This window comes from Astatotilapia calliptera, chromosome 10 (assembly GCF_900246225.1).
Source record: "Astatotilapia calliptera chromosome 10, fAstCal1.2, whole genome shotgun sequence".
NCBI classification, from domain to species: Eukaryota; Metazoa; Chordata; class Actinopteri; order Cichliformes; family Cichlidae; genus Astatotilapia; species Astatotilapia calliptera.
In genome coordinates this window covers 25,241,360-25,481,859 of record NC_039311.1, presented here as the reverse complement: position 1 = coordinate 25,481,859, position 240,500 = coordinate 25,241,360, and the positions used below count along the sequence as shown (strand labels likewise).

The 240,500-nt window shown below is 39.2% G+C and overlaps 12 protein-coding genes, 4 non-coding genes and 1 pseudogene across 22 annotated transcripts in view; 6 read left to right on the top strand and 11 right to left on the bottom strand.

Moving 5' to 3' along the window:
* The first annotated feature begins 1,973 nt into the window (after positions 1 to 1,973).
* orai2 (ORAI calcium release-activated calcium modulator 2) lies at positions 1,974 to 7,862 on the top strand. The gene is made up of 3 exons (XM_026182630.1): positions 1,974 to 2,302; positions 3,926 to 4,149; positions 4,995 to 7,862. The coding sequence occupies exons 2-3, from the start codon at positions 3,931 to 3,933 to the stop codon at positions 5,562 to 5,564; spliced, it is 789 nt and encodes a 262-aa protein (XP_026038415.1). The 5' UTR covers positions 1,974 to 2,302; positions 3,926 to 3,930; the 3' UTR covers positions 5,565 to 7,862.
* Positions 7,863 to 11,030: 3,168 nt separating this feature from the next.
* On the bottom strand, positions 11,031 to 30,326 carry bckdk (branched chain ketoacid dehydrogenase kinase). The gene is made up of 11 exons (XM_026181943.1): positions 29,700 to 30,326; positions 24,899 to 24,967; positions 24,690 to 24,800; positions 19,891 to 19,938; positions 18,330 to 18,449; positions 17,707 to 17,805; positions 16,242 to 16,315; positions 15,518 to 15,646; positions 14,591 to 14,680; positions 14,207 to 14,362; positions 11,031 to 13,991 (listed from the first exon to the last, which is right to left on the bottom strand). Exons 1-11 carry the CDS (start codon positions 29,943 to 29,945, stop codon positions 13,847 to 13,849), a joined length of 1,287 nt encoding a protein of 428 aa, XP_026037728.1. The 5' UTR covers positions 29,946 to 30,326; the 3' UTR covers positions 11,031 to 13,846.
* A 1,739-nt stretch (positions 30,327 to 32,065) lies between these two features.
* On the bottom strand, positions 32,066 to 41,861 carry lrwd1 (leucine-rich repeats and WD repeat domain containing 1). Its single transcript, XM_026183203.1, has 16 exons — positions 41,804 to 41,861; positions 40,866 to 40,952; positions 40,134 to 40,368; positions 39,021 to 39,140; positions 38,659 to 38,805; positions 38,482 to 38,574; positions 37,926 to 38,303; positions 37,289 to 37,403; positions 37,039 to 37,145; positions 36,678 to 36,888; positions 36,052 to 36,124; positions 35,704 to 35,847; positions 35,431 to 35,534; positions 34,915 to 35,076; positions 34,229 to 34,338; positions 32,066 to 33,266 (listed from the first exon to the last, which is right to left on the bottom strand). The coding sequence occupies exons 2-16, from the start codon at positions 40,943 to 40,945 to the stop codon at positions 33,114 to 33,116; spliced, it is 2,232 nt and encodes a 743-aa protein (XP_026038988.1). The 5' UTR covers positions 40,946 to 40,952; positions 41,804 to 41,861; the 3' UTR covers positions 32,066 to 33,113.
* Positions 41,862 to 42,939: 1,078 nt separating this feature from the next.
* On the top strand, positions 42,940 to 47,789 carry alkbh4 (alkB homolog 4, lysine demthylase). 2 transcript variants are annotated; one of them, XM_026183113.1, is made up of 3 exons: positions 42,940 to 43,081; positions 45,808 to 45,996; positions 46,991 to 47,789. In XM_026183113.1, exons 1-3 carry the CDS (start codon positions 42,965 to 42,967, stop codon positions 47,510 to 47,512), a joined length of 828 nt encoding a protein of 275 aa, XP_026038898.1. In that variant the 5' UTR covers positions 42,940 to 42,964; the 3' UTR covers positions 47,513 to 47,789. The 2 variants fall into 2 exon arrangements, with proteins under 2 accessions (XP_026038898.1, XP_026038899.1); XM_026183114.1 differs by lacking the exon at positions 42,940 to 43,081 and adding an exon at positions 45,629 to 45,711.
* A 1,776-nt stretch (positions 47,790 to 49,565) lies between these two features.
* Positions 49,566 to 67,739, top strand: LOC113031100 (E3 ubiquitin-protein ligase CBL-like). The gene is made up of 15 exons (XM_026182989.1): positions 49,566 to 50,174; positions 51,844 to 52,091; positions 53,860 to 54,006; positions 55,771 to 55,927; positions 56,290 to 56,411; positions 56,527 to 56,664; positions 57,107 to 57,194; positions 57,348 to 57,479; positions 58,933 to 59,142; positions 59,424 to 59,540; positions 60,356 to 60,639; positions 60,934 to 61,101; positions 62,733 to 62,836; positions 63,004 to 63,186; positions 64,294 to 67,739. The coding sequence occupies exons 1-15, from the start codon at positions 50,031 to 50,033 to the stop codon at positions 64,635 to 64,637; spliced, it is 2,586 nt and encodes an 861-aa protein (XP_026038774.1). The 5' UTR covers positions 49,566 to 50,030; the 3' UTR covers positions 64,638 to 67,739.
* Positions 67,740 to 70,681: 2,942 nt separating this feature from the next.
* On the bottom strand, positions 70,682 to 139,144 carry mcama (melanoma cell adhesion molecule a). Of its 3 annotated transcripts, none has more exons than XM_026182990.1 (16): positions 138,818 to 139,144; positions 92,070 to 92,200; positions 90,005 to 90,230; positions 89,822 to 89,892; positions 89,595 to 89,682; positions 88,860 to 89,039; positions 87,647 to 87,774; positions 86,132 to 86,276; positions 85,469 to 85,584; positions 85,083 to 85,224; positions 80,501 to 80,631; positions 80,166 to 80,307; positions 77,494 to 77,529; positions 74,560 to 74,686; positions 73,469 to 73,586; positions 70,683 to 73,021 (listed from the first exon to the last, which is right to left on the bottom strand). In XM_026182990.1, the coding sequence occupies exons 1-16, from the start codon at positions 138,879 to 138,881 to the stop codon at positions 73,013 to 73,015; spliced, it is 1,854 nt and encodes a 617-aa protein (XP_026038775.1). In that variant the 5' UTR covers positions 138,882 to 139,144; the 3' UTR covers positions 70,683 to 73,012. The 3 variants fall into 3 exon arrangements, with proteins under 3 accessions (XP_026038776.1, XP_026038775.1, XP_026038777.1); XM_026182992.1 differs by lacking the exon at positions 138,818 to 139,144 and adding an exon at positions 137,791 to 138,487; XM_026182991.1 differs by lacking the exon at positions 77,494 to 77,529 and having other exon boundaries at positions 70,682 to 73,021.
* A 26,002-nt stretch (positions 139,145 to 165,146) lies between these two features.
* On the bottom strand, positions 165,147 to 174,426 carry tmem120aa (transmembrane protein 120Aa). Its single transcript, XM_026181786.1, has 12 exons — positions 174,240 to 174,426; positions 172,566 to 172,684; positions 171,582 to 171,713; positions 170,008 to 170,067; positions 169,803 to 169,898; positions 169,516 to 169,605; positions 169,196 to 169,261; positions 168,987 to 169,048; positions 168,270 to 168,362; positions 166,087 to 166,151; positions 165,896 to 165,964; positions 165,147 to 165,712 (listed from the first exon to the last, which is right to left on the bottom strand). The coding sequence occupies exons 1-12, from the start codon at positions 174,330 to 174,332 to the stop codon at positions 165,599 to 165,601; spliced, it is 1,059 nt and encodes a 352-aa protein (XP_026037571.1). The 5' UTR covers positions 174,333 to 174,426; the 3' UTR covers positions 165,147 to 165,598.
* Positions 174,427 to 176,731: 2,305 nt separating this feature from the next.
* Positions 176,732 to 180,554, bottom strand: styxl1 (serine/threonine/tyrosine interacting-like 1). The gene is made up of 8 exons (XM_026181785.1): positions 180,275 to 180,554; positions 179,514 to 179,575; positions 179,251 to 179,350; positions 178,940 to 179,073; positions 178,250 to 178,395; positions 178,046 to 178,143; positions 177,373 to 177,485; positions 176,732 to 177,199 (listed from the first exon to the last, which is right to left on the bottom strand). Exons 1-8 carry the CDS (start codon positions 180,537 to 180,539, stop codon positions 177,071 to 177,073), a joined length of 1,047 nt encoding a protein of 348 aa, XP_026037570.1. The 5' UTR covers positions 180,540 to 180,554; the 3' UTR covers positions 176,732 to 177,070.
* Positions 180,555 to 180,640: 86 nt separating this feature from the next.
* On the top strand, positions 180,641 to 205,171 carry LOC113030373 (hepatocyte cell adhesion molecule-like). 3 transcript variants are annotated; one of them, XM_026181783.1, is made up of 9 exons: positions 180,641 to 180,814; positions 194,680 to 194,889; positions 198,688 to 199,029; positions 202,347 to 202,494; positions 202,567 to 202,628; positions 203,585 to 203,678; positions 203,752 to 203,825; positions 203,942 to 204,015; positions 204,513 to 205,171. In XM_026181783.1, exons 2-9 carry the CDS (start codon positions 194,727 to 194,729, stop codon positions 204,660 to 204,662), a joined length of 1,107 nt encoding a protein of 368 aa, XP_026037568.1. In that variant the 5' UTR covers positions 180,641 to 180,814; positions 194,680 to 194,726; the 3' UTR covers positions 204,663 to 205,171. The 3 variants fall into 3 exon arrangements, with proteins under 3 accessions (XP_026037568.1, XP_026037567.1, XP_026037569.1); XM_026181782.1 differs by having other exon boundaries at positions 202,347 to 202,628; XM_026181784.1 differs by lacking the exon at positions 194,680 to 194,889 and having other exon boundaries at positions 202,347 to 202,628.
* Positions 187,934 to 194,673, bottom strand: LOC113030378 (serine/threonine-protein kinase pim-1-like; annotated as a pseudogene).
* Positions 205,172 to 206,384: 1,213 nt separating the features above from the next.
* trnay-gua (transfer RNA tyrosine (anticodon GUA)) lies at positions 206,385 to 206,473 on the bottom strand. Its single transcript is given in 2 exon segments — positions 206,385 to 206,420; positions 206,437 to 206,473. It is a non-coding gene; the product is annotated as a tRNA-Tyr (tRNA).
* Positions 206,474 to 207,258: 785 nt separating this feature from the next.
* Positions 207,259 to 207,347, bottom strand: trnay-gua (transfer RNA tyrosine (anticodon GUA)). Its single transcript is given in 2 exon segments — positions 207,259 to 207,294; positions 207,311 to 207,347. It is a non-coding gene; the product is annotated as a tRNA-Tyr (tRNA).
* Positions 207,348 to 208,131: 784 nt separating this feature from the next.
* On the bottom strand, positions 208,132 to 208,220 carry trnay-gua (transfer RNA tyrosine (anticodon GUA)). The gene is given in 2 exon segments: positions 208,132 to 208,167; positions 208,184 to 208,220. It is a non-coding gene; the product is annotated as a tRNA-Tyr (tRNA).
* A 1,286-nt stretch (positions 208,221 to 209,506) lies between these two features.
* On the bottom strand, positions 209,507 to 225,986 carry ap2b1 (adaptor related protein complex 2 subunit beta 1). Of its 2 annotated transcripts, XM_026182022.1 has the most exons (22): positions 225,835 to 225,986; positions 223,647 to 223,700; positions 223,425 to 223,530; positions 222,438 to 222,573; positions 221,901 to 222,146; positions 221,548 to 221,738; positions 221,176 to 221,397; positions 220,618 to 220,738; positions 220,405 to 220,500; positions 220,182 to 220,297; positions 219,846 to 220,011; positions 218,778 to 218,876; positions 218,279 to 218,538; positions 216,358 to 216,550; positions 215,515 to 215,556; positions 214,348 to 214,500; positions 214,117 to 214,262; positions 213,888 to 214,017; positions 213,425 to 213,509; positions 212,982 to 213,068; positions 212,066 to 212,220; positions 209,507 to 211,462 (listed from the first exon to the last, which is right to left on the bottom strand). In XM_026182022.1, exons 2-22 carry the CDS (start codon positions 223,681 to 223,683, stop codon positions 211,388 to 211,390), a joined length of 2,862 nt encoding a protein of 953 aa, XP_026037807.1. In that variant the 5' UTR covers positions 223,684 to 223,700; positions 225,835 to 225,986; the 3' UTR covers positions 209,507 to 211,387. The 2 variants fall into 2 exon arrangements, with proteins under 2 accessions (XP_026037807.1, XP_026037808.1); XM_026182023.1 differs by lacking the exons at positions 209,507 to 211,462; positions 212,066 to 212,220 and adding an exon at positions 212,236 to 212,530.
* Positions 225,987 to 226,664: 678 nt separating this feature from the next.
* trnay-gua (transfer RNA tyrosine (anticodon GUA)) lies at positions 226,665 to 226,753 on the top strand. The gene is given in 2 exon segments: positions 226,665 to 226,701; positions 226,718 to 226,753. It is a non-coding gene; the product is annotated as a tRNA-Tyr (tRNA).
* A 2,965-nt stretch (positions 226,754 to 229,718) lies between these two features.
* On the bottom strand, positions 229,719 to 237,599 carry mks1 (MKS transition zone complex subunit 1). Its single transcript, XM_026183192.1, has 18 exons — positions 237,289 to 237,599; positions 236,920 to 237,041; positions 236,070 to 236,122; positions 235,773 to 235,940; positions 234,578 to 234,675; positions 234,227 to 234,355; positions 233,771 to 233,875; positions 233,513 to 233,621; positions 233,357 to 233,413; positions 233,245 to 233,287; positions 233,086 to 233,148; positions 232,846 to 232,916; positions 232,684 to 232,753; positions 232,489 to 232,596; positions 231,949 to 232,082; positions 231,292 to 231,374; positions 230,457 to 230,554; positions 229,719 to 230,132 (listed from the first exon to the last, which is right to left on the bottom strand). The coding sequence occupies exons 1-18, from the start codon at positions 237,363 to 237,365 to the stop codon at positions 230,029 to 230,031; spliced, it is 1,692 nt and encodes a 563-aa protein (XP_026038977.1). The 5' UTR covers positions 237,366 to 237,599; the 3' UTR covers positions 229,719 to 230,028.
* A 2,634-nt stretch (positions 237,600 to 240,233) lies between these two features.
* The window catches only part of zw10 (zw10 kinetochore protein), a 10,189-nt gene continuing 9,922 nt past the window's right edge, over positions 240,234 to 240,500 (top strand). Inside the window, exon 1 of the mRNA XM_026182209.1 lies at positions 240,234 to 240,461. Within this exon, the coding sequence (XP_026037994.1) occupies positions 240,357 to 240,461 (105 nt within the window). The 5' untranslated portion in view covers positions 240,234 to 240,356. The remainder of the gene's footprint in view (positions 240,462 to 240,500) is intronic.

The following is a 240,500-nucleotide window of genomic DNA, read 5'->3' as shown; positions in this document are numbered from 1 at the left end:
TTTTTTCAAGTTGACTTGTGCACTAGTTGTCTTTATGCATATAAGACAAGGCTCTGTCATGGTTTGGTATTTCAGCCAGTGGTGTTGGAGATTGATGGAATTATGAACACAGAAAAGGACCATCAAATTTTGATCTGCCATGCAAAATTATCTAGAAAGTATCTGACTAGCAACAGCTTCAACATGGCAGTAATCCCAAACACACTGCGCAGATGCAGTAAATGCTTACCTGGTTAAAAAAGACACAATTGAACACTATCAGCCATGGATTGGCCTCCTCAGCTTCCAGAAGCAGTGTGGGATCATCTTGACAGAGAGCAGAACAAATGCAGGCAGCATCCAAAGAAGAGCTTTGAATCTCCTTCAAGACCCCTGGAGAACAATTCCTGGAGTTACTTAAAGAAAGTACAGGACAGCTTACCTAAGACACCCAGTTGCTGAAGAGTAAAGGTGGTCACACCAAATATTGATTTTCAAGCTTGTTAGAATTGTATAAACTATGTTTGTCCTCAAATATTGTATTTTCACTGATGTTTGCTTGCTTTTTTAACTACACGTATTTTCCTAGAAAAATATAATGAAATAAGAAGGGCTCCAGACTTTTGCACAGTACTGTAAATCCACAATAAGAACCAGTTATGTTACAGAAGTCAGACACACTTACCTCTCATTGGCCTATTAACAGATTTCTTTACATTAGGATAATACCAGATTTAGTTGGATTTTTTTCTTCTTCTTTTACTCTCAATGAGTTAATTTCATCTGCTGATTAGACCACGTGTAAATCTATTGCTATTTATGATCTCTCTGCAGTTATACTGAGATTAAGACAATAATACTTGAGAGTCAGAGTTGGCACGAGGTGGATTAAGATCTGATTTTCGCTAGTCAGCATTGTTGAAGGATGTCAAGGGGGGCTGTTGATATGTCTACAGCTGTTTGAAGTTTTCAGGACATGTAGTGTTATTGTTCCATCTGAAGTTCATCATTTGAGGAATGCAGCAACATTTTTAAAGGAGCATAGAAGTCCAGTGTTTCCCGGATTATATCTGGCACCACTTCAGCACACACACTGCTCTTTACAAACAGCAGTGACTGTTCTGTTTGTAAAGAGTTTCGCAATCCTCACAGCAGGTGCAAAGGCATGACCAGCTACTTTCAGCAACTACATAGGTATTCAACAACAAAAGCATGTATGCAAATTAAATAGACAATTTGTCAAGAGTTACTCTTAAAATATAATTTCAGAAACAACCAAAAAAAGATCTCTACAGGTAAGTAGTTTTGTGCATAAGGCAAGATTTCTCATAATATACAATACAATATTTCAGCCACAGGAAACTGACATGAGTGGCAAGCGTGAGCCTGGCTCCTGGATGAAAAATCTTTAAATAGATGCATCTAAAAAAAAAAAGTTTTGACAGCAGTAAATGCACTTCCACATACTGGCATTTTGCTAGTGCCAGTGGTGTGAGGGATATAACCACTCTGTCAGCTTTACAGAGGATATTACCTCCAAAATAGCCCTGGATGATCTTACCCACCAGTTACAGTTAGTTGCACTTTTGAGTTTGATCTAAAATTAACATTACAGGTCTTATTACATACTTTAAGAGGTATAATAACATTATTTAATTTATGTATCTTATTAACCCAGTGAGAGGCCTACTTTAGAGATTGTGACATAAAGCATTGCTGGGTCTAGAAACAATCACAACATGGTGCAAGTCATTTTTCTAAACCCAGTCTAGACAACTATTTATGCTTATAATGCAGTGTTATTGGGAACAGGGTTCACTGTTGAACTTTCTTTAATTGTTTTTAAGTGTTTTATGTGGAATTATTTTATGCATTAACAATGAAAGGGGCTTTTTGAACAGTCTTCCTTGTATTGTAGGAGACACCGGGAGGCTTCAACCTGCTTTTATTTTGAAAGTTACACGCCCAAGCGGAAACCTTTTATTTTAAGGACTTTAGTTTTCCTCAGCTTCCGTTCTGCACTCTGCTGGGACCGCACCATCCGAACCAGGAAACCAGGCGGCAGGTGAACTTACTTGGAATTGAAGCGCAACTGTCACGCAGGTTGTCGGGGTATGGAGGAGAGCAGTGCAGTTGGAGGACCTGGTTCAGATGCAGGAGTGAAACGGGGGTACTTTTATTGATTAACTACAAGCCAAGAGCGGAAGTTGTTTGACTAAAACACCCGGAGAGGACCGGAGAGCGTTCATTTGTCGGGTGGCAACGTGGAGAGAGGACTGTCTCGGAGTTTGCACCCGTAATTAAAAGGCACTTTGGCGGATAGGTAAGACGGAAAGTTAAGGAACAGGCGAACTTGCTGAGAATGGCTAGCTAAATAAGCTAGCTGGTAGAGACCTGCTTTTTCTGAATTTTGTTATGGTGCTCATATCAGGTGAAGATGGACTCAGGCTAAAATGCGCACCAGATTTTTTGCATAAGTATTCGCATTATGTCTTCCGGCTTTTACTGTTTAACGCTGACTGAAATAACAGCGGTATTTTAGCTTTCTGTTAGCGAAACTCTGTAAACGGATCCTGCCAACTTACCAGAGTTCTAAATATACATAGAGACGTAAAGGTGCACCCATCTGCTGAAACGTGTTACCCCTGCAAAATCATGGGGCCACCGTTTTGCACTTGTCTGTCTGTGTGTGTGTGTGTGTGTGTGTGTGTGTGTGTGTGTATATATAGATAGATGGAGAGAAAGAGAGTGGGCGAGATAGATATATAGATAGTGGTGCGCACTAACTATCATAAGCACTGACGCATTAATGGTTAAAGTGCAAACTGTAAAATTCAGTGGTTTGTGTTTGCACAGCCTGTGCTTGCACATCGTGAAGGGAGATAGACGTACTGCTGCTGTGCAGTTTGTTGAATGTTGTTGTTGAGTGCATCACTTTAGAATATGCCAGTGGATATGTGCTTATATATACATGCTTAAGTCTTTGCTTTTTTCATGTGTTTTTACTCATGGCATGGCTGTTTGTATTCATGCGTTAACTTTGTCTTTTTTTTCCACAATAGTGATTTCCTGTTCCCTCCCTTTAGCTCCCCTGGCTCTTTGCCAATAGGTTGTTGGTGCAAAACATTGTTGACACAGCCCCCCTCTTCTCTCTCACACTCACACACACAGAGTTTGGGAGTATTTGGATAGTGAGCTCCTGTGATTGATGGTCAGGAGAAAACACAGCAAAGATAAACATTCACAACCGAGCATTTCTTTATATATAAACTTTATTGGGTTACTATGATAACATCGCAGTTAATAAACTGAAGGACCCATGATGTATTTTTTTTTTTTCTTTTTTTGTAATATGTAAACAGACCTAGATATGGGCAGGAGCTGGTAAACCATCTTGGCTATAAATGCTGCAGTATTGTATGGTTAAAAATATGAATGTCACAGATTGATGATTTATGAGCTACAATTGTCCACAGCAGCATCACCAAATGTAAATTTTTGTATCTGATGCGTATCTCCTGTGACCACAAGGGAAGTTTTCTGTTTTCAAAATGAGTCACTTAAAAAAAAAGGTTGGTTTTGTTAAATGTCCCACAGTACGCTGATCACAAGGTTAACACTGTCTCCTGCTTCTCAATCAATCATAATTTGGTGATTAATTTGAGGAAGTGCTTTCAAAATAAAGTTCATGGTAATGTGATAGAATAGCGGTTAACAGCTGTGACTGTTAACCGCTAAAGTAAGAATCACGCTAAAGTGGCTTAATTTTTTGCATAAAAGTGGTACATGTCAAAGGGTTCTTGCAGGAGATTTAAAAAAAAAAACTTTTGTTATTATCACTTAAACATGCCACGTGTATTAATCTCATATCTCTAATCTTAATCTGTAATGGGATCTGAGACACCAGGTCATTGATGTGATTCTGTCTCTGCTTCATATCCACCAGGTGAAATGAGCAGTGAGCTGAATGTGCCTATGGGTTCTCCAGCAGAGCATGCCCCAGACAACAGTGGGATGGACTACAGGGATTGGGTGCGACGTAGTTACCTGGAGTTGGTCAGCTCCAACCACCACTCAGTGCAGGCACTGTCATGGAGGAAACTCTATCTGAGCCGTGCCAAGCTGAAGGCTTCCAGCAGGACCTCTGCACTGTTGTCTGGCTTTGCAATGGTTAGTCAGTTTAGTCTAATATGAAAAATCCCCACTAACCTGCAGGAAGGAAGTGGTTTTAAATGTCATGTTTGTGCTGTCCATTTGCATTCTTAATGGGATGAGTGTTTTTTCTGACAATATAAATTAAATATATCGTTAAAGTTGATGAATTAAGTTTTTGACAGAGAAGCACATCTTGTGTTCTGTTGTGATCAAATTTGGACAGCAATTTTCCCACAAAGTAACAGCTATATAGTTAACTTAGTTGCTGTTTTGTTATCTCCATAGTAAATTAATTATTTTGCTCATCAAGAAGAAGCATTTGTAGCTGTTCTGGCATTGTGGCTTCTCACAAGACAAGCCACAGCCTCTGTTGCTATGGAGAGTAAGGCAGACAGAGCAAAACGCATTGCCTTCGAAACAGAATCTGACACTGACCCAGAAACTGAAATTTCATAAACCGCTTCATTTCCCGTGTGTGTGTGTGTGTGTGTGTGCCCTCTTGCCTTATGCTTGACACCCCTGATCATTGGAGTTAGAGATTTATTCATGCTGAAGCCAATTCAAGCCTCCATTTGAGGGACTGCAGTTTGTTGGCTTTATTTTTCAGCCCTGGAAGCATGGTGGTTGTTATCTGACTTGAGAGTTAACATTCCAGAAAGTTTCTGAAGGCTTAGACTTGCCAAAAAACTGCTCTTTCTTAGTGGCTTAAATACTTCTGACCACAGTTAATGGGACCTCATACAGAAGGGTTAGAAAATGCCTGAAATTCTTTGCGTAGTATAGTTTGCATTGTGTTGGTGTGCTTTGATGTACTCATGGATGTAGAGTAATTTGGATATGTCTCTGTTTAAATGTCTCAGGTGGCCATGGTTGAGGTGCAGCTGGAAGTTCAATACAGTTACCCTCGTCTGCTTCTCATCGCCTTCAGTGTGTGCACCACCATCCTGGTGGCAGTGCACCTCTTTGCTCTGCTGATCAGCACCTGCATTCTTCCTAATGTGGAAGCTGTCAGCAACATCCACAACCTCAACTCCGTCAGCGAGTCGCCTCACGAACGCATGCACTACTACATCGAGCTGGCCTGGGGCTTCTCCACGGCCTTGGGGATCCTGTTGTTTTTAGCAGAAGTGGTGCTCCTCTGCTGGATCAAGTTCTTGCCTGTAGAATCTGGCAAGATCAAAAAGACAACTACCACATCAGCCACCCCTCTGGAAACCACCACCCCCTCGCAGCAGAACCCCGGCTGGCAGGCTGCCCTGGCCTCCACCATCATCATGGTCCCGGTGGGGGTGATTTTTGTGGTGTTCACCATTCACTTCTATCGCTCTCTGGTTCGCCACAAGACAGAGCGCCACCACCAGGAGATCGAAGAACTGCACAAGATTAAGGTGCAGCTGGACGGCCACGAGAGAGGACTCCAGAATGTCTGAAGACATGACGGCAGCTTTAATGACTTCACTTTGTCTCATATATTTATCAAACCCTCTCTCCCTTTTCTAAAATGTATTCTGGTCACTTTTAATACCTTGGACATGTCAGCAGTGAGCTTTAAAGTGTTGCAGTGCCGACAACCAATGTGTTCCAGACTGCTAATTTATTCTTATGGTGAACTTGTATTGTAGGATTTGTGCAGTGACTTTTTTCTGTGCTTTCAATCTTTAATCTGTGCTGATGAAAGGTCAAGTTAAAAGGTTTACAGAAAAAAAGGGCTATTAAGTTCTGTGTGCCATTCTTGCTATATCTCTGTTTTCATGTTAGGGTTGGGAGCTGGTGATGATTCCATTGTTGCAATGTTTGTTCAGTCTGAGAATGACTCATTTTTTTGGAATCTCTTATAAGTCCTCACTTAATGGCATAAAAGTAACCAATAATTCTCAAAAAGTTGTTCTGATTAAGCTTTGTTTATCATCTTGCCTTAAGTAATTTGCCATAATGTAATGTGGCTTTTGTTTGATTATTGTCTTTTCTGAAAACTGGTCTCTATGCTCAGCTTTATTTAGGCATAACTGTGACAGAGAGAGCCATAGCGTGCAGTATTTGTCATGCAAAGTGTAACGATGCTTTTGAATGTTCAGCTTTTCCTACTGTTGTTACTGAAAACATGTTTCTTTATGCATCTGTACCATCCCTCCCACGCAGATGCCATTTTGTGGGAGGGATCATTATATTAATCGTCGTATACGTAACATTATAATGAGCCGAGCTACTCACAAAGATGAAAGAGATGCTCATAATCCTGTGACGCGGTTATCATATTGACCAAGGTTTTACTTCACTTGAAGATGACCCATTTAGGTGCCATCAGATTCAAGTTAAAGAATGTGTGTCTGAAAGGGGTCTGAGTCTCAATCCAGAGTGGAAAAATTCTACTTTAGAGAGAGGTTTGTAGAAGGTCTTTGATGTCAATTATGGAATTGGTCAGTTTACCTTTTTTTAATTAGTTGTACCAAGTTAAGGTTTAATATTTTTACAGCACTTATATCTGAACACTCATACAAGCCACATTCACCCACAAAGCACTTTCTGAATAACATGTATGCACTGGAAGCTATTTCTTACCCAGTGCTACTTAGACACAATCTGTAGGAGCTGGGAATCAAACCACCAACTTTCTAATCATTAGAGAACCTGCTCTACCTTCTGAGCCACAGCCATCCTGATATAGAAAGATGCAGCTTTTTGCACCTACATGCTTAACTCTATAATGACAGGCAAAGTGTAACTGCCAACAAAAACGCGAGTTGTGTGTAATTGTCAGATGGATTCTGTGAGAGACTCAAAGATTTGGCTTTGTATAGCAAAGTCAATACTTGATTTAGGTTTGATGAAATGCTACTGAACCCCAGACCTCATGCATTATGTGGTGGCCTTATTGCTCACCCTCAACCTGCCCCTCCAGTGGGGTATACAACAAACTGCAAGCAGCTGTGCGGTGTCTCTGTTCTGACTGGAGGGGAATTGTTAAACTAAGTATCTATTGTTGGTAGGTCTTAAAAAAGCTGCATTCTAGTGTTTTTTCAGCCAAAATCTCACAAATGCCTCAAATCTTTTTTTTTTTCCCTTTTTACTCAAATAGCTTTTACTGTCTGTTAAGACCTTGGATCCTTTGTAAAAGATGTCAAATGTGTCTATTCTGTATATACTGATGATGCACAAATTGCTTAAATATGAATGTGTTACTGTCCAAATATAGTTCTGCCTTACAGAATTGTTGCCTTTTATGAAACGCTGTTTTGCTAAAGGTCATAACACAAGCACATCTTTTGTTGGAAATGTAGTGAAGCTAAAATGTGAGTTGGGTGTCATCCAAATATTTGGAGGAAGAGTCACATATGAACAGTCACAAAGTGCATGTAACGAGCATGATTTATGGTGTTTACAGTTTACAGTTTTTTAAATGTTTTCAGTTAAGTGCGGGTCCATGAACGGAAATCCGCACGGCGAATGACGATGTTTGAAAAAAGAAAAATGTTCAAAACAACATTCCAAATATGACTGACCAAAGTGTTGCTCAGTTATGTGTCGTTTCTTTCTTTTCAGAACAGAAAAAAGTGCACTTGTAGTTTAATTGTACAGTAAGTAAGTGTCGGTTTCTTATCAAAGAACGTCCTCCATTGTGTTGTGTTTGTTGCTTCTTAAATGGATACTGCAGAGGACACGGAGACCTGTGCTGTAAGATAATTAACACCCTGAAGGCTACCAAAAATAAAAATAAAAAGTTCTCTGTGTCTTTTATGTCCACGTCCATTTTTAGGCACTGTGAAAAATAATGATTTATCTTCACTCTGTCTATTGAAATGAACTGACCTTGTGTGGCTTGACTAATGGCCACAGGAGGAAATGGTACTTGAGAAAAAGATAAATAAAATCAAACTTTTCTAGTTCTGATAATCTTCTCAGGATGAGACTGAGGCCTGAAATGTCCAAACGTTCTTCAAAAAAAAAAAGTCTTGTAATGTGAGGAGGTGTTATTGAGGTAACAGGTCACACTGTGTTGTTTTGTGAAGCATTCCTGCAGTGCTACATGCTAATAGTAAAAACATCTTCAGACTACTGCTGTCAAAAACATAATGTCTTAGACAAACCTTTGTAAGGAACCTTATTTTAGTGATAAACGTCCTTCTGATGTTCTTTGAACATTTCTTGAGAAGGCCGTGAGAACGTCATCAACACTGTGGGAGGATTTCCTGCTAGCTGGGAACTTGCCGTTGCCAGTATTACAAAATAACTGATTGACTGTGACTGATTAGCAAGCCAAAGACATCCTGAACAGCACGAGACAGCAAAAAAGTAAAAGATCTCCAACATGCAATATCAATATGACAGTGCACTTTTTTAGCATTTTGCATGGCTTGAACGATCCACGGTATTTAAAGCCAGAGGTTTCTGTGTGTGGCACTGAGTTAAATCATCACTCTTAACAGTTTGATAAAAATGCTAAACAGTGATGATGAATATGGTGAGCAAACAGGAATTCTTGTACTCCTGAAATGTAAATTCTGCTTGAAATCATTTGTTTAGATGAGTGTCACCAAGTGAAGTTTAGCCCATGTCTAAGACTAGTGCAGTGCGCTATATGAAGCAGCGAGCATGCCTCTGCTCAGCAGTGGAGGACATTGTGCATATTTTGAAGCACTTAACCTTTGAAAGACTCAAACCTTGTAAGAGAAACAGAACTCTGTCCAGGATTCAGAGAACCATTAAGCCGGCTGCACAAAGACTACTGAAGGACGCTGGCTTTGACTTAAAAACAGACTTCAAAAAGAGAAACTTGAAACATTTTGGTGTCATTTTAGAATTCGGTCCAACATTTACAGCAAAGAGAGAATTTGAGATTCAGTAAAAAGAGACCTATGCTCATACATAGAGCTTTAAACATGGGTTGTCATCAAGGACTCTATATTTGCTTAGTTATAGAACACCCTTTCAGAAAGGACCTTCAGGTAGAGCAATCATTCATAGTTTGCAGTACATATTACCTGTGGTGTAGCACAGAGTTCAATTTTTAGGTCATTTTTTATTTTCTGTTTACATCTCTTTTTCCACTAGGAAAAATCACCGACTTCCATCAGGTGTTTTTCTTTACTGCTCCACAGACAACTGTGCAGCAATGCAGCAATGCACAGTTCAAACCACATCAAGTTCGCCGATGACACGACTGTGTCAGCATATGGAGGAGGTGCAGCAGATAACTGACTGGTGTAGAACCAAGAACCTGTCTCTGAATGTTGACAAAACAAAGGAGATGATTGAGAGCACAGAGAGATCACTGTCCACTTAACATCGGTGGATCCTCTGTGGAGGTCGTCAAGACCACCAAATTCCTTGGTGCCCACCTGGCCGAGAACCACTCCTGGTCCCGCAACACCAGCTCCATAACTAAGAAGGCCCAACAGCGTCTCTACTTCCTGCGGAAGCTGAGAAAAGCCCATCTCCCTCCATCCATGCTCACCACGTTCTAGAGAGGGACTATCGAGAGCGTCCTAAGCAGCTGCATCACTGTCTGGTATGGTAACCGCACCGTATCCTATTGCAATACCCTACAACGAGCATTTGAGAAGATCATTTGAGCCTCTCTTCCCTTCATCACAGACAATTTTAGCACCCACTCCATCTGCAAAGCAACAAGCATTGTGGAGGACCCCACACACCCCTCAAACACACTCTTCACCCCGCTGCCTTCTGGAAAGAGGTACCGGAGCCTCCGGGCCCTCGCTGCCAGACTGCGGAACAGTTTATTCCCCCAAGACATCACACTCCTGAACACAGTGACAGGAATGACACCACACACTTCATACACATCACTGCCAAGCACTTATCTGCAGAATCTCTCTCTCTCACACAAACACACACACACACACACACACACACACACACACACACACACACACACACACACACACACACACACACACACACACACACACACACCTTCAGACACCAAGTTCTTTTTTGCACGTTTCCATTGCTCTTCCATATACCAGGATTGCAGTGATTGGTTTCACTAAGGTATACTTAAGAGCATCTCAAATAACCATTTTGAGTTTGCAGTTTAGACTTTACTGAAGATTTTACTCGCGTTTACACATAACCTGTTTATAGCACTAATGTTAAATGCATATGTGCCAGTTCACAGCTTTAATTTGTCAGGTTGAGGTCATTTTAGCTTCTATGAGGTCAATACTTACTATTAAAAAAAAAAATCCCCATGTCTAATGTACACCCTTTAAATTCTTTACTATTCTTTTCACTCTTAGAGTTTGTATTCCTCTGGCATTAACCATCTGAACATCTTTTCTTCTCTGGTCTTGGTACTGCACTCTACTCCAATGCGGCACCAGCAATGTGGATAAAAGAAACTAAAACCCAGAGTGACTAAGCACACAAAGGTATGTTAACAATCCACATATTTGGCTAGTACACAAGAATGTTGTGTGACATTCCTTACTTTGTTGTCAATCTAGGGCTAAATATAGGCCTATAAACCCTATAGATGTATACATAATTCTGTGTATGTAAATATGTTACCTTTGAGACTTTGTGTATTCTGCCTTGACTTATATGTTGCAAATGTCTAGCTAACAAAAAAATAATAATTTTTCTTTATGACTCCACTCTTTAACCATTTATACACAGGGAACACTGACTCACCTATAGTTTGTGATTTAGCATTGATAAACTAAAGGAGCACTGATGGTGGCTTTAAACAGTCACATACGTCCATTAGTTGTGTCAGCTATAAAATAAAAAATAAAAAAAACCACAAAAACAAAAGCACCTTTTAATGCACAGAAATGTCGTCTCTATGCCAAACTCCTCGTCAAGCTTCTCACCCTACCTAACACGGTAAGGTGAGACCATTTGTAAAATAACGAACGAATAAAAATCAAGCTCACTCTCAGTTCCAACAAAGTGAAATTTAATATCTACAGAAAATGTGGGAGAAACTAATTTCAGTCAGAGAAAAAAAAAAAAAGCACACTTTCTCAGTAACATGACTTGAATATTTTGGTATTGTACTGGAGATCATTTCTAAATGAACTTTTTTCTGATCCTCATTTTAAAATGCAAAATTAATCTGAATTCTAGACAATTAAATTAACTTGTATTCACCATGTCCTCTTCTTCCTTGGAAAAAAAAAAATCACTTGATATTCTCTCCATGAACAGTATTTTTCAGTCTGCCCTTCTCTTTTGTGGCCTACAGGGGGCATACAGTGCACATTTTATGTTTATGAAAAGCTACAGCCTGGCAGTGAAATTCAAAATGTGCAAAACCACTCTCAGCATTTTTTTTTTAATAGGAGGAATCCTCAAAATGCTCTTTACAGTAATATTTCCAAAAGGAGATACAAACCTCAAATGTTCACCTGCATTTTTTGAAGCTATGATTGTTTATGCTCCCTCGCCTTAACGTGTATACGCTAAAGTATATACAAGAACTTCAAGACTGTCAAATCAGTAATAAAAACATGTAGAAGGCTTCATCAAGAATACAGGTACAGACAGTATACCCTCTCTGACCTTTAAACAGTTAATCATAGGGGGCTGTTTTTGCTTCACAAAATGTCAAAATAAATACCAGCCTTTACAAAATTAAATAGATTCTGAAGGCAAAAGAATACGTTCACAATGTCTCACAGGTTTAAAATGGCATTTGAACTAATTTGTATGTAAAATCAGGGAAAGAAGAAATGAAGCTTTCTGTACTCAACTTTTTAAAGATCTTTGTCATTTTGTTTCTAACCAGTTCATAGTCTATACAAGTAATATGCATTCAGCTGTAGAATAATATGTCGCACAACTTCAGGCTAATGATAAAGACCGTATCACTGAAATCTAAAAAACAAACAAACAAACAAACAAACAAACAAAAACCTGACGGATTTTAAAAATTTAGAGATGTTACATCTTGCAGATAACATCCTAAGATTTCTAATGCCCTTTCAAATGAAACAAAAAAAGTTAATGCAATAACAAGCCCACGGATCAAACAGAAGAGGTGTAGCTTTCTGATTGATCTGTTGGAGCTGGGACCCACTGGGGAATGTTCAACAAACTGCAAGGAGTGTTTGTGTTAACTCATATATCGCAACTTTTTCAACACCTGACTGCTCGATTTTTTTTCTCTACTCCCAACAGTGTCCGTACAGATGCTGCTGTGATTTTCTTGTACAAATACTGAGATCACAACATGGTTATCTCATTATTTTCTCAAACACGTTCTGTTTTTCATCGGTCCATCTATGCATCTATTTTCTGGAGCCCCAGCCTATCGCAGGGCAAACACAGAGAGACGGACAATTTTGTGTCACCAATCACCCTAACATGTACACCTTTAGACTGTGGGAGGAAGCCGGAAGCTTTGAACCCACCTGTAGGGTACTGGTGCTACTTTTTCATCCACCAAATTGACAATCACACTGACTATACACACACATAAAGTGTGTCCTACTTACAAGTTTGGCCATTCACAATAATGACATAATCAAGCAGTGATCTATACCTAATAGAAGACCAGCAAACTTGGCTAACGGTGGAGAAACTCCTTTGTCTACTGATGCTGTGAAATTAAATGGGACCTTCTGCAAAGCCTTGTTTTAAAAAGAAAATATACACCTTCCTAAAGAAAAACTGTGAGAAAACAGTCAAATAACGAATAAAGAAGCGTATATCAGACAATACTTCTCTGGTATATTGTTACTTTGAAAGTTGTTACAATGTTAAAACCTGCTATGATCTGCACTGAGCATTACAACAGGAAACCTATTCATTACTAGTGAAACGTTCTGACATGGTGTGTGTCTGTGTGACCCAATAAAGGTAAGTACCACAAAGAAAACAAAAGAACTCAGCATGCAGTTAAAGGACTAGTGTCACGCGTAAGGCAGCTGAACATCTCGGTCGACTTCCCCGTTCAAAAGCTCTGCAAAGACGCTGCTCGACAAAGACGCTCATCAGAACAGAAGACAGAAATGTGTTAATGAGCATTTGGTGTTTTTGGCAGTTTCTTCTGTTTTTAAGAGCCACAGCTGTACAGCAGAAGAAGACAGCGGTGTTTGAGGAGAGCGCATGAGCTTTAAGAAGAGGATAATTAAGCGAAGCATGTATACTGCTTCTACCAACGTTTCCCCTTGCAGTCAATGACACGCTGGGAGGATTTGGTAATTTAACACATGAGCAGCATTGATAACTTTGAGGAGATTTTGACAGGGCTGCTGGAGTGTCTCAATAGTTCCACTTGAAACATTTATCATCGAAATTTCTACTTTGAGGCTATTAGATATGCAACTTCATCATGAACTTCTTTAAAACTGAAGCTCTTCTTTCTTGCTTTCCTCTGTCTCTCATAATCATCGTCATCAATAATATCAATTATCATGCACAGTTTGTCCCGATAACCTACACATTCAAAGTTCATTACCCGCCCCGCCCCTCAAACTTCAATACAACATGCCACAGGGTACAAAACAAAAAGAACACAAAAGGAAAAACAACAGAAATCATCACCTTGACAGGTAACATAGCTTATAATCAGTCTAAGGCAAAAAGACAAACTAAAGAACAAGTAGTGGGTTAGTGAATTTAGGAGCTTTCTGAAAAACACTTTTCGTCCTCGTCCTCACCAGCCTTCGTCGTGGGAAACCCTCTGCACTCCTGCACGGCCTGATTTCCTGGCTGGCGTCTACATGGATTACTGACGTGGGGAACGTTACACCCTGAAGCTCTCTCCTTTGCCATCAATATGGCGCAGACGCAGATAAACATCAGTGCCAATGCCCTGCATAGACTGAATAGACAGAGAGCCACCGAGGTACTCCGCATAGGCCCTAGACGTGGGTAGGCCGAAGCCAAACCTGTACAACACACAGGCAACAGGTTTAAGGTGATTACGTGAAGTGACAGAATCACACCAGGCTGAAAGTGATTTACTGTAGGTGAAACATTAAGCTGCAGGTAAATACAGGCAGCCATCAGAGCTTTTACTGGCTCATAAAGAAGCCTACTGGAATCATCGAGACTGGATAAAATCAATACTCCTCTCTTAGAAGTGCATCAGTAAAGAGCTTACCCATGCATAGGGTTAGACTGATTCCCACTGTTGGTGATGTTGTTGAAGAGGTTGCTCATGCGGGGATCCTGTGCACTCTCCTCAGCTGTGCTGAAGTGGTAGTCCATCACCTTGTCTATGATATTGTGAGGGATACCGCCGCCGCGATCCGAGATCCTGAATTAGAAAGAAATGGCAACAAAAACTTGTAACGATACCTTCTGTTACAGGAAGTCTCCCCTGCAGCAGTGAGGAGCGCACAGATTTGCAAAGGAAGTACAAATTATTGGTCCTACACATTAAAAGAAATCAACTGGGCTGGTTTGGGTATTTGGTCACCATGCCTGGACAGGTAAACCTGCTCAGAGGCTCAGGACACACCTGGATTACAATTCTGGCACTCACCTGATGACAAAATCTATGTCGTTATTAGCGATGGTGACAACCACATCGGGGAGATTGTATGGGGTGTCCAGATGGCTCTCCATGGTGGCCCTGAAGATGCAAATTGAAGATCGATGTGACAACTGTACTCCCATTTAATAACAATCCACTATGCAAAAAAAAAAAAAAAAAATCTTTTTAATAATACTTTTGTTTTTCTACAGTCTGTCAATCAGAGGAGGCAAGAGCAAGTATTCAGCTCATTTAATTGATTAACTGATGCAATCCACTTTTAAATTTAAGTTGTGTGCTAAAAAGCAGATGTGTAGTCTAAACTACATACTTTTTCAGGCTTTTGAGCGAACAGTGAAGATTCTGTTGCAAACCTGTTCTTCTTGTGCATAATACTAAATTAAATTGTGCCAGAGCCACTGTTGTGACACATGAAAATCTCAATTTTTCCAGGTGGATGACACACAATAATCTTTCTAAATGCTGGTCCAATAGCCCAGTAAAAATTTTTTTAAAAGGACCTGTGTGCACACCGACTTGGACTTGGCTTCTATGTCCAAGCTGAAATCAACAACATTCTCTACACTCGTTAAAAGCTACATCAAAAGAGCCAGTCATTTTCCAAACTGCACCCCTTCTCTCCCGCTGTTGCCCTGGAAACCATTAGCAACAGCTACACTGGTGCCAACATTAAGCCAGCTCCAGGGCTCACTCACACCAGTCAAACAGCACCAACTAAAATCTTCACTGCTCTCCCTCAATGATCCTTTATTGCCATCACATTATTGCTCATCTATTATTTTACTGATTCACATAATTTTTCACTGTCAGACAAAAAAAAAAAAACCCAGCCAAATCATTCAATATAACTTTATTTAACACAAGCTGATTTGAGGTCAGTGGACATCTCCGTGGGTGAGTGAGTGGTTAGTTTACCTCATGGCGTTCTTGAGGAGCTCTGGCAGGATGTAATCCAAAGGCAGAGGGATGAACGGGAAGCGAGCTGCTACGTGTCCGTTGATCCTCACCCTGGGCGAGTTACCGTACTGGTGCTCGCAGAGACGTCTATCAAACACCAAGAACATTTCTCATAATATTGAAGACTACAAGGTCAAAAATATATACAAATTCTCTGCTTCCACACAACGACTGAAATGAAACTGTTTCATGACACTTTTTAAAAAAATATTAATGACTTTTTTACCTGATTAAAAAAAAGGAGGAGGAGCCACACGTAGTGTAGGGTGTTACCATGGACAAAGCACTAAGTAAACCTCACAGTTATGGGAAAGGTGTTAGTTTTGTCTGCGTGGGATTAGAAACCAAAGCAGTGGACCTACTAATGCTGCTGGATGACAATTACAGTTCATACAGTTCATTAAATGGAAGTCCAATTTCATTCATACAAATGTTAAACTGTAACGACAGAGAACACGCTGTATCTCTGATTGTTTCTTTGCAAACTTCCTTTGAACTTGGTTAAAACAAGTCTATAAAAGGTCACTTGATTAGATTACCAAAGACAAACAAGAATGAGAGCCCATTCACAGCTCCACATGCCATTTCTGAAAGGTTATCTGATGAACTCTGGTTTGCCTCGGTCAGCACAGAGACAAAGTCACCGAAACGTGAAATAAACTAAGCCGTACCAAACACTCACCTGGCAAAATCCACCCACTTCTCGATGATCTTTTTGGGTGAGAGACGTCTGCATATGATCCCAACAAAATCAGGCTGGAATGAACAAAAAAACAACAACAAAGAAAACAAACATTCTTTTTAGTCAAGTCTAAAAAGTATTTCACAAAATAACTAAATCCCCGCTGATTAATCAATACGGTTGGTTTAATTACACAATAGCGTTTACTTAAATAGCCAGCTGCCAAAACAAACATGACGTATTTTATGCTTCCTTGTAGCTGAAGGTAAACATCATGAAACCAGCAACTTCTATTTGACAGGATCCTGTTGTCCCAACCAGAGATGGGCAGTAACGCGTTACTGTAATCTGATTACTTTTTTTCAGGTAACGAGTAAAGTAAGGGATTACTATTGCAAAAACGGTAATTAGATTACCGTTACTTTCCCGTAGGAACGCTGCGTTACTGCGTTACTAAAACCGTGATTTTTTTTTGCGAGAATGTCTCATGACAGTGACGTAAGCGAGTCCGTGACAACAGCTGTGTGCAGATCAACAATGGATCATATATTGAGTGCCGGAGAGAGTATGAGCGTGCAGCGTTTAAAGCGTGGAAGTACTGACCTTGCTTTGAGTTTGATTCCATAAAAAGTGACAAAAACATTAGCGTCCGTTGTGCGTGGGAAGAAAACTTCTTTTTACAGCGAAAAAAACCCCTAAACTTCCAAGCAAGCACCGAGTGCGCAACGACGTAATGGGAAACTCACAGAGAAACTCGCGGATTCTTCAACTGACCGCGGCACACCTGCACCAGGATAAACCTCCGCCTACCCTACTCCTGCTTTACAGGTGAAAATAGAGCAAAAGGACCGCTAGTCTTTGATGTTATTTATTTTCTGCTGTGTTTTACTTGCATCTATTTGAAAGACTGAGTGTAAACACACACAAAAAAAAAAAAATTTATGTGCTGGAATGTGCAGAAAATAGGTTTAAATGTTAAACAAATTTCTTCCAGTCAGAGAATGTTGCATATAATTACATTTTTGCTTGATGCATAAAGTTAAAAGATTAAAACTGATTAAACAAGTTTTAAAAAAAAGAGGCTTTTCCATTTGATTACATTTTGTATGATGGATTATGCAGATAAAAGTAGAATTGGGCTGAAAGATCTATCACTTTATCACCTATTCAGGTTGTAAATTGTGTTTTTAAAAAGTAACTAAGTAACTAAGTAATTATTTACTTTTGAAAATAAGTAATCAGTAAAGTAACGGGATTACTTTTTTGGGAAAGTAATCGGTAATTAGTTACTGATTACTTTTTCTAGTAACTTGACCAACACTGGTCCCAACCCAACATTAATCCCATGTTTGCAGAAAAGCTGGACAACTATCACCTTTCCCCTTAACAGTTACCGCATGATTTGCTCTGGGTAACCGTCACCGTTCAGAGGTTTTCAAATCCTTTGAATAACAGTTGCACGTACATTATCTTCATGAAGGGCGAGATGGTGCGTGGCCAGCATTCGTATTCCCAAACGAGAGCACAGCGTTGTATCCAGGAAGTTGCGGATGACCATCTCATCCTGTGACAGCAAATAAAAAAAAGCAACTGAAACTTCACAGTTGAAACTAACTTATCAACTCTAACAGCTTTTGGTGAATCACAGCAAATGTTTTATTTTAGCTCTACCTCCCATAAAGGTTCTGACATAAAGATGTGATTTAATGACCATTAGAAAAGTTTCCAGGTTTTTCCTGTGTAGCTGCAAATGCAAAGACCGCCCTCACTAACTTCTAATGCAGCCCCAGTAATTTAGTTCTGTAAGCAGGCCTGAAATATGACATAAAGAGCCTCAAGAGTGACTCCCTGAAAGCTTTAAGGAGTAAAGAGTTAAAGGCAGATCAGCAGCTTTCTTAAGAAAACACATCATTGTTAGCTGAGAAAGCCTTAAATAGTCTTTCCAAATAATAAAATAGTGTTTAATTAAACTGAATAACAAACAAACTGACATTAATAACCTAACCTGTGCAGACCGAGAGTAAGTTGTTTTAGTAAGGAGTCATTTCCAGCAAATGGTGAATCAGGTCAGTCTTAGTATCTCTGTACCTGGATGTGTCTGCGACACTCCCTGAAGCCCTGTGCCAGCATTGTGACCACATCCTTGTGGTCGTCCAGCAGCTGCCGCACTAGTTTGCAGAAACGAGCCTCCACGTCCTGATCCTTGATCTGCAAACAGAGATGCTTCACACTAAACCCGAGAAACCCGACGTTTAAAGAAACAGCCTGCTCTAAGAAGAGCCTTTTAATTATTTTGGATTTTATATTTATTCTGGCTTGAATGACTCAACGCTTCATGTTTACCTGCTGCACTGATAGAGTCAGCTTCAGTGCAGCAACGGCCTCATACTCAACACTTCTACTGCACAGAGATTTTTTTTTTTTCTTCTTTCACAGAAACGCTGCTTCCATTTATGAAATTGTCCGTTTCTTTCACGACTAGAGCTTCACATTAACGGTTGTTTAAATCCATAAATGGTGTATTGAGAAATAAATAAAGAATGCACAGGACCAGTGACTGAGAATCAGTCGAGCAATTCTGTGCAAACCGCTGTCATTTTAAAGCCACCAATGAGAGAATTCAAATGTAAAAGCAAAGCAGGTTTCAGGCATACAGATAAAAGCCGGGTGAGCGTGACCTGCCTCTGTAGCACAGAGATGTTTTTAGACACTATGATTTCCCCTGAGAGCTATTGTAGTATAGGTGACTCCAACCCAGAGTCACATTATCTGATCCTTTGTCTCTGTAGTTTCCTCTTAAATCTAGGGACCTTTTATTTTTAGCTAACCTTGCATCTGCCTCATCTCTTTAGAAATGTGTTTATACAAGAGAACAAGAGGAGTCTGAAAGTCTCAGCACAGTACAGTGTTTCCACGCTCCATAAAGAAGGCACACACCTTTATAGGCACTGAAATAGGTGTTTTTTCTTAACCTGACAATGTTAGGGTTACTTATCAGATTTAAGTGTTTACATTAACACAGAGGAAAACATGTTCAGCCAGTTTGAAATCTCCAATCATACATGTGCGAACACACTGAGCAACTGGGTGTACTCGTCTGCTTTGTCCAGACCTAAAAAGAACAGAACACAATGATCACTTTGCTACTGCATGCAGCAGTCAGTGAGACAGTTTGGCACTGATAACCCAGGAAATGCATTACATCTAGCAAGCAAGGATGACTGTGATGGAACACGTGTTATAGCCCTGACAGTACACAAATAAATACAAACAATAATCAGTGTCATAGAAAAGCTACAAATCCTAAACTCGATAGCAGAGAAGAGTTATCCACTAACCTTCCCTCTACGACCTTTCAATGCCAAACAGAATGATTGGCGAGAAACAGATTTTTATTGACTCGAACAATGCATACGGCTAATGTTTCATTAGTTTTAATAACAGAGTCACGGCTTGTTTACTACTCAAATGAGCCAATCCTAAAGCGGCTGCGGGCAGATTCATCACACGTCTCGACAGGAAAAAGGTTCACACTTCCTGTTTTTGCTCATGAGCAAACCCACTCCCTGAGAAATAAAACTTGAACTTGTGACCCGTGTTTGTGCGCGTGTGTGTTTACTGTTCGTGTTTGAGTGGGTCGGGCACTCACCTCTGGAAAGTCACTGAGCATGTGATAGGCTCTGATATACAGTTCATGCTGTGAGAAAAGAAGAGAGATGCGGGCTATGGTTAGACCGATTTCTCTGTGATCGTTCACTCAGCCAGAAAACATCACACCACAAGCACTGTCCCCCCTGACTGGGCCTCACTGTGTTACTGACAAGTCCATGTGAGGCTTACACGTGGCAACTTTCTCCAAGCATCAGTGGGATGAGTTTTCTGTTACTTGCAGAGTTGAGCAATTTCTCTGAATCAGAATTCTGCATAAATGACTAGACTGGCTTATTAAAATCCATCTGATCATCTTGATGTGCAAAAGTTGGAGAGTTAAAATCAGTTCCAGCAATTATTTCACTTCTGATCAAAGAGCTAAACAGTGAAGGTACAGTCACTCCGACATCACAAGTAGTGGCACAGAAAAGGAGCTTTTGCTTTATGTAATCGACACAGAGCGGTTCCGTGATACCAGAAAAGGAAGGAATCTAGGTGAAAGTTCACCAGCAACGAGACATGCAGAGGCAGCGAAATACTCCAAGTGCTTGCAGGGGAATTAAAGGCTCAGCGGGAACAATGACAACAACAATTCTTTTGGTGTCAAAGAGTCTGTTATATCCAGACACATGCGTATTTTTCTCGTTAAGTTTTTGAGATCTATGTATAAAGGAGCTTTAAACCTGACCTCTGTCTGAAATTGCATCTGAAAAACTACAGTGGGGCAAAAAAGTATTTAGTCAGCCACCGATTGTGCAAGTTCCCCCACTTAAAATGATGACAGAGGTCAGTAATTTGCACCAGAGGTACACTTCAACTGTGAGAGACAGAATGTGAAAAAAAAATCCATGAATTCACATGGTAGGATTTGTAAAGAATTTATTCGTAAATTAGGGTGGAAAATAAGTATTTGGTCACCTCAAACAAGGAAAATCTCTGGCTCTCACAGACCTGTAACGTCTTCTGGAAGAAGCTTTTCTGTCCCCCACTCGTTACCTGTATGAATGGCACCTGTTTGAACTCATCATCTGTATAAAAGACACCTGTCGACAGCCTCAAACAGTCAGACTCCAAACTCCGCCATGGCCAAGACCAAAGAGCTTTCGAAGGACACCAGGAAAAGTATTGTAGACCTGCACCAGACTGGGAAGAGTGAATCTACAATAGGCAAGCAGCTTGGTGTGAAAAAATCAACTGTGGGAGCAATCATCAGAAAATGGAAGACATACAAGACCACTGATAATCTCCCTCGATCTGGGACTCCACGCAAGATCTCATCCCGTGGGGTCAAAATGATCATGAGAACGGTGAGCAAAGATCCCAGAACCACACGGGGGGACCTGGTGAATGACCTGCAGAGAGCTGGGACCAAAGTAACAAAGGTCACCATCAGTAACACACTACAACGGCAGGGAATCAAATCCCGCAGTGCCAGACGTGTTCCGCTGCTGAAGCCAGTGCATGTCCAGGCCCGTCTGAAGTTTGCCAGAGAGCACATGGATGATACAGCAGAGGATTGGGAGAATGTCACGTGGTCAGATGAAACCAAAGTAGGACTTTTTGGTGTAAACTCAACTCGTCGTGTTTGGAGGAAGAAGAATACTGAGTTGCATCCCAAGAACACCATACCTACTGTGAAGCATGGGGGTGGAAACATCATGCTATGGGGCTGTTTTTCTGCCAAGGGGACAGGACGACTGATCCGTGTTAAGGACAGAATGAATGGGGCCATGTATCGTGAGAGTTTGAGCCAAAACCTCCTTCCATCAGTGAGAACTTTGAAGATGAAACGAGGCTGGGTCTTCCAACATGACAATGATCCAAAACACACCGCCCGGGCAACAAAGGAGGGGCTCCGTAAGAAGCATTTGAAAGTCCTGGAGTGGCCTAGCCAGTCTCCAGACCTCAACCCCATAGAAAATCTGTGGCGGGAGTTGAAAGTCCGTGTTGCTCGGCGACAGCCCCAAAACATCACTGCTCTCGAGAAGATCTGCATGGAGGAATGGGCCAAAATACCAGCTACTGTGTGTGCAAACCTGGTAAAGACCTATAGTAAACGTTTGACCTCTGTTATTGCCAACAAAGGTTATGTTACAAAGTATTGAGTTGTATTTTTGTTATTGACCAAATACTTATTTTCCACCCTGATTTACGAATAAATTCTTTACAAATCCTACCATGTGGATTCATGGATTTTTTTTTTTCACATTCTGTCTCTCACAGTTGAAGTGTACCTCTGGTGCAAATTACTGACCTCTGTCATCATTTTAAGTGGGGGAACTTGCACAATCGGTGGCTGACTAAATACTTTTTTGCCCCACTGTAAACAGCCCTGCAAGATCAGAATCCTGCTGATGTGGACAGTTTCTGCTGGAAGAAACATTTCCCATGAAAAATTAGGAAAGTAGAGAATGACAGCATAGTCATTAACCCTTTAAGACCTACCATAGAACCAAGTTCGCCAGAGCTTATATTATATTTTTACATGCTGTGGAGCCATTTTTGGGAGCATTTCAAGTTGCTATACATCAATACAACCATTATAGCCCAAACTTTAATAATATGTCTGCATTAGGTGCATAGTAATTACATAAATTGCAAAAAAGTGCAATAAACTACAAAAAAATTGAAAATCGTTTTTGTTTTTTTAACATATATTTCTAGTTAGAGAAATTTAAGAGGCTTATCCCTCAAAACTGTAAATACAAAAAAGTTACACAAACTAGTTTCCCACCACAGGAAATTTATTTTGAGTGTCTTCATAGTTTTATTTTTGAAATACACCAATTTTTATATACTGCAGGAAAAACGAAAATAAATATTATAGTGCAAATTTGCAAAATAACAGCATATGCATCAAAATAAACTATTTCCAGCAGTGCAATATGAGTCCTAAGCATCCCAGAAACGACACAGAAAGTCATAAACTCAAACATAACTTTTTAAAACACATAACAAGTAAAACACAAGCTCATAAGGGCCCGATCGTAAAAAACTACATTTCCGCAAAATGACGTCACTTCCGGTTTCGGGCAGGTCATGCGGTCATGTGATAGTTCGCGCTGATGGACGTAGGAAGTGTTACAAACAGCTGATGGATCGGCGAAGCGTGTTTCTGGAATATCATGTTTTTGTTGCTGCAAGTGATTTTTATGCAGTTTTTGCAAAGCTATATGTGGAAGGAAACTGTGACCTAGGACAAGCTGATGGCATAAGATGTAAGTACAACTCCTCCAGTTTCATATGCAAAAAAAATTATTGTGCTAGCTTAAGTGGTTGCAGAGCTACCGGGATTTAAAAATAGTTATGCAAAACAGAGCGTGCCCGCTCCGATCGGCTGTAAAGGGTTAAGTATGAGTTATTGATATGACAGGCCTAAGTCATGTGTGAAATAACAGTATCAAAATTATTTACTGGACAGGGTGTGGCACTGATGTCGTTACAGTTAATCAAAAACAACCTTGCCTGCAAAAAGTTTGGAAGACTGTCAGAAACTTAAATAAAACAGTGTTTTCGATGTCATTTAAACCCTATTTATGATTTAAAAATAGTACAATGGCAAATATTACCAAATCTGAGAAATTGCATTGTTTCAAAATATTTTGCATTTGGTGCCAGAAAATCATTCCAAAGTAGTTGCGACAGCTGGCAGGAAAGTGGAAAGTGGCAGGAAAACAAACCACAATTAAGTGCCAAAAGGCTCCTCGAATGGCCACATGAGGTTGTTTCTGAAAGTGGATCAATCTCCATAGACTCCTGTGTTAAAATGACCAACTAAACAGCCCCGGAAAGCATCCAGAAAATAAAAGGTTTTGTGGGACTTTTTTCTGCTTCCTACATTTGGATACTGTTGAAGCTAACCGTTCAGGACACGGCAGCTTAGACTGACAGGTGTGCTGACACCTTACTGCCTGCGCTCACCTCTGCTAACTCAAATAAGTGAACTGAACCTCTCCACTGTGTTTGCAGTGTTGGTGCCTTCTGAAGTTTTTTTTTTAAATGACAAATAATAAGACAAGCTTTCTGATAATGACCATCCAGGCAGCCTGTGCTTCAGTTTTGTGTATTTGCCTGTTACTAAGCACCACTTATGTGTTTATAAGCATGTTTATGATGCATATTGCAAACCAAGCTTCCTAAAAAAAAAAACACCAAAAAAAAAAAAAATCAGATGATAACTTAAAACCCCATCACTTTGTCCAAATATGGGAACTTCCACCTAAAAATGTCAAATGTGCAATTTGTTGCGGTAATATGCAATGCTCTTCCTGAAAAACAACATCTGGGTGGCAGAAAACAAAACCTGCATTTATTGTTCAGCATTAATAGTACCCAGGACAGTTTTACTACAAACCTGAATACAAACATGTGCTTTCAAATCACAAGCTGCAGCTCCTGCGTCAGCCATTGATGCTCTTTATTTTAATAAAAAAACAGAACGGTACAACATTCCTGGTATGACCCATCTTTACAGGATATGGATATCCCATAAAGAGTCTACAGGTTGTTTGATGTCACCATTATGTGTATAAATAAAACCCCTCCTTTCAGTTCTTGCAGTCGTATTTCAGCTTGGTATTGAACCATAAACCTGCTGTACCTCTTAATGCACAGCCATACCTCCCTGTCCACTCTGACGGGAGTGGACAGGGAGCATCTTAAGAGCGCTTTCTGTCAAGACTTTCCTGCGCAGTATTGTTACTTTCTATTTATATAATCAGTTACAGGGCCCACTTCCTGTATAGCTCAGCAATCTGTAAACTGTATTTGGGTGTGTCTGGAGAGCTGTGCGCTTACCACTTGCAGAATCGTGGGGTTGCAGCCAATAATGAAGGGCAAACTACGGAAACCCTTGATGCGATGAGCGATTCGTACAGGCAGCTCCTTGTGGAGGTACTTGGCACTGCTCTGTGAGCGTAGAAACACACAGAAATAACAATGAAGAGTCTCAGAAGTCTCATTATCGTTACACTTTACAGAAATCCCAGCACGGCTGAAATATTTACCAAGATGTGGTGTCCATCGGCAGACTTCCCAGAATACAACAGGGTTGCTAAAGTCAGTCGAACAGAGGCCTAGGGAGAAAGCGGCACATAAAATTACACACACAATCATAACAGCAGGGTTGAGATTGTGTTTTAGTTTCGAGTGTGCAGCCGTAAAAACACACATGATTGTTATCCACATAAATGACTGGCTGTTTAGCCTGTGACAGATAAAGTCCTTCAGGCAGTTCATGCAGATTTTTAGCTGGGACACTGAAGGACACTCCATACTTGTCTTAGCTGTACACTCTGGTCCAGGTGACGAGCAGAGCTGAGTGTTCGCAAAACATAACGAAACATTTTCACTGCGGTATATAATTTATATTCAGAAAGTCCATAATCTGGCCTTCCAAACTGCAGTAACTCAGAAAACTAAAGCATTACTTTGTGATTGTTTGATGGCGGTTAAGTCTACCCAGACAGAGAGACCTGGAGCTGTGAAAGCAGAAAAGACAGCTGTCTTTATCCAATCACTACATTTCTAAAAAGTCACACATGTAAAAACATTAGCAACTTTTTTTTGTCTGTGAACTTATTTGCCTGGTCATGAAACAAAGGTTCCTGAGACTAAAAGCTCTGGGCACTTTGAAAAAACTGCAAAAGTGCTCGGAGCGAAACATCTAAAACTCAGCTTGTTATACGCTCGCTGCATGACTGTGTGTTTTATTTCCTCTCGTGAGGCCAAGCCTTCAAAAGCATGCACCGATGTCGAAGGCAGGATATGGATGTACAAAACAGCACTGCTATTTTGATGTGCTTGCAGCAACAATGATGCATTTGCTTAGTGTATTATTATGTTCTCATTTGGTCCATTTTGGTGCTGTAGATAATAGAAAGAACACATGAAACACTCCCTTCATATCTGCACACACAGAGCCTGAAGCAGAAAAACTGGTCTGCAGAGAAAGTTGATAACCAGCTTCGTGATACCTGTTATCACTGACTAGGCCTGTAGATTTTGTTGACTCAATTTGTTAAAACAAAGCCTTAAGACTGTTAAATCACAGTTCTGATAATTGTTTTAATTTAACAAAATGCATTAGAAAGAAAAGACGGTGGCTGCAGCAGACACCCTTCATTGTTTTAAATGCAATTAAATGTTAGCACTTCGCTCTTCTCTACACACAGCCCACAATTAGCTATCCTGTCTGCTAACGCACTGCCAACAGAGAACCATGTTCAGCGCATTACAGCTTCAACATCACCTAGACATCGTTGTTAGACTTTCTTGTAAGAATACGTTTGTTTTCAAGAATTATTTTCCATCTCTATATCGATTAGAATATAATCAGATTTAAAGAAAAAACTATCGATAGAAAGACAGGGAAGATATATATCTCTCAGATAAAGTCAGTGTCTGACAGTGATAGTTACTAGAGCAGGGCGATATGGCCAAAAATATTTATCACGATATATATTTGAAAATTTGCGATAACGATATAACCGACGATATAATTGATGCGAGACAAAATACAACTCCACAACATTACTAGCGCAAAAAGACAACCTTCCATTTATATTCACTTAAACAAGAAGCTGGTTTTTATGTACATTAAAGCTTTATAAAAATGTAACAGTACAAATGCAAATTCCTTGCTGAAAGTTTAACCAAAAGGCATTTCCACTAGAAATTGGCTGACATATCCTGAGCATAACCATGTATAATATCCACTGAAGTTAAAAAGAGGTGCTTTGCAACATTAAACTGCAGTGTGCAGTACGCATTTTTCGGACCATAAGGTGCACGGGATTATAAGGCACATTAAGCGAAACAAAGCAGTCAGATAAATCAAACTTTATTAAACTCATTCTTCTTGCTTCCTCCATTTCTGTACCATTGATTCCTTAATGTTGAATTCTCTGGCAGCTGCTCTATTCCCATGTTGTTGCAGTATATTAATGACTAACCTTGTATTGTGGATGGATTATCTCAGTTGTTCTCCTGACTGAAGTTTGGTCCGTTTACAGCATCCTGCCATGCGATTGCATTTGTCTCTAACCATGAAGAACCTTCACGTTAACTTTTATAAGTGGAAAAGTGTTAGTGTTAGTCCTCCAGCTTCACTGTTTATGTTATGCTAACATAGCTGTGTCGCTAGCGATCACGTAGCACATCATTAAATACCAGCTAGCCAAACTTCAGTAACCCTACAAACGTCACTGCTGTTTAGTTTTCTGTCTTCATTTATGTTGGAAGTGATAGCAGAGGTGTACGTTTGATTTTTTTCAGAAATCTCTCAGTCAGAACATGCAATATCATGCTTAGGTAACTAGCGAAACTAGCGAGCTAACTTCCGCTAGCTTCCTGCTAACTTCTAACTCCGTTAAATGTAATACATTTTGTTTTCATGGATGCCTGGAAGTTAAACTTCATAGTTACACCTGGTAAAGCAGCAATGCTGATCGTTTTATTAAAGATGAAAGAATTTAGACAGTTTTTAACTCTAAGTGATGCTGCAGTGTTGTTTGACCTGAAGCATACGGAGTTTAAGACCCAGATTACTCCCAGATTTAAGAGCATCTTAGTCCGACAAATACGACAATAACAACGGCCGCTTGCATGTTCTGCAAAAAAATGTGCTTTGTTGTGTATCTGACGGACAAACACCAAACCAGTTCCACATCACGGAAGTTGCACCATTTTTACAAACCAATTCTGGATCATCTGTTTCACTCAACAATCGGCCATGTGCGTATGAAAACAAAGGCACTGCGCATGCGCGTTTTACTCCCATTCTATCGCGATATTTCATTTTCCTATCGTTGCCTAACATTATACCGGTATTACCGTGAACGGTATAATATGGCCCAGCCCTAACAGTTACAGAGGCTAAGATGGAGGTAAGTCACTGTGGTAAAGCAAGTCTAACATTTAATACTGTGCTCAGTCATCACTGACTAATGTATGTAAACTTGCCACATTATAAAACCTTACAACGGAGCCACAACTTCACCAACCACAGGCATGTGCACTATAACAGTGCACATGCATGCATGCAATGTTACGGTGTGCTCCAGTACTTTATAGCACTCCAACTCTGCTCACCAGCTGGAGCAAGTCATGGCATCAGCTCCAAAATGGATCCGAGGGTGCCACAGCGAGATGCCAGTAGCACAATCTGAGCTAGCTAGAAAGACAAGAACACTAAAGAAATGGTTCATGGTTTGGATTTCCTGTTGAATCACTGCAGTAGCCTGATTAAATCAAACATACTACAGTGTGATAAAAAACATAAAAACTGTAGTAACTGTTAGAATAATGCATCTTTAAATTGCAGGTCCAGTCAATAACATTCATTCAACACCCCACAGTAAGATGCAATTTGCAGGTGCACAAGTAAAAAGCATTGTGTAAATACAAGCAGAATGCACAGCTGTATGCCTGGTGATGGTCTACAGATCTGGGAACAGATCTCAAGTTAGAACCCAGGATAAATGGAGCCTAACAGGCACACCTAAGTCAAACAGGCATCAGTTTTATAAGCTCTAGCTGTGTTTACCCCAAAAGGACACTGACACTCCAGTGCTAAACCGACATGCACAAGTGGAGAATGTACAAGTGGAAAAACACTAAGGAGCAATGAGAAGTAATGTCAGTGCAGTCCTAATGTTTGCAGTAGGTCCAGTGGGTCCTACACCCGCAGGTAGGACCCACTGGAAACAACAATCTGCTGGATTGGTCGTATTACATTATGTATACTGATGCAAACATTAAGCCATCGCATCGATATCACTGTACAAAACAATAACATTTGTCTTCCGTAAAGTGAAAATGTTGTCGTTGGGTAGTGTTTTGTTTCAATATTTCAATTCCTTCCTCTTTTTTGCTGTAAGAGTACTTCTTATATTCACTCCAGTAAGTGAGTAAGTAAGTAAGTGGAAAAAAACTGAAGAATGTGACCAAAAAAACAAAACAAAACTGAGCCAGGAGGAAGAAAAGCATCTATGCTATTTTTATTGGTAACAATAACAATAATAATAATAATAATACTAGTTAACATGGCGACATTCATTCGGGAGTTGTGTTTTCTTTCTTTTATTTCACTTTAAGGAAAAGTATTTTAGAGATTGGCAGAACAGATTGTTAGACTTGCTTCTCATTAACTGGGGCAACGTCAGCTCAGCTCCATCGCTGAAACTTTACACCATCAAGTCTCCTGTTACTGGACAATCGTCTTATGTCTATAGTGTAGCTAATATTACAATTTTGCGTTGGCACCTCGTCTGGTCCGGTAAACATCAGCGACAGCAAAGAACCGACGTTATAATTTGTCTAGAAGCTCAGCAGGCTGCAGATAAATTTACCCGGGCGTTGCGTTCAGGTCTTCGGTACCGGGCATGTCAGCCGCTTTACATTATTACTGAATTATTATTATTATTAAATAGACCATTATAATTCAATACACTATATGACTTAAAACAACAACAACAACAAAATAACAGAACAAAGCACGCTCTTTTCTTTTGCTAGAGGAATCTCCGAAATATTAAAGGAAAATTACAAATTACAACTACAGACACTGCAATGTAGGTGACAGCTTTATTCCTCTTATAGAAGGAATTCGTTTTTAAGCTTCTAACTGACAAAACATTAGTTCTGAAGGCTAAAGCACTGCTCTTTTAAGTAGCAGCATGTCACTGTTTTTCCACCTGCCCCTGAACGTAGCACAACCCTGCCGCAGCTAGCTACAGCTAGCTTAGTTACCCAAGAGTTCTGAGACCTTTTCAGGAGAAAAGACCGGGAACCCGTCACATTTATTACCTTTTCTGCAGAAGAATCTATTGCAGACTGGTTATAAAACGACGTGACAGTCTTCGACCGCTCTCGTGCCATCTCTGAATATCCCTGCATCGAGGACGTTGACCGAAATCTCTGGCTCCCCGTGCCTGCCAGCGGCGGTACTGTTTTGGTGGCGGGGGCCAGCAAGAAGGTGCCGAGCCTCGGCCTAGCTCTGCTGGCTGCGCCGCTCAGCATCTCAGCCGCTACACCCGCCAGGGCCAGACGCATCTGGAGATGAGCTGTGTGTGCGAACAGGGCTGCCCTGCTCTCATACAAACACGGAATATCACAGTCGCTACGAGGCCATTAGGGTCGCGTCGTACTAGAGCACAAAGGCATGTATCTCTGAATACAGTTGCGTTGAGGGTGCAGAGAGGGCTTTGTGCGCATTGGCCAGTGGGGAAGAGAGCTGGGGGAACGACATGACAGCTCAGCCAATCAGTCCACCAGAGGCGGAGCGAAGCAGCATCAACAACACCCCGGAGCCCAGAGTCTGCAAAGCCCCCCCGCAATGTACTGTTCTGTACTGTACTGTACTGGAGGCAAAGCAGGAACAGCCGATTGTCAAATTGCACCAGTCATAAGTTTTATTGGCCGACTTGAGGCTGAAGGGGACATTTTAACATGTATGTTACTTGTGAATCGTTTATGCAGGTAGAATCGAGCTCAGGACCATTAATTAGAATGCCTTTTGCTACTTAGGATTTTTCCTGTTTGTTGAAAAAAACAAAACGTGGTTCAGGGACCTGCAGTTAGTGTTTGCTGTGTGCCTGTTAAGAAGTGAAAAATGCAAATCCCACAAGTTTCACTTCCTGTTAAATAAATGTAAATAATGATAGAGAATGTCCCAATAATCCGCCCCAAGAACCACGGATTGAACCGCCCAGCCTCTTGCCTTTTACTGCCACCCAACACACTTTGAACCCAATCCTCATTGGGGATCCTGTATGTGGTGAGCCCACAGAAGACCCTGTCCCTTAAGCTCCTTCCCCAGACCCGGCCCAAGAGTGCAACTCCAGTAACCCTAACCCCCTAACCCTAATCCAGAGTAAACAGGTCCCTTCATTTTTTTTTTTTTTTTATCTTTCATGGTACCCTCATCCAGGATTTGCCTTGGGAGACCCTACCAAAGGCAAAAGCCCCCTGACAACCCTGGGATCTTAGGATACATAGATCCCAGAAAATAGCTTCCTCCAAACGGTAGATCGCTTCTTGCTTAGAGATAGGGTGAGGAGTTAATAAGTAATTTGGGAGGGAGTCCCAAATGAGTTTTCCAGGCATGTCCTAACAGAAGGAGGGCCGAAAATAGGTGTCACAGGATAGGTGTTAGAAAATGAAATGATGAATAATAAAGAATGATGTGTCATCATTGTGTAGAATTTTTTCAAACTACTGGTGAGAGGGCACTTCTTAATACCTGCTATATTTCAATGTTAGGAAGATGACTAGGGCAGAAACACTGAAGGTGAAGAGAAAGACTCCCTCGGTCTTGTTTTGCACTCATATAGCCTTACATGAAGTGTGGTTGAATTAATACAAAAGTGCATTCTTTCTAAACTGTTAACAAAGGGACTCTGCTGACCTATGAAGACAAAACAGGACAAAAGTCTGAGGTAAAAGTTTGGACATCCTGCATGGTTGGATAACCTGCTCAGTAAAACTTGTTTGGGGAAGTTTTTTTTTGTAGCAGCAAGTCTTTTGATTCTTGTGTAGAGAATTTACAGCCATCCCTGCCAAAGTCTTGGGTTCCCAGGAGTCTCAGAACACCTTTAGGAGATTTCCTATTATTGTTTAGGTTTGTGGACCGGGAGAGTCACGTCAAAACCTTCATCTTACACTTTCTGAGCTGGTCCATTGTAGATTTTTCATAGTTTTGGAACATTTTCTTCTTTTCATCTTTGTCTTTTACAGATACTTCAATGTTTACTCCTGGAAATCATTTGTGTAATTGAATCCATTCTTCCTTGTAGCACCAAAGTACTCCCAGTAAAATAAGCTGAGTGGTTCTTTTCATCTAATTTTTGAACCCCTTTTCCAAACATATGATTCTGTAATGAAATCTTCTGTTTTTATTGTTTGTTTTTTAAGCATATACATTACTGGGCACAGTGGGTAGCAAGCACCCTTCAAGTAAATTCCTTCCAAAGAATGTAGTCTGTGTTTTCAGAGCTAAGGAAAAAACAACCATGCCAGCCACCAAGTGGTTAAAATGAGAATAGTCAATACCAGGTACAACAGAACAACCTGTTTACATCTTTGCTGTACTTCTTAAGAATTCAGACATTTGATTCAACAACAGAATACACTTAAAAGCCAAAAGCAGTTAGAAGCAAGCTAAAAACTTCTTTAATTAAATAAAATAAAAAAAACAGTCCACTTTCAGCTTTAAAGCATAAAAACACAATAAGCACACTGACATGAGAAGTATTCAGAAAAGTAAATGTTGCAGCAGTTTCACTCTTCAGTGTTATCTGATCATTAAAAAAGTAGCACAGGAAAATAAAAGCCTCAATCATTCACATTCAAAAACTATACTTATCAACAAAGCATATATTTCAAAAAAGAAACAAGCCGCAGACTCTTGACGGCTTAAATCTGAATGAACCAATTTAATGTGAAACATGAAGTTTGTTACAGTGAAAATGTGGATAAACTGTAGCCCTTAAAACATCCTGCAGACACTGAGCAGTCTTATTATGTGGAGTCACAATCTGCTGTGTGCTAGGACTGCTTTTTCTGCAAAAACCAGGTCCTTACTGGTGGAAACAAGGGTGATGGAGGGGTGAGACCTTACCACAACACATCATTAAAGTTAGGAATAATTCTTTGACACGAACTCGTGACCGTTCTGACATTACACACAGATCTGCTAAAAAAAAGTTTAACAAAGCTTTAACTAATTCAAGTTAAACTTAAACCAGCTAAATGGCTTTGTTAATGTTGGGCTCGCTTGTACTTTTACACTGAAGTTTGCACATCCAAACTGTGAAACTGTGCCAGGGAGTAGAAACAAGAAAACAAATTCAGTCATCAGCTGAATTTTGAAGTCCACGGTTCATTATTGTAACCATGTAGATCTAAATGGAGCCGTTTCTGTCCATTCTGGACAAATCAACGGATAATTCTGTCACAGTCAAAGTCACCTAGCTATGATCACCTATAACTCATAACAGCAGCAACTTTAAGTCAAAACAAAAACATCTGAAAATTACAGTTTTATGTTTAAACTCCACATAATACATTATTGTGTAAAAAAAAGTAACAGAGTTCTTTTGTTCTTCAGTCTGTGATGCTTTTAGATGCTGATGTAGCATCAACACTCGCAAATTATGAATGTGCACATTTTCAGTAATGGGGCACACTCAGATTCTTTATGGCTGTGCAGTCCATGGTTGCTCAGGGCGACTCCTCTCTCTTCCACACTATCACCATATTCTTGTCACTAAGGGCAACTAGATAGCATAGCTCAGGGTCCATGGCTACGCTGTTGATGGAGGGGCCTTCTACCTTGCCGTGGCCGTTCTTAACTGGGGTCGGCCACTCCAACACCTGCCAAAAACAAACAACATGTTAGTGCTGAGTGGAGAGAAAAGCGAAATGCATCTGAAGTTTAGGCTCATTACACGCAGCCGACGTGAAGCTTTGGAAGTCTCAAATCACTAGTCTTTACATTTCATGTGCAGGCTGAAAGAGGCAAGCAAACTGAGCTCTCTTTAAAGAGTGAAGATGGATAGTGACATTTATTTCATTGAAATGTAGGTTTAAAATGTCTCCATCCTTTACGTTATCTTAATGGCCTGCACAGGCACTCCTGTGCACGATAATCCTGTGTTTATATGTGAGAGCTGGTCATTGTGTAATCTTCCAAAATGAAACAAAAATCAACTACACAGCTCAGATCTCTCATATTTATGGTGGTTGCACACATCTGTTATCAGAGATGCAGACAAAATCTGAGGAAATTATGCTGAAGCTAAAATAATACTTGAATGGCCCGTGTTTATCTATTGTAAGCTTCCTGTGTGCATTCCTGTGCACGTGTATTTCTCTAGGAACAACACAATTAACTGCTTCTGCAAATTTAAATGTCTTGTGAGTGCAAGACAAAGAAACTCTCTCTTTACGGGACTTCAGTGGATTCACACATGAAGGACAATGTTTCAGCCCAGTGCTGAGATCTGGGTATGTTGTGACATCACCAGAAATCCAGCTGGAAAACAAACAAGTGGGCGGATGAAGCTCCATGTGTTTTCACTTTTCAGAGCTAAGATTGTGAAACAACTTTAATAAGACATAAAAGTAAAAGAGAGCAAAAACAAGGACAACGAAGGAAAGTATAACTGATGATTAGGATAACGTTCACTAATCTGAGAGTTTGTTTTGTCTGACTGCAACTACCTCCCAGACTAATTTAATAGACTCATTTTTAGGAAAAAAAAGAACAAAAAAACAATCGATATTTCTCTAAACAAGAATCGTAAGAGAAAGCTACTGTCTGAGAATACAGATACCTCAGTGGGCAGTATGGGTTTCCCAGTGTGGAAGCTGTTTTTCTGGAGGTTGGGGATGTGGTATGTCCATATCTTGCCTTTGTCATCACCGCACACCATGTAGGCTTGACCTAATGATAGGAATGAGAACACAGAAAAGTACACGTGGTGAGTATCTGTGATGTTCTTGGTCTAAGCACTAAAGTAGTTTTTTCACAAGTTACTACCAGGAACCTTTAAATGAACTTTAAAGTCCTTCAGGTCATTAGCTGTCTGCATTTCAAGATCTTCTAAATTAGTTCACAGCATAGAGTGATTGAGTTACATCAGCTGTCCTCTCTGTTGTTTCAGAGCTGCAGGTCTGAGTGTGTGGCTTCGGTGAAGGTGTGCACTCATCTATTTGTGCTTTAGAATGTTTTATTTATCTGATTCACCACAATCTGGAGGGTTAAAATCATAACCCTGGAACGTAATTTAGATTGTAAAGTGAAAACATCCAGTTCTACAGTAAAGCCGACAGTCAGGGCAACTATGGAGTGGCTTCAGACCCAGTCTGGACTGTCCTTCTGTGTCCCAGCTCCCAAAATATCTGTGGTGACCGGAAGATGGCAGTTAATGAGCTTACTGCCTTTGTCTACACTGATGATGACCTGAAATGACGACTGAATGTTAAATGCATCAGAACTGATGAGATGAGGTGAACTTACCAGGACAGGTGTTGAGAGCCAGGTAGGGAATCTGAGTGTTGGTCCACTGCAGCTCAGCCAGAACCACAGCACGCACTGCTTTGCTCTTCTTGTCAGGCCGCTGAACCTTGGTCCTGCTCCAGCTCCACAGGTAGATGCAACCATACAGGTAGTTCTTGGATGCTATCATAATTGACAGAGCGCGCAAAAGATTAGGAAAAAAAATGAGAAAAGGGAAGTCAGGAATAGTAATAAGCAGGAGATTTTAAGCTAGACAATTTTATTTATGTAGCACCAATTTACAACAGAAGTCACCTCAAGGCGATTGATATTGTACAGTGAGACTATGACACTACAGAGTGCCAGAGTCAGATCCTCAAACTTAAATGAAGTCAGGACCAACCTGGACTGACTGCCAACGCCAAGCATCGCTGAAAGGTCTAATTATATCCAGCATGAGTCAATGTTTCCAGCTCAGAGTGGCATGTGTTTAAAGGCACTGTAAATAAAACTACAGTGGTAATGTGGTACACTTACCCACTATGTCATCATTAAGAAAACTCAGGCCGTCCACCGCGTGGTAGTCATGGTCTTTGTCTTCCTTCTTGTATATGGGGAAAGTTATCTCCATTTCTTTTGACCTACCAAGGAGATAAAAACAAAAACACTGTAATTGTTTCTGGGTGGGCCACATATGTATTCATAGTTTTCTCATTAAAACATCAGTGAACAGATATAGTGAGCCAGTATAGTCTAGGTCACTGACTGTCACCAGAATAAAAGGTAGACTGGGAGAGATTCAAATCTCACCTCTTACTGGTGTTGTTGGCACCGAGCTGTGTGTTGTAGCAGTGCAAGCCGTCCTCACAGGCAGTCAGTAGGTGTGCACTGGGAGCAGTGGGGGGCAAGCAGATGTGCAGAGGGGTGGTACCGATTTCCAATACCAGCAGCTGACTGGAGGGTCAAACAGCAAATTTTCAACATCACAGTCTGAACCGTTCATCTTAATGTCAATGGTAGCAGTTTGAAAAAACATAAAAAATATATTTAAAAATGTATTATTGATAAACAGTTATATATTTTAGAAAAGTCAGTACAACAGATGTGATCTGCTAAAGAAATTGCATCGCAAACACTTTTCCTGGCAGAAAGACTCACACAACTTTGAAGTTGTACTGGCTGTCCACCCCGCCGATATCCCACATCAAGATCTTGTTGTCGTACGATCCCGCTACAAGACAGAAGTTGAGGCGGTGTTACTTTACAAGTAACCCACTTTAAACAAGAGCAAATCAAACTATGTAAAGCCCACTACTCTAACAGGTGAGCAAATTATTGCTAAAGCAATATCAGTGAGATGTGAGGACTTAAGAGCAGGCATAGCTAAGAATACAACTAGAACACAGAGACAGGAGTGTCACTTTCCATAGCCAACTGTTTACAAACGGCATCAGATCCCTAAAACCTTAAAAAATATATCTAACAGAGAGAAAAACATGAGCAGAAAACAGTCCAGCAAACATTCAAAGAGGTGGTAATAATTCCTAACTGGACAATTACACTACATCAGATCACAGCTGAAGCAGAGGTTGATATGTAAACAATGGTAAATGATTACAACAGACATGGGTAATCACCTCGCTATTCATTTGTTTTCTCTTTATAAGTTTAAGCCTGACAAAAGATTTATTTACAAACCATCTGATTCTCTGTCAGAACTTTAAACTCCCAATTTTTATCCATACTCGCTATTATGGTTTGAGTTTGTGTAATTAATTACTCACTGAAGAGGAAGTTTCCCTGCTGGTGGTTAAATCGGAGGACAGACAGCGCCTTTCGGCTGGCTCTGAACTCTCCGTAGGCCACGTTGTTTCTGGGATGAATCAGTTTGACTAGCCCTCTCTTCCCACCGGCTGCAAGAATGCTGCAGTGCTGCGCTGAAGCATTGCCTCCTCTGGACATCAGCACTGTAGTCCAGGCCAGGGAGAAGAACTCCTGGTGTAAAGGAAAGCAACAGACAGAGAGCTTTATTGTTTTCTTGCCATTATGAACCAAGTATCCTACGAGTCTGAGCAAAAGACAGAGAGAAAATTCAGGTTTTTAAAGCCTAACTACTGCAGACTAATCCGAATAAATGGAGCATACCTCCCCGGGAACTTTGTACTTCTTCATCACCATCCCCATTTCACAGTCAATCAAACAGATAGAGTCTCCTCCACAAGTAGCGACCAAACGACTTCCTCCAGCGTTGCCTGTTAATAAAGATAAAAAGCCTGAGTTTAATCCCACATTTACAAAAAACAACAACTTTCAAATCTCTTTCTTCTAATCCTTAAAGCTTTGTTTGACTTGGAGATGCCCTGCAACTGTTTTTCAACGTGTATTCAAACAATACCAGCAGAATCAGGCAGTGGCTGGAAAGCACAGGCCCACAGCTGGGTGGAGAAGTCCTCTAAGCTGTCCTGTTTGCTGTGGCACTGAAGAACATGGAGCGGCTTGAGATGCACCGGCTGTTGGAGGAAGGAATCATGAGATGGAGAAGGGAGATAGTGGGGGAGAAACTTTAATGAAGGCACAATCTGATGATACCTATAGTGATGCTACCAATACTGATGCACACAAAGCTCGAGCAAAAAAAAAAGAAAAGTGGGGGGTTCACAGCTATTTTGACAATAAACCAGGTTATTAGACAAAAGAAAAGACCTGTTGGAGCTAAATGAAAAATTAAAGAAGAGCCAAATTACTAAAATTCATCAAGAGGGGACATATGTTCTGTACCAGCTGCCAGATGTACAAGTCTGCATGGAAACACAGACTAATACTGCCACCTACTGGCTGTCTCAAGATACATTTTGACTTCAGGTATGTTTTTTCCTTTTTTTTTTTTTTTTTTTTAGATCTTTTGTCTTGGGAATTCAGGCAGATCAATTTTCCAGTGATCAATGGCATTGGCAGCAAATTTCCTGAGAATCTGACTGGCCAGACTAAAATTTAAATGACTGCATTTAGCAAAGAAGGTATATTTCCCTTACCTGTGTGTCGCTGCGAATTTCTACTGTTTGCAGCATGTCAGCATCTCTCCGTGAATCCTTTTTGCCCAAACTTTCCTTCCGTTTCTTCTGAGCATCATCCTCGCTGGTTTGCTGCTCTTGAAAACTTCTCTTGGGTCTCTCTGATCTCCTCTCTCCCCTGCTCGGGGTAATGGGAGGCCGACTTGTTTTGCTGGGGACATTCCTGATTGTGTCGATTGGATCTTGTGTCTGAGGCTTGAGGCGGAATCTCGACTGGCGTGGACTGTCTGAGGCTGCAGAGGCTGCGGGATCTGTGCGAGGCTTTTTGTGAGGCCTCAGTCTTATGCTGGTGTCTATAACTGATTCAGTTTGTTTCCTCTTCGCAGGCTTCGAGACATCCTGTGTAAGACGAAGCCACTGTATGAACTTTAAATCTTCTAACATCATCATCAGCTGACTACAGAACTTTGGATATAAAAGCATATTCTGGACTAAAGCAGAGACACTAAGTAGGAAGCTGCTGATCTCTGGTGCAACTTCATTAATGCAGCAATATTTAGTGCACACAATGACTCACAGAGTTATTTTGAGTGCCTGTAGTCTCCACGCTATCAACTTCTTTCTTTGGTTCTGTCAGTGAGAGAAGATACTCCTTAGCTAATATCCCCACCTAGGATCCAAAGGAGACAAAGAAGAAGTTATTAAATGTAACAGAAAGCAGCCAAAAACAAGTGCTAAAGCACTCTAAACTTACCCTCCACCTGGTGAAGTCACTGACTGAATTGGGCCCAAATTTAACTTGATAAGAAGCAGTGCTGACAAACTTGCTCTCCAAGACATCTATTTTCTCTGCTGTGATGGGATCAGGGAGGCAGAAGCTATTCTCCCAAAGAGCAGCAATCTAAAATAAACAGCAATAGTTAGGACAGCGATTCCAGGCTACGTGATGAAACGATGACGCATTGCCACATCTGGGCCAGAAGTATTTTTTTTTTCCAAAACAACAGCTGCTAAAAATCATTTTTTGGTGCATGTTATGACTTTGTACAGTATCAAATGCAGGAACATTAACACCAACACCATGAAGTAGAGCAAAATAAGATATTAGTTCCATACCCTGGTCCTCAGATTATCACTGTAGACATAACGCAAGTGGTTGGCATAAGTACTGACATCTTTACCGTTGTAAATCCTCAGATTGGGCAGCAACACCATCAGCTTGTAAGTGTCACTCACCTGATAACCAAAAGAAACGTTAACAATTAAGTCAGTGTGGCGGCATTTTATGATGAAGGGACCTAAAAAAGCAGTCTCTCTGTGAACACTTTCAAACATACTGTACATTTGATATGACTGTGCAAATGTGGAAGACACTGGAGATCACAGCAAAAAAGGAAAAGAGTTTAATTCCTCCATTATTTGCAGTTCAGTGAATGATTTATACTTCAGAATTATTATGTAATTACTCATTCTGATCACTGAGCTGACAAAGATCATATATATTTGTTGTGTGCCAGCTATTTGATCTTGTTTATGAGTAGCAGCCAATCAGAAGCAAATGATGAAAATGAGCGGAAACCATTTTTAAAAGAATTTCTCTGCTAATAATACAGTTTTCATTGGGGCACTGGGATAATAAGAATGCAGGGATGTGTTTTGCTTTATCATATGAATCACCTAGAAAAACAACCAGATCCTACAGAGGAGCAAGGATTTCCTTATTTCCATTTATCATCTGCAGGATAGTGGGGGCTGAAACTGTGTCTCTTTCACAGTGGGGGGGAAAAGGCTGGACAACAGTCTATCTTAGAGTTGACACAAAAAAGAGCCATTCACACCTACAGGACTTCATTTCACATCATCAGCATGTGTTTGCATTGCAGGAGGAAACCCTTAAGACAGAATACACAAACTCAGCAGACAAAGGCCTGAGCTGGCTGAGGGAGTCAAACACATGAATATTTTATTGTCATGACAACTGATGCAGGGTGCTCCCTTGCAATGCTAACACTAATAATCAGCTGATATGATCATTCAGCAATGTGGCCTGACTCAAATATTTCTCCATGAGCCAAGCCAGACAGCAGTAGGTGTAGATGTATGTGATTTTATGAAATACTGATGACAAGTGTCAGTTATAACCTGTTCATGTATTTGCCATTTGTGCTGTAGCTGCAAAGAGTGACACTAAAACAGGAGTGTAAGGAGAAAACAAAGCGATGTGCTCACAGTGATGTAGAGGTTGCCATCCATCCTCAGCTCTTCTACGTTGCTTAGCGAGTCCAGAGTGGTAACGTCCTCGATCTGGTTGTCGCTCAGGTCCAGGAAACGAAGAGCAGGAAGCTCCAGGTTCTTGGGAAATTCCTGCAGCATGTTTCCAGAAAGATCCAACTTCTCCAGAGACTGGAGACGGGACAGCAGCTTGACAGGTAGATCCTGAAGCTTCAACCTCATCTTAGACAGGCTGAAACACAAAGAGCACCAAAGTTAGTGTTTCCATGGGGTATGAAATAAAATTACATATGACACCGTTTAGTGATTATAGTATTACATCTATAATCATTTATTTAAATCTTATTGCATACACACAAATATCACAAAAGTATAAAAATATTTCCATTAATTCAATGTTTTATTCCAGTTTTTAAATAGCCAACTGGAAAATGTCTTTGACTATTAGGGCCTTAGCTGTTTATGTGCACTCAGCATTGGTATAAATGTCATGGTCATTTAGGGCTTCATAATTTCCAGGGTGGAATGAATGGATACATTTTAATTACTTTAAAAAAACAAGAATCATCATAAAAATACCATGACAATCATGCCCATGATGAGTGGATGTAAACTTGTCACCACAACTGTAACTAAGCATTACCAGTTTACTTCAGTGCAACTTTAACAGCAAGACACCTACAGGGCATAATAAGAAGAATAAGAATAAGAAGAATAAGAAGTCCTTACTTCAAAGTCATAATTTGCTCCAGTTTGTTGGCTTTTGGAGAGGCTTTCGCCAGTAAAAGTTTCTCAGTGATTTTTTCCATCGCTTATCTGCAGGAAGAAGCACAATTCAGGAGTGAAGATGGCAAACTGAAGCTAGGGCTGAGAGAAGTGTCCTCCTAGTTTGTTTATATTGTCAATCCTGTTCTAATCACACAACCAGAGCACCGCCCACATGGCCAAAACAAACTGACTACATCAAGGACTGAAACTCCGTAAAAGCTCTTTAAGAATATAATTAGATACAAACAATAGGGTAAGGTCTGTAACTGCTTTAGAAGGCCTGATTAGTAATCAACACCACTGATCAGCCTCGAGAACAATGAAAATTCCTGTGGATGAGAAACGCTGTAGTACAGACAAAGACTTAGAAAAGTAGATTTGTGTTTAATATTATTACACAGATATTGTTTACAACTGAGCTTGTTCCACTTGTTTTAGCTGATCTAATTACTCTTTTTTGGCATTTTTTCCATTTAGCAATTAAAATCCCCTCTAGCTCCTCAGCATGATGAATCTGTTAAAGAAATGGAAGATTTCCTCCAAAAACAGTTTACAATAAATTAGCGGCTATTCAACAATAACAGGCTAAATGCGATTTCATAACGCGCTATCCTTTAAGTAACGTTATCATAACGTCTATATAGAGATCCATACATACTAAGGTGAGGAAGGATATTTCACTTAAAGAAGATGAGAAAGTGTTATATGAGAATAAGTTTGAGTTTCTTCTAGCTAACCACGTTGCAGTGCCGACAGCCGTATATATCTCTATATATTTATATTTCTCGGCTACAAACACAAATAACAATTATTGGCTTAATTAGAGCAAGCGTTAGTGGTTTTGATTTTATTATTAAACAACTTAAAACTTGCCAATATCTGTGATTAATATCACTTACCAAACACTTGAGCGAACTCAAAACACTCTTGCCGAAACCGAGCTTTCCCGGGGAAATGTTACGTATATCCGGTGGGCGTGGTTTAAACACGAGATTGTTTTTACAGCCTGGGTTTTGCCTGCCAGGCACTAACCTTAACCCTATGACAATTGTACAATAACTTAGTTTTTATTAATATGATTCTTTTTCATTTACGTTAAGCACATTGAGTTTAAGTGTAATTAAAAGTGCTGTATAAATTAAATTGACATTGATTTAAAATTACGTTATTTTAAGTTCTTTGGATCACAAAGAAGTGAAATAGTATTGACATTTCATTCCAAAAAGCCATCATCTGAATATTTTCTGCTTTTGTATAGTTCCAATGTGATAAAACAAAAAAGGTAAAATTCATGTCATTTTTGAATGATTTAGTTGAAGTTGTGCCGTTAATCACCACTCAGAACATTTTCAGGATGTGGTTCAAAAGAAAGGGTCTAGAACTGAAGAGTAGATTATGCTGTCTGTAGACCCTGAAATGCATTCATTCTGGCACTCCCAGTTTAGAGCAATGAACAATGAAGACTTTAACAGAACGGCAAGGAGGGGCAAGAGGTCTAGGCAGGGTGGCACTGAAGTATATGAAAATCTCTTATATGTTAACGGAGTCAACAAAATATCCGCAAAAACACTTTAAAATTATTTATTGTACCATTATCTGTTCTAAGAAAACAAAGGCAATAAGAGGCTTTTGGACAAACAAGCAAACAGTTTTTACAAGTATTTTAAGGACATAAAAGTTGGAGGGCAGATTTTTAAGGCAGCCACTCCCGACATTTACCCTTATATCACGATCAACAATCTCTCTCTCTATATATATGAATATATATATATATATATATATATATATATATATATATATATATATATATATATATATATATATATATATATATATATATATATATATATATATATATGTGTGTGTGTGTGTGTGTGTGTGTGTGTGTGTGTGTGTGTGTGTGTATTTTTTATATTCAGAAATGTGTTTTCTTATTTGCATCCTCTTTTAGCTTTGGTTGGATAATTCTCAAACCCTGAAAATACCCGCATTCTCCGCTAGGTGTCGATAAAAAATGTTTTCGTTTGCTGCCTCTTCCTGACACAAGAAGAAGATGCAGGATGATGGCTCCCGACACCAGTGACGACGTGCCTTCATGCGCTTGTAAAGGTGTCCGCCGGTGTCTCGTTTGCGAAGGGTTGAAAGAGAAAGTACAACCGGAGGCGAGTGAATCAAAGGTACTGTTTTCCAACAGAATACTTATATATTGTGCTTATAACAGTTAAAAAAATAATCAAATACTGCTAACAGCAGCGCACACACAACAAGCTACGGGTGCCCTCTGAGGACATTCCATCCTTATTAAAGGGATATTACTGCGGTTATAAATGTGTGCCAACAGCTAGTGATGGCCAATTGAAGCTTTCCGAAGCACTGAAGCTTGTATTGAAAAACGGTTCATTACTCGAAGCTTTTCGACACAGTCCTCTCCGGTGACATCTGGTGGTGAAAATTTTGAAGAGCAGCTTGAATCTGCAAAATAAAACGGACTGCTCAATTATCACTGCTCACTCAAGAGTGGAGTTCTCTCTGATATTGGGCCACCGTTCCGTTGCTTTGAACATGTAATTGGTTTTGTTTTCTCGATTGGGGGGCTGAAAAAAATGTAATGCGTATCTGCGTAATACATTTTGATCAATAAACTTTCCCTATTTAAACATGCACTATGGTGTGGCCTTTCTTTGCTCATAACTCCTTGATGTTGGTAAATACAATAAGTGAGCAATATATATAATATACATATGAGAATGCACAGCACATTATGGAGTATGCCCCTGCTGTGAAGTCCTGCCTCCATCTACTTGTCGTTTAATCACTGGACAGCTGGACAGGTTCATACAAAATATTAGATTAGGCCAATTCCTATACATATTTTTGACCTAGGGGTGGGATTGATTGTGAACTGGAAAGGGAAAATGCTTAGGGGGCTGAGTATGGCTGCATCGTCACTGATTTGTAGAATCATTTTGATTCTATACAGGATCCGATTCAATTTGATTGGAATCTGGAAAGTTTTGCCTCAGTCAGAACTATTACAATTCTGATCATTTAACAGTATATATCCATAATTTCGTATCTATTAAAAGAAAGCTGACACATGTTAGACTTAATTAGAGATGTAAACAGAGAGTTATGAAACCTGCAGCTGCAGAAGCCAGCGAAAAAAAAAAAGAGGCAAACACAGCGCGGACCCGACGACACATCAAAATCTGATTCTGACGCGTCGGGTCCGCGCTCTGTGTTTACGTTTGTATGCAGAATCCGTAAACCTGCTCCCAGTTACTGTTTTAGCTGTATGGTGTTTGACGACATGTTGTGAGGTTTAACCTGAGATGCTGGCGTTTCAGGCATAATAACGTTAATTTACAAATCGACACGGGATTTTAATGAATCAATATCACTTTATTCAATTTAGCATGGATTGTAATCAGAAAAGCGATAATCAAAACCCACCCCTAATCAAGAACTTGCAAAGTAAAAACATGATCTATGTAAGGTAGCCCTTTTGTTATTTACATTTATGTCAGGGGTAGACATTTGTTCAAACACAAGTAAGAGAAATGAGACAACTGCAGACCGACTCAGAGTGTAATTAGAAAACGTGCGCACGGGTGAATGCCTCTGAGAAGACACACACACTGAGCACAGGCTCGCTTGCTTTATTTATAAGGCAAAAATGGGTTACATAGTACTTCCTCTTTTAACTGTCAGGGAAGAGGTTAAACATTAAATCAGCTTATCTGATCTTTCACACACTGGGATAAGAATACAGAAGTATATCATGCTTTATCTGACATCACAGACACTAAAGGAAAAGAATGCATCATTATATCATGCTGTCAAACATCTCAGACACTGAGGTAAGGAATGCATCAGTTTTCCTTTAACAATAGACTTGGTTAGGTGATTCTTCAACAATAGGGTTGGTTATGTGAAAATATATGAACACACAAAATATAAGGCATACTTGGTTAGAATATAAGGCTTACTTGGTTAGAATATAAGGCTTACTTGATTATATTGTATTATAGAGATTTGGTTATAATGTATAATGTAGAAAATCTCTAACAATTTAAAAAGAGGATTAGTGTTACTGTGCGCTGGCTGAGTCTGTTTCTTTTCTTAGAAATAGTTTCTCCTGCCCTGGAGAAAATTCACTTGCATGGAACAGAAGAGGCTGTGGAGTGCAGGAACCACACTGCAAGCTGGTAGATATGCAGGTATTCCTGGGTCCTGCAGACTATCACCTAAAAACAATAAACAAAATGATTTTCTAAACTGTGTAGCAATGTAATGTACGTATAGTGTCAAATACATTTTTGTAGTCTTCATTAGCTTTAATTCACATGGAAGTGTTCCTAAAGTCATATGCTGTAATGATATTTACATTATGAAAACATGATTTTGGACATTTCAAGTTTTTCACTTCGGCAGATAAAATGAATTGAGCAAAATCAACTCAAAATATTCCCACACGCCAGAACGTCCTCTCTTCCTCGCTGGCTCCATATCTGTCAGTGGAATGATCACCTCGTCGCTATCTGTCACCATCAACACACTCCACGAATCCCGTGGATGATTCACTTCCTTATATCCGTTTGAATCAGGTACCGAAGCAGTTACGTGCGTAATGAAGCTTCGGACGTCACTGGTCACGTGACTTTTGCCAAACGAAGCAAGCCTCGACACAGTGCTTCTGAACCAGTGTGTTGTTTTTTTCGACACACGCTCCGGAGCGTCAGCTTCAAGCGGGCCATCACTACCAACAGCGTTTGTCATTATAACAAAAAGGCATTCACTACAAACTGTCAGTTTCATCGCCAAAATAATAATAATTCTAGGAATACATTTGCGTTACTGTATAAATAACGATGTTTTTCTATTTATCTATCTTTCTGTGAAGATTGTCCATCATTTCCTCTACGATCCTCAGTCGAGGCTCGCTGTTGGAAAAGATGCCCAGGCTGCATCCTTCCCCTTTTCTGGGGTCTTTCTGTGGGAGAACTTCATATCAGAAGAGGAAGAGAAGGAGCTCATATGTGCGATGGACCAGGATGTGTGGAAGGAGTCGCAGTCCGGTCGAAGAAAACAGGTAAGCATGTTATCAAATAAAAACAGACAAAACATTTTTGTTTAGACTATGATTTATAGAAGCGATTATCAGGGCTGTAAAGTCAATATAAGTGCGAGTCCGAGTTTACTCAGGTCATCAACAGTGATTCACAGAGAGTTTGAGTCATACTTCTCCATGCTGCCTTCAACACTGTTGATTGTTGATCGTGATATTTTAATTCAAAGGCTTCGTGATTCAGTTTCTCGATTGGGTTTCATCATGACTAAAGGGTAAATGTTTCTATGTGTCAGTTAATATTTTTAGAACTGCAGAAATAAACATTCTGTCAGTGGTTACTTTTTAACCTTATCATCTAACTCACAGGTGTCGAACTCCAGGCCTCGAGGGGCGGTGTCCTGCAGGTTTTAGATGTGTCCTTGATCCAACACAGCTGATTTAAATGGCTAAATTACCTCCTCAACATGTCTTGAAGTTCTCCAGAGGCCTGGTAATGAACTGATCACTTGATTCAGGTGTGTTGACCCAGAGTGAGATCTAAAACCTGCAGGACACCGGCCCCCGAGGCCTGGAGTTCGACACCTCTGAAACCTGTTCACAAATTATGAAGCTACGTTGATGACATTAACTTGTGGATGTCTAGAATCTTTCTAGAAATGAATAGAGACAAGATAGAAAAATCCAAAAAAGTCAGAGACAGAGAAAATTTGTTCATATTTATTATCCCTTTCTCTGAAACACAATGAACAAGTCAGGCACCTTGGCATCATTTTGGACTGTGGTCTCAGTTTTGATAATCATATTAATAAAATAACCAGAATTGCTTTCTGCTACTTAAAAATGTATAGGTTAGAAAATTCTTATCTTCTATTTGATATATGTAGTATGGAAAGTGTGTGTGTGTGTGTGTGTCTGTCTATATATATATATATATATATATATATATATATATATATATATATATATATATATATATATATATATATATTAGTAATGGAGTCCAATATTGTTGCAGGACTTTGGCCCGAAGGTGAACTTCAAGAAAAAGAAAGTGCGTGTGGGTGGCTTCAGTGGACTCCCTGCTTTGAGCCATAAACTTGTGCTTCGGATGTATCAGGAATCAACTCTAGCTGGCTTCCAGCCAGTGGAGCAGTGCAACTTGGATTATCATCCTGAGCGAGGTGCAGCCATTGATCCACACTTAGACGATTCTTGGCTATGGGGGGAGCGCTTAGTCACCATTAACATGTTGTCAGACACTACACTCACCATGTCTCTGGAGCTGGGCCTGCCAGAGCTGGGACTAACAGGGGAGGTCCATGTAGCTGTGCACCTTCCTCGCAGATGTTTAGTAGTTTTATACGCCGAGGCACGGCATATATGGAAACACGCCATTCACAGGAAGGACATTCATATACGTAGAGTCTGCAGCACCTACAGAGAGCTATCTGCAGAGTTCCTGCCTGGAGGGCAGCAGGCAGACCTCGGAGCCCAGCTGTTGAATATCGCCTTGAACTTCCAAGGCTCTCCGGTTTAATCTAATTTGATGGATCCAGAGGGAGCTGCAATCTAAATCACTTGGACTTGTCTTAAACTGTGAAGATGTGTCCTTTAAGGCACCCTAGGGCTTGTTTGCTGGATCTGTGCCAGCTCCCCAAACAGTGAGCAGTGCTCACGAGGCTTGTGTGCATTAATTAGTTGAACATCTGCTTTGCTGCGAAGCCAAGCTGAAGTCAAATTGCTTTGGAAAAAATGTTGGGGAGAAATTGTTTTAAAATAGCTGCAATGTCATTATTTTATTCCACCACAAACTTCAATTTTCTTTTTGTTTTATGACAAATGGAGAGAAAATATACATACACACTTATTTAGTGTTTGGATGATGGAGAGCACAGCCTTACACATCTCTTTAATGGTTCAAATCTGGTGAATGGTATGGCCAGAGTAGATACCTTAATAATAATAATTTAGTAAGCTTGATTATTTTTATTGTGTCAAAATAATTTTAAATATGGCCTTTAAAGTGAATTGTTGCACTGAATTGCATTTCTGTCTCTGTCATTCTTGGAAATAGACGGTCTCAAATTACAGATGTTTAAAAGTGGAAGCTTTTATTGACACATATAAATATGTGTGTGTGTGTAGAGAGAGACTGACACAAACCTAATCTTTGACGTTGTGATGATAAGGACAAATCTTTGATGACAAGCTGAATAGAGAATTATATACTTGTTGGGATTGAAGCTTTTTTTTTTCTCCTTCAGAACTGCAGTTGTAATTGTTAAGTTAAACATTTAACAGTAAAGTATGACTTAAAACAAAAACAAATCTGATTGCAAAAGTGAATCAAAAGATCTGTCACCTGAAACAATCATGTGCAATAGCTGCCCTTTAATATCTGGCTTTGTTGAATCAGCAGTGGCTGCGAGTCATTGTTCGGAAACCCAGTTTGTCCAGTTCCCGATGAGTTCTCAGACACAGAGTGAGAACTACAAACAGGATGTGGCCCGCACACTCAAAACTGACTGCCTTTACAAAGTTTTTGTGTTCAAGTCATTCTTCTTGAAGTCATTGTCTATTTAAAAGAAACAGGAAATGTGCAATGGTGTCAAAGCTTTTATTTTTCAGTTCTCTAAATGTGTTTTTGAGGTTGCTGCCGTTATCCACACATTTAGCTTCAGTGGTCACAGATGTCTGTATTCACAACACGTCTCCGGTTCATCCAGCTGGCAACATATGAATTTGATTAAGGACTACAAACATGAAGACAAAACCTTTATTGTTACTGTGTTCAGGATGTAGAGGGATTGGTAGTGCCGCTGCTGCTTAGTGATTTACTTTGTGATATTTAAAGGAAAAAATAAATTATATTGTAAAAGAGAGAACTTTTCAATAAAAAGCCAGGGTCAAATGAATCATTGTCTTCTGTATTTCCTGAATAGAGTGTTATTTCTGCTGGGGTTTGGAGCAATTTCTAATAACATTTTTCATGTTGGGGGAAATGAATTGTCACTGGAGAGATTACTTTACTAAACAATACATTTTTAAAAGAAAGCAGTTAAAGTTATGGATTTCTTTTTGCAGCTCATGAGTCCTTTGAAATCACTTGTAAGCTCAGTATTTTTTAAAGATTTTGAATAAATGGCAATTTACTTGAAACAGCAGCTTAATTTAAATGCTATTTTAGCTGTTAGCAGAGTTATAATTGATTTATATTTTCAATTTTTTCTTGTTTCGTTTTTGCTTTTTATTTTTCTAAAAATGTTTAGTTTTAGTTTAGTTTTTTTTGTTTCAGTCTCTTTAATTAGTATTATGTGGAAAGCATATGGGGGGTGCAAGATTGAGGGAAAATTAATATATCATAGTGAACTGAATATTACAGTAAAAACATTTTTTTAAAGCAGTTGACTCAGTCTAGTTTTGTTTTGTTTTTTTGAGTTAATTTTTTTTTACATTTAGATTTAGTTCTTAGTTTAGTTTCAGTTAATTATTATAACTTTGGCTATTTGGCTCTATTACAGGTAATTTACGTTAAGCCAGTTTTAATTTTCCCAGGTTCTGCGTGTTTGTTGACCGTGCTTTTACTTTGAAGGTACGGCCGGACATCCTTGTTTACTTTAGCTGCTGGCTTGCTGTTGGCTGGATCCGCTTCTCAACCTGTTTGTTAATCGCGCTGTGTGGCTTATTAACGCCCCGAGTTTATAATAAGCCGGGCTGATTTCTCAGGGGGAGATTTGACTTGCCGTCGCCGGGAGGCGGTAGGTCTATTTTTGAGGACAGATTAAGCAACACGGTGAGCATGTCCTGAGCTTGGAATCAAACTGAGTGGCTTTTCAAATGTAGCTTGTTAGCTAGCTGCATCGCGTACAGTGTACACACTGCCTTTTTTGTTCTGCTCATGGACAGCCTCTGCATGACAAATTATTACCAGTGTTGAGTGCAGGCAGGGCACGAAGACAGCGATCGTTTTGTTTGAAAACGTGTCAAGAACTGATCTTCGGTTGTCAGCCACCCACCCCCAGCCCCGGGCTAACCCCCGGTCACCGACCGAATTAATGGCCGGAAATCCGAGAAGGGGCGCCGGTCTCATCGGCTTGATGAAGGACGCCTTTCAGCCTCACCAGCAAGCTCTCCAGCCTCACCAGCCCGCAGTGGTTGACAAGAAAATGGTGGAAAAATGCTGGAAACTCATGGATAAGGTACTGACAGTGGTTTTCCAGTAATAAATCCTTTACAAGAAAGGGGTTTGAAACAGTAAACGAAAAACTTCTTACTTGACTTTTTTTCTTTTTGTCTGTAACTCGACATCAGAGACAAATGCAAGGCCACTTTAACTGATTTTCTTTTCTCACATATTGAAAAAAGATTTAGCTCAACTTTTCCATATGCTCCTTCACTTAGCGTGAAACTGCGGTTATATTGAATCATCACTAATTCCCTTTGCATGACATGAATAACCTCCAGGACATCCACACAGGAAGGTGCTTTGGCTTAAATTTTAAACAATAACCTTTAAAGCAGTCTAAACCTGAAGCCTAAAACTGGAGTACAGTGGTGTCTGATTGTCTAATTGGGGTCATTTCTCCTGAATTAGGTCACATTCATATCCCTAAGAGGACACCCTATATTTAGTATTGGATAAGAAGAGGTGTACATGTTGCAGGGGCAAAGCAAGGTTCTCTATAGTCATTGCAGCCTATTTACTTTCTTTTGCAGTTGGCTATAACTAAATCAGATGAGCGGGAAGTGCAGAGAGATGGTGAGACAAGAGCTCACAAGATATTAATGCAAGTGAGCTGATGTAGGAAGTAACAGTGCATCAGATAATAGAGAGTGAACCACGGCATGCATGTGCAGTGTTCTGTGCAGACTCATTTACACCTGTGCTTGTAAATGGCACGTTTGAGGTCAAAAGCTTTCATACCTGGGTGGTATGTTTCAGGGCTGGGTGCTGAAAATTTTTACTGCCTTGCTGTAAAGTTGTATTGTGGGAATACATTGCCATCAAAGTAGCAAAATGAGGAATCCGAGGGTTTGGGGGAAGGGCTGGATCTGATATATAGAGTGAGTGTGCAAATGTATGCAAAAAAGAAACAAAACCCTACTTGCATGCACAGTTGGTCCACAGCAACGTGGGGAAAAGATGCACTTAAATGAATAGTGACAGCTAAGTTTCTGGTGAAGTTGATGCAAATTTTAGGTATTCAACGTGTTATTGTACTATGAGCCATTTCATGTTTATGGTCACAATATATTGGAAGTTATTTGGTGGGTATGGGAGCATAATTGAGTGCAATTTGATAAGTAACCTTAGTTGTCAGGTGATTAGACGGGTAGTAAATGTCCGTCACAGATTAAAGAAGCAGTTCCTGGTCAAACTTTGATCTACAGCTTGTGCCACATTATTCTCCGATTACCGAAAAGACTTTATCAAGAACATTATCATCATAAACATTAGGAAATATTGGCTGAAACTTCAAACCATGACATCTGTAAGAATGGCAATTTTGTCCAGTAACATCACATTGCAAAAATCGTGACCCAGTTTTATGAGCTTAAAATTTATAGACACATCCATATCCAAACTTGCGTGCGATAGCTGATGATCTAGCTGGAAAACTGTCACGAAATCTGTGAGGTCTCTTTAAGCGCCCTGAGTATTAAACTGGTTAGTCCTGTATTTAAATGACCTCAGGCTTTTCTCCAGTACCATACTTAGACAAACTTTGTGAAACATGCACATTGCAGCATCTCGCATTGCCACAGCTAAAGGTTTTAATCCTGTTTGTTTTATTGTTTTTTGTTTTTTCGTTGTTTGCAAGTTAAAAAAAATAAAAAAATCTCTGAGCCGTTGCGTTCTCTGTCCAGGTGGTACGTCTGTGCCAGAACCCCAAGGTGGCGTTGAAGAACAGCCCGCCCTACATCCTGGACCTTTTGCCGGATACCTACCAGCATTTACGCACCATTCTGTCCAGGTATGAGGGCAAAATAGAGATCCTCGGCGAGAATGAGTATTTCCGCGTGGTCATCGACAACTTGACGAACAAGACGAAGCAGACCATGAGCCTTTTTAAGGAGGCCAAGGAGAGGATGTACGAGGAGAACTCCCAGCCCAGGTAGGCGCACGTTATATCTGGTCAAAACGATTCATCTTTGTGGGGGGAAACGGAATATTGCACCAGCAGAAAGCCAGGATGCAAAAGCTGTGAAGCAGGGAGTATCTGAATCATGGCACAGTTAAAGAGCTAATCGTTGTTTTTCTTGGCTTCCTATCAATAAAATAATCCCTTAAGCTCATGATGGTACGATAATTCGAGACCGTCTCTGTCCTATGGAGCACAGAACTGAGCTTTTTCACAGCATCTGTTTTGACATGAAATAGTTGGAAAGCACAGATGTTGATGATCACATTAATAAAGATCGTTACCTAAATAGAATAAAAGCTTCACTAATGGGCCACCTTTGTCTGAAGGTCTGCTGTCAGCATTGGCTGACTTTTTTTATTTTTATTTTAACCAAAATAAAAAATGGGTTCTTAATGAAAACCTTCCAAACTACCCAAGAAATACAACTCATACTGAGATTTTTTGTGTGCTATTTTTTTTTCTCCATCAGATGATTAAAAAGATTTAAAAAAAAAAAAGCAGCATGCTTGCACATCTCTAACTCTGTGCATTTAAAATGACTAGAAAACTACTGGAATTGCTGATGTCATTTAAGCTCTATAACATTAAACATGCAATCTTTTTGTAAATATTAATTTGAAGTATTGAAAAAGTTTGTCTTTTTTCTCGAAATGTTCTTACAAGTTTCCATCGCTGCGATTAAATCGAACCATATGAAGCAAAGTGAGCTTCATAGGGAAGTGATTGCACTTTCGCAATCATGTGTACTTACTCTGCTTCTCAGAAAGTCTTTGCTAAGGAAAAGTTCATCCTTCCTTTCACGCACTAAATTTTTATCAAGTGTAAGATGTTCTACACAAACAGCTGTGTTGGCATTAGCAAATGCATGTATAGGTCATCGGAAAGCCTTTTAATTGAACCTTCAAAGCTGAGGTCATGCTCAGACGATGTCATAAACATATATATTTTAAAAAGTCGTTGCCCAACTGGCTGTGCTCAGTATGCGTCTGCGACTTTTGGTTCAGTTTTTTTGTCATGTGTCACCTTGTGCCTCCTTTTAAACTGATTTACTGTTTAAAAAAGCAAAACAAGTTTGGACTAGATTATGCACCCGCACTGGTTATGTTCAACCCCAGTGAGGGTGGACTCACTTCCTCTGAAAAGTAGCGTTTCGTGTAGACTGCTCAAACCAGTTATCTTCAAATGTAAAGCAAACGCAAGTGTAAATGTCAATTTTCAACATTGCTTCCCTTCTTCTGCAGTTATGTTCATCATTTCAGCTCTAAGTGGACATATTTTTATAAATTTGACACTTGAGTTGTCAGGAATGGGGTTCGTTTATCTGGGAGGTAGTGCAGCCGGCCACAAGTAATTTTACAGAAAGTGCTTTATATGCATTTAACAAAATAACACCAGTTGTTTCAACAGCAGAAAAAGAAAAAAGCGAAGAAGAAGTTGACTATTGTGTTTGTTGAGAAAGAGGAAAAAAATTAACTGTAGATCCATAAAATGTGCCAGAGGAGAGGGAAATGTACGAGACGAGTGGTACCATCTTTGATTCCGCCTGATTGTTTTGTACTCGAAAGTGTCTGGCTGCTGAAAACTTCTATTTCTGTGTGCATGCAAGTGTAACTTCCCCTTTTTATTTAAAACCGAACATGGCGTTATAGAATACTAAAGACATTAGGCTGATGATACCTGTAACTAACTTGTTGCTACGGTTTCCTTTAATTGTCTCTCTTCCTTTTCTCTCACTTAGGCGAAACCTTACCAAGCTGTCTCTGATCTTCAGTCACATGCTAGCGGAGTTAAAAGCCATCTTCCCCAATGGCCTATTTCAGGGCGACAACTTCAGGATTACCAAAGCTGATGCTGCTGAATTCTGGAGAAGGTCATTCGGGGACAAGTGAGTTTTTGTTTCAGCTCTGTATTCTTATTCCTGGGTGATGCTCGAATGACTCATATTTCACAGTAATCCTTATTTATGTCATGCTGGCCATCGATTCCAGTTCATCTCTGGCTGAAACAAGCAGTTTTATCTTACTTACTGCTTCCTGCCCCTTTGCAAACAAAAGATTTAAACAGAAGTCAGATTACCATATTAGCATAGTCACATTCACGGGCAACATACATACGCAAAGTAAAAAAAACACAACAAAAGCGCTGAAACTGAGCATTTATAGCAGTGGGAGGTCTGGGTTTTGGGGTCATGAGTTAAGGCTACGTAAGATGACCTCATGATTTGAACCTTTGACTGTGAGCATCCCAGCCATTTTATTAGGGGCACCTTGCTTCAGAGATGCCTTCATTTTTGTGGCATTGATTCAACAAGGTGCTGGAAACATTCCTTGCTGATTTTGGTCTATAGTGACATGACAGGATCATAAGGTTGCTGCCACATACCCAGGTTTCCCTATTGGACTCTGGAGGCCATTTGAATGCTATTGCTTGGATGTTACTTACTGTCATGTTTAGAAAACCAGTTTGATTGGAGCTGTATCACCTGATATGTTATTTTACTGAAAGCAGCTATCAAAAGATGTTAGAGATGTTTGTGGGGGGAAAATCACAGCAGATCAGCAGTTTATGAAATGCTCAGAGCAGCACCAACAAGCATGTCCCATTCAAAGTCCTTTAATCGCTCTTTCTCCCACATTCTGCTCAGTTTGAACTTAAGCAGGCAGTGGTAACCATTAGAGGTGGGAATCACCATACATCCCACGATACGATATTATCACAATACTTAATGCACGATATGATATTATTGCAATTTTTTAAAATATTTTGCGATATTCAGATTCTGTACATAAAGGTAAACTTTATCAATATTCATTTTATCTAATATCAAAGTCTCACACTCAGTCTTTCTCTCATTTCAGTCAGTTTTATTGCTGACAAACTGAACGGTTTGTATTACAGTCTAGTCCAACTTAACTGAATGCAACCATCTGGTACAATTATAGCTATTCTGAACTATGCAATTTATGAAAACTATGCAGCCCCTTCAGCAACTGAAGAATTTGAAAGTAAATGAAAACAAAATATAATTTTACATTAAATAAAAAAGTTTTAAACTTAATTAAAATAAAAAATGTCTTAAATTAAAATAAGTAAACTGTCATGTTTATTGCTGCCAAAAAAAAGTTAATCTTTTGCTCAGAAAAAGGATCAACATGCTCTGAAGTCAGAGCATGTTCCATTCCACAAAAACTTTTTTTTGTAACAAAATATCGATTTCTGCTGTCCCTGTATCGATACATTATTAGCAAACAAAATATCACGATACTACACAGTATCGATTTTTTCCCACACCCCTAGTAACCATATACATATGTGTCTGCATGCATAAATGCACTGAGTTGCTGTCATGCTCAGATATTAGTATTAATCAGTAGTTGAACACACGTATCTAATAAAGTCACAGTTGAGTGTGTGTATTTGAGGAAAAGCATACCAGGTCCCCTTTAGTCAACTAAAAATACACCTGTGTATATATTTAGAGTTGTGTCTTTATAAAGGTCTGCTGCCTTGTTAGCTAGGTGTTAGCTTAGCAAATCTGCAATTTTATTACATTTTAGGTTCTGTTTAACCCCAAATTCAGTCTTAACTAATAGTGAAAGGCAATGTTCCCACAACAAACATTTGTTTCCTCTCCCTCCCTTCTACCCAGGACTATAGTGCCATGGAGGACATTTCGGCAGGCTCTTCATGAGTTTCACCCTATTAGCTCAGGTCTGGAGGCCATGGCGCTCAAATCCACTATCGACCTCACCTGTAACGATTACATCTCTGTCTTCGAGTTTGACATCTTTACAAGGCTCTTTCAGGTACGTCACAAAGCATTCAGAGTAGTTCACTGTAAAACTGCACAGTTTACTAAAATGTTATTAAAGTGCAAAGGCGGTGAATTACATGAGGACGCTTAAATTTGTTTATTTGTTTAAATTTGAGTCCAGCTTAGTCTCTCCTGTGTAAATGCAGCAGCAGGGTCTGAACCCACTCGCATATGTTTTTCTGTAGTGTTGCCAGCGATCAGAGTTGGTGTTTGTAATTTTATTGCTGCAAACAGATCTTCTGTCCTATATGCATTATAGTCTCATACCTGATTTTTGTTGTGAATTCAACTTCAAAACAGCCGATGTACACAACATAAATAAAATGTTTGCATTTGTGAATCTGTGTCTTGCAGCCATGGTCATCTCTTCTAAGGAACTGGAACAGCCTGGCTGTTACACACCCTGGTTATATGGCCTTCTTAACCTACGATGAGGTGAAGGCTCGACTGCACAGGTTCATCCACAAACCTGGCAGGTAGGCCTCACAGATCAGATATATCCTATAATACTTTTGGGGGGAAATTCCTACTGTATTAAATATTTTGTTGCAGGAGTTTGTAGCTGTTGGTTGAAATAACTCTCTCCCACAGCTATATCTTCAGGCTGAGCTGCACTCGGCTGGGCCAGTGGGCAATTGGCTATGTGACAGCTGATGGGAACATCCTGCAGACCATCCCGCATAACAAACCACTCTTCCAAGCACTCATTGATGGATACAGAGAGGGATTGTGAGTCGCATATCATCAGGGTTAATGAACTAGTATTTAGTGTCGATTTATAGCACTATTAAACTGCAAGCTATCAGGGGAGGGTATTGTCTTTCAGCCTACTGAGTACATGTTACTTTAGGTTACTGAATTAATAGTGTGGAGGGTGGAGTCTTTGTAGTAGTTCCTCAAAATTTAACAAAAAACCTTACGAGGAACAGGTTGGAGAGTGTGGATAAAATGGTGTCACAATCGATGTATAATTAACTAGTTTGTGTCATCCTGCAGAGAAACAGACCTGTTTTGTTGTTTTTTAAGGATTTTATAATGAGAAATTGTTTGGCAGCCTCGATGAATTGTAAAAACATGGCGAGGTTGTTGTTTCTTACTGTTGATTTATAAAATCTGAAACTGACCCTTTTTTCGTGACTTGGTTGCGTTTCTGTGCGCCGTGGTTCTCCAGCTATCTTTTCCCAGATGGCCGTGCACAGAACCCAGACCTGACAGGGTTGTGTGAACCGTCTCCACAGGATCACATCAAAGTTACTCAGGTTTGTTTCTCATGTGCATGCATGTTTTTAATGCAGAGAACAAATACAGATGCATAAAATGACAGATTTTTAGGAATAAATCTCTACAGGATGAGAGTAACATGAGCAGCCGGTGTTGAACGGTCTCCCTCTTTCCCTCGTTTCTCTGTGTAGGAGCAGTACGAACTCTACTGCGAGATGGGCTCTACTTTCCAGCTTTGTAAGATCTGTGCAGAGAACGACAAGGATGTGAAGATCGAGCCGTGCAGACACCTGATGTGCACCTCGTGTCTGACCGCCTGGCAGGTATGACCTTATCTGCCACCTCTCCATTTAAACTATAAACTTTTATTACACTGATTTGAAGCAGCTCGATAAATCCTGACAGGGATCTTCTTTTTCCTGCTGTAGAATTTTCTTTAAATTCCGTTTTTTGTGTTCAATGGTGCCTTTTTAAATAGGTCAATTAATAATAAGTCTTTGATTTAGATTCATTTTCAAATTGCAAGTGTTTTACTCCACTCTCTGATCTGCATGTTTAAACTTAAGTATAATGTCTTTTTTCTTTTTTAAAAAAATTATTAGTAGTAGTTCTTGCAGTAGAGGAGTCGTGTCATGTTCCTCAGTGTAACTGTTGCAGTCCCCAAACTTATACGTTCGGTTCTTTGAGCCATAAGATCCCACAGTGCTGCTGAGTTTTAATAATGAAAGTGTGAAACAAAGGGAAGCAAAAGAACTCCGGCTAAAACAAACAAACAAAAGAGGAAGGAGACCATGAACGAACCACACCAGACTGTCTGCTTCAGGCGTCACCCCTAAACTACTTTTTTTCTTCCTTTTTTAACTAAGAACCAAAAACAAAATCAAAAAACAGGCCTGTAGCAACAGAAAGGCAGAGGGGAGGGACAGAGATTCCAGTTACTAACCATCAAGCTTCAGCAGCCAATCGGCACTAAGAATAAATCTAAAGTGAGATCAGGTTAACGAGGGTGCTGATAAAAACACAACAAGGTGACGACTGGACCAACGCACCGAGGTCACGTGTAGCTGTAACTTTATTGTTTTATTAACGTGATCTTACAGTCAGTGAAGCTGAAGCACTTTCTTTTTGTACTTCCTTTAATAAAATCCTTCTTGTTACTAACAACTAACAACTTTTCCTCTTCAAACATAAAAGATTAAATAGACTTTACTGGCTGGGAACATAGACTTGCTAAGAGTGACACAAAGGACTTGTTTGCCATGAGTGAGTGATTAAGTGAATGAATTTGATGTGCTGTTTATTCTTGATGGACTTTGGACTTTAGACTTCCTTATATGGAATTTATTTTGATTGTGGTTGACATCAGACGAACAATATAATCGTTGTCTTCCCAAGCACAGTCGTGTTGTTCTCACTACTCTGCTTTCACGACAGAAATGCTCTCCGGGCTAATTTAACAGATTAATTAATCGCAGCATGACTGCAGAGTTCTTTAGACATGGTTTTTGTTGAAGTGCTCCTTCTGCAGATCTTTGATGTACAACATTTATTTGACATCTTCAGTTTTATTTACATTATAATTCATCCTATCCAGGTTGACTCTTTTTGTGGTAGTTTTCATGGTTTCCTCCTTCAGCTTTCATTCTTGAAAAGACTTGCAGCTGTAATTTGGGTTTAAATCAAAGCAAAGCCTTTTACAAATGATGAAAGCTTCAGTCTGCTCCTTTACCTTTACCTCCTAACCTTGCTGTGTCTTTCTGTGTGTGTGCATTTCAGGAATCGGAGGGTCAGGGCTGCCCGTTTTGCCGATGTGAGATTAAAGGCACGGAGCCTATTGTAGTGGACCCCTTTCACCCGAAGGCCAGTGGGGCTTCCTTTGCTGGTTTCCAGGGGTCGAGCAGAGCAGAAGCCGCAGGCAACGAAGAGGAAGAGGATGATCGGCTGGAAGACCAGCAACTTGTCATGAGCAGGCTGGCCTGCACCAAAGTAAGACGAGCACGTACATATATTTAGACGCTCACTGGGTTCTTTATTAGACGCAGCTGTTCGATTGCTTATTAATGCACATAATTAATCAGGTAATTGCTACAACAACTCAGTAAATTTAGCTAATAGATATGGTCAAGATGACCTGCTCAAGTTCAAGCAGAGCATCAGAAAAGGAATGAAAGGTGATTTGAGTGATCCTTATCGTGTAAATATCGCTGAGGAATATTACAAGCACTTCATCTGCTACAAAATCTGTAAATCAATGTGTGGGTGTGCAGGTGGAGCGCCCTCCATCTCCAGTGTCTCAGCTGCCTCCGGTGCCTCCGCGACTGGACCTCTTACAGCAGAGGTCCTCTGCCTCCCTTAGTGCACTGAGTCAGGGAGCCACAGCCAAAGTAAGTACACGCCTGAGTGCACTAAAGACAAAAGACTTTGAGACCGACTAGCTGTGGAAAAGAATTCAAAGGGTGGAAAAATAGTTTTTAGAAAAACACTTGCATTGGCCAAAGGTGCATTCAAGACTTACCGGTCACTGAAATATTTTCCCTCTGAATAGTGCCTATAAGAAGAGCCCTGTGCAAACATACAGTTGAACCAGAAGTAATAACTGCTTAATCATATGGAAGTCATATGCAAAGTGTTAAGGCCAACACCTGCTGCTGGGACGCAAACTTCATTACAAGAGCAGTACATTTAGGTCAGAGTAATATCACAAACTAACCACCTCCTATTACCAGCTTTAACTCACTTTTTATATCAATAAATGAATGTATATGAATGGCTAACGATATAAATATCTAATGAATATCTTCTCTAGAAAAGAGCATTTATAGTTTTAGTTGTGATCAAAAGAGCCTGTGAGATAAAGCTGTAATGAGCCCAAGTATATTTTAGTCAATATTTCCTAGAAGCCTTGAAGTTACCACAGTGTGTGTCAGATGTCCATTTGATAGTCAAAAATAATCATGTGTTAATGTGGCTGCAGATTCCTGGAAATTATGTGAATTGGCTAAGTGTTGGTATTCACAACTGCTCAATTGTTTGCGTGTGACTTAAAGATTAATAGTCACGCCTTTTTATTAAACCTCCAGTGTGCTGCCAGCCCTGCTAACACAATTATTGTTAATACCAAAATAGGATGTGTGTGTGTGTGTACTTGAGTCTTCACATCTCTAACAAAAAACATCCTGTACTGTGTCTTCTGACCCAGATGGTAGCCACTCACAGGGACAAGCCTCTACCTCTGCCTCCAGCACTGAGAGAGCTGCCCCCTCCTCCCCCACCGGAGCGCCCCTCCCTGGTCGGCCAGGAATCCAGACTCCAAAGGAGACCCCTCCCCTCCACCCCGGACCAGCCAGCCTGGGCAGCCAACTACATGGTGCCACGCCCTGCAACGAAGGCCCCGTCGTCCATCCCTCAGAGCAACGGAGCCGGCGCAGAGGGGAGCAAACCGCAGACGGCGATCAATGCTGTGTACTGCCTGGCTGCACTAAGGTGTAGTAAACAGGAAATAATGTAGTGAGACAAGAACTGATGAGGAGCGAATGGATATTTTTCCATCTTTCTTCGACCTTGCCAGCAGCGTTCTTAACATTTGTTTTGGTGATGTAATGTAGAGCCACATCAGTGTTCTGATCTATCAAAATGATGCCCTTCATATATTTCTAGAACTAGTAAAAAAAAAAACTGTCAGTGTGTTTGCGTTTTGTGTCTCCTTCAGGATTTCTCAAATTTGTCATTTACGACTGATGAGAAAAAACACGCTCTGTGATGTCTACCTTTGCTCAGGTCGTTGCCAGGGTCAGCGGTGTCCAGCGGGGAGAAGCTGTCGTCAGACGGTGAAGATAATGAGTACATGAGTCCCACATCCCTTCCAGCTTCCGGTGCCCCGTGGGTAATAACAGGCTCCTTGGTGCCCCCACCACCAACCCAGGGAAACAACCACAATGACATCAGGTAAACGGAACAGCAAGGGGGATGAAGTTGCTTCTATTAGAAGAATGTTTTTCAGGAAAATGACCTCTAAAGGCTTCTCCGCAGCTGGAACGTATTGACACTTAACATGTGGGCTATTTATTTCCCATATTTTTAGGTTTCTGGATTAGTTTTAGTATTCTGACTCAGTTTTTAAAGGCCAAACATAATCAATGACCAGAAGAAGAACACAGCTTAACAGCATTGGAAGTATCACAGTGTAAGGAAAAAAATAGACAACACTGGATTTAGACTACAAGTGAAAGAAAATCAGACCCAAAGGGAGCATAAAAATGACACAATTGGTCCCACTGTCATCTTATTAATGGAGTATGTATAGTGTAAAAGGAAGAACTTTACACCAGATCAGGTCAGATGACTTGAAGCTCCAGGGTGTGCTGTCTTTTGGAACAGGACTATATGGCGCTGTCTTTAAGGGAAAAATATAGATGTTGGGTTGTTGGAAATACCAGCAGATCAACAAACATGCTCAGACCTTCCGGCAGGTAATAAAATGTGCTTATGTGTGTGGTTATGTAATTGTATAGTGAATTGCAGAGAAAAATCTCGCTGGGAAAGGTTACAAGTGAATTTCAAACAGTTCGTGGAGTGAAAAGTGAGGAAGTTGGTCTATAAACAAGTTAAAGGGATAGTCTGACACACAGTAATGCAACCCTCAAATCTGAAGCTGTGTATTTTGTCCAGCAGGGTGCTCTCGAGGTTCCCATTCCTTAGACAGAACTCTCGTTCACTTACTTGCTGTTTTTCACCTCCTTAAATAATTTAAAGGGCATTGCTTGAAGATGACGGCAGCTGCATCTCAGCTTGTCTCTTTGATTAAAATGATGAAAGTGTCTAAAATGTAGGGAATTCGAATGGATAGGAAATCTGCTTAAATTTTAAAACTCGAGAGCTGAAAGTTGTGGTGTGAGCCTACAAAGATGCCTTCACTGGGTCCATGCATGACTAATTAGGCTTAAAATGTGTAATATTTGGAAGCATTCATACCTCTGTGTGATTGGTGGATTTTTGTTTGAAGTAGAGCTAGATGTTTAGCGGTCTATTTGTGATGTTAGCACACTGAAATGATGAGTTTTTGATCAGAGGTTTGGTGATTTAGCTTACAAAGTGTAGATTCAGTCATTGAGAATATTACTTTCTCTGTGAGGATTAGTTTGTGTAAGAGTCAGGCATAAAGGATCGCCAACAATGGCCCTTTTCAAAATCTGCTTCTAATACTTTTTCCTTTCTTTTTGTTTATTTTGGTCATGTAGTGTTACCATGTTAACTAGACAAAATTTCAGATTATGAGTTAAGTGTAAGGGGCTCAGGATGCAGACTTTCCAGGCACACCGCTCTGTCCCCAACCACCTACAGTTCAAACCTGCTGTTTGCAAGGGGCATCCTATCAGAAGAAAACTGACTTTAAGGGGACGGTGGCCTGAAAGTATAAATGGCTTTATTTATTTATTTATTTATTTATTTATGTATTTATTTAAAATCATGGAAAACTATTTGAGTCCAAGAATAAGATTCTTTAAATGAAAATAAGCACAGTTTGTTCCCCTTTAAATGATTCCTCTATCTCTCTCCGTCTCGCTGTGTGCCTGCAGTGAGGTGGGGGACAGTGACTCTGAGGACCCCCAGGTTTACGAATCCATGTGTAACATCCAGGCCCAGGCTGGCTCGTCGGAGACGACACAGAACTCTGAGCTGGGTAACGTTCTCAGTTTCTCACTTCAGTGTATGGGAAGTGCTTGATCATTGTGGATTACTAACAGTAATCGGACTATTTGTTCTAGTAGTAGTGGATAAACTGACATCACAGAATTAAGAATATCAGTGTAAAACCTCATTTTTATTTACATTTTTTCCCCCTCCAAGACCTTCCTCAGCATTCAGCTGTTCCGCCGGACAAAAAGGAGGAGGCCAGTGTGGAGGATGTTTACGAGTATGACTTTCCCAGACCAGTGGTCCCTCCTGCCCCCGCCAGAAGAGCCCTGTCAGATATCGGCGGCCCTTCTTCAGCCTTCAGTAATCTCAACATAGACTCTGCAGTAGATCCCAGTATGTGTGGGTTTTGTTTTGTTTTTTTTTTGTTGTTTTGTTTTTTTTCTCCCCCCTTTTTTAATTTCTAATGATCAGCAGGTGGCGAAATTTCTGGTTTCAAAAAGGGAGTTGTGGTCATTAGTTACGTCATACTGAACACAGCGTGATTTATATTTTAATAGTGATCACCAGTATGATCAGCTTGGGGCTTCAAGATGATGCACGAACAAACCGGTGACATCCAGTTCTCTGTTGTCCACGCTATTAATGTTGTTTTATTGAGCATTTTTCCTCAGGCTGGAAATAAAACAAAAAGTGCCAAACAATTTTTTTGGCATTGAAGCTAATCACAATTAAAGAAAAATCAAAAAGTCCAAACAGAAAAGTAGTTTTAGTTAGACTCTGTAGTGGTGGACAAATGAATATTAATTTGAGAAGTAATTAGGCTACATGAATGTAACTTGAAACTTCTTGTTTAACTTTGGCTTCAGCAAATTACTGCTTTAACCACACTGAAGTCAGTGATGGAAATTGCTTTCATAGATACTCTAACACATAGTGCTGCATGTCAGGCCAGCTTGTGAAACTGCTCAGGCGATTCATGAGGTCAAAGTTGCAACAGAATCCATCGTGCCAGGCTTGAAGCTATGTGCTTCTAGATGAACTACAGGTAGTTTGGACCAATCAGCCTTCTGTTAGGAAGCCACATTCATTCTAGGAGCAAGTGTCACTGCTTGGCAGTTTGCTTGGTAACAGTTATTTTGAAGCCAGAACTTTAATGTCAGTGATAACCTAAAGGCCTTTTTTCCTGCAAGTTTTATTTCTGTGGCACATGCTGTTTCTTTGCCTTTCACAGACTGTTACAGATGATTTATCCAGTGTTTTAGTTTTTTCAGAGTGCGGATACTTTTAACAGTTTTTAAGGACTTCTTAAATGTTTCTGTTTCTCAGATGTTTCAGGTTAGCAAATGTCTGGTTATAAAGGCAAATATTAAATTATTTTTCCCACAAATCATCTACTCATCAGTGCTCATGTGTCAATGTAAATGTGTATTTGACGTGCTTATTTTGTATTTGACTCATCACGTTTCTTATTTTTCTTTCATTTTCTCTCATTTGTTTCAGGTATGTTTGTAGCAGGCGGCGACCCCGAACGTCCCCCAAAACCTCTCCCTCGGCGAGCCAACTTTGACCGACGGCCTCGTCCGTTAAACCGCAAGCCACCTCCGCCGCCGCCAGACCTCCCTGGCCCCTCCTCATCTGCCTCCCCTGTTCCACCTCCGACTATTCCTCCTTCAGGTCCTGGAAGCTTGGCCCTAAACGGGGAGATTGAATGCCTCATATCCCAAGGCTACTCCATCCAGGACATCCAGAAGGCCCTGATGATTGCTCAGGACAACCTCGAGACGGCCAAGAACATCCTGCGCGAGTTCGTCTCCATCCCTTCCACAGCGCACATCGCCACATAGTCACTTTGCGCAGGCTCATCCTCTGTCTCATCTCTCTCCACTCTGTGCCATTACCATTTACCAAGCACTTTTCTGCAGGGCCACAAGTACTTTCAGAAGGCTTTACTCTGAGGGATGATGCTGCGTTCATGTTATATCTCATCCAAAGTCATTTGTAGTGGGAAAACAGCAACGTGGGGTGGGGTGGGGGGGACTATTGTTAAAGACTATGTCAAGTGGCTGAAATTACAGTCTCAGAATCTCTTTTACTTGTAATATTCATTTGGAGATTGAGGGTTTTGGCCTTAAACGTGAGAAGTCAACTGTAAGTCCGATATGACCTGAACACAGCATAAATGGAGAATCGGAGCCTTTAAAATGGGCTTGCTGTGGCCAAGCTGTGACTCGCTGAGTTAGTTACATGCTACGGCAGTGTCCCCCCTCAGTCTGCGTGCATGCTCTCGTTAAGCTAAGTGTTAAAACTGTGCAGACTTTGTTCAGCGAAGGGACCCCGCACATAGTCGTGTCCGACTGGGCGTCCCACTGCCTGCAGCCGCTCGGTCTGGTGCTTTTACTGGCTTCTTTGCAAATCGTGGCGTACGAATATGTAGCGATACGGTCTGAAACTGGTGATTAACTGTGTGGCAGTCGTGCTCGTGCTGATGAATGTGAACGTGTAGTCGCGGTGCAGTATTGCAGGGCTTCGATGTCGTACGCGTCGCTGTGGCTCGCTCCGTTTTCGATGGTATCTGACAAGGTGAACACAATTCAGTTGCCGTCTGTCAGCTCCAGGTTCGGTGATAGTTCTATGATGAAATAACAAATTTAATGTTTAAGTACTCTCATAATGTGTTGTGGTGTGCGTAGTACTAACAATGGCTGAGTTTGAGTTCTTTTTAATTCCATCGTTTCCTGCCACCGCTAGAGGTGGCCCGACACTGAAGTCTGGTTTATTTAGTCGCAAAGCTTCTCTCTACGCTCGTAGTTTCTTAGTTATTAACCGAAAGAAGCTCTTAGAACAGCTTCACTCAGTTCACTGGGAAATCACATCAAACTCTAAAGCCTAAAGCAAAAAACAAAAAACTGAAAGTGGGGTGAAGTCACGTGGACTCAGGTACTCAGTAATAAGCCAGGTTATATGTAACGAGCAGATGCTAAAGGACACGCTTCCTCCATCCTCACAGACATTCCATAGAGTGGATTTTCTTTATATTTTTAGGTTTCCTGCAGCATATTTACATACAGCTACCATAGTTAAGATATTAAAATCTGTTTTCTGATTCTTCGATGAGCTCGTTTACGTCCTCTAACTTTAAATTCTGGATATGACTCGAATGTAGCTGCGGTAATTCCATCTGTCCACAGTCCTGTATGACCATTTTGTGGATTTCAGTCACTCTGCAGTTCATAAAACTCTTCATGGGAGGAATGTTGGGGAAAGGCAACAAAAATCTCAGGATTGTATTAATCCGTCAAAGCAATTTACAACACATTACAGCTGTCACAAATGCCAACAAATTTCTAAAACATGTTTTAGAAATTTGTAAAAACTTTTTAAAACAAAATTGTATTATTAGTTATAATGTTAATAATGAACAGAATTCATGTTTTTCAGGCATAGCAGTGAGCCAGTAAAAACTTTCTGTGCAAGAATGCAAGAAAATAAGTATGTGGCATCTTAATTTAAAAAAAATAAAATTGTATTTAAACCAAATTAATGGACAACAAAAATAATTATATTCAAGCATTAAAAATAAAATTTCAATCAAATAGCTTGTTTATACTGGTGGATTAACTGGTATGGAGATGATTTCGGTAAATACTAACACTGTTCATTTAGAGCAGCTGGGGCACAAACCTTACATTGGATGGTGGTCTGATAAACGTGTCGTATAGCCAGCTTCTAGATGCGCAAGTGGTAACTCTAAACACGCTCCTGATCACTAGTTTCAAACTTAGAAAGCCAATTTTTGGGGGGCTGATTTGAGCTATTTGCAGATATATTTCACTCTTGGTACTATATAACTGCTACTAAATGGAAATTAAAAAGAAAAGACTAGATGAGCGAAACATCCTTCAAAGATTTATCCGTGATGTTTCGTAGTTTTCCACCAGAGGGCACTCTGTAACTTCCCTGTTGGCAACAGGAATGTTCTGAGCAGAGTGAGAGAGTAAACGAGTGATCCATGACATGTATTGTCTGTATTTGTGTGTGTATAGACTATGCATAACAAATTTGTTTATTTCGGCTGCTGAAAGAAAAACAAACTGTTGATATCAGATTTTTAAATCACTAAATATCAGTTTTGTTTTATCCTATATGGGTCGGGAATAAATGCCCAGAATAAATTGGCTTGAAATTGTCACAAAACCTTTGAACAGGGACTCGTAGACTCTGACTTCTATTTTAACTTTGGTACAAAAAACAAAGAAATCAACAATCTGCTCCAATTTTACTAACACGTTAACTTCTTCGCATAAAATTTCAAGCATGCGTGCTCTTCATCACACCAAAACTCTGGTACCACCACTAAGGATGAACTTAGATTGTAATACTTGTAGTGTTGCAATCCATTACAAATACTAGCTTTCCTGTAAAATGTCTGAGTTGACGATACGGGACTTTCTCCAAATTCCTGCTGTGACCATGTGCAGCTTCGCTGATTCATGTACGCTACTGTGTAGTTTTACTCCCCTTTTCTCCTCTTTAAAAGCTGCTAAGAAGTAAACATCTGGTGAGATCAACACTCTTCCCATACATACTTTTATGAACTGCTGCTTTTCAGTGCACAGAGACCTTAGGTCCTTAACGCGCCAATAAAATATCCAAATTGACACGTAAAAAGCTCTTTAAAGGTTTGGATTTCTCTCAGGTTATATTTTCTTGTCAATGGACCAAAAAATTCAGCAGCTGCCACTTTCAGGCATCACCACACCTATAGCGTCTGAGATGAGCCCATCGGTGGTATTCAGCGTCATACCTGCATGAGGGCTGTTGGTTTGTCTACTTAAGAAACTAAAGAAAGATTCAGATTAAAGACATTAAAGGAGAACAGTGATCTGATCTGAATCCAAACACAACACAAAAAGAGTTGCAACATCTGGAACATTTATGTTTTTCTGCATGAATATTATTTAAACCATAGGCTGATTTTTGTTGTTGTTCTTACAAGTCCTAAAGGTAGATGACAAGAACCCAGTTTAATCAAATGAGCCTGACAGTGAAAGGAAGCTCACTGTCAGCTGGTCACCTTTTCATTCCTCCGCAGCGACATGTACAGTAAACGTGCCTTCTGTCCATCACAACTTGCACATGCCAGCAGGCAAGCCAAAATAACCCCTCCACATTCACCATTTAAATGTGTTGGAAACTACTGCAGATTGTTTTCAGGTCAAGCGCTCTCTTGATTTCACCATGGTAACACTATATCAGAACTACAGTTTATGCAAATTTACCTTTTTAGATTAAAAAAATTTAACTGACTTAAAAGTGTTTCAGAATAGAGAGAGCTCCACTTTTTAAAGTCAAAATAACAAACTTTAACCCTGATTTGGGTGAAAGGGCAAAGGGCGATTGACTTATATTAAACATGAACTTTATCTGAAAAATGTTTCTCGTAATTATCAGACACTAGGATCTCCCACCCCCAATAAATGTGCTGCTGGATTTGGAGACAGTGCAAAAACCTAATACTTCAAACGGAACTAAATGAAAAGAAATGTTACTAAATTTCTAAATCTGATGCTAAGGGGGAGAAAAAAACCCAGTAAATCCTGTTAAGAACCCAGAATACCCTGGAGTTGTCCTGCTGTTTTCTGGCTGTCTGTGATGCCACAGAAATGTTGCAGCTTTAATCGCCCCAAACCAAAAGAATCTTAAAACGTGTGCGTGCGCTGCTCCTCCTCCTCATCTTCCTCGAGTTGCCCCAGAACAGAGACCACGAATGTGTCTTCAGTCCCCTCAGCTTTGTTTTCACTCAGTCTTGGCGTTTTGTATCAAGGCAACCAACTAAATGGCACTAACTCCAGGACTGTTGTAGTCCTGATGTGTGATGACGCACTCAAGGCTCATTGTCCTGCTGAATCACTGCCAGAGGCTCCTCCGTCTCACACGCTTTCTCTCAGTGTCGCCGGTAACCTCGGCCGGTGTGTTGGTTCTGATCCGCTGATTAACAAGGAGTGTGTGCGTGCGCTTTATTCATGTTAACTAGCCTTCTCAACAGGAACTTGCCTACTAAAAAAAACTGTCTTCATTGCTTTATTATTGTCTATGTAGATATTTTATTTATTGTGTTTTTAATATCCTCGGCATTCATTGTGTTACAATGTTTTCATGCCTAAGCCATTAAGATTTTTAATTAAACTGTATTTTCTTTAACATTTGATCTGTGTGGTTTGTCACTAAACATAAGCAAACAGATTCTCTATTAATGTGTTTGAGCATCAGGTTATTTGCATTTATCAAACTTTATGGGACACGCTAATGAAACGATCCTGCAATAACAATTTTAAGACTTGACACAGTACGCTGCAAGACTGTCATCTGCAGTGCATCACATTTGTAAACGTAGTGGGTCTCCAAACATTTACTGCTGCATTATTCTGCATTCATTAGCGGTTGTGTTTCTGGCTACATGCTGAAAGTAAAGCCAACGTTCTCCACAAACTCCAGGAGGAGCTGCTATTTCTCCTTTGTTTACTGCTAGAGAACTTGGTTTGTCTGCTTTTATCAGACTCAATTACTGAACAATTCTGCCTGAAGCGAGGTTAATGAGAGTGTACTCGACAAATTAAAAGATCAAAAAGGGTTCAGCAGAGTTGAAGGCGACTGTAGAGTCACTGCAGGCAACTTATTAATCTAAAGGTGAGCTGCGACCACTGTGCTATGAATTATGTTACAGTTATGGGACACTGGAGGTGAATACATGTTTTAAAAGTTAGGTTCTCACATGTTTAAACACAAGTTCCACTGTTTCTGCATGCAGACAGTTTTGGTTTTACTCGTCGAGGTTCTGAGATTTATCTTAAATAACATTTTTAAGTCTTTTTCCATGAGTAACACCTGCCTCCTGCTTATTATCTAGACAAAGTTATAATATGGCTTTGTCAGTTTTTTGCATTAGAAAACGTTCCTGTAACATTATACCCAGCAGCCTACATGTGTATAAAGGTATGCATGACAACGGCTGCACATTTCATTCATTCAGTTTCTTTTGTACTTCATGGGGTGGTTTAAATCCACCATCTGGCCAGGGCCATTCTGCATGGAGTTTGCAGGTTCTCCTCATGTCTCCAGGGGTTCTGAGTACTCTAGTTTCCTAAAGATATCCACTTAGTGGGTTATGTTAAGTAGTGATTCTACATTGCTCATGTGCAAATAGCTTTATCTCTGTTGTTGACCTGTCAACGTTGTACACTGCGGGGATAAATGGGGGGAAAAAATTGCATGATAAATCTTCTGCCATCACGTAAGTATGGCTAAGACTGACAAAAGGTGTTTGTTTTAAATCTTCAACTGTATTTGAGAAACAGAGGAGCTGATGTGGGTTGCAAAGTAGCTTGCTTTGAGCAGGTTAAATACTGCAATCTGTGTGAGAGATGCCTATTGGATGTGTAAAAGGGTGTCTGCTGAGCCATCACAGCCTGAACTAACACTGTGCTTAAAATGTTCAGTGTGCATTTTTCCTGTGAGGCACCCAATCACACACAATTTATTTCTGATTTGGGTTCTGAATTTACACTCAGACATCAAACCTATTAAGAACCTCTGAAACAAACCAGCTCACTGGGTTCCTATGTGTTGTTCCCCCACTGTTAAATAAACACTAAATGCTTAAAGCACAAACTTTCAGTGTAGAAAATATGATGTACTTTTGCGCTTTTCCCTCAAAAAAACCCGTCACAGGCAGCAATCCATCCAAGCAGCAAAAATGCAAGACAAAGCCAAAGTACCGAGTCGTAATCATGGTGGCAGCGCCTCCTTTGGAGGCTTTACACTAAATGAAGAGAGAATGGCTGATTTGATTCGCAGCTACATGAGCTAACGCTGCCTGAATTCATTGCAGATGTGAGCTTTGTTTTCTGACCTGCCTCCTTCCAGACTCCAGCTGGAAATCTGAGCTACTGTTGGAGTCACTTCCAGTTCGTGCTGACAGCGGTTTGGAGGCTGCACTCCTTCCTGTCTTCTCACTGTGGGACTGTGCAGAGCTAACACACTGAGCTCACATTTGCTGGGGTTCATATTTAGCCTCTGGGCTCTCACTTCAGAGCTCCCTTATACCTCTGCAAAAGTAATAACACTTTAAATGAAAACTTTAAATGAAACTTTATTTGGCTTTATTTTCTTGCGAAAAATATAAAAAAATGCAAGCTCAAAGAATCACATGTACAGTACTCAATTTACACACGTAGAGAAAAAGAAAGAACACAACATTTTTTTCCCCACCAGTGAAAAAAATCCAGAGCAACAAAACAGAATCAGAAATGTTTCACTGCACACAGGACACTGTCGGCGTTATGGCTTCGTGCAGCTTTTCTAAACCATAATGACAGTTATTGCCTGAGGACAACCTGTACCTGGATATTTCTTCCAACTTCAGCTCAGTGGAACAAAAAAAGACACAAACCAAAAGCAGATAACAGAAAACACATCACTACTTTGTTAATGTTGCAAGTCATTGGGGCAATGTAGCGCTCTCAGCAACAAAGTGTATCTTTTTCACAATGATGTACACAGTGAGCAATATTCACAACACTGGGCCAAAAAAAGGAGCGCACCAATATTTTTGCCTCTTTTCCCTCATCAGGCAGCCGGACTGCATTTGTACAGAGTGTTTAAGGTTAGCCACAGTTTCTGCCTCATGTACTATAATTACATGGGAGTAACAGAGTTGAGCACTTACTGAAATATAAATCGTTGAAGGTGTTTCAAAAAGCTTTGAAGATATTTTTCAAGAAACAAATCAACGTGTTGCTGTGTACAGAAGAATGGAGGCATAAACTCTTGTTTACATTGTACAAATGAGTCGAGGAGAAGCAGCTCATCATTTCTGGATATTGTTTTTTAAACACTGTGAGAAGAGTCTTCCAAATATGTTCAGAAAATCAGTAATGTTTAGTTTTCAGACTTCTGGGTTTGCTGAAGATTGTTCAAGCCGTTCTCCTCCAAAATGACAAACTGTAGACTGATATTTCAAGGTTTGAAAAAAAAGCACTTGCTTTAGTTTGGCAGTCCATAACAGAAATCTTAATGTCTGCAATTTATTTTTGTTGAAGGTTTGTGATAGTTTAATGGTAATGCCAAGCCAAGATTATTTTAATCAGTCTGGCACAATGCTGACCAGAAAACTAAATGTTCAAATCTCAGGTCTTCGCATATAATTTCTCAAAGTCTACAAAAACAAAAAGTGTGGCTGCCTGAGGGGGGAAAAAGCGCAGAGCCTGCAGCCAGACTGGAAAACAGTATCTGCAGCATGTGTGTTGTCTGGACTCACACATGCAAAAACACTGGGACGCCTTTTCAGGCAACTAGCTCTCAGTGGAAACACAAAGCAAACAGCAAACAAACAAATTCAGTGTATGATGTATTCTCAAAAACATAGGCACAGCAGATCTCTAACCTTTGACCTTTTCACCTTCAGTAATAGTTCAAGGCCACCACTAGCAAGTCTGTACAAACATGTATTTACAAACAGTACACGAGCTTGACAGCAGTTTCCAAAGAAGCTGCCAGTGTGTTGTGTCGTTTTGACGCTCAAATTAGTGTTGGGATTAACCTGCTGATGATCATCGATTCGGGCTGAAATTACTCGTCCTTTTCTTAAAGTCAAACACACTGACACCCTCTCAGTATGACTGTATCATTTGGTCTCTGACAACACGTCCTGCCTTAAACATCACCTGGAACCATGAACACGGATCAACATGCACAAGACCCAGACGCTGCCATGAAATGAAAATCTGAGTGCCAAATTCCTTAAATAACAAAATATATATAATATATACACTTTGATAAAAACAAAAAATAAAATAACATGATGCACGTAAGATGCCATCATACACACTGAACAACAGCAAAGAGCTGAACACAGTTTCAGGAAGTAGTACAAGAACTAATGAATGGAAGAAAACATTCACTCAAAAGAAAATACAGATCTCTATGTACATACCTGTGTGTGTTAATGTGTGTGCGTGTGTGAGTGTAATGTGCATGTATGGTTGCAGTTCTGTGTCGATCATCTGAATACTGCTGTGAACAAAGCACGGTGGGTCGAACGTCCAGACTGTGAGGTGGTGTTACTCTGCAGGTATCAGGTCAGTGGGAGCGTCTCCTGCCTCTGCTGTTCCAACACACACCCACTGCCGGCTTCATTTATCCTGCTGTCTGCTGCACATCTTCACAGGGGCTTCACCGGAGACAAAGAGGAGAGCGTCAGCTTCTCAGATACTCCTCTCAGTCCAGTGATCACACTGAATAAATCCTGTTTCCAGCTGCATGCACTACATGACTGTTATTCTATATTTATCACACATTCAGTGCAGCCCTGAATGTTACCCAGAATGCGACGGCACAAATGTCTAACTTGGATCAAACATTTAAGTTTAACTGAACAGCTACCAAACATGTGAAATTAACCACAATATAGACAATTTTCAACTTCCACAGCCTTGGCAGTTATGTTAAATCTTCACAGAATAAAGGCATTTGATGGCAGTTTTAAAAATGCTGTCACTACAAAAATTGTTGTTGGTGTTTGATGAAATGAAAACTGCAGTCATGGTTCACACAAAATTACTGGCTATACATAGAAGTTGAGTGTAAATTGTGACTGTTCATCCACAACAATAGTTACCTGGTCATTAGGCCCCTTTTTGTCTCCGTTGACAGCCTTTAGGAGGACGGCTTCCTCATTCTTTGTGTTGGTCTTCATCTCCACAACAATCTCATCTTTGGTGGTCTTCTCTTTGGTGCTGATGACAGAAAGAGATGTTGGGACATGTATGTCATGGCTAAAGGCCCAGGCATCAGTGCTGGGCTTGATATGATGGCAAATTCCAATTTAGACAGTTTACCTCTGGTTTCATAGACTCAGTAATTCCATTTTTCCTTCTTTTATAGAACATATTAATCTTACACACGACTCAAATAGTCCTTTATTTTTTACACTTGAAGCACTTCACTTTACAGCCAATTCAGAATCACTGCTTAACCTAGCATGCATGTGTTTTAGAGAGCCAAAATCACAGAATTACTTAATCATTTGGAAGAAAAAATGGATGGATGGCTAGATAAATGGCGAGAGTGTAAACCCAAAAATATATAATAAAAAATATATAGTGTACACATTTACTAACACGTTGCAACAGTGCAAACTGGATGCAGGCGTAAAAAATATTGTTGGCAGCGTAGTGGCACGATTGCGTGACCGTGACCCTGTTGCAAATGTATCCCTGTCAGTTCCCTTTTCAAGATGCAAAATATAGGGAGAAAAATATTTAAATAAAGTGCACAAACTGATTTACAAACATCTACGATGTGCAATTTAATTGAGTTGATATTAAACACAGAAAAAGCATGTTTTGTGCTTTATATTGATAAAGAAACAACCTGGGTGTTAGAAAGCAGCACAACTTTTATAAATCACCCAGAAAACTAGCCACACCTGTCAATGCTCTTTAGGGCCTATTTAGTAAATCTGGCCCTCACAGAGTAGCTGGAGGCTTCAGACTGCTCTAGATAGCCTGTTTCAGCCTGTTTTTTCAACTCTTTTATCTCTATGATGCAGACGTTGCTAATATACTAATATCAGGGACATGTGATGCCCGTGAGCACAGAAGCTCCACCTTACATTTTGTTTGCCATGGGCAGCAAGTTATAAAGTTTAAGTGTAAGAATGAGCACAATCGGTCACCTTTAAGCAGAATGAGTAGAGACAATACTTACATCTCCTGCTTGCCAGAGCGTCCACAGGGGATTTTTCCCTTCTTGTGCAGGAAGTAGATTACACTGCCAAGGAAGGCCAGCAGCAGCAGACACACTATGATCACTACAATGATCACCCCACTGCCCTCTGCGTCACAAAAACACAGACAGAGGACACACTGATCATAGGTTCATCTAAAAGGTTAATCAGGTTAACCTAGTTAACTTTATCAATAACGTTTCTGTTTACTGGTTCAACCTGCACATAACAATCACACTACACTGAAGATACATGATTTACTTTAAATCACTCAGTGCTTTCGTGCCTGTTTCATAACATCACTGCAGTCGCCGGAGGAGCTTGTACAGCTTAGACTTTAACAACATGAATATGAAACAGAAAGACGGTGTCACATGTGTGGTGTTGTGAATTTTAAAGCTCTACCAGGGACTTAAAGTGTAAACATTATTGTAACGGCAGCGTTTTCTACTATTCTTCTCTTTAACTTATCTCTTGCAAAACCCTGTAACTATAAGGAAGTATAATGGGGTGTATTTACATACTGCATTACTTGCTGCTCTGCTACAAAGTAGTTTATTTAACAAAGTTCTTCTCTTTACGCGTAAGAAATAATTAACTGACTGTGAAATTATGTCTATTATATTGTCTCTATCATTTAACTGGCAGTGGACGCTGCAGTGCAGCAGGACTGTATGAAAAATCCTTTATTCATTCATTTATAATCATCATTTATTTTGCTCAGCATCTGTGACCCGTAGCCCTAATAATTGACTTCATTTGAATTGCATTATCCATCCAGAATGTAGGGGAGCTGTATTATCACGTCGAAGTCTACTGGAACAGCATTTGTAAGAAGTAATAGACTGGTGGGAAATAATACGAATATTTTAAAGGAAAAACAAATTCTTCCAGGGTAATATTGTATTTTGACTCAATGTGTCATTTCAAGTCCGAAATAGCATTCCTTGATGGCTTTTTCTCACCTCATAAGACTTGCCTGGTTGCATGCCATCATCAAAAAATGTCTTAGACACCTCATGTAGCGGTAACTATCACAAATGTTGTTTTAAGTACTTTGGGGGTGTTTATATGCTGGTCTGTCTGTGACCAATCCTGTCAATGGAATAGTGATGCAGTGATAAAACTTTACCGGTTTAGTAGCTGAAATAAAAGTGAAGGCAGGCATAGTCCAATCAGTGGGCACTGAAGGCATCAGAAACAGAGGCACCATGCCATCACTGGCATCCCACAGCCCTGTTACTCATTAATTTTAGTGTATTTGTAACTCACAATAGCAACAATCGTTATCTGATGCATAAATATGTAATACAAAAGCTTACATCCTTTCCTTTTAATCAAAAGTCTTTAAAAAAACTTTTGCTACATATCATACAGCCACTGGTACATCTGTGTAGTCTCTCTGTGTCAGTTCATTGTATTGTCCGGGTCTTCTATGACTACAAAACTAGCAACAAGGCCAGGTGGTTATAAACTGATCTGCATTTTCTGTTCTTTTAATAAAATAAAAAACAATTAAACGCTTCCACAGTCATGTGTTCCCAAATCTAACTCCAAATTTCTCAGTTTAAATCTCAAATAAATTTTGTAGTTTGTATAAATTCCCTCGACTGCACTGCTCTAAGCCTTCTGAATATATACTCATTGCAATAAAGATGACAGCTCTTTGTGTCACGTTTATCTCCAAACAACAACGACAACAACAACGACAACAACAACATCTACGACAACGTAAAAACTACAAATTTAACCAAGTGGCTTAATAGCCTCTTTAATAGAATTCTTAACCTTTGCATAGGTGCGTGGGATGAGAGGCTATATAACCTTTGGCACTGAAACATAATTTTGCACAAACAATGTGAATGAGACACTCAGCGTGCAAAGACATGGACAGAGAGGTGACATGGGCAGAAGGATTAGAATAAAGTGATACTATTATCTTTCTATTCTGCTTTCCTAGAGAAAGATGCATCCAAAGCCATCCAATGTAAGGGAGAACTACTAAGAAGTTAGTTTTGAGGACTTCTTCAGGTGTTTTTATACCCGTGGACACACTTCACACTTCACAGTCAGAATTCAAAGGTCATGATATTTTTTTTGCATTTCATCCACTGAAATATCCACGAGTGTCCTGAATCCATATAAAAATTGGGAAGCACACCAAACACGGTGCATAGTGTTAATTCACTCTAAAAATACACATAACTGCAGTATTTTGAGTCCAGCCAATCTCCATGTGAGATAACTACAGCTCCCGATAACGCAGTAAATAAAAGTAAACAAGAATTTACTTCCTATGAGCACTCTACCCTAAATGGAGCACACACTGGGTTTTTTACTGTTGTTTTGGTTCCTTTGTATGGCCCATAGGGCCGATGAAGATTTAACAGTGACTGCTCAGATAACGTCAGAAAATTACTTTAATGCCCCTCGCCACAAATAAGTGCAAATTTTCCAGGTATGTAAAAATCTGCTGTAAAACAAGAGGGGTGTCTGGAAAAGTCAGTAAAAGTGAGACAGTGTCTGTTTTTAGTGTTTAATAAGTTATTTTATTTGTTTTAAAAATTCTGGTATAAATAAATAGTATTTGTACCAGGGCAGAGTGTTTGGTCTACGTACCATTCTAGCTTCTGCTGTGCTTGAATTTGCTGGTGTTACGATTTTTTAGTCTATATCAAACAGAAAATTTAATGTGCCCACAGGCCATCCCAAAGATCTGCCAGCGAACCAAAGACAGGACTCGTATCGAGTCACTGAAAAGGATTGATAAATAATGTATGGACTCATCCAACCCTTCACTGTCACACACAAAACTTAAGTCAAAAGCGTGAAAACTGAGACACAAGTTGATAGAAAGTGAACGAAAGAAAAATAGGCGTCTTTAACAAGAAGAGACTGAAGGGCAATAATCTTACCAGGAGTGAAGGGAGCAGTTGTGGTGACCCTGGGAACTGTGAACAAGTAGAACAAAACTTAGAGCGGGTAGCTGTTCATGTCTACCAACATCCGCAGAGCACACACAGACACTCAGATTTAACTGGATTCTTTTCATTTATTATAAAAATCTACTTGGACTGTGTAACACAAGTTTCTGAAGCATGCAAAGCACTTTTCAAAGAATCAATAATGAGTCACTCAAAGATGTTCAAAAAGCTACTTTAACATGCGCCCTTATTCACAAGGGGTCGCCACAGCGGGTAGCTCCACATATTTGATTTAGCAGACTTTTACGCCAGATGCCCTTCTCGACACAAACCCCGAGGGATTTGTGTCTCCTCCTTGGACCGGAGCAGGGATTTTTCACTTGTTAGATATTTGATCATTTAAACAAAGATCAGTTTATTAGCTGGAACAAGGGAAAGTTTCAGATATTGTTTAAAACATAGCTACCAGTTATTGAGTTCAGTTTGGTAGCTGCAGGCTTCTTTCGTTTTATTCAACTGAATGTGCTTTTTTTTTCTTTTACTTCGATCTAAATCTGAGGTTTAATGCAGCAGCCTTCAAGCAATCACAAGACTTAAAGAGATGTTAAAAAAAGAAAGAAAGAAATACTTTGGTTTTTCAAAGATATGTTTGAAAATATCCATGATATCCAAGAATCCATGAGAACCTTTTTATCAGTAATCATAGGGAGACGTGTAATTTTCTGAGAGGCCAAAATAGGTAAGAATCACTGCATTTATGTGATAAACTAAGGTGTGATGTATTTACTGTGGTCTAAACCTCTTAACAATCATTACCACTGACATTCATTCAAATTAAGTCTGATACGAGGTGTCATCATAAAGCCTTTGTGTGACATCCGTGTCACAAATGTCATGTAACATCCGCAAGTACCTTAAGAGGACACATTTTACTATCACAGAGACTGTCGAGGTGGACCGGACAATAAAACAAAAGAAAGCTTTATTCTGTCAAGGAATAGAGCTGCATCTATATTTCTTACAGAAGGAGACACAGACAGAGACTTTAGATGCTACTGTAAAATTTTAAACCCTTTTGCTATCTGTGACTAGAAGTCTGACTTTGTTTATCCCTAATCTAGAACTAACCTGCTCTGGAGCAGATTAGTACAAGCCTTCAGTCAGGAGCATGACCAGGAGCATGCTCAGCACATTCATTTGCAATATGAATTAATTGCTAAGGGTAAGATTATAAAAACCAAACTTCACGAGGAAACCACGTGAGCAAGTGGTGTGCACCACTCTAAGCCATTTTCAGTCATCACTCACCCTACTCGAGTCCCTGTAACTTTGTCCTTCAAACCTAACTTCCAGAGAGAGATTTTAAAGAGGGAGGAAAGGGATTTGGGAAGCTCTGCCCAAGGAATGACTTTAAAGGTGAGATTGGTCAAATTTAAAGCAGGTGTGTTTTTTTGATTTTTTATGGATGGGGGAGTTAATAGCTTCACCTCATGAATGCATTCTGGCCTAACGGGTCTTCTGAAAAAACAAAAAAAAAAACAAAAACAGAAGACATGTTAGGCCTGGGCTTCTTGGGCTGAGGAGGAGGGAAAGTTCACCAAACCTTGAATGATTTGGGGGCTACAATAAGTTCATCAAATAAGAAAGACCCACGCTGAGTTACAATTATAGTGCATGAGAAGTAGTGATGTTTGGTTAAAATGTGACAATCAATTTTTTGGTGTGTCCTCAAAGTGCCTGAAAAATGCATTTAATCTATTTAATACTAAAAAGTCATCTGCTTGTTTTATATCATCTCACGGTACCCTGAGACTCTTCTTTGCAGACATGTATGCACGCAAACATCACCACATATATTTGTACCACATTTTCTCTATATTGCTTATTTTATTGTTTTTTATTATAATATTCATGTTGAAAGTCCAGCGTGTTTTTGAAAGTCGTGTATTTTCAATGTGCAAATACGAAGGAAATCAGACACTAACGTTGTGCACTGGGACGTTACTAATGATTAAGAAAAAGTATGAAGAAGATGTTTGAGGGCTTTCTCCATATGTGAATTCACAAAGCATAATCAACACACCAGCAGTGCCTCTACAAAATGTTTCATTTCTCCAACTGCACGGATAAAAGGAATCAGCATTATGAATACTGAGCAAATGACTTCTGATTAGATTTAGGAAAATAAATGTTTTCTGGAAAAACCATGTTTCCAATCTTTCCTTTTGCACAGTTATTACAGAGCAGGCGGCTAGTAAGTAAATGGAAAATGTATTTGAAGATTTAATGTTAGAACCAGGGCGAGCTAATGATGTTCATTCATTTAGACTTGAAAAGCAAAATAAGTTTTAAGTTTCAGCACTGATGCTGCCTGGAAGAGGTCAGAAAATTCTGTCCTCTTCATAGCTGTACTTTTTAACTCCCTTAATTAGCCAGGAGCCAAATATTGTGCAAGAGTTGTGGCACTGTGTGTAACAGTCCTGTCAAATGGGAATGCAAGCTGGAATTAAACGAGCTAAAAGATGAAAGAAAACTTGTAAAGCTCTTTAGCACCGAGAGTTTCCAAACTAGCATGCTGGAGCAAAGGTTAGCATTGGGAAAACATATATGTAAATGAAGTCATAGTTATAGTGTTCTGGTGTAAGTGAGAGAGAGGCACTTACTGGCTTTGATTTTGAAAATCTTGACGCCAGAGCCCCTGTCACTGGAAACGTTGCACTCAGCGGTGATGTCCGAGGTGACTTTGACCGATACCACGCTGTGAGTCATGTGCTTATGTGTTTTTTTATCCACTTCATGCCAGCTCTGTGGAGACACACAAACACACTAACTAAAGCTGGACTAAAGCTGTTTGAGAATACTGTAATAAATGCTAGCATCATCGTGACATGTAAACAATAATAACAAATCGAGCTAGCTTCGACTGAACATGAACATTGTAGGACAAATGTCATCTCCCACTGTGAAGTAAGTTTGCACTGCGAGGCAGACTAAGTACCTGGCTGCCAGTGATGTTCCAGGAGATGCTTGGCAGTGGATTGCCCAGAGCCTCACAGCTCAGGTTCACCACCCTGCCTTCCACTTCATCTAGCTGGACCTCCTCCTCTGAACCCACCAGTTCAGGACCACCTAGAAGCACACATAAAGAAATGAAGATCATTACATGTCAGTGACAACACGGTCAAACTCTCACAGCCTTAATGAAGTCTTTCTAGTTTAAGTTCTAAGAATCACCACAAATCCCATCACTTGGCTGACATTTACTGTAATTAGTTTTCAGGGCAAATCAGAGGGATGTAAAAACAGAGGGAGCAAGTCATGACCAATAAAGAGAGTGCAACAAAAACATGTCCACATATCTAATGCTGTTTTCACAATTCATTTTTTCCCTCCAGGTCACATAGGTCCTCCTCTCAATAACTTCTCTCAGAGAAACTAAAGGGCTTTGCTGTTATTGCCCCCAGACTCTAGAGTAGTCTGCCAGCCCATGTAACAACCTGTGCAATCAATGACGCTTGTACGTCACCTCTAAAACCTCAAAACTGCCTATTTTAGTCAAACATTTGTCGCTCTTCAATTTCAACAGTTTTTCCACCACTATTAGAGTTTGTGGGGTTTTTTAAACCCTATGTCTAAATTTTATTTTGCCATGTTTATTATATTTTATTGCTGCTATTGTTCTTGTGTTATTGTAAGGAGACCTTGAGGGTCTTAAAGGCGCCTATAAATAAAATGTATTATTATTATTAATATTATTATTATTAGGTATATATTTATTTTTATTTTTGACTTATTCTGAAATTGTTCTTTTTTTTGGAGACCTAGAAAACACTTGGGGTCAACTAATAGTTATAAAATGCATTATATGAATAAAATTGACATGACTTGATATGTGAACTCTGAAGAATGCAAATCAAGTCTGAAGTTGCCCAAAGCGCTCTTTTCTCAAATCCAACAGATGCAGGACACAGAACACAGAAAGCTCGATGCATTCTGCACGCTGAAAATACTTTTCAGCGCGGGGTGGTGTCTGACTAGAGCATGCCAAAGGCAGAACACATGACTGCTGTGAATTCTCCACATAATTATCTGCTCTACCCAAACAAATGGGGAAAATTCTTTAATGTGTTGTCTGAGTGATTTGCACATTTGCAATCTAGAATGGAGCTCCTCGGGGTCATTTCTCGAGTATTTTACAAATGGTGTGTAAAAGCTCGATTCTCAGGCACAGAGATAACAGTCCTGTTTTAGAAACCAAAAACATCCACATTACGAGGTTGCAGGGATGGTAAAGTTGAAGTTGCACAATTGTCACCCAAGAGGTCACAGTTTGTAAAGTGAATAGTTTACTAAATTAAGTTGATTTTCACTCGCTTTAGTTCTGCTTTCAACTACGGGCTGACTGACTAACAGTTACCAGTTACCAACATCCATTATTACTGCAATATATAACTGCACAAAATGCTAAGAAACAATTGCTAAATAGCTACAGTAGTAATTTGTACACTCTTTTCAAAAACCTTAAAACTGAACCTTTGAGTCAATTCATGCAGTTGCAGGATGGTGGAAATTATGAGTGTGACACAGTCAAGGCCCATGAATAGCAGCAAGTTGGTTAAATGGGGGGAAATTATGACTTTTTTTGAGTGGAGCAAACCACCATCTAAAGAAAAGAAGAAAAAAAGCACAGGAAGTCTTGCATAAGCTTGTCTTGTGACTTCAGTTGGATGTCAACAGCCCTCAGTACGAGCACTTCATCTGTCAGTAGACGTTCTCTAACACTAGCATGGTGCCAACCAAGTGTGAAAGACGCCCTCAACCAAACATGTCTTCTCAGAGAAACTAAGTTACTTTGATTTATCTTTATTACAATTTTCCAACCTCACCTAATTTTCACTCTAATATTGTTTATTTCCCATTGGTTTGTCGTTATTATTATTATTTTTTCTTTTTAGTCACGTTTCATCATTTTCTTGGCTCTCCACTGGGACCCAATCTGTGGATCGCACTAAACCATCCAACCAGTAGCATTACTGAGAGTTGAAAAACTGTCTAAAGTCTTTCATCTTTAATAAAATGATCAGCGTTCTGCTCTACCAGGTGTAACAATTGAGTTTAACATCCAGGCATCCATGAAAATGGAATTTATGACCTTTAACGGAGTTAGAAGTTAGCAGGAAGTTAGCTCGCTAGCTTCTATCTAAATACAATATAGCATGTCCTGACTGCGGGGTTTTGGAAACAAATTAAAACGTACAGCTCTGTTATCACTTCCAACATAACTGAAGACAGAAAACTAAACAGCAGTGACGTTTGTAGGGTTACTGAAGTTTGGCTAGCTGGTATATAATGATGTGCTACGTGACCGCTAGCGACACAGCTATGTTAGCATAATATAAACAAGCTAACTTTTTTTCCACTCGATAAAAGTTAACGTGAGTGTTCTCGGTGGTCAGGAACAAATGTAATCGCATGGCAGGATGCTGTAAAAGGACCAAACTTCAGCCAGGAGAACAACTGAGATAATCCATCCACAATACGAGGTTAGTCATTCATATACTGCTGCATGGGCTGGGCTGTAGTTACATCCTAAGGGTTTAAAAACTGAGCTTAAATAAATGATTAGCGGTAATAAAAGCCGAGGGAGGTCAACAGTGATCACTGACTGTTTTAGGAGCTTTTTGAGATTAAATAGAAGAAAATGCATAACATTAAACATGTTAGCGACACAAAAGCCATATTAAACGCAGACTACTTTAGGCCTGGAAGTAGGATTCGTGATGACCGGATAGATAGTTAGTTAGCATATCGTTAAGGCTGGATCAGGTGAGACCGAACCCACCCTTGTTAAGCTGCAATAGCCTTAAGCTTCTGGGAATTTCCCATGATGGACAAATGTTTCTTCTTCACTCACCTCTTTTCATTCTGTGCCTTTATAAACTACTCTGTATTAGTTATTATTAATCTCTGGCCCTTTTCCACAGTCTGTCTTTTGTCTTGTCTCCCCCAACTCACCATCAATCAGGCAGAGGTTAGCCCCTCTGTGAGCCTGGTTATACCAAATATTAAAAAGGTTTCTCCTTTCCAATGTCATCAATGTCACTGCCAAGGTTGTGTGATTGTTGTTGTTTTCTCTGTATTATTGTAGGGTGTCTACATAACTCTCTCTCCCTCTATATACACATATACATTTTATATATATATATATATATATATATATATATATATATATATATATATTAGGGGTGCAACAATACACAAAATTCACGGTTCGGTTTGATACTTTGGTGTCACAGTTCGATATTTTTTCGATACAAAAAAATGTTCATGCTTTTTTAATTTGTCATTTATTAAATTTATAAATATATATTTTAACTCAAAAGTACAGTTTTTAAATTTAATGTTGCTGAAACAACAAAGTAATAAAAAAATAAATCTATCTGATCGAGAAATCACTCATCTTTGGAAAAGAGAGTTTATTACAGAGAAATGGCTCTTTCCAAAATAAAAGCTATACTATACGCTTCTTCTGGGCTATACTCTCAGCAGCATATTAAACATATCAGGTCCCCATAAGGAGAATCATGTGCTAACGGCTGTCTAAATGACTCAGGTAAAGTTTGTAGCATGCGTGCTTGTTGTTTTTGTCTGCTTCCACTTGTCTTTGCACTAGGATGATGTCGGCGTAAATGTGCAGTCATATTCGTTGTATTCCCACTAGTGCTGTCAGCGTTAATCTCATTGAAATGATGTTAACGCCACAACACGGCAAATCTCCGTTAACGAGCTACCGCGGATCGCCCCGTGCGTGGGGCTAGACGGCCAACACGTTAACGTGCTAACGCAGTAGTTCCCAGTATTTGAGCATTGTGTTGCACATCCGACATACAGTTTTACTTTTGTCCATGACGCGCTTACCTTCAGGGTCATACTTCACATGAAGACCAAAATAGTTCCAAAGTCCAGATCTGAATGAGGGTGGGGGAGGTTCAATTTGCCATGTTGCAACGAGCTTAGCTTCTGTCTTGCTAGCTTGTGCTGCGCTCAGTGGATCTGCGCTCGACAGTACAGGCTAGGCGGAGTAGTCGAACGCAGATCCACTGAGCTCTCAACACAGACAGCATCGTCAGAAGAAAAGTTGATAAAATAAATTTAAAAAAATTGTATTGTTCGATATAAATGCGTACCAAACAAAAAGAACTGTATCAAACGGTTCAATATCGATATGAGTATCGTTGCACCCCTAATACACATATACACACACATATATATATATATATACATATACATATACATATATATATATACATATATACATATACATATACACATATATATATATATATATACATATACACATACACACACATATATATATATATCTATATATATCTATATATATATATATATATACACACATATATATCTATATATATATATATATATATATATATATATACACACACACACATTTACATTATATACATATAATACATCAAATTGGGGGGAAAAAAGAAAAACGATTTCCTTGCAAGTAAAAGTGATGGGAAGTTGTTCTAGCAGTGCAGGGGATTACTAACCTTGGACGATGATTTTAACAAAACCGTTGGTTTTCAGGTTAGGCAGGGAGGGGACCGTCACCTCACATTTATACACCCCACTTCTTTCATAGGTGGCATTCTGCAGGTGGAACGTGTTCCCTCGACCCACCACCATCCCATCCTATACATATCCACAGAAAAGATGCACAAACATAAAAAAAGGCTATGATAGCTGGTCAATCCACTGTGGCTACTACAGAAACATCATCTCATCTATTAAATAGACTGGAACAGTCGCAGAAATGTATCTTCCCTTCAAGGAGAACTAGAACAGCAGTGATGTTTACTTACTTCTGTTTCTTTCTTTTTTACTCTGATCAAAGGAAGCAGCTGTAAACTCAGTGTTGTGTTTTAAAGGTTCATACCTTGTACCAGACAGTAGATGTTGAGCGGGAGGACAGAGCATTGCAGGTTGCAGTCAGATCTTCTCCTTTGTGCATTAACTCTTCATCTTTTGGTACCACAACAGCTGTATCCAAATCTGCACACAAGAAAAAGAGACAAAACAAGATATGTGAAAACACAGTTTAAAACAGGCTGTAATTAACAGAGTAAAAGAATCTGTGAATTAAACTTGGTTTTGAACCAAAAAATATGCAAGCCAAGCTTGCCAATTAACAGAAATGCAAAACTCAAAAGTCTGCAAAGACAGGCAGGAATTACGTCCATTGAGCTGTTGGGCAGCTTTGAAGGTTTAATAGTAACAGCAGCTTAACATCCCCCCAAAAAACCCAGAACAGCAATGAAGAAACCATGTACTGTAGAACAAAATACACAGAATTAAAATTAAAAGCCTTTTTTCTAGCAGAAGCAGAAAGATTTACTTTGTGGTAAATACAGGATATGTCGAGTTTAAATCAACATCAGAGCTTCTTACTATAATATAAGAAAAAAATATTTAAAATTAGAGAAAGAAAGTCTTCAGGTTTAGAGGGAAACCTGAGAATTATTAGTAAACTTTCATTTGTACAAAACTGTTTCCTCCCATATGTAAGTATGTATGCCATTCATATCAAGTTGCTCCTTACAATGCACTTTGAGCTCCACTTCTCCTTTGACTTCCATGACGCCATCGCCTTTCAGAGGGTGACATTGGTAGGTGCCGCTATCTTTCCGTGACACTGATGACAGGATCAACACATCCCTACTGCTCTCGAAATTCACATCAGGCTCCTGCAACAAATACTTTCATTTTAATTTTCATCTAAATACATTTTACTTTGGTGTAAAAGCAATAACAGGTAATAATAGTTTGCCTTTGACTTCACTGTACCATATTTGGGCTTGATTAAAAAAAAAAAAAAGATAAATGCCTAATTGAAAATATTATTGGCAGGAAGCAAAAAAGCAGTAATTGACTTTTATCTATCAAAAACAGAATCTGTGGTTGGCAAAGAGTTTCCTCAATCCTCTAGTGAATCAAGTAGTCTTTTGTGTCCTCTTAGAGAACGACCAAAGACAGACTCAAAATTAGTAACTTTAAACACAAATATTTGATGAATTAAAAGCAGATCCTTTCTTGTAACCTGCTATCTTAGACAGACAGTCACTTAGAAAAAGAGTTGATTTTTTTGTCCAACTTTACCAAAATCTTCTGAAGGGACAACAACAAAGTCACCCACTATTTATGGGTGAGTCCATTAATAATAAGCACATATGGCCAGACAATTACCAAGTGTACATACGAGAAAGCAAAACTAAAAGGCACATAATGTCTGTTGCATTATTCATTACAGTGCAAAAACATTCTGTATACAGCTATGATACAACTGTTAATACATCATGAAAGGTCTTATGGACATTAAAAGTGATGGGGTGAGTTATTAAAACTTTTCAAGATCTGTTTATCTGAAATTCCAGAAATTGGCTAGAGTCAAGAACACAAATTTTTGTTTCACCTTCATAAATACTAGTATGATCAGGACAGTGCAGTAAGGATCTTGTAACAAAAGAGTTCATTTTACAGTTCTGTTTATCATTCAATGGATGTTCCACACTTCAAACGGCTTGACTGACATCATTTTTTTACCATCTTGTCTGAGTTTTTAGCTGTTACTGTGTGAATAAATCATGTAACCTCGATGATGGCTTAACAAAATGGAGAACTTTTCTTTATTTTCTCAGAAAAAAATCTTTTCCAATTACTCTTATGTGCCCAAGTCAACAACCGCGAATAAAAAACCCTGACAGCCAAGTTAAGAAAAGTTGACAAAAGTGGACAATACAAAAACTCAGCTCACTGCCACTTCAACTTTTCTTAATTCGGCTGAGCTGAGGTTTTTCATTGTCTATAAGTACAATGAGTGCGTGTCTGACATGGGAATGAGTCCTACCCATGAGCCCTGTCATTGTGGCCTCTGGTCTCAGACCCCAGCCTGGACCTGCAGGGTCAGAGCTGACAGAGTCTTCATAGACCTTGCACACTCATGTCTACATGGGTCCCTGTGAGCTATGCATATCAAAAACATTCCCTACATGTCTCTTGTGTGTCACCCATTCTCTCTCTGGGACTTGCAGGATGAGAAAAGGCCGTCCATTCTTACTTCTACTTTGTTGAAAATGAAGTGCGGTGGGGGGTTGCCATCACCCTGGCAACGCAGCTCCACAGTATCCCCCTCTTTGACCAAGCCCTGGGGCGACTCCTTCCAAAGCTCCACCATGGTGGTGGGGTCTGTACGCACACACAAAATCAAATTAAGCAGGCTTATTCAGCAAGCTGTTAAAGTCACTTTATAACGCCATTTCCATATTGCTGACAGCACAGACTGCATTTGGCTCTGCCTGCCAATGAAGGAAAGAGGAGATACTGAGGCTGTTAAAATTCTTATAGGTGACGGAAATTGAAATGAAGTTTGTTTTGATATTTATTTTTAGTGAAACAAGGTCATTTTATGAGTTGAGGACATTTTTAAAAAGTTGGGGCCCAAAGAAGAAACTACTGTACTACTACTGTAAACACCATCTTAGGATGAGTATGGACAGATGCTGTGAAAGACAAGAGACTTATTTTGGGATTTGTGTGATATTGTCTCTGTTTTGATGGCTTTTGTTTTTCATTCTTACAGAATAAACTAAACCAGCATGGTTAAAAATGGTGAGCAATAATAGCTGTAGCTTCAAAAACACCTTTTTGTACATTTCGATACAACAAGCATAAACGTTAACAAGTAATCACTGCAGCTCCTTTGATGTGTGTCTTATGAATATTCCACCGACTGTGAGCAAGTTCAAACAAATTAGCATCTATTACAGTAAAATGAAACACAAGCAGCTTCCTTTGAGGATGAAGCCAGTTACCCAAATACAAAACAAAGGAAAAGGATTTCATATATATCCAAGGTGTTAATATTTCTGTTACGTTATGCTCTGTTATGACACTACATATAAAAAAGTGATAATCAATTAACAACAAATGCTATAAAACAGACCAGAATGTTAGCTACAGTTCAGCTCATGATACATCACAACTCACAGGTTAATGTGATGTTTGAATACTAGAAATAAGGTTGTGAAATCTCTTTTAACAAATTATCCTGTACATAAACAAATTCCCACAAACCCAGTTAACCTGGATAAACTAAAAGTTTATAAATAAACTTGATGAAAGACTAATAAAGTCATAAAGAAATAATTGCTTGACGTTATTGCTTCTAAAGATGGTTCTATAAGCTACTGAATCTTGGGTTATATATTTACTTAGTACACTTATTTTCTTAAGTTTACATGACAATATAAAAACCCTGAGTGTTAACTCACAGTGGACAGTGATGTTGACGCTTGGGGACTCGATTGTCCTGATACCGTCCGGGACAAAGAAGCTGACTTCACAGGAGAAACGGGCATCCTTGTCCTCCTTTTCCACCTTGTATTCCAGAGTGCTCTGGACGCTGTAGAGGTCACTGGACATCCGAGAGCTCAGGATCACTATGTTTACACCTGGAAATTGGACAAGACTAAATGTGAACATGCATCGACCAACACCATTATGTAATTTAATTGCAATATGCACAATGCAGCATCATGCAATCAGCTAATCTGAACAAAGTGCACATATTTTGCTCCTGTTTGAGTCCTTGTTCATGGGAACAGTTACAGAGTTACACTAGGCTAATATTGTGTTCCCATACTAACATGATCACAAGGTAAAAACACAGACATTTAACATGTAGTGGTTAACATTGTTACAACTTCAATCCAGCTTTTAGTATAGCTTGCAGGCAGTTTTTCCTCTAGTGCTGGACATTGTCAAAGGCAGCCTACATAGAGAAATATTTACTGAAGGTGATGGATGTACTGATCCAGTATGACAGCATTCTTTTAGATAACTACACGTATGCATTTTATCATTTCCTAGCTGGTATGTGCAAAAAGGATTTTCTGTTATAGTCCTGTGGGGTGTGTTTCAGAAAACTATAATAAAACAGGAGAAAAGTGAATTTTAAACAAAGGGAGATTTATTTCTTATTTGATCCATCTGCAGTTTGTACTCACGTCCTGATTCGTTCATCAGTGGCTCGCCGTCCCTGTACCAGGTGATGTTAGGTTTAGGGAAGCCGTTTCGTGTCTCACATGATGCAACCTGGGTTAAAGGTCACATAGAGAAATCTTTGCTATCTTTAACTTGGTAATTTATTTGTTTTAGTGACTTTCAGATGCCTCCTTCACATTGCCATCTCAAAGAATATTTATTTGTCAGCATCTAAAATTGAATGGCTCACCTTAGATGGTGTGTCTTTAGTGACAGATATTCCAGTAGTGACACTCTCAATCTCTGGAACATCTGGAGGAGCTGAATAAGAAACAAAAAACAATTGTAGTGGTTTATAATAAATAAAGATAGAGCTCAGTGACATTCTAAATGTTCCTTTAGATCGATTAGCTTGTTTTCTGTGCTTTCTTACCAAATACTCTGAGGTGTGTCTTGCGCACCCCGCTCCCAGCAGCCAGCCCATTAACATGGCAGTAGAATTCCCTCTCGTCAGACAGTCTGACGTCCTGGATTGAGAGTCGAGTTCCTTTCTCGTCAGTAACCACGTTAATGCGGTCGGTGTAATCTGTGCCGCTATCAATCAGTTCTTGATTGGCATCAGCGTAATAGAGCCGTGACCGCGAGCCACCACGTTCAGCCTAGTAGAGAAGGACATACAGTAAGAACATGGCATATTTAAAGTTCAATCACTCTTTTTCAGTCAACTCAGTTTTTCCTACACAGAAAAACAGTTTGCCTAATGGGCAATTCCCTGGCTTTTATTTTGAAAGTTTAGCTGTTGCTAAACAGCTATTCCTACTGACTGGCTCATGTCCCTCTGAGCTAGAAAATCATAACAAGCACTGGCATCCGAAACAAAACGTCCAAAATGGCCAAGTTGGAGTTCATCCTCGCCCCCAACCAGCCGTGGCAGATGGTTGCAGCTCCCTGAACCTGGTTCTGCCTGTTTAAAAGCAAGTTTTTCCTTCCCACTGTCACCAAGTTCTTGCTCATAAGGAGTCTGATCACTGGGTTTTCTTAATTTACCGTATTTTCACGACCATAAGGCGCACTTAAAAGTCTTAGATTTTCTTCAAAAAGTACGGCGCGCCCTATAGCGCAGTGCGCCCTGTGTGTTGTAAGGAGGACGTAGTAGAGAACACCATGAGAACGCTAAAGGGTGAAGTGTGGGCGCAACCCTGAAAATGGCAAAGAGACACGCTTATGAAGCACAGTTTAAACTGAAGGCCATCAGCTACGCGGAGGAACATGGAAATCAAGCAGCGGCGAGAGAATTTAAGATTAACGAATCGATGGTTCGCAAATGGAGGAAGCTAGAAAACAAGCTCCGGCAGGTCAAGAAAACGCAGCTGAGTTTCCGCGGACATAAGGCGAGGTGGCCCGAGTTGGAGGAAAGACTCGAGCGGTGGATCATCGAGCAAAGAACGAGCGGGAGAAGCGTTTCGACGGTCACCATTCGGCTAAAAGCAGTTTCACTTTCACTTTTTATGAAACTGTGCCATTTTTCCATCCAGGATTGTAGATGCTTGGGCTAACATGTCTGCTGGCACTGTTGTTCGAGCTTTCGCAAAAGCCGGCATCATTTCCGAGGAGCCGCACGGCACGGAAAGTGACTCTGACAGTGAAGAAAGTGAACCTGGCATGTTTGATGGAGATTTAGCGCAGCTGTTCAGTTCAGACACAGAGGATGAGGACTTCGATGGGTTTGATTGATGATAAAAATGTGAGTACCAAACTTCGTTTTGCTCCTGCTTTATTTTTAAAGGTAGAAACGCAAAATGATGACTCCGCGGGGGTCTAAGGTAGAAAACCAAAATGATTGCTCTCCGGGGGTCTAAGTGTTAAATACGCACACTTGTATGCTTGTGTGTTGTTGATGATGACGATTACTGGTAATAAAAATGTGAGTAAGGTACCAAACTCAGGTTTGCTCCCGCTTTATTTTTAAATACGCATACGGTACTTGTATGCGCCCTGTGATCCAGTGCGCCTTATGTGTGTGTTAAATACAGTAATGGCACACATAACTGAGACTGCGCCTTTTAGTACAGTGCGTCTTATGGTCGTGAAAATACGGTACCTTAATTTAACTTACCTCAAGTTCCTTGAGCCAACCTTTGCTGTGTTTTGGTGGTATAAATAAAACAGAATTGAATAGAACTCACTTAAGAAGCTTGGATTTTTTATTTTTAAACTGCACATTTGAACCCTATTTACATAAGAAACCCTGCTATGTGAACAGATCTGCATGAATCAAAATAAATCTAAAATGAATGAGAGCCTCAAAGACTTAGGATTGCATGTTACTTCACAAATAGAGCACTTTAAGAAATCTCTGGAAATTACACAAAAGTTTGATGTTGCAACAAAAAAATGGAGCTCAGGGCTCCCTAATGGTGAGGTAATTGCTTGACTTTAAGACTTCATATAACAGCAGTTGATAGTTTCAGATAGTCTGAGCATCAATTTTCACTCACCGCAAACCACTGGATCAAAAATCTGGGCTTGCTGTCACTGTTCGTGGAGGTGTACTGGCAAAGGATCTCAGCCATGTCACCGATGTACACATCCACAGTCTCATTCATAGACAGCTCTACCTTGGCCAACACTGAAAAAGACAGAAATACATGTGCATAAATCAACTTTATGCTTCCTGTAAGCACTACATGGTTATCAAACATTATTCAGGAATCGTGTAAATCCAGAGAGCATTGTCCAGTGAAATTGGATGTATTCATCCTTACCAAACTTTAATTCTTAAAATATGTTTTACTTCTTAAAGCATTGCTCCTGACAGATGATTGACTGTCTTCTCAAGCCAAACTGAAGCTAGGCTGCCCTGTTAGCACAACAAAGAAGAAAAGGCTTCCTGTCCACATGGCATAATTTTAATCTCCCTTCTGCCTGACTGACTGTAACAAAAAAACCCACAAAAACATCTTGGCCAGAAATGTAGTTCCCTAGGCGCCGTTGGGAGAATGCAGGCAAGAAAAAGACTAGCCAGTTTGACACTGTGCTGTTGATTCAGAGAGCCAAGAGCTTTTTCAGCCATGTTGGACTTGGCTGCTGTTCCAGAGGGGCCCACTCACACAGTGATGAAAAAACAGAAGGATGGCACAATAACGTGTATTTTCTCTGCTTAATCTTGTTTGGAGTTACTTTGCAAAATGGCACAAGATACCCCCACCTTCTTACACTGTCAGGCGTCACCATGCGATAACCATTACAGTAACTTGTATATTTTCATTCACAAGTCAAGCAATCACAGGATAGAACAGATAGAACTTGTATGAACAGTTGCACTTGTGTACCCAGACAGCAAATACCAACCTCTCTTTCACACTGATTTAGCTTAAGTCAACTTTTGTATTGAGCAGATAGCTGCAGAAATAGCCGAGCTGTTGGGTGTGCCATCATCCACCGCAATTTCTTTAGCCACAGCAACACAATCTTGATTCGTAATCTGCCCTACTTCCAGATACTCCTCTGACTTTGTGTACTTCCACAAAATGAATATCAAGTTAAAGATTTGCTGTTTTTACCCACTGAATGCGAGGTCAGCCAAATTTAAATCAAGTTAGTTTGTAGAGTTTTACGGGCCAATTCCCAGAGCAGTTTCAACACATCTTATAAGATTTATTTAGTCCAGGGAATTATTCATGGATATTCCTTTAAGTCTATTAATAATTACTACATACAGATGGGGGGAAACAAATTGCATCGCAATTTTTTTTTTTACCAATGGCTTCTAAAACGAAAATAAAAATAATGAGTCAGAGCTACACCATGGTGCCCTCAAGTATGTTTTCAGCGTTGGTTGAAACCGATCAAGCATGAAAGGAGCATTAAGAGTCCAGTTGCCACCCTGCTGCCCCCATTCTGCCGGCTGCTCCCCATCACCATCTTGTCAAGCCCCCCTTCCTCGGCACCAATCATTTTCGCAACTCATTTTTTTCTTTCTGTCCCTCCCTCCTCTGCGTGGGGCTATGCTCAGCCAACCATTCCTTTAAGACAACGGGCGAACTATTGTTCCCCCACCTGGGTGGACCAAATCCCCCCCTTGCACACATAAATAAAAATCCCACACACCAGTCAGCCAAAAAGTGTTATTTTCATCCAAAGCAAAGGTTAGCAACAGTTCATCATGTACTGAATACATTGTTTACTGTGACAAAGATGACGTGAAACGGCTTTGAGACAAGAAACAGATTACGGGCACTGAAGAGCAAAATATGTCACAGAAGTCAGTGTAAAAAATGCTGCGTCTCTTTGGGGCCATGCTGCTAACTTTTCAGCTAATCCGATTAGCAGTGGGGGGATTTAGCTTCGCAAGCCAACCTGGGACCAGTCTTATCTGTTCCTGTTGTGACTTTATACAGCATGGACTAAAGGACAAGCACACATGACCCATGATCTATGGAGCCTGACAACCGAAACTGCTGCCTGTGGGTGTGAATGCGCATACATTTGTGGCAGTCTGCTGTCTGTGTCTGGATGATATAGAGCTAATTAATTCAGGAAAAAAAAACCACTACTCCAGAATATTTGGATGTGTTGACAGCATGAGGGCTCTGAGTGGACCTTAACTGAGTGGCCTGTCAAGAGGACAATATAGGAGGACTGGAAGACAGACCAGTTACAATGCAAAATTATAAAATAAAACATTAAATATTAAATATAATCCATTATTCAGTCAATTTCCCATAATGACAGCAGTAAAGCAAATGAAACCACCATGCTAGAAACAAGGAACCAGGCGTGGTTGAAACATGAAGCCAAACAAACCAAGTGACTAAAACGGCACTTTCTCAAATGATCATAGTTCAGGCTTGAACTGAAAGAAGAGTTCATCTAAGGAAGCGCTGACTGAGACATTTTGGATTATTTCTGATACCAATGTTTAAAATAACAATTTAGTTTATTCAAATGAATTGAATTTTACTTATTTAGCAACAACAGTCACCTCAAGGTGCCTAAGGTAAAGAGCCTACAATAATACAGAGAAAATTCACATTTCTAATACTAATATTTATTTGTTTAGCAATAAGTTTTCAGTATAAAAACTTAGTTTTCCTCTTTTGTTTAAATATCACTAAGAATATTGTCTGAACATGTGGCTGTTTTAGTTTTCAAAACCTGTTCTCCAATGTTTTTGCATTCAAAGACCAAAAACAATCACAGTTGTTCTCTGCAGACATGTTGGTGTCCTCCATGAAAACTACCAGAGACTGTAGCAATCTGCGAGTAACACTAAGTTTTGGTGCCGCACCTTTTTGTGACCAATTACATCAACCACTCGCCAACCAGTCGGGGAATACACGTCACTGTTTCATCAGAATCAGAATCAGAATCAGAAACTTTATTGTCATTGTCACGAGAACAACGAAATGAAGAATGGTCCCCGATCATTGCATCATGTAAATGCCTTCAATACAAGTGTCTATGTAGCGTGTAGATGAAGACAATTAAGATTCTTAATTAACATCTCAAATGATAAAGGCTGATGTGTGAAGTATGCACAAATTTATTAACTGCCTTGATACAATATTACTCAGACTAGGGATGTTTAGTCCGTTCTGTTGATCCAGTCTGGAATTGAATTTGTTAGAAAGTTTCAGTGGATTGCTCTCAATGTTCAGCTCAGTGATTCCTTCTCATTCATTTAAGAAATTGCTTTACTTATTCTCTTATATATCTTGGCATCCAGAAGCTGAATTAGCATTGAACTGTATACAGATGTTTATGATTCCCACTAAACTGAGCACAGTGAGGTTCAAACTCTGATGTCCTCTTTGGGATAAATAGCAATTTTCATTTTGTGCTACAATGATCCCTGACAGTCCTAATGTATTTATACAGACTTGTGACTATTTTTAATAAGATATAGGAAAAGAAAGAGCACTGGAGAGAATGGGCTGAGGTGGCTGAGATGGTTTGGACATCTGCAGAGGAGGGATAATGGACACAGGACGTTGATTGTCAAGCTGCCAGGCAGGAGGAAAAGAGGAATAACATAGAAAAGATTCACAGATGCAGTGAAGTAGGACATTCAGAGGGCTGGTGTGACAAAGGAGGATGCTAGGGATAAGGTGACATGAGAGAAGTAGGGGAAGACTGGAAAAGTAAGAGAATCCACAGACGAAACCATTTTGTCTGATTTCTGGGTAAGACTCACATGCTCTCACAATACTAATAAGACAATAATACACATTATAAGGGGATAGTTCCAGGATAGCATCTGTGTACAGTCACTCATTATGCACGTCGGGCAATACTCAGACAGTATCCTCACATGCTAACTAAGTAAACTGCCATTACTGCAATCTCCATCCCATTAAGGCTGCAAGCTTAGGCCTTTAGCAGATCTGCAGCTCTGCTGCCGATAAGAGTCCAAATCAACTCTGACATCACAAATCTGTAATCCTGCACATGCCTGGTGACCCGTGAAATAGGACTGAGTGCCTATTAGAACAGGATTTTACTGAATGAAAATCAAATTGGTTAAGATATATTTTGGAATATTCAGATATAGTTAAATCAGCACATTTAATGTTATTTATTTAAGCTACTTCAGAGAAAATGTATGAGAAGATTAGCCTTTCAAAATTTCAGAGACCTGGAAACGCCCAGAATAAAAGCTGTACGCGGGCACTGAGTGTCCCCTCGGAGAGTGAAGGGTGTAAAAAGCTAGCATGTAAGTGTGGATGACAGGGTGGAGGATTTCTCAATATGCAACCCTGGTTTGGTGCTGAACACCTGCGGGACACTGTGTACCGCCTGACATCAAAGAGCACACACACACATAGTGAAAGCATACAGTGAAGAAGAGCGCTCCTTGTCCTCCCAATGTGGCTGTTCTTTCAGAAGCAGCATCTGGCACAAATCTCCCAGCAGCCCCTTTCCCGTTGGTGCAGCAACTGTCACCCATGCTCTATTCTTTCACACAGACAGATAAGGAAGTGCTGCAAATCTCCTCAAAGCCACCTCTTTATGCATGTGTGATCTCTCCTTTCATGCAGTAAAGCATATCGCAGCTTCAGGTCAAGACCTCAAACAGTCCTCCATGATCAATGCCAAGGTGAACTCTCTCAGATTCACGACAGTGCACCCTTTAAACTTGGTTGCAAAGCATTTTTAAACTATGTGACCAATTTGCATTGCACATCTTTTGCAGTTCTTTGACTGTGAAGAATTCTCAACTTCAAATGTTGCATATTAACTTTAATCTTATATGATAGCACTGCAAAAAAACCCAAAACATTTACAAGTCCAATGGGATCAGCCTTATCGAGGTTTCTGCACTAAATGAAGGTGACTGATTGTTTTCTGTCAGAACAATACTTACCTATACCGCAAATTAGGGCTGAACGATTATGGAAAATAATCTAATTGCGATTTTTTGCCCCAAGATTGCGATGCGATATGCGATTATTTTTTAAGGTCTTTGTCTTCTGTATTATTAAACAAAGACAAGCAATACATCATATAGTATGGCCAATACTATATTACATTAATTAGTGTGAATGCTTGAAAAGCATTCACAGTATTGTTGTTGTAATCTTTATTATTGTGTGGATGCTTTAAGCATCCACACTATTGAGTTCCTGTTTCTCTTTATTCTTTATTATTATTATTCTTCAAGTTGCTCGTTTTTTGTCCTTTAACTACTTCCACAATTTTTGTGCTATTTTCACCGTTCAAATTTTAAACTATTCTGCTTCTTCTGCTAATGTGCGCTATGACTTTTGCTATTTTTAACTATTATACTTTTTAAAATATTCCACTTTTTTCCTTTAATTTGTCCCATTGAAATGAATGGGAAACTTCTGCAATTCTGCTAAAATTTGCTTGTTTTTGAAACTTAACTACTTCCTCATATTTTCACCTAGAACAACCATTCAAATTTTAAAATGTTCACAAATTATTGGGCTATTCAGGTATGATTCAGCTTTTTCAAATCTTCTACTGTTTTACTTTTATGCCTCTTAAAGTTTTGAGTTGCAAAATTGTGATTTTTCACAAAATACATGCGTTGTTATGGTTGCTATGCTCTTGGCTTCCAGTGTGCCACTGAAGGTTTTGCAATTTTCACTTCATGTCCGAACAACTTCCTGCTACTTGCTCAATTTTCACTCAACTTCCACAAATTATACATCAAAACGTAGGTATTTTTACTGGCTTTCAGAAAATGTCACCATCATTGTTGTGGGATTTATAGAATTTTTGCAAATCTCCTCAGACTAACACAAGGTCAGAAAACTCTCCATATAAAGTGAATGGAGAGCTTGTTCAAAATCACCGCTGGATTTCTGTAATGAGAGGCATATTCGAATCGTCATATCTCCTTAACGAAGCAAAGTTAAGACATGAGGCTTGTCCCCGAATATCTTCAGACACCCCTGACGCTCACAATTCAAGAATTTCTTTCTCACCTATTACCGTTCTGAAATGAGTTGGACTTGTTTGAGGGTAGGAAATTCGTCCTTCGCTCAGATTTCTTCAGATTTCAAACTGTGGAAATGAACCACTTTTTTCTCTCGTCATAACTTTTTGTTGGATTTCCACAGAGACCTGAAAATTTCCATGATTGTTCACCAAAGCCTGCTGTCTCTTACGGTGAAAGAATGATATCGATACTCCAAATAGATTTCGAGTTACAAAGCGTTGTTTGAGGGCAAGTCAAGGCAGTTTTTGCTTCGCTCTACTCAGTTATGGTGCATTACAAGTCAAATATCTTTAATAATTCATATTTTAATGATAAATTGTAAACACTGGAAGATTCCCCCATCTCTTCTGAACAAAACGGTGTAAGAATGACCGCTCTAGCCCCTACGGTTAGGAAATTATGGTCATTTGTTTGAGGGGAGTCCTCACTATGAGAAATAGGCTGCAATAATCCTGTGCCTCTCTGTGCTGCGTGTGTAAAAAGAGGCACATGTTTTGGCGGGAAAAAGTACACAGGCTCTCTGATTGGTGGATTCAAATTCAGCAGCTCCCAGGCTGACCTAGAAACTTACTTCTCTCTCCCTGTGCATTTTTTTGCTGATTTTTTCATTTAACAAGTATATTTGAGGGACCCTCAGCATGTTCAGCATTTTTTCAGCTGTCCATTTTGCTTTTCCAATTTTTCTGTTTAACTTATTACTATTGTGCTAAATAATACTATTTCTGCTATTTTATAAGATTTGTGCCTAATATAGTATTTCTGCTAAATTATAGTATTTCTGCTTTTTATAGTATTTGTGCTAAAACATAGTATTTCTACTAAATGTAGTATTTATGCTTAATCATACTATTTCTGCTTTTTATGGGATTTGTGCCTAATATAGTATTTATGCTTTTTATAGGATTTTTGCTCAAACATAATATTTCTACTAAATGTAGTGTTTATGCTTAATCATCCTATTTCTGCTTTTTATAGGATTTGTGCTTAATATAGTATTTCTGCTAAATTATAGTATTTCTGCTTTTTATAGTATTTGTGCTAAAACATAGTATTTCTACTAAATGTAGTATTTATGCTTAATAATAGTATTTCTATATATTTCTGCCAGGTCCCCAGGCAGCCAATCCTCTGTGAGGACTGAGACATTCAAATTTTCAAATCAGGGCCTGCACAGTTTCCCAGCCAATCAAATAAGTGTCCTGAGGCATTCAAATTTGCATATTGGGGCCTTCGTGGCTTCTAAGCCAGCCAATAATATCTGAGGGCTGAGGAATTCAAATCCACAAATCAGGGCCTGCACGGCTTCCCAGCCAGCCAATCACATATGTGGTCTCAGGCATTCAAATTTGCATATTGGGGAATTCGTGGCTTCTAAGTCAACAAGTCATCCATGTCATATATCTCTAAAAATTCATATTTTAATATTAAATTGTCAACACTTGAAGATTCCCCCATCTCTTCTGAACAAAACGGTGTAAGAATGACCGTTCTAGCCCCTACGGTTAGGAAATTACGGTCATTTGTTTGAGAGGAGTCGTCACTATGAGAAATAGACTGCAATAATCCTGTGCCTCTCTGTGCTGCTGCGTGTGTAAACAGATGCACCTGTTTTGGTGGGGAAAAGTGCACAGCCTCTCTGATTGGTGGATTCAAATTCACCAGCTCCCAGGCTGACCTAGAAACTTACTTCTCTCTCCCTGTGTGTGTGTGTATGTGTGTGTGTGTGTGTGTGTGTGTGTGTTTGTGTGTGTGTGTGACAGAGAGGGAGAGAGAGAGAGAGAAAGCCTTTTAATGGGATGATCCCATTGTAAGATTCAAATTCAATATATTTAGACTGGTTGACTGAATTGGATCTTGTGTGTGGGTCTCTCTGTGCATGTGTGTTTCCTCATGTGTACATATTTGTAATTGTGTGGCAGTCATAAATTTTTTTGCTGATTTTTGTCATTTAACAAGTATATTTGAGGGAACCTCAGCATGTTCAGCATTTTTTCAGCTGTCCATTTTGCTTTTCCAATTTTTCTGTTTAACTTATTACTATTGTGCTAAATCACACTATTTCTGCTATTTTATAAGATTTGTGCTTAATATACTATTTCTGCTTTTATAGGATTTGTGCTTAATATAGTATTTCTGCTTTTTATAGGATTTGTGCTTAATATAGTATTTCTGCTAAATTACAATATTTCTGCTTTTTATACTATTTGTGCTAAAACATAGTATTTCTACTAAATGTAGTATTTATGCTTAATCATACTATTTCTGCTTTTTATGGGATTTGTGCCTAATATAGTATTTCTGCTTTTTATAGGATTTTTGCTCAAACATAGTATTTCTACTAAATGTAGTGTTTATGCTTAATCATCCTATTTCTGCTTTTTATAGGATTTGTGCTTAATATAGTATTTCTGCTAAATTATAGTATTTCTGCTTTTTATAGTATTTGTGCTAAAACATAGTATTTTTACTAAATGTAGTATTTATGCTTAATCATAGTATTTCTATATATTTCTGCCAGGTCCCCAGGCAGCCAATCCTCTGTGAGGACTGAGAAATTCAAATTTTCAAATCAGGGCCTGCACGGCTTCCCAGCCAATCATATATGTGTCCTGAGGCATTCAAATTTGCATATTGGGGCCTTCATGGCTTCTAAGCCAGCCAATCATATCTGAGGGCTGAGGAATTCAAATCCACAAATCAGGGCCTGCACAGCTTCCCAGCCAGCCAATCATGTATGTGGGCTCCAGGTATTCAAATTTGCATATTGGGGAATTCGTGGCTTCTAAGTCAACAAGTCATCCATGTCATATATCTCTAAAAATTCATATTTTAATGATAAATTGTTAACACTGGAAGATTCCCCCATCTCTTCTGAACAAAACAGTGTAAGAATGACCGCTCTAGCCCCTACGGTTAGGAAATTATGGTCATTTGTTTGAGGGGAGTCCTCACTATGAGAAATAGGCTGCAATAATCCTGTGCCTCTCTGTGCTGCTGCGTGTGTAAAAAGATGCACCTGTTTTGGCGGGAAAACGTAAACAGCCACTCTGATTGGTGGATTTAAATTCGGCAGCTCTCTCCCTCTGTGTCTGTCTGTGTGTGTGTGTGTGTGTGTGTGTGTGTGTGTGTGTGTGTGTGTGTGTGTGTGTGTGTGTGTGTGTGTGTTTAGTGGGAGAGAGAGGACCCTGCCCTTATTTGGCAGCATGTCATTGTAGGATTTAAATTGAATATAGTTAGACTGGTTGACTGGATTAGAGCCTGTGTTTGTGTGTCCCTCTGTGCATTTGTGTTTCAATAAGTTATTACTATTCTGCTAAATCATAGTATTTCTGGTACTTTTCGGTACTTGTGCTAAATACAGTATTTCTGCTAAATTATAGTATTTCTGCTTTTTATACTATTTGTTCTAAATTATAGTATTTCTGCTTTTTATAGGATTTGTGCTTAATATAGTATTTCTGCTAAATTATAGTTTTTCTTCTTTTTATAATATTTGTGCTAAAACATAGTATTTCTACTAAATGTAGTATTTATGCTTAATAATAGTATTTCTATATATTTCTGCCAGGTCCCCAGGCAGCCAATCCTCTGTGAGGACTGAGACATTCAAATTTTCAAATCAGGGCCTGCACAGTTTCCCAGCCAATCAAATAAGTGTCCTGAGGCATTCAAATTTGCATATTGGGGCCTTCGTGGCTTCTAAGCCAGCCAATCATATCTGAGGGCTGAGGAATTCAAATCCACAAATCAGGGCCTGCACGGCTTCCCAGCCAGCCAATCACATATGTGGTCTCAGGCATTCAAATTTGCATATTGGGGAATTCGTGGCTTCTAAGTCAACAAGTCATCCATGTCATATATCTCTAAAAATTCATATTTTAATATTAAATTGTCAACACTTGAAGATTCCCCCATCTCTTCTGAACAAAACGGTGTAAGAATGACCGTTCTAGCCCCTACGGTTAGGAAATTATGGTCATTTGTTTGAGGGGAGTCGTCACTATGAGAAATAGACTGCAAAAATCCTGTGTCTCTCTGTGCTGCTGCGTGTGTAAACAGATGCACCTGTTTTGGTGGGGAAAAGTGCACAGCCTCTCTGATTGGTGGATTCAAATTCACCAGCTCCCAGGCTGACCTAGAAACTTACTTCTCTCTCCCTGTGTGTGTGTGTTTGTGTGTGTGTGTGACAGAGAGAGAGAGAGAGAGAGAGAAAGCCTTTTAATGGGATGATCTCATTGTAAGATTCAAATTCAATATATTTAGACTGGTTGACTGAATTGGATCTTGTGTGTGTGTCTCTCTGTGCATGTGTGTTTCCTCATGTGTACATATTTGTAATTGTGTGGCAGTCATAAGTTCTTTTGCTGATTTTTGTCATTTAACAAGTATATTTGAGGGAACCTCAGCATGTTCAGCATTTTTTCAGCTGTCCATTTTGCTTTTCCAATTTTTCTGTTTAACTTATTACTATTGTGCTAAATCACACTATTTCTGCTATTTTATAAGATTTGTGCTTAATATACTATTTCTGCTTTTATAGGATTTGTGCTTAATATAGTATTTCTGCTTTTTATAAGATTTGTGCTTAATATAGTATTTCTGCTAAATGTAGTATTTATGCTTAATCATACTATTTCTGCTTTTCATAGGATTTGTGCTTAATATAGTATTTCTGCTAAATTTAGTATTTCTGATTAATTATAGTCTTTCTACTAAATCATAGTACAGTATTTCTGCTTTTTATGGGATTTGTGCTAAAACAAAGTATTTCTACTAAATGTAGTATTTATGCTTAATCATACCATTTCTGCTTTTTATAGGATTTGTGCTTAATATAGTATTTCTGCTAAATTATAGTATTTCTGCCAAATTATAATATTTGTGCTAAAACATAGTCTTAATTTAAAATTACAATATTCATAGTTCATCACAGTGTCTCTGGTAAATCACAATATTTCTGCTCTGTTGTACTATTTTTCTAAATCATAGTGTTTCTGTAATGTTTAAGTATTTTTGGCTAAATATATTCTTTCTGTTATCTTATACTATTTCTCCTAAATTCTTGTATTTTTGAGAAGTTATCATGTTTCTGGTAAGTTACAATATTTCTGCTAAATTCTGCTATGCTATTGTATTTCTGCCAAGTATTATGTTTCCTCTAAGATATTGCAGTTTTTCTAAGTTATTCCATTTTAGCAAACTTCTTTTGCTTCTGCAAAGTTTTTACAATTTCTGCAACTTTTCAGCTTTTTCAGCTACTTTTTGCATACAGCTTCAGCTTTAAGCATCCACACTGCATTTTCGCAGGAAATGCAAATTTTTCTAGTTATTATTATATTTTATTCTGTATTCCGTACGTTTTTTGTAATCCTACTCCTTCAAAACCGTTCAACTTAGAAAAACCATTCCAACACCGTTAGATTCCTATTCTTTTGGACAACACTGCTTCCATTTTTCATATTTTTAACATTTATATTTTTAATTTTATTCAACTTTATTCAACAAAAATTTATAATGTATTTCAATGGGGAGACCCTTCAAATCCTCATTCAACTTACTCATTTTTAAACTCTTACTACTTCCACATACATTGACATAGAGCCACCATTCAAACTTTAAAACGAAGACAAGACATTCAACTATTCAACTTGCATTTATCTTTTCAATATCTATTATACTTTTTCTTCAGTTCCAGTTTAAGTTTCATGATGTTTTTTCACCCGTTTCAGAGTTTATAATGGGTGTGTATGGGACGGAATGTTGGGGCTAGAGTGAGACAGCTCAACTGCTAGAGTGAGAGGAGCAAAAAAATTAATCTTAAAATCTTTTTTAAAACTGCTGCTGTGTCTGCAGCGTTTGCTCTACAGGTATGATTTTACCCTCAAAACGTAGCCATCGCTGTCCTCTTTCATCCAATGTGTTTACTATTGTCCTAGGTGTTATGGTTCTTTCGTAAATGTCACCAATGCACAGCCTCCTCCCTCCAACTCTTCCATAGACTCTAATGTTAAAACGGCTCAGAAGGTTCGTTTGAAAATCAGAAGAGCATGGTGTTTTTACACTGTCACCACGTCCATATAATAAACTCCACAGGCATGAAAACTGAGAATTAGGTAGACTGGACATTGCTGCCGCTCACGGTGAAAGAATTTCGTCAATACGACCTATACTTTTCATTTGGGAGCGATTTGTTTCGGCCTGACTTTTCTGTTCATTTTAAGCAGCAAAAGTGAGGCGCATGTCTGTGTACGTGTGTATGGAGCCATTGGGTGCGGTCACTATAGCAACCAGGCTCACACCTGCCTGCTTAACGAGCTCTGCCTGCCACTGTACCAAGATTCATCTTAAGCACTTCTCTTTCAACTGCTGCTGTGTCCACAGTGTTACAGCCATCATTTTACCCTCAAATTGTCGCCATTATTGTTCTCTTTCCAACACTGTATCTTTCAAAGCTCAGGCATTTAAACTTTTTAAACTGTGTGGATCAAAGTGGAGGGATCACATTTGAGTCATTCAGTGATTCAAAGAATATGACCTTTTAATATTCATTCAGATGTTTTCTGACTCTAAATGTTCTTTTCTCATTTCTTAGGGTTTTCTAATTTACATTTAAAACATTTTCAGTTTTTTTCCAACTCCTTCTTCTGTGTAACCTTCAGCTTTTAGCAGTTCAGCACCTTTGTTTTCAGGTTAAATTCGTTTTTTTTTTGTTTTTTTTTTAATCTCATTCAATATTTTTAACTCAAAATTCAGCAATTAATTCATTTCAGTGCATACATTCAGATTCAAGCATTCACACTGCAGTTTCTTCAGAAAATGCACTTTCTAGTTTTAAACTGTTCTTTCCTGGAAGACAGACCTCTGTTATGATGACATGAGGTGATGCATGAATTGATGACTGACATTTTTATTTAACTTCTTCAATCACAACAGTATATTTGAACATACACAATAGTTTATTTTTAGCTTACAAACATCTGAGCATAAAGTGCTGACAAGGAACCCTGGTGTAAACATTAAAATGAAAGTCAGTACAATGTGCAGATTGCAGAAATATACATAAAAAAAATCAGTGGCTTTACCACACTCAGTTTTTCGACATCTGTGAACTACTAGACAGTCATTCAATTAAAAAATAATATTAAATAAATAAAACTAATAAATAAAAAATACACACATCTTACTGATCTCTGCAGTCAGTAACATTACACATAAAGTGCAAACATAATAGCAATTGTATAAACACACACACAAACACGCCTTTAAAATTTAAAGGCGTGAAATTGGACGGTCTAGTTCTGATTAGCGTCACCGCTGTCTCGGTGGAGTTTAATAAACTCGGCCGTCTGCTTCTTGCTATCTAAAATATAACCAGACACTGGCGTAAATTCTCGACTGTCTCATACTTCTGTTTAATAAGTTTTCTGTTTGACGTTTAGTCAGCTGTGTGAAAACCAAGGAGGAACCCACCCGGGGGATTAATAAAGTTTTATTTTATCTAATCTAATAACTTTAATCTCAGCCAAACCGATTTACTCACGAACAAACAAAACACTGAAAAAAGCCCAACAATAACATTTTTAGGTTGTCTAAGTGACTTATATATCACGTTTAACCCGAGCAGCGAAACTCCGCGGTGATCTGAAAATGATGTGCCGGGAGTTGTGCCGTTCTCGGCCGCATCAGTAACCCTCGAGCTCCCGGCTAGCTGTCGAGCTGGTGGGTAGCAGACGCCTCTGAAAACGTCGAAGCACTTTTGCAAATATGGGATATCTTGATAAACCGAGCAGATATTTGATGTTTACACAACTACTTTCTCGCCTGAAAATATGTTAAAAGTTTATTTTGTGACCCAGAAAGATTAGTATGAGTAATTTTAAAACTTAGTAGCGGCCGCCATTGTTGGAAACTGGAGTTTGGCTGGGCCGCGCTATGAATTCTGGGATATGGTAGTAATTTGGACAGCCTTCGGCGCGTCGCTGTGACGTAATCGGTCTACAAATGCGGCCTCAGGAGGATGCAGCCCATGAATTTGGACATGTCCAGAGTATAATCGCAGCCTTTGCGGTTAGAAAATTGCACTTGATCATGTCGCGATATTATCGCAAATGCGATATATCGTTCAGCCCTACCGCAAATTAGAAAAAAAAAAACTGGTTAAAAGATACATTCTCACTAATGATGTGTCTGCATGTCATCAACGTGCCGAGTTATTGTTTTTGTCATTTGCTTACTAGACTTTTACATCTCCTGACCATGTTCCTTGGTCTATGAGTGAGTTGAAAGTGGCAGGCTGCCCACAGAAACATTACTTATTTGAGATTAAAACTATTTAAATGTCAGCTTTGCTGCACTGGTTTTGAATGTACTTTGGCAAAGCTTCCTACACACCAGGTCTCTCTTTGTCTTTTATTATTTTCTTTATCACTACCTCAGCCAAAAAGGTTCAAGTATGTCTGACTGTCCATCTGTTTGGCTGGCAAATGGGGCTTAGCCCAACTAAACATTTTTCAGTTCATTTAAATCAACATTTGGATCCAGGAATTTTTCGGAAGGATTCTTTAACCCCGAGGTAAAGGGTAAAAACTGTACTTGTCACAATGTATTTTCACAAATATATATAAATTTTCAATAAGAACATCTGAGAGACATTGTTTTAATATTCTCATGATGGTCTTTGCAAACATCCAGATATCCTGCAGGATTTGGGGGCTTAGTTCATGCATGATTATGGGATAAAATTTCAGCCATGGTAGAGGTATGCATGACTGCTCTTGTTTAACTCTTATCCACCTTACCACTCAAACCTCTGCTCACATACCTGGAGATGGCTTACAGACATACTGGGAATGTTTCTCATCTTTTCTCAACTGTTTCACCACATCTTCCAATCACCAACAAACACAGTGCCATTTTTGGCTTTTCAGGAATTACTAATCATTCCCGCTGGTTAGTAACTTCTTCAGCAGCTGCATACATTTTTAATCATCACACCCGGTGGGTGAAACTTCATTAAAGAAGCAACATGAATGTTTTATTTATGCTTGTATCTGATGTTCAGCACTGAGTGCCGCTTGTTCCTCGGTATCTACTATCCATCAATAGATCCCCTACAGAGCCGCTGGGCTCTGGCACGCAGGCTGCTCCACAGCCACAGGATGGATAATTAAAGGTCAATAGGCTAAACACTGTATCAACATTATGGGGGGTTCCTTTTACTATAAGAGAGAACAAAAACATCTGGAAAATAAGCCTATGGTAAGTCGTTTTGCTAAAAACAAAAACAAAATTACACATATGTTGCGTAGGGGTGGAAACTACAAAGCCACCAGCTAAAAACCTGGAAATACAACCAATATATTACACAGTCATTCCTCTCACCAAACACTGGTTTAATCCAGTGTAACAACTGGATACATGATTTTATAGTTCCTAAATGTTAGTAACAGTAACTGAAGTCAGACTAGGAACAAGAGCAAATGCAGCTCAGCAATCCAGAAATACCCCTGACCACAATGTTGCTACTGCTATTTGGTTTTCTCTTTAAACATAAATATAAATTCAAGAATAAATGGCGTGGTTTCCCTCTACTAAATGGATAGGTTGGATAAAATATTAACCACAAGTTCAAAGAAGGTTCTGACCTATAACGACATGTTTAAAAATCCTTTCCATTAATTAATTTAGTTTTCAAAAGCAGGTCATGCGATCCTGCTCTGTGAAAGGTAGGCAAAAATGATTTCTGAGGTAGACAGAATCTGGAAATGACAGTGATTCCTTCTTCATCTCATATTAACGTGTGTGAAAGACGAGACATTAAGTTAAAAGGGGCCAAATATGAGGCTTTGGCTGTTATCCTAACACTATAAATAGGAGACCTTCTTTCCAATCAAACCTCTGATGACAGCACACTGACTTGCTGCTCTACTCCAACAAAGGCCTTCTTATCCCAGCCCCTGTGGTCATCATCACAGTGCTGAATATCCTTGAAAGCTACAAACTAGGTGCCAACTAAATCAGCTTTCCCTCAACCGCACAGCAAAAAGGCCTGGGATGAATTAAAGTCCCCAGGAGCCAAGAGCTCTGCTAACTTTGAATTCAAAAAGTTATTATAGAACAAAAGCAGCAATATAATCTATATTTTTTGGCACTTTTGGCTTTACTTCATCGTTGGCAGAGTATTTACAAACAGAAAACATGCAGATGTTGTATGTTATGACATGAAACAAGAGTAACTGGCTTGAATAAAACTCATTATATTTTACATTTCAATCAACAGGACATTAGCAGGATTTCTGCAGTCCTGTTTTCTTTGAGTGTGATGTGTTTTCATGAAGTTTATTGCTACAAGATTTACTTCCCTTCTTCGGGATCTTCCAAGCTGATTATATGTTATTCTTTCAATACCAATGCAATTATGTTATTCCTTCAGAAATCAAACTCACTAGTGTAAACCTACGTTATCCACCACAATCGTGGTTTTTTTGCACATTTTGCACACTCAACATGTAGCTGCTGGTTTTAATCTCTCTGAGGATACAGGTCCTATCTCTTATCGTCAAACAGACTAAGGCTTAAAGATGTTCAACATCAATGGATTCTAATCACTAAAGTCTCTCTTTTCTGCTAACCTCAAAATTGGCGACCTTTTTCTTTAAAAGTTAAGTAGATGGTATAAAACAAATCAAACCAACTAACATACACTCTCATTGGAGCACTGTAACCAAGAAAGCCCCCCCCCCCCAAAAAAAAACAAAAAAAAAAAACACATAAAGAGGAATGATTAATTCCAACTACATAATCATGTATGCAAACAGGTCAAATCTATTTAGTGGGATGTTCTCTGATACAGCCACACACTGATTTGTCAGCCGAGTTTTCACAGAAAAAACAAAACGTACACATTTATCTTTAATGGTGATTACATGCGATGTGACACACCAAGTTGCTCACATAAACACATATTTCTGTGCTTATGAGCTTCCATGTGTTTGAACTTTTGTGGATTGTTTTGTGCATCTGTGTCTGTTTTTATGTGTGTATTAGTATTCAGGCAGGCCTGTGCTACAACAAAGGTCTAATTGTGCTTTCGCTCTCCTTTTATCCCATCACCCAAACATGAGGGGAGCTGTCGGGCAAGCGTGCCCCACCCAATTCACCGGGATCAAAATGCTGAACCCCAGCCCCCCCAAATCCCACGCTGAGAACCCTAATGCTCTCAAAGAGAATATCATAGTGATCACAGGTGCACTGCTGTGTTAATGAGGAGAAAAGGCTACTCCCTGTGCCCAGGCCAGTCGTACCCTCCAACATTCACAAAAGCATAATCCAAAACCAATGCTGTTTTGGTATTATTAAAAAACAATCTTAATTCTCATAGCACACTCCCATCAAGAAAATATCTGTAGCCAGCAGTCCAACAACCACGCCCAATTTCACTGGCGACAGGGCAGTTTGAGAATTGGCCACAATCTCTTCAGAAAATCTGGTTTCAGTTTTCACAAATCATCATATTTGCCACTGAACTAACCATTAACGGGAAAACTGAGAGAACTGCTAATCAGATATAGATATAAGCCAAATAATTTGACATAAATAAATGGAAAAGGGAGACAACAAAGGAACATTTTGTGGAAGAATGGTGTTCAACACCAATTTAAAACACCAATTTTTTGCAAAAAGACTGAAATGAGTGGTCCAACACTTAATTTAACACAGGGTTGATTGTGGGGAGTTTAATACACGTTTTCATTTAAAGTTTTCAGTAAATACAGTTGTAGTCAGAAGCTTACATACACTCATCATGGGTAACTTTTTGACTGTACAGGATACATCTTTAATGCCTAAAAACAAAAATTGGATGCACACAGCTGAATCATTTTGGATTTTCTCTAACCCATATGGGCTCAAGTGTATAAATACTAGCTCGAATATATACATACACACTCACTAATACTTGGGTAAATGTTCCTTAGCAAGTTGCACCTTAATACATTTGGTAGCCATCAAGAGGTTCTAGCATAATTCCAGCTGAATATTTGACCAGTCTTGGCAAAGTCAAATTTAGGTTGATATAGGCTTGGGGTCAGGCTACGTTCACACTGCAGGCGAAAGCGCATCAAATCCGATTTTTTTGACCCTATGCGACCCATATCCGATCATGGTTGATCTGATATCCTCATGTTGGTGTTGTTCCCAGATCATCATACTAAATGTTGTTCCAGGATTAACATTGCAAGTGACCAATCAGAATGTTGTGACGTCATACTTTTGCGACTTCGGGAAAAACCGGCGTAAAACAAAAAACCGTACTAAAGCTGCGTGAAACCGCCTCTGTCTGCCGATCAACGGACCCTGACCCTAACCCTAACCCTTTAATAAACAGTAAGAATCATTTAAACTGCTGTTTTGTCTCTCCTGGCCTCACTTGCGCTGTTCCCTCTGAAGAAGCGAGAGTAATCGCGAAACGTAAGGGATGCCTCTCAGGCCTCTCAGGCCAGCGTGAGCAAGGTATTTACCTCCCCCAGAATAAGGTAATTAGAAGTTTTAATAGTCTTTTTAGCCCTAGTTTTTAGTGGGAGAGAAACACACTTTTTGTTCTCCCATTCAGGGCTAAATTGAATAATTGAACCAGGGAGTGAGGAACTTATGCCTCCCACTTTTTCATTTTAACTTTTTTAACTCAACTCAGCGGGAATAAGCAAATTAGCCCTCCCGACTGAGAGTTTTAATATTGAATTGGGAATAAGCAAATCCAGCCCTCCCAATTCATATTTTAAAGTTTTAGTGGGATTAAGCAGAATTGGCCCTCCCGGTTTTAAGACTATCCTCTGGGGGAGAGGAAGCGATTTTATTCTTTTAACCCTTTTTAACTTTCTGGATTTTAAGAGGGGAACTCCAATGTTTTTTTACCTGTAATATCCTGTGTGGCATAAAGAGTTTTTGCAGCGTGTGAATGAACCACAGTCAACCAGGAACTCCACAAAAACGACACTGTGTAAAGGAGTAACATTAAGAAGGGACTTGGTTCAAAGACACTTAAAAAGTACAGCACACTGCTTAAAGGCCCTGGAACAACAAGTGACGACGTTTCTGACAAGATCCAGTGGAAGCCTAACCACAGATGTAAAGGCAGGTGAGTTCCCCGGTAAGACTTTTAATCTTGGAGTCCAGAGTGATGAGGGTTGAAGGAGGAGGCTCAAAGGCTGGTCTGGGAGGGGAGGTGGGGCTGGGGGGAGACAGGGACATGTGTTTTGACGTTCTAGGATTAATTTTAAGCCAAGAAGGCTCTTAAACATTTAACACACAGTAGGAATATGGTCAGGTGTTGTTTTAATTTTTATGGTTTGGGGAGGAGGGAGGGAAGGAAAATAACGAGGGTGGGATTAGGTGGATTATGTTTTAAATAGATTGCTTTATTGAAGTGATTTTTATTGGTCTTATTGGTCTCTTTTAACTTCTTTCTTTTTATCTGGCCTGGCTCGACAGGGACATCCACTCCACATGACAGGATATATAGCTACAGCCGAAACAGGCAGTACATTGGGGAGATGATGAGAAATGTCCCAAATTGGGCCAATGCGGTCTACATAGGAGTAAATACTTCATGTGACTGCACAGATCCCCATTCATTTTAATATATCAGTAAAAAGTGAGGCTTGATTTGAGGCGGCGTAGTTTAAAGTAACACTGCTGCCAATGAAAAAAATCATATCACATAATCATGTGGAGGCATAGATTAGATAAAATGGATGCACTTGGGAGCGGGCTGGATACTTTTAAAGATGAAAAATTAGATAAACTGACCTTAGGACCACCCAGGATGAAGAGAATTTTAACATAAATATCATCCTCTGGGTTTTAGTATTGGGTAGCTTCATTGAGCTGGTCTTTTAAATCCACTTTGGACAGCCTGGCGGTCAGTGGAATGGTCTTGGTTTTATTATAATTCCCTGTGAAAATGTGTTTTAGCTTATTAATGCATTTTTTAACATCGTGAGAGGTAGAATAGGCTTGTGTTTTAAGGTTGTTTTTTTTAGGTATAATTATTTATGTTTTAATGATCATTTATGTTTTTTTAAAGTTTTTATAAGTAAGTCCAACCCAAGTAAGGGGACTAACAAGATTACCGATATGTCAGCAGATCTTCCTGAACCTCCAACAATGTACTAACATGGATGTGTAAATGAAAGTGTTGAAAAATAATTGTGTTTGCTGTGTTTCATACCAGCTGCATGACTTTTTATATTTACTAACTCCAAAAACTAAAATTAACTTTCTTATAAAAATGGGTGAGATTTCCCCTATGGAGGTGTGGGAGGGTCTGTTCGCATGTTGGTTTTTAGTTGAGTTTTTATATATATATTTTTTTTAAAAACTTTTTTTATTAAGACCTGAGCACTCTTAGCCATTCCCTTGATAAATGCAACCAAACAGGGACTATATATTGGCATCCTCGCCATATGCCATCATGAGGGATGCCACCAAGACTCACACAAAAAAAAAAAGAAAAAAAAGAAACTGAGGTGAAGCACATATATCATGCTATAAGATCACAAGGAGAATACGGGTCCAGTCAGCCACTAGGACCGTGCACTGGAGCTCCAAATGGAGACAACTAAGACTTAATCTCCTAATACCTAACCCTTTAATAAACAGTAAGCAGAATTGATACTGTCCTTGCAACATTGGAATTTCATAAATGCACGAATGGCTTGGCGCGCAAAAGAATAACGTCACAACAATGTGATTGGTCACTTGCAATGTTGAACCTGGAACAACATTTTCATGATGGTCTGGGAACAACACCAACACGAGGATATCAGATCATCCATTCGATCATGGTCTGACAGTGTGAACAGCACAAATCGGATATTTCCAAATCCGATCTGGGTCACTTTCGTATGTGGTACTGAATCCTGTCACGGTTCTGGGTCATTTTGACCCAGCTTTTTCAGTTTTTTATATTTTGGTATATTTCTATAGTATTGATAATTATTCCAGATTAAGTTCAGTGTCTGTCTGCCTCCTTGTAAATTGTTTCTTGTTTCCTGTTTTACTTTGGAGGTTCGTGTCTGGTGTCAGTGTGTTCGGTTTACGTTTCCCGTCTCGTCAGCTGTGATTTCTCCCAAGTGTGTTCCCCTCCTGTCTCTCATCCCTTGATTACTGCCGTGTGTATATTAGCCCTGTGTTTCCTTTGTTCTCTGTCGCGTTGTTAATGTCTACTCACCCTCAGTCTATGCTCTGTGTTTCGGTCCTTGTTTATCTGCCTGTTAGTTTATGTTTTCCCAGTGTAGTTAGTCCGCTGTTCATCTGCAAATAAAGCTGTTTACTTTGAGTTCAACTTCGCCTCACTGAATCCTGCATTTTGGGTCCTTCCTCCTTGAGGATTTAGAGATTTTACTTATACTGCATAATCTGCAGATTCTGACAGAAATCTGCAACTATCCTTTGAAGCACCGCTCCTCTCTAAAACAGCGGTCCTCCAGGCTTCATGCCCTGGAGGACGGGGCTGTGGCCCCCCCACACCCTCTAGCAGATCATTACATGAAGGAACCTTTTAAAAAAACAAGCGCGTCCATGCTCACAGGTGTACACACGGGTGATCACACCCACAAACTACACCCTTTTTGGCTTCTACCTCAAAGCACACTGTGTTCTGTTGATCTTATGTGCTGCACAATAATGTTTAATATTTAGTATTTACTGTCATATTCCCATATATCATTGTGATGTTGTTTATTCTATTACTCTCGTTCTCTTCTGCTTGTTTTCTTTTTTCTTTCTCAGCAGGTGATCCAGGTGATTGATATATGCATTTTTTATTTCTTTTTTTTTTTTCTCTGCTCATTCTGTTGGTTTTTGTTTTTTGCCCCTCTCCCCCGTCCCTCTTCTCAGCTGTTTCTCTTTCCCTCTTTCTTTCTCCCCTTCTTTCCCCCAGTCAAGTCTGTCCCGTATTCAGTAAATGAAAATAAAATAAACAATAAAAGGTGAATCAAATGGACCATTACGGCAAGGCTGGGATGGTCAATTTGGTAAAGTAAATCCGTTGGGCATCTTTCTTTGCCTTTAGACAACAATTCTGATGGCAAAAGAGCCAAACGGGACAGGCAAAAAAAAAAAAAAAAAAAAAGAGAGAGTTGCACTTTAAAAGGGCTTTAATGGAACCAATTATTGGGAGTATCTTGCCATCTGATTGTTCTTGTTATAAATGTTCCTCCTTCCCTTGTCAGAGTTGGCCATCCCCATAGCCAACCCACCTCACATTTCATCTCTCCCCATTGTATAGTGATGAGAAGGTCGATAAAGTAGTCTTCACAGTCCTTAAACATTTTCCATATTTCCTAATTAGGCCAGGTTGCATGTAAAAATGAAGCCTATGGACAAGTACTTTCTCACACATGCACATACTGAACATATTCACACTTCATAGTGTGTTCACTAGCAAAGTCTGACTGGGAATCTGATGTTTCTCACAGGTAAAGGCAGACTGCACAATACATAGTTGATGTCTAGTGGTTCATTTCATATACTTTACACTTGACCAAAGCTAACAGTTTGTGCTGTCAGCAGTTGGCATTCCACAAACTTAACATCTGACATACTAGAGAGGTGCTGGACAACCCATCCTTAACACTGGATAGAGGGGACTTACCATAATGTCAGTGGGAGGAAGGATGGAAAGAAGCAGGCAACAGTGGAGAACAGAGGAAAAGGGCCACTAAAGCCTTTGACATTTTGTTCATGCTTGAAATCCTCAAGTTGTTCTACTGAGAATCAGTCGATTCAAGTACTAATTAGCAATCAGAAGAATGTCATGGCTCCAACAGTAATTGTGCATGTGTGTGAAGTTACCCCACAGCTGTCCTAATGTGGCGACTGTTTCTCCCTTCCCTGCCTCTTCTCAGATTTAATGCAACCACTGCTGCACTAAAAACCTTACAAGCTGGAAACTCTTTGACAAAACAAAGTTTAAAAAAAAGAAAAAAAAAACAGCAATAAGAATAATTATTAGGTTATCTACATTATTATGTAAATTGTGGCGTTGCGTTGTGTGTGACGTCTTCTTTTGCACACTTGGGCCACTTTGAGGGTTCACACTAGAGCACGTTTGCTGTTGCATTTTATTTGTAGCGTGAACAAGCAGACAAAAAAATCGGAATTGAGCATTAACACCTGCAGTGTGAACGTAGCCTTAATGTCATCTCTGATGTGTATTTGGGATAATTATCCTCTTTCAAAACCCAACTATATCTAGTTTTCTTAAAGCTGTTGATTTGAATTTGGAGGTAGTCCTCATTCCATTCACGTTGCGCAATGTACCAGTACCACTGACAGTAAAACAATCCCACAGCATGATGCTACCACCACCATGGCTGAGCTGGTACAGCGTTCTTAGGTTTAAAACATCACCTTTATCATATCGTAGTGAAATATCAATCTTATATATTTAATCTCTGTAATATTCAGGATATTTATAATTGAGCTATTTGTATATACATTAGAGCTATTTCTTTCTTATATTTTGTAACTTTGTAATATATTGTATTATTGAATTTAGTTCACATTGTTACTGCTCTTATTGTCTTCGAGCAACTGCGGCCACATAATTTCCTTAGGGATTAATAAAGTATTCTGAAGATCCTCAACACCACTGGTTGAAACGTAGCTCAAACCATGACAGAGCCTCTACTGTGTTTTACAGAAAGTTGCTTGCCCTCATGTTTACACCTCTCTCCTGTCCTCCTCCCTATATATTGAAGACGATTTCAACCAAAAACTTCAACTGAAATTCAATTTGTCATGAGCACGAGTAAACCTAAATGTTAAATGGACATACTTAACATTGCACTTTCATCAAACCTATTATCTGAATATACATATCACATGTTAAGTAAATACAAAAATCTAGCTGGTTCAAGTAGTTTCTTATCCGCATTTCTCTCTCTTTTTTTCTTTAAATTGTAACTAATAGACTTTTAAAATAATCAGATTTCTAACAGTAACTGCCATCTTGCTTTTACACCATGGCCAATAATACAAAGAACAAGAGATAGCTTGCAGAAGCATTGTTTTCTAACGTTATTTCAATCCTTACTCACTCAAGGACAGAGCTGAGGTTGTCTGATTGTCAGCGAGATTATGCAAAAACAACCAAACCTCATGGAACCAGCAAATTTTGGGGCCGATCTGGTTCTCTTGCTTTACAAATTTTCAAACAGGACATTAGCTGTGGCTCAGGACTCCCCAAGCACACATCTAGGCCAAATAGGTTTCACAGAGATCAGTCACGCCAGCTTTTCACATTTGAAGCAACATTTGAGCAAACATGCATTCAGTTCAGAAGAAGAGAAAAGAGGAAGATGAGAATACAATGATAAGAGGGTCTGAGTATATCTGTCTGGTTGTACCAGAATGTTATCAACCACATCTTCCAACTGCTCTTTGTGATCACACACTCACACAAAGTGAAGAACTGTGGCAGGGATCACACCGGATACGGAGGAAACCCAAAAAAGGGAAGAAAAAAAAAAAGGGAAAAAAAACGTGGATGTCAATTTTTTTGTTATCCAGGTTTACTGACTGATCGATCTCTAGGCATGTGTGAGACCTTAAGCATAAAATTACATCTAAATCTTAAATCTGACTGACTTAAGAAATCCTTTTAATTGCACTTCACAACAAAATGAAACATGTCATCTGTTAATTAATCCAAGTAAATCCAAAAAGACTTTGGAACTGGTTGCCAAAACTTTTTCTTTTTTTTTTTTTTTTTTTTTTTACAATGGAAACTGAAAATCTGTTAGCAGTAACAACCATTATGCTGTTATGCTATTATGTCACAGTCAATAATATAAAAGAATAAGAGATGACTTGCAGAAACAGTGCTTGCTCAAGTAAACCTGGTCATTACTCTTCCAATGAGAGAGCTGCGGTTGTCTGCTTGTCAGCAAGATTACACAAAACTCCCAAGATGAATTTCATGAAAATTTGTGGACAGAAAAGTGATAAAGAGAGAACATTTATACATTGGCTGTGGCTCAGCCAAGCACCCATTTAGGCCATCTATGTTTTGCTGAGATCAATCATGCCTGTTTTTTATATCTGAAGCCAGGTTTGAACAAGCACGCATTCAGTTCTGCAGTGAGAAAAGATAAAGATGAGAAAGAAGTTATAAGAGGATCTGAAAACATGCATCTACACTCCTGCACTGGAATCTTATCAACCACATCAATCAGCTCCAACTCTTCAGCAGCTATACTGAAGTAGCGATCCCATCAGCTCCAAAAGAAGCCCAAAATAAATATAATTCGTTTATTTTTTGAATGTTAGTGTTTTGTCTAGTTAATCAGTAGATCATTTGTTTGTGGCGCTTTGCAGGTCTTCTGTGGCTGGGTGAACTTGCATTACTTGGTGGTTAGGGGGTGTGCAGCTGAGATATCGGTAAACACTCAGAGACGGGGGAGGGAAACTTGTGGTGGAGGGCAGAGCAAGAAGCAAACAAAGAACATGTAGGTTTTACTGCTACTAGATAACTGCAAGCGTTTAGAAATGCTGCACAAGCAATTACAATGCTTTTTCTATAGCTAAAAATATGTTTATGCTTCACAACTTCTAAGTAATTGCTGGCGATGAATCACAAATCCCAAGACAGCAACATCTCACATAAATTAACCGGTTTTAGAATGTCTTACAATCCCCAGGGTATCCTAAGACACTTTATTTCAGTGATTGAAAACATCTTCACCTTCACCTTCCAGCAGCCTCATTGACAAATTTCCGAGACCTAAAAGTCGTCTATTTTCACAACAAACCTGCCCTGTATTTCACATCAAAACACAGACCTTGCCTCCGGGAAGTAATAAACACTTTCTCCTTTTTCTCTAACAGGAGTCAGATGCATGCAGTCGGTCAGACACAATGTCAAACACAATGATATATCTGTGTTCAAAACTCATAACCAGCCGCATTGTTTGATATGAAAGTAGTGAGCAGCTCAGCGCCTACTTTATCTTGATCTCCAGACTGGGAGACTCCAGTTCTCAGAGCTCAGCAGACAATATCCACCACTTGTTTTATTCAGTGGGCCGCAGCATGCCAAAACCTTGAGCCAGGGCCATGGTTATGACTGGATTCCTAGTCGTCGGGTGGCAATGTGTCCTGCTGGGTTGGGGAGGATGAGGGCGGCGGGGTTCACGTTGACACAAGCAGCTGTGAATAATAGGAAAGTCGCCCACATTCCCATGCTGCAGGGAACGGGGCAGTTGGGGGGGGGCAGCAACACCTGTGGGCAGCCCATTTGTCAAGTGATTTGTGGGGCAGAGTGTAGAAGCAGTGAGAACAGAGGACCGAGGGCAAATAGGGGTGTGTGTGTGTGTGTGTGTGAATGGAGGATGGGGGGGTAACTTTGTAGAGTATTATTACAGGACCACACACAATGTCATGCCTGTTGATTTCCGCTCTTACACACACCTGTGCAACTTAAAAAAGGCTTCACTTCCTCAAACTACAATTGGAGTGGAAAACAGCAGAATCCAGCTGAACTGGCCTGAAAGCAATGAAACTGTATGCCTGCAAGCTTATCGATTTGTTTTATCAACTAGGGCATGTTTTTCTCACACCTGCAGACTACAAAACACTGATGTCATAGCACCAGAAATTTTCCACACCTGAGCCACATGCGTGTCTTCGTGCTCTGTTTCAATTCTGGGCTCAGACTAAAAAGATAATAAAATAGCTGCGCTGATCCTGAAGATCCTGAACCATGGCAGTGGCATCAATAAAATGCTGTGATCTTATTGCACTTTGTCCTACTCCTGTCCAATATCGACATTCTACATTTTTACTCAGGTACTACCTAAGCTTAAAAGTCCCCAAAGAAAGATGACTCTGGCTAGAGCTGGGCGATAGAACGATAACGATATGTATCGCGATATAACTTTTACTCGATAGAGAAATTAAGCTATCGCGATAGACCTCGCCGCTCTTGTCCTCTTTAAAAAAAAAAAAAAAAAAAAAAAAGGTCAGCCAATCCAAATTAAGTAGCGCAGAGCCGAACCAATCACAGCCGCAGCATCACGTCGCTTGACTTGTTACGTACAGCACAAGTGCCAAGCCGCACGTGTGTTTGTTTGGGAAGCAGCCAGCGGGTAATGGAGCCAGCGCGTAATGGAGGAAATGAGTGTGCCGACTAGAAAAATCAACCGAGCGTGACCGAAGAGAAAACAGATGATGGTTCCAACGCCGGAGAGATTGTCGAACGGAAGAGCCATAGAAGTTCCGTAGTGTGAAGGTATTTCGGCTATTTCAAGTCTGACAAAAAACAGAGTAGCGTGCACTGTAAATTGTGCCGAAAGCAAGTCTGGAAATACAATAAACTGGTGCATGCGTCACACTGCGCCACGTTATTGTTTCGGGGAAATGAATTTCTACAATACTGTTACTGTTAATTCTACTCTCTGCAGTGTTTAAATGCTTACATATACACACAGTTACTGTCCCTCCACACATACGACTCGGTTCTGCTTCTATGCCCCAGCTTTGTTTACTTTTTCCCACCGAGGCTTCTAGACTTCTGATTGGCCAACATTTCTGCACGGTTAGGAATCTAGCGCCACCTGCTGCTTTGGCATGTTCATAGCAGCGTTTTCCTTCATTTCTGCCTTTATGTGTGGACGGGATTATTTTTTAAAACGGAAACGGAAAATCTCCGTTTTCAAAAATACCCGTGTACGTGTGGACGTAGCCTCAGTCTCTGACTGGAAGCGCTAATTCGTCATTCGGCTTTTGTCAGACTAAAGTAACTGTTAAAACTGTTTGAAAAGCTCAGCTATACAAGAAGGAGAGATTGAGAATTTCCTTTTAGTTCTCAGTTTATTTGATATTGACAAAAGTTAGTCAGTTTTGTCTGTTCTTCTGTAAAACAAACTAAGATTTATTTTTAGAATTAATATTTTGTTTCTAAGTGGAATCGACAATTTAGTCTGTTTTGTTTGTTCTATTTTGAAACTTAAACGCTTTAGCGGCTGTCTTTTGTGTAGTTTGCAATATTTGCCTTTATTTATCTGAAAAAGTCTCATGTTCCTTAAGTACATCTACCCTGTTGAACTTATTATGGGAAATAAATATTTAAATAAAAACAAGCTGCTGATTATTTCACATTTTACTTGTGAGCAACGGCACATTTAAATCTTACAAATATAGTTATTTGGCTTATATCGTGATAGATATCGTTATCGCCTGAAATGAAAAAAACATAACGTGATATGAAAAAATCTCATATCGCCCAGCTCTAACTCTGGCACAGTTTATCCATTCAGAGACAAACAGAAAGCTAGTCAGGGCACTATCTACCCTATTCTTACAGCTGGACTTAACACAGTGTAAATTTAATGTAAAGCATTCAGCCTGGCTCTAATGTTCCCAGAGATTATTTACTCTCAAACTAATTCCAACCATTTAGCGAACAGAAAGAAAATTATGACTATTACAAAGTCCAGCTCATCAATAGTAATAAAGTCAGTGTGTTGAATTTTATTATCAGTGCATTATTTCTTGTCTATGGTGTATATTTTGGTTTACTTTAACCGCTCTCATCATAAGTGCTTCCGAAAGCAGCAGCAGTTTGCAACTTTCAGTGGAAAAAGGATCTGATAAATGTGACCTAGCAGGTCAACACAGTGGAGAACTCAAAAATAACATGATGTGACCACCAGGGATTTATATGGTTTCATTGTTAGAGTGCTTTTAATTAATAAACTAAAAGACTGAACATCCATTATTTAATAAGTGTGGAAAGAACAGTAGCTCACAATAGCAGAAGAATCCACTCTCACAAGTGCCTGTAAGACAAAAGTTAGATAACCCAATTTTATGCTGAAACATGTATAAATTAAGTTCCACAGATGAGCACACTGGGAAAATCCTCTGCTCAGAACACTGCTCTTTGATTAGGCGGTTGATCTTTTAACAGCGTCCAATATCAGGGCTGAAGGCGTGGGGGAGGATTTGATATTTAAGCATCTCTTTATCCTCTTCCTTTTGAAATGTCAAGTTCAAAGATCCAGACCAGCAGCCTTGATCTGTGAGCTAAGACGACCCAGAGAACTACCCAGCAACTCCTAACCATCATCACACGACAGCTTCACGGCAAGTAGCAAAACAGTACACATGGAGTTTTATTAACTCTGATTACATTAAAACCAGTAAATAGGCTTTTGATGTTTGCGCCTCGTGCTCAGTCAGACCATCTAAATCAAACCAAAGCTGTGTTTTCTTTGTAAGGAAATGCTCACTGGATGTCTGAGCCTACTCTAATCAAATAGAACTGATTCAATTAGGAAACTTTCCCAGGCAGACTCTCATAATCCCACAGTGTATCTTCAGTTAGTGGAATTTTTAAAGACAAACAAAAAGAAGATTTTGATGTCTGTAATGAAAAGAAGTGATACGCTGACCTTTAGTTTTAAGCAGGGTGCCAGTGCTAGTTAATGAGTTACTGCCAGTTCATCCAAAGCCAAACCAAGCATGATGCACTACTGAACCTGATTTCATGGCTCATGAGAGAAAAAACACAGAAAGGCAGCCCCCCTATGACTAGATAAAATCTAGACCTGCCTTGCATTTAATTTTTTTGCATCTTGCAACCGATGGCAAGCAGCTGCTGTTAACTTCTGAGCGACCACTTTTAATCGCAAGTCGACTGTCTCGTGAGGGCACCCTGCCTCCAAAACAATCACGTTCCGACTTGGGCTGACCGCAATCTCTCCCAGACAGACTGGCGAAGGTTTGCAAATAGCTGCTGTCCAATTTATAGACACAGACAGATTGTAAACATGTTGCAATCAATCTGAGTTAGTCTGCATCAATGAAAGGAACTCAAACATGACACATTTCTCAGATCAGCTGGATGCCAACTGGTTGAACCATGATTTCTGTCACATTGCTTTGTCATTCATTTCTGCAAGTTGTTGGCATGAACTTAAATCTGAACTCAAGAAGAAGCCGATGTTATTTGCACCAGTGTTCACAGTTAATCACTGCATTAAAACAAACTGTTTGTCATGGTTGGCTGTGTGGCAGGCAGGAATTGGACCCAAAATGCAGGACTCACGGAGGCAAAACGTGAACTTGAAAGCAGCTTTAATGCTGACCAAAGGAAAACCAAACAGAAAACCTAAACTGGAAAGCTAGAACTAAAATACACAAGAAAACATCAGGAGAGCCACAGCACGAGAGAGAACTGACGTTAACGAGACAACGCAGAACACTGGCGGACACACACTATAAATACCCGGACAGGAACATGAGGGAACGAGGAACAGGTGGGAACACAGCCGGGAGAAATTAGACTAAACGAGACAGAGGAAGCGAAACTAGAAACACTGACATAAGATATGAACCTTCAAAATAAAACAGAAAATCCACAGACTGAACACGGATAACTCTGACCAAGAACAGGAGGAACACAGTACAGGGGTCAGAGTGACATCAGGGGCAAAGGAATACACAAGCTAAGAAATATAGAACAGAAACCAAAACACCAAGAACCAAAAGGAAAACACCATTCAGTCACAAACTGACTCCATCTTATTGTTGTTTCATCGGTCTTGAGGCACCAAAGTTGCCTTTGTTTGTGCCAGTATAACATTTTTCACTTACATCACCCTCATAGTTCTTTCAAGTTTAGCATTGACATGTCTCTGAACATTTATAAGCAATGCAAGGTGCTTTAAAAATGTGCAAAAACTATAGAATTTGTCTTCCATTTCCAGAGTTTTTGCAGAGAGTTACTGAGTGCATACAAAACCTTTCTTGAACTTGACAGATCATATTTTAGTTATCATACATTTCTATCAGTGTAATAGTGACTGCTTTGTTATCAAGACCTATCTTTGAAGCTCAGCTCTCACCATGTAAAGCATTTAAAAAATGATTCAGCTCAGTTAAGACACGTACAGGTGAGATCAGAAAGACAAGGTGATCAAACGATTAGAGCAAATGCTTCTGGCAGACTGAGTCCATAATTTGTTCATATATGAAAAAGATAAGGGGATTAGCATTAGAACACCAAGGTAATATAGCACTGAAAATGCTGAATCGGAGATGAATAAAGTTGCAAAATTAAAGATTCGGTTCATTCAGTGAAGTTTAAAAAGTTTGAAAGTAGGTTAAAGTCAATTCAGTTTCAAAGTATTCAACACCTCAGAGTTTTTTAAGGTTAAGGTACATCTATCGCTATGAACACGTCAGCACTGTGTAAAGCATGACTGCTTCTTATTAAAGGGGCGAACCACTGGTTTAACACAAGAGTATCTGTGCACTAGCCATGGAGAGAATGACCAAACCTGCAGAAATGGTTATACACCATCTCTGGCTCTGAAGTAGCTGAAAAGACCCAGATAATGTAATCTCAGCTTGGGCTTGGAGGACTCAGTTTTTTAAGAAACTACAATTTAAACTCGGGCTGAGGCATTGGAAGAACCAGTCAGAAAGAATTCATGGGAAGTGTGTTAAATATTTCCAGAGTTTGATCCATGCAAAGAAACTAATGCTCTCTGCTGCTTCAAAGTTAACATTCAAATTTTTGTTACCAGCCTATCACAAGTGCTCTAACTTTATAGCAGGATTGTCCTGAGTGCAAATTTCTAGGCATTTTCTGGTGCTAGTCAAACAGAAAATATTCAAAGTATAAATAGTGGCTTTAAAAATAACTCATTTCGCACAGAAAGACCTTTAAAAGCAACAGAATGTCTTGTATTTTTTTCGTGCACAGTGCACAGCCTCCCTGAGGGCCGAGAGTAATGCCTCACTCTACAAAACAAAATTCTTGTGGGAGATAAAGACTCTCCACCACTAAACAAAACTGTCAATACATTTCTCACTAGGTACTTTTTAAAAAAGAATCTCGAACAATTACAAAGACACACAATCTTGTGATAAATGTGTTAAATTGGTAAAAATTAACTAACTAATGAACACTACTGCTGTTATTAGAAAGGACTATTGTATTGTATTGGTCTACTATCCCGCATTAAAATAACCCCAACTCTGACACTGAAAACAAAATAAGGTCTAAACTGATCCTCATCACATGAATAATTGAATATATGGCTACAGCCTTATTTTTCATTAGTTAAAAAAATACTGATTTTTTTTTTTCTTATTGTCAGCAAAAGAAGTCAACAGATGAAACCGAACAATTTTACAGCTTCCAATCTTCCAAAGAGTTCAACTGCTGTCTAGAGCCATTAAAAGAAGTGCATCAGTAAAGCAAATGATTAAGATTCACTGCACTGAAGCAAAACACACATTAGATCACTAAACATTTATTAATCCTGAAGAAAGAAAATTCAGAAATTCTCAAAGCAAGAATTAGTGTTGGAAAACTGCTGACTATAGCCTCTGTGTCAAAATGACCTTACAACACACATCATGAGATCTTGCGCAGACTGCTAGCAGAAGGGGAAGTGGAGATGATGGATGATAATCAGATAACATCTTTGTCACTGGGTAATAGGCCCTGCATGGTCGTGACCAAGTTGTAAAGAACCACCAGTCTTGCAGATAATCTCAATAAGGGATGACACAATAAACTGGCTGTCTGATTTCTGGTTAAAATACCATTAAATCAAACATCATGAACATTTGTCTTGGAACTCTCTAAAGCATTGCTTACTCCTCCATAACAATTGGCTCTGTGTGCTGTACCCTTTAACAAGCAGCAGTGTTTTTTTCAGGCCTGTCGATATCAGTGTTCCTGGTCTCTGCTGGGCAGCAGATGCCAAGCTGGCTGGAGGTGGCGGAAGCCCATGGTGTTCTGACTCCTCCGGCCCTGCAGGGGGCTTTGCCTAGTCAGAGACTTCTTCAGCAGGTTTTCTGCTTGTTAACCATACTTGGATACTGTCTGGCATGGTTTCCAAAAATCTAGTCGCCATTACCAAGCTTTTTTTTTTTCCTCCTTGTGTCTGTAACTATGCGACAGCGTATATGGAAAAGGAGCTTAAACTGAATCAAGCAGCTAATGACTCTGTAACACTTCAGGAGCCATAATTTATTAAATGCAAGCCTGCATGGGGTCTGTTATATCAATTTGACTGCATATTAGATTAGTATGACATGTTGCAACTTAAACACCTCCAACGGGGTCTTAAAGCTGGACATTTGTTGTGGGGTAATGTGGTGTATGTACTTCCAGGAAGACTGAGCAAAGGAGAAACAGGTGGGTCTGTTACTTTACCTTACCTATCTTTCATATAAATGCAACAAAATAAAATATAAGTGCACTGAATTAAACCTTAAAGTTAAGAGACTGCATGTTCACTAAGTATAACTGCATAAAAACCTGTCTATTGCATCCATTTTGAGTCACATATTAAGTTCACAGTCACTTTAACAACAGGTCAAGGACAGCAATGACTTGCAGGCTTGTCTGCCTCCATCAGGGCATCTCCACCAGATGCCCAAACCACCCTGAATGACTCCTCTCAAAATGGAGAAACTGTAGTTTGACACTAAATTCTGCTCCTGCCACCCACTAATGTTAGAGGAACTACAGGGAGACTTTGGCTAAGATGAGAGTCATGTTTTTGCTTTGCCTCGAGGGAAAATGGGCAGCTTTGCTGCTGCTCCATCTCCTCTCAAAGCTGAGAAGTGCATTTAGAGAGACAAAACCACTTACCACACACAAAGATTGTTACAGTTTTCTCTGAAGTTTACCGGTTTGTAAAAGCCTGAGAGCCAGAAGTCACCTCACTTTGTCCACTGCATCGTGTCACTGTTACCTATGTCATGGTTTTTCTGAGTTTTTCTGTTATCTGTGGTTTCTATTGTAATCATTAATCTATCTTGCAGTGTGTTTTCGAATGTTCGTTCCTTTTCTAAATGTGTTCTGCGTTCTCTGTGTCTTATTGTCTTGGCTTTATGAGTTTATTCTTTGTCCTGCTTCCAGTTGTCTCCCATTTTATTTTGAAAGTTAGTTCCTCCTGTGACTTTGTGCTTTTACCTCCCTCCCTTGTTCCTTTTCTGACCTTGTTACTGTCATGATTGAATTCACTTGTGCCTTATTACCCATTTTTCTGGTTTGTGTATTTAATCTTTATTTTCTACCTATGTCAGATCACCATATGGTCTCCCCTTTGTTCCCGTATTGCTGTCTCCCCAGTGGGCTCTGGTGAATTTGCTCCATTCTTCATATTTTTGACCTTCTTAGTACTTCAGGGTTTCCTGCCATCACAGTACAGCATGTTTTCTTTTTTTCAGTATTAATTAAAGTACCTTTCTGCAATACCTGTCAGTCTGCCTTCATCTTTTACTTTTTCACTGCTTTATGAAACATCAAATATGGCATCTTTACATAATGTTAAATGAATGTATCTTAAAATGAAAACTGTTCTTTCAATATCAAGATAAAAATTGTTTTTCCTCCCCAAGACATTTTGCCAAAGGCCAAAGAAAAAAGGAATCTCTAAATCATTATCAGCCATCGCATAATTTACAGAAAACCCTCTGGGTGGTTACCATTTGTCTGTGACAAACATTCACTTTAAAATGTTTGGAGCAAATTAATGACTGCTATGAAGCAAGATAATCCAGTGCAGTAAGCATGATGTCTTCATTTGGTATTGATTCAAGTTCTTTATTAAATTGAGTCCTTTCCAGGGACAAAATAAATCACTAACATGATTTTCATTTGTACGAAGAGAAAAGTCTGCTTGTCATAATACATTTTGGAAAACAAGTAAAACCTTTTAGAAAATAAATACACCACAAGAAATACTAGCAAAAACTGTGTCAAATCTGCATCTTTGCTTGAACAGGATGGTGCCTGCCAACAGCTAACCACAGGTTTTATCTTTATTGTCCTGAACTAAAGCTATTTCAGAGTCTTCAGTCCAGTTTTCACATTGCAAGGGACAGTGTACACCTGGAGTCTTGACATGCCTTTACACTTAAATTGCACTTGTAGAAGAAGACCCCCTGAAGGCAGATTCCAAACGCTGAACTTGAGCTGCAAAGGTAGATCACATTACAGCTCTCATCAGACACGTCTTTAAAATCCATTCCCTGTGTCTGGCAGCGACCAAATCGCCCCTAAAGTCAACTCTGCATCATGTCTCTTTAATAAATCCTGTCTGTGATTTAGTTATCACCCTTCAGCATCTGATTCTTATCTGTGAATACAGCCAGTTGTCACAGCCCACAGCAAGACCAGGAAGATGTTCCAACAAAAGCCTAAATACTCTTGTTATATCTACACATCTCATCCGAATAAACTCATATTAATCCATCTTCATACTGTGGGAAGGCATTCTGTTCAGTTCGAATACGTATTTTTAGATCCTTTACAAATCGAATTCAGCTCATCTCACTCACTGCAAGGCATCTGTCTACAAATCCTCCCACACATTTGCCCCATGACTTCTGGTGGCTGTACACATAGTGTGCACACACAGATTGTAAAAAGATACAAGAATCTCATTTCCAGTAATACAAATGAGTCATTTCAGGAAAATCATTAAAGGAAAGATAAAGAGTCTTTTGTTTAGCCAACATTTAACATTTGCAAGTCCGTTTTTTTTTTTTTTTTGCCATTTAAAATGCAAAAGTTTTTCATTCTTGAAAAAACAACCTCTTTAGTACCAAAATCAGATATATTTTCTCAAGGCTTAAGAAATACAAACTATTAGTTTGGTGAGGCAATCGACCTTTTAAAGAAAATTTTAAATGCAAAAATAAAAAAACACCAAGTATTAATCTGAAGAACTGGTAGTGAAAGCGAATAAATATTTTGGCCCTGATGTTAAAATGATGTAGAGAAACATTTTAGACAAATTCCTCTGTCCGATCAACAGTAGTTGTTGGTTTTCCTTAATTGCTTAATTTTCTGCCTCTCTTGCGCTTCCTGAGGGACACTTAAACAAAGAGATCAGCCCTCTGGGGAATCAATCACACAAATGCAACAAATGCCCCGCAACCACTTACTGAACAACCAAAAAAGACCAAAATAATTAGCCTGCACTACAAGTCAGCTAAAGGGGAGAAACCCACTCAAAGCATGAAATGTGAGTTAAATCAGACACTTTACCTCTGCAGTGATGGTTGAGCCTTAGGGGCCAGAATAACATTAAAAGACATGACTGACACAGGACTCTCTAATGTTGTTCATCCCCTATGCATAGAATCATGTGCAGACATGCCTCCACACCTTCAGACAAACTTTATTTTGCAAAGCATATAATGTTGGGGGTGTTTTATTATGTTAGCTTACACTAATGTGCAAATTTCACGCTAACAATTCAACAAGAAACCCTGAAATTTTGACAAGTTACAAAAGGCGGTCAAAACCAGCCCCTAAGAAACAGCAACACTGCCAGATGCATGCTATATCCATGGCATGGCACAGCCCATTAGATTGAAGCGAAAACCATGAAAGACTGTCTGGTTAGCCCTGGGGTCCTCATGAATATTCATCTGCACATGCACACACTGAACACAGAGATTTCTTTTCACCATCAAAGTCAGTCTGGATTCAGACTGGTTTCATTTTAATTTAGCAGATGTGAATGCAGGTTTATGTGGCAGGCAACTGACTGGCACAGTGCCAGACATAATGAGCCTCATCATTTTATCTGGAGGGAGATGAATAAGGAAAGACAGTACAGCTAATAATGTAATGGTAAATGCATTTGGCAGGTTATTTTTTTTCACCATGTTTCCTTCCTGATGGTTATAAAACTGTCAAAATCTATGACAAGTCTTTGTTTCCTACAGGCAGAAATAATGATATCAGATATGATATTAGAGGAAAAAACAGCCAACAGGACAACCTGCCCCGACATGGCAAGATGTCCCGTTGGCTAAAAGTCATGACATACAAAAAAGCAAATACATAAAAAAACGAAAGCAGAGGACGGACAAGTAAAGTTAATCAAATTGAAGACAATTTGTTTCTTAGCCGTGAAGCAACAACGGAGAATGACTGTCTTATTGATTTGTTTCTGAAAAAAGAGGGAAGCAGGAAAACCCCTGTTGACCCCATGACCCGTCCCTACCCTTGCTTTACTAACCCATGAACACCCTGAAGCAGTCAAACTGTCACTTTATTTTTGGTATCTGACACAATAATCAGTAACCCATAAGCCTTTGTCCTCTTTGTGTCTTACAGCAGGTATTGTCAGTAACATGTATTTACTATTTTGTTACTTTCCTCATATATAGTGCCGATATCACTTTGCAACTTAATCCTGGTTATGGGCTAAATGGTACTCTAAATATATTTCCCCACAGACACATCGACTGCATTGACAGTTTGACATAAAGTCAAAGAACAAAAGAAATCAGAGGACATGGCATTCACTAGGACAATGGCATGGTCTGAGGGGAAGCCTTGAGCAAATACTTAAGAAGCTTAATGACATCTGCATTGTTCGAAGAAGAATCATATCTCATATCCATTACAAAAAAAAACAGAAAAACCAATGACATAGTGCTGTGGTCACATTTCACAAACACCTGAACCCCGCAGGATGGCAAGGGGAATCTCTGCTTCCCACTTTCCAGGAGTAATAATTTATGAACCCTTTTGTAACAAATTGTAAGCAACAATGTTCGTAATTAATGGGTAAATTCTGGCCCAGAGATGTGGCACTCGATCCTTTTTTTAGTGCCTGCTGCTTGAGGTACTATTATAAAATAATTTAGTACTAACCTAATGGTGCAAACAGTAGAAAAAAATTAATATATATAAATATTGCTTCAGTTTCTGCACAATCCAACTTCATTTGGACATGATGGTAAGCTTTAAAGTTGCTGGCTGCAGAAAGACAAAAATCTTAATATCAACGTCCAAAATTAAGCATCTTAATTTCTCAGCTTAACTCTAGGAAATATAAAATATACTAGCTTGCATCAGATTCTACTGCCAAGAATGAAAGAAGGTACAACTAAATCCCAAAACAATCTGGTGTGATTTCAAATCATGTTTCTGGTTAGGAAGTAATTATTCCTGTCACTTGGTTAGGCTTCCCACGTGGAAGGTTATGTTTCATATGCCAAAGTATAATTTCTTTAAAAATCCGACATAAGATTTTACTGATTAACTCAGATGAGAGTAAACTGAAAATTAAACTAAGCTCTATAACCAACGTATGCAGCACAGTATAGAATAAATTCCATCCCTTTGTGTGTGCTCGTGAGAGAACTGTTGATTTCAACAACAGCAAAGCAAATAATCCCAGGCTCTGGCAAATATTAAAAAAAACAAAGCAAAGAAGAGGGCATGAGAGAGGTGTGCAGAGCACAGGGTGTGGGGGTAGATGGCTCAGAAAAAGGCGGGAAGGAGGCAAAGACCATTGTGGTGTAAAATTTCTCTGTAACACGAGCCCCTGCTTGTTGCCCCACGGCAGATTGTGCCTTGTCCGATGTACTGGCGTCAGGTGTGTGCAGCTGCTCTTTAAGCTCTGTTTGTGGACTAAAAAGGGAGAGAAGAGGGAAAAGGAGAAATGAAAGACTTCTCAATGAAGGCAATACTGGAGGGTTTTTTCGTCTCTCGCCCTGGCACTCAAGGGACTGCTGCCAGGACTTGGACTGTGGCCCAAGACAGTGCCATGTGTCCCACAGATGGGCCTTCTAAATATGAAGGGACATAATGTACAGATGGCCAATTTTGCCTGGGCACAGCTCAAAGACAAATGGCCAAATCTGCTGAAGACTGAAATACTACAAATTTGTCTTATTTTAAGACAAAGAACCCAGTAGTTGTTATGGTACTCCCTGCAGTGTTTTTTCAATAATACTATTTTACTTATGAAAAAGATACATTTTAAACTTTTAATTGTTATTTTATAATTACAACTAATTCTACTAACAGTATGCAGTATCTATGATTATCAAATCCTGAGGATTCTACATAACATACATAATTATAGAAGACACGGGAGGAGAGTCACAAATAATCATACATTTCTTGGTGAATGGAAATTTTAAGCAATTATTTAGGCTACTGTCAACATTTCAAGCTGCATGTTGTTTCTTTATCATCATTTTCCACTGCAGAAATTCTCAGGCAGTTTAAGATTCCTTTGTGCTCATTCAAACCAAAGAAATTTTCCCCCTGTAGGATGCCTTTCAGCACCGTTTTCAAGGGATAAAAGAAGCAGCTTTTCAGGGCAAGGTGCTTCTGAATGTCTCTGAAAGACTTCTTGCTGGGACTTGACCCTGACTGATTAAACTTGTGACTAGTGTTGTTCTTAATACCATATTTGCAGGGCCCCAGAGAGCCACAAGCAGAAATGTGAACATGTCAAGGTATGGCAAGTTTGTTACTGTGATGTTGTCTCACATTGCCACAGTACACAAATGTTAAAGAAATGGTCTCTGCTATAATTTTTGCTACATTTACAAGTCAGATGCCTACTAAGAGACAAATTTACGAGCAGTAGAAAATGTCGGTATTCTTTTCAGTTCCCCACTGCTGAACAGAAAAGAAGAGAGAGGATGGTGCTTTAAAAAAAAGTCCCCAAAGAGCTATTAAAAATTGTTAAATTGGCAACAGTGAGGTGAAATGAACATGATAACCAATGCTGTGAGTGATAGGGATGTCACACACACAAGCTGAGATGGTAAATACTCCTGGATGAATATCCAAATATGCCGGCAGCATCCCACACGACGGAAGACTACTCCTCCCAAATATCACCAACAACAAAGCACAGTTTGCCAAAGTTAACAAAACAACTAGCAAAGTATAAACCACATCATTGCCCTGTGTTATTATTTTTACTCTTGCAATGCAGTCCAAGCCGCTGCAAAATTATAATGCTACTTTGTGAGTTCTGTGGGTGCTACGCTGCAGTGGACATGAAGGATATAAGGAAATGATTTACAGTGCAAGGACACTGTAACTCTTAAGGTGTAACTCTTATGCTCTAACTTTGCTGACATCATCCGCACAGCCAATCCAGCAGGGTAAAATATACCTCTACTTCACTTCACACTGCTCTTACAGTACTGGATAGAAATAATCAATCCTGTGCGAGCAATGCAGCCAAATCCAATATTTGTGAGTCAAAGAAGTGTGATGAAAAAAGCCCCTGAGCACTCTCCCAACAAGACGAGAAAAACCTGAACCTGCAAGATTCCTGAAAAAAACTGAATTCTGCAATGCCTTTTAAGGGAACAAGTATTAAAAAATGAACTTAATGTGTTTCTGGGGAGATTTTTCATGTTTCTGACACTGTGTGATAACAGTTTAACGCTCTGAAGCAACCGTATGACAAATTCTTTACCTCCTGAATGGACACATATCTTCTTAAGTCTCATGAGTAATTTCCTGCATCCTTCACCCTGACTGAGTCTGCTTAGACAACCGTCTCTAGCTCTTAAAAGAGGTCCTATCTTTTCTGAGGTGATTGTTCGCTTTATGGATTTCTCACTGTGGTGAATGATGTGCTTTGAATAACATACCAGGCGAGGATGTTTTGGGGCAGCTCTGAAGCACCAGAAAGGTAGTCGATACAGGAGAGTCCCTCCCAGAAGGATAGGGATCAAACTACAGAGGCAGCTGTTGGAAATAAAATCCCACTCAAACATCAACCATCCACTACACATGCAAGACAAGGCCCTTGAAAAACCTTTCAATTTAGGCTTAAGGGTGATGTCAGCTCTGTTCCTGCCAGCTAAACAGCTAGGGCTTTGATTTCCCAAAACATGTCTTGGATCTTCAGAGCATGCACTGGCTTCAAACCACAAACTGAAACAACAAACACCAATGAGCGCTCAAGCAAAATGCTTTTTTTTTTTTTTTGTTCCAGTCGATTTGCAGCAGAGAAGCAGCCAGGTTGAGCACCTTTTAAAACAAAAGGTATCAAGCCTGCTGTCTTGGTGTTGGCACACATTCAAAATGAAAAAAAAAAATAGTTATGTTCTCTGGGAAACTATGATACTTAGATCATCTTTGTTCTCCGACAACAAAGGAAAATGCTTGGTTTACTATCATATACAATATCCCCTCATAACTTCTAAAGCTATATCAAGTCAAATTAAACCACTCAGGTTTAAAGAAAGTGCCAGTCTTTCTGTCAAAAATGTCTTAAAAATCCTAACATTTACTAACATTTAAATAGTCTAAATCAAAACATGCAAACCCCATGTCTTAAAAGTCTGGAATAACACACAAGGTATCCTGCAATCTATTCAGAAGCTTTTAAGTTCGAATGATTAGCTAAAGTAATGAAAAAAAGTTAATGCAATTGCTTGTATTTATTTAATTGTCCACTGTGCTGACCTACATGTTAGCCGAATTAGCTTACATATGCCTAACGCTACAGCAAGTCACCATTATAATACTACAGGGATCAAACAGCACACTCTCTTTAATGAAAACAATGAGCCAATACATTAGATTATATGGCTGTCATGCCTAGCTATCACTCAGGCAAATGCACTAATCCCACATGGACAACTGCAGCCAACAGCTGCACACTTCCTGCCACATCCAGACAAGCCCAGCAGCAAAGCGTAGGCATTCCCAGGCATTCAGCCACGGAGACGGATGAAGAGGAGGTCAGGGAGACCAGCCATTATTTACTAGAGAAGACTGACTCACTGGGATACATTATGACTGCTTTTTTATTTTTCTACATGCTGCAAAAAATATTTTCTTAGAAGTCAAAAATAGACCTGCAGATTTACAGCAAATACATTTTTAATAGCATATTTATATCTCTATGAATTTATTTTCATTTTCAAGTATTTTTCAATATGACCTTGGAGTCAACATGAATTTGAATGTCTCAATTACAGGATTGACTGTTTAATAATTCAACAGTCTGATATATTTAGAATATAAATAAATGTATATAAACCACAATGAATTATAAATAACATTGTAGAGGACTGCATGGTCATCACTTATTGTCTAAAAATGACATTATTATTTTCATAACTCAACAATTTGAGAAATATTTAAAGGCGACATCTTTAGAAAGCTTGATTGATTGGCTTACTGTCCACGGATATTAAAATATGATATATGATGACAACCAGGAAACACTTACATTTCAGGGTTTGAAACTAGAGCTGGTCCAGCAGTTGTGCTAGACAAATTGCCACTGCTATCTATTCATTATATTTCACATAAATAACAAATTACAAAGTCCTTCAGATGTGTATTAATTCTATCAAAAATGCTTAAAGCCAAAAGAATTTAAGTAAGGCTGAATGTGGGTAAGCATATGAAAGGGAAATAAAAGAAACCTTAATGTCATTTAACACTTCAACACACATAACACCAGCAACATGGTATTGTTTTTGATTAAGCATCATACTTGTAGTACTTCAACAGATTTTCTTCCCCAAGTGATGTTAAAACTGATCAAATGATGTCAATACAACCACTTTTTAAACATCAACCCACCCCTATAGTATGCGGCTATCCGATACACCCATACTATAGGGGTATTATCAGGAGTCACTCCCTAACAGGCAGCTGAATTGTTTGGATACTGAATTTTCTTTAGAGCTGGAATGAGCTGCTCTGTAGGAAAACTTTCAAGTTTACCTCCAAGTGAAAAGTGTGTCTAAGGCCAGTAAAACTGGGATTTGGGGCTAACTTTACAACTTTAGCATTTTCTAGAAGGTGCCCTTAATCGTTTTCAACAACAATGCGAGTTCACGGTACAGCTGGGCAGTATATCAATGTTTTTCTTTGCTTTCTTGTTATGTTTCCAAACAGGATATAAGTTGAGACATTACCAATTGTATTGATATAGCTTGCTTTTGACACTTGGTTCGACTTCTTTATGGTCCAACAATAAATAATATCTCCAAGGTTGAAGGCATATGTTTTAACTGCATGGGTGTCCACAGTAGGTGGTGATTTGTGGAAACACTGTACTTAGAAAGAAATTGCTCTTCTTATTAGGGCTGCAAAAAACACTGATTCTCAGATACTGACCACTGGATTAGGTACTCATTTGCATCAGTATTAATAGCAGCAGTCCTGTTTTTATCTCCTCCTGTTGACACATAACTTCATACAGCCCCTCCCCTCACTAGCATCTGCAGTAGTTGACATTCACAACACTTAACAACACTTTAAGAGGAATTTCGAGAAGCCAATAAAGCTCCAGTTGCAACATTAATTGCTTAACAATGAGTCTTAATTACACTATCCGTGGGTCTGTTCGGATCCCAGTGAGGTAAATTTCAGCTTGCGATGGTCTGTGTGGACATCTGTGTACCTACCTGTTTTTTGTGACAGTATGGACTTGTAGAAAATTTGAATTACAATGCGATCCAAGTGACAGACTTCAAAGAAGCGCAACGGGAATGACTACTCATCTGTTGAGTCTCCAGCTGTCCCTGTCTGCAGCAGAGTATAATCAAGGCATTAGCAATTTACTCAATAGCTACAAACCCAGGGAGTCACAAGGTAGTGTACTCTTAGTGCCCATCCCAAGCCTGAAGGTGCATTTATGTAACAGCCACATTAGCTGACTGTTAATTATCATTAAGGTAACAGCCATGGCTAAACTTTGCAGGTGGGATGTGAACGTTATCAGCCCTGCACGTCTGTAACATTATAATAGACGATGTTAATTTACCAGGATAACAGAACTGTTTGGGTCTAAAAATCATTATGTTTCTCCCAACTGAAGCTAAGAAAAGTCTACCAGCAACCAAACAGAAATTGTGGCAGACTACCTTAACAACTGTGTTTCATCAGCAAACAAAGTATGGAGCCAATTCACCAGAAGCACAGCACTACCTCAGAAAACCTAAAAATACTGACTTTTTCGTTGTTAGCAGTCCCCAAGACAAGCTTAAAATATTTGTCATAAATACACTATGCAATTATGTTAAAACCTTTTTTGCATGATAGTGTCATCGCTGTTCTCTCTTTTTTTTAACTGACTCTTCACTTATAACTGATTTTCTGTCATTTTTTACCTCTTGTAGTATCCAAAATAGTGAGGAGGATTGAGGAATTTCCCAGTATCTGTATTATTATGACAACGATACTCCTTAAACACAACAGACTTCTTTGACAAAAATCGCCATTTCACCCTGCAGATCATGAAAGTTGCTGGTCTACCACTGTGTGACCTTTTTTTAACAGGTTAATCCAGTTTTGAACTAACCCTTTCAAAGACCAAAGTCAAATAACAACACAAACAAACTAACCAGTTGATGCAACAGTAAACCAGCACCTCCTATCTTTTAGCAGGTACGCTGAATAACTGACTTTGTCAACAAAGCACACTGTCTTTGGGTGATGTCACAGTTAGCGGTACACTACGATACAGCTGCTCATTTTAACATCACAAAGAAATATTTATTCAGGTAAGTTGCAGCAGTTTCTTACTAAAGTCTGCGGTACTCACATGTTGTTACACTAACATATATTATATAAAAGCATCTGCCAGTTTTCTGAATGCAAGAGGCATTTTACACACAGAAACTCAGAGCGGATCCCTCCGAGCCTCCAAATGCACCGATGGATAAAACCTTGTTTGGTTAGAAATATTTCATAACAGCATTAACTAAAAAGGCCTGTCTGCTTTCCCTACTCTCTGTTCTGTAAATGTCATCGTAAAAGCTCAGCCACTGCTCAGATTTACTGCTCTACCGCCATTCCCGGACCACTTGCCCATTCTTTTAACAGAACGTGATGATCATATTGATGAACATTGGACTCTGAAATCAATAGTGGGTTGTATACAGTGCATCAACAAAGCTTCATGTTTGGGTTTCTTCTCATGCTCAGGATGGGTTCATTTCCATGCAGCAGAAATGCTTTTAGCCACAAATTGTATTCGAGTAAGTGCCCTTCAAGGTCCATTAGGGAGTAGGTCAGTTTTGACAGGGGCTGGTTTAGAAGCTCTTTAGGGGTCCGGGGTCTCTACCAAAGGCTAATGACCTAATCCAAAAACAGACAGCTTTACTTGGTCTCCAGAGGAGGTAGAGGGGAGATGAGGATTAAATAGAGATAACCCAATTAAGACAAGGCTGATGGAGTAAAAAAAATGTGGATTTAAGGAAAAAAAGAGGGATAAGGTCAGGACAAAGTGAGTTGCGAGAGGGCGGATGGTTTGGGTGGGGAAACTGACTTAATGAGTTTTGATTAATGTGTTTTGCAAATATGATTCTAATAAAAATTTAAAGACACCCATATCAGGTGAATAATTTATCTTTCTTCATTTTTCATGTTCATTTAAAAGGATCAGCCACTGTAATGAAAGCAGTACAGCATTTAACAGTCCAATATAAAGTTGAAAGCACACAGCTGTATCGTCGATATACAACACACTCTAGTTGATCACGTCCTTCAAAATGAGAAGGTGCATGGTGCCATTACCCTACACTGGCTAGATAAACAGTAGAGTTGCAGTTAGCTATCCAAAAACTTCAAGTATTTCCCCAGTTAACCTACTACTTCTACAAAATTCCATAAAAAATTAATCATCATAATTTTCCACAGCTCAAGGGAAAAGCTTAAAATAGCTAAAATTGTCAAACAGTACAAAACCCAACAACCCAAAAAGGTTCAAATTGTTTTGAACCTTTAAAAAAAAAGTCAAAATATTGAAATTGAAATGTTTCAGTGCACCCACCTTGTTTTTTAATATGTCATGTAACTTAAAGGGGCACAAAAGGAAGAATTTGCAGTTATTACAAAAGCATTCAGTATTGTACTTCTTTGCAGATTGATTATTCAACAAGCCTCAAACCTTAAACTAATGTTTGCTTACCTGTGAATAGCTTTGATGAGCCCCAAATCCTTAAGGCATACTGCTTTTCTCTGTCTTATTTTGTACTCAGACAGACCAGACAAACAATACACGAGAACCTTTCACTACCGGGAAACTGTAGGTATTTTTCTCAATTTGAGCCAATCTGGTCAAGAGAATCAAAGAAAATTGTTCATAGAAGCCCCAACTAAAAAGATCTATAAACAGCTTCTAACCCTCCACAGCTCCCTGAGGCAATGAGTCACGCCTTTGCAAAAATATTCACAAAAGTTAAACTCAGACTGGCTCTTAAAATGACACAAGCTGAGGATATACAGACACTGAAGCAAACAAACAAACACATTGCACTGCTCTGTGCTTATCTATCCCATCCTTTAACTAAAGAAAAACAAAATGCCCCTGCCTTGAAAACTCAACCCTCTTCTAAATTTGGTGCTGTGGTCTACATAAAGTGTTGTGGTTCTTTAGATGTTCACAGCAGTCGCATTAAACCTTTACCAACTTTCTTCGCAGACCGAGAAGAGTTTTATAACACACGAGCTCCTCAGACGCTCGACGCATGCCCGCGTGCACGCGCTTAGCTCTACGGGCTACAGCTACGCATTTGGTGCTTAATTAGTATCAATTACGCAGTAATTAAACACACCTTTAAAGGCGACGTTTCACGAAGACGACAAGCAACTTAAAAAAAATAAAACATGTAAAACGTGTAGAAGTCAACACCAGGAGGTTCATATATTACTATATTAAAATGAGGATGAAAATTCAACACAGAAGCCAAAAGCTTGTTAACGGAATAAGATAATGAACTCCTCAGAAGCACGCGACATAAAAACACGTCAACGTCTCGAGCAAACGAAACAAACGCTCCGAAAATTGTCGCCGCATCCAAGAAGAGACACGCATCCAATTCTCATTCAAACTCTGCACTCCTCCACGAAACTTTATTCTTTGATAAAAATGCGCAAAAAAAGCAAAACCAAAAATAAACCGTGCTCTTTTACTTCTCGATTTTTTTTTAACTTACCGCTCACGTGCAACAGGCAGACCTGAAGAAACAGCAGCAGAAACGCTCTACGAAGGAAAGCCATGTCTTTTGCTGCTTGTCCGTATCCACTCCAAAACAAACTGAAGCCAAGTGGTGCGTCGACGAGAAGTTAGCTGCCCGCTGGAGACGGAGGAGAGAAGAGGAGAGAGGACGGGGGGAGGGTGGAGGAGAAGAGAGGGGAGGGGAGGGAGTTCAATTAAAGTCTCAGTGCGGCTGGGATCTCGTATTGTGGGGCCTTAACGTGTGTGGCAGAGGCACAGAGCTTATCGGTGTTTTCTTCTGCTGCAAATTCACGCTGCATAGATTCCTTCTTGGTGGAAAGTCCTCAAGGTCACTGTTTAATATGCCCACCTTATCACGCCTCCGCACCTTTGAGGCCAAATCGCATGGTCTGTTGGCTGTATTCAGTTTAACTTTGCGCTAATGCTAGATCAAGGTTAAAAGTTTATTTATACAGGAGTCTGAAATTTAATTTAGGAGCTACCGGGCTGTAGATTTTTGTAAAATATGCTAATAAGCTGTCCAGATGAGAGTGATGCCACATATCTAGAGCCAGCAGGCAGTTAGCCTCGTTTAGTATAAATTCTGAATGACAGCTTAACAAAAATATGCCTACCAGCATTTATGAAGCTTACCAATTAAGATTATATATCTTGTTTAATAGCCTACATACAGGAAATACGTGTAAAGGGGGAATAAAATGCTCTCATATGAACTAGATTACACTATATCTTAGCCTCTGACTTATCACATTATGTGCAGATTGTAAAATTAAAATAAGCTGACGTGTATTAATTAAAAAGCTTTATAGATGGAGGTTTGTTTGGTTTTTTCTGTTGTGTTTTCTGATGGTTAAGACTGCTGAGATGAGTGTGCCAAACTTAAGACTACTGAGAGGCCAGCGAAGCCTGTTTTTAAGCCGGACAGTGATTTTAAAAAATATTCAGGGTTAGAGGAAAACCTCAACCCTTGACTTGTGCATCTGAAGAATCAGATGGCTCTGTTAAGATGTGGAGGACATTTGGCTGGTATGGTTTGGCTCCCTTTGCCTTTTCAAGGAAGAAGTGCCACTCCAAATAAAAACAAAGCTGTTTTACTCTGCAAGGGGAAATCTTTTTATTGTAATTAGAGATACAGTGCCCACAGGAAGGATGAGGATTTTCACAGTCACCAGAGTTCAAATTATCAACACACTTATGGGAGATTACAGTTTAGACAGCACTATCCACCTACACGGTTGGCAGCAGACCTTATGAACTGGATGTGCAATCAACTTTGACAAGGACATTTGCCTCTAGTCACCTTGCTTTTCAAAATATAAACAACAACACAAAAAGTGCATATTTACAATAATATATGCATAGGACACTCACAGAGAAATGCCTTCACAGTTAAAAAAAATGTCAAAATATTTGTCTTAGATTGAAGATACAACACAGAATGCAAAGAAGACAAACAGGAGATAAAATTTCTTTAAGTGCAGAAGTTTTGTGTAATTATATTATGCCTTTCTTTAATTGAAATATTCAGAAGATTCATCAGAATATTGTTCTGTATTCCTCAACTATCTCATCTGAACATACTTCCCTTCTTTCAAGCTCCCCAACTCCTCAGATATTTCAGACCTGATTCGTAACTACAAGACATCTACTTGTAACCTGGACCCTCATCTAGTCCTCTTTAGAAGTTGCCTCCTCTCTCTGGTCCCTCTCATCTCTGTCAAAACTGCTGCAATAAACCGGATTCTGGAAAAAAAAAAAAACTGGTGCTGATCCTACCAACTTCCTTTCTAATCAACTTTTCATTTCCAAAATTCTTTTTGCTATTCAACTTCATTCACTTTTATCTCATAACATGTTGTGTGAACAATTTCAGTCTGGTTTTTGCTTTGTTCATAATTCAGTGACTGCACTTACAAAAATTACCAATTACATGGCAGCAGATTTCAGTTTATTCAGTCTATTCTCATCCTTCTTGACTTCAGTGCGGCCTTTGACACTATCAGTCATATCACCCTTCTCAAAAGATTATCTTCCATTGGTATCACTCACACTCTACGTGACTGGTTTAAATCCTACCTATTTGGGTCATAAATATTGATTAACCACCACCTTTGGAAATTCAGGGCTTTGTCCTGGGCCCCTTCCTTTTTATCGTTTATCTTCTTCCCCTTGGCAATATCTTCCATAAATACAACATCAATTTCCGCTCCTGTGCAGATGACACCCAGCTCTACCTCAGTACCAGACTTACATCCACTTTGCCTCCACACTCTCTCATCAACAACATATCTGAAGTAAAATCTCAGTCATCTTCAAAAAAATTTCAAATTAAACACTGACAAAACTGAGGTTCTCCTCATTGGTTTCAGCAGTATCCAAAATTGACCGTTTTTCCTTAGTCATTAAGAATTCCTCTGTGTTCCTCTCCTCACAGGTTAAGAGTGTGAGTGCCATTGTTGACAGTAATTATATTATCTGGTCGGCATATTTGTATCTATGTAACATCAGCCACCTTCACCCCTCCCTCCCTCCCTCCCCATACTACTTCTATCATTGTTACTTTTCGCCTGGATTACTACAGTTCCCTCTTCTTTGGCCTTACTCACAAATCCCTTCATAAGATTCAGCTGGTCCAGAATTCAGCTGCCCGTATTATCACTAGAACCACTCTACACGCCACATCACTCCTGTTCCGGCTTCACTGGCTCCCACTGAAATTCCACATCAACTTCAAAATTCTCCTACTGTTATTCAAGGCCATCACCCCTCCATATCTGTCTGACCTTCTCCATGTTGTCACTTCCTCTTGTACTCTAAGATCTTCTTCCTTCCTACACCTGACTGTTCCCTCTGCTTGTCTCACAATCAAGGGGTTCAGAGCTTTTAGTTGCCCCGCTCCCCGGCTTATTTTCCAATATCAGATATATTGATTAACCGCCACCTTTGGAATTTCAACTTTAAAGCCCATCTGTTTAAAATGGCTTTTTACCTGTGATCACATTTCCACTTATAGTTTTTATTTGTTTTTCTGCACAAAGCCATCCATTTAGTGTCCTCTTTAGTCATGCTGCCCACCACAATTTTAGAAGAAGCACTGTAAACTACTAAACTGCAATAACTTAGCCCTTAAATTTCAAACTTAACACTCTGAGTGTTTAAGTTTTTCATTGCCGAACTGCATGAATTAGTGTAATTTATAGTCAAAGTGTATCAGAAGAATTCATCTGAGGATGACAGTGACCTCACTGGGCTGGCCTGGACTCCCGAGGCCCATCCATAACCCTGGCATTGTCCACTTCCATCATTAGAACATCCAATGGGGAAATGTATTCTGAAGGAACAATCTTCCAGATTGTTCCAGCACACCACTATTTGTTTTGGCAAATAGTAGCTCAGCACCTTGCAAAGACACTTTATTTTCTCTAACTTGTCATCACTATACACCATTTATAACACGGATGAAAGATACAAATTGTCACTCTTAGATACAGTAAAAAGGATATGGAGCAAACTATGTTTAGGAAGGTACGAAGCCAACATAGACATAAGCTCTTCTGGGCTCTCACATGTTTTGAATGGCCTCGGTTCATTAATGAACTATGTTACTTTTTCCTCTGTTTGAAATCTTTGACCTAAACTAAATTTGCCTACACTGGGAGGGACCTCTTCCACAGTACATGGAAACATCTGATTTACATTCTATCAGTAAAGCAAATTTGAAGGTTCAAACCACCTTGTGGTGCAGTTTGAATTCAATGATGTGTTGTTTTCACCTCAGATAGATAAAAGTGTTAACACTAGACTGTGATTTCAGAGACAGACACTTAGTGTTTGCTTGCTTGTTACTGATGTCCGAGGCAGCAGCTAGTTGAAAACCCCTATCTTCTTTAATCTCTGAGTTACTCATGCAGCAGCTGCTAATGTAAAACTGCAATTCTGGAACCAGCTTTTACGACTTTACTACTAAAAAACAGTCCCTTTAAATCAAAAGCTTTTCAAGGTTATTCCAGTTATCCACTGCTGAGTAGAATATATGCTCATAATTAGTCAAAGACACAGTGAATTTACTGATTATTGCATCTATGCATGGTTGTCAGACACCTGTCTAGGTATGTAGTCTTTTTCACCTGTTTGTCTTTTGTCTTCAGACGGAGGGACATGTGGGTCTACCTTACTCAAGTCTTAGAACTTTGGAGTTTTGTCCAAAAATCACATAACCCATAAAAGGGGGTTAATACTAAGACACCTGGTAAAAAAGACTTTTCTATCTTTATGTCAAACAGTTTTGCTCATATGTCTTCCTCACCTTGAATTATTGAATGAATCCTGTATTTAAATATTTTTTGCTTGATGGAGGTTAACAAATGTATCATCACTCTAAGTTTCATCAACATATATTTAGTTTTGCGAGTTTCAGTGTGCAAACTGAGCAAAGTTTAGACACACTGGACTGCTTCCAATACAGCAGCTCCCAGTGTTTTTAATCGCTGCATGTGGGGTCACCTTGGCTAACAGCTGCAGCAGAAAAGTTTCCTGGAGTTGGTCACCCAGTTGTTCGACCCCCATCATAAGTGAAATTACAGCTATGGGCACGATGCAGGCATTAGGCCTGGAAACAAAAGCCACTTTGCACAAAACACTTAAAAACCCTATAGGTAAAACAGAAAGAGCTTCCAAGCATGCCAGTGATCGGCGCACTCTTTCTACCTCAGTCTGACCTAATTAACTATGTTACTGATAAATACGACCTTCCTTTAAGGTATAAAACCTTGCAGCAGCATTGTAGCCGAAAACTTTGAATGAATTCTTTAATAATTTGCCATACTTACATACAAGATTCCTAACACTAAACAATGTTTTGCTTTATTTACATGGATTTGGCTGCTGTATGGAGTGCTGTGGGAAGGTGTTTGTCTCTTTAAAATCCCTTCAGGCTGTTTCTCTGCATGTTTAGTCAGCAAACTGACTCAACCTACACCTACTTTGCTCACATTTGAGACTTTTATTGTGAAACTGTTACACTATGACTTGTCTGTAGTGATGTTATAGCAATAATTACAAAAAAATGAATGTTTTGTTGCTTTATATTGATCAATCCAGTCATAAATCATCTGACCATTCAAAACAAATGCAAACAGATGTTCTGCTTCATTTAAACATGAATTTTACATGTTACACACTTAATTGTATGACTGCATTTTTTAAAATAAACTGGATTAGCTAGACAAGACTGGGAAGGTTTGGACAGGTGCAGAGGAACGTTAACGCTCAGTTCATCACTCTAAGATTTCCTGTTGTAACCTTAGTTGCTGCTGGTTTTTGGTGCCATCCACTTTAATATTCTGAATCATGAATTTAACAGCTGTTTGAAAAAGTACATAGATTTAAAAAAAAAAATTATTAAAAAATGTATTCACTAAAATGATTTTTTAGTAGATTTACACCAGTCAGTGCTCACAAACTATCCTATTTTTGGAAGCCACACAAAGGGCAGCCAATCAGAAGAAAGTATTTTGGATACTTTTGGATAGTGCAAGAACAGGGGGGCTGCATTAAAGGTCAGTATATTTGAACTCAAAGAATAAACAATCTAGTCTGACAAACACCTATTTCTTGATTTTGCACTGGGGTTACACTTATATGAGTCATTACTCAGTCAGCGTTGTCAACTCAAAATAAACCTAATGCTTCATGCTGAAAAGGGCATAGCAGCAGCTGCATGCAGTGTAAAAGTGTATATTGCGCCTCACATCAGAAAATATTTGGTTTGAATAGAAGCCAGCTTTTCTGTAGGAAATCTTTCTCACATGTACCTACCCCTTACTCCTGAAATGATTCTCACCAGGCTTCTCTAAAAAGGGAGTTTTTTTTCCCCAACTCTCGGCCCACACATTTTCTCCTTTGTTAATACCAGAGGCTCGGTATCTCTCGTCTTCTTCCACCTCAGTCTGACCTAGTTACCCGCATTACTGATGAATATAAGCTTAGACCTCCCTTTGAGGTAGAAGCCTTGCAACAGTATTTCAGCTGAAAACTTTAAGAGAATTTATTTAATAATTTATCGTACTTTGAGATGCATGAGAGTTGCTTCAAAACACTGTATTCAGATAGAAAGTGAAATAAATGTTTTGCTTTATTTGCATGAATTTGACTGCAGATGGCTTCAAAACCAGCCAGTCACGCCATGTCTTTCCTTTATATCCCTGCAGGCTGTGTCTCTTTATGTTTAGTCAGCACTTACCCAACCTGCATGTGTTTTTCCATCAATTTTAGCTTTGTACCAAATTGTGCTCATATTCAACCGCTTCACATTTTGAGCTGTGATCCAAAATTATGCAAAAGTTTTTACATTTAAAATTTCTAGACTTTTAAATGCTTGTTAGTGCATAACAAAGTGAGATGTCTGAAACCATCAGTTTAACACTGCAGTGTTGGTAAGGAGTAAAACACCTTTACAAACATGGTGACACATACCTTCTCAGACACAATCTGGTGCTGTGTAGTGGTCATCTTAAAAGCCCTGTCTTTTATCACTTACTTTGAATACAGAAATAGCCACAATCAGCGACAGCTGTTGCCATTATCTGTGACATTTCTGGCATCTGATGACTCTATGCAGCACTAAATAGTGTTGTGATTATTGGGCTCACTGATGCAGTTGTCTTAGAGTCATTATTTTAAATTTTCGCATTGTCCAACAACAGAAAAAAATGTCTGGAGAACTAAATTGTGATGTTTACATAGTTTGTATTGCTATACTTGCAGCTTTTCTTTTGCAGAAATAAAGTGATTGGAAGGGGAACAGAGCAGAGGCTAAAGGGGTGCCTGCTCCACTTGGTACCAGATATAAACTATATATAAACTTTTTGCCAGCACATCTGTGTAAATCCAGTGGGAAGAAGGAGGATGTAATGGTTTTCCCCATGAATGTTTTGGAGACCTTCAGCTAGATGATCTGATAACTTTAGTGTAGACACAACAAGCATCATGTACCTGACTCATGCTTTAAAGCATGTGCATTTCCTCATCTTTGCTTTCAAGAAACTATTATTACTCTCTCTTGAAATTACAAATGCAATATTATTATAACTCCTGTTCTGTTAAATGTTAGCTCATTTATGACCATGACATGCATACAGAATGACATAGTTCCAAAGTTTGAACAAAGTCAGCTTTTTAAAATTAAAACTGTGTTTTGATGTGTTGGTGCTGTGGTTGACGGTTAGTTAAATGTAGCCTTTAAAAAAGAGATACTGTGGTTGCTGTGTGTAAATAGATCTACTTTGTTAAGATTGGGGAATCTTGTTTATGTGCTTAAAAAGAGAAACTATTTGTTTGAGGTCTAGGAATAATTTAACATGTTTAAAGGAACCAGTGTTGGCAGAAAACAGGAAGTAAATGGTGATTACCTGTATGTTAGTATATCAACATATATATCATCTTCCCTTTTCAGAGAATGTGGCTTTATATTAAAGCTTGCTATATCTTTCATTTATCAAAAACAGTGTTAAATCCAGTTGAGCCTCAGTTAAATATCTGCAATGTCCGTTCATGAACTTTCTTCTTCTTCTAATTTAGAGCCCAATTCCCTTTGCTCTGCAGTCATTTTACTATCACTTCTGTTGTCCGGGGAAGGGTGTGTACAGGCATGTGCTACATGTATGACAGATGGTATGGACAGCCCACTTCTTTTCACCTGCCACGAGAGGGGAGCTCCATCAGAAGAGCATAACATGCCTGAGGTTTTTGCTATCCCCTCTAGTTCACAGCCCCCCCTCTGTGCAGGCAGCCCAACAAAGCATGTGCTCTCATAACTCAACTTTGACTGGAGCTCGTGAACTTTTTGCCAGGAGGCAACAAGGAAAGTTAGGCATCTCTGTAAAAGCTTTTTGAAATAATCGAATGCATCTAACCTGCTTTTCAGTCTTCGTTTAATCATTTCTTTGCCTACTTGTGAGACACTTCACTAGTTTTTGAACATAGCTACAACTTAAATCACTGCGAGGAGTAGCAGTAGAAATAGTTTGCATTTTTTTGTTAGTAGTATGAGGTGAGATGTGTAGAATCAATCAAAAATATACAGAAAACAGAGCCTCTGTCCAGCCAGACTCCAGCTTGGTGCAGAAAAGCCACACACGAAGGCTGCCACAGAGATTAAACATCCGTCTCCAGTATCAGATTTCTCAGTATCTCTGCCTGAGTTATCAACCAAACCAGGACTGGAGAGCCATGAGGAAAACACCAGCCAGAAAGAAAGAGAGAGATTAAACTGAGAAGTAATTCTGACAAGCTTGAGGCAGTCTAAGGCATCTTAAAAATCAATAAACAACCATGAAATGTATGATTGATCAGTTAACAGTAAGGTAGTGGTGTCATTAATGGTTTATACTTGTATTACTATACTTATAGTGAAGAATAGCCAGAGAAACTATTGATGATTACATGCCTAATAAAGTGCTGATGTTATAAGTGTCTTCTTGTAAAATCAGAAAGTGAAAGGATTTTGAAAAACAACCAGAGAGGGTCAGTGTCTGCTGGTGACTGGGAAAAAAAGAATGTATACAAAGGTTTTAGTGAAATTAAACATGGTAACTAATTTGATTATTTACCCATAATGTGTGTCATCACACCATCTATTACCCCACTTGACCTGATAGGTAACTGGGGTAAGCTTATGCAGGATGTTCAGCTACGACTGGCAAAAATGGTTTAGAAACATTCGGACTTTATAAAGTTTACTGCTGCCTTGGGCTTCTGCATCACTTTAAATCAGGATTCTGAATCTATGCAGAGCTCTCAGCCGTGTTACACGGTCAACAATGACTGAGTTTCAACTGATTTTGGATTTAGTCTTCAGCTTTCAGAGAATAGTAGCCTGAGTGGGCTGCTAATGCTACCAATTACTGCATGCATTAAGTAAAGTAAAATTACATTAAAGGTTTTAGTAGCATTATTGTATTTGAGTTAAAGGCGTCTTTATGGTACCCGTAACCTCTCTTCACTGACGTAAAGGTGTATGCCTAAATCAAGCCCATTAGATGAAAGCTGTTGTTGCTTTGTCTAGACTCTGAAAGTAACAATCCCTCACCAGTAAAAGTTCATTTACAGCATAAAACTATCCATCAATTAAGAACTATTTCAATTTTTGCCATTAGGCAAAGAGATTTCATAGTTTTCTTGGGGTTGGCCGGTATGGGTGTTGTTGAAAAACTAGCAGTGAATGGTTTGGGAAGTAAGACCACAGCTAGACATATCACCTTGACCTCAGGCTTTTAGTAAAAATAATTAGAGTCTTGCTGTGGACAGATCATTAGCCAGGCTAACATATCAGTTTACTGCGATGACTGAACTAGGCTCCTGAGTGGAGTTGCCAAAGTATCAGCGTTGCCAGATTGTAGTCAGTAACTAAAGTGCACATTCCTGAGACAGGATTTTGATTCAACACGCGCGGCACTAAAGTGAGAGAAAAGGACTGGAGTCAGAGAGACCGGGGTGGGTTGATAATACACTAAAAAATCTATATTCATCTCTTTAGTTCTTGGTTGACAGACATAAGTGGAGGGCCACACAAACATCCCTCACCCATAGAGATGAAGTCTGTTTTATATAACAATGAAAAGAGAGCGAGAGACTTGTGAGAAAAGGTCTTTGAAGTGGGCAGAAATCCCAACCCTGATCGAAAATCCTTCATTTCCCTCCAATAATGGAGCTGGGGGGAGTCAGAAAGAAAGATGATTCCCCTCTGCCAAATCTTTCCTCTGCTGTATTTTAAATCAACTCTGCCTCTTTGTCATATTCCTGCCTCTCACCTTTTTCCATACTTATCTTTATTGCAGTCATCCGTGGCGCCGAGGAGTGGCTGGAAAGCAAGACGGGAGAGGGCGGAGGGAGAAGCCATGTGTCAGCTGTCACCCGTTAGTGTGTGGAACTGAAGATTTAATGTTTGTGTACACATAACCTGCCATGAGACATAAAACTGATATCCCTGTTAATTCGGTAAGGTGAGCTTTTAAATGACAACAAACAAAAAACTGTAAATGTCAAGTTAAATGTTTCATTGTGTTTTTTTTACCGAGCCAACAGAAATCTTTGGCTGTTGGAACCCCAAATATTGTTGCTAAAACAAACACATTTTTATCTTGATAGGACTGTCTGACTCAAGGCTCAGGTGAGAACTTATAGACCTCTAACCGTAAAAGTGTAAACAAGAATCCTAATTTAACCATTTTGTTTTCTAGCCAAACATGTGCCACATATTGAATTCAACATGTTGAAAAAATCTCTGATGTCTTCCAATAACTAAAGAAATGTCAACACAGGCCCTGGTTTCTCATTACTATTAAAGCCAGTTATACTCAGATTGCACATCACTGTGCCATTCTTTGTTTTGAGCTTGTATACAGCAGATAAGGGATGCGGTGGAAGATAAATTATAAGATGGTTTAAAGACTAATGTGCCATGGCTTTTAAGCGCTCCGAGATTTGAATGTACTTTAAAAATTATTGGGTTTAATTTTGAGTATATAAGGTTTAAAATATTTGAAATCCTAAAGATATACTTAGTCAATGGATTAAGATGCGGGGTTGTACTTTGAAAAGAGCATTTTGGTTGTAATGCAAAAGATAATGGTGACATCCATCCATCCTCCTAGCTGCTTATCCATGGGTCATGTGGGGTTTCAGAGCCAACTGTCATAGGGCAAAAGGTGAGATAGCCCTTGGAAATGACTGCAAGTCTAAACAGGGTGATAACAGCTTTGTATTTTCTGTTATTTGGTACTTATATTGATTTAGTTTAATCGATGGTGCAGATTTTTCTGGTTGAACACTGTGTGATACAGCAGGGGATGCTGATAAACATCATCAATTAAGATTGCATGAATTTCTCATTTCAGTCTAATCATTAAATAACTGCCTCCCGAACTTACACGATTAAAACTAGTAAACTAACATAGTAGATTTACAAAATTAAAATTAAAATCATTAACTACGGAAGGACAACACACCCACATGAGACTGGTGAGTTTCTTTATTTAGAGGTTTTGCTACAGCTGAACTGGTTTTCTGCAGATGCAGGGGTCAAACAGGAAGCTGTAAGAGCAGGTAGAGGAAGTACGGTGGATTATTCTGGGTGGGGTTTAAATGCAAGTTTGTTTGGCTGCACTGTAACAGGAGTTATGAGCTCTTCTGCTGCAGTGTTTTGGATTAATCAAAAAAAACGAAAAAAAAAACAAAACAGCTTCTCCAGCTGTGCTTCACTTGTATGAAGAGTCAATGTGGATTTTACTATAATACTAGAAAAGCACTACATAAATGTCAGACCATTTACCAAAACTAACCAACTACCAAAAATAACCAAGCATTCAAAACAGAATAACTAAGCAATTCACTATATATATATCTATATCTATATATCCATATAGATATATATCTATATCTCTCTATATATGTATATATATGGTAAATATTAAACAGCTCCAATCTCTCGAGCTGTTCCCACGAGATGATAACTGTACACTTTCGTGCACCAACATAAAAACGTAATCACCTAATGGCTTAAAAACTCTTTACAGTAAGAAAGGACATGATACTTAATCATCATCATCATCATCATCATCATCATCATCATCATCATCTTGATGTCCGGAGCCTGGAGTGAGCCTGCACACTGGCTGCTCCGCTCACACAGATTGGGAGCAGAGTGTTTCACCACAGGAGTGCCAGACAAAGTCAAGGGCCGATGGTTTGAGCAGGCAGACACTTACCGAGGAAGGGGTGGGAAAGAAAGGACACCATTCACTAAAAAAAAAAAAAAAAAATGCCAGGGGGCTTTAAGGGCACGCTTCCCTGTTCAAGCAATGGATTGCAAAACCTTGCCTGTGTTGACCAGGGGAAAAAGATTTATGTCTGTGATGTCTGTCTTAAAGAAAATTGCAGCAATCAAACTAACAATCTTCCAAATGGGAACAGGAGGACCGCTGGGCCAGAAACGACATAATTAGACAGAAGATTCTTGTGTGTATTGACTTAACTGCTTAGTATTCAGACTGGAAATCTTGCACTGCACATTGCAGTTTGAGTTTCAAAGCAAAGCTCATCCTGCAGCATCACCCAGGAAGACAGAACGAAAACATTAGGCTGGAGGAGGCAGAAGAAAAGAGTGATGGAAACTGCCAGGCTGGGCATTAAATTATATAACAGATTGTTTATATTTATTGCTATAATGGTCTTTTTGTTCCAGTGTTTCTTCCTTAAGTCGTGTTTGGGTTAGGGTTAAGCTTCTCTGGTTACCAGGTTATCTGTTTATATAATACGTATTGGTAAGCATGCTAAACAAACTAAATACACAGCACATTTCTTGGTAATAGAGGAAAACACAATATTGCACAAAAAGGTTGATCCGAGACTGACTTCTTAACTTGAATTCTTGGTATGTAATGTTCATAATACAAATCAAATAAATGAATAACCCATTGTTTACATTTCTTTCTTTCTTTCTTAAAAAAACAGACATTATTTAACATATCTTGTACGGCACTAGTGCACTGGAAACGCTGAATAAATTGAGCTTACAGTCAGAGCAGATTCTGGATAACACACACACACAAAAGAAAAAAAGAGATCCATGTGCTTTCACCTCCATTAGCTGCGGTGAATTTTGCCCGACCAGAGGCACACTGGAACTATACAGAGACACTACCCAGAATTTCTTATTAGATCATAGCTGGAGCATTGTGTGTTGAGGCGATCTGCGTGAGTGTGTATACGTAGTTGTTTTTTGTTTTTTTTCTAAAGCTGAGGGCATAAATGGGTTAGGGGACCTCATGATGTTTTGGGGGTGGGGCAACTGATTGTACCTCCTGCCATTGCTCAGATCGTGTGACAGGGTTCGCCCTGAAGGAGACTGTCATGTTACCGGTGACCCCGTTAGAAAGATTGTTGCCATGGCCACAAGACGCCTTAATGAACTAATGAATCACTCTGGCACACCTCAGCTCAGACGCATCAGTGTCTCGTTGAGGGCACGGTGGGAGGGAGCGGAGGGGTGCGGTCAGGCCTCAATAAGAGGGTTTGCTTGAAGCAGACTTGGGGACCCAGGTGGCCAATTGTTCGTAAATGTACTGAATCAGAATTTGGTCAGGGGGAGCTCTTAATCATCTGCAGAAAGCACACTTCTCATTCATTCTTCTCTGATTACATTAACAAGGCGTCTAGGAGCATGCCATCTATTTTTTCCTTCACATAATGGAGAGACTGAAACCTCTTTTGTTTGCAGTGAATTACATTATGTAAAAAAACAAGACCGTTTAGTTGTTATATCCCATGATGTCAATCCAGTATTAAGGAAGAGTTTAGCATTTTGGGAAGTAATTGTATGTTTTTTACTTACTAAGTACGAGATGACATTGCTGTGGTATGAGGAGATAATCAGTCAAGTTCAGGATAACGACTTGAATCTGAGGCAGGAAAATCTACCTCACCTTACACCTGGTCTCTATGAATAAAGGGGCAACATCAGGCAGGCGCAGTCACTGTGTATCCTTAAGTTCCGTTATGGCAGTCAGGTTGCCAGGTTTGGCACCAATGGCAACTTTAAACGCTACAACGAATTACTTGGTGGGTGGATAAACTGTTTGTCGGGACACAATTAAATCACACATATCCCTCCCCAAACCACAGATTGCTGTAGAAGTAAACAGAGCTCATACAGCCACATCAAAAGCAGCGGATTAAGGACACATGCCGAGCGCTCGAGTTGGGAAGCCTCTCCTCTGGCTCTGATTACCTTCTTAAAGTATAAGTAATGTTATCCGTCTTAGCAAGACTTCAGAAAAGTTGCCTACAGATGCCGTCGTCATTTGGGTTTTAAATCATGGGGTTTGATGGGAGCTTAGATTGTATATAAACAGTAGATGCAGACACTATGATGTCACTGACTGGCATATGAACTCCAGTCTTGAAGATTCAGCATTTTGGTTGTCGCCATGCTTTTTTTCTTAACCCGACATAATGAGTGAGGGGATGGTCTGACTGAGAAACAGAAGATACTCACACAGTAGCTACTTTCCAGTAAAAAATAGCAACACAGTAAAGTATTTCCTGCTAAATATAAAATAAATATGACCATAATTTACTAAATTTGCTTCATGCCATCTTGAAAAAGACCTGAAACTAGTGACTGAGACCAGAAAATCATTTTTAAAGTCTTTACTGAAGTCGAAAATTAGGGGAGAAGTAAAGTGATTATCTCATAGATTTCAATATAAATGGACTTATTTCTGCAGCCAGTGGTGTCGCCACCTGCTGGCTAACAGAAAGACTGCAATTTTAAGATGCTTCTGCATTGGCTCTTTCATGGCAGCACTTTGAGACAGTTATCCACGCCTTTGTTACCCATATGGAAATGAAATAGTAAAAACTTGCATAAAAAGACTTGCATAAGATGTGGTCAACTTCATATAGTGAATCATGTAAGGCTTATATGATTTACTCATGAAAGTGGCCACTTTCTCATTACTTTCATATAATTAGTAAGTATCCAAAACATACAAGTTTCATTTATATAATTTTTTTAAGGGATCTTATATCTGTTTTCACTCTTGTATGCTTTTCATACAAGTTTCACACAAGCCGCAGCTTGTCTTTTAACCGGCACTCAAAAGTTTGGGCACATTTCCCCTATTTTAGCTTCACTTCACTGGCTGCCCGTTCATTTTAGGATTCATTTTAAAATTCTTTTATTTGCTTTTAAAGCCCATGGCCTAGCCCCATCTTATCTCTCTGAGCTGCTACAGCCTTTTACACCCACCCACTCTCTCAGGTCAGCTGATCAGCTGCTCCTGAATGTACCCAGGACTGAGCGTAAACTTAGAGGAGATCGTGCTTTTGCTGTAGCAGCTCCAAAACTGTGGAACGATATTCCTTTAGAGATTAGACAGGCTTCTTCTCTACCTATTTTTCAATCACTCCTGAAAACCCACATCTTTACCCTGACCTTTGACACCACGTGAGATGTTGGCTTTTATTTTTAGTTTTATTTTAATTGTTTTTAGTTGACTCTGTGCTGTTTTATCTTGTTTTTCTTAATATAAGGCTGTTTTAATTTTTATGTATTATGTATTTTATTTAGTTATTTTTGCTGTTTTCTGCTATTCTACTGTTTTTAACTTATTTTCTGTACAGCACTTTGGTCCTGTGCTGGGTATTTTAAAATGCTTTATAAATAAAACTGGATTGGATTGGTGTCACCTTACAGATCCAGAAGAGATGTCCATCTTTTACTAGAAATACAGTTTACATTGAGTTTTTGCAGTGGAGGAATTGAAAAACAGAGCGGCAACAGAGCTGTCTTCTTCAGCGGGTTTAGTGCTGCAGTTCATGTAAACCTAAAGGATTTCTCCCAGATTTATAAATATGTAGTGACTCACACTCACAACAAACTCCTCATCCTGAACACAATAGTTCAAATCCTTCTTAGCATTTCTCCCCCCCAACATTACACGGAGCAGCTCAAATTATATTTGCTCCTGTTGAGTAATCCTGCTGAATTTAATTTACTAAAAAACAAAACAACAACTAAGAAAACAGGGTTTAAATTGATGAATTTGAGCCTTCGGGCAGCTCTGATAACAAGCTTTAACCCCTCCTTGCTCTGCCCTTTTAGCTGTTTACAGCTTTACACAGAAAAAATGGGAGCTTTAATGCACTTTTCTCGGGTATCTCACTGACTGACGCATGCACTTCTAAACCGAAATGAGAAAATGTAAGCAAAGTCTTGAGGAGACCTGGCGACAGACCTCTTAACACTTCACAGGACTAATGGGAGCTTCTATTCCTTGTTTATGTATTGAAGGGCATGTAGAGGGCCAAGACGGGCCCCTTGAAACTGGCCTCCGGTTACTTGAATGACAACCCCAAGTGTGTTTGCTAACACCATTAACCTTAAAACATTAAATTATCCAATCACATAAAAAGTCAAGTGTTTAGTATTCCCAGTGGTGTTATTCCCAGTGCTCAGAAGGGCAGCAGGTCTGTTTTCGGTGCAAAGGGTTAGCAGGTTTTATTCTCATCATCTTTTTAGTAGGCTTGTTTTCTTAGCAGTACTTACATGTAGTTATTTTATGTTCTTTTGATTTGGGTTCCTGTTGCATTTAGATTCTCCTTTTGACCTTTTAATACTGGGTTAGCTGAAAGAGGTCTCCCTGTTATTTTGACTGGTGTCTTAGTTGCGATCCCATTGTTTTTTGCTGGTTTATTGCAGTGTTGTTAAGTGATGTGGCACTGTTTTCTTGCCCCTCCTGTGCACCACAGGCAGCTGTGACACAGCATTCAACTCTATTGTCCGGGGTGGCTTTTTATAGTGTGACGTGTCTTGCAGCTGCCAGCCATTTAGTGTTTGCTTGATGTTTCATTTGTGGAAAGTGAGTAATGCCTGAATTGCAATGTGTAATTTAACATCATTAAATTTGCTTGTGTTCTTTAGATTTACTCAATTTTGCATTCCAAGCATTGGATTTTAAAGACAGTGCCAGACAGTATCGGTGGGTATTGCATGTCTATCAAACAGTTGTCTCACAACATTCAACACCAGCGCAGGGACTGTTGTACAGTTTATATTGCAAAGTGGAAAGTAATGGGCTGGAGGTTGTCTAATTGGTATAGCAGACTCACAGGCTTGCAATTAAAAAGAAAATGCAATTACTGACCTACGTCGTCCTTCCGTAACTATGACTAAATGTTTTTCTTGCTTAAACTTAACCACAGTTTATTTACTGCCTCCACAATCTTCCTGTTAACTCAGCAACAGTGTATACAATAAGACAGAGACAATGTAGAAAGCAGTGCTGACAATGGAAACTCTGAATGTAGCATGTTGCAGAATGATCTAATACTGGTGTTCTTGACTGGTTGTTCTCTCTGTCCAGTACTTAAATCTTATCCAGAACAAGATAAGTCAGCACATTTGCAGCACAAATTTGCTACAGTAATTACATTTTGCCAGAGATTACATTTTCCCTGACCTGTACTCAGGACAAGAAAAACACTTTTGTGAGAAAGTTCAAGTCTTAACAGGCAGATAGACATGAAACTTATGAATGACATTTGCATTCTTAAGTCCTGAACTCTTTCCATTTTGGGCACCGCCATCCGTGAATGTGAGATGTTGTTACTTTCCACTTCAAATACGCATTATCATTAAATGCAATGGCAGCTACTCAGTGTATTTAAGCATGAAGACATTGTCAAGATTACTCACTGAAGTCAAACCTGAGCATCACAATGAGGAAGAATGGTGATTTAACTGACTTTGAACATTGCATGGTTGTTGGTACCAGACGAGCTGGTGATCTCCTGGGATTATCCCACATAAGCATCTCTAGGGTTAAAAAAAATGGTCCAAAAAGGGAAAATATCCTTGGTTGAAAATGCCTTATTGATTTTAAAGGTTAAAGGTGACTTGGCAAACTGCTTAAAGCAGAAAGAAAGCCGACAGTAATTTATGTAACAACTCGTTACAACCAAAGTATGCAGAAGAGAATTGCTGAACATGTTGAACATTGACGTGGGCTACAGCGGCAAAGATCAGACCAGGTGCCACTCCTGTCAACTAAGAACAGAAAACTGAAGCTACAATTCACACATACTCGCCAAAACATTGCCTGTTCTCATGAGCCTGGATAATTGCTGTGACATTCGGATGGTATGGTCAGATCCATGCTTTCATTCAGACTGATGATGGTGTAAGGATGTGGGGGATATTTTCTTGGCACACTTCACCAGCTGAGTATCGTTTAAATATCTTAGCCTACCTGAGTATTTTTGTTGACCATATCCATCCCTGTATCACAGTGGACCCATCTTCTGATGGTTGCTTCTAGTAGGTTACTGTGCCATGTTTCTGGAATATGACATTTAGTTCTCTGTACTCAATGATCTCCACAGTCACCAGATCTCAATTGAATAGAGCGCCTCTGGTATGTAGTGGAACAAGAGCCTCAGATCATGGATGTGCAGCTGACAAATTGCAGCAACTGAGTGATGTCATCATGTCAATAACAACTAAAACCTGCGGAATATATCCATTCCTCTCCGGTTCTCATATAACGCTGTTCTTCTCTAACTGAGCACTTAAAGTGCTTTCTACTACAAGAATATCACTTTATTCTGTGCCTTTAAGTGCTTTCTAACTATCACATACATGCATTAGGGGAAATTAGTGGTTTAGTATCTTGCAAAAGGACACAATCACTCCTGGTTATATCTGCACAGTGAGTGCAGGTATAAGAAAATAAGTGAAGCATCATTTATATTTATTTAGACCTAATATGTGTATTGTCAGGTTTGTTTTATTTGCTTGTTTACACCTCACTTCAGTTTGGGGAGGGTGCTATTGGTTTAAAATGGAAATGGTAACCAGGGGAAACTGAAAATAGCAGTAACAGCACTCGCTGACAATGGCCGCACTGAGCATAACAATGACAGCGGAGGGAAATAAGGGCTTTAGGTGGCTTTTTACTGAAAATAGATTGAAGTAAAGGGAATAAACTAGAGGCTGTGAAGAAAGCCCTTTCAACAAGCAGTGATGTGATATTCTAAAGCTGTCAGGCTGAGATTTGTGTGTAAGTAATGGGAGCATTTCAGCCTCTTGGTTCCTTAATACCTGCTCTAAGTTATTTCTGTGTACAAGCAGCTTCTCGGGTTCAGTGTATTGCAAAGCAACAAATCAATCAACATCCCACATTTTTTGGAAGTGACAGCAAGGTTACGTCCTTTGTTATAGTCCTTTATTTTCTCTGGGAATATGAGGGCTTTAATGACCTCAGGACAGTATTACATTACACAAAAAAAGAATGTGCTGACAGCAATTTTTCTTTCAGACTTGTTATCTTCAAATTTCACAGTCTTTAGGCAAAGACTATTAAATTTAATTAAAATTTAATAAAGTCTGAAACACAATTATATTCCTGGCAGTGAGGAGATGATGATGACTTTAGACCATCACAGGAGAAATGAACTTTAAGAAAACATAATTAACCAATTCAGTGAATAAATATAAAGGAGAACATTTCGCAGAAACACTGCAGCACACCTATGGGAGACATCATCAAAATGCCAAATGTGGAAACTGTTTTGATGTTCCAAGGAGCTCCAAAGTCATTATGGGGCCACAATCATATGCCAACATCTTACAAACCAAACACTTTATGGTTTGTCAGACATTAGTAGGCTGCATGGAAATTGTTTTAATTCGCCGATGTTTGTTTATATTAGAACAACTGGATTTCTTTTCTATTTTATAGTGAATTTGTTAGAAAAAGTGTCAGGACCAAAACACAATAACATTAGCTGCAATAATGACCAGAATCAGCCTCGGGTGAAACCTTAATCGCAACATCAAGTTTCAGCAAAAGCCGTTTTTGTAAATAACTGGCTCGTGTAAAGCTTTGTGGGCCATGTTTAGGCAAATAGTACACAAAAACACTAGAACACCAAATTACAAACTAACGAGTGCCACTGATAATACAATATATGATGAACCACGGGTGGAGTCCCCTCCACCCGTGGTTTACCATAGACTGCTGTGTATGTAATTGTACAGTGAGTATGTGGCACTCGACTGCTGCGTGCACCGCGGGAGGCTGCAGGGTCTTTATTCTGCAGGGTGTGTGCTGATTGAATTCAATCAGATGGTGGACAAAATGTGTTATGATTAATCTTCTCATGGCTCCAACCAAATTGGCCAGCTGGCTTGCAAGAACACACAGAGTGTGTAGGAGTGGACCTATTGACCCACTTCACTGCTTATTCTTTTGACCCTCAGGGCCAATTGTTTTCAATATGTGGGTCAAGGACTCTGTGTATGTAAACACTCCCATCTTTATGTTGCTGTGTAAAGAACTGCAGATAGCTTTGAATTGTTTCTGTTTAGTTTGAAATATAGATTTGTCTTTGTTCTGTGACTTAAAGGAATTTGTTAGCTGTTATATTTTGAAGAAATGTCACATGATTAGGTTGGAGGAAGTAAAAAAATCCACAATGTTTTCCCTTTCTCACAATAAGGTGTAACAAGGGTAATCAAGAACTAGGACTTATTTGGAACGGTACCTTGAGATTTCTATTCTACTCTGCAGAGACGACTTTAGAAAGCCTGGGCCCGATTCTCTGATATAAAAAATGGTTTGATCAGAAACTTAATGTTGTAGTATCCCTAATCCAGTATGACACCATAGAAATAGTGTCTGAAATTCTGTGAAAAAGAAAACATAATTTTAAGGAACACCTTAGGCTAAAGTCAAAGGGGAAAACAGTGGCTGGTTGGTTGCAATCAACTTGCATGTTCTTGCCTTTGAAATGGCCGCTTCAAAAAGGGGACCTGGTCTAAGACCAGCTGCAGTCAGTTGCTATCAATCTGACATTGGTGCGTCAAGACGGCAACAAAATGGGATAAAACAGCAGCAAGAGGGAGTGATTCGGTTTTCAGTTTAATGGGGTCAAGTTGGCACTTACATGCAATCTCTTTGCAATAACACTGACATTCACTGTGATAAACTGTCTACATCAGACCTGTAGTGCTGTACTTCAGCCAGGAGTGGACTCATCATACACATATGGGGTGCAAAATCAGACCTGTTTTTGTTGTTTAAATGTGCAATTTACAGCAAAGTGTAAACCGCCAACTCTATATGGATATGGTGAAACGGGAGATTTCCATCAAGGACCTGTAGCAGACAATCTACAGCAACCACGTGATGCTATCATGTCAATATGGACCAAAATCTCTGGGGATTGTTTCCAGCTCCTTGTTGAATTAAATAAAAAATAATTAAAGCAGAACTGATAGTGGATCCAACTTGCTAATGCAAGCTGTACCTAATAAAGTTTTACAGTGATGGTATATTGTAATCCTGCAGGTAGGAGGCAGAGGGAATACCCAAACACTGGACAGAAAAACAGGCAAAAATAAATAAAAAGTAGGGCTGCAGGGAACCCACATAGAGGTGTATGAAGCCTGAGAAGAAGACTCATGCGTGCAAATAGATGAACTCACAAAAAGAAATATTACATTATACCCTATATACAAAGAGGACTGATTGTAGGGCACTGGTGAAAACAATTAAAGGAAGACACAGGTGGAAACAATCAGTAACCAAAACTCAGCAAACACTAAACGGAACAGAGACAAATTTAATACAATTTCCTGAGATTACTGGGTACTCCTGGATGCTGAAAAGGATTTTATTTATGCAGAATAAAATAATTTACTGTTACACACTCATCAAAACAGGCCCACATCTTGACTCTGTACTAAATATATCATACTTTAAATAAGATATTCTTTTTATCAGCGATGCATTGGCTGGATTTTAAGGTCTGACTTGAGCAGAAGTAGACACTTGGCAGCGCAGAGCCTGTTCCAAAATGCTGTTTGAAGGTTCAAGAGGTAGTAAAGGCGCATGGCAAGGCAGTCTCCTCCTCACTGTCTGCTTTTTGCGGTTGCTATGGAAACATGCAGTCCAAACCCCCAGAAAGGCAGAATGTATGTAATCAGCGCTACAGAGAGGAGGCAGGGGGAGTCCTGCTAGGGTTGCTCCCAAAGAGCCATGCTGAAATAAAGATGAATTCTCTTTTTTCTTTCCAAACTCTGCAGGCCATAAAACTCAGCCTCTTTCTCTCAGTCAGATTTCCTCAGTGCTCATACTCTCATTTAACAAGTGGATGCAATCCTGTTCCCCTCCTATTAAATATGCATGTTTAATTTGTCTCTCAGTTCATATTTCAAGAGGTGAAGGAGTTGCTGTCATGGGACTTAATTTACTAATGAAGAGGGGAAAGAGCTGAATCTCATAAGTGTAAGAACATAAGGCTGGAGTTTCTATAAAAGCCTTATTTTGCTGATTTATTTGTTGATCCACTTAAAAGATCTACATGTCTTTCACCTTCTCCTCTGATTGGCTATATAATGCCATCCATATGCAGGTATAATGAAAATCTTTGACAGACTGCTGGCTGTTCTTAGTCTTGATGGTGATTCCCATAGATGTGGAATTAACTAGGGAAAACAATATAAACACCCCTTAAACCTCTAAAAATGTAAATGAACTGAAATTGGTGAGATACCTGTCTTTGTTAACCTGTTATGAATTTGATGGACTTGTTATTTTGGAGTGATAATTAGTGGCCATTATTTAGAAGAGAGGTTGTAGTTTTATTATCAGCTAACGCTAGCACGCTTGGTTACCAAGCTCCATCCATAGGATGTAGGGGTGCAGGGTGAAGACACAGATAACTGGCAATTAGTACTAACAGACTAATAAATGTTTTTGGTCTTCAGCGGTGTGCAGTTACAGAAAGCCAAGCAGACACCAAACCTCTACCAGTGCTTTGCTTGCTTTTATTAATGCTGTACTCGGCGTGGCTGAAGAATTGTTAAATGTTATTAGTTCTATATTTATCATTAGAATATTCACTGATAGCTGTACTACTAGCTAAGTACTAGTAAAGTACTTAAAAATGTTACCCATTTTCAGAGTTATATGGATCAATATTTCTGGTGCAGATGTTTAAAAAGGAACAAATTTTAAATACTTTACATTCTATTTAATCTCCAGTAATGCATCATATTCTACAAAATCATATGTTTGTGGTGGCTGACATGAGCTATATAGGCTATAACAGGATTAAGTTATGACTAACAAAATTATATTGAAATAAAATAACTGTTGAATAAACAATCTTGAGCAGTGTATGAAATTGTTAACTGATAAAAATCTACAAGGGGATTAAAAACAATAAAAAAATTGAACTATTCAGTCAACCAAGTGATTTCTCACAGATGTTCATTTAAAAGTGCTGGCTGAGCCTGCACCAGTTCAACTTGCATGTATTTTTCTGTCTATTTATTTAACTGGTAAAAGCAGGAGCCTTGTGTTTCCTTCCTATCATCAAAGCTTTCCTTCCTAACATGCTAAAGAAATTATTAAAGTTTCTTACATTACACATGTTGGTCAAACTGATTAGTAACAGAAAATTTATATTTTGTGATGTTAAACCAGGGGGCATTTTATTTGTTAATTCTAGCTCAGTTTCTGCAAAATGTGTAGATTGTAACTGTTCTCAGAGCAGTAAAAGCAGAGCTGTAACACACTAGTCTTCAAGATCAGACGCTTGTCTATACTGTGCATGCGCAAATAACCAGAACAAACTGTCGACCGTTTAGCTTGTCCAGCGCAAGCCTTTGGTAGGACTTGGACATGCACATGAATTCCAGCGACTACAGATTTCAGTGGAATCATAGACAAGCAGAGTTAAGTTCTCTTCCAGCTACAATAACTGCTAACTGCTGCCACAAAATGATTGAATGTAATGAGAGAATCTTTTGGAATGGAACAGTGTTTGAAACGTAAAGAGAGAGAGAGATCACTTTCACTTTGACTTTTATTTCACTTTCAGATTTAACTGGACAAGCACTGCTTGCCTTGCTTGCCCTGACAGAACACTTCTGTTTTATCGATAGTTTCCCCATTCATAGTATCTGTAGAGTATTATTTGTATGTGTCAGAACACCTATTTACCGCATTGGCCTTAACAATTTCCAAATGGATAAGGTATAAAATCCACCTCTGTAAAGTATACAGGGGGAAAATAGACAAGTCCATGAACGCTTCTTGATCCAGGATATAAAAATATATTGCATGGCTAAAGTTGGGCATTTTACCATGAAAGTGAGTAAGTGGGGGCTGGCTCATTTTCACTAGCCTCCAGTGGCCTTTGCAGGAATGTGGTTTTAGCCACTTCCATTTTTCAAAACCAGACTTTCTGCTTGGCTGGAAGTGATTATTCTCTAAAGTCTTGGTGATGGTGGCCTGTTGCTAGCTAAACTTAAACTACTTTCTTGGCAGCATCAAACATCTGCAACTATAAATTCTATACAGCTAAACTAAACTATAAATGGCCTGCATTTGTATAGCACTTTACTCAGTCCCTAAGGACCCCAAAGAACTTTACACTACATTCAGTCATTCACACACATTCACACACTGGCAATGGCAAGCTACGTTGTAGCCACAGCTGCCCTGGGGCGCACTGACAGAGGCGAGGCTGCCAGACACTGGCGCCACCGGGCCCTCTGACCACCACCAGTAGGCAAACATGGGGTTAGTATCTTGTCCAAGGATATTTGGCATGCAGCCAGGAGGCAGCCTGGGATCGAACCACCGACCTTCTGATTAGTGGCTGACCTACTCTGCCACTTGAGCTATAGCCACCCATAACCTGAAATAAACTTTGTGGGAGAAAATACAACAACAAAAAAACAGGCTTTAAACACCATAAACCTAAACATGGGAGTATCACTGGAAACGCTCCAGTTAAAGACCCCATGTGGATCAGCCTTTTTCTTCAGAATCAACCCTTCTGTCATGAACTACTTCCTCTCCTCGCCTCTCTTTTAATCAGTCTTTCCCAGATGGAGGCTCATCAGGGCTGCCCTCCTCTTTCATATACAGTCCCTGAGAGAAAGCTTGTGCATTTCGGACCTACTCAACCAGAGACGCCCCCTCGGCCTCTCTGCAGCTGTTAGCCATTCCCAGGCTGGGAGAGAAGGTGAGCACAGATAAGAGGTCTTTATCTGGGCCCCAAAGGAAGGCAGGTTAAGTTTAAGGTGAAGGTTTGACATGGCCGCCGTCTGCTTGCGCTGGCTGTTTCCTCCCACCTCCTCCACCTCCTGATGTGAGGCTCAGGCTCAGTCCCCAATCCCCATGTCCCTGGGCTCATTCTTGATGGCCCCTACTGCTTCAGCTTTAATGAGAAAGATGAAAGAAATGCAGGCTGGGAGAATACCCAACCCTCCTCCCCTCATCTCCTTCTACCACCCCATTCACTTTGCTCCTCGTCCCATTTGTTCAGTACAACCTCGCTCTCACTGGCCCTCCAGCATTAACTCATCTAAGACTTTTTACTGGGGTGGGGGAGTTTTACTGTGATAAATCAGTAACAAGGGTAGTTTCTTTTAAAATTTCAGGTATTATTCCCTCTGATCTTACGTGCAAATTTCTTTCCAGCCTTTATTTCTCGTGCCCTGGCTCTTTGGTTCTGCTGTGGACATGTTTTAATCATAAAGCAATGGAAAAGTGGCTCTACTACTTTTTAATTTTTTTTTTATTTTTGGTTACAAGATCGTTTTTTGGGATTTCAGGGTTTTCTAAATGTCCCTACATTAAAAATAATCAGTATACTCTGGAATTAATATATATATATATATATTTATTAATGACAGAACATGTTTTTTTATTAAACCACTCCATTTTTCCATTTTCAAAATCAAAGATAAGATCCAAATCTAGATCAAATCATCAGAGTTCACCACAGGTGAACTCACAGCATGACCTTTACCTGAAAAGGAGCATTATCAGTGATGATCTTCATGTGACTAACATTAAAGAAGCCAGACTAATGATGAAAAGAGTCCTCAGTCTACTGTCGACATTACTCTTTATCTCTGAGTCCAGCGTTGCACCTAAAGCACTGATTCTGAACAATGTGGCTGTGTTGACAGCACCTAAACAACAGTTCAGCCCCAGAAGGCACAGAAAGATCACACCTCAAAAGATGGGTGTGTTGTCCAAAATTAAAAAAAAAAAAAAAAAAGATAAAAATAAAATAATGTATACAGTCTTTTTGCAGCTGGGTCCAGTGTGTTCACCATCAGTTAGTGTAATTCAGTGCTTCCATCTTGTGGTCAGTTTAGGTATTGCAGTACCAAACAAAACTTCTCAAACAACAGCTGTACACTTTAACATTACCATTGCTGTCACCATATTAAAATGTGCAATCAGTTTCAATTTTCAGGTAAGAGAGCTTCCTTTTGCTTTATAGCATACAGAAATTTGCAACAGTCTTGAACCATCCTTCGTTTTTTGCTTCCAGGAGCCAGACGGTTTTATTCTTTAAGTGTTTGTGAGCAATAGCTCTCCAAGCTTTCTGAAAATTTATTTGTACCTTGCACTTGATCACTTTCATTCTTTGTTTGTTAAGTGACTTAACACTGTCATATAAATCATTCAAGGAAAAAAATGCACCTAACTTAAGTGATAAAACCTTTAAACTTGTTACAATTAAAATGTTAAATTAAAAACATTAAAATGTTTAAAAGTACATGTCAGAAACAGAACTACAGGATGAAATTGTACCTAAGACACGTTAGAGGCACGTATGTACACAGAGACAATAGTGCAGCATAATAAAGAGTTAATATTTCACTGTGTGTTATGAGCCCTGCATAGTACTAAAACCCAAAACACGTGGAGGATGGCGGAGTGTTTTTTATTCAGCAATGCACTTTCTCCAAGGCTAAGATACAAAGCAGCTCAGGATTGAGAAACTTTAGAGCTTCCTAAATAAATACAATGTAAATAACAAGCTGTTTAACCAAGAGAGACAGATAATTCTGCCCCAGCGATCTCACAGTGTAACTTATTAAGACCAACAAAGTATCTGATTACTTCTTTTTAAGTAAGTCATTGTGACAATACTTTAACATGGTGGTCTGACCAACATTTGGAGAAATATGAAATGAAAGGGACTTCAAAGATGCAAATTAATAGAAGAAGCTGTATATGTAAACACATGGACAATAATAGAGACCACGTGCTCCTCCTAAGAAAACATTAAAGTGATTGTAATTATATGAATTTACCGTTCCATATATAGGACGGAGTTTTGGAGAATTGGAGAAGCCGTCTCATTAAGGATTACTGTCTTACACGTTTTTAGACTTGTCCTGGTTGTTCATGTATTTCTGGTAAACCACTGCCAGCGTGGTGAAGACGTTTCCCATGAAGAGGACCAAGTAAGAGCAGCCGCACATGAAAACCTAGACCACAGCAAAATAAACAAAAATAATACACACAAATAATTCTAAATACAGAAAATGTATACCTTTTATGAGGATGTGTTCACTAAAATATCTGTTTTCATGTAATTTTTGCTTAATGACCTCATTTATAAAATAAATAAATTTAAAAAAACAAACTTGTGAAAGCTCTGGTGTACAAACCTGCCACTCTTTACATTCTGGGAGCTGAAACATCCTGAAGAGTGTTATGCTGTTGTAAAGCTGCCAAAACTGTAACAGAACAAATAGTTAACAGTCAAAAATGTCCTAAAACACGTTCCTGCAAGAATTTTCTAATTTAGTATCTAGTAAAGAGTTCACAGTATTACAGAAAAGAGAAAAGAGCCACTTACATGATAAAAGAACAAAAAGGGCAGGAGGAAGGTCAAGCCTCTCCACATCCAGGACTGGAACCCTTCTGAACACAAAGAGGGGAGAGAAGAGAGGCACTCGTATAAGAGAGACACTGAGACGATGCATGTGTGTAGGAGGACTATAGACATAGTACACAGCTGACATAAAATAAGATGTTAATATGTAAATGAGACACTGGGATTTAAAAATACTTATCATGTACAAACATGGTAGTACAGGGATCATAATATTGTTTGTGCCAAGTTAGACTTGTTCAAATGTAAAATGTTTAACTATAAACCAGCTGCCAACATGCCAATCAAATCACCCCTTGGTTTCTGGACTCTACACTGTGTTGGGAGTTCGCCTTGTAATCGGAAGGTTGCCGGTTCGAGCCCCGGCTCGAGCCCCAGCTCGGACAGTCTCGGTCGTTGCGTCCTTGGGCAAGACACTTCACCTACCGCCTACTAGTGTTGGGCAGAAGGGCTGATGGCGCGATATGGAAGCCTCGCTTCTGTCAGTCTGCCCCAGGGCAGCTGTGGCTACAACTGTAGCTTGCCTCCACCAGTGTGTGAATGGGTGGATGACTGGGTGTGTAAAGCGCTTTGGGGGGACTAGTAAAAGCGCTATACAAATACAGGCCATTTAGCGTTTTTAGGATCCAGAGATGACTGTCTTTTTATGTGAGGGTACCCTGATAAGTTATCTGTTAAAGCAAGTAAACTGCATTTAGGGCTGGGCGATATATCGAGTTTTTTAAAAATATCGATATATTTTCATACGAGATATAAGATGTGACAATATCGTTTATATCGATATAGTCTATGTTACGTTATAATTATACTTGTGGAGCCGCAGGTTTGCCTCTCTTTCGTCCACTTTTGTCTCTACGCAACGTTACTCGGCCTCGCCTCTCCTTCACTGAACACAACTCCGCCTCCCCCATAGCTTCACCTGCAGGCAATGACAAGATGAAAGCGGAAAATCTCCATTAGCGAGTTACCGTGCGTGGGGCTGGACGGCGTCAACGTGTTAGCGAGCTAACCGCGCTAACGAGCTAACCGCGCTAACGACATGCAGCCCGGAGGAGCTGCACGGCCTAAAATCCTTTCATTTTCTCAAAAATCGACAGTGCGCCTTATGTATGAATTCTGGTTGTGCTTACTGACCGCGAACCGATTTTATGTGGTACACAGCGCTCAGCAATCTGTCAAAAAAATGTTTTAATATGACTTTGCTAAGCTACGGAGCTGCACCGCTTGATGGATTGTCGGAGGATTACGGCTACCAAGGAGGAGCCTCGCGGAGTGATACGTACTGTGTGTGTATAAGGACCACAAACGGCACCTGTTCAGAGATGTGGTGCAGCTGTGAAATCTGTCTCTTTGTTATTACGCTCAGCGTCTATTAGTTTACATTTTGACTGCACAATTGTGAGCTTTTTGTTATGCACAAAAACAACATTGTTTTCTTTTATTTATGGACCATGATTATTTAATAAATGCTGATAATTTATTTTTGAGTAATTTCTTCATGTACATCTACGCTGTATGTAAATAAAAGTGCCCGTGTGACATCTGGGACACAGTGTGACTAGGAACTCTCTTTTTGTTCTTAACTTATAGCTTTAAAAAAAAAAATCGAGATATATATCTTATATCGCCATCCAGCTAAAAAATATCGAGATATGAATTTTGGGTCATATCGCCCAGCCCTAACTGCATTGATAAAAAGTTAAACACTACAATGCAAAAATAAATGTAAACATAGAGAATTTCACTCGCCTAAACTGAAGCAAAACTCCTTATTTGTCAGATAAAAGGCACTAATCCATAAAGAACAAATGTTTTTTTTTGTGAAAACTTGCTTTTGAAGCCTGCCTCAAGTGGCCAGTCTGGGAACTTCAGTTTCTGGCTTAAACTTTTTAGTCAGGCAGCATAACCAACCTGGTGGTGATGCTAAAATGTAATCTCAACTGTTTTCATTGCCTCAGACATACCTTTATCATTCAGTAAATTTATTAGTAAATTACCAAATGTACCACCTGTAACACCCTGAAGTCAGATGCCAAGATCAGCCAGATAAATATATCATGCTTTATCTTGTTCTGTACCACCTTCCTCTTCGGCTTGCGTTATTTCAAAGTCATTTATGAATATAAATAACAAGCTGGTGTACTCACCCACTGTAAGGTCCATATTATGTCTCTCTCCCAGTGCTCTGAGTCTGTACAAACAGCCACTTTGGTAGTAGTACTGGAGGAACTGAATGAAACCTAAAAGAAAGAGAAGTGCATGTATGACTTCATTGTTGGGCATCTTGCCCAACAATGAAGTCATACATGCACTTCTCTTTCTTGTGACACAAGTGAGACGAGGACCAACCACAAACAGACTTGCTTACTTTGAATATTATCAACAGTTTACACATTTTAACCGTGTAAGAATGACATGCATGCAGGAAACGCATCAGAATGAGTACATTCATGTAGCTTTCCTGATTGAGGCTTGTGCATATAGAACCCTAACTGTACAAAATTCTTTATTAAAGTGCATTCATTTCCACATTCCAGGTGCCTGATCTAATGTTTCGGTCTCTATACTAAGAGACAGATACAGCTTTTATGCACTTTTATGATGCTTCCCATGATGAGAATCGAGTCCCCACAAGATATTTAAATGACTATGGGAAAAATATGCTTTCTATGCTTTTCTTTTTTTTCAGTTTTTGTTTGCATTTGTTGTAAATTATTGGATAATTTAGGCCTGAATGAATCCTTAAATTGAAATATGCAGTTCTGCTAGGTAGGCTCAGCTTCATTTTAAGAGTTTGCAAGCCAAAATCATCACCTGACAACTCATACTGCAAGCATGTCAATGAAACAGGGGCAGTCTCTTACTTTGGTATAAGCAGTAACTTAGAAACTGGTTCCTAAACATCTGGTAGAGTGCACCTTCAGGCCTGTCAACAAGGACATAAAAACAAAGCACACCCACATAATATGTATGTCATTTAAAACGGAAAGGATTTTGATAGCAGGGATGCAAACAGTTATTGTATTATTGAATAATTTTAAAACTGTGATAAAAGTGCAAAAACATCACTCACCAAGTGAGCATGACTCCAGACAAGAAGGTTGACACATAGTGATGGAAAACCCACCAGCCTTTGATCCTGAAACAATTTGGAAGATTGAAGGATTACAGACGGGATACCAACAAGAAAATAACATCTCATAAATAAGATAAACCAAACAAAATATATAATAGTCATTGTAACTGGTCACATACAGTAGTTACAGAAAGGCTTAAGAATAAGGCTTTCTGTAGTTGACAATGCCCTGCTTTATTACAAAGCCTTTGCATATAATCTCCTATTATCATTAAAAGAAAAACAGTGGAGACAGAGGAAATAAAATGGTCACAGACCTAGAGCCGTTGCTGATGAGGATACTCTCCCGGATGGTGAGAGTGCAGTAGTACCACACCAACAGGAAGTTGAACAGGGCGTCTAGGACTCTAAAAACAACAAACATGATGATGATTATCTTCCTTTATACATTAACATGGGACCTGTAGTGGATTTTCAGATAATTCAACATTTACTACTTGCTGCTACAAACATTTGCCAATAATGAGCAAGCTGACAACATCATCCACAAGTTTCATGAAAACCAACTCAAAACAAAACAGTAATGAGGTGTGGGGAATCATACCTGTAGCTTAACAAAAAGCGACACGTAAAAGAGAATACAAAGAGGATGACAGTGAGGACCAGTTTGAACTTCTCATATTCGTCTTTGTAGGCAAATCTGTTTCATGAAAGAATAGAAATGATTATTATTGTGGTGCTCATGTGGCCGCACTTTAAGAGGCATTTTTAGGTTTGAAAGAAGAAAATTACCCTTATACTGGACTTACTTTGACTGTTTGTTGAGGAGTGTTATATTGACATTTCCTAAAACAAGATTGAGATATAACCTAAACAGGAAGAGGCATTAGTTATCCAAAATGTCCTCAAATCTTATATAAATATGTTTTATTTTTAAAACGCAAAACTCATCCACTTTAAACTAGAGATGGACCGATCCGATACTGACGTAAATTACTGGATCGGATATCGGAGAGAAATAAAAAATGTAATCCAATCCATTAAATATCAAAAAAGCACCTCACAAAACTCGCGACATGGCGTAACTCGGCCCATAACCGTAGCACGTCGGAGCAGCGTGCGTCGCCTGATAGAGCGGCTGTGTGTATTTGTAGCCTCGCTACCAAACCGGCATTTCATCTCCGAGGAAGTTATCCCAGAGAGAAGTAAAGCAAGTGTGCAAGTTCATCTCTGAATGTTTGTAAAGCATTCCCACGTTAAGCTTAACAACTGATATATGGAGTGACTGGCTCTTCTCTCTCTCTCTCTCTCTCCTGCTGCTACTTCAATCATGAAACTGCTTAACGATCAGCTGATCGGCTTTTCTGTTGCGAGTCCGTCTCTCTTCTTTGTTTTTGGCCCACTTTGCACCAGAAAGAGGAAACCAGCGCTGAACAACAGCAGCACGTTTAAGCTTGATAAGCTGTTGTTAGAATTTATTTAATATTACTTTCTACACCAGGATCCTTTTCTACGTAGCTGACGGCTGGTAACTGTGCAGGGGCGGATCTAGCAAAATTTAGCCAGGGGGGCCGATAGGGCATGAACAGGGAAAAGGGGGCACAAAGACATGCTTTTCTTTCTTATTCTCATTCAAAATGTCTAGCTTTAAATAAATAATTATCTGAATCTTACACCCAAAGTTTTAATCTGATGTAAAATGAATAGAAGTCCATTACTGTATGTAGTAACTGTTAAGTCTAATATACCCTAGTAAGCTCTAGTACTTTTTCCTTTGGGAAGATACCATCTGTGCAGTCTGCAATTCTGTTGAAGAAAGATGTTGAATCTATTTAATTATTCTTGAAAAATAATTTATTTCTGTGCATTTTTTTTTTCTTCACACTGCATCAAATTGAAGTTGATTACGTCGATTAAGCATCATAAGGTGGAGGGTGATTCTCTATTTTTTTTTGCTGGGAGTTTGCAACCCTATTGGTTAGGTTGCTTAATATTTCTGTTAAGTACTCTTTAAAATACCAGAATAGGGAGGATGGTGTAGGTTTAAGTTTATTAGATTGATCAGTATTGCTGAACTATGAAATATTTTGGGTGCAGTGTATTTTTTGCATACAGGTATAACAGAATGGCTTTAGTGTTGTTTATTTAAACTTGAGTATGAACTTATACAAAATGCAGCAAGATATTAAAAAAACTGTTTTATTGATTAAAAAACACACTATATCGGATTCATATCGGTATTGGCAGATATCCAAATTTATGATATCGGCATTGGACATAAAAAAGTGGTATCGTGCCATCTCTACTTTAAACATTTTCCTTGTTTACTTCCATTTGGACAAAGAAAATTGTAGCTATTTATCATTCTCATTTAGAATCATACCCATTCCTCTTGGGGAGAAATGCTTCCATCTCAAAGAAAGTATGTGCTCTGTCTTTGATGGAGTCCTCGATTTCTGCGATGGCATCCTCTTCCTCTGGACTTAATTTGGCTGTTGAAGAATTTGATTTGCATCTAATGGAAAAAAAAGATTTGTTAGGACAATTGTTAGGTTTCATGCATGTAGGAAGATGTTCACAGAGTCACTTTTGATTTTAGATCCAGTTTGTGGACGAGGTAGGTTGTGATTCTGTTGTGGCAGTTATAATCCATAATAATGCCCTCCTTCGGAAAATGCCTGCAATTGGTCAGATCCTCCTATTGCAGGCTAGATTTTGAGAACTCAGTGGAGGTGCAGGAGTTTAATATCCTCCTTAGCACACATGATTATAACATGTTGAAAGATTATCAATTTTTTGCTCAGTGATGCCAAAAATGACTACCTATCCCAGCTTTAATAGTAACACTCTCCATGTTATGAGAGTGTCAAATCAAACAAAATATATCCATGAACTTAAAAAGTCTGAATTATGAACCCTTAGTATCTGAAGAAAGTATTACGTGAAGTACATTCAAATATAACTCTTACTTGACTTTTAAAGTCCTCACATTTTTTTGCATTTATACTCCCACTGACCATATCTGTCATACTAAGTTCATGTTTTTTTGTAGAGCACAAAGTCTTCCAACACCCAGCTGAAGTTTTTTAAAAAGAAACAAAGCTTCTTTAAATGCCAATTAATACTGAACTGCAAAACTAAACATAAAAAGCTGCAGTTACTCTTTAAAAAGCATGTCTGGTAATATTGGAGAAAGTGGAAAAAAGTCCCTGAAAACAACCAGCTACTAAAAAGCCAGAATAAATTCCTACCCAATTCATTTTTTGGGCTTCTGTATCCTGAATGAGCTGATGACACAAATGCTTTTACAAAAACATTATATACACATATTTCAAGTTATCTTGCCTCATTTCTGATCAATACTTACTCTTCTAGGGACACAGTAAGCTCTTTCAGTTTCTTCCTCTGACGTGCGATAGCGTTTGAGCAGCTGTCTTGCAGTTTGGTCACGTCCTCAAGTTTCTGTTTATATAGACGATGGGTGTCCTGGGGTTAAAAAGAAAAAAAAATCCAGAGGATAATATAAATATGTATGGTGTAATGCAAAAGTTTTAATTATGATGAAATCTGCAAGGTAGGATGGGCACAAAAAGATAAAAACCAACCAAAGCTTTAACCAATCAGAATCAGAAAGACTTTATTTATCCCCAAGGGGCAATTAAAATTAACCAAAGAATCTGATGCTGTTGCATGTTTTTCTTTAATGGTTGCAATACAGGCTGCTAAATGGGTTATCATGTAATAATCATGGATTTATTGTTAATGGATTCTTGGATTCTAACCCTAACCCATAGATATTTTAAATGATTACATGAGAAAATCTGTCTAGCTTCCAAAGCATTTAAATAAGTTATTGTACCTTAATTATTTAACTATATATTTGAGGTAGGTATAATCAGACGTAAGTATGTTGCTTTCCAGAAAACATGTGACTGGTTATCACAGTTGGTTTGTACAAGTTTAAGACACTTTTAACTGCCAAATTTTTCTGTAAAGTGATTCTGTAAAAGTTGGGCACAGGAATAATTTTTTACCCCCTTGGCTTCATATTGTGGCAAATTCCCAGAACTGAGCAATCAGAATTGCACAAGAGACAGAGAAATGGTTGTGCCCTCTTTTATATGACGGAAAGTGATGCAATTTTACGCAGAATTTACAACTGCAGACAGCAGTTACTACTTTGCATTTTACTATTCACACACACATATTGATAAAGGGCAATCTGGTATTCAGTATCCCACTCAAGGATACTTTGAAAGGAATTGATCCAACAACCTTCCAGTTAGTAGACAACCCACTGTACCACCCAAACCACAGCTGCTCTAATATGATGTGTAAATTGACATGGTAAGACAAGTTACCTAGAAAAATATTTGTGTATTGTGCTACATTTACTAGCATAAACAGACCTACTCAAAAAACTCTGTCTCAATGTATTAATCTTAGCAAAGACACACTGAATATATAAAATCTATTTTATGTGTTTGCATCATTGTCTTGCAGTTAAAATGCTCGCCTTTTTAAAATGTAAAATTTCCAGTTACACCAAAATTCACATTCAGTATATTGCTCCAACAATTGTGTTTTTAAATTTAGTTTTTCTTACCTTGATGCTGGTTTAGGACCTGAACACTTCCTTTGACAAGTGACAAACGCATTTCAGTGCCTGCCATTTAGTTATATATTAACACCACACCTATAAACGACAACTAACCAGGACTATATCAATATATGTGCACTGTAACGGATCTAAGCTCTCAACGATAACAACAAACCAACACCCATAGCCCCGAGGTTCTTCCTTTAACAGTGTGACAGCTGTCACGGTGGAGGAAAAAAAAGAGGCTGTTGTCCTCGCAGGAATTAAGCTTACGTTTCAATTACATTTTCTGCATCTCTTGGCTGTCACAAGACAGTTATCTTGAGCTGCTGAAGGCAAGCCCCTCATTCTGTAGCCTGTGCGTTTCCCCCACCTACCCCCGACTGTTAGCTTACCCGGGCAGGGGTAACCAGGGATGGACACACCATTTAGTTAAAATACCTGAATCTGTTGGTAGTCCTTCTCTAAATCCTCCCATTCGCGTAAGCACTCAGATAAACCACCTGGACTGAACAACATTTTTCCCTCTGGCATCAGGAAACCTCGCGGAGTTGGTCAATAATCACACTCGAGTGAGCAACAGTTGTATCACCCAACAGAATTAAAGCTTAACAGATAAACTGGCGCTACTTCCTGCAAGCACCTTCATAATAAAGGTGTTGAGGTATTTTAACGTTCCCAGTTCAAAACGGATGGATAATAAAATACGTAAATTGGCATTAGTTAAACATAATTACAAATGTGTTGTAACTAATTGCGGTTTAATATTTTATTAATTTATGTTTTAGTTTCCAATGAATAAGTGGTTTATGGGGTACTTTCAATGAGTTTTTGTTACTGACACCGATGGTCCAAAAAAAACAAAAACACCCCCCCAATAAAAAAATTAAAAAAAATAATAAATAAATAAATAAAAACAGAAGGTAGAAGGACACACATTATGTAAACACAGTAATTATAGTGTGTGTGTGTCTGTGTGTTTGTCTGATTTTGGCTTAAACCACCATTATTTGTAAGTCTATTATTTTAACATGAATTTGTTTTAATTTAACTTCATTTGTAATTTCATTTACTTATTTCATTGCTGCTCTGTTACGAACATAATGTATTCGAATGGTGGCTTACAGAATAATTTCATATATATCTTTTTTTCAAATAGTATAGATAGCAGTAATCCTATAAAGTCCAAATATATTACTTTGTTCACTCCAAAACCACTTTACACTAACAACAGTACTATTTAATTTCAAGGATTAAAAATGTATGCTTTTATTTTTTATTTTTTTAAATGTCCCATCCGGTTAATCATAGGCTTATAACTAGTTACCCCAATCAGATGTCAGGCTGGCATTTCGGTTTCCCCTATCAGCCAATCAGCTCTAGCATCTTTAGAGCCGCTTTGTCACATCAGGAAATAGTGCCCTGAGTTATATCTTCCAGGCAATACAACAGCTTTTTATCCATCCAAACTAACCAAGCTAATAAGCCGGGTTTGCCACATTACCCTAAACTGTCATCTAATCCTAGCCATGCTAGAAACTACAGAAACACAGATAATTAGGATATATGTTACTACTCAGTTGGGATTTTACAGAGAAGGCATTCTCTCACCAGAAAGGTAAAATCTAGGGTTATAAATTGCCCACCACTTGGCCTGTGGCCTGTATTTTTAGAGGTGACGTTGTGCAACTGCAAATAGGGGAAAGTGTTAACGTCAATAATGTAAGCGCCTCTGGCAGGGCCATTTAAGAACCTAAATCAACAAAACCTTTGTCAATACAAACCAGGTCCTTTAAATTCTGCAAAATACAAAAAAAAAAAAAAAGCAAAAAATAAAAAAAGGAAGATGTTACCTTCATTTTTTTTTATCCTTGTGTATTGTAAAACTATATCAACACCTGAAATTGAAATCCTTGCTTTTTTAACCTTAAAAATCCATAAAAATGGTGAAAAGGTTATTTGTTTGCATTTAAAGCAGTAATGAATAATGAATGGAGAAATTCATTATTTAGAAACGTTTATTTAAATACAGTTTTATTAACCATTTTTACTTGAAATTGATCCTTTAAATTACACCCAAAATTTTGTGATGAAAGGGAATGTTTGGAGATTTCATTGCTTTGGATCAAATTTCCACTTAAAGTCACTGGACATTTCAATACTTTCAACGTTTCCAATAAATCTCAGTGTATTTATTTAAACAGTTCAATCCAATATTAAATGAACTAATACTGAATGAACCTAATCTGTATCTTAATTAAAATACAATTCCCCTGTCCCCTCCGTGAATTGCTGCCTTATTTTGGTAGAGGGGTTTTTGTGTCCAAGGGATCCTGGGGGCTATGTTGTCAGGGGGCTTTTGCCCCCCTGGTAGGGTTTACCATGGCAAATTGGTCCTAGGTGAGTGACCAGACAAAGAGCGATTGAAAAACCCCTGTGAGTGTGAAATCTAGGGAACAGTTCACCCTGCCCAGGATAGAGTTACAGGGTTACTGGGGCCCTGCCCTGGAGCCAGCCCCGGTGGTAATGGTAGTGGTGGTAGTGGTACAGCCCAAAGAGGGGACACCACCCACAGGAGGCGCTATGGGGTAGGGTGCAGTGTGTGCAGGGGCGGAGACCCTGACAGAACAATCACCGGGCTACCGAGCAATTGGGATATGGAACGTCACCTCTCTGGTGGTGAAGGAGGCTGAGCTAGTGCGTGAAGTTGAGAGGTACTGGTTAGATATAGTCAGGCTGACCTCAATGCACAGCTTGGGCTCTGGAACCAGTCTCCTGGAGAGGGTCTTGACTCTGTTCCAGTCTGGAGTTTGCTTTGATGAGAGGTGGTGGACTGGGATAGGTATCTTAGTATCCCCCTCCGCTTGCTGCCTGTGCATTGCAGTTGAGGTGGTTTGGGCATCTGACAAGGATTCCTTCTGAGCGCCTCCTGGGTGAGGTGTTCTGGGCATGTCCCACCAGGAGGAGGCCCTGGGGCAGACCCATGACATGCGGGAGAAATTATACCTCTTGGTTGCCCTAGGAACGCTTTTGTGTTCCCCTAGACAAGCTGGCCAAGGAGAGGGAGGTCTGGGCCTGCCTCTCTGCTTAGTCTGCTGCACCCATGACCTCCCCGCAGATAAGCGGAAAAGAATGGATGGATTAAAAACCAAGGTTCTGTGAAGTTACAGACTTGCATGCAGTCAATGTAGGTATATCAGATATTTTAAATGTTGCATGGGCCACATATACAGAATCCAGAGTTCAGATGACTAAAAAAAATTCTTCTTTTGTTAAAAATGTGAGACAAAATCAGTCGTTGTTGTTCCCAAAGTGTGAAGCTCCCAGTTGGACAACTGCTGCAGAAAACCTGTGTTTGGCCTCATGATGGGTTTACATTTGAGCATATGCGTCCAGGCCTCCTGAAAAAGTTAAACCAACATCATTATGCACTGTATTTACTGTACTTTCTATAACTAGGATCAGTTCTTTCTTGGTGCCATTTTGGAAAATATATTGTTTTTCTTGCCATTTGAGGACACAAGAGCCACACTTTGTGCACATACTGCCACTAAACTGAACGAAACAAACTTGCCTTTAGTGTGTATTTGAGGTAATGGATGAGAAATGCAATGGCCACTGCGCTGGCGCGGCTTCTGCCTTGCTTGGAAACTATCAGGACACGAGAGCCCATGTTGATGTGGGAACCTGAAAGCAGGAGATAACAAGAAAGCCCTCTGCAACACCTGTTCTGTGCAACACTTACTACATTTATAGCAACAAAAAACAGAAATTAGAAAAATCTGAAATCACTCATTACAATTTGTGGTGGATGGATTGCATTGCATAATACACATTGCCTCAAATAATGATTTTCTTTTTAAAATACATTCAGTAAGTTAACGTTACACTCTGTGATTTTAAGTTAACGCTATGACTCTGATTCATGATACATGATGCATTTCTTTCAGATGGACAGTCTTGAAGCTGTTGTATTTTTACATATTAATAACAAAATAATCAGAAAACAAAATAATTCAGAATTTGAGTAATATGCAATCAGTTTTTTTTAGTTTGAGGTCTTGAAATTTTTACCTGAACTAAGACAGCCAACTGCATTTATATAATTATTTCTGTTCTCCTTCTAGAGTTTGCCCAACTGAAGAAATTCAGACACCTATAATTCACTAGTTTCTGACTTCTATGAATTAAATTATAAAATTCAGATTTTTAAACGTCTTGTTAATGAAAGCAAAGGAACAACTTACTAACAAAATTGCAGATCCTTTCAAAGCTTGAATATAAATCAGACCGCACTGAGTCAGCCACAGGGGTGATAAGCAAGGTATGGATCTCCTTCATGAACCTTGATTTGAAGGAATTTAAAAGAGTAAAAAAACAACAACTAATAAGATCTATAAAGCAATATGTTAATTATTCTCTCTAATACTCAATATCCAGCCCAGCCTTACTCGAGAGTGTCACTCTCTGAGATGCTGACGATAGCACCAATTTTCAGGTCTTTGATAAGAGTGAAGTCCATGGATTGCTTCTCATCGCCCATGTACAGCAGTCCTGCTAAGATCTCCACTGGGTAAATCTTAAGGCTTTCCAGCTCCTGAGGTAGCCCACAGATATATACAATCAATTACAACAATTCTCCAAACTGCTTAGACTGGAGCCTATCTCAGCTGTTATGGGGCTAACAGAGTGACAGAAATACTCAATGGTGCCATCCACACTGAAGGCCAATTTATAATCACCGGTTAACATAACATGCATGTCTTTGGACCATGACAGGAAACTGGAGTACTTTGGGAAAAGGGTAAACATCCAGGTTAACCAGTAGGTGGCAAACAGGAAACTTATTGCATGCAAGGTGGCAGTGCAATAATTACCTGACACATTTTATATTTATTAGGCAGAAACTGGAATCAGTTCACTTTAGCTGGATATGTGGGAACACATGAGTAAGAAACTGCCCTGTAGCCGCTAAACACTGGCCTTATGTTACCTTATATTGCAACATATGTAATTTGGCAATTAATTGAATGCTGATGGAAGATTTGTATACCTGGCTCCAGATAAGACAGCCCCCCCATAATCTTAAATTGATGAAAAAAAATGATGGCAGGAATGTTTGTGTTTTAGGAGAGTTCTACCATGATGGTGTTCAGGATTTTCTCAGTCCTCAAAAAAGGGTATTGAGCTGAGAATCTCTGAAAGCCTCCTCTCAATATCTTGACTGGATTGAGGCTAGCCTTAGCGAACACTTGGGCACACGAAGTTGCTCTGCCTGTAATCACAGGGAGAGAGCCACAATAAGCATTGCTTTTAAGGCTGAAATACAGATTTTATTTATTTATTTTTGTTTGTTTGCAGGAAACCAGTTGTTTTCTTTTGGCACAACAATGCAAATAAAATGCATAAAAGTGGACTTGCTCTGAAGAAATCTCTCATTTACCACTCTAACCTTGCTCCTGTAAAGAGCTTGTGTTGTTGTCGTAGACCACCACATGCTCCATACTTTCAACCTCCACAAACTCTGGAAGAAGGAATGTCCCCTCTGAGTCCTGGAAAAAGTCAATTTGAAAGTTTTGGTACAGTCGTGTGCAAAACGTTTAGAGGAAAGGTTAAAGCCTGACTAAATGTACAGGAGAAATTTGTAGTTTGAGCCCTGGGTTTTTGCACACACACACAGACACATGTCAACTGTGGGCCCAATGATAGCCATACCATTTTAGCATTTTTAGCAGTTATGATGTGACTCCTGTAGTAATCTTTGACTTCATTAGCATCTGGAACAGAGACATACAACACTGAACAAAGTTACAACTAACGGAATCACGTTTATCTATCAATCAATCAATCAATTAAAACAGATTATTATCAATCTCACAATCTTATTTGGTTTTCATATTTTTAGTGATATCAACTTTTGTATTTGTCAATTATTATCAATTCTTTTCTTTCTCTCTCTTTTTTTTAGATATATGTAATTTTGCCTATATTTGACAACAGCATAATAAAACTGGAAATTCAGTTTTTTAATGTGCCACCCCAATATTTTTGTTGGCCCCCATATGGCCACCACTATAAAAAAGACTGGAGGCGCCCCTGCTAAAGGGAGCAGGTGAAATAAGAAAATAAATTATATTGCAAAATATAATATTGCATAAAGTTACAAGTAAATCCATTAAGTGTCATGTTTGTGTTTGAACACTTTTTACGTTTTACTCTAAATCAAGCCTGCGGGTTTGTTTTGTTTTTTGCGCTAATGGGCAAGGTTTTGATAAAAGTATAAAATCATCCAGCACAAAATTGGGTATATCTTTTGCAAAGGTGAGACTTTATGCACAAAAAGTTGTGAGAATGAGTCTCCTAAAGAAACAAAAAGCATGTGCTATAGCACTCATACCCATAGACAACACATAGAGTAATTAAGCATAGGACTTATCTAACCAGACAAATGTTGGTACTGGCCGATTTTCTCTTACCAATCAAACACAGGTAGTTGATCTCTGCGAGTCTGGGCACACGTCGGCACTGATTGAGGATATTGTAGAGCTCAAGCGTCTCACACATCACGATTTTAGCCATCACACGGACAGCTGTAACAAGAAAACACTGAACTGGAAAACTACTGTCAGCAAGCGATCCGAAAAGCTTGACTTGCCAGGTAAACGCAGATACAAGTAGCACGTCCGCTTCCGCTTTTTTTGTATGGGTTCTGTTGCTAAGCAACTCAGCGTTATCGCTCATTGGGCGTTGGCGATGATGTAGATTCTGCATTGTAGAACGGTAAGTGACTGCACCTGTGGGAGGGAGAGCCTGAAAGTATTTAAAGGAGCTCAGTGAACAGGCATGTATTGTTCTGGAGTGAGGAAGCTGGTGAGTGTAGCGTGTGCCTCAGCCAAGCAAGCTGCAGCCTATTTTACTTTTAATTTTGGGAGAAGTGTTCTAGTTGCATCCTGATTCCACTGTTTTGGGAGTCCATTGAAGCTCTAACCCTTGGGGAAATACTGAACCCAGGAAGAGTTAAGTGGTTTTAATGACTTAGTTATCCGTCTCTGTGTATGTTATTTCTAGAAAAAATTGAGGACTTAAACATCTATTGTAATAGTAGCTTAACAGTATCTTAGCTTCACCAACTAGCTTTTTTAATGATTTCCCAAAGTACAAATGCAAACAGAGTCCATACAAAGGCATTTAGAAAGAGTTTCTCCCTTTAATTTGAAGTTAAGTGTTAGCTAATCTGTTAGCTAATCTTAAAATGTCTATTTCTTGCTTTCACTTAACATCAGTGTGTTGAGAAGTCTTACGAATCCTTCTGCAATATATTTGTTTGGAGTGACGTTTGGAAATCTTTCTAAAACATTTCTGGACTATTATAATTGAGGGTAAACGTTCATTTACCCTCTGAGCTTGCTAAGTGGCAAATATTGGTGCTGTTTCAACTAACACTGCTGTTAAAATTATAAGGGGCAATTAATAAGAAATTGAGAGGGATTTTTATTCTTTGAGATGTTAACGTGATTCAAAGCAACTTCTATGTTGCTCACCATCCTTCTATATTTCCTAAAAACAATGCTGATCTTAGAAGGCAAAAAAAGCAACCCTACCTAATCTCTGCCTCTTCCCTTAATTTAAGACTTGGTGATTTTAATACCACAGTGATGGCATTGATTGTCTGGTGTGCACAGGCAGGAATTGGAGCTTTCCCTGGTAGGATGAAGGAATGTTTCTCCTTTGGGATTCATTCATAAACTCTTGGTAGTGTTGCAGTGAAAGTGGTCAGAGCAGTTGTCTCGGGGGCACATCCCTAGACTCGAGGGGGTTGCTGTTTATACAGTTGCCTTTCTCACTCTTGTGGTTTTCAGTGCATAAATACCCACTGCAAGTAACTGCATGAAGACTAGGGTTGAGATTAGTAAGTTTCTTGGTAAGCAGTCAGTGGGAGAGCTCTAATTAAATTGCACATCATGGATCACTGCTGTTCTCTAAGGCTAGCTTTGTTTAACCTGCATTTGAACAGAATACTTTATTAATCATGTGGTGATAGTTACAATAAGAAGAGTGAAAGAAATCTCCATCCCGGGTCATCCGTGGATCGGGTTTTCCTCCGAGGCGTGGGCACCTATAAGCAGAGTTTTGTCTTTACCCTATAAGATTCAAAATTATTCAAAGTAACACTCAGGTATGCCGTTCAGCAGGTTAGTTACGACGTCGGGAGTAGCTTGGGAGAACAAGGAAACACAGACTGCTTCAGGTTGCCTTCCCAAACCAACTCAAAGGTTTATTCATCATATAACAGTTTATATAGAGGAAAAAGGTTCGTGTGTCAGCAGATTCTCACTTCAAACTGGTACAAACCAAATAAGGAAGCGTCTTCCTGCCCTCTGAGCAAAGAAGTATCCTTTGTATAGTTTATCAGTTCAGCTACAATTTATGATTATCCCAGCGAAATACACTCCTAGACATAGAATACAGAGTTCTTTCATTAGTGAATTCTGAAACAAACCACCTGGCCTTTAACAAACCCTTTTCTAAGAGATAAAGAAGGGATGATGGGAGTAAGGAAGTGATCTCTGTGGTATTTTTGACCTTGAGGTACCAGCCTGTGATTCTTACACATTAATTCTTGGGTCACAGAGAAAGAGAAAAAAACTAGTAAATGGGCCTTATTGAGTAACAGTTTTCCTGTATAATATCACTATAAAACAATATCCTGTAAATGCTACCATGGTATCAAAATATCACAACAGTTCTCTCCTTTTATCATAAAATGATAACATAGTATAAAGACAGAATGTAATAACATAATCTAAAGACAAATCATAAACGTAAAACAAATCATAAATGTAACTGGTCCTTCGAGCAAGCTTAATATCAAAAATTCTGAGAGCGTATACATGGTATCACACAACAGACAATAATCATCAAAAACAAAATAATGCCTGCTGCAACGGTTACAAAGGCTACAATTAGTTCCTTCCATTTTCCAAATGTGTCCTGTAGCCACTTGTCTAGCCACTGACCGTGACCTGCATTGGCTCTTAGTTCTATCTGCAATGTTTCAAGTTTATTCATAGCTCGTGTAAATGAACCGTTAGGGGCGGTATTATTGGGAATGAAGGTACAGCATACATCGCGCAAACACCTCCTTTCTCAGCTAACAGCATATCTAAGGCCATCCTATTTTGCATGGTCATTAAAGAGGTAGCAGACATCTGTTCTCCTAGGGCTGTAAGGGCCGTATTGGTCAGATTAATATGTCTTTGCTGATGGTAATAAACATAATTAATCAAAGCTACATTTTTGTTTATCTGTATCCACGATAGTATTGAGGCAAACCCTGCGGATATTTCTCCTTGTGCCTTTAATTCCTTTGGTATCCCGCGTGGAACTCCTATAGCATCTATGTAAATGTCATGTGAGTAAGTGGAGCGTTTTGTACGTCTGCTGGATACAGGCAGATCCGAGGTTTGTTGTATTAGTAGTTCTTGAGCTAAAGTTACTAGACCACAGGTACCGGTCCAATTAACAGGTAAGGCTAATCTGAGAGTATTATTGCACAACCAATAACCGTTAGGGATTGCTCTAGTTAGGTGTGTGTGTGTGTGTGTGTGTGTGTGTGTGTTCGAGAGGGCTCGGAGTCAACTGTAAAGTGTCTTTAAGGAGAGCATTATCTCCGCCGATTTTCTCTAGTCCCTCAGTGAGGGGGAAACCGGATATGGGGTATTTTACTATAACCTGTTCTGGATTACCCTTTGAACAGACATAACAGTTACTGTTTCCTAAATCACGAGCAGCTGTTCTAGCATTTTCATACCAGGAGTTAACTCCTGCTCTAGGGGGCGCATAAAATGGTTTATTAGTGGCGTCTATGTTGCCATTTACTGATTGTGAGGAGCGTATTAAGTAAGTGTCTCGCAAAATGAGGTATTGTCAGCAAAATATGACCTGCAGAAATGTGTACATGGTTGCAGTCTACAATACAAAATAGAAAAGAGAAATCCTAAGGTTAATGCGATAGATATGATAAATAACCTAAATATATAAGAATGTATAAGAAAAACAGTTCTTCAGTTGTCTCCTGGCCTGGTCCCAGGTTCGAGAGACATAGAATAAACGTCGTATGATGACAATGGGCATTTCATTTTCTCCATTATCAGGATGGAATGAATATTTTAATAATCCCTACAATTTTTTATTTTTTTTTTATAAACTAAAGAATCAAATTATAAGCATGCATGCAAATCAAAACACTGATCCAAAGACTTGCCCACTAAGGTGATATTAGTATTTATTTTTGTTAAGTTTGAAAATGTGTGAAACCTATGGAAGTCAAACAGCCTCTAGCTCAGCTGGCAGGGATAGGTGAAGGGAAAGGCTTACATTCAATACAAGTCCACTTGTTCACTTATGACTCTCAAAAGGTTGATTCTGTTCATCTGGACGGGTGTTCTCAGTGAGAGAAATGTTTCTTCACTCATATAAGTGACTCCTTTAGTCTCAGCTGACTGAAGGCTTCCCCAACCTTATAAACAGTACATTTGCACAACTAGCCCACTAAATGAACAATGGGCTGAGAGGTCAACTCCTTGATCATTAACATGCAAACTGTCATGACATTGATCAAATACCATTGATCAGTGGCCATGAGTAGCATGAGAGTTAAAATGGCTGCAACCACAGCATTGTAAGATGTTGACAGATGTACCCTTAGGCACCCTCCTCGATTCAAAGATGGTCTTTCCCTTTTCACATAAGTGACCCAGGGTGATATATAAAACTGTTTTGGGGGGTTTTGTTTTTGCAATTTATTTTATTTTTTTCTAATAGTTTCCAACATAATGGCCACCTCCACTGAAAGACACTTTCCATCCTCAGCCTGTATCACCACGAAATCAAGACAGGATGAGCTTTACTCAAACTCATAAACTTCAGTGATGAATCAGAGTAGTAGTAACTGGTGTTGCTGACTTGCCTTGTTTTCCCAGGAAAATCTTGTTTTTTGGAATGTGTTTTATGGCCACCTACAAGAAACAAACAGGATTTTGGTTAGCACTTCAGAATGATATAGTTTGCATTCTGTTCATGAAAAACATGTAACGATCCTTACCGGTAAATTGTCTGCTTTATGATAGCCAGCAAACACTGATCCAAACCCTCCTTCACCAAGTTGATGCTCCTGGATGTATCTGGCTTCAAATTCAGCTGAACGGACACAATCAAGAACCAATTTGGTTTCATAACGTGTGAGAAAGGACTATGGTAATATGGTACCAGTGTTACCTGAACTCTAACACAAGGGAATATCTAAGATTAAGTATTTAATGAGTGTTAAATTAAGCACACAATGTGGTTTGAGGGATTCAGAATTTCAAGCATACCTCTGCCAGTGTTCACCGAGGATGAAGTTGGATCATTCTCCTTGTAGTCCAAAGGCCCCTCGCCAACTCCCCTGCTTGTCACAGACTCTGACAGCCTTGTCCTTTTGCTGAAGGCCTGTTCAGAACTGGCCTTCCTTTTGGTTGCCTTGCAGAGCCTGCAGTGCCATTTTGTTTGTTGAAATAAAGGCAGACTACAGATGGCCCTGAATTTATAGTGACCTGTAGCCATTGTCTGCATTGCAGACACTGCATATAGCAGCAGTAATGACACCTGGTTATGTCATTTGGAGTTCATCAAATTTAATATTGAATCTAAGTGTGACATTGCCAAACGCTGTTGGACTTTCGTGGTTTTGTTTTTGTTTTTTGTCCCCCTCCCAAATAAGACCAGGAGTGACATGTTTAGTTGAATGTTCTCATATTGCAGTCTGAGTGGGGTCTAAAAAGACATGGCCTTTATAGATTGGGGAACCTAGTCTTATTAGGAGAGATGACATCCTACTTTGGATGGAGCAGCTCTCATTTCTAGAAATCTAGACAGTTTATTCATGCTGAAATGGTGGTGCAAGAGAGGCATGCTGGGCTGTTTCGAAGGTTGTCAACTCTTCGGTTTTAGCAGGACATCCTGTATAATGAGCAAAATTGGTTTGTCCCTTTACCTTAAATGTCCCATACTGACAGTTACCTGCAATGTCACTTTCTGACAACAGATGGCACTCTGATAAATTCTAAATCTGATTTGACCACAGTTGTATCAGGAGTGCTTGTGTCCAGTCATAGCCGTAAGTGATGGTGGTGTGTCAAAGTTGAGACTTTAAACTGTTACAAATGACTTGACCTAAAATCTGACAAATTGGTCAATCGTATCTCTCCAAGAATATCAAGTAATTTGGAACTAGAATCTCTTCTATCAAAGTACCTGCTGCACTCAGTTCCACAATGGCTCTACCCATAAGGGCAGCAGAGAGGGAAATTTGGTAAAATACCAGTTAACGCATCATGCTATGGAAGCTGCACAAAACTGCTCGGACAATGTCAATCAGCAAGACATGTGGAACATAGGTGTAAAAAGCACAGATATGGGTTGTTGTTGGTTTTTTATTTTTGTTGTTTTTCCTTCAGTAGTTTCTCCTTACACAAGCAATGAAGACAAATAGGCCAGTATGAAACCTGTGCAAGGCAAACAGAAAGCAGAGTCTAATTGGGGTGGAGGTATCAATAGAAATCTACTGAAGTTTACACGACTAAGTCGGATGACTTCTTATTTTTGTGTCTTTAGGTTAGGCTATGATTGACACTAGAGCTGCTCCATCAGGAGACCGTCAAATATCAAGAAGTCCTGCTGCTCCTGAAAGGGAAGAAAGGCAGTTTGTACAGATGTCTTTAATCACTACAGCCTTATCAGTTGTATTCAATTCATGCAGTACCTCTTCAGATTGAGATGAGTGATTGTGTCAAACCATCAATTTTGTAGAGATTTTCAAACAGTGCCACCTTCATTTAGAATAAACCTTTATTATCCCATGAATGTTACATAGCTCTTATAGCAAGAGGAATATAGACCTAAGCAACTGAAAGTCATATGCATAAATAAGTGTTCAGATATGTACACACGGGGGGGGGGTGTGAAATATACAGTGTACAAACAAGATGCAATGAGTAGCAGCAATTAAACCGATGATGAGTAACCATGTTAAACTGTTATAGAGTCTAACAGCTGCTGGCAAGAATGACCTGCGGTAGTGCTCCTTCCTTCACTGTGGGTTCACTGCTGAACGAGCTGCTCAGTGCTCATGCAGGGGATGGGAGGTGTTGTCCATGATGGATATTAGCTTAGTTTCCCCAGTCCCCCTCTGCCATTCCAACGACCACAGCATTTAATAATACAAAAAAAGGCAGATGCCACGACAGTGTCATAAAACGTCCCTAGAAGGTCCTGTTCACCTCAAAGGATGTCAGCCGCCGTAGCAGGTGAAGACTACTTAAACCCTTTTTGTAAAGAGCATTTGTATTCATGGAGCAATCTAGTTTGTTATTGAGGTGAGCACCCAGGTATTTGTACTCCCCCACAGTTTCAATGTCCAAACCCCGGATGTTCACTGGTGTAATAGGGGGTGACTTCTTGCTGGAGTCAATCACCAGCTCTTTTGTCTTGCTGGCTTAATGCCAATATGGTTCTGTTCACACCAGCTGAGAACGTCATTAATGACTCCCTGTATTCCAGTTAGTTTCCCTTTGACACCCGGCCCACAATGGCGGTGTCGTCAGAGAACTTCTGGAGATGGCAAGTGTCTGTGTTATAACCGAAGTCCGCAGTGAAGAGAAATGGGGCAAGTACTGTTCCTTGTGGGAGCCCTGTGTAACAGACTACCACCTCAGACACGCAGTCCCACATACTGGGGTCTACTAGTAAGGTAGTTAACAATCCATGTGGACAACAGATGGTCCACTCTCACTCCCTGCAGCTTCCCACTTAGCACTGCGGGCTGGATTGTGTTGAAGGCACTGGAGAAATCAAAAACATGACTCTTACATCAGGTGTCTTCATTAGGTGTGAAGTCAGGGCAACGGGTCTGAAGTGATTCGGTTCCTTTGTGTACCTTGTCTTTGGAACTTGCACCATGCAGGAGGTTTTCCATAGCCTGAGGACCCTCACCAGACTGAGGTTGTGGAGACTTGTGAAGAGCTTTGGATGGGGGAGGGAAGGGCTTCTGAGTCAAACCTGTTAAAGAACTGGTGCAATCTATTAGCCCAAACCTGATCTCCAGACTCTGGGCCTTCTCTGCTCGCTGTACTCCATCTGGTGATTGTATTCAGTCCTCTGCACACTGTAGCAGATCCAGTGCTGCAGGTGAATGGAATGTACCCATTTTACCTGATGGTCACAGAAATGTGGGGAAAGAACATAAGAGACTGTCTAGCTTATATTACACGTCACCTTAACAGAAAGCCAAAAATTAATAACTCTGTTCAATATTATCGTGTGTGTGCGTTACCATTTCAGTTTGAGAGCCACGGGTGCTGATAGAGTTGCTTCAGAGTGGGACGTTGCTCAGGAACTTTATTTAGACAAGTTCTCAAGAAATGACAGCAATCTGAGGAGCAACCAAAGGAAATGTGGTGAGATCTACAGTGATTTAAGAAGGTGAACTACACCAGACCTGTGCTGACAGTTCATCATGCAAGAGTGTGTTTCTTACTTTTTGAGAGCCTGTTGCTGATCTTTAGTTTGTGCCTGATAAACTCTTGGGTCTCAAACTGTTTTCTGTGGAGGCTTTCATAAAGTAGCACTCCCAGCTGCCACACTGTTGTAGGACCAGCACTGTAGCTGAGTGTTAAATTAAGCACACAATGTGGTTTGAGGGATTCAGAATTTCAAGCATACCTCTGCCAGTGTTCACAGAGGATGAAGTTGGATCATTCTCCTTGTAGTCCAAAGGCCCCTCGCCAACTCCCCTGCTTGTCACAGACTCTGACAGCCTTGTCCTTTTGCTGAAGGCCTGTTCAGAACTGGCCTTCCTTTTGGTTGCCTTGCAGAGCTTGGCTGATGTGTTCTGTGGTGCCATTGTGCTGTTTGTTGAAAGAAAGGCAGACTACAGATGACCCTGAATTTATAGTGACCTGTAGCCATTGTCTGCATTGCAGACACTGCTTGTAGCTGCAGTAATGACACCTGGTTATGTCATTTGGAATTCACCAAATTTAATATTGAATCTAAGTGTGACATTGCCAAACGCTGTTGGACTTTCGTGGTTTTGTTTTTGTTTTTTGTCCCCTCCCAAATAAGACCAGGAGTGACATGTTTAGTTGAATGTTCTCATATTGCAGTCTGAGTGGGGTCTAAAAAGACATGGCCTTTATAGATTGGGGAACCTAGTCTTATTAGGAGAGATGACATCCTACTTTGGATGGAGCAGCTCTCATTTCTAGAAATCTGGACAGTTTATTCATGCTGAAATGGTGGTGCAAGAGAGGCATGCTGGGCTGTTTCGAAGGTTGTCAACTCTTCGGTTTTAGCAGGACATCCTGTATAATGAGCAAAATTGGTTTGTCCCTTTACTTTACCTTAAATGTCCCATACTGACAGTTACCTGCAATGTCACTTTCTGACAACAGATGGCACTCTGATAAATTCTAAATCTGATTTGACCACAGTTGTATCAGGAGTGCTTGTGTCCAGTCATAGCCGTAAGTGATGGTGGTGTGTCAAAGTTGAGACTTTAAACTGTTACAAATGACTTGACCTAAAATCTGACAAATTGGTCAATCGTATCTCTCCAAGAATATCAAGTAATTTGGAACTAGAATCTCTTCTATCAAAGTACCTGCTGCACTCAGTTCCACAATGGCTCTACCCATAAGGGCAACAGAGAGGGAAATTGGTAAAATACCAGTTAATGCATCATGCTATGGAAGCTGCACAAAACTGCTCAGACAATGTCAATCAGCAAGACATGTGGAACATAGGTGTAAAAAGCACAGATATGGGTTGTTGTTTTTTTTCCCTTAGTAGTTTCTCCTTACACAAGCAATTAAGACAAATAGGCCAGTATGAAACCTGTGGAAGGCAAACAAAAACTCCATCTTCACATCAGAAAGCAGAGTCTAATTGGGGTGGAGGTATCAATAGAGATCTGCTTAAGTTTACACGACTAAGTCGGATGATTTCTTATTTTTGTCTTTAGGTTAGGCTATGATTTGTCTTGCTGGCTTAATGCAAAGATGGTTCTGTTCACACCAGCTGAGAACATCATTAATGACTCCCTGTATTCCAGTTAGTTTCCCTTTGACACCCGGCCCACAATGGCGGTGTCGTCTGAGAACCTCTGGAGATGGCAAGTGTCTGTGTTATAACCGAAGTCCGCAGTGAAGAGAAAAGGGGCAAGTACTGTTCCTTGTGGGACCCCTGTGTAACAGACTACCACCTCAGACACGCAGTCCCACATACTGGGGTCTACTAGTAAGGTAGTTAACAATCCATGTGGACAACAGATGGTCCACTCTCACTCCCTGCAGCTTCCCCCTTAGCACTGTGGGCTGGATTGTGTTGAAGGCACTGGAGAAATCAAAAACATGAACTGGTGCAATCTATTAGCCCAAACCTTTTCTCCAGACTCTGGGCCTTCTCTGCTCGCTGTACTCCATCTGGTGATTGTATTCAGTCCTCTGCACACTGTAGCAGAACCAGTGCCGCAGGTGAATCGAATGCACCACTCTGTACCCATTTTACCTGATGGTCACAGAAATGTGGGGAAAGAACATAAGAGACTGTCTAGCTTATATTACACGTCACCTTAACAGAAAGCCAAAAATTAATAACTCTGTTCAATATTATCGTGTGTGTGCATTACCATTTCAGTTTGAGAGCCACGGGTGCTGATAGAGTTGCTTCAGAGTGGGACGTTGCTCAGGAACTTTATTTAGACAAGTTCTCAAGAAATGACGGCAATCTGAGGAGCAACCAAAGGAAATGTGGTGAGATCTACAGTGATTTAAGAAGGTGAACTACACCAGACCTGTGCTGACAGTTCATCATGCAAGAGTGTGTTTCTTACTTTTTGAGAGCCTGTTGCTGATCTTTAGTTTGTGCCTGATAAACTCTTGGGTCTCAAACTGTTTTCTGTGGAGGCTTTCATAAAGTAGCACTCCCAGCTGCCACACTGTTGTAGGACCAGCACTGTAGCTGCAATAGCTGTACCACTCAGGAGGAGCGTGAGCAACTGTGCCTGCAAAATACAGGAATGAGACCTCATTAAGAAAAGGATTAAAGCAAATGGGTAAACTGGTAAACAAATAGGTAGGCTGAAGCAGGACAACGTACCATAGAACACTTTGAAAGAGTCTTCCTGCACAAAACAGCTAAGGCCAAAGTCAATCAGCCAAACACGTGGAACATCTGAGCCAGTCTCTATTAGAACATTTTCCACCTTAATATCACGGTGAAAGATGTTCTTGTCCTCAAACGCCAATGCTCCAGCGACCAGCTGTTTCAGTATGATCTGAAAGAGGCAAATAAACATGCTGTGTGAGAATTGGGGGTTTTCTATGCATTGCTAGTTCAAAGTGCCATACTGCCATCCCCACAAGGCAGTCCTATTACTGTAATTACTTGTATAAAGATGGCATTTACATGACCAAAATGAAAACTGCAGGACATGTTGCCAATTCCACACTTTGTTTAGGTGCTCAGGAGGTGAATAAATTTAATTCTCCTCCTCAGCATAGCTGAATTATAGGTAAATCTTGTCTGAGGCCTTCAAATGTAGAAATGGTGAAAGGTTACAGGCAATTTAGTATCAGCAATAGAAATGTTTAATACACACTTATAAAGACCCCCAATCATCTTACCTTGGCCACGCCCTCCTTTACACAACCTCCATTGACTTCAATGAACTGAAGGAGGTCCTGTGCAGGGATTGGTTGCTCAAGCACCAGAATTTGCTCCTCCTGTAGATTGTACCAATCCAGCAAGGACACAGATGTCGAGTTCAGCAGCTGTCCAGTTTTTCCATCCTGGAGTTTCAACATAATGGCCACCTCCACTGAAAGACACTTCCCATCCTCAGCCTGCATCACCACCAAATCAAAAGATTGGAGCATTACAGAAACTCAAACTCATAAATAAACATCAGTTATTTCAGTGATGGATCAGAGTAGTAACTGGTGTTGCTCACTTGCCTTGTTTTCCCAAAAAATCTTGTTTTTTGGAATGTGTTTTATGGCCACCTACAAGAAACAAACAAGCTTTTGGTTAGCGCTTCAGGATGATATAGTTTGCATTCTGTTCATGGAAAAACATGTAACGATCCTTACCGGTAAATTGTCTGCTTTACGATAGCCAGCAAACACTGATCCAAACCCTCCTTCACCAAGTTGATGCTCCTGGATGTATCTGGCTTCAAATTCAGCTGAACAGACACAATCAAGAACCAATTTGGTTTCATAACGTGTGAGAAAGGACTATGGTAATATGGTACCAGTGTTACCTGAACTCTAACACAAGGGAATATCTAAGATTAAGTATTTAATGAGTGTTAAATTAAGCACACAATGTGGTTTGAGGGATTCAGAATTTCAAGCATACCTCTGCCAGTGTTCACCGAGGATGAAGTTGGATCATTCTCCTTGTAGTCCAAAGGCCCCTCGCCAACTCCCCTGCTTGTCACAGACTCTGACAGCCTTGTCCTTTTGCTGAAGGCCTGTTCAGAACTGGCCTTCCTTTTGGTTGCCTTGCAGAGCTTGACTGATGTGTTCTGTGGTGCCATTGTGCTGTTTGTTGAAAGAAAGGCAGACTACAGATGACCCTGAATTTATAGTGACCTGTAGCCATTGTCTGCATTGCTAGCGACTACTCAGCCTACCTGATTAGTCAGGTGGCTCATTAGCATGAGTGATTACAGGGCTCTGTTCACATTTACCGTAATCCTTTTCAGGGAATTGGAGCAGGGTGAGGCTTTTATGCAATGCCTTTTGATCATGATGATTGAATTTAAAAGTTTCAGGTTGGTTTCTTTTAATGTCTTTTTAGGTTGCCTGACTGACTATTGTAATGTCTTCAGGCTCTATGTAGTGATAACTGTTTTTAATTATCTATTGGTAATTTTTAAATTCCAATGGTTGATTTTAGTTTCCACTATGTATTACATCATTTTATTCCAAATAGATTACAATATTAACGAGTGACTTTAAGTAGTTTAAGCCACTGCAAAAGTCTTGGATGAGAGGTGAAACATCTTTGAGCAACTTAAAGTCCAGACGCTTTTCTTTCCAAGCTTCTTAAACAATATATTAAAGATTTTCCATTTATCACAATGTAATCAAGTATTATCTTCATTTTAATGACTTTTTAAAACTCTCTTGAGTGTAAGACTCAGCTTTGAGTTCCATGTTTTTAAACAATCAGTTGGAGGCTTAAAGTACACATGAATAATTGATGTAGATGGCCATTATACAGATGATTAGAACACAAAGGTGTGAATAGGTGAACTTAAACTGCTCAAAGATAATGACATTGTGACTCTAAGTGGTTTAAGCCACTGCAAAAGTAAAAAGATTTCTCCTTGGGCCCACCAATGTAATCAGTATGCTATATTGCAACTGTTAAAGCACAATGAGGGGGGGAAAAAAAGAGAATACAAGATAATGAAAGAAAACACAAAGCAATGAAACTAATGATCATACAATTACCCACCCTTTGTCACAGCTTCAGCAACAGATGTGTGGAGTTACAAGAGAAGGATCCAAGTGCTGGCACTGGCTTTACTGCGAGTTAACTTTTATTTTCAAATGGTGACAATTCAAACAGAAGTGGAAATGGCAAGGACAGAAACTTAGAAAAACCTAAATTGGGAAAGCTAGCTAAACAAACCTGCAGCTAGAACACGATGACTCAAAGAATTATACACAGGTGGACCAGCAACAAGCAGAGGGGGGAAAAGGGCTTAAATACACAGGTGGTAACAAGGGAGTGAGAAACAGAAACAACTAATTACACATAACGAGATCAAGGAAGCAAAGCAGAACATGCTGACAAAGGACAGGGATTATCAAAGTAAGACAGGAAACACACAGGCTGAACTCAAGACATGTAAGCTTAACACTTGGGACTGGAGGAATGAAACAGAGACAAGACTCACAAAACACAACACCTGAGTAGACACTTAGGGAGGTTAAAAAAAAAATAAAAAAAAAATAGATCACTAACAGCAAGGAACTAAACAACCTAACATAAACCACTCAGAGAACCTAAACTAAATATTCTTTTAACCCCAAAACACAGTCCAATAGGGACGGAACAGTAACATAAACACAACAACCAACTGATACAAAACCAAGGAATATCAATCATACACAAACACATGGACACTGGGTCACCCTTTATCTAAAACTTAAACACTCAAGCCAGCAGATGGTGCTGCACTGAACTGAACCGAAAAACCAGTTTATTTGTTCAGGATTTTTAATTTTTATTTATTTATTTTTGAGTAATAAACGCAACTATGGGTTTTCTCAGTGGTTGACATGGTCAAGAAGTGGTTGCCTTCTTGTGGCCATGTCCTGGCCCCCACACAGGTTGTAACACATGACTAATGTGACTATGACTGGAAAAGGAGTTTCAGGGTTTTACACAATGCAGCATTTTCTCATAAAATGGAAAGCACCTCTGTTTATTTATTTACTTCTCTTTTAAACCACTGGTATCTTTCTGTCTAAAAATAGTGTATGTTAGTATGATTGTAGATTATATGTGCATTGTCTTTAAAAGTTTAGATGGAAGCAGATTACAATGGATAAAATTGTCTAGGCTACACATTGGGTGCTTTGTCAGTGATAAATGTTTGGTCCAGGATGCCTAATCTCAATGTTTGTATTTTGTTAATTTATGAACACTGAAATCTCACCACAGTGAAGCATTGTTGATATGAAATTTAGTTTTTCCCAATAAAAATGTAGACCCATCTATAGAGACACACACACACACACGCGCTTTTGTCCTCTTTCTACAGTGGCTTTTGTGAACAACATGTACTCAGTTCCAGCAGAGCCTGAATGAATGACTGTGTCCTCCGTCCAACCCAGAAGCACAAATCATGCTGCTCGTCTGGGAGGAAAACAAAGCTTGAGACCCAAGATGAAGGAAGAGAAGGGTGCTCCATTGAAAAACAAAATAATTTACCAGATTTTTTTGCTTGTGTGTTTTGGTTTCTGCAATTCAGGTATGTTACCTTCTTTTATATGGGTGCTTCAAACTTATTCTCCAGATGAGCAAATACTTGCCTAGTACAAGTCTATATATTAATGTACTAGATTATTAGGATTTGTGCATAAAACAATGTGTAGCAGTACATTTGTCTACATGTACTGCTGAAATTTGCAAATCTTTAGAAAACTGAAATTTGCTTCTTTTTAAATGTCATTTTTCATGTTATTGCATCACCAAGTCATTAAATGAACAGATGCTTCTAGTAGATTTTGCAAATTAACAAACATTTTCAGAATAACTGAATTATAGGGGCAGGTGGAGTTTTTATAATTGCCAGCTGTGACGTGGATGGAAATGGCAACAACAGCTCCAGATACGGTTGCATACTTTGATCTAATTAGATATAGTATTGAGAAATACGGTATGATCACTAGTTTCTGATCATTTTTGCAACATTTTGCCTATTTTAAAGTTTCAATGGTATTACAAAAAGTACGGCTTCAGAGAATATATATTTAAATTTAACTACATGAGGTTCTGGGGGTGTTTTGTGCCCATTCTTCTAATTAATAAGGGCTCACAGACTAGAGCCAGTGTTTTCAGCTGTTTTCAGCTGTGGCTGGGTGTCATCACTGTCCTGCCATTGTTGTGGTTAGCAACAGAGTTACTGAGCTGCTCTGTTTCTGCAGAGCTAGCGTGGTGTCTGGATTGCTCCCATTGCTCTTTTCATGAACTGCCAAGAAGGAAATTTCAACAAACAATCCTCACTTTTGTTGGTTCATGCTGGCCCATCCCAAAGTCTAAAAGCCATCACCATGGTAATATAGATCTGTCATGCAAAGGCTTCCAGTATACAACAGTGACGGGGTGCAGTGCCCGCTTTCCCACAATGATAAAGTATTTGGTCTTCATCTAACCACTGTATCACTTCCCAAAGTTAAAATACTGATAAATTATAATATATTTATATAAATTATTTAATTGTGCACAAATTCTTCATTGGCAGTAGATTAGTTGGGCCCTTATTCTATTCAGATAGGTATAATATTCAAAAACGGATGGGTGTGTAGTTACTTTTAAATCATTGAAGCTTTCCAATTGTAAACAATACATTCATTATCAACTTTGTCAAGCTGGAAGGTGTATTAAGGGTTTTTATGTCTTAAAAAAAAAGTCACTAGGCTTTCAGGACTGTCCAGTTGCAGCACTTCCTCTTTAAATACTGCTGGTTATATGAATATTACATATTTATAGTTTGCAGAATTTACATTTTTCAGCATAGAGTGTAAAAAGTTAAGATAACTCAGTCTGATTCATAGATATAATATAAACTTATATTTTAAGATTATGCATAGCCTCGCTATTCTTGTGTGTTAATTTTCTACTTTCTTTTTCTAGGTTCGTGCATTTGCTTCAGAACATTTCTTATCTCAAGAGTATCATTTTTTTTTTTTTTAGTTAACATTGAATTGACCCTAATTTATTTATATAGCGCCAAATCACAACAGTTGCCTCAAGGCGCTTTATAGTGTGAGGTAGACCCTACAATAATACATACAGAGAAAAACCCAACAATCATATGACCCCTATTAGCAAGCACTTTGACGACAGTGGGAAGGAAAAACTCCCTTTTAACAGGAAGAAACCTCTGGCAGAACCAGGCTCAGGGAGGGGCGGCCATCTGCTACGACCGGTTGGGGTGAGAGAAGGAAGACAGGATAAAAGACATGCTGTGGAAGACAGAGCCAGAGATTAATATCAGCAGAGAGGTCTATTAACACATAGTGAGTGAAAAAGGTGACTGAAGAGGAAAAACTCAATGCATCATGGGAATCCCCCAGCAGCCTACACCTGCAGCATAACTAAGGGAGGATTCAGGGTCACTTGATCCAGCCCTAACTATATGCTTTACCAAAAAGGAACGTTTTAAGCCTAATCTTGAAAGTAGAGATACTGTCTGTCTCCCGAATCCAAACTGGAAGCTACTTCCATAGAAGAGGGGCCTGAAAACTGAAGGCTCTGCCTCTCATTCTACTTTTAAATACTCTAGGAACAACAAGTAAGCCTGCAGTGTGAGAGCGAAGTGCTCTAATGGGGTGATATGGTACTACAAGGTCATTAAGATAAGATGGGGCCTGATTATTTAAGACCTTGTATGTGAGGAGCAGGATTTTGAATTCAATTCTGGATTTAACAGGAAGCCATTGAAGGGAAGCCAATACAGGAGAAATATGCTCTCTCTTTCCAGTCCCTGTCAGTGCTCTTGCTGCAGCATTTTAGATTAACTGAAGGCTTTTCAGGGAGTTTTTAGGAAATCCTGATAATAAAGAATTGCAACAGTCCAGCCTAGAAGTAATGCATGAACTAGTTTTTCAGCGTCACTCTGAGACAGGATGTTTCTAATTTTAGAGATGTTGCTCAAATGGAAGAAAGCAGTCCTACATATTTGTTTAATATGTGCATTGAAGGACATATTATGGTCAAATGAATTATGAAGGTTCCTCACAGTGTTACTGGGGGACAAGGTAATGCCATCCAGAGCAAGAATCTGGTACCATATTTCTAAGATTTTCAACTTAAAGCTTCATTATCTTTATTTTAATCAGTAAAATTCAGGAAACTCACGGCAGCAGAAAAATAACTTCAACTATTTTAAAAAGACATTTTAAGTACAAAAACACTAAAAACAATTTTTTTTCTTTTTATGGTACAAATGTAAAGTAGCCACAAAAAATCTTAAACTTTAAATAGAATTTTAATCTTATACAACCAAATCACAAAACAGTCTTGTAGTATTTTATGTTGTAAGGTCAACCTTACATTGCTGTAGATATGAATTCAGGGTCATATAAATAACTCACTGGGAAAAGTTAGGAGGCAACAGTATCTCAACCACCAAGCTAAAGAAGGGCAGCCAAGGGAAGTAAGCAGACAAAAGAATAGCATAAAGAAAGAAGTCTAAAAATTACATGTTGAAGCAAAAACCTTCACTGAAATATTTGAAAAGCATCAAACATGAGAAAGATTCTCACATCTAGTTTTGACTAGAATATCATACCAGTTATGCAACCTCCAGTCTTTATTTGGGAGGAGCCCATTTACAGGTTGCGCTGCTTGCAGTTGCAACAGAGGAAACTACAGGACCAGTTACAGAGGTGTGGCAACAAGCGCAGTCACATAATCTGTTTTGTGATGTTTTACATGATTAGTTGTTGTTCAACTAACTTAAACTGCTGATAATGCTGCCCAGATAAACCTAATCATTCAAAATTTGTTCTCTTAAGAAGATGACCTAAAACTAACAAACTCTTGCAGTCTTTGAAGTGTTTAGAGAATTTAAAGTATTCACTGTTGAGATTGGCTATGAAATAGTGGAGTGGGATGATTTTAAAGTAGCCTACACAACATTTCTGTATTCAGTTACCAGTTTATTAAGTATACTTAGTAGAAAAAAAATATTATTATAAAAAAAGATTTTTCAAGATGAAAAAGTTTTACCTTTTTTCAGAGTTGCTGATTGAGTTCTGATCATCTGGGTGTAGGCGCCTCTAATTAATGGTGGAGAGTGTTGGTGTAGAGCAATGACTGTTTTCTACAGTTATTGGTGTAGAGCTGCATGATGCTATTTTTCATGCCAGTGTAGTTGTTGTAAAGTGCATTAGGAATATTTGATGGAAAAACATTGTTCCCCAAAATCTGGCTCCCCAAAAAGCCAGTCATCTTAAAACTCTGTAAAAGTTAACTGATACTAGAATTTGTTTAAAATGGAAAAGAAACTTCTCATGGACCTTTCTTCTTTGTTTCTGTGCAGGTGGAGTGTTGGCAGTGAATATGACTATCCCAAATACTCTCATTAGAGGTAAATTAGGAGGGGAGGCCCTTCTGTCAGTCCGCTATGATAGTTTCAGCTTAGACCTGCCAGTTATCAAGTGGCTACTTAAAAGGGAAAAATCTGTCACGGTTGTCCAGTCAATTGGAACGGACATCATTGGGACGCTGAGGCCCGAGTACCGGGATCGTATCCTGGTATTTGGGAATGGGACTCTGCTTCTCCACAACCTCAGATTTGCTGATGATGGAACATATGACGTAGAGATCTCCATCACAGATGATACCTTTCCAGGAGAGGGCAGCATCACACTCACTGTGGATGGTAGGAGGACATGTCCATTTGTACAATTCTGTAATGTTTTCAGGTGTAAAAGCACATTTTATTAACCCTTGTCTGCTGTTGCAGAATGCAATACTATCAGTTTTAATATATATAGAGAGATGTGTTTATTGTCTGAACTATAAGTTTAAACCATGATGATTCAAAACACTTACCTAGACTGTAAAAAAGCCATTAGTGAACTGTTCAGCATGAAAATTTGGAGCTAAACCTGCTGAACTATAATTTAACACTCATATTTATCTTTCTTTCCTCCTGCTATGCTGCCTATGAGTCTTTGTGGCTCTTTGTTCATATTGCACACCATTAGTCTTGCTCTGAGTTCAGGTTTCTGAATCATTGTGTGTTTCAGACGTACTCAAACACTCAGGCGCTTCTGCAAACATTTTATCCCACAATGCAAAAGATTTTATTAAACTGTACTGCACTGTTCACGCTTTGTAATCAGCTTTCTTTCCAGACAGTTTTAAAGTCCTTACACATTCACATGTTTTTCTCTTTGCCTGATTGGGCTACTGTTCAAGTTGTAGGTGGCTGAAAGAATGCTGGGAATCTCATGAAGTCACTCCATGAATTATTTGGCTGTACTGATATGTCGGCTGTTAGCAGACAGGCACACAGATGTAAATCATCTAATTTTTATTAGCATAAATTTATGGAACAATAATTAACTTTAACTTTATTTTTCCTTTACTTTTTAGGCTCTGAGACATTTTGTTGAGACTTTTTCATCGATATTATTTGAGATGAGCATGCAAATGCTCATGCCAGCTCAAACTTTTTCCACAATAGTTTGAGCTGGCATGAGCAGCAAGTGCTGTTTTGCTTGTTGAATTTAAATGGAATGCAAACCACTGGCATAAACAAAATAAATAAATAGTTCCAGAGGCGAGGTCACTGAGGCAGTTAAACAACTTCTTGGTGGCAGAGCCCCTGGTGTTGATGAGGTCCGCCCCGAGTTACTGAAGGCTCTGGACGTTGTAGGGCTGTCCTGGTTGACACGCCTCTACAATGTTGCATGGAGATCAGGGGCAGTACCCCTGGACTGGCAGACCGGGGTGGTGGTCCCCATCTTTAAGAAGGGGGACCGGAGGGTGTGTTTCAACTACAGGGGGATCACGCTCCTCAGCCTCCCTGGGAAAGTCTATGCCAGGGTGCTGGAAAGGAGAGTTCGTCTGCTAGTCGAACCTCGGATACAGGAGGAACAATGCGGTTTTCGTCCTGGTCGCGGAACACGGACCAGCGCTTTATCCTCTCAAGGATACTTGAGGGTGCATGGGAGTTTGCCCAACCAGTCTACATGTGTTTTGTGGACTTGGAGAAGGCATTCGACCGTATTCCTCGGGGTGTCCTGTGGGAGGTGCTGCGGGAGTATGGGGTGTCTGGCCCATTGCTATGGGCCATTCGATCCCTATACAACTGTTGCAAGAGCTAGGTTCGCATTGCCGGCAATAAGTCGGACTCGTTCCCGGTGGGTGATGGGCTCCGCCAGGGCTGCCCTTTGTCACAGATTCTGTTCATAATTTCTATGGACAGGATTTCTAGGCGCAGCCAAGTGGCGGAGGGCTTTCACTTTGGTGGCCTCAGAATCTCATCTCTGCTTTTCGCAGATGATGTGGTTCTGTTGGCTTCATCGGGTGAGGGCCTCCAGCTCGCACTGGAATGGTTTGCAGCCGAGTGTGAAGCAGCGGGAATGAGGATTAGCACCTCCAAATCTGAGGCCATGGTTCTCAGCCGGAAAAGGGTGGAGTGCCCACCCTTTTCGGGGATGAGTTCCTGCCCCAAGTGGAGGAGTTCAAGTATCTCGGGGTTTTGTTCGCGAGTGATGGGAGAAGGGAGCCGGAGATCGACAGCCGGATTGGTGCGGCGGCTGCAGTGATGCGGATGCTGCACCGGTCCGTCGTGGTGAAGAGGGAGCTGAGTGTAAAAGCGAAGCTCTCAATTTACCGGTAGATCTACGTCCCTACCCTCACCTATGGCCACGAGCTGTGGGTAGTGACCGAAAGAACAAGATCGCGAATACAAGCGGCGGAAATGAGCTTCCTCCGAACGGTGGCTGGCCTCTCCCTTAGAGATAGGGTGAGAAGTTTGGCCATCCGGGAGGGGCTCAGAGTAGAGCAGCTGCTGCTCCACATCGAAAGGAGCCAGCTGAGGTGGTTCGGGCTGACAAGGATGCCTCCTGGGCACCTCCTGGGGTTGGTGTTCCGGGCATGTCCCACCGGGAGGAGGCCCCGGGGAAGACCCAGGACACGCTGGAGAGATTATATCTCTTGGTGTTCCCCCGGATAAGCTGGAGGAGGTGGCTGGGGAGAGGGAGGTCTGGGCTTCTCTGCTTAGGCTGCTGCCCCTGCGACCCGGCCCCGGATAAAGCGAATGAAGATGGATGGATGGGATGGATAGTTCTAGTCAGGTTTTGGAAAACACTTATATAAACTGATAAAAGACTTAATTTATCTCACAGTAAAAGGTGAAGATAACAGGAATGGAGAGGTCAACCAAACTAAATGAATGCACACCAAACCTTTTATCTGTGTATATAAAACAAATATATAATAGTGAGTATAGGTGTGGCCAGCAGAGACATTCACATCAGCTCAGGTTGAACAGTTTGCAGACAACGTTGAAGAGGCAAGGCTGAGGTGGTTTGAACATGTGCAAAATGAGGGATAGTGGATATATTACACAAAGGATATTAAAGTTACCAGGCAGGAGGCAACTTTAGACCACAAAGAAGATTTGTGCCTTTAGTGGATAGCAAGGGATAGTGTGAAGCTGTGGCGACCCCTAAAGGGACCATGCAAAAGGAGAAGATTAATATATTGTCTGATGTTATGATAGAAGTTATTCCCTGAGAAATTATAAGTAATAGACTGACTTCTTGAAACCAAGCACACCATTGTTTTTCTTGTGACATTACCAATAAGTTTGATGTGTCACATGGCCCTCTTCCTATTGAAAAAAACAAAAGTTGTATCCAAGATGGCCGACTTCTAAATGGCCCCCCTGGTCACCACCCATCTTGAGGAGTTTGCCCCCTCTCATATACTAATGTGCCACAAACAGGACTTTAATATCACCAACCATTCCCATTTTATTACGGTGTATCCATATAAATGGCCCACCCTGTAGAAAAAAAACTAATATTCTTGGCATAATTTATTTCAAAAGTTCCTTCAGTGTTTCTTGCATGTGTAAAGACTACAAGAAAGAAACGACTTCAAAAAAGGACAGAAGCATGTTTATTGTTTTTATCTGCTAACATATCCAGAACTATTGTATCTACTGTCTCTTGTATCCAGAATCTATATCCAGGCCTTATATCAACATGGAGTCTTCATCATTACTGGAGCTTAGCGAAAATGTTGTCCTCAACTGCTCTCATGACAATGGAACCAGGACTACATACAGGTGGTTCAAAGGTGGAAAACTCCTGACCAATGAGACAAGGTTCGTGTTTTCTCCTGATCAGAAGCTTTTGACCATCAAGCGGGTGTTGATGGCAGATGATGATGTCTACAGCTGCACAGTGGAGAATCCGGTGGGAAATATGACAAGTCTGCCAATTAGACTGACTGTATACAGTAAGTAACACTGCCTTAGTTAGTTATTGCAATGTCAACAAGGGTTAAAAACATCATGGTAGACACAGAGACATGGGCAGCAGATTTCAGTTGAATTCAGTTTTATTTTTATAGCCTCAGTTCAAAACAAGTTTCATCTCAAGGCCTGTAAATAATTGCACAATTTAATAAAGGTGGTGATTTTGACTACTAAGTATTGCAGTGCACTGCCTAAAATATTAAATTCAGTAGTATAATTTCAGGTGTTTAGTTTTTGTTCCGTTAACAGTTTAATAGCTCATTTGAAAGACTGGTTCAGGCTGTCCTGAGGGTGACATAACTTATATAACTATGCAGCTGTAAGAACACAGCAGGTCTACATAAAGTAAAGAAAATAGTTCCTTCAGTTGATCAGAGAGGATGCTTTTCTACATTACTAAATTTTCCCTAAATCTTTTGACAGATTTCTCTCAGAAATTACAAATGTCTGCCTTCTGGTAGGGATGGAGGAAAAGTCTGAGGTTTTTGAAAGCCAAAGAAAGGTGTCTTTGAAAGACCTGCATAATGCATTGCGTATCTGCCATTCACAGCAGACACATGAGGCATGGAGCAGGTCGTCAAAGACACAGCTCAGTAAGTAAGTAACATCTCATGACTCAGATCTCTGGAGGAGCGGGAAAGTAATATAAAAAAACACTACATGAACCACAGTTGGCCACAGTTGACTGTTGTTAAAAGATCAAGTTTAAGCAGGGTTGACAACATATACATTGCTCATCAATGATAATGTGATAGTGATGTGAAAGGCTGGTACAAACAGTACAAAAATAGTGAAAAGCAGACCCAGAAGGTATATGTGTGTCACATGGGCATAAAGAGAAGGAATACTGTGTGTTATACCATTCGCTCTAGTTGCACATTTTGTTTTGTCAGTGCCTGTGTTGTTCATTAATTGTAATCTTGTACATTCTAAACAGAAAGAAGTTCCCTTTATATCATCCTTTCTACTGGAGGCATCTTTCTTTTGATCACCTTGGTGACTATATGTGCCTGCTGGACACCTTCTAAAAAGTAAGACTGGCTATTAAATAATTGAATTCAATGCCAAGTATCACAAAACTGATCAAATATTTTGTCTACACAGACCAAGACAGCCCCCTAGAAAGCACCTCTCCAGGTTTTATAACCGCTCTCACCAAACACCAATCAATCACACAGGTAAAGTATAGCTGTGACGACAGTTATGAAATGTGAAAACGAAGTGTGAATTTGTATTCAAATAATAATAAATTTGAATACTAATTTATTTATTTATTTATTTTACTTCATCACAGATTGTGTGCTTCCAAAAATGCCACAGCACAATGGGATAAATGCAGTAACTTCACTTTATATCCTCCAGCAAAAGGTAACACTTTTCATTAACGGTCTTATTTTGTTACATTCTGTGAGTCGTGAATAACACCACAACAAATCTGAAGCAATCTGAAACTATCATCTAACAAATTTTGTCTTCTATTGCATAATCTTTAGGCATAAAACCCACAAGTCACTACAAGGAATACATGCAACATTATGTTCTGGCAAAAAAAGTACTAAGGAATGTTTATAAAACTCAAGGCTAGCCAGTTTAATAGCTGCATGGACAGACAGACCAGCTATAAGGTGCTCATTATAAACTGTCTCATTAGCTGCATATACTTCAAAACCAAGCTATCAAAGTCTTTTTGGTCATTTAATAGCACCTTATCAGTCTCACAGGCTAAGCTCAGTAAACCGAAACCAGTGAGTTTCGCTATTAGGTAATCTGAGAGCCATCTACACAAATAGCCACAATGAAATTTAATAAAAGTAAAATATTACTTTTGGAGAGTGAAGTTGGGCTCATGTCACTGTGTTTTGCAGGATCCTTCCACAGATGACTCCTCCAGCAACAGTATTGGATCTCCATCTGAACTTGACAACCCACCATGCTACACCACTTCCCCCACATATACTGATCCTATTACTCTTACTGCTGGTTCCCCTGCTCACATCTCCCGTAAGCATACCTGATGGGTCATCGGTTTAAACAGTCCACAGTACAACAAACAGAAGGTTACATGCTCTATATTCTACTGCTCCGAAATGCAAAGTACTCTAGACATTGTGGAGAGTGTCGTAAAATGAAGAAAATGCTGTGAATTAAACACTGTAACTTAAATAACAGTTGTTTTAAAGTTTAGTAGCACAGCCTGGAATGAAATATGAGGACAGTTTGACATTAGAGTCAAAATGTTTCAGTTTTTATGATTTAAATTTTTTATTTGGTTTGTTACTCAACACCATTGCAGTTTGTTACATGTCAATTCCAGACATATAACTGACTTGTTATCTCTCTGTTATGTCAAATTTTTTGTATACATAAAAATACAGATTACTTTGTGAAATAATGTAAATTAGTATTTTAGTTCTACTAGATTGCTTAATTTATGTGTATACAGTGACAAAACCATGTTGGGGTAGGATAGGGGGCCATGGTATTTGAATTTTATACATACTTTAATAAAAATGTAGAATTATCAGAAATTTGTCTTTGTGGTATTTTGGAAAGACTGACCTGTGCCAGTTGACTTGAACAAGTAGCGTCCTTGTTTGCTTGTCATTTATCATGGATAGATTAGTAGATTTAATTTTTAACAACATTTGCCTCAAGCTGCTTTATATTGCAAGGTAAACCCTCTACAATAATACAGAGAAAACAGGGAAGATCCCATCAGATGACAGTGACACAACTGTCATTGATGTCCACTACCACTGATCAAAAAGAAGTTTTCATCATAACCATGTTCCCATTTTAGGACATGGGTGTCTAATTTTTACTTACCAGTCTATACTAATCGGTCTTGAAGGACGTAGGCCTTGTTACAGAGGTAAATTTCAAATGTTCAGCATGAGCAGGAGGAGGAAAAATGTGGTACTTTTAACAGTTTTGCTTTCTTTATACATAAAGAAATGGTGTAATTTATGCCATGTTCCTTCATGCCTAAGGCACTGAACATTATCCATATCAACATGAGTATCCTTCTATTTTTCAACTCTTGGGCTGCATTCAGACCCAGGGGAGTAAAGCTAACAATTTTGACTTCTCCATTGTACAGAAATTGATAATAGAGCATAGTACTGTGTTTTTTGTTTTTGTTTTTTTTATGTTACTTACCTTAATACTGGGAGTACAAGGGAGCAAATTTGAAAAATTGATACTAGAGCATAGGACTGTGCTTTTTTGAATGTCACTTACCTTACTGTTGGTAGATCCAACGCTGTTGGACCATGGGATTGCACCCAACTTTTTCTCTGAAAATTGTCCTAACCTGTCTGGAACATGTCTTATGTTCGCTGTGTGTTACACTGCATGGGCACCTATAGCTACTGACTTAGAACCCTTCACCTTATCAAGTCAAAGGGAGTACAGGAAGCTGTTTTGATATTTCCCATACACCTACAGTGTCCCTCAAATGTATACTTGATTGTAGGACGGTGGGAGTTTAATGTCAGCGACCTTTAATGTAGATCAGTCTCTTTTGACCAAAGGACTTGGCCCTACTTTCTGACTGAAAACTAGAGTAAAGTGGGAGGAAACATGTCTTCTTCCAACACACAGAGAAGTCTTTGCTTTTCCAACTGATCACTCAAAGGAGTACAGCTATACTATGAAATGGTATTACACGCCATTGCAATCAATTTTTTCGTTTTTAGCTGCGTTCAATCAGAACAGACAGAAGGTATTGTAAAATCTCCTCCGAGCCGGAGTTGAACCAGCGACCTAAGGATTCCTGTTCCCATACACCTACAGTCCTCCGCTCTACCAACTGAGCTATCGAAGGGATCACATGTGCAGTGTCTGGTTTGTTGGACCATCGGATACATGGGACCTAACAGAGTCTGTGTTTTGCAAGAATTCCATGTTGCAAGGACTTGAACATAACAAAACTGTATCTGTCTGACTCTACATGTTCCTTCATGCCTGAGGCACTGAACATATTTCACATCAACATGAGTATCCTTCCTTTTTCCAACTCTTGGGCTGCGTTCAGACGCAGGGGAGTACAGGGAGCAATTTTGAGAAATTGATACTAGAGCATAGGACTGTGTTTTTTTTGAATGTCACTTACCTTACTGTTGGTAGATCCAACGCTGTTGGACCATGGGATTGCACCCAACTTTTCCTCTGAAAATTGTCCTAACCTGTCTGGAACATGTCTTATGTTCGCTGTGTGTTACACTGCATGGGCACCTATAGCTACTGACTTAGAACCCTTCACCTTATCAAGTCAAAGGGAGTACAGGAAGCTGTTTTGATATTTCCCATACACCTACAGTGTCCCTCAAATGTATACTTGATTGTAGGACGGTGGGAGTTTAATGTCAGCGACCTTTAATGTAGATCAGTCTTTTTTGACCTAAGGACTTGGCCCTACTTTCTGACTGAAAACTAGAGTAAAGTGGGAGGAAACATGTCTTCTTCCAACACACAGAGAAGTCTTTGCTTTTCCAACTGATCACTCAAAGGAGTACAGCTATACTATGAAATGGTATTACACGCCATTGCAATCAATTTTTTCGTTTTTAGCTGCGTTCAATCAGAACAGACAGAAGGTATTGTAAAATCTCCTCCGAGCCGGAGTTGAACCAGCGACCTAAGGATTCCTGTTCCCATACACCTACAGTCCTCCGCTCTACCAACTGAGCTATCGAAGGGATCACATGTGCAGTGTCTGGTTTGTTGGACCATCGGATACATGGGACCTAACAGAGTCTGTGTTTTGCAAGAATTCCATGTTGCAAGGACTTGAACATAACAAAACTGTATCTGTCTGACTCTACATGTTCCTTCATGCCTGAGGCACTGAACATATTTCACATCAACATGAGTATCCTTCCTTTTTCCAACTCTTGGGCTGCGTTCAGACGCAGGGGAGTACAGGGAGCAATTTTGAGAAATTGATACTAGAGCATAGGACTGTGTTTTTTTGAATGTCACTTACCTTACTGTTGGTAGATCCAACGCTGTTGGACCATGGGATTGCACCCAACTTTTTCTCTGAAAATTGTCCTAACCTGTCTGGAACATGTCTTATGTTCGCTGTGTGTTACACTGCATGGGCACCTATAGCTACTGACTTAGAACCCTTCACCTTATCAAGTCAAAGGGAGTACAGGAAGCTGTTTTGATATTTCCCATACACCTACAGTGTCCCTCAAATGTATACTTGATTGTAGGACGGTGGGAGTTTAATGTCAGCGACCTTTAATGTAGATCAGTCTTTTTTGACCTAAGGACTTGGCCCTACTTTCTGACTGAAAACTAGAGTAAAGTGGGAGGAAACATGTCTTCTTCCAACACACAGAGAAGTCTTTGCTTTTCCAACTGATCACTCAAAGGAGTACAGCTATACTATGAAATGGTATTACACGCCATTGCAATCAATTTTTTCGTTTTTAGCTGCGTTCAATCAGAACAGACAGAAGGTATTGTAAAATCTCCTCCGAGCCGGAGTTGAACCAGCGACCTAAGGATTCCTGTTCCCATACACCTACAGTCCTCCGCTCTACCAACTGAGCTATCGAAGGGATCACATGTGCAGTGTCTGGTTTGTTGGACCATCGGATACATGGGACCTAACAGAGTCTGTGTTTTGCAAGAATTCCATGTTGCAAGGACTTGAACATAACAAAACTGTATCTGTCTGACTCTACATGTTCCTTCATGCCTGAGGCACTGAACATATTTCACATCAACATGAGTATCCTTCCTTTTTCCAACTCTTGGGCTGCGTTCAGACGCAGGGGAGTACAGGGAGCAATTTTGAGAAATTGATACTAGAGCATAGGACTGTGTTTTTTTGAATGTCACTTACCTTACTGTTGGTAGATCCAACGCTGTTGGACCATGGGATTGCACCCAACTTTTCCTCTGAAAATTGTCCTAACCTGTCTGGAACATGTCTTATGTTCGCTGTGTGTTACACTGCATGGGCACCTATAGCTACTGACTTAGAACCCTTCACCTTATCAAGTCAAAGGGAGTACAGGAAGCTGTTTTGATATTTCCCATACACCTACAGTGTCCCTCAAATGTATACTTGATTGTAGGACGGTGGGAGTTTAATGTCAGCGACCTTTAATGTAGATCAGTCTTTTTTGACCTAAGGACTTGGCCCTACTTTCTGGCTCAAAACTAGAGTAAAGTGGGAGGAAACATGTCTTCTTCCAACACACAGAGAAGTCTTTGCTTTTCCAACTGATCACTCAAAGGAGTACAGCTATACTATGAAATGGTATTACACGCCATTGCAATTAAGTTTTGTTAGGAAGCTGTTTTGATATTTCCAAGGTGAATTTAATTCAACTTTATTCAAATAGCCCCAAATCACAACAACAGTCGCGTGAAGGCGTTTTATATTGTACAGCAGATCATACAATCGGTAGAGAATCTAACAATCATATGACCCCACATGAGAAAGCAGTTTGGCAACAGTGGGAAGGAAAAACATCCTTTTAACAGGAAGGCTGAGGGAGGGGGGCTATCTGCTGCAACCGGTCATGTAGGTAAAGGTTAATAATAGTGTACTTTGGGGCAACTATTTAATTCTGGGAGACTTTTGAGTGTGATTAAGTCTCTTAGCAAGAATCCACAGCACGGTAGAGCTGCAGCCCTCTTTGCTCTCATGTTTCTGATAAACAGAAAGCCAAAGCAACTTCCTCAACATGGAGATGAAAGGTAACGAAAGGATACCCTTTATCTTCCACCTGCAGTCCTCTGTACCACTCACCCCCTTTTTCAGGTCTGCTGTGCTGCACATGACTTACAAAACACACAAATAAAAATAAAAAAACAACAACCATGCACCACCACCAAGGATTTGACGATTTATTGACACAAGATGTGGTACTGTGACAGTAACAAATCATTTACAACAAGCTTACAGCAATGACACAAACTTTTCCATTTCATAAGATGCCGTGACCGACCTCGGCCCACATTCTGTGCTGCTGGAAACATTTCTATTTGCAGGAGTGTGTTTAAGACGATGCTGTGTTTAGAAAAAAAACAAACAAATAAAAAACTAATGGGATCTACAATGAAACGTAGGTTAGGAGCAGAATTTCAGACTTGAGGAAATCCACAGCTGAAATTAAGAAAGGGTAAAATGACAGCGAGCTCATGCAGGCACATTAATGTTCTCATCTCATGTACGTCACCAACACAACTGACACACTGGGATAGGGAGAAAGCATTTTTGCTTCATTTTTATACATAGTTACTAAACATTTTCTTACTACACCATTACTGGCCTACAGTACAACTCTGGGGGTTTGGGTATATGTACTCTAATGTTCATATAGCTCACACTATGCCAACTTTATAAGGATTCTTTTGAGAGTAATAAAAATAAACTTGGCAATTCATTTTTGTAAATGTGTGGTCCTGTGAATCTGACTTGGCGGATTTCCCACAGTTTAGCATTACATGAAAATCCCCCCAAGAAAATAAAAAATAAAAACACTGGCATTCAAATGACATGTAAAGCACATCAAGGAAATGAAACTAATGCAACAATAACACCTGTGAAAAGAAAACACACAGAGGTAGATGCACAATAAATAGGAATGAAAATATAGTTGTGAAAAGTGTGGCTGCAGTAAATGGGACCGTTTCAGAAAAGAGGAGGAGAAGAAAAAAAAAAAAATCGTGTCAAGCAAATAACCGGAAACAGAGTGGCACTGGAGTGTGAACACAAAATTGGCTGCTCTTGCTTTTGTAGTGGTTGTAAAACTTTAAGAATTTAAACCCATCAATGTCCTTTATGCCACCTGCTCATCAGAAGACTAAACAGTGTAACTTTTCCTTTGCTTATGGATTTATTTAATTTTTGAAGAGCACTTCATAAAATGTTATACTGAAGTTGTTTAATATCAGAACCAGCACAGCGAACTGCTTACGAACGCTTTAACAAGAAAAGGATAAGGTGGAGTGTCATTAAAAGGATTTAGAGCTTTGTGAAGACCGGATGGTTGTAAACGCCTCTGCCAGAAAGACCATAAATGGCATAAGGAAACAATGAAATGCCTAGATTTTGCAATTACAGGGTTGCTAACTTATCGCTAAGTTTCTCAATTAGTGTACAATGCTTCACAGTAAGGGGAGAAAAGTTGACATTTGTTTCTAAACAAATTGCACAAATTGTAAGTGATCCCACCAGATGTGGCAGAAGCAGTCAGACAGACGTTTCTGGTCTCAAAACAACAGAATACTGCTGTGACTCTGGAGGTACAACTGAAGCAAAGAAAGCGTCAAAAGTGGATCTAAATTAAAAGAAGTGCGAGCTGAACAAAGCAAGTCCCCACTCAGGACAATTTCATCATTAATCACATCTTCACAACAATAAGACGTAATGTTAAGGATGGAATGGTTTTCACTGAGATGTAAAAATAGGGGGTAGAATTAAGAGGATTTTAATGATGCTTTCAACTGCCAAAATAAAGGAAATGTCAACAGTACGCTTGATAATCACTCCCAATACCCTTTGTCTCATCTCACATTTACCCTGTTGATCACTTTGAGGAAAAACACAATCTCCAAAATTGCTTAGTATCCATCTTTTACTGTTTGGATTCTCTTGTTTTGGCAGTCAGCTGCACATACAAAAAAATAAAATAAAAAAAACAAAACAAAACAAAAAAAACACTGCGGTTTGTTGTCAGGATGAAGCAGAGTCGGCAAGTGGTGAAGTGCGTCAATTCTTCAGCACAGAATCGTACATCTGGTAGACGTACTGAGACACTTCTGGAGCCCGACACTTCAGAGAGAGCTGTGGACAAAAGGAGAGCAGAGTTATAAAGGGAGACGCACTCACTCACACATTTATAAAGATGCTCAATCACAGCTCTGTTTACACTGCTTATACTGACCAACTGAGGAATAAAGGAGTAAAACTGGAATGAGGGATGTTATTGACAGTGCTTTTCCCATTTTACTTTGAGGATTTGTGCTGTGTACAAGGAAGGTCAGGATGTGGGTCAGGATCTTGTACGAATATTGTAGCGTGCTTCCCCTACTGAAGGGTAGTGCTGTGTAATTGTATTCCCTTACCATTTTATTACAGCATTCTCACTTTTTGTCCACAACTGAAATGATCAGCTCATTAACACAAATAACCGGTAATTATTTGAAAATCATTAGCTGCTTTTCGAGTAGTATAAGTTAAAATAAATAAATAAATACTGGTTATTTTCTGGATTCACTATATTCTATACCATGACTTACTGATTTTCACTGTATTTATAGTTACTTTGAACTTTTAACTGGTGGTCAGCTAAAACAAGAAAATCTTTGTAAGCAAAGGTGAAACTTTCCTCATTACTTTTTAAAACCCAGAACAGCGCGTCAAAATGTAAATCTTGTGATGCTATACCGTGTAGTTGGGGTTGCCAGGTTGAATGCGGAGCTCAGCCAGGATCCAGATGCCATTGGTTAGCTTCAGGGACTGGTAGAGCATGTCTTGGCCTTCTACATTTCTCTTGGCAATGGTGTAGATATTGTTATTCTGCAGCTTCCCTGAAACTGTGTCTGCAAGACCGGAAGGTTTCTCAGATTATGATTACACCTCACTCACATTTCAGAAGCCACATAAAAACACACACACAAGAGGGTGCTATCACTACTGGAACCATAATCACTTTAAGGAACTCACACTAATGTATGCATGGGCTAATACAAAGTCCACTACTGGCAAAGGGTAAACTAGGTTTGTGAGGATTTTAATCAACTTCAACCTTTAGATGTCAGTAAAGCTGGACAGATATTCTGAAAGTAGTACTGCTTTGGTCAACTTTTAGCTATCAGAATGCTAGGATTATAGTGGCAAAAATATTGTGAACTTTTTTAAAGGAAAGGAGATGTTCAGCATTGGTTAAAAAGAAAGAGTATCCAAAGATAAGCATGCGGGTGGAGAAAGAAAACAGAGAGAAATAAGGCTTTTTGGATAAGTTGGAGTATTTTTGATGTCTTAAAAATAACAGAGGTTTTTAAACACTGAGCTGAGAATGTGTTAATCAGTCATCTATATATTTAATGCAACCACGCTGATGATATGGTTAGCTTAAATTGTATTCAATCATTGAAACAAAGAAAAACTACTTCAAAAATGCATCATTGTGCCATTTGCCATATTTTGCACGAGTAAAAGCATTGTCTAATATTTTGATATGTTAGAGAAACTACCAAATAAAGAAGTATAGAGCCAAGTTATGAGGACGAGAAAGAAAACAATAAACAAGCAGGTAAAAATAATTTAACATGCTCATGAGATTTTTGACAAATTTGTCTACCTGCATTAAGGTGGCAGTCCTTTATCTGATACTGTAGCTCATTCTCATTTGGGATGTCTTTCCAAGTAGCCAGGAACACCTGTCGCTCTGAAGAAGAAAAAACAAAATATCCGACAGCAGTGATGTAGAAAGTGTTGGATGTTTCAAACCACTGACATTGATAATTCAAAGCCCTTTAAATGATTTACTGTTTTGTTTGATTCTATTCAGATCTATTATTAGGGATGAAGGAATTCTTTTCATTCCATAGAAATTACACTTCACAATAAGGTAGGTTTCAGTTGCCTATAACATACTTTTACAGCCCAAAAGCAGACTGAATATACATTTCCCAAGTAACAGCAATGTTTGTCAAGCTTCAATAGCTGTGAGGAATATAATTAGCCATTTAAGGAATAGTACCACACTGTTGTTGCTGTTTTAAAAGGTTTTAAGAATTTTACCCATTTTTCCATCCTCAACAAAGAATACATTGAGAGGGATGAGTACGCTGAAGTAGAACACATCAATGCTGTTCTTTACAGCCACCTATAGGAAAGACAAGAGAACATGGTAAGTTTGACATCTTGAGTATAACAACCAATATACCAACATTTGCATTCAATCAGGTTAAAACTGTAAACTAAACATCAGTTTCTAAAATATATTTTATGAGGGCTAGCTGTTTTTCTCAGTTTCCAATTCTTGTACTGAGTGCAAACACCCTGGAATTTTCATTTTTTGCAAGATGCTGAGAAATTATTTCTGAACTAATGGCCATGTCACACTAAATAATAATTAAAAAAAACCAAACAAAACAAAACACACATTTCAGAGAGACAGAAAAAGCAAGACACCTGTCCCTGGCCAGGTCTTTAAATGTGTTCCACTGCTGATAAAATGTGTGGCCACTGTGTGCTGCTGTACCTGAAGATTATTGAGAGGGTCCATCTTCATAACTGGCCCAATGGTGTTAAGAGGCAAAGAGATCTCAATACTCTGATTGGGCATCAGTGGAGTATGAACGGGCAGAGGACTGGTGGGGATCACCCCAAAACTGCAGAAACATATATTAATATTAAAGTTAGTTTTAAAACGTTTCTGAAAGAGTGCAATAAGCAATGACATGACATTCCTGTTGAGTCAGATCACTGACCTGTTCTTGTTAAACTGGATAGCAAAGTCGGTCATGTGTTGTAGGGCTTTGTTGGTGAAAGTCATGTCCATGTACATGTGACCCTGACGGCGAGAGAATGTTCCAGAGATCTCGAGCCCTTTAGCTTTCACTGCAGGAAGCCATACCTGGTAAAAAGTACAACTGCAGTCAATAACACAGACAGTGTTTTACTTACGTTACACCTTCCAAGAAAAAGTTGCGTGAACTCACTGCTTTGGGGACTGCATAGCCTCCTGTGGTGATGGCCATGCCTGTGGAAAGCTCAAATAAGTCGTTGAGGCCACTGCTGGTGGCAGGAGGTGCAGGTGTAGGTGAAGGAGCAAAAGTGTTGGGGACTGATGACGGGATAAAATTTTGTCCCACCTGCAACAAAAATCACAACAAAAACACACACAAAACACAATCTAATAAAGTATAATTTTATGAAGTATCGCAGAAGACTTGAGAAATTTACTAAAATCTACTAAACGGGTCACACAGAAAATAAAATCTTAGACCAGAACAACGGAAGAAGCAACTGATTTGGTCTTTGTGATTATGAAGAAAAAAACAAAAACAAGATTTCAATCACATCAAAATCACGATTAGCCAAATCAAAAAAATCAAATGTGAGATTAATTTAAAAGAGTAAAAATTTTGTTTTGCCTGTTTGAGCCCATTTGTTATAAAAAATATTATTTGAAAAAATACATTAGAAGTCCAAATTAACATCATATTAACTAAGCCTCTTACAATGTATAAAATCATACAAGAGTATGGAAAAGAGGGCATAAACAAATATATCAGTTCTGTGTATATTTTTATATGTTCAAATTGATGGAAAAAATTATGATATATTGATATATTGAAAGTGATATTGATGGAAAATATGAAAATCTACTATTTTCATAAGGTGGTTGTAATTATTGGTTGCCCAAAAAATTACAAAGGATTTAGAAAAGAGGTTTCTAGTCTATGAATGGCTCTACAACACAGTAAAATCTGTTGCGTCCTCATTACTACACAATGACCTCTTCCTTTCTTTAAAGCCTATAAATGGTGTCAGTGGCCATGTCACCACCACCCCCCCACCCCCAAAAATGACCATAAATATAATGTCTACTGCATTCCCACACTATGAATATTTAAGGAAGGTCTTAACAGGAAGTGAGAAAGAGAACTAAGTGATGTATTCATCCTGATGTCTGACAGAAGGAGAAGGCTTTCAGTTTGCCCCTGTATGCCTTTGTGTGTCCCATCAAAGACTTAAATGGGCTAAAACATTCAAAACATCCGTGTGGTCATCTTGTTGAAAAATGCGTGAGTAAGACGAGTGTGGTGGGTTAAATTCAGGAAGCATGCAGCATGCAGACGGCCAAACAGAAGGGCTTGACTTACTGCTGGACTTCCCCCAACACCTCCGCCCAGGTCTCCCCCCAGCTACAGGAGAGAGGAGAGGCCACCAAAGACAGCATCCAAACATTATCGACAGACCAAAGACACAAAGACAGAGACAGAGACTTTCTTAGCAACCATAACCCATCAAGAGGAGCCCTCACTTTCTGGGAAATATTAATCTCTGCATTGTAGGTTAGACATTAAAAAAAAAAAAAAATCACTCTGCAAGGAGATTATGAAGAAATCCAGATATTCCGGCAGCTCGGAGAAGTGGTAATAGAAGACAAATACCTAGTAACATGTTTATGAGCCAATGTTACGGTATTAAAACATTTTAAATTTGTGTTACAGCAAGATACAGCATATGAGCATAACAGTTACTTTTTATCACAAGCGCACTTGCATGAACACATAAAACCCAGTAGAAAAGAAAATGGTGTCAGCAGGTACAAGATCTGAACAGGTCTTCTTCAACTATAACAATCCTAAGGAGGAACAAAGAAAAACTAACTTTTCATCATATACCCATTTCTTTTGGGAAAATTTCAGCTTTCCAGATGTTTTACAACTGCCTGCACAGCCTCTTTCCTCCTTAATGTGATGAAAGAGTCATTAAAATGAATGGTGATAACCACTAGGTAGCATCACGTAACCAGCACTGGTAAACTATAGAAGGATCTAATGGGAGTCAAAGCTTGAAAACAGTATAAACGTCTATTATTATTCCATACAATGTGCCAAACACGTAAGACCCATTGCTGCAATGACAATTAAGTGCAATCGCTCAGTGGATCTTTACCTAAATTTAGTAAAGTAAGTGTGCATAAATATGCTCATGCTCACCAAACTGTCAAGGCCTCCTCCCAGAAGGTCCACCGCACCCATCTGCATGGAGGAGACCTGGGGCACATTGACTGGAGGACCCAGGTCCAGGTTCAGCAGATCACCCAACAGGTCACCCTGACTGGGAATGACATGTGGCTGGTCCATGGCTGCTGCTGGCCCACCGCTCACTGGGCTCTCACCTGTGTCGATGCTGTCGTAAGGCAAAACAGTAGACTGGTAAATGAAATGTACTTGGAAACTCAAATCCTAAGAGCTCCAAAAGTATCACAGATCACTGGAAAATTATGAAAGAATGCAAAATAGTAGAATCTTTAGTTATGAAGCACGGCAACAACTTTCTTTAACCTCCTAAGGCATGCATTTTTAATTTAACTTTGATATTTGGGCATATTGGGACCCAATGAATGTAAAAACAAAAGAATTACCAGTTCTTGTTTTGTTTTTTACCTGATTTTTGTTTTTTAGAAAAATGAGAGCCACATATGAGGATATTTGTTTAAAATTTTGATAGAACAGTGGCAGTATATTGTCCTTGTAGGTGGATGTCAGTCCCTTGTAGAGCAAAATTAAGTATTTTGGTCGAAATAACCCAAAATGTGATGTCCACATATGTGGACGCCAGGTCCTAGGAAGTTAAACATTATATTTGGGGGAGGTTTTTATTGCATTTAGTAGATTTACTGGAGAGTAGACAAGAAGGCAGGGGGGCAAAGATGAGCAGTAAAGGGCCATTGGGTCCAGGCTGCTGCATGAGATTTCCATCTCACCTTGTGAGCTAAACTAGCAGCAAACAAGCACACTGCTAAAGAGGGCCTTGTGCTACAGCACTGTGTTGGAACAGAAATGTCAAATTTTTTATATCATAAAACTTGTTTCCATTATGTAAATACATTTCCTTATTAAACTGGGACAAATACAGTACATCCACTTCAACGGAAATTCATCTAAAAGTCCTCAAGTCCACAGCTTCCTGTTGTAGATTCTTCTTTCACACAAGATTTTGCCTGACTCTTCAACATCAGTGGGGCATGAGGCAATATCTTAAGAGTTGGGCAATGTCCTGTTTTCGAAACTAGTTTAAAGCATAAACTGAGCTATGATTAACAAATTGAACAGTTCTCAGCTCACATATACAACATACAATATCACATTAATAAGTATTATCCAACATTTTCTTGAAACCAAACCAAATGCTTTGAAACCAGAAGACTGCATTTTAAACTGCTGGATGAATAAGAAACTCTGTCTTTATCTTAAAAACATCAAACCACTCACACCAATTACTTTTTTTTTTTTTTTAAGTAGCACTAATTTTAACAGTTTAGACTTTAGACTCAGCTGCTTGTTGTCAAACAGATCAATACGGGCACATTCCTGGAAATTATGAAGTGGTACAAGTACAACGATAGCCACTATAGTGTTTCTGCTTATAAACACCAGGGATCAAGCAAAATCTACTCCTCAACAATTACAGGTTGTGTAATTTTATCTCACAATTTCGACATATGACACATTTTCATGAACTGACCTTCCTGGCCAATTTGCAAATTTTCCATGCAACAGAACTGAACTGCTGAAGGGATAAATACTTCCTCTTATATATGGAAAATGGAAGCAAAGCAAAGTGCGACCAATATGAAATATCTGAATATAATCAGTTTACGCCAGTGTGATTATTAAAGTTAAGCTCCTTTCAAGAATTTCAAAAATTCAACCGTTTTATTACACTGATCTTTCAGGCCATCATGTCCAAAAAGCCATATATTAAAGTATGAGCTCTATGTATTAGTACAATGGACTAGTAGTGAAAGCAATAAAAGTTTTGCATGACAGCGTCCGGCACCCAGAACAACAGCTGGTAAAAGCAGCTGACATGACATTGTGTAGAACTGGTATGGCACTGAAAACAGTGTCTGACCTGCTGTGCTGAACAGGAAGGTGCTTCCGGTGGATTCCATGGCTTCCCTCCACAAAGGCGCTGGGGGGCTTGTGATACACAGAGGCCAGAGAACCAATGTGGCATATAAGCTCATCCAGTAGGGTGGGCTCTATTAGGTCGGTCTCCTCTGAGATTAGGGGTTTCTCTGACAACACCACCTCTTTAGCGGTTACGGGGTCAGTGGACAACAGGCGCCAATAAATGTAGCCTCTGTCACGCAGGTCAGGATTGTCAGAGTCCTGCATAGGAGGTCAACACGTTGTGCAAGTTATACTCAACATAGGCAGAAATCACATACCAGAAGATTGTGAGGACCACAGTTTCACAAGTCGTTACAAAAGTGGCAGCTAAGAAAGCTACATATCTGAGAATAATACTTTCATATATGTTAGAGAAAGAAACACTTCTCAGAGAGAGGGAAACCGAACAAGTCATCAAAATCATGCAAAGCCTCTTCAGAATAAAATATACGACTCACTTGAGTGGCCAAGCTGAGGACTTGCTGCACCAGCTCCTGAGTCTCTGATGGCTTCTTAAGGAACAGCTTGACAATGGCGGTCAACAGAGTAAGCTGGACCTGCAAGTCCGAGCACACACACACCATTGGAATATGGCTGTGTTTTACATGCAATGCCTTTGAAAGTCTAACCCCTCATCATAGCTGTGGTAGGTCAAAAAATATTTGAAACAGTCGATCCCCGACTACAACACTTAATGATATTTACAGAAACATAAATCAGAAAGGCCAGCTCTGTTCTGGGATGCTCTCTGGACCCAGTGGAGGTGGTGAGTGACAGGAGAATGGCGGCTAAGCTGTCATCCCTGTTGGACAACGTCTCCCACCCCATGCAGCAGACTGTGACAGCACTGAGCAGCTCCTTCAGTGGGAGACTGCGGCACCCACGGTGTGGGACGGAGAGATTTCGCAGGTCTTTCCTCCCCACTGCTGTCAGACTCCACAACAAAGACTTTAACTGAACAAACACACACATCCACACATGTGCAATAACACTAAGTGCAATAATCTTTTCTGGCATCGTTGTATTTTTACTCAGTTGTATATAGCATTCGTATTCTATTTTTATCTTATTGTATATTTTTATTCTATTTTATTCTACTGTATATAGTATATTATTTTATTCTATTCTGTACAGCTGTGTACTGTATTTATTCTTATTGTATTCTAATTTTTGCGTCATAACTTTTGCACTGTCCACTCCTGCTGTGACAAAACAAATTTCCCACATGTGGGACTAATAAAGGTTATCTTATCTTATAAGATTATTGAAACCTTTCTTATTTAATTCATAACAATACACAATATAATTACAAATCATAGGAACATTGTTGACATTGTTAAAAAAGTCAAAATGATAAAATACATGAAAACATTTTATTATTCTAGATAAACTGTTAAAATTCAACTCAATGTTTTTTTGTAAGCAAGACTAGCCTTTCTGAAATATGTAATGCTGCTCTCGTATATTGTATCGTAATCTGTGTATTTTATTTTACATGAGTATTTTTTTTTTTTAAATAAACTTACCTGAGTGCTCTCATCATGGAAGCCCTCAAGGAAGCTCTCCAGCAACTCATCAGCGTTGTCAATCCGCTCAGCATACTCGCCAACAATCCAGATCATGGCAGCTCGAGCGTCAGGCTCATCCAAGGAATCCAGGTTCTCACAGAGTGTGGCAATGATGCTTTCATACCTAAAGAACACCATATCTCTAAAGTAAGAATCGGACTACACACTACACATCACATGAAATGACATGTACACATGTGAGCTACACAGTCCATCAATTTTTTAAAAAGGTTTATATAGAGCACTGGATAGTTACTCGATAAACACTTTTCACGCATTCAATGAGAAACCTACTTGTTGGGGTACTTGCGGAAGATGTCCCTGATGACCACAATAGCCTCCTGAACCACATAGTTGACCTTAGTCTGGATCAGGTCCAGCAGAGTGCTGACACAGCGCTCTGCCGATTGCTGAAGGGAAACAGGACAGAAACATCTGTCACCTTTACTACCAGAAAAGAGTTTTAAATTACTAATGACACATCATTATTTTAGCTCACTGGGCCCATAATTCTCACCTCAACTTTGATGGCACAGCGTCCGATGGCTCGTACAGCTTTACGCACAAAGTCCACATCTACCTCTGTGGCATACTCCTTCAATTCAGCCAAAACCTGCAAATCACAGAACAGAAGTGAATCATTTTAAAACTACTTTCTATAAATAATGTTAAAGATTTTCGAACAATTAATTGCTACAATATACTTTTAGTCTTGTTTTCTGTGAAGTACCTGGGCAATGTTAGCCTGAGAAGCCAAACGGATCATGATGTCCAGTTTCTCCAGTTTCACATAGATGGGGTCATTGTATTTGACAAAGAACACCTTGATCTCCTGCTTCAGGATCTCAGGCCTGCACAAAATCAATACATGACACATTATAGTGTGGCACCTAGTCCAAAAGAAAAATCCCAAGAAGGGATTTAATGCTTTTCAAGTAGCAGGCAACTAAGCATGTAAGTGTCAGTCATAGAGTAATATTGCCTGCTATAGCCCTTAAGCTGCTAGACAAGAAGGTTTATCCTGTGTGTGTGCTAAGGTTCAGTTCAGTGTGTACACACAAAAAATATACATTAAAAGGTGGTGAGAACAAAAATAGAAATCTGTCTTTCCCAGCTTCCAATTGCTTGTCATAAGAGTGTGTAAACAAACAAACACAGTAAAATATGAAGAAATTACAATAAGGAAATAACCAAATTTCAAAATCTATATATTAAAAATATTTTTAGAGTTAATATTAAACCCAGCAGCTCAACTTGAAACCTTTCTCTGTCCTTTCTGACAATATACCTCTTCTGGACGATGAGGTTGATGTTCCTCAGAGCCACATACTGGACCTCTGGCTCCCCGGAGAGCAAGGTGACCAGTGGGGGAGATAACTTCTTCAGCAATGTGTTGTAGTAGTCAGAATCCTTGGGCAGCAGCTCCAAGAACTTCATCAGTACCTTCACAGCTGACAGCACCACCGCTGAGTTGGCATGAGACAGCCGGGGGGTGACACGCTCACAGATGCTTTGAGGAGAAGAAGCAGAAATCTCATCATTTTCAGTGGTGTCATGTAGTGATAATGCTGGGCTTATCTCTGGTCTTAAAAGGATTTTTCTAACTCTGATTAATATCACAAATGGTGTAGTTTTAAGTAAAAGTTGACAGGACTGCTACCTTTGAGCCTCACGCTCATCCTTGGGGTTGTAGTTGGACAGGCAGTCCAGGATGAAGGTCTGTCCCCACTCTGTGCACTCGTTGAGGGCCGTCAGCAGCTTGTTGATATTCTGTGGATTGAGGTCCAGCAGGTTGCTGTTGGGGTGAGACTCACTGATCTCTGATAACGCAGCAACTGCATTGGCCACAACCTAAAATGCAAGATATGAAACAATAATGATTTCAACAATAATTAACTCTATATTAACTTAATTATTCTTTAATAGTAATCCAAAGGAAACTAACAGCATTTTTAAAGCACTAACACAACTTTGGGAAAGATACAGATAGAGGTGTAAAGTACTGAGACCTACCATGGGATTGGAGTCAGCAATAAGATCTCTCAGGGAGTCCAGGAAGCCCTGGTCCTCCACCATCTGGGCATTGATGTCATGAAGTTTAGCTACACAAACAGCTGCAGTCTTCCTCACATATGGGTCCTCATCCTTCAAGCACTTTCTCAGTGGCTCACACAAGTACTCTGTGATCTTGTCCACCCGAATGCAACCCATGGTGCGGACGGCAAGAGCCCTGATCAGAGGATTGGGGTCCTCACAGTCCTAAGGAATAGGCGAAGAAAGATTTTACATAGGTACAATGGGCGTCAAAGTTAAAAAACTAACTCACTTTGTAATTTGGAGCAAATCATGAGCTTGTGTGCAAGACACATCTGAAAACTGTACAAAAATCTTAATCCCTATTGGCATGTAGGAAACCCATTGATCGATCCTGCGCAACAGCATGGACAAACTATGGTAGCAGGAAAACAATAAAAAGTATTTTTAGATTTAACTGCCTTAGTGCAGATTAGTGTAGGATGCCGTTAATCAACAGTTCATTCTCTGTCTTGCCTTGACGAAGCTGTTAACGGCCATTATAGCCATATCAGGCTGGCTCTTGGCGTAGTTCATCAAGTAGAGGTACACCAACTTCTTCAGCTCCAGGTTGTCAGTCTGCATGCAGTTGACTACATCTGGGAACAAAGAACTGAGAGCAAAGCAAATTGACTTCAAAAAGGAGTACTAGACAATGTTGCGACACTGTCATGTTCTCTCACACTAGCTGTGAATTTACTGCATGAGTAACTGTCCTGAACTCACATCAGTACAAATCGGCTTAACGGACATATCATACAACTGTAGTATGACTAATTAATGTCTGTAAAGCTTTAGCACACTGTGAAAAAACACTGTGTGCAAAGTGATCATCAATAACGATGTCTGAATAGCCTGAAAGTAATAAAAACATCCTTTCATTCACACTTTTACCTCCTGATTTCTGAGGCTACTAGTCAGATATATAAAAAGAGTGAAAATGGCCAGAGCTCCAAGTACCTTAGCAACTGCTCTCTCCTATTTTTTAATCTCTGCTACTGTGTTCTCTTAATTTGCAATGACTGATTTCCTTGACCGATGGCAATCAATAGCAAAGCAGTGAGCCCCCTGAACAATACTGAGACTTTTATTTACTATTACTCTCTTAGCAGCACTGACAGTTCCAGGAACATATCCTGGGAGTTGGCAGAGAGCAGCGGAAACAAAAGCAGAGCCGGAAACAATGACCACACATCAGTCTACTGAGGATGAGACTAATCAGCTTTCCAAAAGCAAAACTCAGAGTTAAATATCAGCAGCTGAATTACTTAGGAGAGTGAAGGACTTTAATCCAATTGTCTGTTGGTCAGTAAGCACAACACAATTTTCTTCTTGTTTAAGATATTCGGTGCCAACACATAATGCAACTGAGAAATCACAGACGCCACGTCACTTTGATTTGCTTATCTTATCACACTGTTATAGTTATAGACCTGTGTGGCGCATGTCATAAATGCAGTGTACCTGACATCTTTGCCAACAGTCATGGCAGCAATGACCTTCTTCACTGCCTCTTTCCTCTTCTCCTTCTTCTCATTGTTCAGCTCTGCCTTCAGTTCAAAGATCTCCCCTGAAAGATGAATCAGATGAAGAGTTGACGGCAGTACTGTTTATATATACACTGCCATAGATTTCCAATCTCTAACATGCCTACATGAACAAAAACAATTTCTCTATCATACTCACCTTTTTTGTTTGTTGTGAAATATTTGGAGTCCGTCATGATTGTGGTCCTTAGTTCTGTAAAAAAATAAATAGATATATACATTTAAAAAAATATTACATAATCATTCAGTGAGGCTGCCATATGACTAAGTGGCGTGGTGACAAGCCACAAAGTAGTTCAATGAAATTCAGTCATCAGGTTTGCCTCCAACATAGTACACTGCAACAGCCAGTAACCAATCTAAAAATGTTACAGGTTTCTTCTATGACAGACCAACCTGATGTGTTTAGTTTCTAAATGAATGTATGAATAACTGCCTTACAAATATACAAGGTTACACTACAAGTATGGAGAACACCCCTTTCAATAAATAACTGAGCAAAATCCGTTGTGGAAATGAAAGCTTATGAGCCCCAAGCAAAATACCAAATATTAGCTGGAGTGGTGTTAAACACAACCAGTGGACTACAGAGCACTGTAATCGCATAGTCTGGATTCATTAATATGGCTTTATTTTCAGGAATTGTAATGGAGGATCCTGGGTTTGGCACAGGTTAGGAGAACCATTTATGTCTGAATTATACACTCCCAACTGTTTTACAGAGTATATGAAGTTCTAGTAAACTCTGAAATAGGCAACTTAATTTTATCATAATGCACCACACTAGGGAAGTACAGAATGCAATTTTATTATGTTTAATTTGTTTTTGTTATTATTCATTCCCCTTTCTTCTTCTTTCAGATGATTCCTTTAGGGGTCACCACAAAGGATCATCTGCCATCCTATCCCTTGCATCCTCCTCTGTCACACCAACCCTCTGCATGCCCTCCTTCGTTAAATGCATGAATTTTATTATTTTTATTTTCTTTGCAGTCTTCCTCTTTTCCTCCTGTCTGGCAGTTTCCTATTCAACATTGTTTGTCTGGTATTTCCACTATCCCTCCTCTGCACATGTCCAAACCATCTCAGCCTTGCCTCTGTAACTTTGTCTCCAAACTACTCAACCCGTGCTGTCCCTCTGTACTCATTTCTAATCCTGTCCAGTGTGGTCTGAGCATATTGTGCTTTGACAGCTCCAGCTCGGCCTTCCATCTTTTTTGTCAGTGCCACTAGAGCATATCTCTGCCTCTCCAGGCTCTCTTTCACCTGCTCCCTTGCTTCAAGCTCAACTGCAATTTGAAACATAGTCAAGCAAAATGCCTTCTGTAGAAAGGTTTTATGGTCAGATGAGACAACGATTGAGCTATTTGACCACAGTGACAAGAGATATGTTTGGAGGAATAATGGCAGGGCTATCAAATCTAAGAACAGAGTGGCAGCTGTAAAGCACGGCGGTGGTAGATTTATTTACCAATTCTGACGAGAAGAGTGGTCAAGAATTATGGCTGTTGATCGCTAGCAAAAGCATCTGGGGAAGATACAACTTACTAAGGGACACTTAACCAAATATTAATGGGGGTTTATGTATATATTTGAATCTGTATGGATGAGAGAAAATCCAACATAATTTCAAACTTTTGCAGAGTTATTAATGATGTAAGCTCTACAATCATGCAAACCTGGAAAAGAATTCGAAGTTCGGAGCAATCATTAAAAGCACAAACATATGATATCGATGTCCATAATGACTGTATGTAAACCTATGACCACACATTTATGTATCTGTACAGCCCTAGCTAAAACATGCTATTACATTGAAGAAAACGTACTTAGCGTTACATCTTAAACAATTAAACCTTTACTTTAGCCGGCATTAGCCATTTTCTTCATCTGTATGGTGAAGAAGAACCTACTCTAATCTAACGGTGACATTAACTGCTCTGTGTTTCTGGGTGTGACGACGTTTGACCTCTCAACAAACATCAGGTTAGCTTTAATTAACCGGGAGGCACAGCACTTCCACTTAGCTAGCGTTAGCTAAATGCTAAATACATCCGCTCCCTCCTGCGATACCACAAATATTAACAACAAACTCCAAACACAGACAACTTCTAACATCAACCTGGGTTTACAGTCCGATATGACAAGATTTCGTTATGTTAAATCTGGAGTCAAAATAGAAACGTGAGCAGCGGCCCAGTTTCCAGGAGCTGCCTTTACGGTAGCTAAACGATGAGCAGCCCTGCAAAAATACAGTCGATACAAAATCACACCACAATGACAGCAAGGTTAAAAGAAGGTCCTGTATTGTATAATATCGCCCATACCTTGCTGAGTATACGTGAGAAGAGAAAAATATTCCACTGGGTGTCAGACGCAGGGTGCTCCTTCGTCTGTTTGGAGGAAGATGGAGAACCAGGATAACGATGGTGCGTTCACACTCATCGGAAACTGGACAACTTCCCTCCTGAGGTAAAGAATACCAGGATGCGTTGTTGCAGCGAACACATTTGGTTGATTTTATAACGGCTGTTAGTAGATGTTTGTATAGTTAAGATCTGCGAATATAAATGATGTATTATATAAAATGTATATGCAAATCCAGGAAACCACTAACGGCAATGACACCACACGGTTTCGAGGTCATGTGTACAAATCGGTCGGTAGGGTTTATATATTTTTTTGTAATTGGATTCACAGGCAAATATAAATCAGTGTAAACTTTAGTATTTAAAGGGGAAATTTACATTACATAATAAATGACTCTATATGACGGCACGGTTTCCTATGATCATGAATGCAACACTGGAGGGAACTCTTGGTAGGGATTTCGCCGTGTCCTCACAGCCAGGAAAAGAATTCCATAACATCAGCGTTTCACCTTCACTGTACAGTCCTGGCTTTTTCAAAGCAGTTTCAAATCAGGAGCTGCAAAGTACTCCCCTGCGTCTGAACGCAGCCCAAGAGTTGGAAAAAGGAAGGATACTCATGTTGATGTGAAATATGTTCAGTGCCTCAGGCATGAAGGAACATGTAGAATCAGACAGATACAGTTTTGTTATGTTTAAGTCCTTGAAACATGGAATTCTTGCAAAACAGACTCTGTCAGGTCCCATGTATCCGATGGTCCAACAAACCAGACACTGTACATGTGATCCCTTCGATAGCTCAGTTGGTAGAGCGGAGGACTGTAGGTGTATGGGAATAGGAATCCTTAGGTCGCTGGTTCAACTCCGGCTCGAAGGAGATTTTACAATTCCACTTAGGGCTGCCACGATTATGTCGACTATTAAAATCGTAGACGACTAATTTAATAGTCGACACGTCGTTTGAAGCTTTGTAAGATCCCAAAAGACGCAGGAATAAGTAGTAGGATTTAAGAGTGTAATAACGGACTGAAACAGAAGATGGCAGCACTACATGTACAAGGATGCCAGTTGCCGTTTTTTTTTTTGTTTTTTTTTTGTTTTTTTTTCTTTTATTAGTAATATAAACATACAAACAAAATGCACCATATATTACAGATTCAGAGAATAAACATTTCTTACATATTAGCAACTTTCATATATAGTGAAAATAAAATATAAAGATGGGGTCACATAAATTAACAGATTATTAACTCACTAAATCAAAATCTTCTACAAAGGAAACAAAAAAAGCAGCCTTTTTCTTTTTAACTAAAGTCAAAGATTTAACCAACAGGTTTAGGTCGTTTTTCCAGTGAGCCAGTGTTGGTTTAATCTTAAAAAAGCGACATTTATGTATAAAATACTTACACAAGATTAATAACACATTAACACCATAATTAGCTTTCTTTTCTTTCAAAAACACTCCAAACATTATCATATTTAAGGTAAATGGGGTAATTTGAATCCCACTGGAATAAAGCCAGGTATGAAAATCCAACCAAAATATTTGTATAAAATTGCACAAAAAGAATAGATGGTCCAAATCCTCCTCTTCTGTTTCACAAAATACACAATTACCCGTTTCTATTTTGAATCTATCACTAAGGAGTCTATTTGTCGGGTAAATTTTATTCAAGATTTTAAATTGGACTTCTTTCCCTTTAGGAGGGATAGGGAAGGTGATATAATCAGTTCTTATTTTTTCAATTTCTTCCCTTTGGAAATCTTTTAATATGTAATTACGTCTAAGTAAATTTGGAGAATAAAGACTCCTTAATGAAGATCTAAGAAACTTATTGTTGCATTTAACATCACAAAATCGAATACCATCTATATATAATTGCCTTAACTTGGGGGAGATGTCAGAATATATTATATCATTTACAACTATGTTTTTAAGTGACAATGGAATGGATTTTATAACCCGATTAAATTTACTTTTAGAACATTGGATATTAAACTTTTGGCAAAAATCTTGATGTCCTAGAACATGTCCTTCCTCATCTACAAAATGGGCAATTGCCCAAACACCTTTTGATAACCAATCTTGAATAAAAATAGATTTTCTGTTCATCAGTATATATCTATTGTTCCAAATTGGGCTATTATGTGGAGTGAAATTATGTTTAAATAACATTTTCCAATAAAGAAGGACCTGTTTATGGAATTCAGAGAGTTTAGCAGGTAGCTTAGTAATTTCAAAGTCACACTTTAGGAGAAAGTCGATACCCCCTAGTGTGTTAAAGACCTTACTTGGTATAAAAAATCAAATGGAGTGTGGATTATTTAGGAAGGATTTTAACCATTTAAGTTTCAAAACACCATTCATTATGTCAAAATCAATTGCGTTTCCACCGCCTTCAATGTATGGTTTAACCAAATCATCTTTAGATATATAATGGCACTTATTTCTCCAAATAAAATTAAAATTCAAGCTATTAATTGTTTTAATAACTTTATTCGATATTGATAGAGAGTAAGCTGGATATATAAATCTAGATAAACTATCCATTTTGGTTAATAATATTCTTCCAAAAATTGTGATGTCTCTTTGTAACCACTTATTTAGGATTGTCTTACATTTGTCAACATTATCTAAAATATTTACTTTTTCTAAGACTTTGTGATATGGCGGCAGCTAGTTAGTTTTAATATTACTCTTATTATTCTTTCTGGGTCACAAAATAAATGTTTAACATATTTTCAGGCGAGAATGTAGCTGTGTAAACCTCAAATATCTGCTCAGTTTATTAAGACACCACATACTTTCAAAAGCGCTCCGACGTTTTCGGAGACGTTTGTTACCCACTAGCTCATAGCTAGCTGGGGGCTAGGCTCACTAGAGCCGTGAGAACACCGGACTCCCGGCAAATATGCTACTCAGGTTAAACATATATAAGTCACTTAGATAACTTAAAAATGTTATTGTTTGGCTTTTTTTTTTAGTATTTTATTTGTACCTGAGTGAATCGGTTTGGCTGAGATTAAAGTTATAGTTTTTACACAGCTGAATAAACCTCAAGCAGACAGCTGATTATCAGAAGCGTGAGATGCTCCAGAATTTACTCCGGTTTCCTGTTATAGTTTAGATAGCAAGGGAGTTTATTAAACTTCACCGAAACAATCTGCAAATTTCATTAAAATTTAATAAACTATCATTTTGTCTTTATTTTTAGTTAGCACAGACCTTAAACACTTAAATCTGTAAGCTAATGATAGTTATATAAGAGCAGATGCTGCTGGTGCAATAAGCTGTACGTTTTACTTCAATGGATTTGATTAGTCGACTAATCGCAAAAAGAATCGGTGACTAGTCGACTATCAAAATAATCGTTTGTGGCAGCCCTAATTCCACTATCTCAAGCGCAGGTGTCGAACTCCAGGCCTCGAGGGCTGCTGTCCTGCTTGTTTCCAACCCCTGATCTAAAGCTTACAGATAACTAAGGTTGAGTAATGAAAGCGTGAAATCCTATTGAATTTAAGTCATCTATTAAGATGCTGAACTGCATTAAGCAAAACCTGTGCTTCAGTGGAAGAAGCAAACAATCTAGACTGTGTGAACAGCTTTAAACTACTGTATGAATGCCCCTAAATATCATATACCAAATATAAAATATAGTGCACGAAGAAAAAAGATTTAGATGTTTTTTTTAAGTATTTAAAGATAATTGTAATAGTTGATATAAAATGTTTATATTACAACAAATATGGCAACTACATTGAGATTTGAAGTAACCAACAGAAAATATAAAACCAAACTTTCAAAACATTACTTTATATTCACAAGTTTTTAAAAGCCTCAGTTAACGCCAACAATCGGACCCTTTATTGAAATCAAATATAAACAGTGACTTTAAAAAAAAAAAAAAATGCATTACCAGGTACAACCATACACAGCAGGTATAATGGCTCTGCTCTCTATTAACTACCAGCTTCACTCATATTGTAACTTTATTAGTACACCATCCACTATGTTAGCCATAAATACAAAGATTAAAACATTCAGACATGGTTTTCCTCTTGTGAGAAAAACGCACTTATATCACAGCCAGTGATAATCTATAATCTAAACTTCCAAAAATAACAGTAACAGCCCTACTCCATTTTTCAGACTTAAGCAGAGGATTCGATTTGTAGCTGGGAAGCGCTGCTGATCAGGTCTTGTGGAAGACTTTTTCGGGCTTCTTGCATCTTTTTCCTGGCCCTCTGAAAGGCCTCTGCAAAAGGAAGAAAGTACCAGTCGAATACTACACACATACAGAGAAGGCTTACATAGCAATTTATAACGAATACAAACAGAAATAACAAAGAAAAAAAAGGTTAACTGTTTTCTTGATTTTACATATAACTGGTCTGAAATAATACGCTACATTTTGTAGCTCAGAAAACAAACCAAGCTATAACCAATCCATCCATATCTCACATATGTCAGGCTGAAGTGCTGAAAGAAACTTGTATCTCAGCGAGTTGATCTCCCACAGGGTTTAGCTTTCAAACTAATAGCCTAAGCTCAGTGGGTCCTGAAAATCCAGACTTCTTACCCAGGATGGTGCAAACAGCTCCTTGCTGACTAAATCCTCCCAGCTGGTCAAAAACTCTCTGTCTCCTCTTCTTCAACATGGCGGTATCAACAAAGGCCCTGCACATGAAATTAAAATATTTCATGTTATCACTGATGATCATCTGAATGCATACAAACAGAGGTTTATATTTTCAACACCTGCACTAACATAAAAATAAAATTACAGTGTATTTTGGGACTGTGAAATAGGAGACAGTTGTGAAGTTGTAGATTTGCTGCTGTGTTGAAACGAATAAAGTCTAGCCACTGAAGAAATGTGATAATCTATAACAATGCAGATAATGTAGAGCATACCAACCATATAAGTAGTACATGTATTTCTATTAAATGTTAGGTACAATACTTAACAAGTTTATTAGACTACTTGTCATAAAAACAAGAAAACAAATATTTTAGAAATCAGTCAAACACTTGTTTAAAACTAAAAATCAAATTCCTTTTTATTAGACTGGAATTCGTGTTTTCATTTCATTCATTAATAATAATAATAATAATAATAATAATAATAATAATAATAATAATAATAATAATAATAATAATAATAATAATAATAATAATAATAAATAATACTAACAACAATAATAGTGTTCTTTACTATTTTCAATTTCAATTTCAATTAAATAGCTCACGTAAATTGGTGGTTAACCATTACAAAACATTAGAAAAGATCTTGGTAATTACCAATACTGTTCATTGAGGGCAGCTGTGGCATAAACCTTACATTGGGTGGTGGTGTAATAAATTTTTTAGGCACTCTATGCATGGCTACTTTTTTGAAGCCAGGCTTTACTTACCTGGCTTGCTGAATACAGTTGAGATTAAAAGTGACACTTCCCGTGGTTTCAGTGCAGAAGCCAAAGCGACTGAGCCTCTCCCCCTGCAGCCACACACAGACATACAGACATATTAAAAAATAAAATAAAACAAAAATGATCATATTTAACATAACATAAAACATGTATATAAAACCAGAAGGTTAAAGAATGCCTTCATAATTGTACCAGGAGTTAAATTTATCCACTGCATTTGTAAGGTCTCATGTATGCACACATTGCTGTAACCAGAACTTATGTTAAGCTGTTGTACGGTACATTTAAATGTTTAACAGATTGTAGTTTAACAAATAAGTCATTCCCTGTTTAATTAAGTAATGCAGTAAGCCTACTGGGTTTATTAATTGTATTATGTAAATAATTTAATTATTAAATCAAGAATTAGAATATGATTTGAATAGGCAAACATCCTAATTAAAGTTTAAGTATTTTCTTTATAATCCAGTTTGGCATTTTAAGCAGCTGTTAAGTTCTGCAATCTTTTATTCATAAAAACAAATAAAAAGAATAAAAATCTTTAAATCTAATCCTCTTTAAGCAAAACAGAAAAAACATACACTTAAATTATGTGTAAACATTTGTCAGATCCATATAGCCTCTGGAGAGTTTTGACCCCACCTTGAATGTCCCTGGTATTCTGACGTAGCTGTGGTCCTCAAGCTCTGGAGAACCTCCAATAAAGAAGCGCCTGAGTGCAGAAACCGTCCCCATCTGAAGGGGTCTCCATGTGTGACATGTCATCGTGTGTTTACCTGGCGTGCACACACATAAATGCAGACAAAACATATAATGCAGGACAATAAAAAGTTGTGATTTTTATAACTAATCAAAACATTTTTATCTGAAATAAAAATTTTAAAATGCAAAATTTTAATAATTGGAAAAATATATTTTCTAAATGTTAACTTAAGCTCCAACATTTGGCTGATTAAATTTGATGAACAGGACATCTTAACCAAAGATTATTCATTTTAGTCATTTCTAAGCAAAAATGCTACATACATAGGGCATGCTTATTTATAATATAGGGTAAATTAACTGAACTGGGTTTGGGACTTCCGTTTATTCTGAATGTGTAATCTTAGAATATGAGAAATTATCAATATATATTTTTTCCCCTAATTTCAATCCATCAGTTTTCCAGTACACATAGCATACCAGGCATAGCAGGAAACAGCAGATAGCCATAGCCTTCAGTTCGATAACGCTGCCAGGAGTCCAGTGAAAGAACCTTGAAGTAGAGCACTGGCCACTGTGGGACTGAGTCTGAAATTAGAAACAAGAAACTTGTGTCAGTTTAACCTTTTAAAACAGTGAATCACCTAAAGACAATTATCTGTTACTGATACTAACGGTCACTCTCTTTTTCGGTCATGTAGAAAGCCTCGAAGTGGAAGGGGTAGCTAAAGAAAGCTACGTTTTCCTGTTAGCCGAAAGAACATACAGAGTTTAACATATCTCATCAAACAGCCATGCTGTCAATATATTGAACAAATAGTTCTTTTCAATACACACCTTCCCTAATGTTTTAGTCCGACAGGTCTGGGTAACCCCTGACATAGACTGGAATGGCCGGCTGGACCAATCTTAAATAATAATAATAATAATAATAATAATAATAATAATAATAATAATAATAATAATAATAATAATAATAATAATAATAATATAGGCTGAATTGGCAAATTAAATGCAATGAATTCATTATAAAGTGCACAGTGCATCTGCATACTGGAAGTATCACATGTGACTCACTGTTGGGCAGTTCCATAAAGAAGTGGATGTACAAGTTATCATATTCAAAGCCTTGAGCTGAGACTGGGCAGAGAGAAGAACAAAAAAAGGACATTTGAATGATGAAGTCTGTTAGTTTCCTAAAGTATCTGTAAAAATGGGCACAGTATTTCTACTCACCTATCTCTCCATTCGTCATGTAACGCAGAATACCTAGAGGAGGCTACAGGAATAAAATCTTGTAAGAACAAAGACAATTTGTGACTATATCCTTTGACCTTAGGTGTCTTACCATTTCAAAGTCCTGTCCCACGAGGCTATTTAAGTACTCCTTGTGCCTTATGTACAGCTACAAAGAGAGAAAGGTAGATGTATTTGTGTGATTAGACCTGTTATTTGACTATACTTTTTCTGAAGCCTGAAAAAATAAGCATGAAGATGAACTCACATCTTTGTACATGTTCTGCTCCCTGACCTTGTCCTCAGGTTTCATACATGCCGATACATTCTCAACAGTGAGACGCCAGACTTCTCTCCTCTCCCCCTCTGTTACAATCCTGCACAACAATACAAACATCACACCAGCTTTGCATTTAATTCATCACCTTCTGACATGATCTTTTGCTGTCTTTTCAGTTAGTATCAAACATAATAATTTATCAGTGAGAACTTGAGCTACGCATCTCCACTGATGCTGAAGACTTGCCTGTAGGGCTCTTTGCCTTTGTTAAAATCAGGTTTTACAATCACTGTTCCACAGCCATCGGTTTTTATAGTTGCCAGCAAACATTCATTTTCTTTCTGGCCCAGCCTGAGGAAACAAAAAACACAAACAGAAAAATCACATAAGAAACACTGAATAAATCAACCCTAGTAATAGGAGAACAAGAAGAAAAATGCCTGATAGACTGAAAGTTTTCCTAACTCCTTCACTTTGTGCTGCAAGACAAGCTGCCCCTCAAAAAGCTAAAACAAGCAGGGCCTACACTGCATACTAATGGATACTAATGGTAATGGATTTCTCTGATCTGAGAGACAGCAAAGTCACCAACACAGAGTACAGACTACATGTTCTAAGAAAGTGAAGCCTAATAAATGAAGACTAACTTTTTCTGCATTTTTTATGAGAGATCAAAAGTGTGAACAAAGCCGACTCCCTTACCTTCCACTGGCGCCCAGGTCCCCCATGATGTGCATGGTCTGCATGACATTATTGACCACATGCCTGTTCCTCACAAACTCCTCTGTTGGCTCCCAGTTGATGATTTTTGACTTTGGGACACTGGAATCCCTGCAAAGCATGCCAGCCAATAATATAGCATTACTTTTTACATGTTTATACCTAGAGTTAGGATTATATCCTATTTTTATGTCTTGACTTTCATTAGGAAAAGAATCATTAGGTGGATTATAATGGATTTAGACAGGAAGATGAATAGAAAATAATACACAGAATGTAATGAGGAAAGACAATGTAGGTTTTTAATCAATCTGAAAACATAGTTTCACCCACATGGTGCGTCTTTCTTGACGTCTGTGTCTCACACTGGCCATCCTCTCAGCCAGGAAGGTTGGGTTGGATTTGGTGGTAAATATGTCAGTAGCATGCTGCTGCGAGGGCCACAAGGTCACAAGAAACACACAAACACAGTTAGAGAAGCTGGAACTGCACAGTTTGGGGTCTTAGATTTATTTTGCACAAATAAATAAAAATTAGAAATCTGCAAAGCTGGTTGCTTTTGGAGAGAAAAGTCTAGACCATGTGTAGCAAATAAGTTGTCAAACTATCAGAGTTATCAAAAAAAAAACTGTCAGGGAAAGTACTGTGAGCAGAGCCATCACAGACAGCATGCTTACTTTCTCCATCCTGACAGGTACGGTAAAACAGTCAGGACAAACAGCAGCTTGAAAAGTATTATGGAGAGCCTTCAAGAACACTGGTTGCAGTTTGCCCTCCATATCATCACAATATGCCACCAGAATCATGAGGAAGGCTGCCAGCATCATCATCACTAACCTCTCCCACCCTCAACATCACCTGTTCAGTAAGTATGAGCAATTATGCACCATTATGCACTGAAACTATATGGATGTATCATTCATTTGCACTATGAACTGCATTATGAACTGCATGATGTACTCTATACGTCCTTGTACTAAAAATACACCTTAAAGATAGGTACACCTGCACTTTGGATACACTGCACTACATTTTTATATTTAATGTGTTGCATGTTCCCTGCAAATTTGAAATTATGGCCATTATTGGGCACAAAAAGTTCAACAACAATCATGATAGGGCCTAATGCGGCCACTAAATGAGTGGTTAAAAGGATTGCTTTTGAACTTTGCTGGCAGGCATGTCTTATGAGACATGATAATCCACAAAACTTTACTTGATAGATCTGTGTAAGGTTTTTAAGGATAGCCAGACTGCACTATGCCACAAATACCAAGCACAACACACAGAGGACTGCAAAAAGCCTTTACAGTAAACATGTCCATTTGGTCACATGATAAAGGGATACACTCATAGGTGATAAATACTGTAACTGCTTCTAAACCTACAACATGTTTTTGGTCCAAATCTAGCCTTTAGTGTGTCCCATTTAAATATATTTATAAAAAAAAAAACATTACTTTTGGAATACCTCTGCAAATATGCTTGTCGTGTTGGACAAATACAGTGAGAATACAGTGCAACCTACCAGCTGATGTACTGGAAGGCAGCTGGTGTAGCGGTCATGATCGGTGTATGTGAAAATTCTGCGATTGCGTCGACCCTTGCCCCTGTTGAGGGCTTTGACTTCTGTGTGGTACTGACGGTCCAGAGGGGTCTGACATGCTGCTTCGTTCTGGAACAGCTCCATTTCATACTGGAATTACAGACAGTCACAGAAATGTAAAGTAATAATGTCCAGTGTCCAGTTTTAAATAGTAAACATTTCAATTGTTTTCAATATAATTTGCAGTGAGAGTAGGATGTTAAATATTCAAAATTCTACCTGACTGAAGAATTTCTCCTGCCAGCCAACCACTAGCTCCTCTTCATTATCACCTGATGTCAGAGTAGCATAAATGCCAAGATATTAAAATAAGCCTCAAAGGAAAGAGCCATCCTAATATGGGCAAATACAAGTGCCACGCCCCAGTTCAGAACACCATTAATAAATAATTAATTATAATAGAGGCTTTAATGAAGAAATTGTATCAATTATGTCAATTTTTCAGGTGCTGCAGCCTGAGGTTGCTTCCAGACAACTTATGTTAATAATACATGCAGAATGTGAATTAAGTTATGGTTGGAATACTATTCAGTTATACTTTTTTGCAGGTACAGCCAGTTTCTGAGGAAAAATAAGAGAACTTTGTTCTCAGAATTTAAGAACAAGAGGACAGGAAAGAGAAAATGAGGAAAGATGACTGATCATTTTCAACACCAAGGACTGTTCAGCAAGTGACATTGAAACACAGAAAGAATGATAATAATGTTGTGTTGTTATTTATGGGCTAAGCTTGAAGGCTTAACGGGGTAGTTGGAAGTATTGTAGGACAGCTTGGACTGGTGCAGAAAAGGCTGTAGTATTAAAGTTTACTCAGGGCGACTAACTGCCAATTTAAATGTAGCACTCTTTTTTATTTCATGCAAAGTCCACCTTTATACCAGCTTTAAACTGGCTAGAGGTTTGAGCTATGTAGCCATAATAACTCATGCAACATCCTCAGTAAACTTCAAGGCCTGCAAATGATCACAGCTTGAACATAAATTTTAAAACCAAGCTGGAAAGCCGGAAATCAAACGTCGACTCAACACTAACCAAGCAAAAAATAAGTAGTTTCTCAATGTAATTTTACCTGTCTGGCCTTGTGATGACAGTGTTTCCAGTTCAATTGCTCCTCTGTCTTGCCGGGACAGAAACTGCTGCTGGAGATGCTGTGTGAGAGCTGATGTGGAGGTCACTCTCTCTATGCGCACCCTAAAGGATGTGAACAAATGGAAATAAAGCGTGGAAACAACGTGTCTTGGCGTTAACACATATGTTTGTAGACGTAGATTTCTAATCTTCACATTCTTTCCTTAAAACAGTGAAAGTAGTGGAATAGTTTGGTGAAAAAAACAGCTCAAAAATGTCTCATCTCGGTCTCAGTAATACTCATTTTCTTTATGAGTTGTCCTTCGATACTCGTATAAAATACGATCTAATACAACCATAGGCTACTTACTTTATTTTCAAGTTTTTGATAGCATCCCGGGACCGATAGACAGCTTCTCCGGTGTCTGTGTTCCAGCAATCTGTCATGACTATTTAGCGGTGAGATGTTAGCTCCTCACGTAGCACTTTTTATTAGCTGCAGTTAGCACACACATACGCCTTTGTGCAGATACTTTCATTTCGTAAAGAAAGACATTAGTCAAAGGTGTAAATGTAAGCAGTAAAAAAAATGTATATATGTGTATAAAAATATAAATCGAAACACTTGTGGACAAAGCGAGGCAAATTGGTAGTTGTCGTTGCCATAGAGATAAACGATGTTCTTATTCTTCTAGTTTTTTGCGGTTTGAACACCAGATTACAGCAGCATTATCGCCACCCATTGACCAAAGCTCCAAAGCGTTGAGTCTGGTCATCTGGACGGTTTTTTTTTTGTTTGTTTGTTTTTTAATAGACTTTATTGACAAAACACAAAGTAAATATATAAATGAACAAAACATAATGTCAGGGGGTTTAGTGTAAAAACAAATAGATGCAGTCAAGAAACAAAATCACATAATATTTAACAAGAAGCATTAGTTTATGGTTTTAAAAGCTTTTATATTTTGGGAAAGTTGTATAGTTTTAACATATAGTTTGGTTTTATTTAAAAAGCATTGAAAGTATGGTTTTGCGTTAGAAAATTTGGATTTATGTATATGAAATTTAACCATTAAGATAAGTAAGTTAATCAAATAAAATTTGCAGGGTAATTAAAGAAACAAAACAATTGTTGATCTGGACGTAGCGTTTACAATAGGAGAAACGTTTCGTCACTCATCCAAGTGACTTTTTCAGTCTCACCTGACTGCAGGATCCCCCAACTTTATAAACAGTACATTTGCACAAAAACTGAAACCAGCTCATTGACCAAAGGTAAATGAAAAAGAAAACAAGACATGGATAAAATAAAGTTAAAATCGAGTCAAAATTTCCACATATAAACCAGAAAATTTGAGCTTCAGACAGTATTTTTGTGTGTATTTTATATATATTTTAAACAATTAAAATTGTTTAAAACCGTTTAAAAAGTTTAATAAAATTAAAAATTATGAAAGACTAACAAGATTTTTTTATGACTGTCTTTTTGCGTCAGCTTCTCTTTTTTTCCCAAAATATTTACATCTACCCTGCGGGAACACCTGGGGGCGGTAGTGGTTTGATCTCGCAGCAGTTTGCAGGCGTAATCAAAGACGACAGTAGTGATGGGATTTCCGGCTCTTTTTAGAGAGCCGGCTCTTTCGGCTCGGCTCACTAAAAAGAGCCGGCTCTTTCGGCTCCGAACCGGCTCTTCAGGTTGTTTTGTTGCTTTAATTAATTTATTATTCACAATAATATAAAATTATGCACAAAAGGAATTACTAACGTAAAAAAGTGGTTTTATTTATATATGTTTATATATAAATATATGCGGTGGCCCCTAGAGACAAAATCCTCTATGCTGTTGCATGCTGGGGGAGCAGGCTGAGGGTCGCAGATGCCAACAGACTTAATAAACTAATCCGTAAGGCCAGCAATGTTGTGGGGATGGAGCTGGACACCCTCAAGGTGGTGTCGGAGAGGCGGATGCTGTCCAAGATAAAGACAATGTTGGATAACACCTCCCACCCTCTCCATGACATGCTGGTCAGTCACAGGAGCTCGTTCAGTGAGAGACTGAGATTACCGAAAAGCACCACTGAACGACACAGGAAATCTTTCCTGCCTGTGGCCATCTCCCTGTACAACGCATCCACTTAACACACTGTTTACTGCTACAACTACACATGTTTCTTTTCCGACTATTTATTTATGAGTGACTTATGTATGTATGTATATATATGTATATATTGTACTATTCTTAGTGTATTGTCTGTCTTGTCTTAATGTTGGTTTAAAATGGAGCACTGTAACAAAAAATAATTTCCCCCAGGGATCAATAAAGTATTCTGATTCTGATTGATTCTGAAAACACGTACAAACTCCAAAACACATTTCTAGCATGAACTGAACTTCCAAAGCAGAGCTACTAGATCACTTAAATTACACAATTGAAAGCATGTGTGTATTGTTTGTGTATTTATACACAGGCACTCAAATATATTCAAATAATTTTAAAAAAAGTTCATCTACCTGTTACTATCACACACCAAATCCGGTCGTTGGGTACTTGCTGGATTGTGTAGCCACAAGATAACAAAAGCTAAACACTGCGCCCAGCATCCTGGAGCACTTCTGTTGTCTTTTGTAAGTGTTTTGAGTTTTTACGTGCTTCGGAGTTTGTACGTGTTTTTACGTGTTTTGGAGTTTTTACGTGTTTTGGAGTTTGTACATGCTTCAGAGTTCGTACGTGATTTGAAGTTTGTATGTGCTTTGTCTCTAGGGACCACTGTAAATATACTTTTATTTATTCACGCCACATAAAATGTAATAAATAAATCATATAATACAAAAATCAACTATTCACATTTCAACTTTTAACTATTTAAATTTTCAGCTGTTTCCTTTTACAAATTTAAAGTGAAAACAACACAAAACACTGCAAAACACAATTAAATATAAATTATAATATGAAAACAAAAAGAACATGCACATTCTGTCATATGGGCCCGCATGAATCCGCACTTTCTGAATCCTTTATCATCTGCAACCGAAAATAGTTGTGGATGATTACTATACCTTTCTAATGTGACGTTGTTGTCCCTGGCTCTCTTTCTCTCTCTCTGGCTCTGTTCCTGTGCTACTGAGTGTAACTACCGCCCCTCCCCCCTCTGCCCAGCGTAAAGCACAAGGCTCGCGTGCAGAGTGAAGCGGAAAAAAGTGCGAGACAGAGGCTGAGAGAAAAAAAAAAAAAAAAAACACGAGCCGTCACGGCTCGCGATAAGGAGCCGGCTCTCGTCGTTCACGTCAAAGAGTCGGCTCTAAGAGCCATTTCGTTCGCGAACGACCCATCACTAGACGACAGTGAGGACCAATCAGAGCGGTCGGCGGGTCCTGAGCTGCTGCTGTTGTGCTGACCTGTCATAGTTTTGCTAGGACAATATAACGTTACTAAAAAGCATGGCGTCGTTTGTGACTGAAGTTCTAGCCAGCTCTGGCAAACTGGAGAAGGAGGATCTGTCTGGCAAAATAAGCAAGATGTCGCGAAAAGTGGAGGACACAAAGGTAACCACCGACTAGCGTCATAGCATCAGCTAACGTCGC

Coding starts and splice junctions, on each gene's coding strand:
- orai2 (XM_026182630.1), top strand. CDS start 3,931: ATGAGCAGTGAGCTGAATGTGCCTATGGGTTCTCCAGCAGAGCATGCC. Junction 4,150..4,994: donor TGTTGTCTGGCTTTGCAATG/GTTAGTCAGTTT, acceptor TAAATGTCTCAG/GTGGCCATGGTTGAGGTGCA.
- bckdk (XM_026181943.1), bottom strand. CDS start 29,945: ATGCGTCTGGCCCTGGCGGGTGTAGCGGCTGAGATGCTGAGCGGCGCA. Junction 18,450..19,890: donor TGCTCAGTGACTTTCCAGAG/GTGAGTGCCCGA, acceptor CTCTGTTTGCAG/ATCAAGGATCAGGACGTGGA. Junction 14,681..15,517: donor CTCCTCAAGAACGCCATGAG/GTAAACTAACCA, acceptor TTGCATCTTCAG/GGCCACCATGGAGAGCCATC.
- lrwd1 (XM_026183203.1), bottom strand. CDS start 40,945: ATGGAAAAAATCACTGAGAAACTTTTACTGGCGAAAGCCTCTCCAAAA. Junction 38,575..38,658: donor GTGACTTCACCAGGTGGAGG/GTAAGTTTAGAG, acceptor TTTGGATCCTAG/GTGGGGATATTAGCTAAGGA. Junction 38,304..38,481: donor CAGGCACTCAAAATAACTCT/GTGAGTCATTGT, acceptor CGTCTTACACAG/GATGTCTCGAAGCCTGCGAA.
- alkbh4 (XM_026183113.1), top strand. CDS start 42,965: ATGATGGCTCCCGACACCAGTGACGACGTGCCTTCATGCGCTTGTAAA. Junction 43,082..45,807: donor CGGAGGCGAGTGAATCAAAG/GTACTGTTTTCC, acceptor CTTTCTGTGAAG/ATTGTCCATCATTTCCTCTA. Junction 45,997..46,990: donor AGTCCGGTCGAAGAAAACAG/GTAAGCATGTTA, acceptor ATATTGTTGCAG/GACTTTGGCCCGAAGGTGAA.
- LOC113031100 (XM_026182989.1), top strand. CDS start 50,031: ATGGCCGGAAATCCGAGAAGGGGCGCCGGTCTCATCGGCTTGATGAAG. Junction 56,412..56,526: donor TTCATCCACAAACCTGGCAG/GTAGGCCTCACA, acceptor TCTCTCCCACAG/CTATATCTTCAGGCTGAGCT. Junction 57,195..57,347: donor ATCACATCAAAGTTACTCAG/GTTTGTTTCTCA, acceptor TTCTCTGTGTAG/GAGCAGTACGAACTCTACTG.
- mcama (XM_026182990.1), bottom strand. CDS start 138,881: ATGGCTTTCCTTCGTAGAGCGTTTCTGCTGCTGTTTCTTCAGGTCTGC. Junction 89,893..90,004: donor GACACACCTCAGAGTATTTG/GTAAGAAAGCAC, acceptor TTTCTTATTCAG/CTCCTCCAGATGTTCCAGAG. Junction 74,687..77,493: donor AACTGCTCCCTTCACTCCTG/GTAAGATTATTG, acceptor TTTGTGACGCAG/AGGGCAGTGGGGTGATCATT.
- tmem120aa (XM_026181786.1), bottom strand. CDS start 174,332: ATGCCAGAGGGAAAAATGTTGTTCAGTCCAGGTGGTTTATCTGAGTGC. Junction 171,714..172,565: donor CTTACTGTGTCCCTAGAAGA/GTAAGTATTGAT, acceptor TTTTTCCATTAG/ATGCAAATCAAATTCTTCAA. Junction 165,965..166,086: donor CCTTTTTGTTCTTTTATCAT/GTAAGTGGCTCT, acceptor GTTCTGTTACAG/TTTTGGCAGCTTTACAACAG.
- styxl1 (XM_026181785.1), bottom strand. CDS start 180,539: ATGAGCGATAACGCTGAGTTGCTTAGCAACAGAACCCATACAAAAAAA. Junction 179,074..179,250: donor AAGCTCTTTACAGGAGCAAG/GTTAGAGTGGTA, acceptor CTGTGATTACAG/GCAGAGCAACTTCGTGTGCC. Junction 178,396..178,939: donor AAATCCTGAACACCATCATG/GTAGAACTCTCC, acceptor GGGCTACCTCAG/GAGCTGGAAAGCCTTAAGAT.
- LOC113030373 (XM_026181782.1), top strand. CDS start 194,727: ATGACTGTGTCCTCCGTCCAACCCAGAAGCACAAATCATGCTGCTCGT. Junction 202,629..203,584: donor AATTAGACTGACTGTATACA/GTAAGTAACACT, acceptor CATTCTAAACAG/AAAGAAGTTCCCTTTATATC. Junction 203,826..203,941: donor AACACCAATCAATCACACAG/GTAAAGTATAGC, acceptor ACTTCATCACAG/ATTGTGTGCTTCCAAAAATG.
- ap2b1 (XM_026182022.1), bottom strand. CDS start 223,683: ATGACGGACTCCAAATATTTCACAACAAACAAAAAAG. Junction 222,147..222,437: donor CCGTTAACAGCTTCGTCAAG/GCAAGACAGAGA, acceptor CCTATTCCTTAG/GACTGTGAGGACCCCAATCC. Junction 214,263..214,347: donor GCTATGCAGTCCCCAAAGCA/GTGAGTTCACGC, acceptor ACTTTTTACCAG/GTATGGCTTCCTGCAGTGAA.
- mks1 (XM_026183192.1), bottom strand. CDS start 237,365: ATGACAGATTGCTGGAACACAGACACCGGAGAAGCTGTCTATCGGTCC. Junction 233,149..233,244: donor CATGACGAATGGAGAGATAG/GTGAGTAGAAAT, acceptor CTCTCTGCCCAG/TCTCAGCTCAAGGCTTTGAA. Junction 232,597..232,683: donor GACCGAAAAAGAGAGTGACC/GTTAGTATCAGT, acceptor TTCTAATTTCAG/ACTCAGTCCCACAGTGGCCA.